The sequence below is a fragment of the Lissotriton helveticus genome, chromosome 2_1 (assembly GCF_964261635.1).
Source record: "Lissotriton helveticus chromosome 2_1, aLisHel1.1, whole genome shotgun sequence".
Classification (NCBI taxonomy): domain Eukaryota; kingdom Metazoa; phylum Chordata; class Amphibia; order Caudata; family Salamandridae; genus Lissotriton; species Lissotriton helveticus.
This window is the reverse complement of record NC_136059.1, coordinates 1665157134-1665445491: the sequence shown is the minus strand read 5'-3', so window position 1 is coordinate 1665445491 and position 288358 is coordinate 1665157134.

The following is a 288358-nucleotide window of genomic DNA, read 5'->3' as shown; positions in this document are numbered from 1 at the left end:
CATGCTCAGATTCTCTAACGATTTCTTTAATAGCTGATTAAAAATCGATGGACTTTCAGTGTACCCTTGCGGAATTCAACACCATGCGAGGATACGATTTTGGAAACGAAATGCAAAAATTGGTTGGCTTTCTGGATGCAACAGAACAGTAAAGAATGCATTGCACAGATCAATCACAGTGTACCATTCTGCATCATGATGTATTTGGTACAAAATCACTGCTGGATTCGGAACAATCGGACAACATGGGACAACAATTTTATTAAACTTTCTCAGGTCTTGCACAATTCTAAAAGTTCCGTTTGGCTTTTTCAGTCCCATAATTGGTGAATTGCAAGGACTGCTCTCAATTTCTCTTAAAATTCCCTGTTAAATCATTTTGTCAATCACTGGAGTTATTCCTTCAATTACTTCTGCAGTCATTTTATACTGAGGTATATTTGGATAACTTGCACCTTCTTTTACTGTAACTTTCACAGGATCAAGCCCTTTCATCAACCCTATATCTTTTCAGGTGAAATCCCACACTCTTTCTTTCACTGCCTCTTTCAATTCAACGGGAATTTTCTCTTTGTCAAAAACAGGAAATAGTTTATCCTGCTCTGCTTCAATCATGAGCATTGTCAATGTATATAGACTATCTTCATCTGGAGTTTGCAATTCTATGCCATCTGGTGAACAATATATGGCACAGTTCATCTTGCACAGTATATCTCTGCCTAGCAAATTAACAGGACTGCTATCGCACACCACAAATTGATGCATGTCTTTGAAAGTTCCAATTTCTATTTCAACTGGTTCTGTTAAAGGAGTTTTTATCTGTCTATTAGCTACACCTACAACTAGAATGGACTCTCCCGAGAGAGGAAGATTTTGAACTTCTACTCATCTAACAGTAGAACGGGTAGTACCAGTGTCCACTAGGAAAGTTATTTCTACATCATTCACTTTTCCACTCACAGATGGACCTGACTGATCTACCTCAAGAGTGGCTCCAAGTACACACTCTTCTTCCTCTCTCAGGCGCCGTCATAAGCTTTCATCCGGCTCACTGCCATCCTCCTCTTGTAACTAATACTGAGGACACGCATTCACTCTTTGCGGTCTTTTTACCTGTTCACCTCCGCTGAATCCTGTCTCTGCACTGTATCTCTGCTGCTTTACACTGTATGGCAGTGGCGGTTGTGGCACCTGATTTAGCTGATTTGCTATCTGCTGTTGTTGCTGTTGCTGCTGATTTACCTCAAACTGCACCTGCGAATTTAATGATGTATTTTCTAAATTTAGTCTAGGCGGACATTTACACTCTCGATTCCAATGCCCTAACTTGCCGCAATTGAAACATGGCATTTTCTTTTTCAATTCATTAATATTCCCTACTAATTTAGGTTTACCTTTAAAACTATCATTGATTCCCTGCATTTTTGCTCTCCATTTGCACTACTTGCTGTTCTGCTACCTTCACTTGTGCCTACATGGTTTTCTCCTTCAACTTTTTCTGTTTTGCATCAATTTCTTCACTGCAGTATTTTGCCTGTCTCAGTACTTTATCCACTGAGCTCGACTGCCATCCTATCATGCTGTGTCTAATCATGTCTGAAATTTCTGGTCTCAAACCATATACAAATCTCTATATAAAATGACTCATATCCTTTTCATTCAGCTCCTCATAACCACTATACTGTTTGAAAACTAACAATAGTCTCTCATAAAATGAATGTACAGTTTCTTTCGGCTCTTGTGTGGTCCTGTCTATTATTACCCAATCAGTTTCTTTTGGTGGTATTTTATTTTTTAGCCACTTTATCACTTGCTCATACTTTCTCATTACATCTGGGGATGGGGTTCCTGTGGCTTTGTCTCTGGGAAACTCTTCTCTGGGCCAATCTACAGATATTTTACATTCTGTCCATAGGTCTGCTGGCACCACTATGTCAAATAATCCATCTAGATCAATCAATAACACTTTTGATACCTTTACAAATCTGTCTACCTGTCTGTACCATTCAACTGGTTTCTCTCCCAGCCTAGGAAAATCATTTGTAAATGATAATATGTCTTGCCTGCTCCAGGGAACATGTACATATCCTCCTCAAAGTATCTCTCTCATGGGAAACTCAGCTGCTACTGTCTCTTTTTCTCGAATTGGAAAGGCTAACGTTGATTTATCACTGATCTCTTCTTTCTTCTTTGCCCACTTAATCCTCCATTTACTTACACCTCCCCATTTTCGTAACAGCACAATCAAGTCTTTTATTTGAGCTTATCTTCCGGCAGTATTCATGTTTTCAATGTCTATTTCAGCAAAATCTACTCGATGTTTTCTGCAATGATTTTATTTTTGAAAATTCTATGCCATTTTCACTTGCCACCTCTTCTAGCTGATCATGCATTGTTTTGGCCTTCCATGTTATGCTTTTACATAAAAACATGAGTTCATCATCCTGGTATGTTTTTAATCTGTCTGTTCCAATCGTTCCAATTATTAATTCTTCCATATCTACTTTTAATTTAGCCACATCCAACACTTTTGATTCCTGCTCTTTTAATTTTAAGGTTTTGATCCAATCACTTAATTCTTTATCTAATGGTCCTATAGGTGTTTGCGTTAAATCTATTTTGTCTACACTTCTTTCTGGGGTTGCAGAGTCAGATTCTGCTCCTGCCGGGTATCTGCATAATGAACTTTGATTAAAAGTCAATTCTGGTGGATTTACATTTACATTCCGCCTTATTTCTGACAAATCAGGCTAAATATTCTCTTTTACTTTCTGCAGACTCTTTTGTAACGGAATTGTTAAGCTCGGCTCTTTTATTCTCTGATTTTCAAATACTGGTATCACAGGTCCTATCGTTACTGGGACAGTTACAGCTTCCATATTTTTAGTAAGGTTTTGAATCAATTCATGTGCAGAATGCTCATAATCAGAAATATCTGGCTGCACATCATTTCGTCTTTCAGCACTTAGCACAACTCTGTTTGAGTCATTACGCAGTACAGGAGTACCTGAAATTCTAGCTTCTCCTATCGGTGTACTTGGGACATATCTTGTCTCTACTCTCTCAGGGAAATCACGAAAATTTGAGGGTTGTCTTGGCGTTCCACTAACTCTCTCATCTGCTATTGGGGCATTCGGAGTAGTCCATAAAGAACTTGGTTGATATGGTGCCGGTCTCCTATTTAATATTTTTTTTAATACAGCATCTTCTGATTCACTTTCACCATAACTTTGATTCCTTGATTCAACATTCTTTTTTTCTCTGTGCAATTCCGTCCCTCATATTCTTCTACCAATCTGAATGGATACATGTCATCACAAATGCTGCCATTCCTCCATCTCCACATTCTAGTCTCATGGGTTTCTCCCCATAAATCTCGGCCTTTACCTCTTGGTCTAAGATGCCTACTTAACCTCTCACTCTCCATTTGATGCATCTCATCTTCCCACTCAACCAATGCTTCAAATTGAGTTAGTCTAGCTCTCGGTTCTAGTTTCATCATTTTGTCTCTCAAATTTCTCAAAATCGCCAAATCAAAAGATCCTCCTTCTGGAAAAGCTAACACACCATCATCCTTGGTATACCGTACCCAATTCTCCAACCAAACACACGTATGTTAACCATATTTCTATATCATATGAGAAGCAGGTGTTTTCGGTGAAGGAAGTATTTTTCCCTCTCTCGTAACTACCTCTTTGTCTTTTACAGACATGGTCTTCAGCTGTTTAAACCATGAAGGTTTCTTCTTGTCATCATCATAATAGTAGTATGACATTTTCAGTAAATTTCCCTGCTTTCAAAATATTGCGTACTATTCTATTGCTGTTTCCGTAACACCAACCTATCACAGCGCGGTTTGCACTAATGTACCAATTAGAACACGATACGTCACTATAGTGCTTAACCAATAGCTCTTGCTGCTTCGTGTGATGAACCAATCAGCTCTTATTCTGTCTTGATCACGAGGACCAATCCCAGCGCAACACTTTTGACGTCACCAGCGCTCCGGCTTCTGCAGCGCCAACTGACCCCTCCTTTACAGGGTTTTTCAAGAAGCTGTATTTACAAGGTATTTTAGAAAATCAGTTAGTAACTTACACAAAACAATGCCATTTGCTGTTTCGCTAATAAAGTGATAGATTTCTCAATCACACAAGTATTCTGTAACCGAAGTAGACGACGCTTATCTCCTCAGAATTTTAGACTCGTTGATAAAATAGCACTACCCTATTTTACTCTTCTATCAGGCAATAACGAACTCGTTTCTCCAGGAAAGCACATACAGAGATCTTATTCACCTCCTTGGAGACAATCCCAGAGTTTCACCAGAATGCGCATTGCAATTTCATTTACACACGTTCATACAGAAAACCCTATTTATATATACATGAACTCTGTGTTACCAGTAGGCAGCACTTCCATCTAACCCACCACAGAACTCCTCTATCGTTAGTAAAGTAGAAGCCGCTCCTTTACCCTTCTTTCAAGCTCGGGTTAAGTCCTACTACTCTCCCAGCAGTAAGTTTTAATCAGGAGACACAATGATCCCTGTGCTTGAAGGCTAAAATTTCATAGACTGTCCTCACTATACATTTATCCTTTCACACCTAATGTCCCTAAACAGTGATATGCGACAATACCACCGCAGTATTCGACGATACTCCTTTTTTGAAACAGAACAATGCACTGTGTGACTTTACTTGCTACACTTCCTCTGCCTGCAGACAGAGGCACTACCTTCACGCAACACTTGGAAGCCTTTTCAAAACTACATATAATGTAATAGGAACTCAACAGATGTTAGTCATAATTCTGTACATCAAATTCTATATAGTATTTCATACATAACCCTAGCTAATTTCCTTAGCAACCACTACTCTGCTACCAAGATATAACTGCTACAGCGGAACTCCAAAATCATTTTCTAATCAATACTTACCATTTCCCTGAAACCTTCGAACACACAACCATTTATCAGTGGGGCCCATAACACAGCACTTTTACTCTTTTCACTTACAGTATGGCCTCAAGGAATCTGGTGAAACGCGAATCGGAGTAATGCTGTAACATTTGGCGGAGTGTCTAAAACCTATTTAATCAGTTACTTTTTACACCTACAGTTTATACATTTTACCATGGTTTAATTAAACATGAATTTTATTCAGACACACCACCATAGTGGCAATGGATCTGCTAGAAAGAAAATTAGGCGTAGGAAAATCACAAGGCCAGCTTTAAAATTCCATTTTCCCAATTTTATTAAAAGCAAAACTTTAATATGTCTGACATTTATGCATTGATTAATTCTTTATTCAGTAAAAATCTTGAACTTTATATTCAAAATGACCATTTTATTTAGAGCTCATAAAAGTCGTTTATTTAGAAAATCAGTTAAAAGTTTAGCAAAGAACAGATAGTTCCGAATTCATTCTCTCCTAACATTCCCTATCTAACACCCTCATCTTATCCTTATATCCTAAAACAAATAAAGAGAAAAAAGGTTAGAGTTTTCTTACATCCAAGAATCGATATTCAGTCGGGCAGCACTTCGAGAGGAAATCTAAAGAGCGACACCCTCTAGGTAAAACCAAGGGTTTTTATACACCAATTTCCTAACTTAATCTATCTAGAAAGTATCTAACATTACCAATTCGGTTTCTGATTGGACAATTTGGGGTGGGTGAGCATCTTCTCACCATTACAACATCATCTTCATAATGATTCAGCAGAAAAATAAAGGGGCTTTGTTTAGGACAGTCCATGGCCTAGTCACTTCCTTCACTCGCAACTTCAGGACTTTTTCCCAGGATCAGAACATTCAAACGTCCATGTTTGGCACCCATCCTAGGTTCCGGGGTATGGTAGCCTTAAACCTCCTGAGCACAGGCAGTTCACTCTGACTTGCAGGCTTTAGGCGCGCCTGCGCTATCCAACTTTTGCTCACAGTTTACCCGAGCAGCCATTTTCTGACAGGCCTCAGAGGCCACTTTTGGAACTATCATAGAAACAAACACAAATTCATGTTAAATATGGAACTAAAAGCCTTCTGTTTACCTCCCATCATACTAATGTTTCCCCATTAATTGTTACCTAGCAGTAAGCTACATAAATGCGCTATATACTTACATATCCGACCACTTTCTAGCACAAAACGTGTACAATAAGCACATTTAAGCTGCGTTTGTTTATATCTAAGCTGTGCATTAATTCAAAACACGATAACAACACATATTAGTTAATTTAATGGCATCATGCAGGCAAAATTAGTATTCCCGTACGTAAAAATGTATGCAACTTACTCTATGGGTGATTAATTTTAACACAACATATCATTAGTAAATATTAACGTTATGGAACCTTGATTTCACAAGGGGTACACAAAATTTTGTTTTGCCACCTTCCTCCATCAATTCCCTCATCTGGTGATTTTATCACCAAACATCCACCTTGCCCCATCACTGGCAATGACTGACCTACCTGAGACCTCTCTGCAGAGTCGAGTAAGGTGGGGATCCTCTTGGGTGGATAAGCTGTAGCACCACTGGTGGCTTGGCAGTCTAGAGTCTGTCTCTGAAGGTTCAGAAGAGCAGACTGCAGGATGGTAAAGAGTAAAATGAGAGCACCACCAGACTTCTCACACACTGCTGTGCTCCTGAAAAAATGTGTACTGTAACTTGGAGCTGGAAGGCTTCTCCAGTCTGTCTCCTCCAGCCAATATCACATCAACAGTGGGTGGGGGAGAAGGGTCTGTACTGGTGTTTATCCAGACATCCTTGTACCCAACCACCAGTCCTAAAATGTAGGATGCACTGCTTAACCTGCTCTGGACCATTGTAAAAAACACCCCAAGGCAAACCTATGCAGCACCACTAAAATCTCCGAAGCCCATTTCACTAACATCACTGCACCGCCCTGTGCCACCAGGAGCATATGCTGGCCAAGAAACTTCCTTATCCAGTATGTGTGCAGTTGCACCTCCAAACATTATAGCCTCTAAAAGCATACCATTTCACACTACGCTGTGACTTTGTTTAGAGATATTCAGTATGTTTCTTTTCTACCTCTTGCCTACTTTCCCCAAAATGGTTAAGCAGCACACTTTATGCCCCTGTATACCAGCCCCTCCTGTTATTAACCATCAAGACTCATGAGATTACCCACTATAAATCTACTGCCCATCTGACGCCATAAGATGAAAAGGTTTGGTGGAAGATTGCTCCACAGTCCAGTTTTAACACTCAGGAAAGGTCTTCCTGCACCCTTGAGACAAGGAAAAGCCTTCTTAAAGTTCAGAATATGTCTGAAAGGGAATTCTAGGACTTTTCACTGTGGGTACCTTTCTTTTTTCTTTTTTTTTTATAAAAAAGTTTATTTTTTCCCAATATGTCAAACCAATGTTACAGCACACTTATTCAAAACATAACATATTTCCACAATTTCCATACAACAAAATAAAATAAATATCTTGTCACAAGAAGAAAGGAAAGAGAGAGAGTAAAAGGGAAAAGAAAAAGAAGAAACGAGAGTACACATGGAAATGTATCCTTGGAGCACATTCTTGAAGTTGTGCAGTTTCCCTTTCTATTTCCTAAGACCCCTCAATTACTTGGAATCCATTACACCAAAGCATTAGCTGACTAACAAAGATTAAACAGCTAAACGTGAGTTAAGTCCCCGAGGAGTTACCCTTAAGAGAGCTACTAGGCAGTGTGTATAGAAGAGGCACCTGTCTCAAAACGGCCGTTCATCCCTCGTTTCCATTGTGCTATAGGTTGCCAAATTTTCCCCCCCAACATTTTGGCTCTACGACCTTTCCTGTCATATATTGCTTTCTCCAGATTATATGTAGAGAGCAACCTAGCAATCCAAGTTTGAAAGGTTGGGGGAGATCTGTCAAGCCAGGCCTTTGCTATACATATACGATATACTGCCATGGCCAAAAACAGAAACTCTGTAGGGTGTCCCTCTGTGCCTCCTGACACCACCAAAATTATTATTTCAGGTGAAATTGCCACCCTAAACCCCAGTGAAACATCCATAAATTACTCAATTGCCGTAATAAGGGAGTACAGTTGTGGGCATTCTGTAAACATATGAATAATACCCGCAATACTTGAGTCGCATCGCGGGCAGGTCACACCCGAGATGCCGCCCCATTGTGCTATCCTAGCAGGGGTATGATACAAAGAGTACAGTGTCTTATAATGTTGCGCTTGCAGAGCCGCTGAGCATAAAACAGTACATCCCAAATCCAAGGAGACCTGGAATCCCTCATGAGATGCCCCTAATTTTCCTACCCACTTTGTGGCATACATTTCCCTGTCATCAATTTTGAGTGCATACAATTCCATGTATAGCTGTCTAATTGTACAATTCCCGCAGCTTTCTACATAATCCAACTGGTGAAAAAGCTTCTCACCTGCAAATACTTAAAAAAAAACTCCTACTGCAAAGGTTGAATTTTGTTTGTAGTTCTTGAAACTGTAACATGCCCCCCTGATCACCCAAGTCCCCTACTGTCTTAATGCCTTTATTCTCCCATTCCCTCATAACAGCGTCTCTAAAAATATCCCCCGGTATTGAGATATTTGTATACAAGCGAGTGTACCTGTTATATCTCCCTATCCCTAGTTTTTTTTAAACTGCCTTCCAGATATTATTTGCTGCTCTCAGCGTCTTGAACCTTGTGTGCTTAAAATAGCTGAAGTCAATTGTGTTTAAGAAGCCATTTTCTGCATCTCCACCCAGCAGTGCCCTATATACATTCGTGAAAGCAGGTCTGTTGCCCAATTGCTCATTACCCCCACCCCATATCAAACCCTGAAAATACTGAAGGGCTGCCGCCCAATAATAGAGCCTACAATCTGGGGCCCCCCAGACACCTTTCCCCCTAGGGAGAGTAATGTAACGATACGCTCGCCTAGTTTTCCCTTGCGCCCAGATAAGCCTATTGAGTATCAGTTCTAATTTATTAAACCATGAGTGGTCAAAAAATAACAGAATAGCTCTAAAAATGTATAAAAATGTTGGCAAGGTAATCGTTTTGATGACATTTATCCGTCCGACAAGAGTTAGATGTAAATTATGTATTCTTTCGGTATTCTTCTTGACTTTTGTTATTAATGGCTCCATGTTTACCTCTACCAACCTGTCTAGGTCTGAAGTCACTTTTATCCCTAAATAGACTGCCTCAGGGACCACCCTCACATCCTGATATGATGAAAAATTATTTTGAACAACCTGTGTCTTCCCCTTATTAATTGAGTACCCCGAAATTGCCCCAAAGTCCTTCGCCTCCTGCTCAATCTCCATGATGGCTCTCCCTGGATCTGGTGTGATGATAGCCACGTCATCCGCATAGGCAAATACCTTGTATTCCCTGCTATGCAGCTTGACTGGAAGGATGTTATTATTACCAGCTATCCTTCGTAATATTGGATCCAGATACAGCGCAAACAACAGAGGTGAGGCAGGGCATCCCTGCCTAGTCCCACACTTTATCTGTGCTGTATCTGAATAGCCTTTGTTAATTCTAACCCTTGCAGTTGGCTCTATATATAGGGCCTGGATTGCTCCAATGAAGCCCCTGCCAATGCCGAACCATTCCATGACCTTCCAGAGATAGTTCCAGGAGACCCTGTCGAAGGCCTTCTCCGCATCCAAGAATACAGCTGCAACAGTATCCCCTGAAACCTCCGCTGCGTCAAGAAGGGTTATCATTTATCTCGTATGCTGCGTAGTCCCTTTCCCTGGGATAAAGCCATGCTGCGTACTACTAACCAGACTCTCAATAACCCTCCCTAGTCTTTGTGCCAATGCTTTAGAAAAAATGTTCGCGTCCGCATTGATTAGCGTTATTGGCCTATAGGACCCTGGTTCTAGGGGGGGTTTGTCTTTCTTAAGTATAACTATGATGTCTGCACCCGCCCAGGAGTGCGGCGCGGACAGCCCTAATTGTACCTGACTTAGGATCTCATGCAGATCCTTACCCAAGTGGCCCAAAAAGTTTGATAGAATTCCACCGGGATTTGATCCGGGCCTGTGGCTTTCCCAGAGGGGAGTTTGTTCACAGCCGACTCTAATTCCTGGATAGTGAATGGAAGGTCTAGCTCCTCTTTCCCCTCTTCTTTTAGTACTGAGTGTGGTATTCCCGCAAAGTATTCCATGATTTCTGTATCTATATTTAGAAGCCTCTCATCATACAGCGTTGCATAAAACCCTCTGAAAACCTCCCTCACCTCCTCTATCTTATTCACCACCCCTCCTATTCCGTCATTAATTTCTTTTATTTCTCCTGCTGCCAGATTTTGCTTAGTACGGATTGACAACAAGTGTCCGACCCGCTCGCTATACTCGTAGCATTTTTCCTTTTTAGAGAGAGAGTTACTAGCCGCTTTCCTTACTATACTTTCACTTGCCTCTGCTTTGGTTATTTAGATTTTTAATAATATGTCGACAAGTGGATCTTCTTTGGCTAGGGCCCCTATCAGAAGTTCTTCTAAGGCTGCTAAATCTTTAAACATTCTTTCAATCTTGTTCCGTTCCTGTTTATTTCTATACAGCGTGTAGCTCAGGGTTTCCCCCCTAATTCTAGCTTTAAATGCATCCCAAGTGATGCCCGGGGGGACTGCTCCCCTATTAATTTCCCAAAAAAAGGCTATCCAGTCATGCATATGCCTAATATATTCTTCATCCCTTAGAAGACCCCTCTCAAAAGTCCAGAGTTGCTCCTCTCTCCTTCTATTTCCCAGTGACAAAGTCAAGATAAGCGGATTTTGGTCCGACAGGATCCTTGGCAGCTTCTCCATCTGACTGCTACCTAACAATGAGCTAGAAATAAAGAAATAGTCTAGCCTGACCATGATCTTATGCGGGGCCAAATAATACGTACTGCCCGTGCCTACCGGGTTATTCTGGGCCCACATATCCACTAATGCATTATGTCGTGCTAAGTTACATATAGCCTGGCATGTCCTTTTCTTTCGTCCCACATAAGACCTCCCCCCCATTGTACCTAAATCAACCATCCCATTAATATTGAAATCCCTGCAACAAATCACTGGTTCTGGCCATAGAGGTAATTCCGTATCTAAAAATTCAAAAATATCAGGTTCGTCGCCCGTGGAGCCGTAAACGGATACAATTGTACACATTCCAGCCATTGTTTCCCCTTCCACCACTGATCTTCTTTTTTCCTTTTAACCTTCACCTCTACTTTCCTGGCTAACATGGCCACCCCTCTTGTTTTGGTCCCCTGTCTTGTGTGAGCGAGTACCTCAAACCCTAGTTGTTCCAGCAAATATTTATTATTCCCCTCGATGTGAGTCTCCTGCAGGCATATTATATCTAGTTTTAGCATTCTCAACAAAGCAGCAACCTTCTGCCTTTTACCTCCATCATTAAGGCCACAGATGTTAATGGAGGCGATCCTTAATGCCATTTGAGTTTGCTAGGTGTTTCATTTCTTACATCCAGTTTTCCTCTCTTCTCCCATGATGTGCCTAACAAAAAAATGTGTGAAAAATTGTGTTGCTGTGTCCTATTGATTTGTGCTGTACCTACCATGCTACCACCACCAACCCCCCCAAACCCCCTTCCCTGCCCCCCTGGACCCCTTCCCTCTCACGGACACCCCCCCCTTCTACAGGCAAATAGGTCAAGCATGACCTGTGTGTGACTGCTATAGGTCATAGTGTCGCATCCCTCTCCTTCCCTGACCCTTCAAAGAATTGCTGTGCCATCCCTACGGGCCCTCCCTTATTGCCGGTGGTCCTTTTCCTCTGTTCGCCTGCCCCCTCCCGGCTCTCTTAGTTCCTCTAAAAACTGCCTTGCCTTGATTTCCGAATAGAACATCCTAGTCTGACCTCTAGTAATAACCTTTAGTCTGGCAGGGAACAGGAGATATGCTTCTGAGCCTTGACCTTGAAATTGTGCAATTAGTTGCTTAAGTTTCCACCTTCTTTCCACCGTCACGTGGCAGAAATCTGGCCTTGCAAAGAAGGTGGTCCCATCATATGATTTTTTGGAGTCTGGTCTGGCCTTATCCATAGTTTCTTGTCTTGACAAGAAGTTACCTACAAAAACTAACATTGCCCTAGGCAGACTATCCTGATTGCCCTCCCTTCTCTTTTTAAGTGTGAGTGGAAACCTGTGCGCCCTCTGAATCTCTATCTCCCACTGCCACTGCAACTCAGGAAAATCACCCTTAAGTAGCCTAATAACGTATCCCCTTGCGTCCTGCCCCTCCACCCTCTCGGCAAGACCAAGAAGTCTGATGTTATTGCACCTCTGGCGGTTTTCAAAGTCCTCAATCTTCCATTGAAGGTCTTCTACCACTTTCTCTTGATCCGTCTTGAAGGACTGCCATTCCACCATGTTGTCCTCTAGTCTGCCCGTTCTCTCTTCCACATACGTCACCCTGTCCTCCACTTCTTCATACCTTTTATTCATTTTTCTAAGATATGCCTGGATCTTCTTATTGGCCTGTCTAGCCCTCCGACATTCAACTCTGGCTTCCCCCTGAATTTGCTTTAATGTGCTGAACAGTAAGTCCATCGAGGCATGCTGCGGGGGAGTTTCACTGGTGTTTCCTCCCGTTACCGCTATCATGGGGTTACTTTCCTGATATACTTTGGAAGTAGCGGAATAGTCCCAGAGTAACCTTTGGTTCGTGCTGGAGGGAGAGCCACCACCTACCCTTCTAGCATTGGCTTCCCTTCTTTTTTGTGTACATTTACCCTCTGAGCCAGAAAAGCTTGAATCAGAGTCTGAGCTGGCCCCTGTGGAGTCTTCCCCTTCACTGGAGAGCATTTAGTCAGTTTCTTCATTCACTGAAAAAAATCAATCCCCCTCGGGGGAAACTCCCCTTCTGTCTTGGATCTTGGTCCCAGCTTCTTATCCTTTTCTGCTTTCCTCTGCTGTGCTTTAGCCGCCGTGCTGGTGAGAGAAGCCGATCTCTTACTCGCGATCGGAACTTTGTGACTTCCCGCAGAGTTTGTAGTGTCTTTTTGGCCAGCAGCCTTTGTCTTGCTGGACATATCTGGCGGGGACTTCTCCTTCTCCTTCTCTTGTCTCGTGTGTTGGGACATATTGAAGGGTACCTTGTACGCGCCCACACCGCTGTATAGACTCGTCAGCTTAGCTTTCCAAAACTTCAGGGTTGAAGCTATCGCCCAGTGAATCCACCGTTCGGTGCTCTGGAGCTGCTTTGGAACTGCCGCTGCTTGGTCCTGCATATGCCCATGGGTCCACAGCATTCCAATATTATACGCCCATCCACGTCCTGGTCAGGAGAGGGAGTTGATGCGGCTGTCCTCTACAACCCTGTAGCGGCCATCTTGCCTCATGCCCACTGTGGGTACCTTTCTAATGTATAAGGCCAAATGAGTTCCCTGTTGTGAACTCCTAGTAGTACAGATCCCCTCGTCCACCTCTTTCTTCCGGAATTTGTTTGATCAGCCCTTTCCTGGAGCTTTTCTGTTCCTTCTGGGAGGAACAGCAATTCTGGCAACCCAAAAATCCACACAGTAAATGGGATGGACTGCAACCTCAAAACAATGCTCTGTTTGGGTTCCTCTGCCTGTTCCATGATGCAGCCTGTAATCTTTCCATGGGGGTGCTACAACCGCCCCAGCGTCTTCTATATTTTAAAACTTGAGTTAGCCCCCTATAGCCTCCACCCTCACATTCCTATTGCTGGTTGTGTAGCATAAGTTGAGATCAGGTTAAGATTCTTGCGGGTAGATGTTCAAGATATGTTTGCAGCGCTGGCAGAATATGCAAGCCCTAAAATCGATCTCGGTCTCTTGGCCTATAGGCCAGATTCTCCAGACGCATGCTCAGTCTAAACCTACCTTCCTGTTCAGCCAACTTCCAATTACATTCTACATATGCTTGTGATTCTGTACATAAGGCATTGCTTACATGTCACAAAACGAAGTGACAGATTTAGAGTTTGGCGGATGGGTACTCTATCACAAATGTGCAGTTATTGCGTCCTCTTTATTACAAGTGCATTATAACCTTATATGCTTTTAATTACCAACGGGATATCCATCATGTTTCTGATGCAGTAACCCATCTGCCCAGCTCTAAATATGGCCCATTGTTTTCCTTTTCCACACTTGGCTGAAATGCTGTCAGACCATTTCATTCTTCACATGTAAATAAGGGCATTGGTTATATGTGGCATCTACGTTTTCTTTTTAGTTCTGTAGGTTAACTGGATGCATAATTCTCTAAAAATGTGTGGTATGTAGCACTCTATTAAAACTCTGATATAAAATACAATAAATGCTACATATGAGGGAATGCACTTGGAGTTAGAGCATGTACTCCTATAAATATGCTTTTCCATGGAGAAGTGTGATCTCCCAAATATAAGCTTCAATATGAGTTGCCCTATTCGGCCGTGGTAGTTATTGTGAGGTAACAGCCCCATTGAAGTGAGGTAATCTGTAGAAAATCAAGGGATCTGGTGCCTTTCTCTCAGAGAATGGTGAAAGCAGGAAAATTCTGCAGGTGAAATACTGTAAAGAAATTACAATCAGCTACTGAAACCGATATGGAATTACCGATCCTCCAGTATTTCTTAGGGTCGACTTAGAGTCCCACTCATATTATCTAGTAACTCCAACCCACTCCACTGGAGTTACCGAAGCACATGGGATTGGTAACTCTTGGAGGTGAAGTTACCAGGCCAAGCCGTGGGACACTCAGAATAAAACCCGTTATTGCAGTCTCAGGGATAGGGCTGACTCCCATATAAACTAGCAGAATCTCACAGATGTCCTGACTCTTCACAACACAGTGACCTGGCATAAGATCTTGGGCGCTCTGTAACATGGTAGACTTGGGGTGATGCAAGCTCCCTGCAACTTGCCTGGTTCAAGAGCGTGGACTATCCAACACTGAAGCAAACCTTCGGCCAGAATATCAGCTTAAAGAGGTCTGGGTCCAGGGGGAGGGGATTTCCAGTGGATGTGGCAGACTTCATTATGAAAGGTTTTATCTAACGATCAAAATTGTTGTGACTTCATTTCTGAAAAATATGATCTCTCCCCAATGTTTGCTTTTGTTTAGTGGGATGGTGTGTGTGCTACTATTTATTTATAAGCTGGGTTTGCTGATTGGTTGGGCTTAAAACCTTTGGTTATTTCTTTGAATGTTTCTTGATCTTGATGTGTCGTAATATTTTCCTGAAGCTCAGCATGCCTTTCCCCTTTATGTTTTTAATTATATTAGCACATTGGAATGTTTAGAGCTCAATTAAAGACAATAGAGCAGCAAACCTATATAAACTGGTAAAGTCCTGTTGCTCGCAATATTTCAATGTCCTAATGTCCTCTGCCTTTCTCTTTACCCTGAGTCTCCAAAAATATGTGGATTGGGCAGCGTAAAGCTAAAGGCAAATGTGGTGCAGCAGGACACACAGAGCCTTCACACTTCCTCCTGTAGCTCAGGGTCATTAGGGCTTCAGAAGGAGGGAGGGGTGAGTGCTGCTCAGCCCTGGGTCTCCCTGGGTTGGCTGAACTACAAAAAAGCAGTTTATCTGAGCTTGGGAGCAACAGGGTGTGATTTATGACAACCTACTTTCACAGGTTTTGTGAATTATCACAGTTATCATCCATGGCCCTGCACACCGCTGTTAACAGTTGAACAGCCACAGCAAGAGCTGTGAAACAAAGGCTTCGGAGCCGCGGGGTATTTCAACCCCCTTGGTCTTCAATGACTTTTTTCTCTCAATTATGATTTATTTTATTTATTTTTTATTTATTTAAGAAGTTTTCTATAGCGCTGGCCAGACCCTGGAGTATCGGAGCGCTTTACAGTAGGTACAAAACCGATAAACATAGGATACAGGATATAGTAGACACATATTAACAGAGGCGGGCAAGTAAAAGAGCGGCACATTGGGGGTTTTTCGGACATTTTTCCAGGCTCTTCGGAGAATTAGAGCTAGAGCAAGGTCGTTGTTCAGTATTAGGCCCACTTTATCCAATACCTACAGCGCGTTTGAGGAACAGGGTTTTAAGTTGTCTTTTGAATTCTACAAAGGAGGTAATGGTTCTGATGTGAGGGGGAATGGAGTACCAGATTTTGGGAGCGCTTCCGGTGAAAGATCGATCTGCAGTTTTTTTCTTTCTAGTTTTAGGTAGGATGAGTAGAAGGGAGTTTGAGCTCCTCAGGTTCCTGGACTGGCCGGCTTTTATGAGTTTTTTCGCCAAGTACTCAGGTTTGCCAGTGTGAAGGGCTTTGTGGGTGATGCAGGCTGTTCTGAAGCTAATCTGCATTTCCACTGGAAGCCACTTAAGTTCCTTGAGTGCAGGGGAAAAATTATCGAATTTCTTGATAACGGTGATCATTCTGGCCGCCGCATGTAGCGTTGTTTTAATGGGAGCCAGATGTGATTTTGAGATTCCTGCGAGGACTGCATTTCTATAATCCAGTCTTGCCAGTACCAGAGATTGTGTGGCCTGTTTGAGATCGTTAGGCGAAATGTAGGGTTTTGTTTTGTTCAGTAGTCTGTGGTTAAGGAACGCACTTTTGTCCGAGTTCTTAATGTGTCTCATCATGTTCAGTTTTGGGTCTAGCGTGATGCCTAGTGATTTGACAGAATCCGCAAGGGTGAGATTCCCACTGAGTGCATCAATGGCCTTGATCCATTCGGCAATTTGGGGGTTATCTTCCTTATTCAAGATGAGGAGTGTCTTTGTCTTATCAGGATGATTTAGCTTCAGTTGGTTGCTTGTCAGCCAGTGTTGGACATCTTTCAGGACATCGTTAAGTCTTTGTATGTCTTTGAGAGAGGTCGTTTCCAGATATATCTGAGTATCGTCAGCGTAGAGAAGGAAGTGGATTTTTGGAGTAGTTTGGAGAGAGGTTCCATGTAGATGTTAAAGAGTTGTAGTGAAAGCACCGAGCCTTGAGGGACACCCCTGTTGACTTGCTGGAGGTCGGAAGTGAAGTTTTTTATTTTTATTTTTTGAGTGCGATTGTGAAGAAAGGAGGAGAACCATTTGAGGACTACCTCGCCCAGAACAGCTCTTTCTTGGAGAGCCCTTATGAGGAGATTGTGATCAACAGTATCCAAAGCTGCCGAGAGGTCTAGTAGAATGAGGAGGCAGCATTGGTCAGAGTCTAGTAAACCATGTATATCGTCGATGATGTTGAGAATCGCGGTTTCTGTGCTACAGCCTTTTCTGAAGCCAGATTGGTGGGGGTCCAAGAGGTTGATGGAGTCGAGGTGCTGGGTTAGTTAAAGTAGTAGTACACATTTTTCAAATTTTTGAGAGAAGGGGGAGGTTCGACATTGGTCAGATCTGTCGCATCAAGTACGGGTTTTTTCAACAGGGGGGTGACTTGACCCATTTTGAGGCAGTCAGGAACAACTCTGTTTTTCAGGGAGCTATTTATGCTCGTGCTCCAGATCGGGGCTAAAGCGTGCCTCAAATTTTTGGTCAGTAGAGGAGGAATGGGGTCTAGGACATGGGCTGAGGGTTTGGAGGAGAAGATCAGCGTGATTATCTCAGTTTCTTGAATAGGGCGGAAACTGAGCCAGGCGGTGGGAGAGGGACCAGGAGCAAGATCAAGTGACCCAGCCGCGCTGGACCTCGTGTGGCGTGTGGCGATGACGTCAAGTGAAAGTTCGATTTTTGTGATTTTATCATTGAAGAAATTGGTGAACTTGTCACACAGAACTTTTGACGCCTGAACAGAGGAGGACACGGGCTTGGAGGTTTGCTGTCTAATGATGCTGTAAAGCTCTTTGGGTCTGTTTTTGGCACTGTCCAGTGCCGCGCGGAAAAGGCTGGATTTTTTGTTTTTGATGTGGTTGTTGTACTTCCTACGGGCTGATTTGAGTTGATCACGGAGAATACAGGAAGGATTATTTCTCCACTTTCTTTCTTTGGCTCTTAGTTTTCTCCTTTCGGAGTTGAGTTCAGAGTTGAACCATGATCTGGGTCTAGCCTGCCCTCATGGACATAATGTTCTAATAGCTTTACAGCCTGCTGTAGCTGGGCCACACAGGCCTTTGAAGACCCACTCCTTTGTTAAAGGCCCTTGCTTTCGGCTCCGGCCTTTAACGATGGAGCAGGCCTTTATTGGTCGGTATAGTCCACTACAGTGGGCTCTAAAGCAGTATAAGCACATTTTAGTATTGAGAGCTCCAATGGAGACAGTAATGGCTGGTATAGTCTTTCTGTTCCGGCATTCCATGTTTGTCTTTTTGTTTCTACCTTTTAAATTTAGAACATTCTACCTCAGTGTGTATAACGTTCTAATCACATTATAACTAATCGGTTCTGGCCATACTGGTTGTTAAGGGCCCTCCCCCTTGTATTAGATCAGAGCCACAACTCGGGTTTATGTCCTTCAACAAATAGCCCTAGAGCAGTTGGCTTTAGTGCTATAATATTACAAATGGCGTTTTGTTGTTCTGATTCCCTTAGGTTACCAATATTAGCTAATTGTGTTATGTTCTTAACAAAGGTCAAAAATTAATAAAAGAAATAACATTTCCCTTAAACACCTTTAAAGTGCGTGACGGATTTAAAAGTGGCACCATAGCCTTAAGCATAATCACTGCAGATATATTATGTGCATTGACCAGAAAGTTAAATCCTGTCAAAACATGAACAAGGCCCCAAGGAGAAAACATCTCCACTAATTTTTATTTACTTATTTCCATTTAGCATCAAAATGATCATAAGCTTGGCATTAAAAAAGATGCAAGCGGACATTGACAACATAATATATATTACAGAATGATATATACTTTTTCTCTGAATCATATGGCACACGCAATGCATGCTATCTGCAGGATAAAAATACGAATGTTTTTCTAGTAATGATTATAAATCAACAAGGATGTCAGAAATGTCAGCTCCTGAGCCAAAATCTATGTGGATGAATGGCATCCCAGACTTCACACGACAGTAGGATATCAATCAGAATTGCGAGGCGGGATGTCTCACATCTCCAACTGCAAATTAAATGACCAAAACATTATCTGATGTATTAGACAAGCACTGGGAGCTCAGATCTAACAGGACGTTTCACGTGACATTTTTAGTACACTCTTTCTATTCTTAGCAATTATGCACAGATCTGAAATCGGCTGCTAATAAATAAAATGTAAGAAACTTTTTGTGTGGGAGACAAACTAATTTGGCTGGTGATGTGAACTGTCTTAAAGTGAACACAGAATTGCCAATTTACCAGCAGGACTCTTTTCATTAAAAATAGAAAAACTGAAACAAAACAAACAACCGGAGGCTAGCTGTAAGGATCTAAAACAGAATCCTATTTTGGAACAAAGGGGGATTTCTGCCAACTTTCAGTTGTGTTAAGAATTATTATTTCTTTTAGGTTATACTTGGCTAAATCACAAATAATGACTCATTAATTCCTCTCTAAATGTTACTGTAAATATAATCCCTTTAGATATATAGGTCCAGATTTAATAAGACTTTATGTCTGAGTTCCATTACTTTTGTGATGCAGCCCGACTCAAAATCCATGTTGGCATTTTGCTTGGGTTTGCTGGTTTAGTAAATACAAAGCAGTGGCTAAGGCGCTAAGGCAGAGAAGCATCGTCTCTCTGCTTTCACCAGTGGAAGTAAAGGAAAATAAAATGAAATAACTCTTTGTTATTATTATTTCATTTGTTCCTGCTGCAGCATCTTGGCGGGGTGGGGCTGCCATGGTCTCAGAGCAGGGAGAGGAGTGGTGGGCACTTTGTAAAGTACACATGAATGTTTGACCGGCTGGATGGAGAACAGAACCAGGCTCCCATTCCCTGGCTCAGCGCCGAACCAAGGTGCTCAGACCAATTACAACCCTGCATTGCAGCATTGTGATTGGTTCAGGGGAGTCTGGGTGCCCCCTGTTTGGGCAGAAGTGGATGGGGGGCTATGAGGGACAATGGGGAGAGACGTGGCGAGGAGGTAAGTTTTATTTTTTTCTTTATCCACTACCCCCACCTTTCCCCACCCTCTGCCTTGCCACCCCTGATTTGTGCCAGCCACTGCTGATGCCTTGAGCTACTTTGTGTTGGGCAGGCATAACATGGGTGGAGCATGGTCATTCATGTGCATCCACCCATGGATTATGACACAAACCTAGAGTTACAAAGACTTTTAAACCTGGGTTTGCTAACTAACAGATACCCTCTTTCTTACATGTGCATTATCTTCTATGGCCAGTGGCGGATGGTGACATTTGAACGTGCTGGGGGGGGAAGCAATTGTTGTACTGCACTGCGGCGATAGAGCGTAGCGAGCGAGCCCAAACCACCTACGGGGAGTTTGGGGGTGGTTCTTTACTGCAACATTAGAGCAAATCACCACGGTGCATACCATGCAAAGCGCCAAGAGCACACCCAATCCATGCAACCAGCAGGTCATATAACGGGCCACACCAATAGAACATTAAAGCTACACATTCGGTGCACTAAACCAATAGAGCATCTGATGTCAAGTGCAAGCCTAATGCTGACAGGAGGGGAGGATGAGAAAATCTCACGCACTGTACTTTAACATTTAAAAAATAAAACCTGAAAAAGCACGAATATTAGATCATAAACAGGTATGGTGTTGTTTGAACAAGGGCCATACTAAATTGTTCAAAGTGTTCTACTGAAGAAACTGGATTAAAGGAAATAGTTGCATTGTGCACTGCACCCAAATGCTTCAGTCAAATGAACTCTTTTAAGGTATTAATTTTCTTCAGTGAGCTTTGATATTAATAAACACATTTATTTTTTTCTAAAATTAATAAAGGAGTTAGGCTAGTCAGGCCTGTGATTTCCAAATTCTTTCTAGTCTTAGCTTGAGGCGGAGACGGTGCTGCATTGTGAGAGTGAGAGAGAGAACACGATTCTGGGTCCTCTGGGAATCCTTCCCCTGGGGGCCAAAAACGCGGGCTCTGCTGCTGTGCCGCACGCCTGCCAAGGCTCCCGCCTTCAGCAGAGGGCTGTGAGAAAATGAATGCTCTGTGCATACTTGTTTGACTAAAATATTTGCATTTATGTAATACATTTATTTTGAGGTATCTCCCTCTTCGGTCTTTACCGCTCACTTTTTAAAGAAGGTAAACTTGCATTGAGTGTTTTTCTGTTCGCCCCACCCCTGTACTATGATTCAAGCAGATACAACATTTATATAAAGAAAGAAAAAAAGTTAGGATTCCATATTTGTTTTATTACGAAACATGCTTCCGCATTAATAACGCGGTCCTCCTACCATAGGACATTAGTAATGCAGCATGAGTTGCACCTTGTTGGACATGTACCTTTTCAGTGCTTCAATGCTACTACTCGTGCAAATAAGAAGTTGGGCTACAGAAAATCTCCAAGTGTATGCAGTGCGCCAAATTTCAAACGAGACTTCACTTCACAGGTCCTAACTGAGCTCTGTGGGACAGAAGGGTGCAAGTGCATGGATTTGCATATTCTAGCCACCGCTGTGCTATTTGATTGTGCATGCTATCAGCCGTGGCCAGCATGCTCGGGGAGAGAGAGGGGGTTGGGGGGGCAGGTGTTCGTGGGTGCCGGGTGGAGAATAGAAATAAAACATTACCATCTACCTTACTCCCGGAGTCCTGGTACCGCGCGGCCTCCGCTCCTGGATGGTGTGTAAGAGGTGTGGGTATTACGAAGTGCCACCACCCTCGCGGGTACCCAAGCCAATACTTTATTCCTGACCTGCCCTCAGGCTCAGGCTAGCATTTTGTCAGCCAATCCTGGCACTGCTTGCAGCGCCAGGATTGGCTAAGAGCAGGGTGAGTTACCGCCCATTATGAGACCCGGACGCTGCTCTATGAAGCACCCTTGGGTCCCTCCTTCACCGGGAAGGTGGTGTGCTGTGCATGTTTGGGCTGGTGATAAAAATGACCAGCCCAAAAACGGACATGCACACTAGTGGTGCGGCGCTGCAACGCTGAGTCTGTCACTCAAGTTGCCGCAGCCCCACCCCCTCAGCCGTCCACGTCTAATTGCTTGCCTCGAGTCGGGCGTCAATCACGTCACTTTGTTTTTAATTTATATTTACTTAAGGAAGTTGGTGGTGGTGACACTGACAGTCGATGGGGCAACGCCCCAACGCCCCAATGGACGTACCGCCACTGAAGTCTGACTCCTACACAAAATTGCGTGCCCTCTAACCTACCTTTCTGTATGTAGTTGTGAAAATTTTCTCTTTCCCGACATACAGCTAGCAAGATTTTCTGTCTCACAAAGAGGTAAGCCTATAACCCTTCCATCTCACAAACAGGCAATAATGTTTGTGAGGGTCTATGCTATACTCATCTATGCTATCTATTTTTTAAACAATAATCTAATCCTCCGCTAACCTAACTATTCACCCCAACAATCATTTGCACAAATTAACAAATTAACATAATCCCTCATCCAGCCCTACTATCAATCACAGGTAATTCCCTCCGATTCATGATTCATCCACAACCAAACTGGGTTAAAATATGGAGGGGCTTCTTCTCAGAACACAAGACTGAAACCCCTGACCGAAAAACATTACATTAAGCACTAACCTTGAGTTCCAGAGGAGCATGCTAGCCACTATAAAATACTCCAATGCCTCTACAAGGGTAGTAAGTGCTCAATGAATGTAGTTACAATACAATACAATACAATACAATACAATGCAATAAAAAAAATTGAAGAAGCATGCATAAGGGACTGTGGATGTACTATTCTAACTCCACATCTATCAATCTGGTCAATATCATTCAAGCCAGCAGTTTGGAATCAATATGGTTGCAGGTCAATATTTAAAAGTAGATATTTTTTAACTACGCTGTCGACACCCACCTGCGTTAAACGTCCTACATTGGCTTCTAATTCAACAAAAAGTAAATTAAAATATAAGTTTAATACCCATTAGTCTTACTGTTCCAAGGACTTCAGTTTTGAGAACAAAATTTAAAGCGATGTCCTAAATTGCCTTTTCCAAATTTTAGAGGCTTCTTTACTGCAAGTATGTGCTCTCACAACAAAGTATTGTCACATTAATTGAAAGATTGCTGCTGTGCTTGCATATGTTACAAATGTTCACATGGATGGCCATCCTGGAATAGTTAAACAAATATGGCTGCCCACTGAAAAAGATGCAGTAAGCCCTCAGAGAACAAGGGGAGTAGGAAGCAAGCAGAGGTTCAGGAGGTAGGGGCGTTTTTAAAAAAGTGAGGGGGTGGGTGAGGTATGATGGGTGAGCAAGGACAGAGTTTGAGGAAAAAACTGCCTTTCATCTGCACTGCAATGCAAGGTCTAATGTCAGCAGTGGAGGGAAATATGTCATACGTTCAGAACAATGTGAGAACAACATGCTCCTCAGGTGAGACAAACCCCTAAATTGATAGAAAAGCAATTGAATCAGGATCAGGGGAGTGAATAAGACAATCGATCCAGTCATCAGCAAGGGACTGACTTTGACACCACTCTATCTATTTTATGATGCACAGTAAGTCGTGAACAACATACAACTAGAGCGGAATGTAGCAATATCCCAAAAGAGAATCAGTAAATCCTTTAATTTCCTCACGAGGTACAAAATCATAGAATGCACTGCTGCTGCCCACGAGAGCCATTGCCTACTACATAGTCTTCGTAGTGCAGATAAAATAGTTGTGTTTTTTTCCTATTGAAAATAAATAGCTTTGGTAACTAAACTCTTCCTGTAACTCACATTTGCTTTATCATCAAAATGTCTTTCCAGAGAACATGCTGTGCTCTGAAACTACTGATTAAACCCATCCGTGCTCATGATGGCTCCATGCCATCATGAGTCACGGTAGGCGTGTGCTCATGACGGCGTGGAGCCGTCATGCCGCTGCCGCTCCTCCCACACTGCACTAATTCCCCACCTATGCGGGTGAATTAGTGAGTGGGCGGGGTTGTGATGGAACCACCCCGTCATGAGCACACGTCACCCGTGACTCATGATGGCGTGGAAACGTCACGGGTACCGAAGCGCCGCACCCACCCCGTAGGCCCCTGCGCTGCGGCAGAATTCGCGGCACAGGGAAGGGGTTAAACAAAACACTAGCATCAACATCAATGTTAGAAATTGGGCTAGCAGTGGATAGGAGAGAGAGCCTCACTTGAGTAATATCCACAATCCTTATCAAACTGAACCACAAATGTAATTACATAAAAATATGCCTAACCTTCTGGTATCTTAGCACAAATGCAGCCAGGCTTAATATAGAGGCAGGCACAGTTGGTACAGGTAAGAGCTGTAGAGTGGGGTGGGGCAGTCGACATACAACAAGAGTCAGCGATACGGCTAGCACCAGGTAAGTGGTTTTATTTATTTATTTTATTGTCCCTATCCCGTCGTATGTCAACTTTCCCCCACCCCGCCCCACCGCTCTTACCTGTATTGACTGCGCCTGCTTAGAGGCAATGTGTAATGTATTTATGTGGCACTCAAAAAGTAATAAAGTGAAAAAACACCACTATAAAGATACCAAACAAACTTGTACAGTTTATTAAATAAAATAGTACAAAAATCATATAAGTAGAACCGGAGATATGTATTTCTTACATTTTCAGTAAGAATAGCGCCAAAAAGCACAAAGCACCAATCCAGTTATCTAGATATGTTGAACCAGGTCGAGGTAAAAAATTAAAGCCAACTATGGCGGAGTGTGGGTCGGATACAGGGATCTGGTTTGTCCTGGTGGAAAGTTTACCTTCTGTCTTTGGACCAGTTTCAAATGAGAAGCAGTCATCGGTGTTAGTGAGGCAGGACTGATTTGGAGAGTGGCTCATTGACAGCGCTTTGCTGAAGTTTCAGATCGTGGCTGGAACCTCGCATTGGTGGTGTGGTAGTTGGAAGCGAAGAGCAGGTCAATGATCATGACTTTCACATTGGCGGCAAATGTCGGGTGGTCTTTGTCAATGGCGAAGAGCTCTGGGCGGTGAAGTCAGGGGTCCGTATCCATGGAGGTCATTTCAGCAGTCGGAAGCATGACTTGCTTTTATCTTATCTTGGTAAAGTCCATTCATATTTGCAAGGAGACCAGGGATGCTTCTTTTCAGTACAAAGCGCCCAGAGCATCTGTGTTTTCACCTGGAGTCCATGTCTTGCAGTTTTAGGGTGGCAACATCTTGGCATGAACAGTCCTGGTTGTGGTTGCGCCAAGACAACAAAACTTCAAGTTTTCTCCTTTTGAGTCAGAGGAGTACGGTCTACACCAGTCAAAGGTTCAGGGCCTGAGGGGCACCTCTTGAGGGTTAAGACTCACTTCAGCAGCGGTTAGGGGCAGGGCCCAGGCATGTCCAGTTGGTGCTGGTCCGCTAGGTATTTTTAGGGAAGCTTGTTGTTTTCTTGTATCTCAAGCAGGAGGTCAGCCAGCTGTCAGGTGAGTCACTTCTGGGGTCCAAGGTTCAAGGCAAACAGGTCAGACTTCATTCGGGCTACAGACAGCAGGGCAGTCCTCCTTCTGAGTCTCCACAGATCCAGAAGCGTTAAGAAGAGAGTTTCTGAGGGACACCACCTTTGTCCATCCCTAGACTGATACTGGTCAGTTTTCCCCTTTCCCTGGGTTTTGCTCTAAACTGTATAGGGTAAAAACAGGTAGGCAGGCCCAAGTTTGGGCTACATGTGCAGTGACAGCACAGACATCGTCAGAAGTCAGGAAGGGGCTGAATACATTCTTCAGGCTACCATTTGAAGCTCAGGAAGGGCAAACCCCTGGGGTTGTAAACTTCACCAGCACCCAACTAGGGGATACCGGCACACATTAGTAGGTAATCCACGATTGGCGGGGAGACCTCCAGCCCCAGTAGGGGGCCTCATTAATCACCAAAGTCCTAAAGAAGTGCAGCACGATGGTTTGGCTCAGATGACACGAAACATGTTGACCACCTACTACTAATGCTATCTTGGTATCTAACGACCATCTGATAGCACCACTGCTTTTATCTAAACCTGGGGCCCAGATCTGATTAAATAGTTCGTCAATGAGCCCCAGTGCCTATTTTAAACAACGTTTTTACACTAGAACTCACACTTACACTGCCCACTCACATTCATCATTTACAGCATCTTCAGATCAAAAGAACTCTGCTAAAGTAGCCACCAGGCCCGTCAGGTATTGCAGCACCGGCCTGACGAGGAACACCCAATGATGAAGCATGACACTCTAACAGGTGTGTGAGGGCATTAGAATCTGAATTTCAGACTTCCCAGCGACATATACTCTGGCCGAACTGCACAAACACCTTTGTCTGCCTAGAAGAGGATCAACCCCTCATACTTGATTATCCTGACGTTAGTCCTCGGAGGAGGACAGGATTAAGACTTCTCTAAAGAAATGCTCTTACATCCCCCCTCTTGATTTTAGGCTCTGAAGAGTCCAGAGGGCAAGGTACAGTGTGGTTTAAGTGTTACATGTCCTGGTAGTGAAATACTGCTAAATTTGTTTTTCACTACTGCAAGGCCTACCTCTCTCATATGATAACATTGGATCACCTTATTACATTTAAAAAGTGGTACCTTTTAATTGGGAGCAGGTAGTCAGTTCAAGTTTGGTGAATTGTAATTTTAGTCTGTCTTCAAAGGTAACATCCAATTTTAAGTCACAATTATGAAAATGGCACTTTTAGAAAGGTGGCATTTCTTGTCCCAACCATTTGGTGACTGCTGCCTGTTCCTGGGTCACATGGCTAGGTGCAGCTGGCAGTTGGCCCTTGTGCATTGCTCCCAAACAGTGAGCCAAAGGGAACTAAGGTGTTTGTAGGATGCACCACTCTCACTTAATGAGGGGAAGAGATGTCCTCTACCACATTTACACATCGCAAGGGCTCTACCTGAGCATCCATACAAAGGATTTGGCACTAGTCTTGTGTGACCCCAGACAAACTGGGACCAGGGCAGAGAAGAAGGGGATGCCTGGCACCTTAGGAGGTGGAAGCCTCTAGAAACTTCTCCTACTTCAAAGTGGGCACTATGTATAAATATTGGACCTCAGACCCACTTCGATACACTCCTGACCTGTGGATGCTATAGAAGGACTACAGTGCTGCTTTACTGACAGAAGTTCCTGCACTCTACTGCCCTGCTACTCTTCTGCTCTGCTGCTCTGCTGCCTGCTGCCCTGCTTGCTGAAAAGGAAGACTGGACCTGCACCATTCATCCCAGGCTGAAGTGACTCTTAAGGGTCAGTCAGCTGACCTCCTGTTCTAAGCTACAGAGGAATAACAAGCTCCAGAGGCTCCCTGCAACTGCTCAACTGACCTGCTGCCTGGACCTGTAACACATGCCTGAGCCCCGCTGGCTTTAGTGCATTCCTGACCCTCAAGTGGTACCCCTCAGGTCCTGGACCTTGGAGTGCAGTCCTCTGACTCAAAAAAGAGAATTCCTGAACTTTTGGGGTCTTCCCGACTGCAAATGGGCCTGTTCATGACAAGATCTTGCCGTCTGCATCGACTGCCAACACGATGCTCTGATTAACCCAGCTCTATGCCCTACAGTGACCACTAGTGATGACTGTCAACATGAGATCTGCAGTTCAAGCTACAGCATCAAAAGCACTCAGGGAGCAGCAACATGAATCACCAGCAACAACTGTCCACAACAGCTGACAGCATTTTTGCACTACGTCAACTGTCTGCAACACCAGACCTGCGAACCGAACTCTTTGCACTAGACTTTAGAAGGCATTTTTTTGAGCAGGACAAACCTGGTCACTGATTCAGGCCATGCTCCATCGTGGTTGCCCTCAACTTGTTACTTTTACCCTCTCTCCTAAGACCAGATAACTCCAATTAGCGCTTTGCGATTTTCAACACTATTTTCACCTAAATATTTTAATTTACATATCTCTGGTTCTGCTTGTTGGATTTTTGACATTTTGGTATCAAATAATTTATTTAACTTTTCCTACTTTTCTAAATTGCTGCGGAATTTTCTTGTGTTGTATTGTCACTTTATTATTGTTTGTGTGTTGCATAAATACTTTAAACATTGCCTCTGAGTTAAGCCTGAATGCCTTGTGCCAAGCTACCAGAGGGTTAAGCATAAGTTTAATTAGTGACTTTTGTGGCTCACCCTGACAAGGATTGTGGCTGTTGCCTAAGGACGGCTCACACCCTCCCCCTTGTCCAACAACCCAATTTCTCATAGTACTTGTTTAACCTACCCCGAAAGAGACACCCCATTTCCTTCTGTAACATATAGTCTTTTACATTAAACAATGGTAAAGACTTCAGCTCTCATATATCACAGTATGATAGAGAGTTTCAAGAGACACATATGTACATTGACATGAGAAAAGGGGCTCACATGCAGGTAAGGTCAGCAGCAGCAGGCCTGCCCAGCAGAGCCTTATTGTCAGAAAAGGGCTTTCTGGTTGAAAAAGGTTTGCACCTAAGCCAGGCAGAACCAGCCACTCTAGTTAGTGCAAGTAAGTTACACACCAACGATAACCTGTGCTCACCCTCTGGTAGCTTAGCACAGAGCAGTCAGGATTATCATCAGAGGCAATATGTAAAGTATAGTGCAACACACAAACACACAGTAATTCACTGGAAACACTACAAAAAATCTCCACACACTGTTAGAAAAATTAAGATTATTTCTTTGGCCAAAATAAGACCAAAAAGACAAAAAACCTAGGTCCCACCCCTAAGGTAGACCCTAGGTAGCCCTATGAGCAGGGTGCTATGTAGGCAGAAGATAGGGCATGTGCCTTTATTGTGTGGCATGTCCTGGTAGTGACAAACACTCTATTCTGATTTTCACTACAGTGAGTGCTGCTCCTCTCATAAGTTAGCATTTGGAATTCCCTTAAAAGTCTTTAAGTGGTATTTTCTGATCTGGAAGGCATAATGTTGCCACTATTTAATGGTGTAAGTCGATTTCTCATTACTATCATGTAAATGTGGAAAGTGTGCATTTTTATGTGCTTATGACTCTTTGTACTTTTCAGCCTCTTGGGCAGAGTGACAGCTAGACTTTGTGCATACTTTCCTGACAGCAATCACACAGAAAGGGCTGGGTGTAACAGGTTGGCATCATTCACCTGCATTCTGAATGGTCTCCTGTGCGGCGACAGAGGGAGGCAGGGTGCACTTACATTTCTATAGGCTGTATCCTGCCCGCACACAAAGGGCTTGTTTACCTCCTACTGTACATCTGGAGCCAGAGCTGGGTTGAAAGGGGGTGTTGTGTGCTTCTAAGTTTCTTCTGAAGTTATCTCCACATCAATGCCATTTAGAGTATACGTTCAGTGGCTCTGACCCCATGATTTTAGACACTGTGTGGACTTGTAACCTGATGCTGCTGGCTCTACAAACTGCACATTGCCAGAAGGAACTGTTATGCTGCTAGAAAGAACCACCATTGGACTGATGTGCTTGTTGTGCTAACCTGTGACCCTCTGGGCTTCAGAAGGACTGCTGATTCGTTGCAAGGATCATGATGTGCTGGCCTGCTGCCTGTTGCCTTGCTGCTTTCTTGCCCTAGTGTTCTCCCCAGGCTGTGGACATTGCCTAACCCCCATGCTTATGTGAGGGGTCTTCAGGGCCTCAGCAGAGTCTCTTTCAAACTGCCTAGAACCTGGCCGTGGGACTCGTGAGTCCGTCCTCCCTAAACTGTTCCCCCATTTGTCTTGAGCACTCTCAAGGGATGGAGGTCCATGTTGAGCACTTTTTCCTTTCATCAGGAGTTGCAGGGATCAGGGCCTGCTGCGACGTGCATGAACTGCACCTTGGGCCAAAGAGGAGAACTAAGAATTGCATGTTAGCTTGGGGAAGCCATTGCTGGGAGCCAAAAAACACCAAATCCAGCACCAATCCACAGAACTCATTTAAAGGAGGGAGTCCAGTCCGGGCAGCAGGACTCCAGTATTGCGAACCAAGTCGCTTGTGTGCCTGCATGTGTGGGCCCCAGTGCCACCCTTCTAGTTAGCACACAGGACATTCCAGCAGCTGTATCTGATCCCGAAGCTCATGCTGGACCTACCTCCAGACCAGTGCAGCGCAGACACGGGGAGAATACTGCAGGCCCCGTTGCCGATGCCCTTGATCTTTCTGAATGCGGGAAGACCAGCAAGGTCTCCCCACCAATTCCACAGAGTAGGTGTCCACTCCGTTGTACTGGTGTGACATACCTGGGGGACACAGATTATATTATGCAGGGCAGATCCCAGAAGGCGGTCCAATCACCCCTTGGGGCTCACTCTATTGAGGGACTTGTCACATGAAGGAACTTGCCCGTTGCCTCAATCCAGGTACTTGTTGGGAGCAACTGCATTTGTAAATTGAGCACAGGGACCTGAGAAGGTCTCTCACATGATCCCGAAGTGTGCTTGGGGACAGTAAACCGCCCGTTACTAACCTAGCAGTAGCTTTGCATATTGTGTTTACCTTAGGCATTTGAAGGTGGTTTCCTTCATGCGCTTAGTGCGGAACGGGAAACATTTAAATATAACAGCCACTGAGCCCTGCATTTTTAAAGAGACTCCCAGATAGACCATTACTTTACTAATAGGAGCGCAGGTGCTCTGGATCTAGGTTTTTAGTGTTATATGGGGATTTCCTGCAGTGGCTTCCACACATGACTGCATTACCAGCAAGATGTTTATAGTTGTATGGTGACATGTGATTTATTACCATCTGCTGCTTTCATGTCCTGATTGATGAGGTAGGTTGTTTTTTTCCTTGCAGTGTAAGGATAGCGAGTCTTATTTCAGGTTTTTTTATTTGTATGCCCAATGATGGTGTTTTCAGGACAGGTGCATATTAGGCTTTATCTTATTGCACTAACTGTGATGTTTGACAATTGCCTAGTTTGCAAATTAATTATTGGTTCATGTTATTTTGGTCTATGTTTAAATGGGGTGATCGGACTCCCGCGGTAACATCATTGGACAATTTAAGTAACACTGTTACTTCCCCAAAAGTGGTCCTGACTTCAAAGCCACCATCCATGAAGATAATTTCGTGGAATGTGGCTGGCTTGGGCAACAAGCTAGACCTACAGGAATGGACTGCTTTTGTGGATACCGGGGATGTATGTATGTTCCAGGAAACCTGGGCGAGGGAATAATATTCCCGGATGGGTTACCTGGCATTTTCCATTCCCGCAAAGTGGGTGGGAAGGGGCCGTCCCTCTGGCGGACTCACAACATGGGTGGCGACTCATTTGGGCTGCCAGGCAGCACGTCTTCCCCTGGCTTCTGAGGACATATTAGTGGTTTTGCTAGAATGGCCGAACTCAGTCAGACTTGCCGTGATAAATGTATATTCAAGGCCGGTTAACATAACATGCGAATCACCTACTATAGAGGAACTATCAGCTTACCTCAGTGAAATTCCTAGGGGCACCCCATTCCTGGTCGGTGGGGACCTGAATTCACACTTTGAGCCCCTAGCAGGCCTCTTGGATGGTTTTTCCATGAAAGAGGATGCAAGGTGGGTGGTTCCCTCCGCAGTGGCACCCCCTCCCAGAGCCTGGACACCTCTAGCCCTACAGATTACTGCCCTAACTCTCAAGCACGGGGTTAGAGCCTGTAACGGGCGTATTAAATCTGATATACCGAGCAGACATACCTACAACAGAGTGGGCAGGGAGTCGCGCTTGGACTACGTCCTTGTACAACTTTCTTCATGGTCGCATATCATCGACTTTAGGGTAACAGAAGGAGCTAATAGCGACCATAATGCTCTAGAACTAGACTATGCCCTCCCTGGCACGGAGGTCAGTGATCACACCATGGCGGTGACTAAGCCTGGGCTCCCCCTTGAAAACAACAGAAGGAGAATTAGGTGGGAAAAACTAGCTGCTAGCCGAGAGAAGCTTCCAAAGCTTTATGCCGGAATAATCCCGATTTTGGAAAAAGTGGGTAACTTAACTGATGAAATCCGCAATGAGGATACCCACAAACTACTTTATCTGGCTCATGAGGATCTCATTAGGACTATGGCGGATGATCTCTTCATTGAAGGTCAATGCAGAAGGGGCGGAGCACATTGCAAGACTTCATGGTACAATGCAGCATGCCGTAAGGTAAAGGGAGAACTCCTCTCATGCATTAAGGAGGGCAAAAGCAGAGCGGAGATACAGGACAGTAGACGGGCATACAAGAAACTAGTCGCCCAGGCCAAGGTTGAATGGGAGCAGGGCAAGTGGGAGGAACTCTCTAGTTCCTTAGCCACCAGGGATTACCGTAAGTTCTGGCGAATTGTGAATGCGGGTTCTGGGCACTTACTTTCAGCAATTGAACCAAATATCGCAGCCGGGGCATGGCAGGCGCACTTCCAGTCGCTCTATACCTCGGATGCTGGGGCCACTTGTAATCCACCTCCAAGCACGCCTATCCACTGTAAGGGTGACTTGTTTACATTAAAGGAGGTGCGAGCCGCTATGGCGGGACTGGCATCAGGTAAGGCCCCTGGGTTGGACGGTCTCCCAGGTGACCTGTTTAAACAAGAGCCTGACGTATGGGCCCCCTATCTTCTGACAATATTTAATGCCGTTTTCTTGGGCATGGAGATCACTAGCACTTGGCTGGGGGCAGAGGTGGTCCCTATATTCAAGAAGGGCTCGCCTCTGCTCCCAGCCAACTACAGGCCCATCATCTTAATAGATGTGTCCCAGAAGCTTTTTGGCAGGCTTGTATTAGATCGCCTTCAGATCTGGCTAGAAGAATCTGACACCCTGAGTCCATACCAGGCGGGATTTAGAAAGGGGGTGTCCACAATAGATCAGATTTTCCGCCTAAACCTCATCTATTGGAGGACCGCACTAATCGAGGGGGGCAGCTTGTACACGGTTTTCGTGGACTTGCGAGCCGCCTTCGATTTGGTACCCAGATCGAGACTGTGGAGTGTGATCGCTGAGATGGGGGTTCCACCTGAAATCCTTGATATTCTACAGAGATTGCATCGGAACAACTTTGCACATGTCAGGTGTGGAAGAAATGGTAAATTAATAGACAGATTCCCCGTTGACAGAGGGGTGAGACAGGGCTGCGTGCTTGCACCGACCCTGTTCTGCCTCTTTGTCAACGGGGTAATCGCCCACCTGAACGGGATCGAAGACATCGACGCCCCCAAATTTGATGGCAGCAGGGTGCCCGCCATCATGTTTGCGGACGACACCCTGCTGCTGTCCAAAACTCCCATGGGGATTCAGCGAATTCTTGACTCTTTCCTGGTATTCTGTACGGAGAGGGGCTTAGAGATCAACGCTCTAAAAACAAAATATATGATCCTAAATATCACCCCGAAGACACGTCCCAATCCACTGCTTGGTTCATCACGCCTAGAGAGGATGTCCACATTTGAATATTTGGGTGTAACCCTAAATGAGAACATGACATGGGGGCACACCAGACAAAGGCAAACTTAAAATTGGTGCAGATCGTGGGAGGTATCACAGGATGATGACCAAATCAACATATCGTCCACTGGGCCCAGTCATCCAGATCTACAAAGCCCAGGCTCGGGGAGCTGTCACTTATGGGGCTGAACGTTTGGGTCACACTTCGGCCCAAAACATGATGTCAACTGAAAATAAATTCATCAGACAATTGGTTGCACTTCCATTAAGCACGCCGCTACTCCCGTTGAGACTGGACTTGGGACTTAGACCAATCACAGAGGAACTGGGTCTTAAACCTTTGATATTTTGGCGGAGGCTATGGAGCAGTCAGGAACTTATCAACTACAGGTCTGAGCTCAAGGAATTTTTAACCCAACCAAAAGCCACCCAGATTCCTTGGTTAAAATACATAAAAACATCATGCGAGAGTCTAGGGTTCACAGAACTATGGACTGACCCAGCAAACGCATCTACCAGGATACCACGCAAAGTTCTGTCAAAAGCTTATTATGATCTAAAGCTTACCATTGCTCTAGACAGCAAGGGTGAGGGTTCTCTGACAAATCTATTCATTCAAAATAAAAACTCATATTGCCGGGAAAGTGTATTTGATGGGATGACTCCTGTGCTAACCATGAAGCTATTTCTCCAGTGGAGATACGGCACACTGCCCCTTAGGTCTTTCACTAGTTCCTGGACATCTCCACCAACCACCAAGCAATACCCGGCATGTGCTCTCTCGGACGAAAGCGATCTACATGTGGTCTTATTTTGCAAGGCCTACCAAGGCATCAGAAAACACTGGCTCGTCCCCCTTCAAAAAAACTTTGGTTGCAGACAGTTCTCCCCCGTGTACAGAATTTTAAAAACTGATGTCTCACCCCTAACTGTCTTTGCAGTGGCGAAATACCTCACAGCTATGTGGTTTATTCGTACCCGCATCTTGAAGGCGGAGCTGGGCCCATAACAATCTTATTTTATTTTATTTTATTCATGTTTTTTAGCCTCTTGCTGATGGACTACTTATATATTGCCAGCCGTATTTTATAACTAATGTTTTATAATGATTGTGATTATTTGTATATCTTTGATGGTATAATTGATCGAAATAAAGATTGAAACTGGAAATGCACTACAGGTGTGGAATCTCTTTTGCAGTGTATTTATTGTGTCACTGGTTTGAATGTGTTACACAAACGCTTTACACATTGTCTCTAGGATAAGCCTGACTGCTCTGGCCAAGCTAACAAGCGGGTGAGCAGGGGCTCCCCCAGTGTAACTCCCTTACCCTGACTAGAGTGGTGTTTTCTGCCTGGCTTAGGCACATACCCTAGTCAACCAGACACCCCATTTCTAACAATACCTGTATATAGCTTGACAAAGAAGCAGGAATCACTGGAGCATGAGCAGGAATCACTGGAGCATGAGCTGCATGATTTACCAGCCTGGCAGGCATCTTGAAGTCCGGCTATTATAAGAACATCTTATTGTAGCCTATGGAGTGGCAATCTTGAAGTCAGGCAAACCCTTTGAAAGTCTGTGGGACAGCCATTTTGAAGTTAGGCACGCACTAAAAATATGGGGGACCACCATTACAAACCGTGCAAAGGCTTCAAGCTTATGCATTTTATTCTGTCATCAGAGCTCTTTCTTGGGTTTTTGAATTGACATCTTTTCTTCATTTAACTATGAAATTGCTGTTCTAATCCTTAATTTAAATTAGGGAAATCCCTTTATGGAACACACTTGCAGTATCTTTTCTATTGCATTTGTCATTTTTACTAATTTTCTATTTACTTTGTTCTTTATTATTGACTAATGGATCATTTGAACTTGAAAAATAATGACTAAAAACTAATATTTACTGAATAAACAAATTAAATTTTATTAGAATTGTTAAAAAAAACCTTTAAGTCACACCAACGCTTGTATTTTATTACTGTTGAGTCCCAAATTGGCTTCAGTGTTCATAGTGTTTGATGTTTAAGATTGTTTCTTTTAATTAATCCTTGTCGACTAACAAAGGTCCATACGAACAGTGGCCGGGGTTATTTCATGATTACACCTGATGAATGAGATACATAGAACCCCACACCAACAAGTGGTAGCTGATGATGGTTAGTGTCACAGGAGGTATGGGAGCTGAAATAAATAGCCCAAGTTTAGAATTGCCCATGCCTCTTTAGACCAAAGCCCTAAATTGAAGACCGAAGGAGTTTGCAATTCCGAAGGCGGATGCAGTAGTAGAAGTGGTAAAATCAATAGGTCTGTGCATCACAATTGACTTTCTTGAGCTTAGGTTGTCATATAGAAGTTATGTTTCTTGTGTCTTGGTAACGTTTATGGTTTGGTTGCACTTATGCATTTGATGTTGAACATTTGAAGTTGTTATCAGACTCAGAGAAGTCCAAGATCCTGGGATAGTTAAGATAGAGAAATTAATTTTGGGGTTACTTGTCTGCTGAGGTTTAGTGGTGCTGGTTTGTGAGGTACCATTGACCGCAAAATTCAGATAGTCATTATAATGAATTGTTTTGATCATACTAATAGTGATTGGTGTTAGTGGAACCTATTGCAAAAAGGGAAACTACATCAGTCAGGGTGATTTCTTGGTGGTCTAGAATTCATCTGTGGGTGTATGTGAGAGAGTTGAGAGATACTATCCCTATTTGTTTCCTAGGTAAATGAACTACTTTGGACTCCTCTTCTTAACGTTGTGGAATTTGTGTTACAGAAAATTGTAAAGGAGGATGAACAGCTGCAAGATTTGAGAAATACGTCAGAAGTCTACCGCATTGGTATAGGTCAATTGGTGTGAAGTGCTGGGCTGGGATTGGGTGATGAATCATCAGGTGCTTTATTGTGATAGGCTCACGAGAATGAAGTTTGTGTTGGGATTGGAAGTGAATATCGAAGTGTACGGAACTGTAAACTGAAAAAAAACCACAGAAATTAACTTGATATTTGGTCATATATTGTTGATTTACTGTGATCATGAAATGCTTTAAAGCCCTTAGAGATATAATGAGAGATGAAGTGTGAGTCTCTGTTCATGAGGGCAAAGAGCCTCTAACAAAGGTACGCCAGATCATTATATGGCGATAAATGCAGGGCTACATACATGTTTGTGGCTTTATCAATAGCACAAGATCACTGAAAAAGAAGGGACATTAAGATTTCTAAAATATGGCACTTTTGATTTAAAGATTATTAACAATTTAAGGGAAAAGCTATGTGAAATGAAGCCACCTCCTAGACCTAGACAGAATGATGCATTAAATGCTTGGGATTGAGCAGCTCATACCAAAGATAAAGAAAGATACTAGAATAGAGCAAAGAGAGCAGTTTGTAATTAAACTGATGCTAAATGGGATGAAGCACAATAGAGATGGAGGAAATGTGTAGTTGAGGGTGTTATTAAGTATGCAACAGTAGCGACAGAAAAGCCTAAGAAGAATCAAAAACAGGGAAATGAAGATGAGGAGGCTTCAAGGAAAATTGCTGATAGTTGTTCAGGGGATGACATATTGACATATTAGATGCTTTGTTGTCCTCATGTCCTCCAAGGATATGCGGCTATGACATCAGGTTCAGAAAATGCTACAAAAGCTAGTGGTGCAGTGGCTACAGACCCTGTTGACCAGAATGTAATTCACATTGGGTGTCCACCTCCAATACTCATCTATTGAATCATCTACCGCTGTAATTTTTCCAGGTGTTACAACTTCTATTGTGCCTGCTCGTGCTCCAGTGTCACAAGTTTATCAGTTCAGACATTATCAATCCCTGTTGCAACAACACCAATTAATATTGCTCTGATTCATGTTGTTCTAGGAGCTGTAGGAGAATTACACAATAAGTTTTATCCAAATGTCGTAAAACTCACACATTGTTGCCTGAACCCCACTCCAGAATGTTCAATCATTAAGAGAAGGGAGAAGGATAGTTTTGGGAACCCCCATTCAATGAACAAGAATTCACTGAGTTTCCAACCCATCTATACTTTAAATATCGCAAAATCACATCCCTCTGGCCACAAGCCAATGGCATGATGGAACATTTTTTGAGAACTCTAAGGATAGCAGCACAATAAGCATACCAAGATCACACCTCGCTGCAACATACTCTCAACATCACCCTCTGAGCCTTTCGTAATATGCCCTACAGCACCACTGGACAATGCCCTGTCACACTCATGTATGGCCAAGAACTCAGAACCAGAATGACGAGCTGGAACCACCACTTTAGCCATGAGGGCTGGCTATGGCGCAGAGGTCAAGGGCTCACAATATGCTGGTGGTGCCTCGGCGGCACCGCCATGCATATTACAAGTTTCATGACAGCCAGCGGTCTCATGGAGGTTATTACTCCATGAAACTGCTGGCGGTCATGAAACAAATGAGGTCCTAAAGGACCTGACTTGCCCCAGGCATGTGGTGCATGCAAGGGAGCACATACTGTGTCCTCCTGTGTGCATGCACTCCCAGTTCCAGCAGGGTAGGGAATTATAATCCATGCCGTGCTGGAACTGCCTTTGGCTCTCCCATTGGAGTGCCTATTTTTAGAGGCACCACCGTGGGACCGCAGAAGAAATGCCCGGCAGATATGAGGAAACACATAATCTGGCAGGTAGTACTCACACAGCAATGCCGATGTGGGAGCGGGGTGGCGGCGTGAGATCCCGCTCCCACATCGCCAAAGTCGTAATTGGGCCAATCTCAACTTCAAACTACAACTTACTTCTTCCCCCGAAGAGATATCCGATGTCCATGATCTCACCAACCACTACTTCAATTCCATGAACATGATACTAAGCGAGGTAGCACCCCTCCAACTAAAGAGAGTCTCCAAAAAAGATTCTAAGCCTTGGTACGATGGAAGACTCAATGAGGACAGAAGATCCCTAAGATTATCTGAACACAGATGGACAGCAGCTCCATCCGCTAATCACCTCAGGATACTAAGAAAAAAAGAAGCGCATACTATAGAAAGATCAAGCATGCTAAAGCGGACTTCTTTATCCACCAATTAGACCAGGCAAAAAAATGTCCCCAAAAACTTTTTGAGTTAATGAAAACTCAATCTAAGGATGCACCGCACCGACCTCAAGATAAATTAGGACCACGACCTAACGGTGATGAATTTGCTTCCTTCTTCACTCAGAAGACCGATACCATAAAGAAGGAGCTTCTCAATGATCTTATCACACACTCTGCCGCACATACGAACCCCTCATCTTCCCCTCTAAATTCTCCACATCGAATCTCTTCAAAGTTCGACCTAAAAAATAACGCATTGTGGTCATCCTTCACTACCTACAGTGAGGAATCAATTCTCAAAATGCTTACTACCTTAAATCCTCCAAATCACTTCGCTGACCCCCTTCCAGCAAACTTTGTAAAAGACTTCACCCCGCTGCTGCTGCCTCTCTGGACCAAGATCATTAATAACTCCTTACGCCAAGGCTGCATCCCTGACATCCTCAAGGCCGGGCAAGTATTTCCCATTCTAAATAAACCTACGGCTGACACTGAAGATTGAAATAATTACTGTCCTATATCCAACATCCCTACCTTGGCCAAACTCCTAAAAAAATGTTTTCACCTCCAGCTGCTAAGACATATTGATCAGTTTAACCTGCTCAACAAATAGCAATCAGGTTTCCGTGCAGGTCACAGCACTGAATAGGGCATGACCCACATAATTGACGATGCCCTACAAATCCTAGATCAAAAAAGGGCATGCTTACTCATCTTGCTAGAACTGACCTCGGCCTTTGATACTGTCAAACACGATAACCTGATTGACCTTCTGAAACACAGAATGGGATTAGCCGGTTCAGTTCTAAGCTGGTTTACTTTGTTCCTCCAAGATAGATCACAATGATTCAAGGTCAATCACTCCCTGTCCAAACCCGTCCCAGTCACTTTAGGAGTCCCGCTAGGATCTGCATTATCTTCGACACTGTTCAATCTATTCATGGAACCCCTCACTGAAATTCTCTACTCGTCTAACGTGTAATATCACATGTACGCTGACGACACACAACTATATCTCAAGATCCATACCCTTGAAGACATCAAATTGCTCAACACCACTCTCAGGAAAACTAAAACATGGCTGGCAGTAAATCATCTAAAATTGAATGCCCTTAAAACAAAGGGGCAGATGTATCAATATTGTGTTTTGCATTTCTGTAATTGTGATTTTTTGTGAATCGCAATTGCAGAATTGCAAAATGGTATGTATGTAGTTTTATTTAGCGATTCCCTAAAAATCGCAAAAAATTCTGAGATTTTTTTGAGATTTCCTAAATTGCGAAATTCGCAAATTAAGAAATCGCAAAAAACGGGAATCTGCAATGCAGGAACAGGCTGATGACATCACACCCAGGTAGAGGGAATGATTTCCTGCACCTGGTAGCCTGAGCCACACCCAGTGACAGTTGGAAGACAGTTTGGAGGCAGAGCAGACCTGTTTAGAGTGCAATGGAGTCCCAGAACACACAGGAGGGAATGGCTGGAGACAAAAGGAAGAGAAAACACAAGTTCTCAGAAAAGGAACAAGAAATTCTGATAGAAGAAATGGTGTGTAGCCATGAGTTGCTTTTTGGGAAAAAGGCATTAAAAGTTCCTGAATCAAGGAAAAGAAAAATCTGGCTGGAGATTCAGCAAAAAGTCAATGCTGTTGGAGTTACAAATCGTACCATCGAAGAACTGAAAAAAAGATGGTACGACATGCGTCAAAGATCTAAAGAGAGGGTTGCAGAAAGAATCAAGTAAGCAAACAAAACTGGAGGTGGAACATCAACTGCAGATCAACCAACACCACACGAAGAACTTGTTGAATCCACTCTGCTGCCAGAGAGTGTGAGTGGAGTGGCTGACATAGACAGCTCTGACCCTACACCAACTGCACAAGGTAAGATGCATTCAAAGAAGTCCAGAAGAATAGTGTAATGCATCTGTGTATGTCTAGTGCATGTACTCAGTGTGAGGAATGTAGTAATCCTGAGAGACAGATAAACATACAGCAAGCAGTGCATCATGTTAGTTGTAGTGCACTCATAATTGTATCAAATTTACTTCACAGAAACACATGAAAAGTTTGTAATTGAACTTCAAAGGCAGAAATATAGTATAGAGAAAGGCATTTGTTAAAAAAAAAAAATTATTGTCACAAAATGCACATACAAACACAAACTCATATGAACTCACTCTTCATCCACAGAACAATCAAGGGAATCCAGTGATCAAAGTGAGGGGGATGATTCACCTCCTCATGTTGTAACTGATGCTGAAGGAGGATGCACTGATGAGACTGTCCCTACTCCAATTGTACGCAGAAAGTGTAGGCAGGTAGCTCCTCTGCCACCATTGGAAGAAGATGACAATAATGATGGGGGTACAGTAGACAGTGACCATGACACAGTTTGCCCTCGTGACTCTCAAGAGCAACCCCAAAGTCAAAGAAGGCCACGCACATACAGGTCGGATACATGTAGGAGCAGCAATGGGCAACTGGAAACACCAAAAGTTTTTTCCGGATTAGAGCAGAACATGCTTCATGTGCAGTGCCTGCAACATAAGGCCCTTCGATCAATAAATAGACAGCTATTAAAATTGAACAAAAATCAAGAAAGCATGGCAGCATCAATTGACAGACTGTGTCTGACCCTCGAACGTCCTGAGTCTTCTCGCAACAGGGCTGCACCCCATGCACATGTGAGAATGCAAGGCTATACAAAAGCCATTAACCGGCTATGTACCGTGAAATGCAACTTCACCAGGCGCAGCATCAACATGCAGTGTGAAATGAGTGAATGCACTCATAACATGGCAAAAGGGTTGGATAAAGTCTCCTCTGCAGTTGAAATGTTACAAACTGCAAACTCTGGCGCAAGCGCTCTCTTTGCTTCTGCTGACAGCGAGGACACCTCCAGCAGGAGTAGTAGGAACCCCACACCAGCTACTCAAATGACCCAGCGCAGAAGTGGGAGGCATACTGGAACTGCACCTGATCATGAAAGCATGCACTCAGAAGAACGTCCTGCGCAAGAAGTGACAGTTTACAGTGCAAGACTTTTTTTCATTAAAGCATTGTCTAACATGGCTTTCTTTCACATTTGTGTTACTTTACCCTTACTGTGTACTAACATTTTCAGTTTGAAATCTGTTCTATGGTTTGTGTGTTGTGAATAAAAACAACACTTGCAAAAATGTGACATTTTGTGACATTGCTTGTCTTACCTAAAAGTAATTCCGTGTAATCTCAGACCATCTTTGACAGCCAGCCGCTGCTCCTACTCCAGCTGCAGTATCATGAACAAGGGAACCCGTAATAAATGGCTAAGGACCTCGGGTAATTAGTATTTTATCAAGAACAAAGGTCCTGAGCTTAACAAATACTTTAGGAAAAATGGCAAACATAGACTTAAATAAGAACTATGGCTTAGTTTCCATTGTCCAGCCAGACAACGATTTATTTTAATTATTTTTTGAAAAAATAAATGAATGCGTGAGACACAACATGAATCGACAAAACTGGGCACAAGCCTGTACCAAGTCAGAGAAGGAAGAAAAAGAATGAGGAAAATTTAAACAGGCAAAAGGGTTGGAGCAAATGGCGGCTTACAATACAATGCAGTCTTGTGTAAGCATGCACAAACAGTTACTGCACTTAATATATACTTTAGAGACATGCAGTTCTGTTACAACAGTCGAGTGAGAAGGACGGGACTTCGTACTGCGCACAATTCCATTAAGGACACGATGTTAGCGGACTGCTCACTTTGACAGCCGCCATCCCCTATCTGCCCAGGATCGACCAATTTATTTGACCCTGAGACTCCTTGTTAAGGCAATCACGCCCAAGGACGAGGCCCTTCATAATCAATTTAATTTCAAAAGCTGCCATCCCGTCCCACAAGCCGCAGAAGACACATCAAGGTGTTTGACTCCTCAGTCAACCGCTTCCAATCCAGACGCCCCGAAGCTCATCCGCCAACCGGGCCTGGCTTCGAACAGCTCAGGCAATAGCAAAAATACTAGTCCTGAAGATGATCCCAGTTAATAATTGGAGCTAGGGATCGAAACGTCACGTCGACTGTTGTAACAGAACTGCATGTCTCTAACGTATATATTAAGTGCAGTAACTGTTTGTGCATGCTTACACAAGACTGCATTGTATTGTAAGCCGCCATTTGCTCCAACCCTTTTGCCTGTTTAAATTTTCCTTATTCTTTTTCTTCCTTCTCTGACTTAGTACAGGCTTGTGCCCAGTTTTGTCGATTCATGTTGTGTCTCAAGCATTCATTTATTTTTTCAAAAAATCCTTAAAATAAATCGTTGTCCGGCTGGCCAATGGAAACTAAGCCATAGTTCTTATTTAAGTCTATGTTTGCCATTTTTCCTAAAGTATTTGTTATGCTCAGGACCTTCCTACTCCAGCTGCAGCCCTTCTAGGTGGAGGTATGTCATCATCATCAGATGTGTCTGACTCACTCACTTCAATGTCTGTGCCTTTGCGCATAGCCATGCTATGCAGCATTGCACAGCTAGTTACGATTTTACAACAAGTTTCAAGACTGTATTGCAAAGCACCTCCACTTTTGTGTATGCAGCGGAAACGGCTTTTTAAAATGCCAAATGTGCGTTCAATGACCCCACATGTTGACCAGTGTGCCCTGTTGTATCTTCTCTCACTTGCATTTGCTGGATTCAAGTATGGCGTTAGGATGAAGTCACACACTGCATAGGCACATCACCTGCATGGAAGAAACAAGAGAGTAAGTTTATGTTCCATTCTCAAATGATGGATGGATGGATGGATGGATGGATGGATGCATGAGTGTGATTTACCTAGCAGGTATCCCTCTCCAAACTGTCCAGCACTCAGACGTCTATGAATTCCACTATGTCTGAAAATGAAGGAGTCATGTGTGCTGCCTGGGTACTTTGACACTATATCATTGATGATATATTTGGCATTGCACACAATCTGGACGTTGAGGGAGTGGTAGCTTTTCCTATTTCTAAATACATATTCTGTGGCTGCTGGTGGAGTGATGGCAATATGGGTTCCGTCAATGCGTCCAATCACATGTGGGAAACGTGCAATTTGATAGAAATCCAACTTGGTTTCTTGTATGGCTTGTTGGGTGTTTGAGAAGTAGATGTGATGTGAAGCCAGGAAAACATGAAAAAAGCGTGAAAGGGCACTTTGGGACACCCCGCCAACCTCTGCAATGATGCTTTGAAAAGAGCCTGAAGCCAAAAGGTGCAGTGAGCACAATACCTGCTCATGGGTTGGAATTGAATGTGTTCTGCCTGTTGGATGCTCCAAAAAAGGTTTCAATTCATTTATGAGATCCAAAATGGTGTTTGGATGAAGTCTGTATTTGTCATATATGTCCTCTTCAGTCTGCTGGAACAGCGTTATGCGTAGTCTCAAAATTCTCTCCTGTCTCTGTCTCCTCTGTGCAACAGCTTGAATACGCAGCCTCCGGGCTATGAAGTATAGTCCAGCCATTTTGTAAAAAGTACTCAGTGCATTGTGGGTGCCTTTTTAAAAAAAAAATTAAGTTACCACCTGCATGTAGTTGGTGTTAACTGCGATTTCTTTAATTTGCGATTTTATGAAATTCGTTAATTGCGATTTTTTTCATACATCTTGTTGAGATTTCTTATGCTGCGATTTCTTGTTTGTGGATTTCGCTAAACTTGAAACACGCAAAATAAGGAATCGCAATAAAATTCTCAGAATACCTGTTCTCGCAAATTAGAAATCGCAGAAATTGCGATTTCTTATTTTGCGATGCGATTTTTTACATACATGCCGATTTCATATTTTTTAGTCGCAAACACTGTTTTTTTGCGATTCGCAGCGTTTGCGACAAAAAAAATACTTTGATACATCTGCCCCTGAATTCCTCCTCATTGCTCCCCCCGCCCAAGTACCCATCTTGCAAGACTGGATCAAACACCTTACCGCACTTAACTGTCAACCTCTCATCGTTGTTTCAGCAAAATCATCTGGACAGAAACCTCAATATGCAAAAACACATCAGCAACGCAACAAAGGGAGCAAACTTTCAGAAAAATACTTTGAGAAAATGTAAACCTTTCCTGCCGGAAAAGGCCTTCAAGCTGGCAGTACAAGCTCTAGTCATCCCATGAGTGGATTAAGCATGTGTTGCTCTCTGTGGCCTACCCAGAGCAGCAACGGCTCCTCTGAGAGCCTCAATCAACACCATCCCCTTACCTAAAATCCCTTAATTGGCTACCCTTTGAAGCCAGAATGTATCTGAAAATAGCTTGTATGACTCATAAAGCCATCCATCACAATACACCCAGCTATCTGGCACAGAAACTGGTGCCCTCTTGTGGTGTCAGATCCTCAAGAAGTTCTATCAACCTTCTACTGAAACCACAAAGATTCAACTAGAAGAAAACATACAAGCCATTCTTTTCAGGGATGACACCCAGAATTTGGAATGCTCTACCCCCAGAAACCAGACGTTATCCCTCTACTGCATCTTTTAAAAATAAAGTGAAGGTGCTTCTCATGGCTAAACTCACTTGAGCAGGGACTACTGTTATTCTCCGACCCAACGTATCCTCTACTCGGAACCTTACAAGGTCCTCTGCCCACCCAGAGAACCTAGATATTTATCTTTATCTATATTATGCTTGAAACTCATTGTTTTGTTTTGTTGTTATGTTTCATATACCGCGTGTCATCTGTGATCTCTATGCTATTTACCTTGTTTCTTTGTAACTAAGACTCTACCTTGTAAAGCGCTCTGATACCCGCAAGGGTCTGGTTGGTGCTGTATAAAACTCTCAAAATATAAAAATAAAAAATAAAAGAAATTGTATAAACCTTTCTGAGTGGAAAGAGAGGAGAAAGAGGAAACTGAACGATTTTGTTCTAACTAAACAAATTCCAAGACTGAACAAAGATTCTAAACTCTAGCTGAATGAACTGTGTAAAAGGGGGGGTGAAAGAGAAAACAGAACTAACTTCCCTATACTAGAAAGAGGAATGTAGCTTCTTTCGACCCAAACAAACTGTTCTAACTTAACAAACTTTTCTAATTGTGGCGAGAGGAGATGCAATGATGTCTGTCAATGGCATTAGGGTGGAGAGGTTAGTAGTCTAGCAGGAACCTCAAACAGGAACTTCCAGGTAGAGGAGGAGACAGGAAGGGGAGGGGACAGAATAGGGAGGGAAGAACCAAGGCAAGGAGCAGCAGGCCAGCTCTGTGACAGATGGCCAACTGCATGTGCCAGGATCAAGTAAACAAAGGCATCCTACAACTGCATGGACCCCAGTGCCTGGATACCTTTAGGAGTGATAAGTCATGCTTTACAAATGTGGAATTACATATCTGGAATTATGGCCTGCTGTTGTTTATGAAATTTGATATAGGAGTTGATAAAGTCATTATATACATTAGTACTGGGTTCAGTTTAGCATATTTATATATAAAATGCATTTCCTCAACTTGGATATGATGCATCATCTTGTTTTTCATATACTCTGTGGAGTGGTATTTCTTACAAGTTATATGGGTGGCTACAATTGTGCATACATTTTGCCTGGCACATGTTATTTATTGTGCCTGAATCAATTGTGATCATTCTTTTTTTGCAGGTAACTGCCTCAGTCTGCTTCCCACTTGCATTCTCTGGTGTAGTTGGGTCTACCATCAGGTGGGGGTTCACAGTCGTCAAAGTCCCTGGAGGCAACTTTTTTCACCTATGCTGCTCCATCAATGTATGGCCCTCCCTACTCTAACCACGCTGAGTCATTTGAGAGCTCCTGTTATCTAACAGGACATTTAACAAAAGGAGCCACCTGTACCTCTTGCCAGCTCCTTTTTTAGGTCGAGCCTAGACATCGCTTGAGCTGTCAGTTGATCTGTTGTATGCACTTTGTGGGTCGGACTCCTGCCACCACTTTGGATTTGCTTTGGTCTGTGTGAATAAAAATTGTAGCTTGCAAATGACTAATGGTTGGTGCATGTCCCACCTTTTCTTACAAGTTAACTCCCATGGAGTATTGCGGTGGGAACGAGCAGCCAGCTGCACGCTACTTGCGTGCCTTGTTTTCGAATGTAAACCATTCATCTTGTGGAAACTAGCTGAAATCGCTGTTAGCCTCAGCTCAAGCCATTTTGTTTGTGGAAGCCATTTTAATTAGCCTTGTGCTCATCATGTGCTTTCTCCCTCTTCACTGTTGCCTGCCCTTGTATTCTGATTGAGTCATCAGTTACAGTAAACTCCTCTAGCATTGAGCCAGAGCACTGCACATGCCCAGAAAGGCCTGTAGCTGCCAGAATGCACCTGCTCTTTAAGTAACTGTCAGGCTATTTTCATTAATGTCAGCAATATTGTAACTCCTCCAACTCTGTTAACTAAGAGATTCTTATGTATCCTTATATGTAACTGGCTATTTGTGTGCACACTTGTACTGCCTCTTTTTGAGTCTCCATGCTTAAACAGCGGTAGATAGGGTATAAAAGGCCCTTGGTTTCTGTACTCCTTGGACTGCCTCATACAATGGCCTGAGGGTACTGTATTGACACAATCTCCCTCATGAGATGTTAATAAATGTATTCTCTTTAATATTACAGCTTCTGTGCCAATTTCTTCATTGTTGGTTTAAGGACCGGCACATCAGTGAGCCCCTAAAAAAGCTTTTTTTAATCCACAAATTGGCGCCAGAACGCGGGCCTCATCAGACATGGGGCCATCCAAGAGTGCGGTTGTGACGGAAGGCAGGAATCCACTGAGGAAGGTACCCTGCATGAGGAGACCCGTTGTCTTTGCAGACCAATGTGTTCTCCGGTTTTCCTGATCTGACCCTCTAGGTGATGGCGGGTCCCGACCTAGATCTTCTTTGGCGTGAGTACTTCAAAATGACCGTTAGGTCACCCAGAACTTGGCAGTTGGAAGCTGGAGACTTTTATTTGGTAAGGTTGCGATGCAACACTTTTGTATAGCTTGGCCACGATTTTGGTTTGTTTCTTTGTTTGCTGCAGCAAATAAAGGCAGGTAATGAGATTTTTCTCTACTTTTGGATAATTCTCAGGAAATACCCTTTGATTATATTACATCGCATTGTAATATTACTGGCATGCCTGCTAGTAGCGCACTTCGTAGAAAGTGTTTCTGTCTTAATGGTACCAATATGGATTTAGAAAGTACTCAGCTGATTGCCCTAGAGGGATACTTAAATAAGTTTATGTACATTAAATATGGTATTTCTTCCATAATGTACAGTACACTGTGGAACAAATGTATATAAAAAAGGATCCTGATCTGCGCACTTAGTAAAATTCATAAAAGCTGAAATGGAGCACGTTTGAGTCTTCTGCCTGCCCAAATGGTAATTTGGTGTATTTTGGAAAAGGTCTGAGGCTCGAGCCTGTCTTTTTTAACATGGCAGTCTTTCGGCTGTCTATTTCTCTTGGCCTTTCATTTGTAAATATGACTTACAATTGGTATTTACAAATGGTTTGGTTAGAGTACATACTCTGGGCTGTAACTTGCATTTGTCCTAAGTGTTGATTTGTGGGTTAATTGTTTTTTAGTGTCTATGTGGTTTGTGAACTGACACCGGTGGTGATGCTTGAGAAGTACTTGTTTCAGTGTTAGTGACTATGTTTTTTGTGTGAGAATGGCTTGCCTTAGCAAGCAGTGTTGTGTGTTCTGAGTGTATGGCCCCCTTCTTGAAAATGTCTGTAATAAGCTCAATTTGGTTTGTTGTCGTAATTGTGTTCTGCAACTGTCATTGAAAGAATGACATTATACAATTCAAGGAATGAATTATATAACATATGCAAAACAGCTGCATGCTACCATTAAAAGTAAAATAGTAACCAAATATAGATGTGTGAATATTGCCACGATGGTAAAGAAACATTAGAATTAACCCTCAGCAGGAAAAAATAGGCCTCATAGAAAGAAAAAAAGTGTGTGTGCTTTACACAATGACTCAATGCAAAATGTTACAGCATGATCCTTAGATATTAATATTAAAAGGCATTCCCATCATCTGAGTAATTGGTTGCTGCTGAAATAAAAGCACCTCTCTTTCACATTGCAAAAAGATAGATTTGTACTGGCTTGGAATGCCTGGGTTTTAAATAGACTGAACTGTGCTCATTCCTGGCGCTAGAAAAAAGGAGCTTTTAAACAGCTGTTCAAAGGTGTCTGTCCGAAGGAAGCTGTCTTGGAGAATAAACAGAGGTAATGAATGGGTTATCATCTTTTTGGGGTTTCTGTGCAGACATTACAATACAGCAAGGCCTTTTTCACCTCAAAAAGCTTAAGAAGTTAACACCTGTTGGTCGTAAAGCACAGCTGAGTAAAGAACACACGGCTATCCCCGACCACAAGCTATAGATCAAGCTGTGGGAACTAGGTTTTAAGTTAGTACAGCATGGTATGAAGGCAAGTCCGTTAAAGATTACTGATTTTAAAAGTTAGAAATACAGCTTCATTATTTTGGATGAAAGAGAAAGGATTAAAAGTAAGGACTATCTTTCTTGTTGCTTTTCTAAATACGCACATCTGTGGTTCTGATGGTAAAAAATGACTGCCCCTTAAAAAGTGTCACAAACTTTTTATGTTTCAGTAAAGCTTCTTTGCTTAGTGTTATAAATAAATGCATTTACAGGCAAAAGGAAAGGAATGAGGCTTGCTTTTCATATGTGGAGACATCAAAAGGGTTAGTGATCATTATTCAAAATAAATTGCTACATGAAAACATTTGTTAAAAAACATTTTATTAAAATCGTTTTTGCACTATTAGGATTTTCATAATGTCTAATATCACTATTGTGAAAATTCAGTAATATTTAGCACAGCAGAAAATTCCCTTGTGCAAAGTGTGTGTCAAGATTTCAATGTCTAAATGGTTAAACTATACTGTGCATCAAAATTAAAAAGGTGAATATTAGTTTCTCTAGCAATGACAATATTACTGAATCGCAGGGCAATTCGAAAGTTATGCAATGAGTTGCTGTACAGACATGGGAATTACATTCCAAGCCTTTATGCAATCTTTTACTTTTATGCACAAGAATTCTGGGCGCACTATGGCATTCAGAAGGCTGAAGTTTTGAGCAAGTCCTTTCGGTGCTATAAAACACATTTCACAGGAATAAAAACAAAAATAAGACAGCAAAAAGTGAATCGTACCTTTAAAATTATCGACACACAGGCACGGAAGAGACTGCTTTTCAACTGTGCTTCTCCAGAGTTACTTTGAATTGTAAAGCCGCATGGAAATAGCCTTATCAGACAGAGGACAACAGGTTTATGGCTCAGAGGCCAAGTTCTGTATTTAGAACTGACCGGTACTACTTAATGTGAAATGTCCACACAGGGAGCCACTGTCAGTGTGTGATTTCTACATTACACTATAAAAGCTTGTAATGTTGAAGAATAGTTTAATCACCTGATTTCTTTGTATTAATTACATTTCCTGATTCTAACATTGTTGGGTAAAACACTATAGGTAATGTTTTAGGTAACATTAGCTAAAGGAAATATTGCATATTCTGTTAGGAGCACATGGGGATATCGTTATTTTCTTGAGAAATAATACAAGTGTAGGAGATATGCAGGTGGGGTTTATCCTATTGAATAACATTATCAAGGGATAGCAGTGTCTGTAGGCCATATGCAGAGAATAGCTCTGCACTGTATACAGAAATTCTGGTTTTCACTCAAAATTGTTGTGCTAGGGCCAGATCAAAAGGCTATGAAATAAAGTTTGCATTATTGTGCTATTATGTAACACAGCTCGTGCCCAGCTGCCAAAAAAGGGGGAAATATTGTCGACAGGAGGTTTCCTGTTTTGGTTACCTACTTTCGAATAGGGGGGGAGATTAGTTCCTGGGCAAATTAAGGGTAAGCAAAATTAAGTAACACATTGTCATTTTTCTTGATTTATGTGCTCTCTCACTCTCTTTTTCTCACTCTCTTTTAACGCCATTATTGTTTATGTTATTCTCATGCTATATACAGTTTTTCAAGGGCATTGCGAGTCTCTTATTAGTTAGTCAGTGTCATTGAGCTAACTTATTAGAGCTGGTGAATAGAGTTTTTTTTTCTTTGAAAAAGATGTTACCTAGTCCAGATTGTGAACATTAGATTGCACAAGGGTTCCCAATGTTAGGAAGATGCCAATGGGATCCTCAGCAAACATTTTGAAGGAAAATAGTGCTTTATATGAGTTTGTTTGCCACAACAGATTCTGCTGGAGAAATGCATGTACCCACTATGTTGAGGTTTTTGTTAGTTATTTATGTAATAAGAATCCCTATTAAATTAGCAGTTTTTAGATTTTCCCGCCTGGCCTATACCATTAGAGCATGGTCCTAAGCATAAAATCTAGGTGTTTTTACATAAGAAAAATTATTTTAGAAGTGTCTGCAGTCCTGTACAAGTAGTGGAAGTTTCATAAATAGAAGTGTAGTGAACTACACGTTTTACTCTTGTCAGTTCACCAAAAAGTTCCTTTTATACTCGCTAATAGGTCCAGGCTGTTTCTTTTTACTCTCAGATAGATTAAGTGGTTCTTGGGTGCCTTGCTAATGTATGGTAACAACATACAAAAATGTCCCTATAGGAATTGTTCAATCAATATTCAATAAATTAAATAATTTGCCACCGAAGTGATCAATTATTAAGAACAAGCAAGGAAAAACAGATATAAACTGTTTTTTATTATTCTCCCAACTATTCTTTTACACGCACAAATGTAAAGTATGGCAACAAAAATATTACTACGTTGACAGAAATAATTCTCAGTAGTATATGGCAACTTTTGCTATACACATGGAAAAATGAATACCATGTACAGGAAAATACTTTTCATAATACAATCATTTAGAAATCAAATGATGATACAACAATAAGCAAAACGTGGTCAAGCGTCGACGTTTCGGTCCTTAGTTGGTTTCAACAATCCATAGGACCATCTTCAGGACCATGCGTTGCACATATTAATCTAAAAATAGATTTGAGGTAAAGGGAAGCAGCACAGGCATTGCTGGCAACTGGGACCACAGTGAAGGTAGAAGGCTGGAAGCATTGGGGCCTGTAACAAAACAGTGAAGTGTGGACCCCTGCTACTGTCTTGGATGAAATATGGTGTCACAAATCAGGAAGGCAAATTCTTTGCGTGGATTTAGTTTTTGATACCCAGCTGAAAGAGTCACAGACCGACAAGGACGGCAAGGAGGCTTTTGCTTGAGGTGACCCCCTTTGAAACAAGGGTTGCTTCAGATACTTCAGCATCAGGGCACTGAGTCCTGGTCCCCAAGTGAATGCAAGTCTGCACCTCTGTTTGTTGATTAAGAGGTGCCTGGGCATACTGGATAAAATCTATGCCCCTGACAAAAGAGCAGTGCGCCAGCGGAGCAACACAGGAGTTAGGGAAGGACTTGAGTTCAGGGTACAGGTACTGTGCCTTTGGTGCCTGTTGGATTAAAGTGAAGATTACTGGTGCACTGCCTGAGACACTGGACAGGATCGCTTAGGGCATTTGCCACGGAGGGTGGATTCCCTATCCTGAAAGAAAAAATAAACTTTGGGCTCTGATTGTCTGTTTGGGTTGCAAGCTAGGCAGCTCCACCATTGCAAAATAACTTTTAATGAACGATAGGATCCTGCCTGTGAGGTTCAGACGGACACTGGGAAAAGACTCCCCTCTGGCTGGTTGTACAGCAGCTTTTATTCTTCAAGTACTTTTTAGCAATGTACCACTTTGGTCGTCCCATTTGTTAGGTGGAGCAGCGCTTAGCGGCTCCTGGTTCTAATTCCCATGACCCCGTTTGGTCCTCCTGGTCCCCCAACACAAAGATTGTTTCTGTAACAACATGTCTAGTTGCTTTAATATTTGCATTAGGAATGTTTATTCTGCAAGAGAAATGTTTTGAGGACAGTTTGATAAATGCTACTCTGCCCTCCTCTTGAGCATATCAAGTGATACCCGAGTCCTCATAAAAAAAGAACACTGGCAAGGTCTATTAAAAAATGTTTTTTATTAAGATATTATATTTGATATGTGCTGTTGGCTATTCTGAAGTTGAAATAGATGGTCACAGAAATACTTCAGAGCCCTGAATGTTAGAATTGGACTGGATGGTTTTGAGATTTAGGGCCATATGTATGGAGCTGGTTTGCGATCGCAAACACTGTGAATCGCAATAAAACAGTGTTTGCAATCTCAAAACACAGCTATGCTATGTAGGAGTGACATCCTCATTGCAAAATTGCTAATCGCTAAATTAGCGATTAGCAAATGTGTGAAAAATGGAATCTAAGAATAAATTAGCGAATTTTCAAACAACTACACCACATTAGCGAAATTCTTAAATTGCGATTTCGCAAAATGTAATGCATCAAAAAATCGCTATTTGTGAAAACTACAAATTCGCAAAATTGCTAATCGCAATTACCACCAAGTCTGAACAGGTGGTAACCAGGTGCAATCTATTTAAAGAGGCCCACAATGCCACAGTACTTTTCCACAATGGCTGAGCTGTATGTAATAGCCAGGAGGCTGTGACTCAGAGCTGCTGCACAGAGAAGGAGACGCCAGGAAAGGATCTTCAGAGCGCGCATTACCCTGTTCCAGCGGACTGAGGAGGAGATCCATATTAACTACAGGCTTGATGATGAGAGCATCCTGGACTTAATAGAGGAGCTCAAACCCATACTTGAACACCCGACACACAGGACACACACCATCCCCACCCATGTACACGTCCTGTGCTCACTGCACCTCTTGGCATCAGGGAGCTTCCAGGGGGTGATAGCCACAGGAGGAGGGGTCTCACAGAGTGCACTTTCACACTTTTTCCACTCGTTCCTCGATGCAATGGTCCTGAGCCTGCATCACCACATCCACTTCCCCAGCACACCACAGGCACTAGACCAGACCAAGCAGGAGTTCTATCAAATTGCAAAATTTCCCCATGTCATCGGTTGGATTAATGGGACCCATGTCACTATCTCCCTCCCTCCCAGAACAAGTATGTGTTCAGGAATCGCAAGTCCTACCATTCCCTGAATATATAAGTGGTGTGCAATGACAAGCACATTATCACTGACATTGTAGCGAAATACCCAGGCAGCACCCATGACTCATTCATCTTCCGCCACAGTGGGATCCACCATCGACTCACAAATGGGGAGTTTGGTGAGGACTACCTCCTAGGTAACTGCATTGATAACAAGGACACAATAGTAAAGTACAGCAGTGGCAGGACAGTGTTTAACCTATTTCCTCTTGCCCACCAGGTGAAAGTGTGTATGCTGGCGGTGACTAAATATTGTCCCTGTACCTGAATCCTGCCAATGCTGGGGAATGGAAGTACAACAGTGCCCACACAGCCACCTGCAGTACCATTGGGTGGACCTTTGGTACACTCAAGAGCCGTTTCCGCTGCCTGCATAAGAATGGAGGGGAACTACAATACAGCCCGAGACCGGCTGCAAGATTGTGGTTGCATGTGCCATGTTGCATAACATCGCCACGAGGAAAGGCACCCCAGTCAGATGAGGAGGGGCCAGCTCCAGGATGCAGGCCAGCCGGTGTTATTGGTGCGGCTGCCGGGCGCCAGAGGCGAGATGAAATAACACAGAACTATTTCTAGGTGAGAAATGATGACACAATGCTATGTATTCATACTAAACTGTGTTTAATTTCATTGAGTTCAGGATGTAGTACGTCACACAGCCTGTGTAGCAAACAATGTTGGTAGTAATGTCCCACACATGTTGGACACACAGTGCGAATAAACAATTGTTCACAGGTGTCTGTGTGCAATGGCTTAATCCACCCATTGACATTTGGTAGTCAGGGCACCTTAACGGTGGTGATGACGGCCCATAGCTCCTCGCCCTGAGTGCACATTGCCCTCTTTAGTGGCATCTGCAGCCCTGCCATGACGTACACTACGGCGCCTGTCCTGTGGGAGTGGTGGAGTGATGCTGGTCCTGCTTGATTGGGCGTCCTCCTCCAGTGAACTGAGGACTTCTGTTCCAGCAGTAGTAACTGCCCACAGCTGGTCCACAACACATGTAACCTGGACTTGTCCCCTGGCCACGTCCTGGCTGAAGTGTGCCACCTCATGCTGCATGCTGATGCTGCTCCCTGACTGCACTGAGGTGGCTGAGGCCAGATGTTTGACAGCACTTGTAAATAGGTCAAGGCGTGTGTGGAGGCGCTGCCTCTCCCTTCGCCTAGCAGCACAGTCCTCCCTTATCTCAGCACAGAGTGCCTCCAGGGCACCCATAATGCCCGTGAAGCCCACCCTAAGCTGTCTTTGAATTGACCTTGTGCTTCTTCCCTGCAGGCACTGCACTTCAAGCATGTTCCCCTCAAGCCCGCTGAAGACTGTCTCCTCTCCTGCGGCAGATGTACATGTGGATGGACGTGCCCTGCACCTGGATGGTATAGCGGGTATGGGACTTGGAAGTGCTTGAGCTCCGGGTTGTGGCCCAGACTGTCCCTGGACTTGGTTGGCTTCAGCATCAGTGTCCCGTGTTTCATCCTCCAGCGGTGGCAATGGTTCCACTGCTATGCACTGGGGGCGTTTTGCTGGGATGACTGGGCTGCCCTCCTCCTCCTCCACTTGCCCTGGCACTGCTGCGCTGTGGGACTCATCCTCCCCTGCGGGCCTCTGTTCCTGTGTTTCTTGTGGTGCTGTGGACGTAAATACACACATTCATTTGGTGTCCTGCCTTGCATTGGTAATGCAATAAATTACACTATTTGTAGTTACATGGGTCCTGACTGTCTGTATTTTGCCTTTACTGATACACACATATTGCTTGAGCCTAGCTGGGTTTACTGCTCCACTGTTAGGTGCATGTGCCTCCATCTCCCATAATGCAATGCTGTGGGTGCTTGTGTGCCTGCACTGGACTTGCATTTTTTGTGTCTGACCGCATCTCTCCTGCGTGTGGGGGTGAAGTAGGTCGGTATCAGGGGTGTGATGGTATACTTCTTACCTTGTCTTGGTTCTGGGGGGTCGGAGCTGTCAAGGTTTGCCTTGCCGCTCACGCTCTCCGGTAGCAGGGTCCCCTCGACCATTTCCTCCAGTGACGTGGAAGCAGTGGCAGTGGAAGTCCCTCCACCGGTATTTTTCACCTCCTGCAGGGCTGGCACATGTCATACTACCACTTGAGCAATTCTTCAACCCTGAGGTGGGTGACCCAATGGAGTTTACCTTCTCCTGTATCTCCGCCCATATCCTTCTTTTGCGTGTCTCTGGCACACACAGGGATTTCTTCCCAAAGAGGAGTTCATGGCTCACCACCATCTCCTGTATCAGGACCTCCTGCTCCCTTTCAGAAAACTTTTGTTTTCCATTCCTTGCTGTTTCCCCCTTCTGGTTGTCCTGGTTGGCCATGTCTCCTCTCACAGTTGCAGTGCAGTGGTGCTTCAACTCTCCTCCCAGCCTCTCACTGTGCTTTTGAAACTCAGCTGCAGTATGGGTAGTCACACTTCCTGGTTGTGATGTCATCAAGCTGCACCTGACTTTCCGATTAGCAGATTTGCGATTACTTATTTGCGAGTTCGCAAATGTTGCGGATACGCAATTAGGCAATCGCTATTTGGGTATTCGCATTTAAATATGCGAATTTTAAGGAATTTTAAGGAATCATTATTTATTTGCAAATTTTTATTTACATACCGATTGGTGATTCTCAAAATGCGATTCGCTACAAAGCTTGATTCCGGTCCAGGGAAGGCATGGCTTGGCAGTTCGGGCTGGACTGTTCCCATGAGGCACAGGGTCAGACTGATTTGCATATCTGAACTGGGGTGGCAGAGTGAGCTAAAGAACGGTGATGGATTCAACCCAGATCTGTTGACTGGGTGTGAGTGTTTGATTGGTTCAGATGCTCCGTCCATTACCACCCCCTTTTGTACCGCTTTGTCACCATAAGTTGGCAGGGTATGCTCAGACATTGAGTCCCTTGCTCACTTTGCCACTGGATTCAAGCAAGCCTGGATTCAAGCCATCCCGACGGATCACGCACGGAACCTGGGCGTCATCCTGGATTCCTCACTCTCGATGAACAGACAAGTCAACGCCGTTTCTTCATCTTGCTTCAACATTCTTCGCATGCTCAAAAAAACATTTCGCTGGATCCCCACCGAAACTAGAAAAACAGTCACCCACGCTCTGGTCACGAGCCGACTGGACTACGGAAACACCCTCTACGCCGGTACCACCCCCAAACTCCAGAAAAAACTCCAACGCATCCAGAACGCTTCAGCCAGACTCATATTAGACATCCCGCGTAAAGAACACATCTCTGGTCACCTGAAAAACCTCCACAGGCTCCCCATCAACAAGAGGATTACTTTCCGCCTCCTAACCCACGCACACAAAGCACTCTACGAAATCGGACCCGAATGCCTCAACACACGACTGTCCTTCTACGCTCCCCCCCGCCAGCTTCGATCCTCCAACCAAGCCCTTGCCAATGTACCTCGCATCAACAAAACCACCATGGGAGGTAGATCCTTCTCCTACCTGGCGGCTAAAACTTGGAACTCACTTCCCACTCACCTTCGCCTTACTCAGAACCACCTAGCATTCAGAAAGCAACTTAAAACATGGATATTTGACAAATAATTCCCCACCCTTCCCCTAGCGCCTTGAGACCCTCTGGGTATGTAGCGCGCTATATAAATTCATTGACTCGACTTGACTTGACTTGACTGGCTGAAGACGGCTGGAATGCCAGAAATCGATCTTAGGAAGCTTGATTCCGGTCCAGGGAAGGCATGGCTTGGCAGTTCAGGCTGGACTGTTCCCATGAGGAACAGGGTCAGACTGATTTGCATATGGCCATGTCTGAACTGGGGTGGCAGAGTGGGCTAAAGAACGGTGATGGATTCAACCCAGATCTGTTGACTGGGTGTGAGTGTTTGATTGGTTCAGATGCTCCGTCCATTACCACCCCCTTTTGTATCAACTGTAGTCAGGCAGTGCACAGCCATTATGTCTATGCTCTTGCTAGAGAGTTGCTCTCATCTCATGAAGCCTTGGCCATGGTCCCAGCTGTAAGACTTGTTGCATTTGCAGCACTCTTAAGCCGTGCAAAGGGCTATTTGCTCCCAGTGCCTTGCCTGTGTTTTAACAATCTCATTTTGGTGCCCACGGCATACGGCAGCTGATTTTGTCTTCCTCCCCACCCCCTCCCACAGGAGATGAAAAGACTCAAGCTCCCTCTAAGCTCTGGGTTATCAAGATAAAGGTATTCAGGCCTGAAACTGGGTGATTATCTGACCCCGCATCCCCTTTTACATGAAGGCTTCCTCATGGCTTCAACTGCTGCTTGATGGCGATACTTCTAGTTTCTAATCTTTCTTTTTGAAGATCTATCTCCATGTGATGAGAAATCCTGGAGAACATATATGCATTGACCAGCTCTCATCGCTCAGTGCATCCCTGTTCTAATGGACTGGAACTACAGGGCAGAAGGGTCACCTGGGGTTATACTCATGGGGGCAGATTTACAAGCCCCTTGCGCCGCTTTTACACCACCGTTGCATCACTTTTGTGATGCAGCAGCGGCGCCAAAGATGCGCCATGGTGCAGGGTATTTACAACGTGACGCATCTTGGAGATGCGTCGCGTTGTAAAGCCCTGCGCCAGAATAGGCGTACCATCACAGGATGAGGCGTTCCGGCGCAGGAACGCCTTCCAAAAGTGGCTGAGTAAAATCTACAAGATTTCACTCAGTCACTTTTGGGCCCATGCTGCGTCAAAACCCTGCACCTGCTTGAAGCAGGCGTAAGGATTGACGCAGCATTGTGCACATAGGGGCCCCCTGATCATTGCTGGAGATGCGTCGAGCTTGCGACTCAACTCCAGCAATGCGCCGCTTTTACTGCACAGATGCGTCACGCATCTGTGCCGTTTTTGCACCATGGTGCGCCGCATTGTAAATGGGGCGCATCAAGGGTGGCGGAGCTGCGGCGCACAATTACTGGCGCATCCCTGCCGATATGCAGGGATGCGCCAGTAATTGTAAATCTGCCCCATGGTCCTCACTCAACAGCATTCACCGCGACCATTATGTAAGCGGATCACACAATGCACAATTGTTACTCTTGGTCAAATAGTGGCTTTTACCAAGAATGTTTTCCAAGCTTGAAGCGGTGAACCTTGTCTGCCGCTGCGCAGACATATGTGCCTGCCCCAACCATAATGTAATGTTGTGGACGTCACGGCGAGACCACATCTCCCAGCCCTGTGGGGGAGTGATCAGTTGTGACCCTCTGTACGTAACCCTAATAGGCTGGACTGACGTACACCGGGTAAACAAAGCAATTAAGAGCCCGGGGCTCCGGCGTGGCTCAGTCTACTGCCCACTACCAGACACGGTGTGTGTGTGACCCGTGAATTGCATGTCTGTGCTAGGCCCGCCACCATGCTGCGCAACACCACACATAGCGCCAGGACACCTCAGGGTAACAGAGCGCTTTAAAAATCTCAGTAACATAACATAACATAACATAGCGTAGGAGCAGGACGGCTGCTCAAATAATGTTTACATGTGTCACTGTGTCATAAGGCAGGGTGACCAGAATTTTAAAGCAAAAAACTGGGACATTTCCCAAAAATAGAAGAAGGACTGCAGTTTTACTTTAGGCAGACAGACAGACATAACCACTTTATTCAATTAATTAAAATCACAAAAGTACAATACAAAAAGATCCATAAAAACCAATGCATATTATCAGACAATACATATGAGCAATGATAAAATGAAACATAAAAAAGCGCCAGCAGCAAATGTATAATTCATAAGAATCATTAAAAAAAATTGATAAAATTGCATAAAAATAAAACATTTGGAATTTCATACAACAGTTAGCATGGGGAGTCTCTTTTTCCTAAGGCGAACCGCAGCAACTAAAAAATTAGCAATATTAAAAATGTCCCAAGTGTTATACAGCATCTGGAGGTAAAGCAATGCAGGTCTAACCTGTAGGAAGCCCCTATCCCTCAAAACGGCGACCAGGAACCTCCTACGAATATCACTATATTATTCGCAGAACATCATGAAATGCAGGATATCCTGTGGTGAGAAATTATCACACTGACATGGGCCTAAATCGGTACACAGACATAATTTCGACCTCACAAATATCGACATACACAAATATCGAGTCAAAAATATAGACTAGACAAAATATCGACCAGACATAATATCGACTACAAAAATATCGATTACTATCGATATTAATAGCAAAAATATCGATTCAAAAATATAGACTAGACATAATATCGAGTAGATAGAATATAGACAACAAAAATATGTCAAATTAGGTGTTTTATAATTTGTAATAATTGTGTAATATAAATCTGTAGCGGGTTGTGGGTTTATAGGGGAATAGGGTGGGAAGTAATTTAAATATAATTATATAAATATGTATTATAATAGTAATTGTTAATTAATTAATAATTGTTAATTAATTACATTATAATTGGTAATTAATAATAATTGAATAATTGATAAATCATTACTTTTTACTATATTTTTTTTAGCGGGTTGTGGGTTTATAGGGGAATAGGGTGGGAAGTAATTTAAATATAATTATATAAATATGTAATATAATAGTAATGGTTAATTAATTAATAATTGTTAATTAATTTAATTATAATTGGTAATTAATAATAATTGAATAATTGATAAATCATTACTTTTGACTATATTTTTTTTAGCGGGTTGTGGGTTTATAGGGGAATAGGGTGGGAAGTAATTTAAATATAATTATATAAATATGTAATATAATAGTAATTGTTAATTAATTAATAATTGTTAATTAATTTAATTATAATTGGTAATTAATAATAATTGAATAATTGATAAATCATTACTTTTTACTATATTATTTTTTTTAGCGGGTTGTGGGTTTATAGGGGAATAGGGTGGGAAGTAATTTAAATTTAATTAATTACATATGTAAATTAATAATAATTGTTAATTAATTATTATTTGGTAAATAATTAAAATATAATTGGTAATTATAAATATTTAAAGAATAAATAAATAATAATTAGTAAATTAATTTCTGTAGTGGGTTGTGAGTTTATAGGGGGATAGGGTGGGGAGTAATTTAATAATAACGAATTAAATATGTTAATTAATTAAATTTGTTAATTAATTAATAATTGACCATTAAATAAAATTTACTTAGTAAATAAAAGTAATTGGTTTTGGAAATTAAATTTAAGTTTTGGGTTTTTGGGTAAAGGGGTATTTTTAGGGTTCAGGGTCAGTTTTGGGTTTTTGGGTAAAGGGGTATTTTTTGGGTTCAGGATCAGTTTTTAGTTTTTGGGTAAAGGGGTATTTTTTGGGTTCAGGGTCAGTTTTTAGTTTTTGGGTAAAGGGGTATTTTCAGGGTTCAGGGTCAGTTTTGGGTTTTTGGGTAAAGGGGTATTTTTTGGGTTCAGGGTCAGTTTTGGGTTTTTGGGTAAAGGGGTATTTTTTGGGTTCAGGGTCAGTTTTTAGTTTTTGGGTAAAGGGGTATTTTTAGGGTTCAGGGTCAGTTTTTGGTTTTTAGGTAAAGGGGTATTTTTAGGGTTCAGGGTCAGTTTTTAGTTTTTGGGTAAAGGGGTATTTTTAGGGTTCAGGGTCAGTTTTTTGTTTTTAGGTAAAGGGGTATTTTTAGGGTTCAGGGTCAGTTTTGGGTTTTTGGGTAAAGGGGTATTTTTAGGGTTCAGGGTCAGTTTTTAGTTTTTGGGTAAAGGGGTATTTGTAGGGTTCAGGGTCAGTTTTTAGTTTTTGGGTAAAGGGGTATTTTTAGGGTTCAGGGTCAGTTTTTGGTTTTTAGGTAAAGGGGTATTTTTAGGGTTCAGGGTCAGTTTTGAGTTTTTGGGTAAAGGGGTATTTTTAGGGTTCAGGGTCAGTTTTTAGTTTTTGGGTAAAGGGGTAATTTTAGGGTTCAGGGTCAGTTTTTAGTTTTTGGGTAAAGGGGTATTTTTAATGTTCAGGGTCAGTTTTGGGTTTTTGGGGTACAGGGGTACAGTGTAAAAATAAAGTAAAATTAAATTAATTTAATGAAATTAAATTAAATTAAATTAAATAATATTATATTAATATGTTTATTTAATAATATGTTTATATATATATATATATATATATATATATATATATATATATATATATATATATGTATTATTTTTGGTGATATAATTTTTTTATTTATATTAATTATTTATTAATATTACATTTATTTAATAATTATTTCTAAGTTTATATTAAATATATTTATATATATTATTTTTAACTTAATTTTAAGACATTTAAAAAAATCGATATTTTTACTGTCTATATTTTTGTAAGTCGATATTTTGGAGTCGATATTTTGGTACTTACCTGTTTGAAGATAGGCTGTCGATATTTTGTATTTCGATATTTTTGACTCGATATTTGTGTATGTCGATTTTTTGATTTCGATATTCTGTCAGTGATTCCCTAAATCCTCTGGTTTGCAGCAGCCCATCAGATTACCAAGCGAGAAGTGGATTAGATTAAGACAGAACCTGGTCAGGAGCCAGCGGTGAAAAGGCTTAGTTACAATTCTCAAATATGGCTCCATTAATAGTGAGAATTTTGTCAAATAATGAGCCCTAACAGTGGGTTTCTTTAGCTCCAGCTCTTCACTTTCCGTTATCAGAATGTTTGTGAATTGTGACTCAACCCATTTCACATCCTCCTTTTTAATCCTTTCTGGAGCATTAAAAAGTTCAGGGCGCCCCAGCTTCAAAAGCATAGACTCAACATAGGACAGCCATGGAATACTGCTGGCTTTATCCAAGGTGACACAATCCCTCATAATTAAGTGATACAGTGATAAATGTGGGTTGAGCCAGGTTTTAAGCCAGCATATCAATGGAGCTATTCTCAACAGGTCAGACACATAACCCAACCCCAATTCCTGTTGGATAACAAAGGTGGAGATTGATTGAGATACAGACAGAAGAGTACGTAAATATATGTTTTCTGCTATTTGAACCCCAGCCAGATGTTTATATCCCCAGATGGATGACCCGTACATTGCAATAGCCAAACACTTGGTTCTATACATGCTAAGCATGACTTCCAGGGGCCTTGCTTCCAAGCACTGCACAAACCCTAATAAGCCTGACGTTGATCTTACAACTGCATGTTTTTTAGCCTTTTCTTGGGGGACCCAGGAGCATCTATCGTCAAATAGGACCCCCAGGTATGTAAAAGAGGTCACCCTAGACACCTCTGTTCTGTTACAAAAGAACGTATTTGTTTTTCTGTTTCTTTGGCCCGTTGACATCCCATGTGATTTTGCAATGTTCACTGTCAAGTCCAGAGACTTCATATAGGCCCCAAACGCATTCAAAAGCCTCTGAAGACCCATAGCAGTGCGGGCTAATAGAACAGCATCGTCTGCGTATAGGAGAACCGGAATAGTCCTTTCTCCTACACGCGGAATGTTCAAACTGGCCTGTCTAGAGTTTTGTCTAGGGCATTAATATATAAAGTGAAAAGTAGTGGCACCAATATACATCCCTGGCGGACACCTCTGCCCGATTTAAAGAGCCTGGTGCATTTACCATCCTGGGTTACCCTGACTGACGCTGAAAGGTCCCTATGCAAATATGCCAGAAAATTAACCAGAGGAGGATCAAGGCCCGTATCAAGTAAAATAGTCCGCAGCTTCGATCTATTCACCAGATCGAACGCTGAAGTAAGATCCATAAAAGCCATTTGTAGGGAACCCTTTTTTGCTATGGTGTGTTTACATATTAATAAGTATAAATTAAGGCACTGGTCCATAGTGCTTCTGCCCTGTCGAAAACCATATTGTAAATCTGATAAGACCTCCTTGTTGTTTGCCCAGTGCGTTATTTTAACCAGGATCAGTTTACCTAAGATTTTGACTGCGGAATCAATCAATGATATTGGTCTATAGCACCGTGGATCCCCTCTCTGGCCCTTTTTAAAAACTGGTACAATAGTCGACAAGGACCACAATACAGGAAACCCCTGAGGACCAGAGGTATTAAAAACGTTAGTTAGTATCTTAGCCCAAAATTTGCGATCGCATTTATACAAGTCTGCAGGCACGCAATCTGGGCCAGGTGCTTTATTGCTGGATGTCTCTGTTATTTCCCTTTCAACATCCTCCTCCTTAAAAACCAACAAAGGCGGCGAGGCTCTATCAGTTTCTGAGCTAGAGATAGGAACAAGGATTCCACTAGAGCCATAAATAGCCTTAAAGTGGGTAAGCCACTGTGCCTCTGTGATGTTACTTTTCATAGTACTGATCTCTGTACCAGAGAAAAAGGGTGTGTTGACAATAGCCCAGAATCTAAAACTTCCACGAATAAAAGTGCATTCCAGGACTCTTCCTTAATCTCTCTTTTTCGTGCATAAACCACAGTCTTGTACTGCTTCCTTAAGACAGCTATCTCATCCCTGTCTCGAGGAGACTTTTTTAAGGCTTGAACCAGATTTCAATGGGCCAGTGAACAGTTGGTATCAAACCACCTTTCGCCCATATTGAGACTGGGTTTTGTTATCACAGTCAAATCAGAGGCTATCTGGCCACAGATTCCTTCAAAAGCATGAAGAACCTTAGCCCTAGGGGTCTTAACTTCTACACATTTAGCAATATTGACTTTGGCCTTCTCGCGAAGGTCCGCAAAAAAAGATTCAGGGATTACCGTCGACCATTTGAGCCTCCTACCCTGGGCAGTTGTTACCAGTTTTACTTCAGCACAGTCCACAGAATGACAGTGCTCCTTAGCAGAGAATTACAGAAAAGGCAGTAAGAAAATACAGAAAATTTCATTTTTAAAGCCAGGTGCATGCCTGTTAATTAAATTGCTTTCCTATAACAGCTCCTAACTATTCCTGCCTTGCGAAACAGCCGACCCTCTCAAAAAACTGGGACATGAGATAAATTCCCTGAAATCTGCTGGAATAGATGTCCAAAACCGGGACTGTCCAGGCAAATCCAGGACGCCTGGTCACCCTATCATAAGGTGGCATGATTCACTTGTGTTGGCACTGCTTATACATTCAGTGCGCGTTGCTGCTGTTCATGGTTACCCGAACATAGCACAATGCACTTTTAATGACACTTCACACAGCGGTGCTTTCTAGAGCCATTGTGTCAGAACCTGGGGGCATATTACCAACAAGTAGCAATAATTATCGCTTAAAAAGGCTTAGCGACAATTTTTTTATCGCTGCCTATCGCTGGATATGTTAGCAGAGAAAACATGCTATTTGCAACGTTTTTCTCCATCGTGCTAAACTATCCATCGATAGTGGCGAAATGCGTGAATATCGCTGAGAATACAGTGATATTCATGCATTAGTGATGAAATACTCTTAGCCATGTTATCCACCTCCCATTGGATAACATGGCTAAGAACTGGTCTGAGTAGGTGTTAGTATTTGGAGATATTCGTGCTTAGCGCGAATATTTCCATTGCTACGCCTGCCTTGCTAATAGGCGATAGCGACGTTAGCGACTGCTTTCAGTCGCTAACTGGCTGGGTACGCCCACTTTGCATGTCATTAGTGATAAACATCGCTGACATGCAAAGCGGGCCCCAAACCGCTCGCTATCACCTAAAAGCTGTCGCTAACATCAGTTAGCGACAGCTTGCTAATAGGGCGACAGAATTATCTCCGCTCAGCGGCCAAAAACAGCCGAAAACGGCCGCTAAAGCGGCGATAATTGCCTATCGCCCTGCTTGATAATATGCCCCCCTGGTACGATAAAAACTTTAGGGGGGACTACTCACATAGCGGTAATAGCCTTCAGGGAGCACCACTCTTATTGCAGTACTAACCATGGTGGTCCATTGAAGCCTACTTGCTATGTCAGAGCAGAAGTGTAGGACCGTGGCCTAAGCCAGTTAGTTAGTCACTCGTGAGACAGCAGTGCTCACGTGAGGCCTTGAGTGGTGTGAGAATTGGTGTCTAATGGCAGTTCCCAAATAGCAATAGTCACTTGGAAATCATGGGCAAGACAATGGCACGAAGCTGGGATGTATAGGAGGTTAGTGGAGATCCCACTGATGTTTATCGGCAGTCCAGGGTGGACATCATGGTCTCTCTCTTGGAGTCTTTCAGGGGCTGCAACATGGAAATGGGGAACTCAAGTGCCCAAGGATCGAGACTGTGACTTTTATTATTGTGGCTGTTTCCAGTGCAGATGACAAGAGGAGTTTAAGTGGGCACAGTGCCGCCCTGTTGGTGTTTGAATATTCTACTGCCCTTGGCTGGAAACTGCCCCTTCTCCTATTTGCCACTTTCATATTGTGGATCTGCCCTCGGTTTTGGTGTCGGACTCACCCAATGCTGGGGGAGGAATGCACTAGAAAGAGTGGTCTCCCTCACGTAGTTGGACTATGTAAAGAATCCGTGGCTTTAGACAAGACCAGGGCTTTAAGTGGGATGAAAAAACTGAGGAGGGGGTCTCTCAATGGGGCGTGGTGTGAAAAGGTAGGGCCGAATTCGACCAAGAACCCTTCAGTATTTGCCCAGCGTTAGCCGCCTCTCATACCATTTGAGATTACCAAACAAAGAGGCAGGCGCTGGAGACAGGAAGGCAGGAAACAGGAGTTTATTCCGACGGAGCAGAACACGTCAAATCAGACAACAGGGTATCTTCTCGAGGTGCTCTAACCGTATCTCTGAGGCCTGGCCTCTTATACACAGGTTTATGGCTTTATTACATACACTGCATCCGTAATGTTTCTTTGAAGGACAGAAAAGACATCCTCGGAATCCCCGGTCCAGGCCCGTTCCCACACACATCTACAGTAGAGTTCCCACCCCGATCTCAGCATGTGGTGGTTATCGCGCAGCTGGACATTCCACTGGGAACGGGGATGTGTGTGATCAGTCGGATCTTCGGGGTGCGAAAGCGTTGATTAATCCCCGCTCCTTTGATGGGGTGAGTTCCTACTGTAGGGGGCAATAAACTACATCTGCGGGGCCTGGCGGTGGCCTGGGAACAGCTTGGACAATCGGGCAGGGAGGAAGAGGATATCAAAGGCTTGTTCCCGTGAAGGGATGAAAGGGTTATATGGTTTCGGCTCGGGATATTGCGCTGAGGCAGGATCGCGCTTATTTAGTTTATGGTTCAAGGAGGAGAGATTGGGGGTTGCCGGAGCGCGGGGGGGGGGTGCTTGGGGAAACAAGAGAGTGAGGGGGGAGAGGCGCACTGGCTATCGGGAGTGGGCAGAGAGGCCATGGCAATCAAAATGGCTGCTGCTTTCGTACATGAAGGGGCATAAAAGGGACAAGATGGCGTGGCCACTGTTTCACGATTTTCACTTTACTTTCAACAGTGGCTGTGGTGAACATAAATGAACGCCGCTTATATATACCTAATTTTAGTCATTTTCCACAGTGGACAGTGTAATTAAGGGCGTGGCTTAAAAACAGATAAGCTAAAAATCTGTGCTTCTCATAGTGTGCCACCTGACTTGTATTTTGCAGTTTCTGTCATTGCATCCAGATATATGATACAACAAGTAACAAATACCTACAACAAGTCAGGACTATTGGCCTTGTCAATGGTTGTTAGTTGTATAAGATAAATAAGCAGCAACTTTGGCTTGTATATAATATTGAAAAAGCTTCCACTTAAAGCCCTGGTGACACCAGACAATGTTGCTGGTCCTGAGTTTCAAAAAGAGAAGGGAAATCGAGAGAAAGAATGACTCTCTTTAAAGGATTTCGCTTCTCCACAACGCTTACCTGGCGTAGCGTCATGCCGTAACTTCTCCAGTAGTGAGAAAAAAGCAGTGCAAGCACACGCACATCAACGTGCCAGTTCTACTGTAGTCCGGAAAAAAACAGACCCCCTGTGCTACGGCACAAAACAGAGCCCAATAGAGACCAGTTTCGAGACCCCCTTTAATGAACTGCCGGTGCTCAGCACAGGTGTGACCCAGCCCGCTTAAAGCCCTGGACAAGACTATGCCTCCTCCTCCTCCTTTGTATTGGATTCTTCCAGTACCTTGGAGGAGCGGCCTGTAACTCACACAGATGTTTGTTCAGTACTAAAATCTCAAGATAAGGCATCGCGATGGTCTGTCAATCTCATCCAAAGGCCTCATTTGCTTTGTCCTTGCAGCATGCATATGGTGTCATCCCCTCCACTAATTGTATGGCAAGCCCAGATGCGAGCCGGGGCAGCCCTGGCCCCATGATGATCACCGACTCTTTTGGGCCGGAGCAGACTTTCAAGGAAACCCGTACGCTGATGTTGATAAATATGCAGCACCTCATTTTTTAGGTCTCGCCTAGCGCATCGGGCAGCACTGCTCTAGGAGAGGACCTTTAGAAATCGGTCTGCACTTCTGTTACACTTGTGCTTGTGCTGGCATCCACCTTGCGGGAGCGAGCAGTGGTGCGCATGGATCATCTGTTTTCAATTAGCAAGGCTGCATGCGCTTGTTGACATTCTCCTACTCTCTGCCCGCCCCATTCGTGTTGCTTAATTTGCCTACCCCGTCCGTATTGCTTAATTTACCCGCCCGTCTGTGTTGCTTAATTTGCCCGCCCCATCCGTGTGGCTTAATTTGCCCGCGCCGGAAGCGGCAATGCACAAATTCTTTCTACAGATGAAACTTACACAAACTTGCAGGTGACGTGCGCAGTGGATGCCGAACGAGGGGTGGCATTCCTGGAAACATAATTACTGGGGTGAGGGGGGTTGGACAGACTGATCACCTCCAGGCAAGTCTGTACTTTAATCCACTGTGCTCCTGAATTGTGAAGGCCCATTCTTAGGAACGAGTCAAACCCCTCCAGGGGTCAGAGGAAGAAAAGATCAGGGTTATTAGCACTGCTGAATGCCTCTCCTTTTCTATTAAAAAAACAGACCACTGTTTTAAATTGGAGTTGTTTTAAAATATTCATATAGTTCAGTATGAGAACTCGGGCGAAGGACTTGGATAAATGTCTGTGGCAACCAGCTACGCTAGGGCAGCTTATTTTACAACCTGTAGCGTTGGCAGAAATTTCCCATCCAAAAGCAAAATCAAAGTTTGCATCAATAAAGGACCTTTTGTATCCATCAACCAGTTTTCAGACTCGCAGCTGCATCTAAACCACCATCCTAAAAGCATTATGACATATGCCATCTCTGCTGAAGATGGACGCGAGCAGCGGCAGTGGGGTAGAGGTGCGCAAAGGCCACGACTGGCACCAGGTGTCAAACCAGAGACAAGGACCTGGATGGATTTATGGAACATCGATTTATCAATCTCCACCTTTCCACTGGAGTATCTTTTCTGAGCATCTTCCATCAGAACAGGCATTGGCATAGCCAATACATCTTGCCTTTGGGACCTTATAAGTGTTTAGCCATGCAACAGTTAATGTTGTTGCACCAAGGATATTGTGCTGGATAACTAAACACGTATAAGGTCCCAAAGACGAGACCTGTGGCTATGCCAATGCTTGTTTTTTTCTTTCCTCTTTTCTTTTTTCTTTCTTTTTTTTCTTTTTTTCTCTTTTCTCGAACTTTCCTTAACTTAGATGCCATATTACTGGCAGTTAGCACGAATTTAGGTGAGTTCATGCGGCATTGTGGTTTAGTCGCCGGGCCCGATTCACAGAACTAACTTAAGAAAAAATCCTAAAGTTACTACCATTTTGGTATTCACAGAAGGCACTTACTCATTTTGGTATTCGCAGAAGGCAATTACTTGCACTTACTGATTTTGGTATTCACAGAAGGCACTTACTCATCAATGAGTAAGTGCCTTCCGTGAATACCAAAATGAGTATGTGCCTTCTGTGAATACCAAAATGAGTAAATGGTAGTAAGTTTAGGATTTTGTCTTAAGTTAGTTCTGTGAATCTGGCCCTGGATGTTTAAAATCACTTTTTCCAACTGTGTATGTGTCCTGATTGTGCTACTTCTCGGATACATTCTGATGAGACTCAGAGGGTTATTTATACAACATGGCTTGAAACTGCTTGCCAACAAGGTATGTGCTCTGACTGTGATTTTCAGTGCCACAGGACATTAAGGCTCAGGGCGATTTTTTAAATGATGTTTTAAATTCAGTGTTAATACTAGACGTGCCGTGATTGCGGTACCTCACTGTTACCAGACAAACCTCGCTCAATTTTTCATTGTAACTCAGTGTAATTATACATAATGCATTCTCTGATTTACTTTATAATGGGCGGTAAATTTAGCAGCAAGGCTTTGATTTTGAAGTGTCTATGTGTTTACTTCAGTCTGTGGCATGTGTGGGGTTGTCGGATGCAATTTTGCACATTGTGGCTTTGGATTAAATGCATTGTGACATGATGAAATATCATTGGGACTGCTAATCAGTAGCTATGGAGCAATTCCTTTCATGGGTTTTTTGCTGGTGGCTCCTACCACCAGGAGACAGGTGGTTTGGATGTTGACAAATATTGACATTTTTAGCCTGCGAGGTCTGACCAATAAGTGCACGTTAGACGGGCCGTTTTTCATCTGATTTAACCACAGAGTAGCACTGAGTATCTCTATGGGGCGGGGGTCTTTACATTTAACCAGTGCAAGATACTTTTAAGAGTGAACGAGGCATGCGTTCTTGACATTAACACTAAGGGACAGATTTACAAGCCCCTTGTGACACTTCTACGCCGCCTTTGCGTCACTTTTGTGACGCAGCGGCAGCGTAAACCATGCGCCACGTTGTGACTTATTTACAACGTGACCCATCTAGGCAGATGCGTCACGTTGTAAAGCCCTGCGCCACATGAAACCTGCGTCGGTTTTCATGTGGGCGTTCTGTCGCAGGGTGGGCGCTCCCTCGCAGGAAAGCCCCGTAAAACTGACGCAGTGAAATCTACAAGATTTCACTGAATCAGTTTTACGACGCTGCTGCGTCAGATCCTTACGCCTGCTTGGAGCAGGCGTAAGGAGTGAGGCACCATGTTAAGTATGGGCGGCCCCTGTGCATTGAAGGAGTTGCGTCGCGCTTGCGAAGTGACTCCAGCAATGTGCCGCCCGTGCGTCTCAAGATGCGTTACGCATCTGCTCCTCCTTGCACCATGGTGCGCCGCATTGTAGATGCGACGCATCTGTGGTGGCGCAAGGGGGGGATTACGTGACGCATCTGTTCTGGCGCATCCCTGCTGATTTGCAGCGATGCGCCAGAAGACGTAAATATGCTCCTAAGGGGCAGATTTACAAGCCCCTTGCACAACTTTTGCGTCACTTTTACCATGGGAAAATTGACGCAAAAGTGGCGCAAGGAGCTTGTAAATGTGCCCCTAAGTGGCACCGAGTGTCCCCAAATTGAGGGATTGGTATCGATCTAAGAGGAGGGGCTGTGAAGAGCGGTCGGCTGATGAAAGGCTTGATTTAAAATATATACGAACTTGACGGTCAAATGTCAGTGGGCTGATTGGAATCCAAAGTTATGTACAAATCGCTGCAGTCGCAAAATCCCATCATTCCAGTGGTCCTGGTTGTAGGCTGTGAAAGCATACTGCGTGTCAGCGAAGCTCTTTCATCAACACTGCCAAACTCTCCCTCTCAACTCTCCTTCAGGAACAGAAAACTTGAAAGTCATCTGGCAATTCACAAAGCTCTGTAAACTTGCCTAATCCTGAAATGCTGGCTGTGACAATTCGGAGAGGTGGGTGTGTCTTGAAGTTAATATCAGACTACTGTTACCCTCTCTGTTGGATCTCTCGCCAAATGAATCCTCTGTTATGGCAAGCACTTGGCGGACCAACACAACATCATTGTGACAGAGTAGCCATGCCTCATGCTGCCAGTTACTGTCATTGCCATTGACAATACACAGGATTTATCAGGCACTACTTACTGATACTGACCACGCCTTGACTCACTAATCATGTGTACCACTCATGAGGCACTCAGACCCTCCTTATTCAAAGCTCCGAGGGTGGGCCACCCCATCTTCAGTGGAGTTGGTCATAACGGGTATAATTAGTGAGCTTCTACACCACTCAGTTGTTTTAACCCCTTCCACGCTGATGACGAGCTCAGCTCGTCATGAGGTACACCTCTCGTGCGCTCATGACGAGCTGAGCTCGTCATGAACCTCAGGATTCCGCGATTCTCAGCGCACAGCGGGAAAACGCGCCGCGCGCATGCGGTTAAGTAGGCCACATTGAGCTCTTTGTCACATCCCGTTCAGCTGAGATATTTTTAGAGTATTACCAACTTACTACTAAGAACAATCTCTAGAAAGTGATACAGAAAGGGGCCTCCATTGAACAATGACTAATCGGAAGCTAGCCTGCAAAGTAAATAAACTAATTTCAGTTATTATCCTTTGAAAAATATTACCATGAAGGAAAACACCAATACTTACTAAACGTTAATTTAGTTTGAACTGCTATTATACCATATAAAATCAGCCACTACTTTCCCACTGAAGGACTTGGACAATACCAACAATGCCTCGTTACTAATTGGTTCTTCCTGTTAAATGCAGTCCTAGCCATGTGCTACGCCACTACACTCTATACGACTACACTCTATGCCAATACACTCCACGAAATTCTAATCTACTGTGCACCACTGCACACTATTACACTGCACTCTCTGCCACTCTATTCTGCACCTCTGCACTCCAACGTGCACCACACCACTCTACACCGCTCTACTCTACTGTTTGCTAATGCTCTCTATCCCATTCTACTATACACAACTGAACTCGTTGCCACTGCACTCTATAAAACTCCAGGGTAGGCCACTCCAATGTACTTTGCACCACTCCACTCCATGCCTCTCTACTATGCAAAACTGAACTCTATGGCACTACACTCTAAGTCAATCCACTCTAATCTTTGCCATTCCACTCCATACCACATCACTTTACTCTAAAACAATCTACTCTATGCAATTACGCCAGTGGCGGCTGGCACAGGTAAGTACGGTCGGGCGGTGAGGCAGGGCGCAGCGGGGGGAATTCGACAGACACCGGAATAGGTAATATTTATTTATTTAATTATACCTATTCTGTCGTCTGTCAACTTCCCCCACTCTCACCCCACTCCTCTGCGCTTACCTGTGCCGGCAGCAGCTGCACTACACTCTATACTACACCACTCAAAGACACTCTTTTACAGTCTGTGCCAATCTACTCTACTCCACTGCAAGAGAGGACCGTGCAGGTAAGAGCTTTCGGGCAATGGGGCAGTGTGGGGGGGGGGGTTGACAGACAACGATGAGGGCAGAATAATTATTTATTTCATTTTCCTTCCGCGTTGTCTGTCGAGTCTCCCCCCCCCCAACCCTACCGCTCTTACCTTCATGGGCCCCTCCTGCTCCACTGCGATATGCGCATCGCCACTCTATTCCACTACACACAACTTTACTCTACACCACTGCACTCGCATAATTACTATACATATCATTCCATTGCCCATCATGCCACATATTTACACCACACAAATCCACTCCACACAAATCCACACCATACAATTACACAACTAACAATTCCAACTAAACCACATAATTATACTCAAACCACATATATCCACTCCATTACACAAGGGTAAAAGACATTACCATTTACAAAGCCAAAAGGTGTAACTCAAAAAAATGCGAGACCTATTGCATTTCTTAATGCTAGTTCTTTTTGGCCACAGCCCTAAACAACTGAAAGTCGAGACTTTGAACTATTAAGTACGGCTATTTTCTGGTACAAGTTACGATGGGTCTGTTAATAAAGCAGTCACGCAGAACAAAAAAAAACACAGCTCGCCTAATATACTTCTGATTAAATGTCACCCTTTGAAGAACTGTCACATTGTTTTCATTTGCACATCTTCTGTTTAATTCATCCTTTTATTTTATGTAGTGCTTGGACACCAAAGTGCTTCGTGATGCTATCCATCTTCTGACCGACTGCATACATCTACAAGTAACACACATAGAGAAAGATTTAAAAGTTATTTGTTTTATTATAGCTGCTATTAGTATACACCACACTAGAAGAGACTGTTTAGCTTTCTCTATCAGTGTATGGGCGTGTCTGAATTTCACGTTCTCTCCTCGGAATACAACATAATTGAGAAAATAATATGTACTGCTGACAGGTGTAATACGAACGATCGAGAAAACACTAGTTTCAAAGAAGTGCAAATTTTAAACAGTCACTAACAGGCTCATAACAACTGTTCAGTAAGTTAACCACATCGCTGCGGTGGCTATTCCGCCGCAGCGCTAAGGGGGCCGGGGGGCCGCGCGGCGGGTCCATGCTGGTGACGGAACCGCTCCGTCACCAGCCGCGGTTGAGCTGTGCTCATGACGGAGCGGTTCCGTCATGGCCCAGCCCGCTTAATAGAACATGCCGCGCAGGCGCGAAATCAGCGCCGCGCAGGCGCGTCGGGCGGGCCATGACGGAACCGCTCCGTCATCAGCACAGCGCCACCGCGGCTGATGACGGACCGGTTCCGTCATCAGCACGGAAGGAGTTAAGTAAAACAAATGAAATTCAAATTGTACTAATGGATGAAAGAGACCAGTACTAGGCATGTATAAAAAAAACAGTAAGGAGTAGATTTACAAGCCACTTGTGCCACTTTTGCGTCGTTTTTCCCATGGTAAAAATGACGCAAAAGTGGCGCAAAGGGCTTGTAAATCTGCCCCTAAGTGTCTCATGACAGTTTCGCCATTTGACTACAGTTAGTAAAGCCAAGTCCTTGAAATGACTAAATATATTTTGATTAGCTTACAGAATGGAGAAACATCATGAGCAATGAATATACATGCATTGTTTCATTATTGAAAGCTTAATCTGAATCTTGCAGCCTTCAAAAGTGGCAGTGGCACAGGGCAGCGCACCTTGCTGCTCTGCACTTCATCACAGGGAAAGGGCAGGAGTGCGCCTTATTTATCCAATACACCGCATTCCTGTCTTTTCCACTTGCGCCGGGGCCATTTGGCAGCCTAGCACCAACTCAGGCACCTTTGCACCATGGTGTAAAGGTGCCTCAGTTGTAGGCAGGATTTTTTTTTTGTGCAGGAAGGGGCACCTGCACAACTACAATCCTGATAGGCTTGTTCCTCTTTCAGTGTGGGCTGCAGAATGTAGCACACATAGAATGAGGATAAAACGAGGAGAAATAAATATATTTCTCTTCATTATGCCTTTCCTGGGGAAACTTATCCTTTTGGCACATTCACAGGTTTACCAGGTTTGGAAAATCTGGGAATGCGTCAAAAACCATGGGAACGACCACTGCAACGAAACGACCATAGAATGCCTCATTTTTGCAGAGAATTGCAACGCAGAGATTTGCACTAGTTACATCACTTCATATTTTTAAGCTTTTCAATGCCACACAAAGTGGCTTTGCTTGGCTTAAAAAAAAAATCTTAGAGGTTTGCATAATGCATGTACCACATTCTGTGGTGCAAGAATTACGTAAAAGCTCTCATAAATATGCCCCCTATTTATTAGTGGTCTTAAACTGCCATCATGTGGAATATATTCGCACAACAGTCGTCGGTAAATTGGTGAAAATCAGGTTGGGAAGAATTGGGTTAAAATGGGCCGTACACTGCTGAGGGTAAAGAGCAGTATATTGCAGTAACATAATGCTGTTTAAAAAAAAAAATACAGAAGCAATTCAAAATATCAGTTTCAGGTGGGACTACAAGAAGAGAAAGGGTAAATAAGAGGGAAATGTGAAGCTAAACCTCATCTCCTTTAGAAGTGTAGTTTCCCAGCCGGTTCATGCAATACATTCTAATAATAGGCGGGGCTTACAATATTTGAACCTCGAAAGATGTCAACAAATGAGATTCTCATTGCTTTCAACTTTCTAGCTACATTGTTCCAGTTGAATGATGGTTATAAACATTAGCAAAAAAACGCAATTACTTTTTTGATTTAACGTGTCACGTTCTGCATCAAAATGTCTGTCAGTCTGAACATTGTGGCTGTTCTAAGACCATCATTACGAATGGCCCTTTTAATTCCAGAAAGGTCCTCATTGCTATTGGCCTCTTAATTATGATGGGACAGGTGAAAGCAGTTATATCAGCCCCACCAGAATTATGGGATCTGAGGAAACGCCGGAGAACACTTAACACGTGTAAATAATTATTGGAAGCAAAAGTAGCCAAAATCTCTGAGTGAAAGTGTAGTAAAAAGGGGAATCTACAGGTGAATCAGACTCCGAATTAAATATTCCTCGGTATTTATTCATTTCTTAGTGGACCCTCAGAGTAATTGGCCACACATACCCCACTTATGAGTTTTACTTCTAATCCCACAGCCCACAATTACCCATCCTGAATCCCCCCTCCTGTCTCCCCCCGCCATTGAAGTTAAGCAGGTCGAACCTGCAGCAATATATTGAGAGAAAATGTCCATTTATAACTGGAGCATGCATATTTTTGTGCAGTAAGTACCAAAACCAACACGTTATTACCTAAAAACCTGTAATTGTCGGGAATTATTGCACCCAATTTATTTCAAACATCTTGGTGCCAGTTTTTATGAAGTTCATAATTATTGATTTGCAAATGGTCAATCCGTCACGAGACCCTTAATGTTTTATTTATCAACAAACACCTAGAACCGTCTCTTTGCTCCATAAATACAACTTAATGTTCAGTTTCTTTACTTAAGTTAAAGAACGGTTGTTATAAGCCTGTTAGTGACTGTTCGAAAATTGCACACCTTGGAACTCTTTGTGGACTTGGCGGAAAGAAATACTGGGGCTTATTTATGAAAAGTGACGCATCGCTGCGTGAAAACAGCGATGCGTCACTTTTCAATGCGCTCTCCCTGCGACATGATTGATGCGTCATATTTATAATATGACGCATCATGTCGCAAGGAGTAACAGATACGTCAGTATTTCTGACGTATCTGTAAGCGCAAAAGTCACGCATTGCTGGGGTGTGTCACAAAAGTGACGCAACTCCAGCAATGCGTCCTTTCACATGGGGAAAGCCCCATGTGAAAGGGCTTGCGTCAGTCTTGCGCCCTGCTGTGAGGCAGGCGCAAGATTTTGACGCAACAGCGTCCTAAAAGTGACGCAGTGAAATCTCATAGATTTCACTGCGTCACTATTACAAGGCTTTTTGCGTGTGAACGCCCCCTTTCCATACATTATACCTGGTGCAGGTATAATGTGGCGCAGGGGTTTACAAAGTGACGCACCTACCTAGATGCGTCACTTTGTAAATATGGCGCAACAAGGCGCATTGTTTATGCCACTGGTGCGTCACAAAAAGTGACGCACCGGCGGCGTAAAAGGCACGCACGGCCTCATAAATGAGGCCCACGGTCTTCTACCACAAGCGCAGGGTGTCCAAATTTTCAAAACAAAAGTCTGCAACAGGTAAAAGACATTAAAGTAGGAGTAAAAATTGAATCGGCAATTGGACAGCGAAAGATTGCAACTGGGCCCATGGAAGGACTATACAACACATTCATCAACTTGAAAGGTGCATTAACCAAAACAAAATAAAAGAAAGCTTGTTTAAGAGGCTGTGTTCTCTGTTACGCTATAGGGGGCAGATTTACAATAAACAAACACAGCGCAGTGCAGCAAGTCATTTTGCTGCGCCGCACTGCGATAGTTTGGAAGCACATGGATGCGACATATTTACAACAATATGCCACATCTCTGTGCTTCCCCCTGCGCTGGCGCACAAACTGCTGCCATGCATCGATGCATGTACCCTTGCACCATGGTGCAAGGATGCCTGCGTCACTGGGATGATTGTTTCTGTGAAGGAAGGGGCACCTTCCTGCACATAAACAATCAGAAATGGCGTTTTACAACTTCTATGGGAGATGCATTTGCACTCATCGAACTTGTAAAATATCATTTATTTAAAGGAATGTTTATGAGCAGGAAGGGACACCTTCCTGTAGCTAAAACAATCATTAGGAGTTATTTCCTCACTCTATGTGTGCTTCAGAGTGCAGTACGCATAGAAAGAGGAAAACAATGAAAAGGGGGGGCCCTCGGCCCCCCCGCACGCATGGCGGCGCGGCGACCGTCGCCCCCACTGTTTCCTTTGTTGCCATTCGGCGGTGGGGGCGTGCCCTGGGGGGCGCGGCCCACCGCCGGTTGGCTGGCGGCCACCTTGACCCGGATCCTGGGAAGTGGGTCCGGGTCAAGGGGGGCGGGCTAGAGGAGGGGCCACCTGGCCCCTCGGGAATAAAGAGATAGGGAGCGCCCAGGAGACCCCCTTGTCCCTGGACGCTCCCTCGCCGAAACGGTGTGCCCCGCGCTCGGGGCTTCTTTGTTTAAGAGCCTGGGGAGCGCGGGAAGCGGCCTCTTTGTGCCCGCGCTCCCAGGCTCGCTCCTCGCCCCGCCGTGGGGCCGTGTAATTTTCTTTGTTTATTTTGCAGGTTGTCCCGCTAAAGGCACAGAGCAAGATCGAGCCCGACCGGAGAAGCCACCGTTGAAGTGTGGACCCACGTTCGAATTTCGACGCCCTCGTAATGCGGTGATGGGCTTGTCGGCGGAGAAGGCAATCGCCTCGGAGGATCAGCTGCGTCGGTCAGCTGCGGTGCGAGCGGCTGCCACCCACTTCGTCCTTGATTGATAGGCGTACATCGATGAGAAGCTGAGAAGAGGGCAGCCAGGACAGGACGGTCAGGGCGAGCATTCACCACGCGATGGGGGCGCTCCGGGGAGCAGCGAGACGTCGGGACGGAAACAGCGTTGCTGGTGCACATAAAGTTAAGTTGGGAGCAGAACACCATAGAATTGTCACAAGGGCTGTCCTACGAAAGTTATTTGATAAAGCGACCAGAGTGTGAATTAGACTTACTCTGTTGTTGAATGGGGGACAGCCCTGAATGTATGTGTGTTTCATAGGGTACAGTTCCCAGCACTGTCTCATGGAGGCACTGCGCGGTCGGCGCCATTATAATTCTTGCATGCCCCAGGGGCAAATAAGCATACCATTGATTCGCGCGCACAACGGTCTCGCATGTTTTTATGATCATGTAAGTTGGTGACAGGCTATCACACACACAACAGCCCTTCTACAAATGAGGCCTGCAGAGCCGCAGTTATGTTCTCGCATGCCGTACCCTCGTTCTGTATTTAGACATAAAGCGTTTTGATTCTGTGTGGTATACAGCGTTTTCATAAGGTCATAACACAGGCTGTGTTTTTCTAGTCGGTATAAAGCAAGCACAAATGTGCAATGGTAAAAGCTTGTGATGTTACTGCACAGACTATCGAGCCTAACAGTTTTCTGTGTCAAGGAACCAATGTGATATGCAATGTGCTACAGTACACATCGCATCACTTTATGAAGATGCTCACCTTTCTACTAGTCACATGTCCCAACGATAGATGGAGTTTTCTCCATGCGCGTGACAGAAAACAGTCCAGGTGCTGTGTAATAGTTAGTACCCCGCGCACTGCAGATGTTTTTAAGAACACCCAATCGATGTAGGAATGACATGAGAACGATAGTGGCACTGTTTACCAGCTAGACTTCATGTACCAGATTGTGTGCCTTGAACGTTAGAGATCAAATACCTCGATTGTAATACAGTGTAGAGTGAAATAGAGCTGCATACCTCTGACAGGGCCGGGGTCATTTTCGTCTTTTTGCAGTTCACGGTTCAAATGAAAAGGGGGGGCCCTCGGCACGTTTCGCTTAGCGCACTGACCGCGTGCGATTAGTTGTTAGGGACAGCTGCCCGGCGTAACGCGGAAGCGTCCGTCCACCTGTCCCCCGGAGCCCCACTTTCCCTCGGCAGCTCGCTGCATACTTGAATGGCTTGACTGTCCCTTAGTCTGAAGACCAGTGGTGACGTCAGTACACTAATAATTGGATTAGTTAGTACTTGCCTTGGTATACTGAAAGGGTCTCGTAGGGAAAACATGTCCTTTTTAAAGAAGTTTGAACTAATTCCTTGCGCTATCCTCCATTGCTAAGCTTATTAGAGAGCGAATTGGCATTTGTGAGGTAGTCCTCTTCAATGGTACAATACTTTCGGATACCGGGGACTTGCTCAAAGGGTAGAGTTCCTTCCAGTGTCCTTGGGTGCCCTTCGGGGACGTGTAATAATGTGTTGAGCTTTATTGGTTTTGTGTACAAGTTACACGCTTATTCGCCTTCTATAGCTAACATGGCTAGGTCCAGGAAATTTGCTTTCTCCGTATCATGCATCATGGTAAATACTCAGTCTGATTGTTAAGCCAGTTCTAAAGCTCATTCAACTTACCAAATCATATGACATAATTTATATAGCGGTACCACTTGTGATGCCATTTCAACAGAAATTCTAGAGGGGCCTGGGGTGGCAGTGTCCTTGAGTTCACCACATCTTTATTCCCAGATATGGTCTCGTCTTGGGTGACATTAGAGAAGGGAGTCCTACATCACAAGCTGCCCCAGTAGTACAATCAACGGTTTGAAAAGGGTGTCTAGATATTGTGTGAGGGTTCTGCTAGGAAACCACATGCAGAGATGACGGGTCTGCCTGGACTACCATTAGGGTGTTTGTGAAGTTTGGGCAGGATATAGATCAACCACAGACAAAGTGGCGGTAACGGCTAGGGTGGTTGCTCTCAATTCTGGGGAACTGGGTTCGAGACTCTGTGATGACGCTCAACATCCCGTGAGTCTGGACAAAGCGCGTAATCTCCCTGGGCTTGACAAAACAGAATGTCCCGGATCACGGAACATTGTTATGTCCTTCGTAGTAAATTGAGACATTCGGGTGGGTGTTAAATAAATACTTCAGGGTTGGTCATTACCAAATTGTGTGACATCTTAAGAGGAGGGCGATGTGTTCTGATAAATTTGGTTTTGCAGTGTTTGTACTTCATTATTGCAAAAATACTGCGCTGGGCTATAGCTGTTGGGCTGAAGGCAGATCTGACTATGTCGCGATGTTGTGCCCTGAAAAATTTTAATTTTATTGTTATATTACTTTGTGTATATTATCGGGGTATATTGTTACATTAAGGTTATTGGGGGGCATGCTGCTGCCTTTCTAGCCGAAATTAGACTTGTACCTTTAAAATTTCTTTCATCAGTAACCAGTGTAACACAAGTGTGGTAAGGTAACACATCCCCAGCTCTTCAAGCATTTAAGAATCCAGTCAGCCCAAAAAACGGTGGCACCTACGCCATCTTAAATTGGCACTGGTGGTATCCGCTGTATTCAATGTGACCCGAGGTACACAAAGTCACCAATGCCCATCAACTGGATCGCATCCACGTGCCGGGGGGGACCCAGCAATGGGGAGCTTGGGCGTTTAAAATGCTCGGGTTGTACTTGGGTAGAATTCACAAGGCAGACGCAGCTCCCTGATGGGATGGGTCCCCACCAGGGGTGGTGAGTTACCCAAAATATGCTCTGTTGGCATTCGGTTGATGAGTTCAGTTCTGTGAAGTGAACTGTATTTAATGCTATGTGTCTTTAGGCCTTTTTTTCCCTTTGTAGCTATACGTTGATACTGTTTGAAGTGAACTGTGTTTAATGCTATGTATCTTTAGGCCTTTTTTCCCTTTGTAGCTATACGTTGATACTGTTTGAAGTGAACTGTATTTAATGCTATGTGTCTTTAGGCCTTTTTTCCCTTTGTAGCTATACGTTGATACTGTTTGAAGTGAACTGTGTTTAATGCTATGTATCTTTAGGCCTTTTTTCCCTTTGGAGCTATACGTTGATACTGTTTGAAGTGAACTGTATTTAATGCTATGTGTCTTTAGGCCTTTTTTCCCTTTGTAGCTATACGTTGATACTGTTTTATTAGCCAGTGTAGCTGTCCTTTAGAATTTTTTCCCATAGGTCGTCGTATTTATTAGGTATGGGGCATGCGGTAAGGTCATTATCGGTGAGCACATATTTGAGGTCTGAGGGGGCGGGCATCATCCTATGGAGGTTCCCGCCCAGGGGGAGGGGCCTGCGGGCCACTCCCACAACTCCAGGGGCAAGGTAATGGATGCTACAAAGCAAAGGAGCGCGGGTAGGAGTAGTTCACGCTTTCCTTAGGCTGGTAGCCACCCCGCGCGCGTGGACTCACGACGCCACCGGCGCAGAGTAAGGGCCCTCCTTTAGTGGGTAAATGGAGTTCAGGGCGTAGACCGGGCAATTCCCGGGGTAACACTGCGCATGCGCACATCCAGAGGGGAGGCGCAGCTTGTAGGACCTGACACCGGTAGTGACCCTGCCATATGGCCAGAAATGTACAAAAATTCTAGATGAGGATGTTTAGTATAAGTTAGGAAAACAACATGTATTAGAGTTTTGTTAAAGTCAGGCTCTCAAACTTATTGCTAAACCTAAATGTCCTGCTGAATTTTTGTATAAATTGTTGATTATGCAATTAAAAACCTTTTTTAATTTCATACTTTAATAAATACGGCCGGGCGACTAGCGCCCGCCTTCCAAAAAGTAAAGACGTCTCGTGTCCACGTTCCTGGGTATTGGGTGCCGGATTGGGGGGGAGGCGGCAGCTAGTCGCTGACCATGTGAGGCTACGCCTCCAAGCGTAGCATTCAGACACATTTTCAGATTTATGATTTCTTGTCAATTTGGAAATGTCTGGATCCATGGGTGTAGCAAGGGAACTCCCACAGCAACACCCAAAGTGCTGTGAGTAAAGGGGTCCTATTACAACAACAGGAAAAGCCACGAAGGGTGGCTTTTCCTGTCCTTGTAAATATGGGGTCAAAAGACACGCTGCCACTGTGTCCCAAAAAAATGACGCACTGGCAGACCAAGGGGCTTGTAAATCTTCCTCTAGATGTTTTTCTGGAAGCCAGGGAAAGAGATCATGGGAATCTCCCATATCACGCATCTGTATCTAATTTATTAGGGGTATGAATGCATCCCAGGAAGCCTAGTTCTTATTTTCCAAAATCAACACCTAAATATTAGTCACCAGAAAGTGCATTATAAAATTAGGACTAGCTAAGCTTTAGTTTGCTCCTCTCTAAGGCAGTGGGAAGGATGGTAAAAACAAATACATGTGGAATTGGAAAGTGCATTATTTATGCATGGAACCTTAAAGAACGGTTCAGGGCCTCTTTCTCAGACGTGATATTGCATTCAAATTGCTCCATCCTCAGTTAAAAGCTAGTTAACGGAATAACACATCAGTACAATATTGTTTTATTAAATATCCCCTTTTCCACCATCATGCTGTGACGAAGCCTAGAGAACCTGTGATTCTGTTCTTTGGATGACAGTGTCTTTAAAAGCTGATCTCTGCTCTTTAATACCCGCTGTGCTGCAAGAATGAGGCAAATCAAGGCAAAACCGCAAGGGATGCCTTAAAGTAATAAACTAACTTTTGCCAGTGGCGAGCTATGTGTCACGAGAGAGAAATGCGAGCATGCACAGCTTTTTAACTAATGTGCATGATTACTGAGGAAATCAGCTTATGGATTTAGTTAAACGGAAGGTGTTGGTATGCTGCGGCAGATCCTAGAAAGGCGGGATGGTCCAGAGCAATTTTGTTCACCAGGTCACTCTACTACAAGGTCAGTTCACCTGCGAAGATCCAGGGGCCGAACAAGGCTCGGAAGGGCCTCGAAAAAGGAGCAGAATCTGTGCCACGTCATTTTGATATTAACAGTTTTTTGTAGATCAAATTTATCTTGTGCCGTTTGTGATCCTCATAGGAGGGAATGATGTCAGAGATGTCTCGTGAAGTCATGATTTTCTTAGCCTAACTCCCCGGAGTATTCTCAGTCAGCCTCCGTGCATCACATGTTCATGGATTCTTAGAGTTTGGCTTGACTAAGGCACTTGGGGGCAGATTTACAAGCCCCTTGCGTGTCTTTTACGCCGCCGTTGCGTCACTTTTGTGACGCAGCGGCGGCGCAAAAGATGCGATATGGTGCGGGGTATTTACAACGTGACGCATCTGGGAGATGCGTCACGTTGTAAAACCCTACGCCAGAAGGAGGCGTTCCTGCGCAGGGAGGGGTGTTCCGGCGCAGGACCGCCTTCTAAAAGTGGTTGAGTGAAATCTACAAGATTTCACGCAGTCGCTTTGGGGCCCATGTTGCGTCAAAACCCTGCGCCTGCTTGAAGCAGGCGTAAGGATTGATGCAGCATTAACAAGATAGGGCCCCCCAATGCATTGCTGGAGCTGCATCACGCTTGCGACGAAACTCCAGCAATGTGTCACTTTTACGGCACAGATGGGTCACGCATCTCTGCTGTTTTTGCCCCATGGTATGCCGCATTGTAAATGCGGCGCATCCATGGCGGCGGAGGCATGGCGCACAATATGTGGGGCATCCCTGCTGATATGCAGGGATGCGCCTCTTATTGTAAATATGCCCATAAGATGAGAGAGCTAGTCCAACCTGCTGAAAGATTCTAGTTGTCTGGGTTGTGTACCAAGGGCCAGATTTCTAACGGTTTTGTATCACCCTTGCACCATGCAAGTGGGCGCAAGGGGACACGTGAAGCCTAGAATGAGATTTACCAAGGCACGCAAGGCCACCGTGTGTGGTCATGCATGGCTTGGTAAATGTAGAGTAATGCAAGGCAGTGCATGTCGCTGCCTCGCAGTACTCTGCCCCGGTGCAGAACAGAACAGGTGCAGCGTCGGTGCTCCCACGCCTCCACCCATTTATTTTGCAACCTTCCCAGATTTACCAAGACAGATAAACCTGGGAATGCATCAAAATGCCATGCCTTCCCAGGGAAGGCTCTACGATGAGAAATAATTATATTTGTCTTTGTTGTTTCTTCTAAGTGTGCTGCATTCATATAAAGAAGAAAATACCTCTGAGGATTGTCTTTGTGCAGGGAGGTATTCTTTCATTGTAAAAACACTAACTATAGACCCTTTCACTTAATCACACCGGACGCACTTCTTAAGGCCCTTAAAAAGCACCCGATCATTCTCAGCGGGTACCTAGAGAAAGATGTCGAGGGCCTCGATGACTGGCTTTTGTGCCGAGCTGGGGAACTTGCCTCACCTGTCTCTCACTCTGGTAAGTCGGCAAGGCCTTCCGCCCCCTGGTTCACCACTGCTCTCAAAGAAAGTAAGAGATCATGCAAGCATCTCGAAAGGTTCTGGCGGAAAACTTTTGACTCTAAAGATAAAATCACGTACAAACAGGCATTAAAGACCTATTTTAAACAAGTCCTGGAGGCAAAAAAAACTTTCTTGGCTGCCAAGATCGAACGTGCGTCAAACAAAAACAAGGATTTTTTTTATTTGTCAGTGATTTCTCCTGCCCGGCAGTAGTAGCCAAGTCATTTTCTCCCACTGAGGCATGGACGAATCGCATGGCGACCTATTTCCATGATAAAATCGTAAGCATTCAGGAATCCTTCCTGATCTCTCCTCAGCCTCAGAGTGATAAGGGTGTGCCTAGTCACCCCCAAAGTCAAGTTAAGGGTCCTTCTTTGGAACAGTTTCCACTGATCCCAATGGAACAAACTCTTGGAGTCATGAAGGGCCTCAAATCCGGCTCTCCCTCTGACTCTTGCCCTGCACACACATTGGCATCTATCGCGGATATCATTAATCCAGCATTCAATCAGATACTAAATCTCTCCTTGAAGATGGGCCAGATCCCTGACAGATGGAAGAGAGCCAAAATCCTGCCTCTCCTAAAGAAACCTGCCTTAGACCCTGAACTAGCATCTAACTACAGACCCATATCACTGCTTCCCTTCATGTCCAAAGCCCTGGAAAAAGTGGTGAACAAGGTCACCACAGAGTTTAGTGAAACCAACTCCTTACTCCACCAGAGTCAGTCAGGGTTCAGGGCCAACTTCAGTACTGAGACGGCTCTCCTGGAAGTATCTGAAGCTATAAAAGAGGAAGTGGACAGAGGTGGCAAAGCCATTCTGATACTCCTGGACTTATCAGCGGCATTTGATACCGTCCCCCACGATCGCCTCCTGCAGCGACTCCGGGAGTGCGGGTTTGGGGGTACGGTACTCAACTGGTTCACCTCCTTTTTAAAGGACCGCCAGCAAACAGTATGGGCTCCACCTTTTGCGGCCCCGATCCCACCCCTTGAGGTGGGTGTGCCCCAGGGTTCTATTCTGAGCCCCATCCTCTTTAATCTGTACATGACACCCTTTGCAACTCTGGCTGACAACCACGGCGCAAAAATCGTATTGTATGCCAACGATACGCAGCTGCTCTTTACCAGCGGGAAAGACATGGACTTCAAGGGTGACACAATTAGCAACTGCCTTACAAAGGCATTCTCCTGGCTCCAGCACAGCCAGCTTAAATGCAACCCTGGTAAATCGGAGGTTATCTTCTTCGGGCACCGCCCCAGCAACCTCTGGCGCAGTTGGTGGCCCGCTGATATGTCCCCTCCCACGTCTCCTGTAAAGACAGTGAAAAATCTGGGGGTCAAGCTCGATGAAAATCTCTCCATGTAGGCACAGATCCAATCTGTGACACTTTTTGAGTTTGCATCGGAGCATTGCACTCTCCACTTACAAGACCTCGAGTTTTCGATTTTGACTCATGCTATTTACTTGGTGCTATAGAGAGAGAGAGCCGGTGATTGATACTGGGACTGCTGGACTCCACAGACTTTCCCTGCCAATTGAAACAGCTTCTCGCGGCCCCCGCTATGCGGAAGCAGCTCGAGTGGGGAGCCGTGTGGCAGCGCATCGGCGCTGAAGGAAGAGACTGACCCCCAGATTGCCCCCGGGACTGCGAGGACCAGCGTGCAGTGCGGCGCTGATCTGCCGCAGCTGGTCCTCTTCCTGCCCCCACCTCCAGGCCGAATAAACCCTCCCGTGGACACTGCCTACCTGGTGCCATTTGTTCTATCTTCGTAGAGGGAGAGCCGGTGATTGATACTGGGACTGCTGGACTCCACGGACTTTCCCTGCCAATTAAAACAGCTACTCGTGGCCCCCGCTACGCGGGAGCCGCTCGAGTGGGGAACCGTGTGGCAGCGCATCGGCGCTGAAGGAAGACTGAGTCATGATTTGGCCTGCTTAAGATGCTGAAACAGTTTCTGCCCCTCTTATCTACCACCCACAGAAAAACAGTGGTCCAGGCATTGATAATCTCCAGGCTGGATTACGTGAATATACTCTATCTGGGTCTGTCTGAGTATCTGCTGACTAGACTACAGGTGACCCAGAACGCCGCAGCCAGAGCCATACTCATGCTGGGTCCTAGAACCCGTATGGCTGCACAGTTGAAGTCTCTTCATTGGCTCCCTGTCCTCAAGAGGATTCAATTTAAAGCCATGGTCCTGGCTTTTAAGGCCCTCCACGATTTAGGTGCTGGGTACATCACAAAAAGAGTTCAATTTTATCACCCTCACCGTGCCCTCAGATCAGCAGCACTGCAACTGGCTCGGTCCCCCAGATACTTTCGGGCACGTATCGGGGGTCGCTCTTTCCAGATGCTAGCAGCCAAATTGTGGAACAATCTACCTATCGACCTAAGGTTAACTCAGGATCTCCTGGGGTTCAGGAAATCTCTAAAAACGTGGCTGCTTCAGCGGTAGACCTCAGTGTGTAGCTCCCTTTTCGGGTTGAGCCTTCATCCTGCTTCAGCGCCGGGACACTCAATCGAGTAGCTGTGCGCTCTACAAATCAACTTTTAACATAACATAACATAACATGCACAAAAACTATCCTACCTACAACACAGCCACCTTGCACCATGGGTCAAGGGTGCCGGTGTTGGTGCAAGGAGAGGACAGGAATGCGCCATATAATGTTACGTTTGCCACATTTCTGCCCTCCCCCTTGCACGCAGGACAGCAAGGTCTCCTGCTGCATTGAGTTGAGATTTGTTTTTTGAGTGGAAATGCAAAGAGTTAACAACTGGGCTGTGAAGTTCTTGTTTTTAATTTTAACTGCATTTACACAGCCCTTAGTGCCCCTAAAGAGGTGTTGAAGGGACAGCTTTGTAAAAACAAATTCCATTACAAACATTCTGGTATTATTAAATTCTACATTTTGAAAGCACCATTTTATTGTACAACTATTTGCATATTTTGCATTGTTCTATCTGTGTGTAATGCGAGTACAAGAAATTTACTTACATATTCACAGTGCTTTCTGTCACAGGCTGTGTCTACGTAGCACTAAAAGTACACATCACTAGTCTCTACTGCACCAATAAAGATTTAATTCTTTGGTTCTCTGGTTACACACAGACCTCTGCAGTGCATTAACTAATAGAGGTTTCATAATGTACTACAGTACGTTTCCCACTGAGCAGTAACTTAAAAAAATTATTTTTCATTTATGCTGCCCATTATTTTATATGTAGATACCTGATGGTGAAAGGCCTAAAAAAACGTACAGAATATTTTGAGCTTATTTATGAGAGGCTTCCATCGCCTTAATTTTTTTTATGCTCCAGTGGTGCAAGCGTTTCAACCTTACCTATGAGGCGTTGCAAAGTCACCCTGCATGGCCCTATAGATAAGGAGTAAAATATAGCAGCACAAGTCATTGCCTTACTCTGCGTCAAGAGGTGTTCCATGGGCTTTGTGTGGGGTTCTCACGCAATACCCATGGATTTTGATGCTGTGTCCTATTTACAAAATCACTTAAATCTGGGGCAGATCCAAAAACTAATGCCTCCCCTGTGGAGGAGTAACGAGGAGAAATGTTTTAATTTCTCCTTTTTTTTCGTCTTCCCATGTGTGGTGCTTTCTGCAGCTCACATAGAAAGAGGAAAATACCCCTCAGGATTGTTTTGGTGAAAGAAGATGCCCCTTCCCATACAAAACCAATCCTGCCTATGTTGGTGTTCAGTAGCAATTTGTGCACCGCACCACCGCAAGGGAAAAGGACTGGAATACACCGTATTTCATACATTTCGGTGCATTTCTTCCCTTTCACATTGGCATAGGGCAGTGCCTCAGTAGACTTGCGGTGCTGCCCTACGCCAATTCCTCATAAATGAGGCCCTTTGTATTTAGCCACACCTTTGGCTGCACCCCTACGCTCACTGACCTTTGGTTTGCTAAATTCTCTTTAATATAATTTCCCCACGTTAACAATTATTTGCTGTGGTAATTGAGGGCTGTTAGAAATGGGGGTTTCTAGTTGTCAATGGTTTGCAGCTTTGTCCAAGTAGGGACCCTTCCTTCTAGTCAGGGTAAAAGGGATACACTACTGAAATAACCCCTGCTCACCCATTAGTAGTTTGGCGCGAGCAGTCAGGCTTAATTCAGAGGCAGTGTGTAAAGCATTTGCACATAACCAACATTAATACTGTGAAAACACTAGAAAAGGACACCACATGAGTTTAGAAACATATGCAATACTTTATATATTAAAAACAAGACCAAAACGATAAAAATCCAACATAAAATACTTAAAAATATGCACTTTGCAAGAAAAACCTCAAAAATGTAGTTCCTTGAAGTTGGTAGGTCTGTCCGGTGCTACAGCGGTGATCAGAACAACAGAATCCAACAGTTCCATCTGACCGCATTAGTTGGGGTGTCGGCAGACTCGTAAACAGTACCTTTACGTTGCGGCCGATGACGTTGGTGCGAGCCGGTCGTGGCCAAATTCGCAGTTGCGCTGTGAAGTGGAGTGGTGCGGTGTACTATGCCCTCAAGTCAGGGTGCAGGCAGTGGCTCGGTGACGGCATCCAGCGGCATCTGTGAAACCAGGTATGCAATGCGGAATGAAGGCGTTGCTCGTTGCTGTGCTGACAGATCACAGTGCCGGTCGTGGGGAGCTGGCATCGGTTGGTCCAGGCTGCAGTGTGGGACGAGGCGGTGTGTTGCAAGACTTACGAGCGGTGACCCCAAACCACGGTGCGGTCACAGGTGTCGAAGTCAGCGGGCAGCGACGGCGTCAGTGACACCAGGGCAGCAAAGTGAAGCAAAGCGATACGGAGTGCTGTGCCCACAGGTCACAGTGCAAGCAGCAGCTTGGCGGCAGCAGTCATCGTCGGTGAGACCAGGGTTGCAGTGCAAGATGTGGCGGTGCCCTCTGTGGTGCCTTCAGGACATGGAGCCAGCGATGGAGCTAGTGATAGAGTCGGTTGCTTTCTCTCTCTGTGGCAACTGAAACCACAGTTCCAGAGGCAGTACCCAGATGTCTGTGAAGTCTTTGCGGTCCCTGAGACTTCAGAACAGGAGGCAATCTCTACTTCAAGCCCTTGGAGATACTCGGCAACAGGTAAAGAAAGTCCAGTCCAGTCCTTTCACTGCCCAAGGCAGAAGCAGCAACTGCAGGCCAACCCAACAAAGCCAAAACACAGCGAAGGGGCAGTACTGCTCTTGGCAGTTCTTCCAGTTCTTCTTCTTGGCAGGTTCCTTGATTCCAGTGAGTTAAAAAGTTCTGTGGTCTGGACCCCAATATTTATACTCAGTTTCTCTTTCTGCTTTTGGTCAGAGATCCAGGAAAGGAAGGACACACCTTGACCCCCCCCCCACCTGTGGTTGGCTGCTGAGAATGCACATCCCCAACCCCTGTCTCTCCAAGACCAGAGAGTCATTCCACAAATCCAGGATGGCTAAGCAAGAAATGACCAGCTTCTAAAAGTGGTATTTTCAAACACAGAACATACAAATAATTGTTACTAAAAGATGCATTTTTATATTCTGAGTTCAGGCATGCTAAACTCCATTTCTCCATCTTGTCCCAATGGGAAGATATGCTTATAAGACAAGTAAACTCCCATTCCATCCTATGGGACAGATAGCCTTTCCATAGTGAATAATGAAACACACTGTAATTCACTACCAGGACATGTTACAAACACCAGTACATGTCCTACCTTTAATATACATGGCACCCTGCCCACATGGGTACCTTGGGCCTACCTTTGGGGTGACTTACATGTAAGAAAAGAGAAGATTAGGGCCTGGCATGTGGGTGCACTTGCCAGGTCGAGATGGCAGTTGCAATCTGTACACAGACACTGCAGTGGCAGGTCTGATAACCCTTTTCAGGGCTGCTTGGGTGAGTGGCACAATCCGTACGGCAGACCCACCATCAGCATTTGACTGAAAGAACCTGCCACCCTCAGTGCACTTTACTAGGGACTTACTAGTAAGCCAAACATGCCAATCATGGAAACACCAATCCATAATACAATTTACAATAGGAGCACTTGCAAAGTGCGCAGGGTCACTAAACCAGCAAAGAAAAGGAGTCAAAACTAGGAGGTCAGAAAGCAAAAAGACAGGGGAAACATGCCAAAAGATGCCAGGACTAACAGGAGTATTTATGGTTGTCAATAGTTGTTGATGATGAGGTGTACCAGTTTCTAGAAACCTTGGTCAGAAGGGGGTCCTTACTCCTAAAAAGATAAGACAAGGGTGTTTCGGCATCAAAACGTTTGAAGACCTCTGCTGTAGAGACACTATTATGCAAGAGCCAGAAGTGTAAGAATATTTCTTGAGCTACTCTACTGACTTTCCCTTCAATCTAAGCTGTTTTAGCCAACATATTTGCTAAATGATACTGTAAAAAAAAAAAAGGCTATAATCGAGTGGGACGACTCATTATTTGACTCACTCACTCACTCGCTAGTTTTTAAAATACAGTGCAGGGGCTGATTGTCGTGCACAGTCCTGCCTTGGGCACCAGTAGCATTACTGTTCATAAATAAATTCATAAAATAACAAGCCAAATCAAACCAGATATCTAGATTTAACACTGCAGTACTTTTACCATGCTACACACACTCTCGCTCTCTCTCTCTCTCTCACTCTTTTTCTACAAAGATTTTCAAGAGTTTCACCCCATATTATTTGCACAAGACTGACTGAGGGGTACACACATGCTTAGTATCATTTGTTCTAAGCAAACGCTTAGAATAATATTGTCATTGTTGGTGAGGAGCACAACTAGGCCAAAATTTGTGTGGAAACTTACACTTCAACCACTAGTTGCAAAGTTATCTCCAGTTCATGGGTCAAAATGGGTTTCTCTTCACTGTTATGATACACTGTTATGGTACAGATGTCATTGTTCTGAGCATGCCACAAAGGGTGAATTCTAAAGCAATCTTGGTCAGTAAATCAGAGGGGTTAGAGCTTTGACTTAAGGAATTGTAGCAGAATAAGAACAAATGTAGTATTTTAATAAACATTGAATACGTTGCAAATTGATTGGCATACACAGGACAAAAACATCGGCCTGCAAAATATTGTTGCCAAAATATCGACAACCACTATATTATGAAGATACCTTATTACATATCCTGGTAAAATGAGGAAACTGGATACTTGAGAAATGTCCAGAAATAGGAAGTTTATTCAGTAGAAGTACCATACTTACATTCCTGGGGGTAGTTGCTCCTAGAGGAGGTCTTATTGGAGCAACTATCCCCCAGCATGTAAATTAAAGACTTGCAATTCATATATAAGTGAAATGTTGTTCCCCATGCTTGCAATCTGAACTTGTCAGATGCCCAAGAACATGGCAAGACACACAATTGATGGACGGAATGTAGAACAAATCAAAACATTCACCTCCAGTGAAGCGATCTGGGTCCCCTGGTAAAAAATGTGGTTTTGTTTTAGCCCTGAATGTACATGAACGCTAAGAAGATGGTGACTTTAACACAGCAAACTGTTTGTTCATGCAATCAATTGCCTAAAAGATAGCTTCGCCCATTCCTGGTGCCTAGTGGGTGGATCCCTGCTTGGGAATCTCTCTCCTGTGGCGATTCCCAAGCAGGGATCCACTGAGAAGAGGTATAGTTGGAAAGTAGAGATTCTCCCCGTGGCAACAATACCTTTTCTCAAAGAATTAGTGTCCAGGGGGCTGTGATATGCCTCCAAGCACTGATATTCAATGAAGTAAAATGAGCCCACTGGCTGGATTTTTTCACTCTGCTGCAATAACGCCAGCGCGCCCCACGGTCTGATCGTAATAACAGAAAGAAAGAACAAAAAATCAGGCTGCGTAGGAAGCCTTTCCCAAGCACACTGTTGGAGAAATAAAAATGGCATCAGAGGGGCCTTTAAATGCATCCCAACTGTCATCCAATGTCCTAAACACGCAGTGGGATGGTAGTGCGAGTGTCGGCCATTTCCTGACACCAACACTTAAAAGATTAAGCCATTGTCTGGTTTAGTTGAGCCCCCTTCGAATTACAATTTGAACAGACCAAGACTTAGCACAGATGTTCACATTCTATCAGTGGTGGCTCCTCCGCTAAGGCGGAGGAGCGTCGCCCCACTGCCAAAAAGAAGCAAAAGAAAGGAAAAATAAAATGATAATAACTGAATGTTATTTTCATTTTATTTTGTCCTCCTGCTGTGGCAGTGCATGAGGGGGCGGGTGGAGCTGCAGGGGAGAATTGGTAGAACCCTCCTGTTCGCAGTGGCTGTTTGTTCGGCCCACTCGGGCCGCCCAAAACAGTCATGCGCACATCCCTCTTCACTATGCATTACAGCCTGCATGGAGATCATTCCCACCCCACCAGCCCATGGTTGAGAGTTATGTCACGGCTCTCTGACCAATCACAATGCTGTATTGCAGCATTGTGATTGGCTTAGGGGTGGAAGCCTGGCAGCCTGCTTCCTGTTTTAATGCAATGAGCCCCCCCTTCAGCGTACCCGCCCGCCACCCGCGAGCCATGCCGACCTACCCCTGTATTCTATATTCACATGAGTTGCATTGGTGAGGAAGGTTAAAAAGTTACTTCCTTCAGGTACGATTTTGCTGCCACATGGTGGCTACTGGCAACTGCCACTTCCCCGGTTTTATAGTATACTTCCACCTAGAGATGTTTTAAGGCATGGGCAAAGTGGGCCATTAGCCATGGCTCCCACTTTCCAAAGGTCCCCGAGTAAAGCATTTTTTTTCCTACTCTAGCACACCTTTGTCAATTTCTCTATCAGAACCTCTCTCTGCTTATAACTACCTCTGACTTTCCCTAACTTTTGTCTTTTTTAGGAGTTTTAGGGTCTTTTAACTGTTTTTTAAGCGATAGATAAAAGATAATTCAATATTGTTTGCCATCATGGAGATTTGAACGAGCAGAAAATATCTACTTATTCAAATCTATTCCACACGGGGGCCCCCGAATCTTCCGTGGCAGGGTTCCGATAATCCTTTAAACTCACACTGCTTCCACCAGCTCCCCTACTGCATCATCAATATCATAATACACACAAAAAAGAGTAAAAAAATCGCTGCCTGCCTATGCTTTGTCTCCCGTTTGCATCCCTCACACACCCCATTGCCATTTAGCTGGTTTTCATTTCCTGACGTCTATCTCCACCTGCCGAGGAATAGGTAGCATTACATCCTGGAGGATAAGGATTTACTAATGCCAACTGTATTTCAAGCTATTTTAGCGGTGACGTTTTTTCAATAAGCAATAACATTTTCTGTTTCCTTAATAATTTACCACTTTGGTAAATTAGAGCCCACTTACATCAGGATAGAAATATGCAAATGCGCAACAGCAAAGAACAGATTTTAAAGTGTGACTGGGCTTCATGGTGTTTTAAAAGTGATTACCCGTTAGTCTATTGCTCATTATTCTGCAGGCACATGCTATGCTTCGTACGGGGTCTCCTCTTTACTAACATCATATAACGCTTCCCATAGATATAGTTCATTCTCCTGTCTATAGGGGGGGAGGAGGGAGATTGGGGGGGGGGGGGACATCCTTCCAAAGCTACACACTTGGGGCAGATTTACAAGAAAGTGACACATCTGTAAAGATGCGTCACTTTCCGTGCGCCACCCTGAGAAACCCCTGCGCCTCTATTGATGCACCAGGGCAGATTTACAAGCCCTTTGAACCACTTCTGTGTCACTTTTCCTATGTTAAAAGTGACGCAAAAATGGCGCAAGGGGCTTGTATATATGCCCCACCGTATTTAGAAAACAGTTCAAGGATTGACAGATGCGTCAGAAATTCTTGCGCATCTGTTGACTCAAAAATCATGCATTGCTGGAGTTGTGTCACCAGCTAGAGCGCAATGCAGGGGGAGGTCTAGCCTCAGTGTGCTGCGTCTCTCCTTACGCCTGCTTCATGCAAGCGCAATAATTTGACAGAGTGGCGCCCTAGAAGTGTCGCAGTGAAATCTTGTAGATTTCACTGGGTCACTTCTACGAGACTTTTTTGCGTTGGAACGCCAACCCTGCATACATTATACCTGATGCAGGTATAATGTGACGCAGGGCTTTACAAACGCGACGCATCTCCCTAGATGCGTCACATTGTAAAAGGGCTGCATTTTTCGCTGCTGCTGTATCACAAAAAGTAACGCAACGACGGCGCAAAAATGACGCATACGGCTTGTCAATCTGCCCCTTTGGCTTTAAAGCTAGTATCAGAACCACAGCGATTTTCCGAGACAACATTTTCCCGGTTGTCACTGGCTGCAATATTGCCATTATTTCGCTCAATGTTTTGAATAAATCACCCCCCTATAGATGTATTAAAAGGGCCATATTTATAACACAGTCTGTGTCGCTGTTACCCCATGCAATGTGGGGCAAGAGCAACGCAAATCCTAAGTCAGATTTCTGAAGCCACGCAAAGTGACTTTGCGTACCTCTGAGTGACTATGAAAACCTCGAGTAACGCAATGCAGCGCAAATCGCAAAACGTGCATAAACTTACAGCATTACTGCATTGGCAGATTTTACATCCTAAAACGCAGGTAAATTTCAAAAGAAATATCGTAGTGCTTGATAAAATCCGTGGCACCCTAAATGATCAATTGACATTCTGCCCCGCGTTCATACGTACTTGTTTCTTTCTGACAGCCGGTCATCATTTTCTAGCATGTCCCCCTTTTAAAAACGGAACAAAACGGACATTGATCTCAATAACTACGCTGATCCAGCCCAACGCAAAGTTTATAATACAGGTAACACAGGTAACAAAATATGTCGACTATAGTTATGTCATAATTAAAGTGAAAATATCTTTTGTAACACGCTATGTTATTCACAACTATAATCTGATGATGCTCGAGTCCTCATAAAGAAATGCCTGTAACAGATCTGCTAACAGATGCCTGACACAATAAACATAAAATGTAACAATTATGTTTGGTCATAGATATTCATCCATTTGAAAACAAGACCCCTGACTGAATAGAACATCAGGATGTCTGACTCATGAAGATCTGGTAAAAAAAAAATTGTTTATCCCCTACCAGTTTTCTAACAAATGTAAATTTAGTGCAAAAATCCAAACCTGATGGTTTTTAATTTAACTTTTAATTGAATCAACAGGCGCAATTATCCTCACCTGCCCCCGTCCTGAAGAAGACCCGCTAGAGACCCACAAATAAGGTGTCCAAGGGTCGAAACGTCGACAGATTCTCACAAAAGACCAGCTAACCATGTCCAACATACCACATCTATTCAATATAGTTTGTTGGTTTTGAGTGTCAGCAAAATAAGAATAGGCCTTTCTAATTCTTTCTCTTCCCTTTAATATCTCTTCACGCACGTGTATATATATCACTTGTTACCATGTCACTGTGTCACATTTATTTCACATTATGTCACTTTGTTCACTAAATTGAATTGTTGCGCCGTATTTTGTAAATTTTAATGCATATTCAAGGTGTCAGTTGATAAGAACAAACAAAACAATGAATGAAAAATAATTCAATAATTAAAATATCGTACTGTCCCTTTACAGTGTTTGGTTTTTGCACTTCTATGGTTTAGCATAATAAGTAGGAATGTTATGCTTACATTTCAGTTAAAGATAAATATATGATTTAAAGTAATTGTGTTTATACCCGACGGAGCCATTGTTGAAACTATTGTTGTATTGCCCAGGTTCTGAAGGGATACTGGGTTACACCATGAGAATTTTTCTTATCAGAGTGCAGGTGTGTACCTGCGAGGGTTTTATTACTCTCATTTAATGTTGTGTTGTTTTGTACTGTACTTATGTAAATCATTTTTCTGAATATTTCATACAACTTATTATGTCTGATAAGGAAATATTATCATACACTGAAGAATATATCGCTAAATTGATTCAGGATCAAGGTGCCTCTAGTCTTCTATTAGGGAATGATAGATTGCCAGCGGATGCTGGCCTGAATGAAAAACTTATAAGATTGGAGCGACTGGAGAAAAAATTGATCAGATCACGACTTCATGGCCATGTTCTGACCAAATATCTGGAAGCTAATATAATTCCTCAGGGCCTACAGGTTCGTAACGAACCGGGTATATTCATAGACGTCCCCAAGTTCCGAGAAGGCTTCAGTCACGTGGCCAATAATTGCTCCAGGCACTGGATGGTGCTTGGAGTTGAGACAGCTATTGATTATGTGAAAAAGCTAATACAAGAAATAGCGGATTTAAAAAACGAGATATTGGGTGACTCAGCGCTCACTAACGCAAAGGAAGCGTTGGAGCGCGCCGAGAAAGCACTGGCTGAATTCAATACAATCACGCTCGGTAGAAAATTAGACAAGTTAGCAAAGGACGTCAGAAGTTACGACAAAAAGTTAACATACCCCTATCTGGCTGATAATTATTATCGATTTTTGTTGGGTTAGGGAGCACTCCGTTCTCCTGTTTTGCCTGTTGTACACAATGGTGCTGAGGTTATTGGGTTTGTCAGTCCCTTATGAATGTAGCCTGTTTATGTTGGGTGGTAGGCCCAACTAACCGTGCACTGTTCCCTTGGTGCTACGCACCTAAACTTATTTCATTTTTTCAACAAATAATAAACCTTATTTAGTGTCTCTTTTTTCTTTTTATTTATCTTTATCATATGTGTCAATAACCACCTTATTGTTATTTCTGATGTTATTCACATTCCATGTGTTTTTCAAAAATGACAGTCAAAATAACATTAACATTGATATTCATGTAATGATTTACAGTGCCATTAGATATACAATATGTAAAAAAGGCCCAATGCATTTCGGCACTACCAATGTGCCTTCATCAGGGGCGAACCTGAAAAAAATAAATAAAATAATGACGATGTGATTGCGATTATTGGGTGCCCATGTATATGTTCAGATATATACTGTAATTATTCTCATACCTTGATGCGTTGTGCTCAATGTTCTAACCTGTGTAAGCAAAATATAATATATATTGAACTCTCCATATATATTTGTTCCCAACTATTGATACCTACTATCAAAAAACCAATCCAAATAAGAATATAATCAATCCGCTTACCGCTAATATTGTAGCTTCAAACAAAACTCCCTAAGTAATAAACGAGAAACATAATGAATGTTCTGCCTGCTTTTACTCGTTTAATTATTCGCATTTCAAATTCGTTTTGGAAATGTGCATACCTGATTATCCAGCACTATTTCTTTCTGAAAAATAAACAAACCGCAAATCCAACATTAAACACTCTGACCTCATGAACCGCTGAACAAGAGTTGCCTTCTTTAGAAAAACGCTCCCGCATACCTGTTTACTCCAACTGTCACGCTGTTCTCTCTGCAAAGTTCACAAAGACAAAACCACTTTCAGTATCTCATGTAACTGCCACTTGTCCTATCAACAATATGTTTTGATGCTACCATCCAAGCTTACCTAGATTGCTACTCTTCCTCTCCGAATTGCAACCTGCTTAAACTCCCGTTACGATTACAACCATTGCCGCCGATGCCTCTATAACAAACAAAGCTCCCGTGATTCAGCTTAAGATCACTACGACTGAAAACGGGCTGCTGTACTCTATACCGCGATTTTGCATGCGCCATCTTGGAACGGTATCCGCCTTCTCGATCTTCATCCTCATCAATGAAAACAAACGCTAAACGCGTGTTTAACACTATTCTTCAATGTTTAGTGTGATGTAGAAATAATTAGTGAATGCCCCGTTATAGTGTGATGTTCATGCTTTTCGTAAATAGCAAAAAGTAAAAAGAATTTTGATTAATCATATAAAATTGTTACAGCGTGATCTGAGTGTTATTTTGAATATAATACAACATCATATATATTTTCTCAGTTAACAATTGCTAAATAATCACGATATTGTGCTGCTGATAAAAAAACATTTTTATACTGTAGCTCACCATGTAATTAGTTATTAACTACCCTTTTGAATCCAATGTTCTTAATGTGTGGGACTAAATAGTTATTTCTACTCCATCTGGATGTGTCTTATTGCTGCTTTATTGGTCTCACTGTTATCTTTTTGTTGAGGTCTTTGTGGCTAAATATCTAGTTGTGCTGCACGTTGTTGGATGCTTAGAATTTTGCTCATAAGTAACATGATAAATCATATTTGTCATTGAGGCCAGTTGGAATTAGTGTTTGCAGATATTTGATCCAAAATAATTCTCTCTGCAATAGTCTTTGTTGATTGTTGATTCCTTGCTTAATTACTACTTGTTCTATCACATAAAATCGTAGTTGAGCAATGGTATGCGAATTGTCCTTCCAGTGTGCTGCTAATGGTGATGTCATGTTCTGGTTACGAATCCTGCTCTTATGTTCTGTAATACGAACCTTGATCTTGCGTTCCGTCTTGCCTATATACAGTTTCCCGCATGGGCATTTTATGCCATATACTACATTTGTTGTGTTGCAGTCACTGTTGTGTCTCAAGTTTATAACTTTTCCTGTGGTAGGATGAGTGATGGTGTTACCTGTTATTACATTATTACAGTTTGTACAGTTCATACATTTGATCATTCCTTTGTGTGTCACCGTTGCTGGTATTAGTGTTTTCTGCTTCAATCTTTCGCGCACATTTTGCCCTCTGGTATATGCACGCATCGGTAATTCTCTGAATATTCCATGGAAGTCTGGTTCGCTCATTAAAAGTTCCCACCTGGTGTTAATTATCCTTTTAATCTCTTTAGATTGGGTGGTATATTTCGTCACAAACACTATTTTTTCTTCAGAGGTTCTCACTTTGGGTTTCAATAGACTTGTTCTTTCTAATGCCATCACTTTCTCCATGTTCTCCTCAAGTTCCTTGTGAGGATATCCTCTAGCTTCATATTTGGTGGCATGTTGCTGCATGGTGTTTATGCATGTTTGGTTGTCTGAACATATTCTTCTGATCCTTGTGAATTGGGATTTTGGAAGATTTTTAATCAGGCTCCTTGGATGAAAGCTAGTGTATTCCAGAGTATTGTTTTTGTCTGTAGGTTTTGTGTACAGTTGAGTTGAGAAGCCCGATGCTTGTTTGACTATTCTGACGTCCAAGAAATCTATTGTCTGTGACTCTATCTTGTGTGTAAACTTAATCCTGGCATTAATTGTATTCAACTCCTGAATTAATGTTTCCAAATGTTCTTTTGTGCTGTCCCAAATCAAAAAAATATCGTCAATGAAACGACAATACATTTTCACATGTTTCCAATCTGCTCTGCTCATGATGTTTTCTGCTTCAAATTGGGCCATAAATATATTGGCGTAAGCTGGTGCTCCTGTAAAACCCATTGACGTACCAGTCAACTGGGCATAGTGATGTTCTTTCCACAAAAAATAACTGTTATGTAAACAAAATTTTAACAGTTGTAACAAAAACACCTTGTGTGTTGCCAGTTCTCCCATTTTCAAGAGAGCCCCTTCAGTTGATTCTAACCCCGCTTCATGGGGGATCGACGTATAAAGAGCCACTACGTCTATAGTGCATAAAATCCATTCTGGTTGAAAGCCCTGTTCTGTCCATGTTAATTTATTTAGAAAATCCGTTGTGTCCCGTATGTAAGAACCCCAGTTTTGTACAAATTGTTGTAAAAAATGGTCTAGAAACCTGCCGAGGGGATCAAATAATGACCCACACCCCGACACGATTGGTCTAAACGGTGGGTTAGTGAGATGTTTATGCACTTTGGGAATCATATATAACCTTGGTGTCCTCGGATACTTGGTAGTTAAGTATGCTCTCACTTTCTGGTCAATCCATTGGTTATCTTCTGCTGTTTGTAAAATTTCTTCTAGCATTTTCTGTAATTTGAGGATAGGATCAGATATCAACCGTAAGTATGTCCCTTATTTTTCAGAAAGAAATAGTGCTGGATAATCAGGTATGCACATTTCCAAAACGAATTTGAAATGCGAATAATTAAACGAGTAAAAGCAGGCAGAACATTCATTATATTTCTCGTTTATTACTTAGGGAGTTTTGTTTGAAGCTACAATATTAGCGGTAAGCGGATTGATTATATTCTTATTTGGATTGGTTTTTTGATAGTAGGTATCAATAGTTGGGAACAAATATATATGGAGAGTTCAATATATATTATATTTTGCTTACACAGGTTAGAACATTGAGCACAACGCATTAAGGTATGAGAATAATTACAGTATATATCTGAACATATACATGGGCACCCAATAATCGCAATCACATCGTCATTATTTTATTTATTTTTTTCAGGTTCGCCCCTGATGAAGGCACATTGGTAGTGCCGAAATGCATTGGGCCTTTTTTACATATTGTATATCTAATGGCACTGTAAATCATTACATGAATATCAATGTTAATGTTATTTTGACTGTCATTTTTGAAAAACACATGGAATGTGAATAACAGCAGAAATAACAATAAGGTGGTTATTGACACATATGATAAAGATAAATAAAAAGAAAAAAGAGAGACTAAATAAGGTTTATTATTTGTTGAAAAAATGAAATAAGTTTAGGTGCGTAGCACCAAGTGAACAGTGCATGATAATTATTATCAGCAGGATAGTCAAGGCTTTTTTACCAATAAGGGAAGACAAAGACCACGTAGGTTTTACACTTTCTCCAACTCTTCAGTGGGGAGTGCTTCTGATTCTGATACTAATCAACCATCCACAAGTAGTTCAGACAATCAAACACTGAACCCTTTTATAGGGGAAGGCCCCTCCAGAGGCTACAGAGGCGGAGGGAGACAGCAGAATTGGGATCGCCCCAGGAGATGGGGGCGGGGGAGGTCCACACAAGGCACATCCCGAGTCAGGTTCTTTCAACCGGACTCACACGGGGAGATATCAACAAGGAGACAAACCTATCGATGGTGACACCACATAGAAACCCCATTTCAGAGGAACCAACCGATAGTGGAGGTCATTACATATCTGACACTAGTATAGAACCACCACACCAAATGTCTGACATGGGAGCTATGACACTACAAACCACACTGTCACAACAGATGAATCCCATATTACCGGTCGAAGCCACTTTGGATTTGAACTGTCCAGAACTAACAGTAATGATCGATAATCAACTTGTAAATGCCATTACACCGAGCCATGATCCTGCCTCGACATCAAACCAGGATCCTGTGATTAATTTATCTGATTATACGCTAACAGAAGTAGAAAGGACTATTTTATCCAAGGGGCTATCATTTGTTCCTACGGTCATACCTGACTCATTCCAAATAAGGCTGGAACTACAGAGGTTTTTCAGAAAGATCAGATTAAAATACTTTTTCACAAAAAATGACTCCTCACCCGCAAGATCTGCAACTATGTTCAGACCAATTTCAACGTTTACCCCTGCATCATTCATGATGAGTGAAAGAATATTGGCGTTTGAGAAAGTAGTATTAGAAGAAATCATGAAAACAGTGGAAGAACGCAGATATATAAAATATAATACGAGCAAGGAGGAGAAAGATGCACTATACGAACTGTCATACAATGATGCTATTGTGATAAAAGCAGCAGATAAAGGGGGAGCAATTGTGGTTCAGAACACACAAGACTATGTCTGTGAAACTAACCAACAACTTCAAGTACAGGACAGTTACAGCAAGATAAGAGGAGACCCGACCCCTGAAATAAGAGCACTAATTGAAACCACAACCAAAAATGGATTGGATAAGGGTTTTCTAAGTCAACATGAACATGACTTTCTCAACCAGCGGGAACCCAGAATCCCAACAATATATGCATTACCCAAGGTGCATAAGAGACTGGAGAAACCACCCGGTAGGCCCATAGTATCGGGCTGTGGCTCAATTTTGGAGCCCCTCAACAAATTTATTGACCATTTTTTACAACCATGGGTGCCACATACTAAATCATACGTACGTGACAGTATGCACATTATACAACTCCTAGAGGGCCAACCTTTTGATGACAAGAAACAAATGCTGGTGACACTTGATGTGTCATCCTTGTACACATCAATCCCACAGACAACTGCGATTGAAGTCATCAGAACCACGCTTGATAAAAGAGAAAGACCGCACTGGATACCGACCGATTTCCTGATTGACATCTTGGAAATAGCAATGAAGAAAAATGTCTTCTTATTCAAGAATCAATTCTATTACCAGTGCAAAGGGGTGGCTATGGGTGCTACTTATGCCCCAAGTCTGGCCAATATCTTAATGGACCAATACGAAGAACAACATCTGTATGATCTAGATAACCCCTTCTTACGCAACATCGATGTATGGAAAAGATACATCGATGATGTGCTTATGATCTGGTCAGGGACAGAAATGGAATTGAAGGAATTTTATTCCTGGTTAAATACCAGAGATAATGACATCCAATTTACCATGGTCTATAATTCAGAATCCATTGACTTCCTAGATCTAACATTCAGGGTGGAAGATGGACAATTGTATACCGATCTATTCCGTAAGCCGATGGAAAGAAATACACTGCTGATGTATGGATCCCATCATCCCAGGAATCTAAAGGACAACTTGCCCTATGGGCAATATTTGAGAATAAGAAGAAATTGTTACAGAAGAAATGATTTTTTTCTTGCAGCAGAAGATTTGACATCAAGACTAAGGAAACGAGGATATCCTTCGAGTTTACTTAGAAAAGCAAAAAAACGTGCCTGGTACCAACCACGGGAGCAACTACTGGAACCAAAAGACAAAACTGATGGCACTAGAAACTTAGTTTGTGTAACTACATATAACACTAAGAGTGCGGATATTAAAAAAACTATAAAAAAAGTACTGGAACTTAGTTGCAACTGATCTACAAACCAATGAGCCACCACTATTTGCATTCAAAAGAGGAAGAAATATCAAGGATGTAGTGGTGAAGGCATTTCTGGACCCCCCGAAACAACAGGACTTAAGAAGTATGTTGAGTCTGCCTCCAGTGACTGGTCACCATAAATGTGGGAATTGTAAGGTCTGTGATCTCTGTCAAGAAGGATCAAGCTTTACTCATAACTCAAAGACATACAAATTGTCACACTTCACTAACTGCAACAGTACCCATGTGATATACACCATCAGTTGTCCATGTGGTTTAATATATGTGGGTCAAACAACACAAAGAGTCAAAATAAGAATCTTACAACACATGAGTAGACTCAGATGCAATACTATTGGGGCTCCACTAGTCGAGCATTATAATACCCACAAACATAAACCAGAGGAGATGAAGTGGAGAGCTCTGGAAAAAGTGACTATTGGAGCAAGGGGTGGATCCTTAGCCAGGATGATGAACTACAAAGAATGCAGGTGGATACATTCTTTGAATAGTGTCCAACAGGGCTTGAATGAGAGAGAGGAGACAGCTAGACAAATGGGACAGCTTTGACTGAATCTAAGGAATGTATATAGCATTACTCTGCCTTGTCCTTATGCTTGTGTATAATGTATCCTCGAATCTCTAACATAGGACAAGTATAGACGTTACGTTCAATGGTGCAGTATTGTATTAATCATCAATGACAATAACTGTTGCTCTATCTGATACTTGTACTGATGTATAGTGTAATTATTCTGAACACAAAGCAATTCCTTATGCCCATGGGTAATGTATTGACAAGTATAGACGTCACGTTCAATGGTGTAGTATTGTACTAGTCATAAATGCCAACATCCGTTGTTTAGCCTGATACTTATGTTCATACATAATGTAACTACTCTGAACACAACACTGGTGTAGACGACTTGTCCAGTCTTGTGGTTTTTGCACTAATGTTGGACTGCATTATGATAATAATTGTTGGTACGATGATGTCATTTGTTAACAGAGAAATGCACTCTTCTCAAACCACCTTTCTTTAATCCACTGTCCATATACATAGTGGATAAACATAGGATGTAGAACAAGTTCTTTCAGTTATCATACGGACATATAATCCAATTGATTGGCATAACATCATATGCATCCCACTGGACATTAGTATGCTTGGATACTGTGTAAGATTGATGTTCGGGTTGCTCAGGCTCGGCACCGAATTATTCGTGTTCTCTTGAATAAGAGACACTAACATGCATATGGGACGCAATATATTGAAAGAGAAAGATGCGCTGCCTAAACTTAAAGTGAAGACGCACCGCGTTACTTTCATTATGACCACAAAAAATGTTAGTCCCGCATTGCCTGGCAACACCACACGCCGTGATGTCATCCCGCATCAGCGTAGGGTTGCCTGGCGACCGCAACGTCCACGAGACGAAATGCGGAAGTGAAATACAACGCGATATCTCGCTCGCGTTCAATGACTGAAGCCGCATAGCTGAGCGGACGCGCATGGGGAATCTGTTTTGAGACAGTGAAACTCCTACATGATGGTGAGTGGAAACGATACCACTAAGACTTGTCATTTCTCTATTAGAATAATATCCATCCAAACCCACGAGGTTTTTGGCACTGACTGTCCCCCCATTCAATTTTTAATTTTTAGATCGCATAAAATACCGAGAATATGCACGGATAGCCACATAAGAGGAAACGAGGCATCGGTGCTCAACCTTAAGTAAACTGAGACATCACTAGATTCTCATATTAGTGGTGAGTAAAAAAGCTGACAAGGGCGTCAGGAATAAATGACAGAACTCCAATATAAATTGAATATGACATATTGATGATATATATGATCTGTTTAATTACAGAATATTGGAAAACATCACAAGGGATCCCGATTGTTTAAAAACATTTCGCCAACGAATAGGAATATACATGGACAAATGCCAAAGGTTATTTTCAAATAGGTGAGTGTTCAAAAACAGGAGGGTAGAAATATAGCTCCTCTTTATCCCAAATTGACAGTAAACATAAAATTTAACAATTATGTTTGGTCATAGATATTCATCCATTTGAAAACAAGACCCCTGACTGAATAGAACATCAGGATGTCTGACTCATGAAGATCTGGTAAAAAAAATGTGTTTATCCCCTACCAGTTTTCTAATAAATGTAAATTTAGTGCAAAAATCCAAACCTGATGGTTTTTAATTTAACTTTTAATTGAACCAACAGGCGCAATTATCCTCACCTGCCCCCGTCCTGAAGAAGACCCGCTAGAGACCCACAAATAAGGTGTCCAAGGGTCGAAACGTCGACAGATTCTCACAAAAGACCAGCTAACCATGTCCAACATACCACATCTATTCAATATAGTTTGTTGGTTTTGAGTGTCAGCAAAATAAGAATAGGCCTTTCTAATTCTTTCTCTTCCCTTTAATATCTCTTCACGCACGTGTATATAGATCACTTGTTACCATGTCACTGTGTCACATTTATTTCACATTATGTCACTTTGTTCACTAAATTGAATTGTTGCGCCGTATTTTGTAAATTTTAATGCATATTCAAAGGTGTCAGTTGATAAGAACAAACAAAACAATGAATGAAAAATAATTCAATAATTAAAATATCGTACTGACCCTTTCCAGTGTTTGGTTTTTGCACTTCTATGGTTTAGCATAATAAGTAGGAATGTTATGCTTACATTTCAGTTAAAGATAAATATATGATTTAAAGTAATTGCTTTTATACCCGACGGAGCCATTGTTGAAACTATTGACACAATGACGGGCAACTAAACAATACTGACCCAAATTTTTTTTGTATCCTTGAGGACTATGTATAATCTATTTATTTATCTAGACATAGGCCCAGCTATATTATGTCCCAATCTTATGTATAAAAAGGTTTTCTCTTCCCTATAAAAACACCACCAAACAGGTCATAACCAACCCTCAATTAGAGTAATACCTGTAAGGAATAGATGAACACCATTCTTTTTCTAACTTTTTCTTATGGCTACCACCTGAATAGTATTTTCATTTCTCTGTTTTTATGTGTTGCATTCTCAACGCTTTTCTTACAAAGGTAACAATAAATGTTCACTGTTTTGTTTTAATTTCACTAATGTAACTGTAAGCATGTCTCTTTGGTGCTCTTCTGCATGTTAAACAAAATGAACCAATGTTATGCGGTATATCATGAAATACTATCAAACTACTGGCCTTAAGACTCTGGCAAACAGTATCTATTATTATTAACTGTTTAGCATAAAAACAGACTCTTAAATATTGTTTATTTATTTTCAGTATCATGATGGTAGTGTCCTGAGGAAGGCACCTTCAACGTGTCGAAACGCGTAGACAGGAAACCATCCCTCCACTATATCACCTATTGTACAAATAATGCATATCTGTTAATGGATCTATTTTTATTATATTTTATCAATATGTCAATGACTTAATTCATGACACTTTTTATGTAATCTATTAAAATGTACTATTTATGCTAATTCAGTGTTTTTCATCATTAATCATATTTTGTTTGCCATCTAACTTGCGCCAGTCGCTATATTGCTTGCCTGGGTGTGCTGCTTTACATAAACTGGCTGCAATATTGCCATTATTTCGCTCAATGTTTTGAATAAATCACCCCCCTATAGATGGATTATAAGGGCCATATTTATAACACAGTCTGTGTCGCTGTTACCCCATGCAATGTGGAGCAAGAGCAACGCAAATCCTAAGTCAGATTTCTGAAGCCACGCAAAGTGACTTTGCGTACCTTTGAGTGACTATGAAAACCTTGAGTAACGCAATGCAGCGCAAATCGCTGTGCTGAGTTACTCTGCCTTGGGTAGGCGTTCCATGGGTGTTGCGTGGGTGTTCCCATGCAACTACCATGGTATTTGATGCATTCCAAAATTTACAAGACCTTGTAAACCTGGGAATCCACCAAAAAGATACACCTCCCCAGGTGAGGCACAACGAGGAGAAATATCTTTATTTCTCCTCTTTACTTCCTGTTTCTATGTGCGCTGCATTCTGCAGCACACAGCTAAAGAGAAAAAGCCTCTCAGGATTGTTGTTGTGAAGGAAGGTGCTCCTTCCTGCACAAAAACAATCCTGCCTACATCACAGGCACGCTTGCACCGGTAAACAACCTTTACAACGAAACTTTTACAACGCACTACCATTACAACGCGGTCATTACAACGCAAACCATTACAACGCATTGCGCTGGGGGGCGCTCTAGGATAGGGAATACGTTTAATTTACTATCCAACACCTTCCCTAGTGTCCACGGGGACTGGAGTTGGAATAGTAAATTAAACTATTCACTATCCAACACCCAAAAGCACTATGCGTTGTAATGGATTGCGATGTAAAAACCGCGTTGTAAAGGCAGGCGTTGTAATAGCCTGCGTTGTCACATCATACATCCGCTTGCACCATGGTACAAGGTACGTGCGTTGGTGCTAGGCGGCCAAAATGGCATCAGTGCAAGGGATAAGCACAGGAATGTGCCCTATTCGATAAATACACCGCATTCCTGCCCTTTCCCTGTGTCACAAGGCAGCACTGTAAGGTGACTTGCTGAACTGTCCTGCTCCTGAAAACCATAAATATGCCCCTCAGTTGCTCACAGTGGTTTGAAAGGGAGCATATGAATCAAAGAAAGAGCTACACAGACAAGTTCTTTAGGTTCCAATGCTGCAAATGGAATGGTAAAAGTGCATTGCAAACCTTAGCATTAGAAAGTTACCTGAAATAGTGTGCCTTTGCAAAATATTTCACATTAACTGTGATCTACAGGCATTTCCTGGTGGATTCAGGGATTTCCAGTGCACATTAACAACTTGAAAGGTTGGCTTTAGTGCTGAGGGTGCTCGGTGCAACACTGTTTGCTGGCACCCCCAATGACCACCTTCGCCACAAATTCCCTCACTACCACCCTTTAACAGTACCTACCCCTCAAGTCTCCGTGACCACTCTCTCTCAGATGCATGTAATTACTTTTATAGTACCAGTGTAGGGTGCACTTTACATCATGAGAATTACTTACGAGAAAGGGCTACAAGGTGTAGCAGTCACATGTCATCCATACTAGTAGGCTGTATTGTTTAAGAGTGCTTGGTCTGGAGAAGCACAAACTCAGAAGTTAAAATGTACCACCATGATTAACGCCGTGCCCAAGCACAGCACGGTGGTGGAGCGGCTGCGGCAGCGCATCGAGGGCTGCCGGCGGCACCATGGCCCCTGCGGGAGCCACTACCAGCACGGCCAGGCGGAGCAGCGCGACATGCAGCGCCGGGACATGGTGAGCCTCTATGGGCGGAGCCTGGAGCAGCGCAACCGCATGGGACCCGGAGGATCAGGGGGCCCCGGGCCCGGGGGTAACAAGCAGCAGCCTGGCAAGGAGCAGGCGGAGGCGACCGAGCAGCGGAACCACACTCTCATCATGGTAAGACTTTGGGAGTTGTGGTGGGCTGGGTGCAGGGACACAAAGGGGGGGCACACTGCCATGAACAACGCACTGGGTGGCGTCCATGGACACAAAGTTACTCTGTAAGAGTCACCCCTGGGGTGGGTTCTAGCCATGCACTGTTTTTAATTCTGTATCGAATGGTGTATACCATCATATACTTTCATGACCAACGTCAAGTAACCTAGTCTTCTTTATCCAAGTTGTCTCCCCTTTCTCTGGACTTTTAAGGATAGTGGTTGACCGGACTATGTCTTTCTTGCCCTTTCTTTTTGCTTTCTCCCCCTCCGCTCTACTGCATATTTACTACCATGCTGTATTTTTGTCTGTGGTTTGCTTCCATACGGCCGGCCTACTATGTAATGTATTGTCCTTCTGCTGTTTTACTGTGTGTATGTAAAGCGCTCTGATACCGACGGGTCGAGCTAGCGCTATATAAAACTTTTAAAATAAATAAATAAATAAATACATTTCTACTCAAATGAACCCTTTTTGCAAAACCAGGATAATAAAATGCGGGGAAAATTCAGAACGCTCTAATCTATTCCTTGCAGTTTGCATGTAGCTCTTTCATGACAGTTATTAGCTCACCATTCTATAGTAGACTTTTACTTTATCTAAACTGCAAGTAACAAAAGGTTCTCTCCAACACTAGTAGTAACCCACTGACCTCTTTACATTATATGCACTTTGTGATCTTTCTTTGCAGCAGGCATATTAACCCTCTGCACTACCTTAAGAATAGTTAAAACTTCCACTAGACAAAACTCTGATCCCTCTCCAGGAAGAACAGTAATCACAGGAACTTGCTTGACATTTTTATTGTCGCCTGCTGGAGACCAGGAATGTGGCAGCAGGTAGGTGCCTTTAAAGCCATAATCTACTTCCAAACAGGTGCCTCCACCCAAAGCCAGCTGTCTCACCGCCCTGGAGCCAGCCCTGTTACACTCTGAAGAGAGACACTTCTGTTGTTCCCTCATGTCACAGGGAAAGCACCCGCAGGTTCATATTCTACCAATGGGAAACTAGCTGTAAATTGTGCCCCAATCTGCTGCCTGGCTTGAGTAAGAAAGATCGATTACACCCTCCTGGCATGCCTCTTTCATCCACAGACACATCTCAGGGCCCTGTTCCTATTTATTTACTGGTCACGTTAGATTCAAGCCAAGCATCCTCATACTACCTCATCACCTTATGGGGGGTACACGCACTATGAACTCCTCCTGGTTTTAAAAAAACATTGTTACGTCATTGAAAATGAGACTGAGCAGCCTAGTGGACATTTATATGAGGATTGTATTACATGCAAGGTGATTGGTTAGCTTTGATAACTATTTTGTAAAGGCATACTACTGCACTTAATTGTCTGACACTATGGGCCATATGTACGACGAAATGGCAGAGCGTGTCGCTAGCCTCCTGGGCTTAATAACACGCTCCGCCACTTCGGAAACGCAAGGCTGCACCATTTTGGCAAGAATGTGATGCAGCCTTGCGTTTCCCCCTCTGATGGCACTAAGTTTCACAACTTAGCGCCAACTCATGCACACTTGCATCAGAGTGCAACGGTGTCTGTGAGCGGGGAAGGATTGGTTAGGTGTTGGAAGGTGTCCCTTCCTGCAGATAAACAATCCTAAAATGCCATTTTGTAACTTTCATGTGTGCTGCTTCATGCAGCACACATGAAAGATACAAAATTGCATTTTTAGAAAGATTTTTTTATGTACAGGAAGGGACACCTTCCTGCACATAAACAAACCATGGCATTTTGCTTTTTCCATGTCTGCTGCACAAGGCAGCAGACATGGAAAAAGCAAAAACGAGGAGAAATAATGCATTTCTCCTTGTTTCGCCACCTTAAAACCAGGAATGTTGGCGCTGCCTCCTATGTACGCCACCCTTGTACATAGGGAGCAGTATCAAATACAATCGGTGCTGCGATGGAACGCCCACCACAACATCCACTGCACGCCCCTTTCACGCTAAACATAGCGTGAAAGGGTGCCTTATGTACAAGACAGCGTTAAGCCACATTAAGTGGCTTAACGCTGCCTTGTACATTAGGCAAGGCACCTATCGCCACGGAAACATCACCAAAAGTGACGTCCCCGTGGCGTTAGAGGCTTGTACATATGCCCCCATGTGTCAGTGGGTTACTTTTCTATGAAACGTGCCTGTGGCTAGTATTTACGCAAAGCCTCCTCTGATTTACAGTGGTTGATTCTCTTAGAGCTCTGCCGCTTCCTTTGTCATGTTTCCTGCTCTCAAATCAATTAATTCGTCGCGCTGCATATATTCATAATAAGTCCTAATAATGTTTCTGTCAATTTTGAGACACCGTAATAAGCCAAATATGTTATTTTTCCTGTTGAAATTTTAAACTATATTTGGCGTATGAAAAGGGAACTGAAAGTGGCAGCGAGTTGACACCAGCACCGAGGCAAAATGAAGATGGTCTTTTTCGGGAAAAAATATTTACAGATTATAAGTTGATACATTTCATTAAGTGGTAAATTATGCAACATCAGTATTTTATTTTTTTCATTTTTTTTAAAGCACCATTTGTTCATAATTTTCTCTCTAGGCCCCAGCCTCATATATTTTCTTCAGGTATGAAAGAAAGTGAAGTATATTTTACATTCTACTGTCACAACTTTTTCCAATTCAATAATCATTTTGACATAAACATTGGGCCTCATTAAAATATTTTGATGCACCAGTAAGCCTTCTTGCTGCGCTTCCCTGCATCAGAAAAAAAGAGCAGTGATATGCTGTATTTACAAGATATGGCACATTCCTATCCTTTCCCACTGCGCTGGCGCACAATGGACCAATGCAGGCACCCACTTGAGCAATAGTGCAAGGGTGTCTGCATTGTAGGGGTGATTGTTTTTGTGCAGGAAGGGACACCTTCCAGCACAAAAACAATCACAAGAGGTGTTTTCCTCTTTTTATGTGTTATGCAGAATGCAACACACATTGAAAAATGAAAACCGAGGAGAAGTAAAGGTATTTGTCCTCGTTGCGCCTACCTTATGCCTTCCCTGGGGAGGTGCTGGAATCTGACGCTTTCCTATGTTTACAAAGCCTTGTAAATCTGGGAATGCGTAAGGTTCCATGGATGTTGCGAGGGAACACCCACAGCAACACCCATGGAACGCCTCTTCCAAACAGAGTAATGCGTAAAATGGGACCACATTTACAAGGCCATGAAAAGCCATGCAGGGTGACGTTACATGGCCATGTAAATATGAGCAGGCGCACTGCTCCACCGGTGCGTCAAAAAAAGTGATGCATGGGTGGCACAAGGGGCTTGTATTTGCAAAAGTGGCACAGCGAGAATTCAGTTTTCAGATGCTCAGTTCACAAAAGTAACATCTCAGTAGTTGCATGATTGACCCACTGATGATAGTCTCAGCAGAGAAGCCAAGATCTGAATTAGCATGGTGTCTGCACTACCATAAATGGTCTGCGAGTAAAGCGTTATCTTGTTTCCATGACAGCTGGATGAGTCTAGAATACCATCTGCACCTACCTGCAAGGAGATTTCTCTCCCTTCTTGAACGTGCAGGTGGGTTGCCACCTGCACTATAAAATACAGAGCAGTTTTTAGACAAGTGCTCTGTATTTCACTTGAATGTGCAGGCCTCAGGGGAGCACAAGTTCATGGCTGCCCTGGGGGCAAGACATTCTTTGTAATACGCTGCACTGTCCCTTGTTTGTGCCTGGTGCACCTTTTGAAATGCATGCCATGTCGCACACAGGAAAAGTGTGCCGTATTCATAACCAGGCCCCTGTTGTTCTGTGGTTCCAAATCTATACCCTGGCCAGTGCAGGTCTCTTTAAAGGGCAATCTGCCAAGGATTTTTGTAAGAAAATCTCAATGCTCAATTATTGATTTGGTTACATATCTATCACTGCTGCATCCGATAGTTACTGATAATGATATGGTTCTTGGTAACCAGAAATTGCATCTTCTAAGCCTGGTGACCTCCTCGCTAATGCCTCCATAAAATCAGACGTTTGCCCCCTGTCTCGCTCTCTCGTTATTTCCTCCTTTTTCTCTTACACTCTCTGGCTGATGTGTATGTGTGCTATCTATTAAAGAGAGAGGGGATGGAAGGATAGGGAGTCGCGTCCGCATCGTACTCAAGCTTGACACAAGAGAACTGCAACATCTTACCAGGATTGTTTTTCTTGAATCAGTCTTCAAAGGTAATCCACTCCTCTGAGTCATTCTACTGAATATGGGAGAGCTCCATATTGGATATTTCATAAATGGCATCCAGGTGCTTTGCATAAAGATAACTTATAATGATTTTCTGTGTTATCAAAAATAATGTGATGGAATATAATGACTATGTTGTTCTTGAGTCTTCTTTGTAAAATGTTATCCCCAAACATTTGCCATCTACCTCCTATTTTCTGACCCTCTCTTTGTTGGATTTAGGACTTTGGGCACTTTACAGATGCAAATCAGTTCTAAAGTGAGTGTGCTCTCTTCTTTAAACATGGTATGATTGGTTTACACTTGTTTGCCATATTTAGTATACCTGTAAGTCCCTTGTACAGTGGTATCCCTTATACCCAGGGCTTGTAAAATAAATGTTGCTGCTAGGCCTGCAGAGCTGCTTGCACCTACCGCGGAAGTAGCCTTTCAAACCTGTCTCAGGCATGCCACTGCAGTGCCTGAGGGCACAGTTTACTGCCACACTGGCTTAGTATTTAAAGTAGCTTGGCAAGTCTGAAACTCCACTTTATCTAAATATAGGTCACTCCTATAGGCAGGGTGTGGTCTAGGTAAAAGTTAGGACACGTGCCTTTATAGTTTGGCATGTCTGGTTGTGACCAACACCCTATTTTGTTTCACACTCCTGTAAGGCCTACTCCTCCCTAAGGTCCCATAGGCACTACCTACCTCGTGTGCTGGCCTGCTGCTTGCTATCCCCCTCTGTGCCCCACACCTAGTGTTCTTCAGGGGCTTGCTGGAGGACCCCTGCTCCTTCAAAGTCCCTATGCCTGTGGGACTTCCGTGGGGTTTTGAGGCTTCCAGGCTTCATCTCTCAGTGCATGGAAAGAGCTCTATACTTTTCATTTTCTCCTGCACCAGTGCGTGTTCCAAGTTTTTGAGATCAGCTCATGGTGAGCACTTTATGATCCGGCGTGGGCAGCGCTGCATCCTCTCCCTGGGCACAGAGCATGTGTTGTGCTCTGTCAACTTGGTGTTCCGGAAAAGCCTAAGTATTGCCAGACAGTCCTGCAGCTCGGTGAAGTCTGCCTCGGGCTGCTGCGAATACTTTGATCAGCTGAATTAGCCTTGCTCTAATTCGTCAAAAAGGAGCAACTGCTTTACTATTAGTGCTGTGCCGGTATAGTCTGTTGGCCCCAGGCACCCATGCATCAAGGAACGTTCACAATGTAAGCCAGGCGTCACCCAGTGTAGTCCACTTGAGCAAAACCGCAGGCGCCATAGCACTCCGGACAGCTAGGAACTGTAGCACCTTTAGGGTCAGTAGGATTGGCATGATCTGCTCAGCCCCAGGGTGCACATACTACTAGCGAAGCTGTGCAGACCCTGGGCTGTTGTTGTGGAGCATGGTGCCCTCTGGTCCTGAGGGACTCCAACTGCACGGCCAGAGGGAGTTGGGACTGTGCAGATTTGTCCTGGTCCACTGACCATGCAGGTTGCTTTGAAATCACTGTTAGTCTAAAAAATAGAGCACCTTCATTCTTGAGATTTTGGAGCGTAGAAGCTGCACCTTGTGGAAGCAGGCAGCTGCCGTCTTCTTCCTTGTAGATGGGAGGATCCTGTGAGGCCTCCGCACATGAACCCTGAGGTGTGTGTGCATGCCCCCACTCTCCCTGGGAGACATACGTTGGGGCATTTGATTCGCATGAAACTTGGTGTGGGTATTATGGGGTGAGACTTCAATGGAAGCCCCCCATTTGACCTAAGGAGCTGGCCACATTAAGGAACCAACCTAATTTTTCATATTCCCTCCAGTAGTTGAGCAGGTGCTTCTGCACCCTACGCCCTGGACCTAAATGCCATATAAGAGGGAAATAGGAGCACAGAAAAGCGGTGCCCTATGGTTTCCTGGTAATTTAGATCTATTATTCGTTATCTACTGCATTACCTGTCCTGAGTATTCACTGATATGTTATGTTTACTATACATTGTCCAGGATAATGAGTACTATATAAATCATGTTTCATGCTTTTATGTCATAACGTATTGCATTTCATACCTGATGTTCTAGTGTACACTGTTTTAATTCTTGCACTGCTTAGGATAAGGAGTATCACTTCATGATCTGCATAATATGCAAAGAATTCATGATTTATGTAATTTTAGTCTAAGTTTATATACACAATATACAATACATTTTTATATAGTCCTGCGTGGAGTCTCCTTTGTGGTGTATTTATTGTGTTACTGATGTGAGTGTGCTGCACAAATGCTTTACACATTGCCTCTGATGATAAGCCTGACTATACTGTGCCAAGCTACCAGGAGGTGAGCACAGGTTATCTTTGGTGTGTAACATACTTGCCCTGACGACAGTGCTGGGTTCTGTCTGGCTTGGGTGCATAACCTAGCCAACCTAAAACCCCATTTCTAACAGTTTTCTTTAAAAAGAAAATGCATTCCAAGATTGCTAGCCATGCGGGCAAGTGTGTTGACGTATGCTCAAGCATGTAATTGGAAAAAAGGCATTGGCAAATCCAGTGGCTCATCATTTTAGTGCCAAGACTAAGAGGCATATTTACGAGGGTCTAGGATCATGCTTGCACCACTCAATGTGGAACATGTACAACGCAAAGCTTTGCATGGCTTTGAATGGCTTCATAAATATGGCGTAATGAAATGCAGCGCAAATCATGCGTTGTATTACTCTGTGCGTGTTGCGATGGGTGTTTCTGGGTAAATCCCCTGGTTTTTGATACATTCCCAGTTTTACCAAACCTGGATGAGACATAATGAGGATGAGTAAAACACCTCTATGGATTGTTTTTATGCAGAAAGGTTTATCTAGAATGGGTGACACTGAGAATGGGGGGTTCAGAAGGATTTGATTGGTTTGATGGAGATGCTTATGAATACAAGGTCAATGTTTGTTTGATCACTGAGGGTATTGTTTCTGAAGAAGAATGGTGAGAAGGTTTCAGGGATGATGATGTGCTGCAGAAGGCCATGAGGATGGTTTCCATTTGCTGGTGTGAGAAAAACAAATGTGTTGATGATGTGAATGGGTACTGGAAGGTCAAAGATGATTTAATTGTTGTGGATGATTTGTCTATGGGGGGGTGGTAAGTTTTTCCTCCACAACAGGCTGGGAAAGAAATTGATTGACAATGCTCATGCTAGATATATAGGTATTGCCAAATCTAAAGATAGGGTCTGAGAAGGCTATTTGCCTGCAAAGGACTTGCTTGGCGGGAGAGAGGTAAGGAATTGCAGGGAATGTTCACTTAGCAATAAAGGGCCATATATATCATGCATTTTGCCATTCGCAAATGGCCTGATTCATTGAATCAGGCTGTTTTTCAACTGGTAAAGTGCATTTTAGTATGTATGAATTCCAATTTGCAATTCAGTAACATGTTACAGAATCTCAATTTTTAATCACAGCGGTATATAAGAATATTTTGTGGCCAAAATGTGGTCACAGAAAAATCGCATTTTACCACCTACTTTGAGTATGTGTTAACTCATTTGCAGATAGGATGGTGACCCAAAGGGACCCCTTACCCTTTGGGAACGGTAACATTAACTATTTTTCAGAGCAGGCAGTGGTCCCAAGGACCACCGCCTGGTCTTAAAAAATAATTCAAAACCTTTTCATTTTTCTTTTTCGAATGCAACCGGTTTTGCTTTAAGAAAAACAGACTGCATTTTGTTATCACTTTATTTTAAAGCAATCATGGACATGGTTGTCTCTTGACTCCAGCAGGCCACCATCCATGTGATTTTAGCCATTTCTAATGGGTTGCAAAATGCGACCAATTTCATCAAGATTTAGGAGGTAGGTCGATTTGCGACCCACTAGGAATCACTAAATGAAACTCATGGAGTTTTATACATTAGGATTGGTGATTGCCAAGTTGTGACTCACAGAGAATCACAATTAAGTCATCGTTATTCCCAATAATTATACACATGGCACCTAGTGAAGTGTAGGACACAACCAATAGTGTTGGGGGAGCAGGGTAGCGGTTCTTCGATGGATATTGCCCTGGATATTCTGGGTCCGATGAAAACAAGTCTTATGGAAGGTATGTTCTAGTGCGTGGGGAGATGTTCTCAAGCTGGCCTGAGAAAAAAAGGTAGTGAGTTCAGTTAAATCTGGAGTGAATATGTATTTCTTAGAAGAACTGTTTGAGAAAGAAGGCTTCACTTTGCCCGTGCTCTCTGACAATGGTGTGCAACTCACTCCTGGTGAAGTTTGAGGAGTTTCAGAAAGCAAGAGGAATAAAACTTAAGAAGATGGCTCTATATCACCCGGAAAGTAATGGTGTGGTGGAAAGGTTTATAAAGGTGCTGAAAGAAACTTTACAACAGGCCCTGGTGTGTGGTGCAAACTGGGAAACTGCAATGAGGAAATAGTAAGTGAATATTGTTTCACCTCTCATTCTTCAACAGGTGTGGCTCCTTTCCAATACTTCAAAGGCAGAGTTGCTAATGCTGAAATGACCCCTATGTAGTTATCTGTTAGACCTGAAATCCTTTGGCAAGTTTCCACTGTCTTTTTGCTTTCTGGCCTCCTGTTTTTATTGGTACATTGGACTTCATTTTGCTGGTTTAGTGCCTCTGTGCACTTTCTCACTGCTGTTTAGTGTTAAAGTGCTTACATTTCTAAATGGTGGCTTTTGGGTATTTTAAAAGAATTTCGGTCGAAAACAAATGTCTGGAAAGTATATTTTCATTTGTTCATTAAATTAGTTTGCACACAGGAATTTAATAGCCACTGAAACCATTTTGGTCTGAAAACAGTCCACAAAGATGAGTAATTCCAAACTTCTTGAATGGAAAAGAAACATAAGCAGTCTTACTATAGAATGTATTGGCAGTATAATATTTTAAATATTTGTGTTAACCTCATTATGCATATAGGGCCTCATTTACAAGACAATGATGCAGTGTGGCGCTGCAAGCCATTTTGCTGTGCTGAGCTGTGTAATTTTCGAAGCACACCGATGCATCTTATTAACAACAATACGAAGTATCAGTGTGCTTTCCCCTGTGCTGGTGCACAATTGTATGCCATGCACCAATGTAGGTACCCTTGCACCATTTTGCAAGGGTGCCTGCGTTGCAGGATAATTGCGTTGGTGCAAGAAGGGGCACCTTCCTGCACAAACACAATAATTGATGGCATTTTCCTCTATCTATGCATGCTGCAAAATTCTTAAGTTGATATAAGGCCTCCACTGAATATGCTTTCTTTGATTTCCTAGTGTATTGACCTTTTCCTTTGCAGGTGCATTATCATGTTTCTCGGTAGCTCAAGTTTGTATTAGATGACTTATAGTGAAGACTGTCGGTAGGAATCTAGCAACAAACTTGGAGAGATAATTGGTGTTTCCATAGTTAAGCAGACTTTCCTTGACTATGAGAGGGAACAGATCTCTCTGTTGAGTTTTCCCTGCTGAGTGTGAAGCTTTATGAGAACACTTCTCTTAATTTCCTTGAACTTCTACAGAAGTTCTATCTTGTGCTGACACCTTCTCTGCTCCCCGGAAGTAAATCTCTGTTAACAAATTCTGGGGCATATTATCAAGGGGGTTTATCTCCGCTTTTTTGGCTTTAAAAGCCAAGAAAGCGGAGATAAAATGATCTCCCTATTACCTAGCTGTCGCTCACACCAGTTAGCGACAGATAGAAGGAGATAGCGACCATCTTGGGCCCCACGTTGCATGTCAGAGAAATGTATCACTAATGACATGCAACGTGGGCGTGCCAAGATGTTAGCGACTAGAAACAGTCGCTAACATCGCTAACTCCTATTACCAACATTTGGATATATTCGCGCTAAGCGCGAATATCTCCAAAAGCTAACACCTGCCCTGAGCAGTTCTTAGCCATGTCATCCAATGGGAGGTGGATAACATGGCTAAAAGCATTAGCTCGGTAATGCCTGAATATCGCTGACTTCTCAGCGATATTCATGCATTGCAGCCGATTTTTATCGCATTTGTGATAAACCTTGGTAATACCAAGGTTTATCTGCGATAAAAATCGCCGCAGGTCGGCGATACATTTTTGTCTCTAACCAAGCAATAGCGATAATTATCACTATTGCTTGGTAATATGCCCCTCTGTTCTTAATCTATGTTTGCATTAGAAAATAGAAATTTCTTTATGGAACTCCTATTTGCAACAGCTTGCTTTATTCTTGTTGTGGCTGTTACCATTCTGTATCTTGTATTTATACACCTCAACGTATTGAAACATTTCTGCCAGCAAACTCCATTGCGGTTTGTTAGAGTATCATTACTTCAAATAATCTCTGTGACCTTCACATAGTTCTCATTTCTGAGGCCCCACTTTATCGAATGCCACCTTTTTTTATGGATGTCACATGAAACAAAGTAAGGGCCATATTATCAAGCACGGCGTTAAAATTATCGCCATTTTAGCGGCAGAAAACTGCAGCTAAAGCAGCGATAATGGGCTTGATAATATGCCCTGGAGAATTCCAATAGAAGCCCATGTTCACACCAGAACATGGGTTTCTATTGGAATTCACAAGGCCATATTATGAAGCCCATTATCGCTGATTTAGGTGCAGTTTTCTGCCGCTAAAACACGATAATTTGTAACGCCCTGCTTGATAATATGCCGCTTATTTCTCTGCAAAATGTCTCTAATAGACTTTCCCTCAGCACCCACATTAAAAAACAAATGAAAGGAAACAGTGTTTAAAACAATCTAATTATTCAAGGTCATCAGGGCAAGACTCTGCAGAACAGAGCTGGCTCTCTCAGGACCCCACTGAAAGTTTGGGGCCCTGGGCTAGATCCCACTTTGCCCATGCCTAAAAACGTCTCTGATTAATGTTTATTTATTGGATGAATTGATCTTCTAAAATAAACCCATTAAATCATAATTATTCATTATTGGTAATTTTTGTGAAGTCACATTGGCTTCACAAGTTGGGAATGTATGTGTGACGGTCTATAAAACCAATGGGGAAATGTCTATGATGATTTTACGAAAAGATTAAGGTATAAGTACCAGCACGCCGTCATTAGCAGAGAATTAGACAACTATATTAAACACAAGTGTGCATCTAATAAGCTAAACCTTTCGATTTGATTACAGGGAACAAAGTTAGTGTAATGTCCGAGAGTGTCTTTTTAATGGTTCTGTCCTGTGGTCATTTCTGCTATCTTTCCGACAATAAAAAATGTAAAAATAGAAAACTACATAGAATAATACTTTTTGTTTGTTCTTGATTCTATCTTGTAGGAAGTTCTTATATATGCAAGCGGTATACTGTTTTTCCAGGTTAATTCCTGAGTCTTTCCATTTATTTGTCTTATCCTGACACCTTGTGGGTAAAACAAGGACAGCATCCAGCTCTTTTCGCTGTTTTTAAGATTAGAAAAAACGCTTCAGAGCATATATCTCCATCGAGGAGTGTGAGCATGATAAATCCTTATTTATTATTTTGGAATTACAGTGCGTGTCCAAATTGGAAGGTAGGAGTAATTTGTGGGTGTTAATTCACATAAAATAATCAATCAGTATAAACTTCTACTCAAAAAAGGCAGAAACTGCTAGTGACAGCATTATGCCGGTTCTATAGTGCAAGTAAATGAAATGCTAACGATATACACTAACAGCAAACCAGACACATGCTCGGGCTAATAAAGGAAAACACATTCCACATCCAGAAATTACCTATTGAACCTCCACTTTCCATCGCCACGTGCGCATTGCGTCCAAACTTGATTTGCAAATTCAGAGAGTTTACAATTTGGAAAACATATGCTACATCTCTGGTGTCAGTAATTCTTTGAAACATCTTCACAGTTTGAATAATGCCATTCTTTTTTAAATTAGGCCCGGGGGCAATTTTTCTTTTTTTTTTTTTACGTATTTGCATTATTTTGGGATATTCGCATTATGTTTGTTATGCAAAATTCCTGTAATTACTTCACATTTGTGTCACTTTTGTGGCGCTTGTGCTTTTCATGCAATTTTTTAGGTCTCACCTAGGCAGCGCTTGCGCTGTCTCTTCGAGACATGCTGTATTCAGGATATGCGCATAAAGCTCAACCTACTTTCTGCCCATCATTTTAATTGGCTTCTGTCCCTATTCTTTGTAAATAGTGGTTTTTCATTGGTTAGTAGTACCTCCATAGTTCTGCCTCATCTCTTCTTGTAACCTCCCAGGAGGACACTCCCTGTTACATGTGTTGTTACGCCCTAGGTTTTAATTACAGCATTAAGGCACTATTTTCTTAACCCCTTTGCTGCAGGGTGTTTCCCCACCGCTGTGCGGGGGAGAAGGGGGGCCCGCGCGTGGCGCCACTGTGCTTGTGACAAGCTTGGCTCGTCATGAGGCACAGTGCAGCTGCACTCATGACGAGCAGAGCTCGTCACAGCCACACCCGTTTTGGAACGTTCAGCACAGCGGGGAAATTATCCCCACGTGTGAACGTTCCAACAGTCATGACGAGCTCAGCTCCTCATGAGTGCAGCTCAACCATGCCTCATGACGAGCTGAGCTCGTCATGAGCATGGAAGAGGTTAAAGGCCTTCAGACACAACACTCATTTGGTCCTAAACTAGGTTAGCAGTGGTTACTTTACTCGCTAGTAGGGCTGGGCGTAGTTTGAGAAGTAGCGCTTTGCGACGCTACGCAAAGTGCACTTCGCACTACGCGAGCTACGTGTAGCACTACGCGAACTGCGTAGTAGCCTGTTCGCACTGTGCAAGATGCCTTTTCAATGATTGCACAGTGCGGACAAGCATCCGGCACTGTGCAATCATTGAAAACGGCATCTTGCACAGTGCGAGCTGTCGTTTTCTGCCGCTTGAGTAGATTTTTACTGAAGCGGCAGCTTTCTCAACGCAGACTGGTAGTTGCTCATCACGAGCGGTCGCGAGCATACAAGACCACTCGGAATGAGAAACCTGACCTTCCCGCGTTGAGAATCTTGCCGGGAGGTTTATTTTCCACACTCGCGATCGAGGAAAAAGTCTCACGGGCATGTCATTTTGCTCGCTCGCGGTCGCCAACTTGACGTTGAGGACCGCGAGCAAGCAAAAAATGACCGCTGCACTACGCTACGCTATACTACGCGTGTTTGCACTGTGCTACGTGCAGTTCACATAGTGCAAAGTAGCGCAAACTTCACAAACTACGCAAGCGTAGTGTAGTGCTTCGCCCAGGCCTACTCGCTAGCACATCCCACATTTATATTAGACTTTCTAAACATTTCTCTTTATCAGCTCCACAAAGAGTACAACCTAATCCGGAATTAATATAATAATTATTTTGTCACATTTCAAAGCTACTAAGTGTATATATGAAAACAGCTATTTGAATGTACTTTTGGTGCTGTCTTGCATTCAATACATTATGGGTAGGGTGGATTTACCATATCTTCTGTAGGGTGTAGTACCATATGCGACCAAAAGTTTATGATGCTCACTATGGACCTCTAGGAGCAGCTTGTGGTACTGCACAAACACATCCAGTGCTGGTGCCTTGTCACTAGGGACCTCTAGGAGCAGCTTGCAGTACTTCACCTAGACAAGCAGTGCTGGTGCCTTGCTCACTAGGGACATCTAGGAGCATCTTGCGGTACTGCACAAACACATCCAGTGCTGGTGCCTTGTCACTAGGGACCTCTAGGAGCACCTTGCAGTACTGCATCTAGAGATGCAGTGCTGGTGCCTTGCTCACTAGGGACCTCTAGGAGCAACTTGTGGTACTGCACCTAGACAAGCAGTGCGGGTGCCTTCCTCACTAGAGAACTCTAGGAGCAGCTTGCGGTACTGCACCTAGACATGCAGTGCTGATGCTTTGCTTACTAGGGACCTCTAGGAGCAGCTTGCAGTACTGCACTGAGACATACAATGCTGGTTCCTGATTCACTAAGTAAGCATTCGCAATGCACTTGGTCTCGCATTACTGAAAGTATGAGCTATTGGCGTTGCTTTATTATTTGCAACGTCAATTCCTCAAACTATCTTTAACGGGAGACGTATAGCATTGCAAATGCCTGTCTTAGCATGAATGTGTCCTCAAAGTTAAAATAGACCTGAAGATGCATTTTGTACTATAATATCGCACACAATTTTTGTTTTGCATTTTGCTTAATTAGGCGTATGTTTGTGTCATTTTCCGGAAAAGCAATGTGAATTACACAAAGGAAAATTATGCAGGTTTTGCATACTCCTACTTTAAATTCCCAAATGAAAAGTAGCCTTGCATGTACACAGTTGTGATCCAACAAATAGGTTTGTAGCTCGGTTTACGGCCAACTACAGATTTTTGTGTATATTGCTTCTCGAAGTGGAGTCTCCTGCCACCCATGACTTACAAATTTCATTATGAATTAGGTTTAGCAGGCAGTTGAAGAGGCAGAGGTGGGAGTGGCTACATGGAGCCAAGTCACAATCAAGGAGATTGATGAGATGGACATGGACCTGATGAGGGAGGGCAAGGTTCCCTGTCCCCTGCCAAGGAGCTGTGATTTAGAGAGATGCCAGGAGCTGTGGGATCTGAAGTAATTTTTTGAAATTGACAAGATTTTTGTTAAGAGCAATGCTGTTCTATGACAAATGTGCTATATATGGGACTTCCAGAAACGTTGAACAACATAATGCACACACCAGCAGACTCAACAGAACAACTTCTTTTGCATGGCAATCCCTCAGATTTTCTTACCTTAACTATTTTTGTTAGCCAGAGTACTCTGTGCACTAGCCAGAGGTAAAGTGCTTCTGCTCCCTCCTTAAACATGATGAAATACGTAATCATCTGATTGGATATTCCAACTGCTGGGTATGAAACCAGAACTTTTCCCATTTGGAGCTTCCCCACCTTTGTTAATGGTTTCACCGAGACCCCAGACTTTGGTTCCTGGTCATCGAAGAGCCCAACTTTGGCCACAGCCTGTTATCTTGTCCTACAGGACTTTCTGGTCCATACAAGTTTCTAAGAGCGATGATAGCATTTTGAGAGGAACAAACCTGGCCTCATGTCCGGCTAGCAATCCATCACGATCAGACTTAAAACTTACCCTTGACTCAGTCTCACGCAACAGGATGACCGGGGCTCGCCTTAAAAATTAAAAAAATTCATAGCTCAGTTTTAAGTTAGGTTGGTATTTTTCGTTTTGAATTTTTATTGTTTGAGTACTGTATGAATACTTTACACCTTGCCTCTAAGTTGTCTGTCTATTAGGTGCCACAGCTACCTGAATTTTTCTTTTTTTTAGAGTTTTATATAGATCAAACTCGACCCGGAGGTATCAAAGTGCTTTACATGAGCAACAATTACATTACAGATTGACACATATTTTTTTTATTTGGCACAGTGAGATTAAGTGATTTTCCCAGACTCACAGGATGTTGAGCGCCTCTGCGGAGACTTGAACCCGCTTCCCCATGTTCGAGGTTGACCGCACTAGCCTTTAGGTCACATCCTCTCCCCTTTGAGCGGTTTCAGGGATGAGCTCAGGATAAGTGTGTGACTATAGTGGTTCTCCCAGACAAAGATTGTGATTACTACTTGGGTTGGTCTCCTCGCTCTCAACTAACAACGCAATCTCTTAGAGTGAGCATTGATTGAAAACACTTCACTGACTACTGGTAGAAGAGGGAATTGTTGCACAGAAGTTATCACTCCGATATAGATTGAGTTTTCTTTTTAATACAGACCACAAAGATTACAATTCTCCCATTCAGCCACCAAGGCTCAAAGTGACTTGAGCTCAGCTAGTAACCGAGAGACACCTGATTTCACAGGGTTCCACAAAGACGCTAACATTTACAGTACAACACATAGATTCTCTTTTTTACAGAAATGCTAAATTAAATAGGAAAATAAACAAAGAGAATATTCTCTCACTTAAACCTCAATGAAGTGGCACCATTTTCAAACACTGCAATTGTGAAACCTATAGGAATATTTAGCACATTAGATAGAAAAAAATGCATACAAAGATTTCACTCATAATCATGCAGTCTGCTGGGGGATCATCTGAACCATTGCATCTCAGGCTTAGTGGCTGAAAAATTAGCACACTTACCAACACCTGGAGCAAGACAAACCTGTCCATCTTCACCTGCACCCATTACTAAGCTAGGAATGCGCATGCACTCCTCAAACACTTCACATCTGACATCAACATTGCCTTTCTTCAACTCTAATCATCTTCCTTCACACCAACCTCCTCATCGTCAAACCCCCATCTTTGTTATAGCACAACCTTGCACCTGTTCCACCTTTGTCCTTTCTATAGTTGGATGAAATTTCCCTTCACCTGCACCACCTTTTTAGATCAAAGAATTTGTAAATCCCAACCCTACTCATCAAGGATTAACTTTCACCTCATGTCTCTCAGACAGTTATTTGCTTTCACTAGCCTCAACCTCCCAAACTAACTTTATGGACCTAGACCTAATGGCACCCAGAGCTTATAGCCACTCCCACATTCATGTTGGAAAAACTCTTGCTTGCCCTACACATCCCCCAATCAGAAATAAAGGAGTACTTCCAGTGACCTTATTCACACAAGTGCAATGTGACCAAACATCCTTCCCAGTAGTCCGGCTCACATACCAACTTCTCCTTAACAGCCATTTCAATAGCTCCCAAATATTATGGTTCACCTTTGCAACCATCCAATTGGATTGTGGGTTATATAATACAGAGGTCAATGCTTGACACACAATCCTCCCAAAATATCACCATTTTTTGAAAAGTTAACTAAGTACCATTGTCAGTAACAAGATATGAAGGCACGCCTCCCTCTCAAATATTTTCCTGATTTCCTTGTATAGTAACGAACGTCGTCTTTTCACTCAAGAACTCCACCTCCAACCATCAGGTATGTACATCTACCAAGACTGAGGAAAACGTTAGACTCTGAGACAAAAAATTAAAGAATCAGACAACACACAAATGCAAATAGTTATGAGCAGAATGCTTCTATTCTAGCCATTAGAAGTCACTCAGTGTAGCATTTCAACATACGATTCTTTTGCCTACCATCCCACCACAGATTGGGCCCAGCCATTTGCAAAGCTGCCTTAGTCCTAATTTTATTGGTGTAAATATCCATACTAATATTATAAAGAGAGAGCCCAAACCTTTGAGGCGGGTAATCTCAGTAACCACAGCACCAATCACAATACAGCGTTGGAAAGGGCAGTTGCAGCAGAAGGACATAGGCTATGCAGATGGCCACCATATACATTTAAAAGGTAAAAGAACCGTGCCAGCAAAGTAGTCCCTTGTGGGCGTGTCTGCGTTGTGCTGTGGGCGTGTGCTGGGGCATGACTAACGCTGGGGGCGTGTGGAACGGCCATCATATCGTGGGCTGTGGGCGTGTGCTGGGGCATGACAAACGCTGGGGGCGTGTGGCCCCCCTTCATGCCATTTGAGTCGTTCATACAAGCGCCAATTACGTTGCAGCACAGTATCAAGGGGCACGCTGGGGGCGTGACACACTGGGGGTGTGAGAACGCTGGAGGGTGAGTCCGGTCTTTATGCCATGTGAACGCAATTGCGCCGCATCAAGGGGCACACTGGGGGCATGAGAAATGCTGGGGGCATGTGCTACATTGCGCTCATCATGCCATGTGGGTCGTACATTAATCAGAAGATCGTCTGCTGTCGCCGTGTGCTGGGGGCGTGACAAATGCGTTCAGCTAGAGGCATGGTAAGTAACGTTACTGCAGCCTCTCCTGCGCGCTGTTACTGAACTCTCTCATTCAACGAAATTACACGCGCCTGCTACCATTAACCAGTGCTCTGGCCGGGCTCAGGCGGCGGATCAGTATACTAATTACACGCGCCTGATAACATCAACCAGGGCTGCCGCTGGGCCTCAAGCGGGGGAACATGCGCCTGCTAACATTAAACAGGCCTGCATCTGGACCTCAAGTGGGGGAACATGCAAATGAGCGTGTCTGCGGGGACAATTACTGCAGCTTCTCCTACTCGCTGTCACTCAACTCTCTCATTAAACGGATTTACCCGCGGCTGATAACTCTCTCATTCAACGACATTACACGCGCCTGCTAACATCAACCAGGGCTGTAGCCGGGCTCAGGCGGCAGATCACTACACCAATTACACGTGCCTGCTAACATCAACCAGGGCTGCAGCTGGGCCTTCTCAGTCCCGATTCTAATGAAACAAAAAATGTTGTCTACCGCGAGATTTTGAAATAAATTGCCCTTGCTAAATACACACATTCTATTTCATACCCGGACAACGTCGGGACGGGCTGCTAGTAGCCAATAAAATCTAAACACTTTCTATTCCAAGTTTCTCCAGAATCTTGTATATGATCGCTGGCTCCTACCCCTACCTGCAAATGCTGTTTTCTTTCCTTGCACACTACACACTCCCTCTCAACTTAAATTATATCATATATTTTGAGTCATCAGAACTGTTCCATGAATCACTTCACAGTCACGATTTTTCCCGAGTGATACTCATGCCATAATTCACACACCTATTTCCTCAACTCAAAAGATGTTAACATGCTACTTGCAGTTGCTTCCAGAGAGAACTCATTCAGCACCTTGAAATAAGACCTCGCTCCCATGCTCACGCTACTAGATCAACTTATACCCTTCTTGAGGAACTTCATCTTTCTCTTGGATGCCCTGTCAGTCCTCTTTAGAGATGGCATCTTGATACTTAATGCAAACATCCTTCAGACAGGATACTAACTCTTCAGACTACCCTATAGGCTGATTAATCTTCCCGACAAAAGTAATCGCAATAGGGAATCAGCTTTCTTTTTGCTCCACCTCGATATGTACGAAATGATTTGTAGGTGAAACATCAATCTGGCAATACAGTCCGAAACCTTATTCGTGCCCCCATACTGCAAGACATTGAAAAAGGGCTTGTGATCCATGCACAAATTTACCTTAACACCCCTTATAGATGTCCTGAAGTAGTCCATGACCTGTGCAGCAGCCAGTTGCTTCCTTTGTGCGACAAAGTAGTTGAGTTCCTTACTAGTTAGTGAACACAAGGCAAGACCCACCATCCTTTCTCCATCACCCTTGATAAGGTACAGAATCATCCCAATTTAACCATACGCTCATTCACTGTCACATTAGCTTCCCACCTGTTGACAAATGCGGCAAAAATGTTTGCAGATGCAATCTATCTCTTCACACATTCAAAAGTCTCAACTTGTCAAGCGTCTTTCCCTTCCTTAAAACAAAATCTGAGTGGCCTTGTGTTGCCTGAACAGTTTGAGACAAATTTCTCATAGTATTCTACTGGGCACATAAATGACCTCAACTCCTTCTTGTTGTATGCCTTTGAAAGGCATTTTTATACCGCGCTAAACTTAGCCCCAGGGGCATCAAGGCGCACTACAGACAGACATAGAAATCCAAACTCCAAATGCCAGGACCAAAGGCAATCAGGAAAGCAAAAGCCTAATATGCCCGAGAAAAAAGCCAGGTCTTAAGTAACTTTTTAAATATTGCTAGGGATGGTTGACTGGAAAGCTCAAGGGGGAGGAGGTTCCACAATTTGGGTGCCAAGATGGAAAAAGCTCTACCTCCCCACCTGACCTTGGTAAACCTAGGAACCACCAGCCTGTTCTTTGCAGATGAATGAAGAGTTCTAATAGGGGTGTAAGCACACAGAAGAGATCTAATGCTTTCAGACCCTGAGCCATGAATAGCACCATGGGCCAAACAGAGAATTTTATAAGAGATCCTAGATGGAATTGGAAGCCAATGAAGATCCCTTCTGGCCATTGTTGCAGATGCTCTCCTAGGGAGACTTAACACCAATCTGGCTGCCGCATTTTGTACCATTTGGAGGCGATGGATGGAACCTTTATTGATGCCACCATAAAGGGCATTGCAATAATCTAGCCTCGATAGTACTAAGCCAGCTGTGGCTTGTTTCCGGGCTGCCAACAATAGATAAGGAGCAATTTTCTTTAGAATTCTGATGGTGCCACAACAAGTTGACACTGTCCTATTTACCTGGGGGTCGAAAGAGAGGGTAGGATCAATTTGTACTCCTAGATTCTTAGCAATAGGAGTAGGGGTTGGGCAATCTCCAAGGGACGTAGGCCACCATTCTTTCGACCATAGATCTTGGCTCCCTCCGAAGACCATAACTTCGGTTTTCTCGCCGTTTAGTTTTAGAAAATTACACGTCATCCATTTGGAGACTGCCTCCATACAGATTCTGAACTTGGAAGCAATCTCACAGACTGGCTGGGTGATAGATACCAAGATCTGTGTGTCGTCAGCGTATGATAGCACATCCAGGCCAAGGGATCTTACCACCTGTGCAAGTGGGGTAACATATATGTTAAATAAAAGCGGGCTCAACGAGGAGCCCTGAGGAACTTTGCACCTTTTGGGGATCGTAGAGGAAGTTGCCCATTTTTACTCTCTGTTCACTATGATGGAGAAAGGAGGAGAGCAAACTTAGGGCAGAGCCTCCTAATCCGATGTCCTTGAGCCTGGAAATCAATATTGACGGGGACAAGGTGTCAAAAGCTGCTGTGAGATCTAGTAACACAAGCAGCGAAGGGTGTCCCTTGTCACCCTCCAAACGAATTTTATTTGTGACTACCATGAGGGCAGACTCAGTGCTGTGAGCTGATCGAAAGCCGTGCTGAGAACTGTCAAGCAAGTTGGAATTTTCGATAAAGGTAGACAGATTTTGATTTATGTAAGATTCCAGGATCTTGGCTGGGGCCGGGAGTAAGGAGATGGGACGGTAGTTTTTCAGAATTTCTGGGTCTAAGGAGGATTTTTTAAGCAAAGGCCTGACCGTGGCGGTTTTCCACAGGGAGGGAAAAATACCCTCTCTAATTGCCAGATTCATGACTTCCAGTAAAGGGGGAAGTACCGACCTTCTGCAAGTTTTTAGGATTTTTAGTGGGCAGGGGTCAAGAGGTGAGCAGGACTTTGTGGCATCCAATAAGAAATTAAGTTTTTCTAAAGACAAAGGGGGAAAACAAGTGAGCGATGGTTTGGGCAAAACATTGGTCTTTCCATTTATATCCTGGGTTGAGGAAAAAGATCCTAATGCCTCGACATTTAACTCTTTGTTTTTAATTTCAAGCGCACTATAGATCTCAGCAATTTTGTCATGGAAAAAACTCGCTAAATTATTACAGAGTTCCTGGGTGTCAGTAGTAGGGTCAGTCTGTCTAGGTGCCGAAAGAGTGTCAATTATATTAAAAAGGTCTCTAGGGGAATTCAAGGATGTAGTCAAGTTGGTAAAATAGAGACTTTTTTCTTCCCTTATTGCCTTCTTGTAGTCTCTGAGAAGGGATTTATGCAGGGCTTTCTCCCGCGGATCAGGATGGGCAGTCCAAGACCTTTCTTGTTGACGACATTTCTGATGCAGAGTTTTTAGGCGATCTGAAAACCAGGGTTGAGAGGGGCTCTTACGAGCTGAATAATGACGTTTGGCCGGGGCAAGAGAGTCCATGGCCGAAGCTAAGGCAGTGGAAAGATCGGAAGCAGCCTTATTTGGATCCTCTAGAGAAGGGCATATAAGACTATTCATAAAAGGTGAAAGAATGTTGTCATTTATAGTTTTATAATTCCTTCTAAGGGACCAAACATCAGTTTTTGGTTTGTTGCCTGAGTTGGAATTAACTATGAGATGGAAAGGAACTGCCAGATGGTCGGACCAAGAGAGAGGAATAGGAATGCCGGTCTTAAGTCTAGCATCATTCGAGAAAATACCATCCAATGTATGGGAGGCCAGATGAGTGGGGCCGTTCACCAATTGGTCAAATCCACAGGCAGCTAAGCCCTCTACAAGTGCTTGCGTATCCTTTGAATCTATGGCCTCCAGATGAAAGTTAAAATCACCTAGGATGGTAAAATAGGGTCTATCAACATAGGGTTTAATAGGTTTGAAGATTTCATTAAGGAAAATCGATTTAGAGCCGGGAGGCCTGTAACAGAGGATTCCAGAGAAGGAATCAGAGGGCGAAAACTTGATGGAAAAATATAGTGCCTCAAAGGTATCTGAAGGCACAGAGAGAGGCTTGGTACAACAAGTAAAGGTATCTCTGAACAAAATACCCAGCCCCCCCCTACATCTAATCCTATCAAGTCAGGATAGGGAGTAGCCATCGGGGACTGCTTCAACAAAGTCTGGGCCAGAAGTTTCAGAGCCCCAGGTTTCTGTGATAAAAACCCAGGGAGGTTTTTTTTGAGAAACCAGATCATTAAATGCAACATTGTTACGCACAAGTGACCTAGCATTTAACAACAGGCCTGCTTCGCTAAGGTATAGTATACCGATTATTGCTTTGACAAGATCTGCCTTCAGTCTCACTCCGGCATATATAGTATACCCCAGGTACTCCATCTCTTCCTTGAGAAAATGATACTTGTCATCATGCAGTCACACCCACTGTTCACAATTTGCCTTACACCTACTTCAAGTTTATGTTACATACTTCCACCGCCTGCCCAAAGACCAGGATACAATATATTATCCCAGAAGAAAAGCAGTTATTCTTACTCCTTTAGGATATTCGCCATAAGCCTTTGGAAGATGCTCGCCACTGACACAAGACCAACAGGTAGACGATTTAATTGATGGACTCCCTCTGTAGTCTTGGAAGATGTAAGTGCTTTCGGTCCCAGGTGGAACTGCACCTAATGGTAGGTACTTCAAAGGTCCAACTATGAAAAGTGCTTGCCTCCTTTGAGCAACAGCACCAATGTCCTTATGTTAGGCATTGAGAAACTGTTTATATCTATGCTCTGAATTGTGCTGTGGAGTTCCACAGAAAGTCTCAAATTCCTATCTGCTGGGCTCAATATGACTAGTAGGGACTGTTGTGCATGGTTGTCTGTTAGGCATAAAGGGGTACGATTTTTTTTAAGTGCAGGCAGAGATCTCCATCACCATCTGAAAATCCTAATTGATCTTTTTAGAATAAAACACAGAAAAGTTGATGAAAGGAATGCTTGCAATTTGCCTATCCACTGGCAATTGCTCGGGTAGAATTCCAACCCATTGTTCATTTGTTCAACATCCCCCCTGAGACTAGACCCAGCCATATGCAATCAGTCTTGGTCCTGCAGTAGGTACACTCAAAACTTTGGTAAGGGTGGTCAGGGGACCTCCCAATCCTAGAAGGGTGGTGAGATCCTTTTATGCCTGAAAAGATGAGAGAATACATACTCCTTAGAAACTACACATTAATAATGAAGGTATCCCTCTGCTAGAAGAGGTAGTTTTCAAGAAGGGGCTTGATACGCACCATGCCTATAAACCACCTCAGCAGGAGGTGGGAATAAAGGGGAAAAAAAATCTATTTTTATAAGTAGCCCTCACCCACTCTAGTAGCGACATGGTTCATCATCAGGTTCACCCTGACCCCTAGAAATCAGAATGGGCTCGACCCCCTTTCAGGAAGCTGTTTGCCTATTTCTATCTATGGGGACGTAACAACTAAGTAAAAATTCCTCATCCAGCCCCAAGGTATCCCTTTATTCATGGAGAGGATTGGAAATAATAAAAATAACTATGTAAAGGACTCTAAGGATATTCTGGTCCTATGACCCTTAAAATGCCAATCTGTTTCTGACCTACACTGCTGGCCTATATCGGTTCTCGGGTTCGTCAGGGTGGGTTTGTTTTTCTAGAACTCCCCCAGGGTGTAAAGTATGTTTGTGAATTTCATGTGGTATGCATATTAAATTGAGGCATGCAAAGGCAGTGTAGTTCTAGCCTATCCGGAAGTATCCATAAAGAAAGAAATATATGGCTTGAAGATTTAGTGCCAAAGTGTGTTTTATATAAATGACGGTTGTACCACCCTCATGTACTTGTCTCCTCACATACTGCAAGCTATGATAATTGTGAATCACATTCTGGTGCAACACTCATTATAACATAGCATGTCAAATAGCGCATGCCATTCTTCCTCATCAGCCTTTGTGACCTATTCTGGTGCAACAGCTGACTCATACATAGATTCCTCAGTATTGTGACCAAACAATGTATTGGACATATTCTGATTAGGCACCGTTTTCAAAGTTACCTACACAACAAATATGTGTGGTCCAAGAGGGCTGTGGCATGCATATATATCAACAAACACATAATGGCATGCTATGGATTTTTTACACGTACACTCGCAATGGGTTAATTTACCCCTCGGATGGAGAAGGGGGGTTGTCCCTGTAGTCAAACACTGGGTTCCCCGTAGCAGACAAAATGGTGGAGGAGGAGACAAAAGTTGCAACAGTGTTAGCTTTACCAAATGAAAATAAAACTCAAACGCCTAGAAAGGACTCTGAAAAAAGTGCTTTTTGCAGAGTTCAAATTAATAGAATATGGTCAAATGCTCTAAGCACCCCCAGGGCTAGACCGCCAGTTAAAGTATACTTACATTGTCAAGGGTCCTTACTTTCTGAAACACCTACTGTGCTACTGCTCGCCCCAGCTTTTGATCATGAAAGGCGGTGGGAGATGAATTGTATCCCCAGGGCTGCATCAGCTGTGCCTCATTGGAAAGCAGGATAAACCAATGGTCCGTTTTATCGGGGCGGTGCAGGTGTCGAGTATGAGCAAGAATAACTCTCCCAGGTGCTGTGAATTATGAGCTTAGTGGACCTCAGTGATTGCATGTGTACCCCCCCTGGTGGTTCTAATACGAGAGTATTGGTGTAGGGTGCATGTGATTGGGGAAGACAAAGCGGACCACTGCCTTCAATTGCTAAGGCATGCGCGTCGGAGCCCGCCGGGAGAATCATGGGTGTTGTAGTTCCCCAATGGTCATATATCTCTCCCATTTCAAAAGTGCTGGCAAGGCAGCTCATGTACAAAGGCAGCCCACGTTGGGACGATGAAGGCTGCTCCTTATATAAGGATATGTAAATATGGTCAAAGGTCAAAGGTCAAAAAGTAGCTTTATTTGGTCACAATATAGAAACCATAAAAGCACATGTTAAAAAACAAATACATATTTAATTTGTTTCATTAGATACGTGAAAACATTGAGTTAAAAATATATTAAAAACAGAGTAATTAAAAACGAGATCTGTAAGAAACCGAATATGCCACTAGTTTCATAACTAGAAACAAACACTCTAGTTCATTGATAATCTAAATCTTAAAACACATTTTAAAAACACTGAAACACTAAGCAGGGTGAGCTCATCCTCCAACTTTTGCAATCTTAACAGGGCTGGTCTGCATTGTCTTAAACCCCAACTTTTAAGTAAGTTAATGATGTACCGTCTCCTGATTGAGGTATAAAATTTACAAAACATAATACAGTGTAAAGTCGATTGTTGTGATATTTCGTGACAAGGGCAAAGAGGCAGGGATTCTGACCAAATGTTTGTCTGCGGGAAAGTCACCGGTCTGAAGAAACTGCCCCCCCTAAAACGGGTGAGCAGCATCCGGGTAAAACAGCTCGATGTTAGTATTAAATATTTCTGTAAGCCAGGACCATCTAACAACATATGGTTATGAATAACAGATAATTTCTTACCTTCCTGATACCACCTGGTATCTTCCAGGTAAGAAAGACAGGCCTTTTTTAGTTTCTGCCTTGTAATGCCTGTCATACTAGAAGTAGTGTCAAAATATTCCTGATGTCCTATAGCTATTAGAAGGCGTCTCACATACCTTAATCACTCTATTTTCATACACCCTTGAAGAGCCATACAATCACTCATAATATCCCTATTTAGTCCCGTCTCCTGTGAGACCCAAGCCCTGTGCCACAACAAGACCGGGCTCACCTTGATGAGGTCCGACACGTAAGGTATGCCCAGTTCTTTATGACAGACGTATGTGGAAGTTGACTTTGGTACTGCTAGTAGGAACCATAAAAATGCGTTTTTACACGCCTGGATTTTACTAGTATCCGTGATTCCCCAAACGCCTGCCCCATAAATTGCTGTCGACACACATTTAGCCTTATAAATATCAATAAGGATTTTTACCGGTCGACCTCCTAATTTTATAGCAAAATTTCGCACAGCGCCAATCGCACGGGGGAAGGCTAATTTCCGAGCAGTTGCCGCTGTGACCCAGGTCCCATTGTTATCGAAATTAATGCCTAAGTAAGAGAAGGTTTTTGTTGTGTCGATCTTTACTCCCGCCAGAAAAATATTACAAGGCATCTTACTTTTCCTTGGACAGGACATGCTAAAAGTCTTGCTGGTATTGATTTTTAAGCCCCGTGCTCCCATAAAGCCAGAGAAAGAATTAAGTGACCTCTAGAGACCCAGTTGCGTGCGTGCCATAATAACGACATTGTCCGCGTATAAAAGGATTGGAACTGGTTTCCCTTTTACCTGTGGAAAATCATGCCTATTTTCAGTCAAATGGGATGCTATATTGTTTATATATAAATTAAATAAAAACGGTGCCAATATGCATCCCTGTCGGACGCCTTTTTTGATTGGGAATTTAGAAGAACATTCCCCCTTTGTACCAAATCTGACTTTAGCGCCCGCCCCACGGTATAATTCCTTCATAAAGTTTATGATGACGGGATCAATTTCTAAATGTGAGAGGGTTTCCCATAATACTTCGTGACTGACACAATCAAAAGCAGAGCTTAAATCGACAAAAGTCATGAAAAGTTTGTCCCCTTTAGCAACCCCATATTTGCCGATCAGAATTGCTAAGTTTAAGCTCTGCTCTACTGTGCCCAGACCTTCTTTGAAACCATACTGGTAAATAGAGAGTGCACCTGTATCCACTGCCCACGACTGTAGTCTATTTAAAACCACCCTTCCTGCAACCTTCATTAATGAATCTAGTAAAGATATGGGCCTATAACATTTAGGGTCTTGATGATCACCCTTTTTGAAAATGGGGATCACTATGGCTTCCTGCCAGGTTGTTATAAAGCCTATATTATTTGAGCAATTTAACACGTTGGTCAGGAGAGGGGCCCATAACTTAATGTTTGATTTGTGAATGTTGACCGGAACCCCATCCGGCCCCGGGGCTTTTCCTCCTGCGCTCTCGGCTAATGCCACCTAGATCTCTGAGAGTTCGAAATTTAAGTCCAGTGGAAAAGCTCCTGATGTAGTGCAATCAGCGACTTCTACCCTACCCGTAGCTGCTCCCCCTGGTTGAGGGTCCCTTTCATATAGGCTGGTAAAGTGGTTAACCCAGGTTGCTTCATCTATCACTATATCAATGGTGTTGAACTTTTTCTCCTGGAAGAAGGGGGCATTAACAGCCTTCCAAAAACTAATATTGTCTTTCAGGGTACTCGCTTTGTGTAGAGCCTCCCAGGCCTCATGTTTTAGAGCATTTTTCCGTTTTTTTACCTCCTTATTGTATGCACTTCTAGCGGTGCGGATGTCTACCGCATTTTTAGGTATTCTCTTAAGTGCTAATTTTAGGGCTCCATGTGCTTTCGAGCATTCTGAATTAAACCACCCATTATTTTTGTCGTTTTGTCTCCTGCTCTCTGTCCTCTCCAGGGAAAGATTGATCTCCTCGGAGATGTGACTGAAAGCCAACATCACAGCTTCAGGTTCGCTTGATTCCGTAAGGCAAATATTAAAATCTGCTGCTCTCTTGTTAATTATGTTCTGTAGGAAGGGGCCAGGCTCGATTTTACTCCACTTAAGGGCATACCCGTTTTTCTTTGCTAATTTTATCCTGTGGGAATAGAGGTTATTTACAACTCCACTACGCTCGTTCTTAGCCTTCTTAAATTCTAAACGGAAACTTAATAGATAGTGGTCACTGATAGCAATTTCGCCTGTTTCAAAGTCCAACAGAGATTGTATGAAACTACTCGAGACCAGTACGAAATCGATCAACGTATTACTGCCCCTACCATTAACTGTAGGTTCAAAAGTAACCTGTGGGTCACATAGTTCATTACCAAAGGCCAAATCTAGTTCAGCCATCGAATTGTTTAGGAGGTTACCCGTAAAAGAGTGGGGAAAATGGGTACATGGTTCACCTTTAATGTTTTCTAATCCGCAGATATTACTTTGGGCATTCGGGCATAACACACAATTAAAATCCCCCAACCATATGACCCTGTTTGCTGATTGGCCATCCCTATGTGTATGCAACATATTTTGAGTAAGGCCCTCAACCACAGAGCACAGCTCACCATGTAGAATATTGTTATAAAAATGTATAATACTAATGGACTCGGGTCCCTCAATAACAATTTCCAACAACTGATGATACTTTGATGCGGAGGTAAATTTGTTGACCCTTATGTTAGAAGTATTCGAGATCAAGCAACATAACCCCCCTTTGTTTCTACCCCTTCGTGATAACTCTGCTGGGGTGTGAAACGTGCGATACCCATTTAAGTGGACGGGCTCCAGCTCCCAGGTTTCCTGAAGACATATTAGGGAGAAATCCCTAACATAGTTCAGGAAAGTCGGATCGTTTAACTTACTTGATAAACCCGCAATATTCCATGATGTGCATGATATAGACTTGCCCTTGTCTTCTTCTAGTTGGGTCGTAGCTAAGTGTGATAAATTGCGAGGCCCATCTCGTAGAGATTGGGTGATTGGGATGGGTCTTGGAGTGTTTGTCAGGAGAATGTCAGCAGTAGTTTCTCCCCGACTCTGCCCTCCATCTTTGGGGTTAATACCAATTTGATTTTCTATATTAAAAACAGGTGAAGTAATACCCTTAGGGGAACAGACCGTGTTAATTGTGCTAGTCTGGTTCGTAGATATGAATTCTTGCTCCGCTGGTTCCTCTCTTATTTTAAGGTCTTTAGGGTTTTTGGGGTTATTCAGTCAGTTGACCATTTCCAGCGTGCTAAACCTGTTTTTTAGGGGTAAATAGTTCTCAGCACTAAATGGATCTTGCCTGTAACCCCCACCCTATTCTGACCATAAGCCACCTGTGACCATGTTCCTGCATAATCTCTATGAATAGGTGGTGGGAAGAAGAACGATAGTGATCTAACTTCTATCGTAAGACCTGGTTTGGAGTTGAAATTTTGTTGGTCCCATGAACATATAAACTCCACAATGCGGGGATCACCAAAATTCACCAGAACACAGTCTCCCCTGATTGACTTGGGCGAGTGTCCCACCCAAGGAACCCTGCGCACCATCAAGATGTTGCCTCGCATATGGTGGGGAAGTGGCCTGTTTAAATTTAGCCAGTGTGCTACTTTGTTTTTTAAACAGGAGAGAGACTCGTGGGTTGTCTCCTCACATACTGCAAGCTATGATTATTGTGCATCACATTCTGGTGCAACACTCATTATAACATAGCATGTCAAATAGCGCATGCCATTCTTCCTCATCAGCCTTTGTGACCTATTCTGGTGCAACAGCTGACTCATACATAGATCCCTCAGTATTGTGACCAAACAATGTATTGGACATACTCGTGATTTGGCACCGTTTTCAAAGTTACATACACAACAAATGTGTGTGGACCAAGAGGGATGTGGCATGCATATATATCAATAAAACACATAATGGCATGCTGTGGATTTTTTACACGTACACTCGCAATGGGTTAATTTACCCCTCGGATGGAGAAGGGGGGTTGTCCCTGTAGTCAAACACTGGGTTCCCCGTAGCAGACAAAATGGTGGAGGAGGAGACAAAAGTTGTAACAGTGTTAGCTTTACCAAATGAAAATAAAACGCCTAGAAAGGACTCTGAAAAAAACGCTTTTTGCAGAGTTCAAATCAATAGAATATGGTCAAATGCTCTAAGCACCCCCAGGGCTAGACCGCCAGTTAAAGTATACTTACATTGTCAAGGGTCCCTACTTTCTGAAACACCTACTGTGCTACTGCTCGCCCCAGCTTTTGATCATGAAAGGCGGTGGGAGATGAATTGTATCCCCAGGGCTGCATCAGCTGTGCCTCATTGGAAAGCAGGACAAACCAATGGCACCGTTTTATCGGGGCCGGTGCAGGTGTCGAGCATGAGTAAGAATAACTCTCCCAGGTGCTGTGAATTATCAGCTTCGTGGACCTCAGTGTTTGCATGTGTACCCCCACTGGTGGGTCTAATACGAGAGTATTGGTGTAGGGAGCATGCGATTGCGGAAGACAAAACGGACCACTGCCTTCAATTGCTAAGGCATGCGCGTCGGAGCCCGCCGGGAGAATCATGGGTGTTGTAGTTCCCCAATGGTCATATATCTCTCCCATTTCAAAAGTGCTGGCAAGGCAGCTCATGTACAAAGGCAGCCCACGTTGGGACGATGGAGGCTGCTCCTTATCAAGATATGTAAATATGTATATAGAGATTTTTTTCTTTCTCTTTAACAGGGGACCCAGACACATACTGTGAAAGGAGATGCCTGCGAGCTCTCATTAGTTGAAAGGTGTATGGTGAAAGCTATAGTTTGTAAATCTGCACAAATGCGTGCTATGTTTGCAATATCCTCTTTTATCTGGGGCACTGGACTTGTACCCTGATAAGAGGTTCCCGCGAGCTCCCCAATAATTTAAAGGTATATGTTGAGAGCCTAAGGATTTGTAAATTCAAGTTTGTATTAAGAGTGAGTGCAGATAGCTTAGTGTCTGCACAGATGTGTGTTGTGTTAGCAATATCCTCTATTATGAGCAGAGCATGTTGTCACTGGCAACATGCGCTTATCAATAATGAGGGGAATGTCTTACTCATTATAATCCTGATCTAATGTTTGTCGGGTGAACTTATAAAATGGACTGGAAGTGGACCACAGTTCGCATCCTGATTATACGTTGGAGGACTAATGTATCCCAACTTCCGGGAATCACTCCTTGTGATAATCCTCAATGCTCATTCCGGATTTATCTGAGGCTCAATTGATTCCAAGGTATGTTGTCATTGAGCCCTCCTTTATTAGTCTGCAATTTATAAACCCACGTTGGTTCTTTATCCAGGAGTTTGTTGTTCATTCCTGAGTGTGGGGTGAGTTTCTCAATCACTGACCATCTTATGACTTTGTCACTATGCTTCTTTTCCAAGAAATGTGTAGTCAATTTGATGGAAGCTCTCCTGCATCGTATCGTGCTCACTGATTCTGATTCCTATTTTTCTGGTGATAATTCTGACATAACAGAGACCAGATGGGCATGTGATGATATATACATTGCCTCTGTAATTAGCAATTAGTGTGTGTTCTCTGTTACCACATGGTTGGGAGCCCCAGGTACAGTGTTTTTGACTGTTTGGAAGCAGACATACAGAACAGTTTCTACAGGGAGAGTGCCTTGTTACTGGTGGGATGTCCCAGAGTGGATTCTGTCGTCCCAGTGTTCTTTGCCATATATTGCTATAACGCAGTCTGTCTCAGATGCTTTTGTTTCTTTTGAACAAAAATAGAGGTTTTATTTTAATGTGAATAACCACCAGTGTTTGTTCACAATCTTCTTGATAGTATTGGGCGAGCAGTGATAGGTACTCACGAAGATCAAGGTATTAGTATGCTGTATGGTGTTGGTTTCGAGCAGGGCTTCTCTAGGGACACTGTGTGCCCTTTGTATGCTCTTTCAATATTCTTCTCAGGGTATTGTCTACCTTTAAATGTTTTGGTGAGGGTTTCAGCTTCTTTCTTGAATTCAGAGCAATTCCTCCTAATTTGTAATTTCTCTGAGTGCCCGGAGGTGAGCATTATTAAAATGCAAAAGGCTGTTTCAGTCTGTGGGCTTTGTGTACGTGGTAAGTCTGCCACTCCTTGCTGTAATGGTAATGTTGAGAAAATACACTGTATGTCTGTCAGCTAACATTGTGAATCTTACGTAGGGATTCCTGCCATTCAGCCAAGTGATAAACGGTGGATATGGTCTTCAAAAGAGAAGAAATTCTTTGTTAGTGCTAGTTTTGCAAGCACATGATCCAACAGACAGGGGCTGCCCACTCCCTCTCTTGGGATAACAATAGATCGCTGATGATCCGGAAGCTCTCTTCCTGTGGGATACTGATAGAGGGCCTCAACATGGAGGCATAGCATTTTTTCTGTGGTAGGGTCATATTACACATCCTTCAGCAGGTTTAGCAGTTGCTTAATATCCTTAATGTAGGACCTGGTTTTAGTGACCAGGGGCCGTAAGAACCAATCTGTGTATGCGATAATGGCTCTAGAATGGAGCCAATGCCTGACACTATGGGTCTTCCTGGAGGAAGGGTGTTCTTCCTTTGTGAATCTTCGGGATAGTGTAGAATTGAGGCATCCATGGTTCATTAGTCATTAGAAATTCTTTTTATTATTTTGTGATCAATTTGTTGTCCGTAGCTTCCTCTAGCAGAGTCCTAATGGTTTCTTGTAGGAGGATGGTGGGGTCTGCCTGTAAGATTTCATAGTTTCTCCTATCTAGTAGGAGGATGAGGCATGCCTCCCTGTACTCCTCTCTTCATTTGGTGACGGTGGCTCCCCTTTGTCTGCAGGTTTGATCAAAAGATGATTGTTTCTAAAGCAATTCTCTTTCTTCTACTGAGATTCTGGTAGATGTCGCTTGTGGGAGTCAGTTCTTCAACTTCCTTGCTCACTGCCTCCTCAAAGACCCATAATCCCGGATGTTGGACTTGGCCCTTTTGGCAGGTTCACCCCTAAACTTTTTGCCTTTTCTGTGACCTGATATTGGTAGTTTTTAGCCTCTGCACACTTTAGAACTGTGGCCCAGTGTAAAGTGCATGCGTGCTCTCAGTGCGTGTGGTGAGATTGGCCTGCCCTTCCATAGGAATGCATGGGGGATATGTGTGTCCATGGTAATTCCTGGTATGAGAGGAGTGCAGGGGCGAGTTTAGTATGTATGAACTCGTGAAAATAAATGCTGCACAATGGTGTGCGCAGATATATGGTGACTCGTGGAGAAATGCCACTTTTAGAAGTTCGCATTTCTGTGTGCTGTGTGTTTGCCTGCCTGATGTGAATTGCATGTCTGGCTTGTGATTGACAGAAGCTGAGAGGTGTGGGTGGCTCCAGGAACCAGTGGGAGTCAACCCAGTGGTGAATAGAGAGATCTGCATGCAGATGGGAGGGAGGAGTTGCACCTGGGACCTGAACAGGGCTGTGCCTTCCCTCCACAATGCTGGCTCTGCCCCCTGTGGTCCGTCTGATTCCTGAGCCCCCTCCTGACAAAGGAGAGAGGAGCTGAGCAAAACAAAGTGCTCCAAGGCTCCTCCAAACCAGTCCTAACTGGTATCTCCAAGCTCTGTGCTGTGACAAAGGGATTTGTTAATATAAATATAGGGGCTGTGACCCCATCAAACTGTTCTCTGGTGTGCTGTTCTGACTTGAGGGGGGCCTGCTGCTGGGCTCCAGGAGGAACTGCCACTAGGGACTGCCTCCCTGCTGGAGGGCCCTGTGAGCTGGCCTGCCTGGGCCCAGCCCTTGCCACCTTCCTCCTAAATGACTTTTCACTGGACTGAGCACCTACCTGGAATCTTGCTGAAAAGAGCTACATCCTTACTGAGGCACACTGTGCTTCGTGGGAGCAGCACTTTTATTTTGTCCAGCTTGCCCCTCTGACTTTTTGCTGATTTATGGGCCCTAGCGCTTAGAGGGTGCTTCTTTTTTTAATTTGCAGCACGGAGAGGCTGCCTGGGGATTCCCCCATTTTTTTTTCGTCTTGCGGGAGCCCACCCCGCGATATCGCTGCATTTGTATTCTTAAAACTTGCGGGAGCCTACCCCGCTGATTATTGCTCTCTTAAGCGGGAGCCCACCTCGCATCTTGGCAGTTTGTTGTCGCCACAGCTGTGCAGCAAATACCGGCAGCTGCAACATGGGGGCAGATTGTGTTGAGAAGCCCCAGTGGCGGCCCAAGAGGTACCAGGAGTGCCAGACTTCACTTGCGCATTTTTCCAGCTGCCCTGTGAGAACGCAGACAGCTGCGACTGTGGGGGACAGTGTTATTTAGAGTCCCAGAGAGGGGCTCAGGGGGCACCTCGGTACCCGTGCTCATTTTTACAGCTTCCCAGCAAGTAGTGGCAGCTGCCACATTTAGGTGGTGCAACTGCGCACTCTACTTTGCTGCTTTTGCAGCTTGCCCTGACATTCTGGACATTGGGCATTTTGAGCCCCTGTAAGAGGCCAGTTGGCCTGGAGCCAGTTTCAGTGTGTTGTGCCCCCAATTGGGGCACACTGTTTTTATGCCAATTATTTCCTAAGGTGTTTATACTTGTGATGCCTACTGTGATGCCTATTGCACAATGTGTTCTCCTAATGTGTTTTGCCTAATGTGATAATGCTGAGGTCATTATTGGGCCAGTAGTTATTGGTTGTGCTCTACATTTACTATTTGTGCTACAATTACTGGTTGTGTTCTACGTCTATGATAAATCTTACTTTTACTATTTCTACTAAGTGATGATTCTGACGGTGGTCCGTGTGGCCCTGTCATGCGTATGTAATCACCTGTAAATATTGCCCAGTTCCAATTGGCACAGTGTATATTGTGTAATTACCACCTATGTTTTATGATAATACAAAGGCTATTGTTATATCTAACCTTGTGTGGAGCTCCTTTTGTGGTGTGTTGCTGCTGTGTGTGTGGTGTGTTGCTGCTGTGTGTGTGTGTTGTGCAAACGCTTTACACATTACCTCTGGGATAAGCCTGACTGCTCGTGCCAAGCTACCAACCGGGTGAACAGGGGTTATCTTGGCTTGTAACTCCCTTTCCCTGACTAGAGTGGTGGTCTCTGTCTGGCTTTGGTGCAAGCCTTAGCCATCCATAGATGCCATTTCTAACACCGGAGGTATTGTAGAAGGAGGCAGATTGAATTTGAATTTTTTCCTCAAAGTCATGTATCCATCATTTGTGTCAGTGATCAGAGTGTTCTGGAAAAACGTTTTACTTGAATTCTTTGAAAGAACACAGCTAGTTACAATCTCATTTTGAATGTATTAATCGATACCATGAGGACAAAAGTCCTTTGTTGAACACAGAAAGTCCATCCATGGACAGGTCTTTGGTGGTAAGTTGACCACTATATCTACAGGCCACTTGGGCCCGGTTGTTGGTCTTGTTTCCAGCTCGGCGTGTTCATTCCTTCTGGTTCTTCATTCTCCCACTGGGTTCTCCTGCCTCCTTGTCTGCCTTGCCTCCCTCTACAAAAAGGTCCCTGGAAGATGGTCGAGCCCACTCTGTCTTTTAGGTGTCAGGGTGAACCCGAGATGAAGCACGCCACTACTAGAATTGGTGAGGGTTACTCATAAAAAAGGCTATTTTCCCTTTGTCCTGCTGAAGTGGTGTATGGGTGTGGCACGTATGAACCCCCCTCTTCAAAACTGCTTCTTCTAGCAGAGGGATACCTTTTTGATTAACATGATCCAACATGATCATTCTAGGACAAACTACCAAGCCAGGCCCTCTGTGAACCAGAACACAAGCAATCCACAATAGGTGTTGGACTGATTGGACCTCTTCAGTCACGTGAAACTTGGTTTCAGTGGCTTTTCTCTATTCACCAACATTCCTATTACCTGACCTGGAAAGCTGTGTCAGGCCAAAGTTTCCTAGACCATTTCCATACAATTTTATTGTTTTTCCCAAACTTCCAAGGCAACCCACACCTAAGTAGAACACCAAACTCATCCCTTGAGTGGGATTTATCTCTGCACTTAAGGTAGATATTTCTGCTCTTGAAAAGCCCCTTACACCTTCAAGAATTCCATTTGTAATGCCTAGTAGGCATAAAAGGCTAAATTAACTTGTATAAGCAAAAGTGTACTAAGTTACCCGGAGATAGATAAGGAAGGAGGTGTAAGGATATGGAGACAGAACAAAGGCAGGGAACAAGGTGTTCCCTTGTTGGAACTAGGGGACCTCACACACCCAGGAACCTAGGTGTCATGCTTCATCATTGGTCTCCTGCTCCTCGTCAGACTGGCGCTGCAATGTCTGACGGGCGCCGTAGGCGCTCTTTGTTGGAGATCTTTTGTTCCAGCCAATGGTTTGAGTGCATGTAAGGGGTCTGGTGAAAGTGTAGTCGCGAGGGGTTAGTGAGGTTTAAAAGAAGGTGAGTCAGTCCACAAGGGACTTTTTTATTCAAGTGGCTGACTCCCTTATTAAAAGGGTGGGAGGGGAGAAAGGGACTGCTTAATTTGCAGTGGACTAACTCAACCCTCTAAAAAGGTCGACATGTTTCATGCCTGTCTGGCAATTCTTCAGGACCTCGAGTGTTGGGTACTACACAGTGAAATTTATGATAAAAGTAAAAAGTAAAGATACAACCTCACTGGGTCAATCAGGGAGCAAGCCAACTGGTCCTACTCTAGAGGGGAAACCTAGAAAAACATGTAGAGGAGAGCCCATTTAGCATAGATTGGTGCAATTTCTTCTAGAACTAGGTTCCAACAAGTGCTCCATATGACATACATCAAACATACATGAAGTGTATTCCTCGAATTACACAATAGTGGGCATATTGTTGGTAACATGTCCACTCCTGACATTTGGGCAGTGTAATACAGGGTTGAAAACAAATTGTAAATTACAAAAAACACGAGAGGAAGAGGTTATCACAGCACTACTTGATAACTGGTAATTTGCTTACCCTAAGAACAACCCTAAAGGGCCCCGCAGTCTGTTCCCGTGGGGCTGTTCGGAAAGGTAGAGTACCTGTAAAGGAGAAACAAATGCAGGCACCCAGAGGATGTGTTCGTGTAAGGCAATTTACTACAGCAAGGCCAAGGTGGTATGTGGACACTAAATCAACCTGGAGGGACTGAAAGTCAATGAATGGAGGGACCAGAGAGAACCATCTCAGTCCCCCTCTCTGCCCTTAAGGATCAGCCCTACCAATGGTATGTCCTGCATAATGTGCAACAGGACCGTGCGCTCGGCCGAATCCGCCTCTGAGCCCGGGGCCGGACGGGTCCGCTCGGTCGGCACCCGCCCGAACACCGGCAACAAAACCCGGACAGTCAAAACACCCCCGGCCCTGACGCGATATATCTCTGCAGGCCACCTGCTGGTTAGGGGCATGTCCGCCAGAACAAAGCTAAGGGTATCTGCAAAAGGGCTCTTCCTGGTAGAACCAATCACCTCAATGTACTGTCCGCGACCACGCGGGGCCCTTTAGGGTTGTTCTTAGGGTAAGCAAATAACCAGTTATCAAGTAGTGCTGTGATAACCTCTTCCTCTCGTGTTTTTTGTAATTTACAATTTGTTTTCAACACTGTATTACACTGCCCAAATGTCAGGAGTGGACATGTTACCAACAACATGCCCACTATTGTGTAATTCGAGGAATACACTTCATGTATGTTTGATGTATGTCATATGGAGCACTTGTTGGAACCTAGTTCTAGAAGAAATTGCACCAATCTATGCTAAATGGGCTCTCCTATTCATGTTTTTCTAGGTTTCCCCTCTAGAGTAGGACCAGTTGGCTTGCTCCTTGATTGACCCAGTGAGGTTGTATCTTTATTTTTTACTTTTATCATAAATTTCACTGTGTAGTACCCAACACTCGAGGTCCTGAAGAATTGCCAGACAGGCATGAAACATGTCGACCTTTTTAGAGGGTTGAGTTAGTCCACTGGAAATTAAGCAGTCCCTTTCTCCCCTCCCACCCTTTTAATAAGGGAGTCAGCCACTTGAATAAAAAAAGTCCCTTGTGGACTGACTCACCTTCTTTTAAACCTCACTAACCCCTCACGACTACACTTTCACCAGACCCCTTACACGCACTCAAACCATTGGCTGGAACAAAAGATCTCCAACAAAGAGCGCCTACGGCGCCCGTCAGACATTGCAGCGCCAGTCTGACGAGGAGCAGGAGACCAATGATGAAGCATGACACCTAGGTTCCTGGGTGTGTGAGGTCCCCTAGTTCCAACAAGGGAACACCTTGTTCCCTGCCTTTGTTCTGTCTCCATATCCTTACACCTCCTTCCTTATCTATCTCCGGGGAACTTAGTACACTTTTGCTTATAAATTGTCTGGACACATACTCTGGACCCCGTTAAACATCGTCCACCAGTGGTTCCTTATATTGTACTAAATTAACTTGTAAACATATTTTTATGGCCAATTTAATCTTTGTGCACAGGGCTAAATTACTAATATGTTTGATTTTGTGTGTGAGGTACAGAGGTGTGCTTCAATCATGGGGAACTTATGACATCACTTAAGCGTGAGGGTAAGCAGAAAGGAAAATAGAATAAGATTTGCGTATATTCGCTTTACGTAACCTACAGTACCTAATGTATGCTAGAGACTGATTTAGGAATAATTTCCATATCTCTGGCACTGATTTTAGGTCTCACCTTCAGACATCTTTAGCTTCCTGTTGCTGAAGACCTTTTATCCAAAATACAATGCATAGATTGTAATTTGGATTAGCCCCATGTTCCTGATTTGATGGCTTTTAAGTCTAGCTCAAGTCCTTGCTCCGTAATCGATGGCTTTCTTCCTTATTCTTATGATTGACCCACCCATGAAGTATTTTTTCTTTACATTGTTTTTGATTGAACTACTTGAACCCCACCACTAGTGACGTGATGGGACTATTTTTTCTTTTTCTTTCAGCACTCAATGGAAATGCATCTCTTTCTGTGCTCTCTTTTCCAATCCACCCTCTTTATATGTGTGTATTTATTTATGTACTCATTTATTTTTGTTAGGTACCCGTAGTTGCTCACTGCTGGCAGGCTGCTTGATTTTACCCATTTGTTCCTTCAATTCTTTTTAAACAATTTTTCAAAGTGCCATAGTGTTAATGTACTAACAACAGGGCACCTGGAATTATGCAGCAGAGGAGGATCCAATTATGCAGCAGGGTTAACTAAACTATGCAGCAAGAAAAGGTAAAATATGTGGTGTAATGTGGCACATTTTGTGATAGTATTACTTCTTGATTTTGTCATATTTAGGTTTCGCCTGCGCAGCGCTTGTGCTGTGCTTGAAAAATCTTTTGCATTAACTATATCTTAACACCTCGAGTGCTCATGACGGCTCCTGGCCATCATGAGTCACGGTAGTCATGTGCTCATGATGGCCGGGAGCCGTCCTAATGTTGCCGCTCCGCCCACGAGCTGTTAATTCCCCGCCTGTGCGGGAGAATTAATCAGTGGGCAAAGTTCAGACGGCTCCCGTCCATCATGAGCCCACGCCTACTGTGACTCATTATGACCAGGAGCCGTCCTCAGTATGGCAGCGCTACACCCAGCCCCGCGCCCTCTCACACCGCGGCGGAATTTGCCCCTCAGGAAAGGGGTTAGAAGGGGCTTTTATGGGGGGCGTGGCTAAGCGCCCGTGACGGATGGCAGCAGCGGGGTGAGGCTCCGTCTCCATCGGAGGATTTCGGCGGTTCCAGCCCCTCTTCACCGCAATGCTTACTCACATATGGCAGCGGACCCCTTCTGGCGCCTGTTCCACCGCACGCTGAGCACCGGCTCCTCTTCCCGGCAAGGCGGGCTCCGTTTTTCTTCGGTCGCGGCTCCACCAATGCCGCGGCCGCCATTTTGATGCTTCAGCCGGCGCTTGCCGAGGAGCGCGCCTGACACGTCGTTACCAGCAATACAGTGCGCAGCCCATGGCGACATCCCATAATTACAGGAAATGATGGCGCTTCCTAACTACATGGCCAGGTGACTCTCTTTTTTTCCGAAATTATCTTTTTTTTCATTTTTATTCGAACTTCAACATTTTCCTCAGCTTTGGTGGCCATTTCGCATATTTCTTTGCTTAATTCAATTGCCACTTATGCTATTTATCACATATTGATCGGACTGCGGCAACTTCTTCTCATTTGCTCCTCACTTGGGTTGGACTTCACCCCAGTTCCTCCTGTCATTGCCTCTGCTGGGTTTTCCTCCTTCTTGCGCAGTGTATTGGCTCTACCCATTACTGGAGATTTCTTTTACTGTCGCTTCCATGGCGGAGGGTCCAGGCAAAACTCCTAAACGCAACTTTGTTAAAAACTCAAAGCTATTCACTGCGTTGGCTCAATTAGAAGCCACTGCAGGTACCTCCAGTTGCGACCCCTCTCTCAACATGGACGCCCTCCCCCAGCCTGGAGCGAAAACCACTCCTAAGAGGGTGAAACACAATCCCCCATCGCCCCCAAAATCACCGACTGCTATTTCCATGGAACTCCTTCTTGAGGAAATACGAGCATTGCGTCCATTTATGGAGGAGACTAACTCAAAGCTGCAAGTTCTAACTGACAATTGGTCGTTAATGGATTCCAGAGTCTCTCACGTGGAAAAGGCTGTATCTTCTCTCCAGGAAGCCGCTATCAAATCAGTACATATGGATGGGAGACTTTCCACTCTCCAGAAGCAGGTGGAAGACCTTGAAAACAGGTATAGGCGCAATAACCTGCGTCTTTACGGCCTGAAGGAAGGTTGCGAGGGGAATGACGCCATTGCCTTCTTCAAATCCTTCTTGCCCAAGCTCCTCCATCTTCCTGAAGGTACTTCTCTTAACATTCAGCGCGCACACAGGCTTGGTAGAGCACCTTCCAATGCTTCTCCCGCGACAAAACCAAGAGGCGTCATCATGTACTTTCTTGAGTATACTGATCTGCTGAAGGTGCTTTTTGCGGCTAAAGCAATACCTCACTTGAAATGGTCGGACTCCACCTTGTTTATTGCTCAAGATTACGCCAAAGCTACTGCATCTCGTCGCAAAGAATTTCTCGACATGAGACCAGAACTGCGGTCCATTGGCGCCAAGTATGGACTCTTTCATCCCTGTTTATTCAAAGTTACTTATAATAACAAGACTATGACTTTTGAAGATCCTCTTCGACTACGCAGCTTCCTTAATTCCTGCGGTCCGGCTAATATGGAATTTTCTGGCCCTTCTTCTTCTTCCTTCCCGCCATGACTTTGTTGCTAACATTTCCGGTCTTCTTTGCTGTTTATGATATTTTGTTGTTTCTCTAACGTGATGATATTTCTTCCACAGGTTCCCCAGTTACTATATGGCTCTGTTGATCTCAGTTTGTGTTGGTCTATTCTTGTTTTCCGACTGTTTAGACTACCGTTTTTCTTCTGTTATTTAGCCGTTTGCTTGTTTTAATCTCAATGTTTTCTTTTTCTCACAGATCATCTCATTGTGTGCCGTCGTGTCTCTCCGATGGGACGTCCCGTGACCCCGTCTGCTTGTCCTCCGTTGGTTGGCCTTTCCCCCCTCCTTACGTCTCTCGGTTCCACCCCTTCCCTTCTGTTTCCTGTTCTTGAACATCCATCCCCCATCATTTATTGTAAGTACTACCCCATGTTTTTCTTACCGCAGTTTTTTCTCTCATGCTTTACCCTTTTAGTACTTCTCTGCCTATTTTCTTCTGTATACTTTCCTATCTTCATTCCTTTTTTCATTCTTTTCCTTTTTGAATTTTTTGAGGCTTACCTTCACCTTTCCTCTGTGCTTTCCCTTTTCTTATTTTCTTAATGTCAGTTCGTATTGTCTCTTGGAACGTTAAAGGTTTGCATTCGCCTATTAAGAGGCAAAAGATACTTTCTCACCTAGCTAAATTCAATGTTGACATTGCCTTTTTACAGGAAACCCATTTACCCAATAATGAGGCTGCTAAACTCCAAAGAGGTTGGGTGGGTACGGTTTTTTCTGCCCCTGGTGATGGCAAGAGAAATGGTGTTGTCTTGTTAATTCGTAAATCTTTTACTCATTCAGTGTTACACTCTGACTTTGATCCTGAGGGCAGGTGGTTATTTGTCAAATTATCCTCTAGAGGTGTCCCCTTCTCCTTGCTTAATGTGTATGCACCCACAGGTGGGGATCCTATTTTTTGGAAGGCGTTTGCTTCCCGTATCACCGATTGCATGGATGACAATTTTATTTTTGCAGGTGACTGTAACCTGCCATTAGACCCCTTTTTGGATAGACGCTCCAAATCTTCATTTGTTCCTAATAAATCACATAAACTTTTTGCCCACGCCATTTCCCAACACAAATTAATTGATGCGTGGCGACTTTGTCATCCAACCGACGAAGAGTTTACATTTTATTCCCCGGTTCATCATTCCCAATCCCGTATTGATTATGTGTTTCTTTCCCACCATCTCTCCCAATCCCTCACCCAAGCGGAGATAGGTCCTATAGTTTTTTCTGATCACGCTCCTGTCCTTATCAACACTGATTTTTTACCGAAATCCAGTGGTCCTAAAAGGTGGCGCTTTAACAACTCCCTCCTCACTGATCCCAAATTTACCACCTCCTTTACTGAATTTACTAATGAATTTTTTGTTATTAATGAGACCCCATCTATGCCTGCTCACGTTGTCTGGGACGCTTTCAAGGCAGCTGCCAGAGATTTTATTCTCAGACATGTGGCGGCAAAACGTAAAATAGCTCGTCAGCGCACTAACGATCTGCTGTCTCAAATTAAACTCCTAGAGCATTCCTACTATACCTCTCATACTTCGGAGACTCTGACAGCTCTCGTTACTGCAAAAATGAATTATAATAAACAATCCACTGATGATGCTTCCCTGTACTTACTGAAATCTAGCTCAAAATTTTATGGTGGGAAAAATAAGGCGGGGAAAATTCTCGCTAATTATTTGAAAGTCAAACAAAATAAGTTAAATGTGGAGTCTGTTTTTGATATCAATTCGGTATTGCAACATAAAGATGCTGACATCCTGGAGGTATTTTCACACTTCTACTCTGCACTTTATTCTTCCGGCACTCAACCCTCTGCTCACTCTATTTCCTCTTTCTTATCCAGCATCCACCCTCCTTCCACCTTTCCTGTTGATTTGACCTCCCTTGAAGTTCCCCTTACCATTCCCGAACTCCGCACTGCACTTCACTCACTTAAAAAGGATAAAGCCCCCGGCCCAGATGGCTTCACCGTCGAATTTTACCAACACTTTGCAAACCTTCTTTTACCCAAACTTTTCCACCTTCTTAACTCTTTCAAGACTGGTGATGCCTCCTCAGGTACTTTCTCAGATGCTTACATATGCATCATACCGAAGGAAGGTAAGGATCATCAACATTGCAAGAATTATAGACCGATTTCCCTTGTCAACATTGATTATAAAATATACGCTAAATCTTTGGCCATTAGACTTGATCCTTTTCTTCCAGATCTCCTTGGTCCTGATCAGTCGGGCTTTGTTAAGGGTCGTTTTATCTCCGACAACACCAGGCTCCTTTTCAATGTCTTATCTAAATCCTCACGCTTCAATGGTTCCCTAGCTGCTATTGCCCTAGACGCCGAGAAGGCGTTCGATAGAGTAGAATGGTCCTTCCTTTTTTCCGTGTTAAAATGGTTTGGATTCGGCCCTAACTTCATCTCCCTTATTTCCCTCCTTTATGCCAATCCTAGAGCAGCGGTATGTGCCAATGGTCTCATTTCTTCATTTTTCCGTCTCGGTAGGGGAGTTAGACAAGGCTGTCCTCTTTCCCCATTTCTTTTTAACCTAGCCCTGGAACCTTTCTTATCCAGAATACGTCAAAATCCGACCATTCATGGCTTCCCTTTTGCTCAATCACAGATTAAACTTGCTGCCTATGCAGATGACATTTTGCTCTTTTTATCGAATCCGTCGGTTTCCATCCCCGCTTTCCTCGCTGAAGTCCACACTTATTCCCGTCTTTCCGGTTATAAGCTCAATAGTGACAAATGCGAAATCCTGCCTCTCACCAAATTCACCTTTAAACCCGATTTTGCTGCATCCACATTCACTTGGAGCCCGACTCACATCAAATATCTCGGTTTGTATATTACTCCTTCTGTCCCAGATACTATTTCACTCTGCCTTACTAAATGTTCTCAAAAATTATCTGACCTTACTTCTAGGTGGCATCCCCTATACCTTTCTTGGTGGGGACGTCTCGACACTATTAAAATGATGCTCTCACCAATTATCCTCTACACCATTTCTAATTTACCGATTTCCATTCCTGCCAAATTTTTCACTAAAATAAATTCCATACTCTCTGTATTTTTATGGTCTGGTAAGAGACCACGTATGTCCCTATCGCGTCTCCGCCTCCCCAAATCGGAGGGTGGGGTTAATTTCCCTAATTTCCCCGCTTATCATAAAGCTTTCCTTCTGAAACAGGCAGCCGTTTGGCTTACAGACCCTGCAGACCCCCTTCCTCTATGGGCTAACCTTGAGCGTCTTTCTCTTTCTCCCTTTACCTTTGCTGAGTACTTATCCTTCTCGCGCAAGCCCCAATTTCTGTCCACTCCAATTCATAAACATACCGCGACATTACTTTTGGCCAAGACTCCGACCCCTCCCTCTTCTATTAAAGAACTTCTAGCTACTACAATATGGTATAACAATAGCATTCTTATCAAATCGAAACCCATTTATTGGAAAACTTGGCGGCAACGTGGTTTAATCTGGGTCTCCCAACTTTTCACGGGGTCTGCCTTCACCCCTTTTCCAGTTCTTCGTCAACTCTTCTCCCTCCCTGCCTCCTTCGTCCATAAATACGCCATACTCAAAATTGCAGTTATGTCTGCCTATGACTCTCTCTCTAATTCTATTTCGACTACATCCCATATCACTCCCATTTCTTCTCTGCATACTCAACTACGCTCTCACCCATCAGCATCCTCCATTTACCATTCCTTTTATGATCCACCATCGCCTAGGCCCAAATCCAGCATTGAGGAGCAATGGGAATCTGATCTTGATATCTCGTGGCCCACATCCCTGTGGGACAAAATATGGACTAAAATACGAAAGTCTTCCAGGGCGGCTTCTCTCACGCAAACCCTTTTTTTCCTTTACAACCGCCTTCTTTACACACCATCTCTCCTCCACAAACGTTTTCCCCTGACCTCTGATCTCTGCTGGACTTGCTCTAACCCTAATGCCTCACTCTTCCATATGCTTTTCACATGTCCTTCTACGCATGCTTTCTGGACTAAAGTCTGGAACCAAATCAACTCTATCTTTCATACCTCCATCCCCTTTTCTATCACTGACATTTTCCTTGGTTCACTTTCCTCTTCTTGGATTGATGTTGATGCAAATGTTCATATTGTTGATTTATTGTTGGCTGTTGCTTTCCAGCAAATTACTGTTAACTGGAAAGACTCCAAGGGCATTACTTTTAAAGCTTGGTGGTTTAATGTATGTTATAACCATAGACTAGATACTGCATTTGTTTACCCTACCTCCCTAGCTCCGAAAAGACTTGCAATGTGGCTCCCCGTTACCCTTTACCTAGATGCATGTGCCCAACGCTCCGTTCACATATCCCCAGTTCAACAAGAAGTTTCAAAACCTCCTTGAATAACCTTTTGTTCCTTTTTCTTCATTAATGATTATTTATTTGCATTTTAGTGCATTGCCTCTAATGTTATGTAGATTTAATGATTGTAATTTTACAGTTTTTAGCCTCATGGTTATCTCTCTGTATCATTCTCCTCCCCTTCCTCCCTTTCCCTTTTATCCTTCCCCTTATTTTATTTCACTCTACCTCCTATAATGCTCTCAGTTATTATTCATAACATTCTTATAGTTTTTCTCTTTGTATACTATGTTGCAATTATTCAATTATTTTAATAAAATTTTCTTTGAACTAAAAAAAAAAAAAAGAAGGGGCTTTTATCCTGCCTCCATTGCTTTCATTGCTTTTCATTGCTTCCTGTGCTTGCCACTTACTTTTCCTCTCTTCCTATCGGCTGGAGCACACTGTTTCCTATTTCTTCTTTTTGTTAGTCTCCAGTGCTTCTCTTATCAGTTTTCCATCGATAAATTACAGTTTACATCCACTTTTGTGGAACTTTTTTGTTGTTGTTTTGCCTGCACAGCACTTGCTTATTTACATAATCTATGGTTAGATGCATTTCAAATGTGCTTGTTTTAATTTCATGCTTTCGTGTATCAAGTGGACGCACTGCTGACAATTTACTCTTCAGTGTGCACATCACCACCTGGTAAAACAATGCACTAAAATACCTTGCATATTTTCCTCTGGAAATGGCATCCCTCCTGATGAGGTGCCTTGGCCAATGGAAGTACACTTACAGCTCCACACTGGCCAATTGCAGTGCAGGCATAGCCCTGAACTGGCCAAGGGCGGTGCACGCACAGCCCTGCACTGGCAAGAGCTCAGAACCGATGTTCAGAGTAGGCAGTCGAGACTATCTAACCTTGGACCGAAGCCAAAAGTTTGAATCTTGACTGTGCATCTCGTCAACGTTGTAGTTATAAAACATCCCTAACTTTGTTTTTATTCACCAAACATACATATATTCTGTTTTCAATGGAAAGGAGGCGGAGTCTAATTATTTTACTGTGGCTATCATTTCAAGGCAAAACAGCAGTTTCCAAGGTGCACTGCAGGCTGAAAGGATGGGACATATCTCTTCATCGTGGACGAGTAGAAGGAGGAGAAACCAAGGCTCTGAAGAAGTTTTATTGAACGGGGATGGGTGAGAAGGAATGTGCTGTCACGTATGTGCCTCTCCGTCGCACATCCCACTGCCCTGCAGGTCTTCATGGACTGCATGCAAAATTCTGTGTAGCCAGAATAGTAACACCATTTGATTGTACAGATATTACACGTAAGCATAATATCTATTTTTAAAAAGTTGAAAACAACTGCTTAAATCTGCATAACCCCCGCACTGTGCCCCACCCCAGGGTATATGCACCCAATTTTGGTGATTCTCAGAATGAAGTAGCCAACCCCCGTTTGCGTTCTTAGTGGTCAGTATTGGTCGCAGTTTTTATTAGTAATATATGCATATACTTTTGTCATTACTCATATGCCATTGCCCTTTAATATTATTAGCGAACTGTCGTGCATGGGTGATAAATCATTCCTCTATGTTTGCCATACACCTTATCTGCTATACATCATATTCCATCGTCCATTCGCAATTGGACTGGTAGTTTGTTTGTTAGTTCTTTCTGTAAGCTTCTCTCATTTCTTGCCCCATCTGGGCCATCTCCTTGCTTGGTTGTCTTTGTGCTTACTGTGCACGGGGGTAGCTTCTTTCCCGGAGTTAGGACCATACTCGCTACCTTGTTAGGCTCTGTTGTGCCCTGCCATCCGGCGGGGCCTGGGCAGCGAATGCCATCTCCGTTTGCTACCCCCTTTCTTTGTTTGGTCACTCACCCTGCTGTGTGGCATCCCAGTGTGAGGGGCTAATTCCTACACACGGCATCGGTGTGCCTCCTTAGCAACCATTGTATCCTTAGTTTTTGCCATGCTGCCAGGGAGGCTTACGTCTTTCTGCGGCTGCACCCCGTCTGAAAACATTTATTTTTTTTAACTTGCAACCGGCCAGTGCCATGGCACCCCACAGGTTGCTCCAAGACACCCTCATTCCTTCTTCAGACAGGTGGACTCCGTCATTTGCGTAGAGTTCTGGGCGCCCTGGGTGGATGAGCCCATGCCTCACACTTTCCATACCATTGACTCTGCAGAATTTGCTTTCAGCTATGTTCAGTTTCCTTCTCGAATTCTCCACCGCTTTCCTTGATTCTGCACCACGCCATTCCTGTCTGCTGATCAGTTTGGACCAGATGACGGCCATATTCCCGAATGACCAGGCTGCCTCTGTGGTGTCTTTCTGGATGTCATGGAGGAGGACCTTCCTTCCTCTGCTCACCAAGTTGTTGCCCCCCAGGTGGATGATCAAGATGTCGGGGTGCCAGGGTGCGCCTGCCTGCACCTTCACCAGCGTTGCCGGCAGCTGATACCATCACATCCCTGGTCTACCCAGCCACCGGATGCACATGTCCACTGGCCTTCCTTCTTGCCTGCGGCCTTGCTGCTGCCACCACAACTGCATTCTGGATATGAATGAATGGCCCACCACAAAAACCTGGCGTGGTCTTTTCCCTACTGGACCAATGGTCATAATTGTCAGTTCCCTGCTTGACACCTTCTGTGGGCTGAACCCCGTTCTTGTCATTGGGATGTTATACATTAGGTGAGGCCTAACATTTGCCCGGTATGCCCGGGACCACCATCTGCCCACTGCCTGTATCCCGGCTTCCAACATCCCATGCCGAGCTGCAGATGTGGATGCCCCATTTCTGAATGAGTGTGACCCAAAGAATGCTGGGGGCAGGCCTGCTTTGCTCAGGCCCTCGCACATTATTGTCGTGAATTGGTATTTACTTAGTTGGCTGCCGTCCTTGTGTTTGAAGAGTGGCCCTTCCCCTGCTGGTCCGACCACCATAAATGCCTGTAGGCAGCACACCGCACAATATCTCTGATCCTCGATGCAGTGTAGCTGAATCATATTCCCTACTCCAGCCTGATCTGTCTTTGACCGCCTCAACCGTATCTCTACTTGGGATGTGTTTGGTGTTATATCCCTTGCCTGTACGCAAGGGATATAACACCAGCTCCTGAGGCGGAATGCCCCAAAGAAGGCTGTGGAGAAAGCTGCCTTGAACAGGCGGAGTTCAACTGCATCCCTAGTTATGCCTCCTAGTGCTTCCAGCTGGAGGGCCAGCTTTGAGAAATCTATTGGCCGCCTGTTGTCTTTCCTCATGAAGGATTCAAATTTATTCTAACGGGTCACACTTACCAATAACCCATATCTCAATAAGGCTTATAATAATTCAGTCGGCAATCGAGAAGGTTCAATCGTTTATTCTTCAAATGCAAACCCTGACAGGGGAGCCTCAGTCTACACGACCCTCGGAGGTGCGCAGAGGAGACTGATTACATGTTCACAGTACAAAGCATATATACGTTTCATGCGTTAAAGATGACACCCTACAAGGAAAAACACAGTTTGTCAGTAAGCCAAGAGGAATACCCATATAAGGCACAATTGATTGTTAGCAACCTAGGCCTAAGCTACTCCGGGGGCAGGTCAGCAGAGTGCCTCCCTGTCTATCTGAAGCTTGGGAGGATAGGAACGGGCTCTGCTAGAATGTGCGCATCCCACTAAAAAGGCAGGTGCGACCTTAAGTCTCCCTTGAGCTAACAGCTAGCAGCTATCGAAAATGGTTTAGCTGACGCCATGGTTTCGAGCAGAAAGCATAATCACGTGATTTCAGGGAAACAGCATTTGCACACGAAGAAACGAAACAAAATGGCTCCAGCCATATCAATAGGACTAACCAAGTAAAAGTGAATCATAGGTTACTAGATGATTATAGTGCATTCTAACTATACGATTATATAATTACGAGGTTATATAGGACACATTACACCAATAATGTGTGTTATCAAAAATTCGATCCCAACAGACGGCCCTTTTGGCCTAATATGGCCAATACACATAAATTCATTCTACAAAAACCCCCTCATCAATTTGCGTGAGGTTTGACACTTCCTTTTGAATCATCTGTTTTTCTACCATGATTTGTCGAGAAAAATACAAAGTCAAAGTCAAAAAGTTTTTCTTTTGTTTCGGTACTCTTTCGAGGACCACAAAATTATTTAAAAGAAAATACATTTGATTTTACGTACAGCTTAATACATTTTCAATGTAATTTTCAAAAATTTAAAAATCCTATAACAAACATATTCATTTGGTGGCTTAACGCAAACAGAAATAAAATCCCTTGCATTGACAATCCTGCAAGACCGATATATGGGCTCTAAGCATGATAACCTAGCAATGACAACATTTTTATTTGGACATATAAAGAGCAGATGCTCTAAATTCTGTTTGCCCCCCTGACACAGGTTACATTGCGAGGTACTGTTTCGTCTCCAGGAAGAGGTAAAGGATAATAAGGGGAGTATACCCAGACGTAGCATCATGATCGTGCGCCTTGCACCATGGGTAAGAGTATATTCCAGATATAGCGGTTTTTGCTTATATTCTTGGGAGTCAGCATAAGTCTTGTACATAGATAATTTAGTACAGTGGGAGTGATCAAGCTCGTAACTCAGTTTGGGAGAAAAGTTTTTTAAAAATAGTCTGAGTTGTGCGGGTGTCCAAAATAATAACATTTCTGCACTAATTTTTGCTAGACGAAAAGCCTCTCCCAAGTTTTTAAGAAATGTAGAGTTAATAGTATCCTTACTAAAAGTCTCGATTTTTAACAAATGTCGAAGGGTACCCTCTTTGGAATGGAGAAGGTTATAGGCCCACCTAATGAGGCTGGCTACTGATATCGCATATGCGCTTGTGATCGTACATTCCAATCTTAATGCCTGTACTGGTGTCGAATTGGAAACTTTCAGTAACTTTTTTAATATTTTGCCTTCATTTAGGTCCATATAACTCCATTGTTTTAGGGGAATATGTTCAGAGGCATAAGATAGAACCGGTGGGATTTTGGCTCTATAAATTTTTATTAGTGCTGAAAAATGCCTGCTTCCAGTAGTCGTATACAGGCGTGACATGGCCCCGGCATGTAGATCACTTTTCCTTTTTAAATGATTAATTTGTTTGCTGTTGCTCATATTATGCGAAAAAATTCTACCAAGATAGGTATATTCCTTTGTCTGTTCCAAAATCTCTCCTCCCAATTTCCATTGGTACTTCACATCTCTTTTCTTGTTTGAAAATGCAACTACTTTAGTTTTACTTATATTTGGAGTTAAGAAATGTTCTTTCGAGTAGTTGTTTAGGATATCTAAAAGACTTTGAAGACCAAAAGGTGTCAGGTCGAACATGACTATATCGTCCGCATACAGCAAAGCATGTATGCGCTGAGCGGCCATTTTCGGTGGAGTACATAGCCCTTGTTGTAGATGCGATGGTAGGTCACTCAGATATAGAGAAAATAAAATCGGGGCCAAAAGACACCCTTGCTTTAGGCCATTGGATGTTTGTATAATCTTTGACAGGCCCCTGTCACTCCCCATTTGGACTCGGCACCAGGTATTACTATGTAGGTTCACAATTAGTTGTAATAGTGGTTCAGGGATACCCATTTTTCTCAATTTTATCCATAGTGTCGGCCTATCCACCCTGTCAAAGGCAGTAGAATAGTCTATAAAAGCTGCATATATTGGTTGAGATTTTCCAGTTACGTATTTGTCTAGTAAAAATTGAAGGGTAGCTATATTGTCCGTAACTGAATGGTTCGGTCGGAACCCAGCCTGAAACATGGGAATTAATCCCTTCGAAAATGTCCAAGATTTCAACCGGTCAAGTATTTCTGCAGCAAAGATCTTACCGCCAGCATCCATTAGAGCGATTTGTCTATAATTTCCAGCGATACTCCTTTTTCCTTTTTTATATATTGGAATTATTGTGCTTCCTTTCCACGAGTTTGGGATATTCCCGGAGTCAAATATATAATTGAATAATGGTGCGAGCATCTGGCCCCATGCTTTTTGGTCAGCTTGATAAACCTTGATAGGGATCTGATCAGGGCCGGATGCGCCCGTACTTCTTGCCTTTTTGATATTCAGGGCGATTGACACAGCCGAGGTCTTGGTGAGTTTTATATCTTTGGTTACCATTTCTTGTTCAATGTCCTTTCTCACCATTACTTTCGGGTTGGGTTTGTATAGATCTTTTAGGAATATACCCCAGTCTTCTTCTGAGACAGGGATTGCTTCTAACTTCTTTTTAGTTCCCGTCATCTTTGCTATCAAAGACCAATATTTTCGTTGATTGCATTGTTTTGCTGCTAGTTGGATATCAATCCAATTACGGTCCTGTTTCAACTTTTCCTGTTTAGTCCTTTGTCTTCGAATTTGATTCTTTAGTCTGTTTATTTCGACTTTATTTATTGACGAGTAACTCAAGTACTGAGCTCGAATCAACCTATTGAGTTTTTTTATAGTTGTTTGATTGCAATTTTTGTTCTTGCTGGCACATTTTCTTTGTGTTGGTCTGTCCTCTTTTGATTTACTTTGTATTGCGTGTTTAAGTTCGTTCAATACTGTTTCATAATTCTTTATGGGGTCATCAGAGTAAGTGGCAGTTAGCAATTGAGTTTGTGTTATTAATGCATTCAAATAATCCAAATTTTCCGCACCCCAATAGATCCGACGCTGGACTGTGTTTACTTCCATTTTGGGTTTATAGAATATTGGTTCATTCTGGAAAGTAGTTTGTGGCGTCCAGAGTGTTGTTAAACGTAGGAGTGCATGATCACTTTCCTCTTTAAATTTAATAGACAGTTGGGTAATTTGTTCTTTTACTTCATTCCCACATATGAAGTAATCAAGAATAGAAGGGACTCCATTTCCCTGCCTAGTAAATGAAGCTGGCTTATCTCCGTTGATGTTTCCATTTAATATTGTCCCATTTATGCTTGGAAGGAATGATAATAATGAGCTTCCTCTTTTATCCGACTTTACTCCTTTTGGAAATTGCGGGATTGATATTTCCAGTGATTCCTCCTTAAATAGTATAGACCATTTCTTTATTTCACTATTTGATATTTTAGCGTTTAAGTCGCCCATAATGATATATGATAGATGATGTTGATCTTCAAGGATGTTAGTTATGGTCTCTAGTAGATGATCAAATAAAGGGTCGTATTTTTTACTTGGTGGAGCGTAGATATTGAAAAGTAATATTTTCTTATGAATATCTGATGATTGTAATTTAAATTGTACTTTGATACATTGTAGGTTGTGTGAATATGTATCAATAATTTCTTGTGACCAAGAATAATCTTCTTTCAGCAGGATTGCCAAACCTCCTTTCGCATGACCCCTTTTGGATTTTTTTGCTGAGATTTCGTAAACATAATATCCTTTTTGTGTGAAGGGAGTGGTTAACCATGTTTCCTGCAGAGCAAGGATATCTGGATAATCTTTCGTTGCATCTTTCATTTTGTTGGTGGTTTTCCCGGCCAGATTCCATGACGAAAGCTTCAGACCTTTGCTAAACCTGATGTTGTTGTGGATTATCCATTTTTTTGCTGTTTAATGCTTCTGATAACCACGCCCAAGATTGTAGGTTGTTCTCTTTATCTTTTGGGTTAGTGTTCCGGGACCAAACCGACCTTTCGCCGTGCATTATTTGTATTTTTAATATATCTTTTCTCATATTGTTTGATGCATATTCTCCCCAATCTGAGCTGAGGTTATTTTTAGTATGAGATTGTCTAATTGCCGCTGTATTTTGTAAATTGGTTTTGATTTCTGGTATTGAGATTACATCGTAGCCATTCTTGTGTAGAATTTCCTTCTCTCTTATAATTATTCCAGGGAGAACTGGGGAAAAGAATGACACTTGTACAAATTTGTTATTTTCTTTTTTCGGAAAGCGTACTAGGTCAATTTCGTTACTTGTCAGAGAGTTCAGAGAAGGTATTTCTTGTAATAGATTAATTATTCTTCCACGATTGAGCGGCATATTGTCAGTGGGAAAAAGTTCTTCTATTGTTAAGTGTTTTGATTGATTTCCATCCCACTGCCATATTTTGTAATCTTGTAGTTCTTTTGTATCATTACTTTTTTGCTCTATTGGTTTTTTTACTGAGGTCGGGCAGTATTCTTCTGCTTTTGGGTTCAAAGGTTTCACCAGTGGAGTTATTTGAGTCGCTGAGGAGTTCACCGAATTAGTGAAAATGTGTCTTTGGAATTTGAGTTTGTTCCCTTTTTTCTTTTGGATTCTTCTCTGAGGTCTTCTTCGCTTTTTCTTTCCCATTTTTTCCTTCAGGTCTTTGTTTTTTATGGTATTTCCCGTCTGTTTTGTTTCCTGTAGATTGATAACCTTTGTTGAATGTATTTTATTATCAAGAGCTATCGGATCTGGACCTTTCTCAATTTCTTTGTTGGTAAAAATGGGATAGTGTTTGATGTTTTTTTCGGTGATATTTTCCTTTTCTTCTCTGAAGAGTTTCTTAAGAGAATAAATTATGGGAGTTTTTTTCTTTTTTCTTATTTCCTTGATTTTAGTCTCAATTATTATCACATCTGATGTTTGTGTACTTGCATCTTGCATTTTTAGAGACCTTGTTCCTTTTTTGCAGCCATCTTCAAATTGTAATCGGTTAACCGTTACATGTTTGTCAGATAAGTCATTAGGTAATTCTTTTTTCTTTTTTTCTTCCACCAAGAACTTAAGAATTCCTATTTGGACATCCAGGGTGTCATCTGAATTAGATAAAATTTGACCAAGGTGGGTGAGAACTGATTCCAAGATGTCCTGTAGGGAAAAAAGAGCTTTTGACAGGGGTGGAACGGTATCTGCCTGAATTAAATTAGAAAAGTAGAGATCAGTGTGATTAGTTTGGTTAGTGTACAATTGGGGTGATTTTTCTGGGGAACTGGTAAATGGCTGGTTTAGTCTTAGCGGAGTTACTGATTTTTGTTCTTCGATCTTAGTAATATTACTTGCAGAGACCTCCATGGCTAGTTCATTATCCTGGTGTTTAATAGGTGTTATTTGAGACATCTCTAAGATAGATTGATGATACTCTTCCAAGAGGGAGATCTTTGCCAGATTAATCTCTGTGTTTGATGGTCCTTGGTTATGATTGCTTAGTTCAGAGTGTAATAGTAACTGATGTTCAAAATTATTAATTGAGAGATTTTGCTTTTTTTCTTCTTCTGATGTAAGAAGAGATGAGTGATTTTTCACAGAAAGAGTGGAAAAGTATTTCGTTATTGCCGGTGTGCTAGAAATTTGACCTGGTTTCATAGATTTATCAACAGATTTTCTGATAGCTGCGTCAGTACCCATGCGCTTCATATAAATTGTTCTTGAACGAAGTTTTTTTAAGGCCATCATAAGGAAGTATTATATTCCAAGTAATCCGATGGACCTATTCTCCTAGATTAGGTGTTAGCGGGGTGGCCCGTCCCGTCCTCGGTCGTCCCCGGACGGCCACAGACGGCCCGCCCTTTGCCCGGGCTTTGCTCCGCGCTTGGTCCCGCGCGCGTCCCGCGTCGCGTGAGACTACTTGTTGCTTTATACGTGTAGCCGGTGGGCGTGTCCGTGGGCGTGTCGCCTGGGGGAAGAGGCACCAGCTGCTCCAGGCAGGAGTTGCTGGTCCTCGCAGTCCCCCGGGCTAGGTGCAGGTCTTACTTTTGCCCTGGCCTCGACCCTGGAGACTCAAGCTGGGAGCGAAGGTCAGAGCGTGCCGACAGCAGCTCTCGCTCACACCAGCGAGTCCCCGGGGAGGCAGCAGCACGGAGCACAAAGAGTTTGTGATTCCTCGCTCTGACAGCGCAGAGTACAGCAGAGTTGATCGGTTTGCCTCGCAGAGCACAACGGGAACAGCAGTCAGGTGAGTGGCGCCCGCGGAGCGGGTGTCACGAATTTAAATACTAGATTTGCCGGTGGGCGTGTCCGTGGGCGTGTCGCCTGGGGGAAGAGGCACCAGCTGCTCCAGGCAGGGGTTGCTGGTCCTCGCAGTCCCCCGGGCTAGGTGCAGGTCTTACTTTTGCCCTGGCCTCGACCCTGGAGACTCAAGCTGGGAGCGAAGGTCAGAGCGTGCCGACAGCAGCTCTCGCTCACACCAGCGAGTCCCCGGGGAGGCAGCAGCACGGAGCACAAAGAGTTCGTGATTCCTCGCTCTGACAGCGCAGAGTACAGCAGAGTTGATCGGTTTGCCTCGCAGAGCACAACGGGAACAGCAGTCAGGTGAGTGGCGCCCGCGGAGCGGGTGTCACGAATTTAAATACTAGATTTGCCGGTGGGCGTGTCCGTGGGCGTGTCGCCTGGGGGAAGAGGCACCAGCTGCTCCAGGCAGGGGTTGCTGGTCCTCGCAGTCCCCCGGGCTAGGTGCAGGTCTTACTTTTGCCCTGGCCTCGACCCTGGAGACTCAAGCTGGGAGCGAAGGTCAGAGCGTGCGGACAGCAGCTCTCGCTCACACCAGCGAGTCCCCGGGGAGGCAGCAGCACGGAGCACAAAGAGTTCGTGATTCCTCGCTCTGACAGCGCAGAGTACAGCAGAGTTGATCGGTTTGCCTCGCAGAGCACAACGGGAACAGCAGTCAGGTGAGTGGCGCCCGCGGAGCGGGTGTCACGAATTTAAATACTAGATTTGCCGGTGGGCGTGTCCGTGGGCGTGTCGCCTGGGGGAAGAGGCACCAGCTGCTCCAGGCAGGGGTTGCTGGTCCTCGCAGTCCCCCGGGCTAGGTGCAGGTCTTACTTTTGCCCTGGCCTCGACCCTGGAGACTCAAGCTGGGAGCGAAGGTCAGAGCGTGCGGACAGCAGCTCTCGCTCACACCAGCGAGTCCCCGGGGAGGCAGCAGCACGGAGCACAAAGAGTTCGTGATTCCTCGCTCTGACAGCGCAGAGTACAGCAGAGTTGATCGGTTTGCCTCGCAGAGCACAACGGGAACAGCAGTCAGGTGAGTGGCGCCCGCGGAGCGGGTGTCACGAATTTAAATACTAGATTCGCCGGTGGCCGTGTCCGTGGGCGTGTCGCCTGGGGGAAGAGGCACCAGCTGCTCCAGGCAGGGGTTGCTGGTCCTCGCAGTCCCCCGGGCTAGGTGCAGGTCTTACTTTTGCCCTGGCCTCGACCCTGAAGACTCAAGCTGGGAGCGAAGGTCAGAGCGTGCCGACAGCAGCTCTCGCTCACACCAGCGAGTCCCCGGGGAGGCAGCAGCACGGAGCACAAAGAGTTCGTGATTCCTCGCTCTGACAGCGCAGAGTACAGCAGAGTTGATCGGTTTGCCTCGCAGAGCACAACGGGAACAGCAGTCAGGTGAGTCGAGAAAAATACAATGCTGATGTGATCCTGGTGGCACAAAACAAGCAGCAGGCCGGGCCACATTGGAGACACAAGCAACACATAAATATTACTCCAAAGGCCCCCGCCAGCACCATGAATATCTTCCAACCCTAGGTAGCTAAAAGACCCCAGAACCAACTGCTTAGTGAGCAGGTGCCGTTATCCACATGGGCCTCACTAGCTAGTAGCTGCTGTATAGCAAGGTGAATAGTAGGGGCTGAGTCTGGAATAAACACGCAGCAAGAGCTGCCGATCACACGACAGGCTCCTCCCCTTTCTGAAAGGATGACGTCAAGAACCATCCGGTTCTGGAGCGAAACAAGCCTCGTCGCAGAAAGCTCTACAGTGATATTAGTAAAAATTCCAGTAGTGGTCTGGACCACATTCTCAACTATCCGGGACAGGCGTCTTATACTGCGACTATTGAATATGGGCCCCCAGGAAGGGAGTGAGTCCCTTAGCAAAATCTTCGAATTGTTGTAAGGAAGTATCCGTTTCATCAGTACTATCGAGATCATAGCTCCTAACAGTCCGGCTAACTACTACCTCTTTCTGTATCAACTGATGAGTTCTGTGATAGTCGGGTGGGACAATATACACAGGGGGATAGAGAAATGAAAGATAGCAACTTCCTGCCCATCCCGGGGGAAGCCATGTGTAGGCATTCTCACCGCAAACGAAATAGACATCTGGTGGGGTAATCATAGGTGGGGTACTGTATACTTGTAGAGTGTAGGTGTAATTACATCTACTCCTGCCTACCTTAACATGACCTCTTCCCTGTATGCAAAAGGGGGAGGTAGTATTAATGATGGGGATCGGTAAGGCCTTGTCATTTGTGACATTTCTTTCTTTAAAATGCTGAAAATAAATAGTATCATTGAAAAGTTCAAAATTCTGCATTTCCTCCATTAGTCAAGTAACATTCTTATAGTCAGTATATAAGTTCATACAGGCATTGGGATCCAAGGAACCCTCTCCTCCGTTTCCAGCTGCATCAAATCCCTGATGTTTTTCTATGTACTTCAAGATAGCTCCATAATCTTTCTCAGTATACATTTTTGGTTCAGCTACATAATGCGAATACATCAAAGATAACAACTGGAACCAAGCTTCACAATTGGCTAAATAAGACATCGGTAAGGAAATAAACAGTTCGTGATGGTGCATGACTGAAGGGAGTAGCCCACATACCCAACAGTTTGTCTTATTCGTAGTAGAGTGGGTCTGATGCAACATTTCTATAAAAGCATTTTTCATATAAGTTTCTCTATGCCTAGCCTTATGAGGGGGCAAAGAGTAGAAGAGATGCTCTTCTGGGGCAACGGTAGTTCCTAACAACTTCTATACCGGATGCTGAAATTCTAAATATACAAATACACTCATCATAATGATTGTAATAATAATAATAAAAACAACGAATGCCACCTTCACTCTGGTGGACCATCCGGAGAACAAATGCATATTATCCACATATCGCCGAGGGGCTAGTGGTCTCTCATCTTCCATCGCAAATCGGGCAAAAGGAAACATGCTCTCTAAAAGTCCAGATATAACTCGGTCCCTCTCTATAAGTCCAAAAAACTATCTTTGTATCCACAAAGCACGCACGCCACCAGAGGGGTTCTTCTTCCCTGTGTCCGTTTAGAGCCTCACAGGCAGACTCTTTGCTTTTTCTCCATGAACAAAATGGTAAACAATTTCCTTCGTCACATAGAACAACCGCAGCCCCCAACTCAGTCTTTCTCGCTGAACAGAGCTACTTAGTACAATGTTCCAAGCTCTCAACGCGTTCAGTCCACTGTCTCGCTCAGTACCCCAGCAAATCTATCCGATGTTTCTTAACTCAAGTCTTTCCCTAACTCCTACCATGAGGATTTGGGGTACCGCGCTGTTTTTGGGGCCGCAGGTCATAGTTGCAGCGACCAGGTCGCTCTTGATCAGAAAACAATTCAGGTGCACGGGTATCAGATGCATTCGAACCTTGTGATGCACCCACAACACTGGTCTCCGCTGTTTGGGTTACTACTCCGTCAGCTGAGGGCACTGTTTCACTTGGCTGCCCTTCCTCTCGGGCTTCTGAAAAAGGTACAAAGCTCTGGAGTGATTCTCCTTCTTGGCTTGGGATTCCTTTGCGGTTTTGCAAATCAAAGGGCAAAGGAAGAGGGAGTCGCTTCAGATGACTCGCATGGATCCAGTTTTTCTGCCCATGCACCTTCACGGCTGACCTGGTAGCGAGGATAATCTGGTAGGGTTCAGACCATTTTGGTTCCAAACTAGATTTCCGTTGATAATTCCTCACCAGAACCCACTGGCCTGGTTCCAGCCGATGTCCTGGACCCTCTGGTAGCGGCCGCAATGTCTTGGATACCTATTGATGAATAGAACGCAGATCTTTAGTTAAGGCATACAAGTAGTCTGTCATCAAAGGATAATCAATATCTCTAAAGGACCTAGGTCTAGGGACTCCCCACTCATTTGCAGGACAGCCAAAAATGACCTCATATGGAGATAGCCCCGTTCTTGTGTGGGGTGTTGTTCTCAGTGATAATAATGCTAAAGGGAGAGCATCAGGCCAGGTTAATCCAGTACTAGCGCAAATTTTGGCCATTTTTAGTTTCAATATACCATTATATTTTTCAACTAAACCTGCTGACTGGGGGTGTCTAGCTGCATGAAACTTCTGCCTGATTTGTAAACCATCACAAACACTCTGAACCAGTGCAGAATTAAAGTGTGTTCCATTGTCCGACCAGATAATCCGGGGCAAACAATATCGGGGGAAATACTCTTTAACCAAGGCTTTAGCAGTTGCAACCGCAGTGGCTTCTTTGGTGGGGTAGGCTTCGACCCATTTACTAAAAGCACAAACCACAACCAACACATATTTCAAATTATTCACTCTCTCCGTCTGTATGTAATCAATCTGAATAACTTCAAATGGCAGAGATGGTGGTGCGAAATTGCCACTCAGGACAGACTCTCTGCCTCCCGAGTGATAGCGTAAACACACTGGACAATATTTGACCACATGTACTGCAGTTTTGGGAATATTTGGGTTGCTCCAAACTGGGTCTAATACTGCACAAATACCTTTTGTTCCTATGTGTGCCGGACCATGAGCCATGGTCACTACAGCGTATACTAATGCATTAGGGAGTAACCAACGCTGTCTCTCAGTTCGATCTATCCAACATTCATTCTTGTCTAATTGTCCCACTTCCCGCTCCCATTTCTGTGCCTCATCTATGGTAGCTTCCTTCTGTAATTCTTTTACACTTTCTATAGTATTATCAAACACCGATGTTTCCGTCACCCACCGAGCAGAAGCACTGGGGAACATGGGAGTCATTTTAGTCCGGGCTGTTTCCTTTGCTACTGAGTCGGCATAAGCATTTCCCTTTCCTGTGAAATCAATGATTTTCTGATGGGCACTACATTTGATAATGGCCACTTAATCTGGTAGCGTCAAATCTGGCAACAAACGATCAATTAAAGGACCATGCTGAATCTTTTGGCCATGCGTAGTAAAGAAGCCCCTTTCCCTCCACAGCCTCCCAAAACTATGGGCAACGCCGAAGGCGTACTGGCTGTCTGTGTAAATATTTACTCACAATCCTTTGCTAATTTCACATGCTCGTAACAAAGCTATTAGTTCAGCTGCCTGGGCTGAATGGTGTGAAATCCTAGCAGTTTCTACCACCGTTTTAACGTCGTAATGGCATACGCAGCTGTTGCAGTTCTGTTTAGTAATTTAAAACAGGAACCATCAACATACAATTCTCCTTGGGGGTCTGGTAAAGGGGTGTCTGTAAGATCTACACGCCCTTTTGTTTCTTCTTCAGTTCTAAATATACAATCATGGATATCGTCCTTTTTATTATTAGAGGGGAGAGGCAAAAGTGTCGCTGGATTCAATGTAGCACATCTTTTGATCGTAATATGGGGTGCGAATAATGTTAATTCGTAACCTGTTAAACGAGCACTCGTGAGGTGCTGGGTTTTAGTTCTATTTAACAGTATACCCGCAGCATGTGGCACCATGACTGTAAGGTCCGTGTTCAAAAGTATCCCCTCTGATTGTCGGATGGCCACTGCTACCGCCGCAGTGGCCCTCAGACAACTGGGAAGGACTTGTGCGACCATGTCCAGCACTGATGAAAAGAAGGCACAGGGTCTCTGTTTTCCCCCAAAATCCTGAGTTAACAAGGAAAGGGAACAACGGCCCACATCGTGCACATAAAGTGAAAAAGGCTTCCGATAATCTGGGGTACCCAAGACAGGTGCAGAACACAAAGCAGATTTCAAAGAGTCAAAGTCTTCTTGGCATTCATCCGTCCAGGGTAGGGGTTCATGCACATCTTTGGTAGTCAAGTACAACAAGGGTTTAGAGAGAAGTGAGTAGTTAGGAATCCATTGGCGACAGTAAGAGGTTATGCCAAGAAAAGCACGGACATCACGTTGAGTACGAGGTACAGACATGTTAGTAATCACAGATATTCGTTCCGGTGTTAGTCGTCTCCCCGCTTTCGACATTAAGTGGCCAAGGTAGGTCACTTCCTGTCGACAATATTGAAATTTGGAAAGGGAGACTTCATTTCCTTTTTCAGCCAAATGATGTAACAATTTCACAGTTGCGTCCTTGCAACCATCCTCCGTATCGGAGGCCACCAGAATGTCATCCACATATTGAATGACTGCATTACCGGTGGGCAAGATTAGTTCATCCAATACTGCCTTCAAGGCCTGGCTATATATGCTAGGGCTTTCTGTATAGCCTTGAGGTGCGCGCATAAATCTGAAGCTTCGTCCTCCTAATGAGAATCCGAAGATATGTCTGCTATCAGGATGAATTGGGATGCTAAAGAAAGCATTTTTTAAATCAATAACAGAAAAGTATCGTGCGGTAGCGGGAATCATAGTAAGGATCGTTGTGATATCTGGTACCACTGGGTATTGAGGGACTACTAGTTTATTGATCGCTCGAAGGTCAATTACAAAACGATATGCGGACTTATAATCAGGGGCACCATCAATCGGTATCTTCTTCAGAATCAGCAAAATTGGACTATTACAGACATTAGCAGCTGTTTCTTCCACTACCCCCTTGTCAATGAGGTCACGAATGATATGTAGCAAGGCTTGTTCACCTTCTGGTGAAATTTTATACTGTGGAATGCGGGGCATCGGTGCATTTGGTTTCACTGTTATTGACACAGGGGCTACTCTTAACAGACCAACATCGGTGTCCCCTGTCGCTCATAAGATCTGAGGAATGGTAGAGAATTCAGGAGGCAAAGACTCATTCTTAGCGAAATACTGGGTCATCTCTACGGGTGGTTTCTGCATTGTAAGAAAGACACCATCAGGGGGACAATAAATTCGTGCATGGAGTTTTTTCAAGATATCCAATCCTAACAAGATTTCTCCACAATTAGAAGTGAGGAGGAAGGGTGTATGCATGGAAATAGGACCAATCGTAAAAGGCAGAGGTTTTGAAACGGGGCTCACTACCGGTATTCCAGAGAATCCTACTGATACATTATTTTGGCCAGACAGAGCTGCCCCTGGGACCAGTGTATGGGCGACTGAACTACTCATCGCCCCAGTATCCACTAAAAACTTCCCCGATGTATCCAACAGTTCTCCTTCTACATAAGGTCCCTGGTACTATAATATGGCCCCCGCTCTGTCCTTGGCTGTCTCATGCGTAATCTCGGTCATCATACCTGTCATTCTGATAAGTCTCATTGTAGTATTGTCTATTTAGAGGGTCATCAAAATGATTCTTACGAGAACCCTCGTGCTGTGATTCCTCCCTTCTCATACTATTTCGATCTATGTTTCCCCGACCTCTTCCTCGACCTCTACTGGGTCCGTTCCGCCCTTGCAGCAGAGGGCAATCCACCCTCCAATGTCCTTCCTCCTTGCAATAGGAACATTGGTTTATCCCAATATTCGGAGGGCCCCCTCTCCCTCTCCCTGCCATCTGGCCTCTCTGGAACGAGCCTCGCACTCCCCATCCTGAAGTTTGCCCTCTACTGACTTGCTGCAATAGTACCCTTGTTTTTAAATCCTTAGTCTTCTTTTCTGATCTTTCCTTACTCTCATTCTCACGATGTTCATAATATTGGGCCATACTAAGGATGACAGATGGTGCAGCTGTAGTCCACGTACTCTCAGCCGATTGAAGACGGGACATAACCTCCGGAAGCAGATTGGTGACAAATCTATTCTCAAATAATCGAATTCCTCCCTCCGTAAAGAGGTCCTGGCCACTGAAACCTATGAACACTTTCTCAAACCGAGTAAAGAAGTCGGACACACTCTCGTCCTTTTTCTGTCTACATGCCGTTAATTTATCCCAATCTACTTTCCTGGGAGGGAGAAGTGTCTTCATATATGTAACAATTTTATCGGGTACTGCTAATATTTCATCCCAGGGTTTTTCACCTGGCTTTCGTTCCTTATCCCAATTCTTTAATTGGTCCCAGGTTCCTCCTAATTCGGGGGCATGGTCCATATCATGTATCTGTCTCCAGATATCGACTGAATTAGGAGACCAAAAAATAGCTCAATATCAGCTATAGTCATGATGGCGGAATTGGCAGCTTCGGTCAATTCTTTGTAATAAGCTGTAGGATTTTTATGGGGGTCTGGCAGCTGGGCTTTTAATGTAAGGACTTCGCTTCGTTTCCAAGGGGTATAAACCCATTGTTCCTGAAGCCTAGCATCCACACGAGCCCTAGTTACCACATTATTAGCATCCTTTATTTCAGGCACTTCAGGGAAAAAGAGGGGATGCACCTCTCTCTAATGGGGTGCTGTGCCCCCAATTCGGCACTCTTTCGGTGCATCCGTTCCTGAAAATGCAAAAGGGTAGTTACGTTCTGAAACACTTCTTCAGTTTAGAGATGAAACTTATGAGCATGATCCCTGATATCACGCAGCATCTGGGAAGGTAAACCCTCCTCAAAACACTGTTTCCATAGTGAAATCAACCGGATCGCCATGCTTTCTAAAGCCAGCTGCTGTGCAACCGGTTCAAAATCCTTCATAGTGCTCCAAATATCTTCCAAAGTATAAATAGGGTTCCTCATCCATTGGAATGCTTGTATAATATTAGCTCTCCTCTCCTCCTGTCCCAACAGTGACGAGTGAAAGCTCGCTGATCACTCGAGTCAGTCAACGGTCGCTTGGGCGTGGCACCCTGGCCAATGGTATTTCGGAAATCCAAAGAAGTCTGAGTCGGAGGGGAGAGAAATACAGGGTGCAATGAAAAAGGGACAGCCGCGTCCGGCTAAAGGGATATTAGGGGTGAGGTAGTTGGTCAAAAAGATGGAGGGGAAAGCAGAACGTCAGGTCCCAACCTACCAACGGGGGCCGTGGCGACCACCCCAGACTGCTGTCGGGTGGCTGCGGCGGTTCCCGTTTGTTCAGCTCGTATCACCGGCACAGCCGGATACAAGCCTTGAGGGGCATAAGGAGGAGGTGGCCTGGCTTCTAACAATTCTTCCAGTTCATCTCCCGTCTCTGGTCTAGCCACATAGCTTTTATCGGTCTCTAACCGAAACTGCCTATCCATTCGTTCGATATTTGTGTCCACCTTTTCCTTATCATACGCTACTGCTTTCTGAGTTATTGTCTGACCTGACTTCATTTTCCCCAGCTTCTCCACTTGAATTCATCGTCTTTTTGCCTCCTTCAACCATAGGTTCAAGGAATCAAACATCGACTTTTCTTCATAAATAATTTATTCTGAATATAATTAATTTTCTTCTCATCAAAAGACCCCGTAAGAGGCCATTGTAAATCCGAATTATCCTTGGTGTATCTATTCCAAAGGGTGTTGAACAAAATTGGTTGTAAACCATGTTTGACATACATATCAAAACTGGGACTGCCCTCGGGAGGGGCCGGCTGCCTTTCTTCGAGCCGCGTACCTCGCCGACAGCAGCACCCAAAACATATTTTACTAAAACACGGCATTATGCTTATTTTACTCGCTCTTTCTACATAAAATCACAAAACACATACTCATTCGGACGCGTCCCTTCTTAACACTCACTCATACACTCTTTGAAACCTATTCAAATGCAAATGACGTCTTCAAATACGAACAGAGCCCGTCGACTCCTGTTAGGGGAATTGATTCGAAAGAATTCCAGACCAACAAAATTTCACAAAAAGGAACAATCGTTAGATTGCTCTGAGACCCTCAGATAGGCGAACCACAAACTCTCTCACAGGCCATCCCATGGTCCTGTTCTGGTTGGGCCGAGTATCTGGACACGTCTCCAGAGCCCTAGCTTACCCAGTTGCTCCCAGAGCTTTCCCGGAGAGAATTCGGCCGAGCGAGCAACACCGTACTCCGCTAAGGCATCAGAGGTAGTCTCAATTATTCACCAAACAAGTCTGTGAGATATCTACCCGTGCAGCCCCTTTGCCGCAACGGTAGATCCCCAGATTCCCTTGTGGTCCGAACACAGTTTGTCAGTAAGCCAAGAGGAATACCCATATAAGGCACAATTGATTGTTAGCAACCTATTCCTAAGCTATTCCGGGGGCAGGTCAGCAGGGTGCCTCCCTGTCTATCTGAAGCTTGGGAGGATAGGAACGGGCTCTGCTGGAATGTGCGCATCCCACTAAAAAGGTAGGTGCGACCTTGAGTCTCCCTTGAGCTAACAGCTAGCAGCTATCGAAAATGGTTTAGCTGACGCCATGGTTTCGAGCAGAAAGCATAATCACGTGATTTCAGGGAAACAGCATTTGCACACAAAGAAACGAAACAAAATGGCTCCAGCCATATCAATAGGACTAACCAAGTAAAAGTGAATCATACGTTACTAGATGATTATAGTGCATTCTAACTATACGATTATATAATTACGAGGTTATATTGGACACATTAGGCCAATAATGTGTGTTGTCAAAAATTTGATCCCAACACTCATGCCTTCGGCGCACCTCCATCCTATTACGGCTGCCTTGGCGTAGTGGGATGCTGCCGGGTCCTGCCCTGATGCCAGTTTAGTGAAGTGTGTCACTGCTGATAGGTGTGCCTGAGCCCAGGACCTTGATATCTTATATTCAAAGGCCCACTGTATGAACCTCTCCACTGCTCTGCCCGTTGCCCCACGTCTCCCAGGTTCTGGATGCCCCCTATTTGCATCACTGTTCCCACATACTTCTTGTAATGCCTGGCTGCCTCTGGGGCAAGGGCTTTGTTCACCAAGACAGAGAGATCTACCCTGCCAGGTCCCACAGGTGCCCCTCGGGCCACCTGCCTGAATTTGTCCATCTGCGTTCTTGATAGGGCGTCCGCCACCTCGTTCTCCACCCCTGGTATGAGTCGCGCCCTCAGGTCTATGTTGCCATCCAACTGCAATTTAACCAGGTGGCGCATTAGTTTCTTTTTTTTCAATGTATTTATTGAAGATTGCACAAGGAATCACAGCAGGTACATGTTACATCATCATTAGTAGATATGAATAAAATAAGGAGAGCGATTGTTGCTGTTGCACCTTAAAGGCGGATAAGAATTTTACCTTTTTAACAGAACAAACCAAAAAACAAGCTATACAGTACACAGAGCAAGCAAGTATTTCAATCATAGCATATTGTACAGAATGAGGAATAACGTAGCAAACATATATTCCTTATAGAGCCAATGCAAGGAATGAAGGACCAATCATACATTTTCAAATATAGACTTAGGTAGGTGTTTAGCACATCAACTGCCCAGATTTAGCTGGAGCCGAGCTTGTCATTTATAGGCAATGAATTTGCAGAGACAGCATACAGGCTAAGTCTGATGTCCCAACGTTAGACTATGTCACCAAGTCCACAGTCCCAGCCTCAGGGGATTCAGCTCTGTTTCGTGACCATTGCAGGAACGATTCCCAGATGTCTCGCGGCCTAGAGGCCGTCGGCATCAGGTCCCTATACACTCCCAGTTGCGTGTGGCCCTATGCCACATCCGACAGCCAGTCCTCAAATTTAGGTCGTGTGTTGCTTCCCCATTTTATGGCCACCTGACGCTTAGCGTATAATAACAGCAAAGCATGCAGCTTTCTACTCCTGGGTTCAGTGTGCGCCACTCATCCTAGGATACCAAGAAGTGGGGAAGGACAATCAGTTCTGTGTAGTAGCTGATTAATGGCTACAAAAACCCCTGACCAGTACTCAGAGAGAGCTGCACAGTCCCAAGCAACATGTAGAAAGGAGGCCCCCTCAGCCCCACATCTCCAACACCTGCTGTGTTCCCTAATGCCCATACACTGTAGGGCTAGTGGAGTGCGGTAGAACCTGTGTAAAAATTTAAAGTGAATTAAGCGAAGTTTGTAATTTGGGGACAATTCCAACAATTGTTTACAGCAAAAAGGACCACTGGTCATCAGTTAAGGGTGTCTCAAGTTCTACATTCCACAGTTGTAAAGATTTAGGCACCACAACAGGGGACTGCTCCTGCATGGAGTTGTACAAGCGTGATACCAGTTTCTTCCTTGAAGTCCTCGCTAATATGTTTTGTAGTGCGTTAAGATGCGGCGGTTCTTCCGGGAAATGGTCCCACATCGCTTTACAGGCAGATTTGAGTGTATGATATGTGAACGTTTCCCCAAATGACATGGGCTGGCCCACCTCCCCGGTCAGAAGATCCAAAAACACACCCCCAGGGTACAAATCTGCAAACGTGTACATCCTAGTTCCAGCAATAGAGCAATCACCACCGCTCACCTCCAGGCAGGGAAGCATGGGGTTCTGTTTAAGGGGGATCGCAGGCGCGTATAACATGGTAAGGTCGCACATCTTTGTAGCTCGCGCCACGCCCAGCGTAGCATATCGGCTGTGTCCACTTCCTTCACGGGTCTAGCAGTTTTACGGTATAGGGCGACGCTCAATGGCAGTGGAGCCACCGCATCCATCTCAACCGCCACATGTGGTTGGTATGGCGTGGGGAACGCCCAAAAATGCAAGTATTGGGCCTGTGCGCAGAGCACGTATAGGTGCATGTCAGGGGCACCCATGCCTCCCTGTCGCAGCGGCAGCGTCAATAGTGCCCACGAGAGTCTAGCTTGGCTCCCAGCCCACACCAAGGACAGTAGGTGGGACCGTAGGCAGGTGAAAAGCATGGCGTCAGCGGGATAGGGATGTTTGCGAAGAGGTAAAGGAATTTGGGCAGTACAACCATTTTCGCCAAAGCTATCCTACCAGCCAGAGACGAGGGGAGTTTCGACCATAGTGCCACCTTGCTTTCCAGCCAGAACACCGCCTTTCCAAAATTTAGGGTCCAGAGGTCTTGGAGGTTATGGCTAATCCAGATGCCTAGATATTTAACTTCATCTGCCTCCCATCTCAAAGGATAGTCGGAGTGTACTTCCGAGGTATTATCAGTCAATGGAAACATTACCGACTTAGACCATTTTATATTAACACCTGAAAGTCCTCCAAATTTAACAAATTCCCTCAGGAGGGAATTCAAATTTACCGCTGGATTATTCACATAAAGAGTGATATCTTCGGCGTAGAGTGAGATCAGCAAGCTTCTGGAGCTAAGTCCTATACCTCTAGCTGTATGGTGTTGCCTAATTCTGGCTGCTAATGGCTCCATGGCGATGGCAAAGAGCAAAGGGGAAAGTGGGCACCCCTGTCTTGTTCCCCTAGAAATAATGAACGGGTCTGATATCATGCCATTCACTCTCACCCGGGCCCTGGGAGCAATGTAGAGTAACCGTATCTGATTTATAAACAGCAGGCTGAATCCCATGCGCTCTAGAATGATGAATAGATATGGCCATTCGAGGGAGTCAAACGCCTTCGTGGTATCTAAAAATATCGCAGCAGCCTGTACATCTGGATGCAAATAGTGGAGTATCGAGAATACAGTTCTTAGGTTGTGCGTAGTAGCACGTTCAGGTATAAAACCTGATTGGTCCGGGAGGGCCACCATCGGAAGAAGAGGCTGCAGACGGTCTGCTATTATTTTCGCATACATTTTTACGTCCACGTTGATCAGTGATAAGGGTCTATATGAATCAAGGCATTTGTCATCTTTGTCTGGTTTCAACAGCGTTATGACCAGAGCTTCTCTCATCGATTCAGGCAGCGTCCCTACTTCCAGCGCCTCGGCAAACACCTCATGTAGCCTTGGGGCAAGCTCATCTACATATGTTTTGTAGAAGGCTGCAGTTAAGCCATCCGGCCCTGGAGCCTTGTTTAGCGGGAGGGCTTTTATGGTTTTGACAATGTCTTGGACCGTCACAGGGTGGTCCATATACTGGCGGTGTGCATTGTTAAACCACACTAGCGCTATGGATTCTAGATAGGACGTGAGGGCGTCATCGGGCGCAGCGTGTGCGGACTTATTCAAGTTGGAATAGTATGTAGAGAACGCCTGTAGTATCTCACTCTGCCCCGTGATCAAGACCCCGTCATTGGCGATTATGGTGTGCACATGTGTGGGTGGTGCAGTGCAATTGATCATTCTAGCTAGGGTTCGACTGGGTCTATCACCCTCTCCATATCTGCGCGCCTCAGCTTGTTTGTTTAAGAATTTCAGTTCACGTTGGGCCTCTTCAGTGAAGTCTAGTAATTTGGCTTTGAGTTGTGCGGCCGTGTCAGATGTAGGGTCAGTACAGAAAGAGTGCTCCAGTGCTTTCAGCTCACCCTCCAATCTAGCTATGGTGTTTCTGATGGACTTCAGGACTCCCGCCCTGCGCGCTATGCATTGACCCCTTATGACCACTTTGAAGGCGTCCCATAGTGTTGCTTCTGAAGTGACGGAGCCCTCATTATTAACAAAGTAATCTTTTATGTCCTGGCGTATCTCTTCGGTGAAAGCAGCATCTTGTAGTGCATGCGGCGGGAGGCGCCAGGTGAAAGCTCTCGTAGGGGCCCCATCTCAAGTGCTAGGAGGCATGGAGGGTGATCAGAAAGGGAACGGGCCAGGATACCAACATCCGTAGTCCAAGTGGCTACGTCCTGGGACACCAACCAGAAATCCAAACTAGACCAGGCAGCGTGGTGTGCAGAAATGCATGTACCTAACGTTGTGTGGGCATTTCGGGCTCTCCAAACATCTAGTAGACACCCTTCACTTATTATGTCTCGCAAAGCCTGACTTGCGCGGGGGTGCAGTTGTCTGGAAGTGCCTTGTCTATCTAACGTGTCGTCTATGACCACATTAAAGTCCCCACCCCATATGATCGTAGGACAGTCATGGATTGTTATTTGTGCCCACACCTTCCTGAAAAACATAGGGTCATCAACATTTGGCACGTACACAGCAGCTAAAATCACATTTTTGCCCAGAAAGGTAACATGAATTACCACATATCTGCCTTCCTGATCGCTAAGCACAGTGTGCTCCTTCCAATCAATGCCCCTGCGCACAAGGATAGCGACACCTCTAGCATAATTAGAGAAAATGGCCGAGTACGTGGACCCCCATCTCGAGTGCCTCAGCCTTGGTGAAACTGTAGAGTTAATATGCGTCTCCTGTAAAAAACAGATGTCAATATCATGGCGTAGCAAGTAGCTGTCCATCAACCTAGATTTACTACCATCATTAAGGCCTCGTATGTTCCATGTTAAAACCTTTGTTACACCCATTGACTCTTGTCCGAATCAGTGAACACAAATATCGATTGACTCATTTTAGAACTCTGTACAATGCATCTTTGGTATATACTCACTTGGCACTGGCAATTCGCCAAACTACCCCGTTCCCCAAACCACCCCCCACCCACACCAACCCCCAATCAGGTTGTGTATAAACCCCCCTAAGTACGCCAACAGCGTCAAAACAGTAAAACTGTGGAATTGTGGGAGACACCCCTGGGAGCCGTTGCAGTCCGAGCATACACCCCTGTTTGCACAGGGTGGCTGCAGTATTATAAGCCGTTTGTGCAGTGTATGGATTAAAACCACTACCCAGTATAGAGTGACGGGGACAGTAGACAGAGCCCACACTATTAAACAAAAACAGATGTACTGCAGAAACCAAGTTCTGGGCTGTCCTGAATGCACCGGACATATCCATATGAGCAGGACGACTAGTCAGTGTGACAACTGTGTTCTGAGAAGCAGGAGCCGTGTTACATCCAAAGGTGACCACATATCAGGGCAAACTTATCTCAGTCATTGTCACTCATGGAGCCGCCCCGTCCACCTCTGTGCGTGCTTTCCTCCCTGATTTAGACCCACATACATGTTTTGCAAATTTTAGCGCAGATTTGGCATCAAGGAAGTTGTGCGCCGTGCCATCATGCATGACCCGCAGCTTGGCCGGGTACAGGAGGGAATATGGGATCTCAGCTTGAAGCAGTAGCCGTTTAGCTGGCAGAAATTCCTTGCGGGCTGCCTGCACCAGTGGTGTGAAATCGGGATAAAAGGAAATGTTGTTACCTTTGTGCGTTATTTTTCCTTTCTCCCTTGCCAGGCGCAGTATCAGATCCCTGTCTTGGTAGTTGAGGAGCTTCACTAGAATCGGTCTCGGTGGAGCCCCGACAGGTGGTTTTTTCCCCAATGTTCTGTGTGCCCGCTCCACGGTGAACACAGGGGAGAGGCTTGGGTCAAAGATTTCGTGCAGTAGATCGGTGATGAAGGCTTCCATTTTCCCCATTGCTGTGGTCTCCGGAATCCCCATGACCCTGATGTTGCTTCTGTGAGAATGTGCTTCCAAATCATCCACTTTGGCGCAAAGAGTGTCGATCTTAGTTTCCAAGTTAGTGATATGCGTTTTGGTCTCCTGCTGGAATTCATTTCATTCTGTGGTCCGGTTTTCCAGGCTGTCCAGCCGCGTTTCGTGTGTGGCAACCTGAGAGCGCCCAGTGTCTAATTGGGCCGTCATGGTATCAAGTTTGGCATCTATGCTTTTGAGGCTTGACCGTACCTCCATCAAGAGTGCTGCGACATCTATGTCCGGAGGGGCCTCTTGTGTCAATCCACCTGCAGCCAGAGCATCATGTTCAGTTTGCTTGTTTTTTTTTTTTGCTCGAATACCAGTTTCGGCTGGCGGGGATCGCCTTTGCCCATGACGCGATCGGCTCCCGCACACTTATTCTGATTCGGCCGTAGAGGTCATCTTCAGCACAGCGCCGAGCCCGGGCCACGGAGCTGGCGCAGCAGATCCCAGGCGGCGTCAGCAAGTCCGATACAACCTTGCTCCTCTAAGCGGTTCCCCGCCGCTCATGCAATTGCACCAAGTGGGCAGTGCTCAATGGCAGTGGCACACTCACCGGGTACACCACGACGACCCAGCGCACCAAAGCATTAAAGGGGTAAGGCCAGTGCACGCCAAATCGCCACAGGGCCCAAGGGCGCACAGCAAACACAGGCACAGCAGGCCCGGAAGATCTTCTCTGAAGGGCGGGAAGTGGCCCTCCGACAGTCGGATCACAGGCAGACGCCGTGTGTTGCTCCCACTATCGCCCGCTCCTCTGTGCTGTCCAGTTGTGTATGTAGAGGTACTGGTGCATGCCGGCCACAACGTGTGCGAGTGCCCTTAGTTTATTAGGTAAGGCCCCGGATGTTGTACACGGCACCTGGTCCCCATGCACGAAGCTCTCTGATGTAGGCTCCACAGATCAATCAGAGCCTCGTTGTCTCTAGCGCCAGTGCGTCCCAACTCAAAATGTTGGCCCGCCACCTCGCCGGTCTGCCGAGAGCCGCCACCTAGAGAGTCGGGTGATCCTCACAGCCACCCCCAGGGGGGCCATGGGCAGGCAGGGGATCTGCGAGGGAATGCGGTGATCTTATCTCACCTCTTTGTGAGCAGTTACAGCACCGTCCGTCTCCCGCCCTCGCCACAAGTGGTAGGCCCGAGCGTCCCCGGTCTCGAGTAGTTGGCAGCTCCCGAGGTGCACCTTCAACATCTCCGGGCCGCAGCGCCGGTCGAGGCAGCCAGAGTCCATATCTTTGGCAGCTTTCCGTTCCGGACGACAGTACTTGGGTCAATCGTGCCCAGGACCCTATGGAGGCAGTGGGTAGCGAAATCAGGTAGATATCTCTTGCAACAGGCAGGATTTATCAGGATTAATATAGCAGCCGGCGGAGCTTGCCGATTAAGCAGCTCAGTCGGTCACGCCCCCCCAGGTGGCGCATTAGTTTCAGTATATTAGGGCACTTAGCTGATCCTTTGTTTATGGTTTGTACTACCCCTTTGTTGTCAGACCATATTGTTAGTTTCATATTGTGCAGCTCGTGCCTCCAAATGGTCAGGGCCACTATGATGGGGAATAGCTCAAGGAATATGATGTTACCGGTGATGCCTAAATGGTCCCATTTGCTGAGCCATTGCCCCCTCACCATTTGCTGCCCAGGTTGGCCCCCAAGCCAGAGCTGCTGGCGGCATCCGTGAACAGTGTGATCTGTTTGGTTGCCACCCATCCTTCTCTCAGATAGGAATCCCATTGAAATTCTTCAAAAATGAGTCCCATATTAGCAGGTCCCGCTTGACTCCCGCTCCCAGCCTAACATGATGGTGTTTTAGTGTCATGCCTGATGTCAGCTGGGTTAAGCGCCTTGCAAACACCCTGCCTGTCGGGATTTCCCTGGCTGCAAAATTGAGCTTACCTATCAGTCCCTGGAGCTCTGAGTGTTGCCTTCTCGCGCCCGCAAAGGTTCCTAATTTCCTCCCTAAACTCCTTTATTTTTTCCTCAGGGACTCTTGATGTACCTGCTACTGAGTCAAGCTCTATACCCAGGAATGTGATGGTTGTTGCTGGACCCACCATTTTTTCCGCCGCCAGGGGGATCTCCAGCTCTTCAGCTAACTCTTAGAAAGCTGCCAGGGAAAAGGCGCACTCGTCTGTTGCAGCGGGACCCGTGAACAGGAAATCATCTGAGTAGTGGGGCTTCCCACAGTCCCAGTGCCAGGCGTGGAGCGCCCATTCAAGGCATGTGCTAAATGTCTCGAAGTATGCGCAAGACACTGAGCAACCCATGGGCATGGTTTTGTCGAAATACAGCTCCCCCCCCATTGGAAGCCCAACAGGTGGAAACTTTATGGGTGGACTGGCAGGAGGCGGAACGTGGATTCTATGTCTGCTTTCGCCATAAGGGCCCCGTGGCCCGCCATCCTGACCAGGTCAATGGCATCATCAACTGTTGCTTAACCCACGGAGTTGGCCTCTGGGCTGATCCCATCGGATGACCCTTCAGGAAATGGCAGCTGATTAATTAGTCAGAACTGGCCCGGCTCTTTCTTGGGCACTGCCCCTAACAGTGATTCCACAATCCCTTTGTGTATATGCCGTGGCAGGGGGCCTTCTATTCTGCCTAGTGCTTTCTCCTTTTCCAGTTTTTTGGTGACTACACTGGGGTGCTGGAGGGCAGATTTCAAATTTTTTGCCCTACCCAGTGGTGGGGAACCATTGAAAGGTATGACAAACCCCTCCTCAAAACCTTTCACTAGTACTGCTGCATCTGCCCTGTTGTGGTACATGTTTGCGAGCCTGTGCAATTGCATTGTGTTGATGGGTGATCTATCTAGCCTGTAATGTTGAATTCCTTTTGGACCCCGGGTGCCTTCTACATTCGTATTACTACTTCCTCTTGTTCTCTTTCTTGTCTCCCCCGTGTTCCCTTTTGTGCTTGCACCCTGATTCTGGCTGTCCCCCGCCACAACCGGAGTAGATGTGTTGGAATTTGCACAAGGACCCCATGAGCATTTGTTGGACTCATATTTCCAGCATATGGCTGCCCCCCTGTGGTGGTGAGGCCTTCCATGTGTTGTGTGCCCTGCCCTTGTGGAAAGTCCTGCCCTTCCCTTTGTGAAAAGGGGCTCGAAAGGGCTGCTCGCTCCTCCCTGCACATGTCTTGGTTTCCTTAGCTATCATCATTTTGTGAATGAACCGGGACACATCCTCCTCATTCCATTCCATCTCAGGGTGTGTCTGCATCTTCAGGCAAAAACTCTTATCATACTCTAGCCATGCGTCCCCAGGGAAGTGCCTCTGCGCGTTATGTATGTTGGCTTCATAGAGCCATAAGTCAGCGGCGCAGCGCAGGAATTTCTCCACAAGTATGCATGCCATGATCCTGAAAGCATCTAGCCAATTGTCAAAGTTCCTTTCTTTCCTCTCTTTCCTTCTTTCTCTTCTATCCTCCTCTTTCTTGTCACAGACTGTCAGATCCAGTCCGTCCAACTGTATTTCTAACAATGTAAAAATGTCTATGAATTCTTTTTTCCATATTCTCTCCTTGACTGACAGTGGTATTCGGCTTGCTAGTCCCGTAGCCCTAGTTGTCAAGGATGCTGGACATGGGGAGGGCCATGCATATGGCTCCTGCGCGGGGGGCACTGCGTAGGCAACTCGCTGGGCCGCTCCATCCTGCTACCGGTGACCCCAGACTCCCCTGCACCTTTGGCAAGCCCTGACCCCTCAAGCGTGCTTGTCGCACCCACCCTGGGTCTATCAGGTGCCATGGTAACCCAGATCCCTCCTGTTCTGCCTGGTCGCTTGCAATCCCCATACCCTGTGTGGTCATCCCTTGCAGGAGCAGTGGTGCCATTGTTTTGATGCATTCTTGCACAATTAAGTTGATATGCTCACCACCTGTTGCTGCAGTCTCCATCCTGTCGCTTGGTCCTGCCGTCACCGGGCTGTCCGTAGGCGGGGGGGGCTTTCTTCTTCTGCTGCTCCTTCTTGGGTGCTGCAGCCTCCAACAGCTTGGCTGGGGGCCCCCTCTGTCACTTTGGCGCAGGCCCCCCAGTTTCCTCCAGCTGCTGATTACTCGGTCCTTCCCCAGCATCTTGCAACAAGTGCGGCTGCAGCCACTCCATCCAGTGTATCTCGGATGCCGCCCGGATTTGCTTCAGCAACTCTCCCAGGTCTCCCCTTCTACTCATTGTAAGTTGCTGGGGGTTTCTTTGCTGTTCGAAAACCAGGGCAGGGCGCAGCCGCCTCCTTATTCACCAAACGTTGCTCTCTGCCCCTGTAGCCGGTTCCTACAAGTCCGCAGGCTATCTAGTTGCTGTTGCTCCCTGGCTGAGACAATACTGAGGCAGGGTGCAGCCCTTCGACTTATGCACCAACTGGATCTCTTTAACTGCGGCTGGTACCGTGTGTCAGCCCCAGTGTTGCTGGCTGTTACGTTGATGGGTCCGCCCCCTCTCTCACTTCCTCAGCGGGTAGGCGCGCTGTTGCCCACACGGCTCCCTGTGCTGTGCCGCGTTCTGGCTCTTAGGGGGCTGCCGGCTTATGCACCAACTTTGCCCGCCCACTCTCTTACGAACTCGGACGTTGGCGTGGGTGCGCCGGTGCTGCGGGGAAAAAGTTTTGGCTCTCTGCTGTGAGCCACGGTCACTTCTTTGCGGCTGCACTGCTTTGTCAGCAAAACATTGGAGGAAGCAGTCTCGGACACCCCAAGGGCCGGGGGAGGGGGGTTCCTCAGGCAGCGGCGAAGAGCAGGAGCTGCTGAAGAGTGCTAACCTGCCGCCATGGTGATGCCAAGCCGCAGGCGGGGGCAGCACGGGCACTTTCCCGCTTCTGGGGCACGTCCAGGCGACCAGAACCAGTTCTCTTCCGGGGGCTCGGCACTGGCTATGACGCCGGCCCTTGAAGCCCCCTGTGGGGACAGACTCTGCGAGTAAGGCTGTTTACATCTCTAGAAATGAAGTTGGCAAAACAAGTGCAACTTTCTGTGCTTACAGTTACACTAAACATTGTATAAACAAAGCCAACAATACTTTGATTAACTAGTGTTTATACACTGACATCTTAAACCCTACCCACTATCCTTTAGAAGTCAAATGGAGAGAAGATGTGGTGTAAGGGTCAGAGATGCCACCTTCAGAGCTGCCAACTTTAAAGGTGGGGAACCAGGTTTGAGTCTCGGCATCCGCTCAACAGCATCTCCCCATGCCTACCAAAAATGAATGTGTCCTTGTATACACCTGGCCTCCCTGGCCAAGATAGTCTAACCTTTCGGCTTTGAGATAGTCTCTTATGCCGATGATACGCAGCTGCTATTTCCAATAGGCCAAAATACAGCTGATGAGAAACTACGCTTTTCTGGTGGAATGCTAGCTATCGCGGGCTGGATGAAGGAGCACTGTCTTCAGCTTAATCTGGGAAAAACTGAGTTTATGATCTTAGGCAAAGATGCCCTTTCCTGGACACCTGACTGGTGGCCCCCGCAATTGGGTGAAGCCCCAACTCCGTCCTCCTCAGTGAAAAGTTTAGGAATCCAGCTGGACGTAATGCTTACTATGAAAGATAATGTTAAGAACATCGCAGGGTCCCGTTATTACAGCCTGCGCCTCCTACGTAGAATTATCCCTTACCTACCACTTGAACACCGTAGAACTGTAGTTCAGGCAATGGTTATTAGTCGGGTAGACTATGGAAATGCTCTGTTGGCCGAAGGAGGCATTACCACTCTGGCAAAACTACAGGTTATTCAAAATACCGCCGCCAGAATGGTCCTAAATCGTCCTCCTGGATCCCCATCCCTCCCCTTGCTCAGACAACTCCCCTGGTTTCCGGTGTTAAAAAGATCTTTCTTTAAGATCTGTTGTCTCTCCTTTAAAGCACTCAAAGGAGGAGGACCACGCTACCTCCAAAATAAACTCTCTAATCAAATACGTGAATGCAATTTAAGATCTAATGCATTAGCTCTCTTGAAGATTCCACGTATCCGGTTAACTCGCACAGGTGGCAGAGCTTTCTCTTACATTGCCCCTAATTACTGGAACTCGCTACCTGTGGCCCTGCGAAAATCCAGCACGTATATGTCTTTCAGGAAAAAATTAAAAACCTTTCTGTTTTAGCCTGCTCTTACAGGACTTTTTGCTTCGTTCCCCTTTCGGAATTCCCTTGGTAAGCGTTGAGATGCCCCCGGGTGAGTCATGTGCTATACAAGAAATCATAACATAACATAACATAACATGTAATTGGTGCAAGGCTGGTAGAGCCAAAGAACATTTTGTTTGTATTTACAGTTGCGTTGATTAAAGCGGGCCCATTCTTTTGTTTTTTGGAGCATCAAAGCGTGTGTTACTGTTGTTTTAGTTGAACACATTCATTGTCAGATGATCCAAATTATTACTCGAGGGCTGCCTTTTGGCCTGATCTCAGTTACTTCGTAACTGACTAGCAGATTACGGGCACATTTGCTAAATGAAAAAAATATTTTAGGGGCCACCGCTTCTAGCGTTTTGATAAAAATTTGGGGCATATTAATTTAACAGGAATTCTGTGGAAGAGGAAGTGGTGTAAGGTGACAATATGTAATATAAGACTGCAGTGCCTAGTGTTTGCACAATGTGGTTATAGTATAGTGGGTGTTTGACTATTATTGTGATGATTCATTAGGATTTTTTCCATGCATTTGACTGATAAAAATGGTGTACTTCTAGACCACTTTAGTGACTTGGGGCATATTTAGATGGAAGTGGCAGAGTGAGGTGTTAGCCTCCTTGGCTTAACGCAGTGCTACGCCACTTCTGAAATGTTGGGCTGCACCGTAGTTACAAGAATACGGTGCAGCCTTGCATTTCCCTCAGCGCTGGCACTAATTTAGCTTCCAAGCACCAGCACAGGCTCCCCCGCAACATAGTGCAAGGGTGCTTGCATGAAGGGGAACAATTTTTTATGGGCAGGAAGGTGTCCCTTCCTGTATATAAACAATCTGAAATGGCGTTTTGAAACTTCTATGTGTGCTGCTCAATTCAGCTTACATAGAAATTGCAAAATGTCATGTTTTTAAATGATTTTTTATGTGCAGAAAGAGACACCTTCCTGCACATAAACAATCAATGGCGGTTTCTGTTTCTATGTGTGCTGCACAACATAAATATGGGGCAGTGGCAAAATTAAGACCAGGGAAAACCTGGTCTTGGCACAACAAGGAGAAATGTTTAATTTATTGTCTTTGTACCAGGTTTTCCATGGTCTTCCTTTTGCCGCTGCCCGATCTTTGCGCCACCCTTGTAAATATGGGGCAGCATCAAAATCAGTGGTTGTTGTGGTGGCTAAGTATAGCATGAAAGGGTGCCTTATTCACAAGGTGTCGATAAGCCACGTTAAGTGGCTTAACGCCGCCTTGTGAATAAGGCGAAGCCCCTCTCGCCACCACAACGTCGAGAAAAGTGACATTGTGGTGGCGATAGGGGCTTGTAAATATGCCGCTCTGTACTATGCAATACGCTTATGAGCTAAATTGTGGGCCAAATGTATGTGTGACAAAAATACACTTTAAATGGAAGATACAGCACAGAAGATGTGGCATAATGGCCTATGCTGCTGATTTTGCAAAAGAGAAACCAGGTTAGAGTACTGGCCTCCGGTCAACATTCTGTGATTCTGGGCAAAGGCTCTTAATCTCCCCGCGCTTAAACATACGACCTTGTATGATGTAATAGGGCCCATGTTAAGCTCTCAAGTGCAACGTCTGTGCAACGTTTGCACTATATCAACTAGCTTTCATATGGCTCTGAGAATTCTTCGACTTTAGAACACAGAGGAGTTATGTTAAATATTCCTCGGGCTGATACGTAGAATATTTGCTATTTTGAATGTATTTTTCGTTTGACAGCCCTTTGGCTGAGTTTGTATAGCTGTTCTTAAGGTCTTATCTATCCCGCTGAAAGGTAAAAGACCAGCCACGAGTTGGTTTCGCCAACCATACTCTTTTAGGAGCCAGTAGGAGTGTCTGCAGGCAATACATACAGGTTTAGATGCACGTGATTATTCTATATATTACTAAGTGCTTATTTAATGTTGAATTTTGGCTGATTGGCCCCATCAAAACTGAAACCTAAATGTAATCACTCGCAATGCAGTATACCCAAGAAGCTTCCTTAACTAATGTAAAAGAAAGGATTTATTTAAACTTACAGGTGTCTAATTTCCTTCATCTACAGAGTGATTTGTTTTACTGGGTGCGCCCTACTATTACAGAAGGTAAAATGTAGCTAATTAGAAGTGTTGAGACTGTAAAACTTTAGGTACGCTGTAATACAAAAACAGTGCCTTTTTGGTTAGTTTGTCATCATTCATCCAAGCATGTTTCAGCGCTACATTTTCAAACAACATTCCAGACGAGACGAGAAGTCAACCAGGTTGCCATAATGAATTGACTTGATGTAGTATTGTAAATGTCCAGTTTTCGTAAAGCGCAAACAATTATCTGAAGGTGTCAAGGCGCTGGGGGCTGTCGGGAAGATTAAGCGAGCTATTGCCCAGAGTCACATGGTGCTGGACTGATCTGCCACCAGCGTTCGAACCGTGAGCCCCTGGTCGAACCGTGAGCTCCTGGGTTCCGGAGTCAGCCACCCTGGCCGCTGCGCTACACCTTTTCCGTGTTGTGGGTATTGTGGGTCTGAGCTGAGTACTTGCAAATTATTATTATAGGGTTTAATGCTATCCTATTCTGGGGCAAGGACATCGCGTTCAAGGACAGATTACAAAAGCTATGTATTTACCGCGCAGCCTTTGATCTTCTGAACAGCCTTGCCTTAAGCGTTCTGCGTGCTTTAGATTTCAGCCACCTTCCCTACTGAGTCTAAGCTGTTCATTTTCTCCACAAGGCCTCTGCGTATGCGCATGTTTTAGCTTCTAAGTGCTAACCGCTTAAACTTTACTGGAAAGCGAAGTCACACTTTTAAAGATAAGACTAGCAGCACACAGGGGCGTAGCTAGAGCTTGTGGCGCCCGGGGCTACCCCTCAGATTTCCGCCCCCTTGGAGGGGAGGGAGGGTGCTGGTGAAAAAGGTTACCTCGATCATGCAAGTTACATGCACATACATGACACGGTTAAAGGCTAGACAGTTGAATACAACGGTGACTGGCAGTACAAAAGAGAACACAGACTGCAAGATCTATCTGGGGACTCAGAAAAACCACATGTTACATCCATCAGAAAGCTGTGTGGCATATATATCAACTTCTAATACGCCCAATAACATTCACACTGTGAGTGAAAAAAATGTGCGAAGGCGAAATGATCCCTCACGGGCGAACCACCATCGGGATACCTGACAGGTACTCACCAGATAAGCCCTGTTATCATCATTGGCGGTCATTAAGCAAAATGAAAAAGTGTCCAGCAAACCAAAGGTGCAGTGAAAAGGGTGCAGAACGTAAAAAACATTACTCAAAAAGTGAAGATAAAAATCAATAGGTTTGCACGCTATTCACACTTTTATTCTTTCTTGCTGCATCATGTATTGTATTCAATTATATTACAAGCGCCGCCACAGTCACAGGGACCACCACGGCCGCAACGGGCCTTGGCTCGGCCCCCGCTCCAGTCAGTGACAGTGTGAGTGTCGGGCCGGCCCGCGTGGCCGCGGCCGCCTCAATAAAGGTGCCGCCTGGGGCGGACCGCCCCCCCCCCCCAGTACCCCACTAGCTACGCAGGTGGCAGCACAAGAAGAAGGTTTTTTTGCTGCAGATTTATATAGCACAAACCCGAACTGAAGGTATTGGAGCGCTTTACATGAACACCAGTTACATTAAACATGTACACATTATTTTTTGGTAGGCATGGGGAGGTTAAGGGCCTCATTTATAGCATTTAGGTGTAGGGTAGCGCAGTAAGGCACGTTTGCCAAAGTAAAAGAGCAGGAATGCACTATATTTAGGCAAAATGGTGCATTCCTGTCCTTTCTGCCTGCACTGGCGTTGTTTTGGCAGCCTGGCGCCAACATAGGCACCCTTGCATGGTGCAAGCATGCCTCTGTTGCATGCAGGATTGTTTTTGCGCAGAAAGAGGCACCTTCCTGCACAAAAACAATCCTGCATGGTGTTTTAATCTTTCTATGTGTTTAATGCAGCACACATGGAAAGAGCAAATAACAAGGGGAAAAAAACATATTTTGCCTTACCAAAGGTTTACATCACTTTGTAAATCTTGGGCAGCGTCAAATTCCATGGGTGTTGCATGGGCAAACCTACTGCAACGCCCACAAAATGCCTCCTGGGCGCAGAATAAGGTGACACAGCAATTTGCGCTGCATCGCCTTACTCATGATTTATGATGCCACTCAAAGCAAATCTTTACGAGAGCCCTGAATCACACATGCATAATTTTTCATGGTGCAAAAGTGTTGCAGGGTGCTTATAAATAAGCCCCTAAGTGATTTGTCCCGTATCACAGGATGTTAAACCGACTGCCAGGACTCGGACCTACTTCCCCAGCTCCTAAGTGGGCATGTCTGCCCGTAACACCACATGCTCTCTTGAGCGATTTTTTAATAATGCACTGTAGCCTTATCAGGAGCTAGGGTCACATTTTGTCTCACCTATTTGAGGCAGCATATGCTTATTGTCTACTTAAACTCAAGCTCAAATCTTTGGCAGACAGTGGCCTAAGCCAGGAAAATACTGGATTCAATTCTGCCTAGGCCAAGTATTTCACTTTCTAAAAGCTACTGAAAAGGCGGATTTATGCAGCCTCGTGTCATGCAGAGCCCTCCTGGGGAAGATGTTGCAGGACAACAAACCTTTCAGCGCCCCTGGACCGTTTTTCTGTATCCCTACTTCACATAGTCAGTCCACCTCTGGGAGGTGAAACACATCCTAGCACACAGCAGCAAAGAGCATATTTGTTTTATAGATATACAGGAGTAATAATCATGATAGGCTCCCTACGGAGTTTAGTATAGGTACTCCCCACGCTTATTAGCTCCTCATTTTGGTATGTCTCGCCTCAGCACATGACATAGGAATCACTGGAATCAGTCGAGCTAAGCATGTTTCTCAATTCAGTGTAATAGGGTTTCCAAGAAGCTAGGTCTATTTCATGACTAGAGTTCCCTGCGGAGATCCACAACCACCCTATTCCATTCTGTCATTTTAAGTATTTCTGAGTACTGCATAGAGTGAGTACTTTCAGAAGGACACTCATTACACTCTTATTTGGGCCAAAAAAAGTGGAGTGTTCGTTTTTATTGACTTTGAGACATGTTGCACAGCAGTCGCATAAAACATTGGCTTTGCCAATTTTTCTTAGTAACATTTCATCCGCTTGAACTAGAAACTTTTTTTTTGTTAGATTCTGCAGATTATGCAACAAATGACAGATTATGTGCCAAATGCGGCAAATCTATAATTATGCGGAAAATGCCATGGCAGCAAAATCTCATAATTCAAATGGCACTGACCAGATGGATGTTGTCTTCGTCAGGAGAGGATGCCAGGAGAAGAGTCCCTTTCTCTTCCCCTGGTCGTATTTTATATACTTTAAGTATCCAATTCTTGGTAATTCAGAATGCAGTATGTCTCACCACATTTTGAGGAGTTAGACTAGTCCTTCTGAGAGCAACTATTACCAAAAACTTTCTGAAAACTCGTTTTGAGAATACACTGCCTGCAAGATATAGTACATATTTTCTTGCCAGCCAGCTAGTTTTGGCCACACTTTCATTTTTTTCCTACTAATACATATTTGACTCGGTTCTGCTGAAACTTGTACTCCAGTAATATCTTCTCTATGTTCATAGTTGACAATTCATCCTTTTAAGTTTCATACAACTCTTAGCTTGCTGTAACTCTTGGAAAATTTAAGTCCCAACCGAAAAAAGCAGATGTTTCTGCCGATGCTGGAATTGACTTTGTACCAAGGTGTGCAAATGCGAAAGGTAATTTAGTGCTAGATGACTGCACCAGTTCGTTTGCTGTTATAATGTCACGGTGATGCCATTTGAGTCACCACCATGCTGTGCAAGGTAGTTGAAGAGAGTGCTTCAGGTGCTCTGTTTCCTCTGCTGCAACCTTTCATCTTCATGTTTAGCACTACAGCTCGTACACCTAGAGACATCAACCACTCCAGATGTACCAGCAGCCACCTTTCCGTGGAGCGTTGTATAGTTGATTTATGTTTGCCAATGGGTGCAGTGTGCCAAGATGTGTACGTAGCAGATCATTTTTCAATGTGTTTCTGGTTCTTCCTAATTATGAGTAAATTCCAAAACAAGGATGAGGTTTTTTTTTGTTTTTTTTAATGGGACCATTCCTAAGCACATTGTGGAACTAAAATTGGTAGGCGTAGAGTGGCTAGAACTAAAGTGGGTGTTGTTGTTGCTGTTTGCTTTTATGTTAAGAAGATGTTAAGGCTTTACCTCTGATCGATTCATGTTATTTTTTTTGATAATACATTAGATACAGGGGGCCTCATTTATGAGGCTGTGCGTCACTTTTACGCCGCCGGTGCGTCACTTTTTGTGACGCACCAGTGGCGTAAAAAATGCGCCTTGTTGTGCCATATTTACAAAGTGACGCATCAAGGTAGATGCGTCACTTTGTAAACCCTTGCGCCACATTATACCTGCGCCAGCTATAATGTATGCAAGGTGTGAGAAGTTGGCCTGGTATATGATGCCCACTAGTTCTAGTGATCACCTTGTACCATGCCAAGCAACCCTTATGATGATTGGTTGTAAGTCAACCTTAATAGACCAGCTATCCTAGTAGCGTGGACAAAGCAGTCTTAGGCTAAACTCTGTAAAGGTATGTGAAGCAAGCTGTTTTACCATACACAATCCCCTTGAATACCAAATGAAAGGACACCACACAGATATATATTGAAAATATATATAGATTTATTTCTACAAATATCCCCTATACTCTTCATGAGCACAGAAGCAAATGCGTTAAAACAAAGCACAGTTTAAATATACAAAAGTTGCACAATATGGATGAGCCCTAGGGGCCACCTAAACCATATACTATAATAGTGGTATAAGAACCACTATGGGGAAAGGAAAGAGGCCTAGGGCCTGGGGAATCGCTGGAGCTGTTCGGACTAACAGTGATGAAGTCGGGAAAGGCCCGCGGGACTCGGGTGCAGTGCTCAAAGTGCACGCATGCACCAATGTTAAGTCAATGGTGCGTAAAAGTTGCAAAGTTAGTGTTTTAGAAACCTTCCGATGGACCTACAAGGATAAAACTTTAGACACAGGCACTAGAGGTGTATAGCAGTGTGGGAACACCGGCGTTGCTGAGTTACCTCACCCACAGGAAGCGGGTGTACAGGTGCGAAGTTGTTTCGGGTTTCGTCACGCTGGTCGATGGTGCTTGGAGCTGAAGATGCTGCAGGCGGGTCGTCGAGGAGAGTTCCGGTGGAGCCAAGGGTGGATCTGATGAGGTGAAGACCTGAAAGCAGAGGGGACAATGTTCAAAGTCACTAGCCAGTGACTACCGTGGAACCAGGATGGAACCAGGCAATGTCGGGTGCAAACAGGCGAAGAGGTGCAGCTTGTCTCCACAGCCACGTGGATACGAAGAGATCAAGGATGTCCAGGAGTCGATCACAAGCTGTCCCACGAAGGCTCTAGCTGATGGCGGTTTCGGCAACTTGATTGGAGCAAACAGGCCTTGGCTAATGCAAGCCACGCAGGAAGTGGAAAAAGCTTAACACTCAGACCAGCAAGGTCAGAGCGGGTGCTCCTTTTCAGAGGAGAAAGGGCCAGTCTAGAGCAACCAGACCAGTGGTGCAAGTTGTAGTTTTCGTCGCCAAGATGGCCACTAGCCGTGTGGCAAGTGACTGGGATGGCGCGTTGAGTGGCAAAGTGCAAAAGGGCCCCACGCAGATCGTGGAGATGCTGGGGGGCTGATCGTCAGTGCAGATTCTGCTCGGTGTTGGGGCTTCTCAAACCCCAAAGCACAGCATCGAGGGTGCCTCAGGTGCTGCGCAGTCAGCTTTTTGAGGGTCTTCCAAAATGTCCGGTCCCACGTCTCTCGGTGCCTCACCGGGTCCCTTCTTTGCAGGGACTGTGGATCAGGCTCGGAGATGTCTGGGAGTCTGGGTCTCGTCAGGCTCTGGGCTCGGGCTCCGGCAGGAGGCAGCGGCAAAGCAGACGTTGAGTTGCTGGTTGGTGCCTGTATTCACAGGGTGGTCACACCTTGGCCACAAGGGAGATTCTCTTCAGTCTTCTGTGCAGCAGAATGTCGAAGTCCAGTCTTCTTCTTAGTTTCAAGTCGTGTTCAGGATGATCTGAAGTCTTGGGACACAGCTCCTACTCTTATTCCAAATCTAGGGGCCGGATTACCTGCTAGGTCCCTACTCTGGGTGGGACCAGGAAGGGGGGTGGTTACACCCCCTTTCCTTTGTCCAGCTTCGTGCCAAGACTGGGGCTGGAGAGCCCCAGCACCGGTTTGAACTGGCATATGCACAGAGACACCTTGTGTGCCCCAGGCATGTCTGATTCTATTCAGCCCTGTCCTATCCAATACACAAAATCCTGTCTGGGGTGGTGCTAGCACCTCCCAAGGCAGGAAACCCTTTGTCCAAGCCGCCCTCGCTGGAAGGACTCCCAGCAGCAGGAGGTCAGACTTGTGTCTGTGGTGGCAGCATCCATTTTGTGATGCTGAGGCTCATGTTTAACTTTAACCGGGGTTCAGGCTAGGTACATGTCGTGTCCCTCTAGAAGGGTGGAATGCTACCCCCGTCGTCAGAACTGGCGAGGGGGTAGTATTCCAATTGGTATGACACCTTACTCGACATGTTTTTCTAAAGCCAAACCAAAGATAGCATTTAACCGCGAGGTTCATAATGCACTTACGAGTATATGGTATGGGAGTATCATGGAACAGCTAAAGGAATTGGTTCCGAAAGCTGCAGACAGGCTCAGCTCATGCCAGAGCACCATCTCACATATTTCCAAGCTCTCTGCCTCCAGGATTGATGAGGCCTTCCATAGGAGTGGCTGATAGGAACATATGTGCCCTTTTTAGGTTAGGCATAGGCATACTACACCTAAGTAAGGGGTGATTACACCAACTTACCCCAGCTGAGTGATCAGCCAGTTGTGTCAAATATGGAGGCCAGGGGTGGCACAATACGTGCTGCAGCCCCTGGTAGGCCTTGGAATCACCTATGCCCTGGGTACCTAGGGTACACTGTTACAGGGGCCAATAAGGTGAACCAGTTCCAATTGGGTATGTACCTAAGGTACATGGAGTCCATTTTAAGGAGAGAGCAATTAGCCTGGGGCCCTGAATAGCAGGATCCCAGGCCAAGTAAGTCAAAAACCAGCTAAACACTAGGCAAAAAGTTTGGGGGTAACCATAGTCAGATATCCACCTTCCTACACAAGGGGGACGTATTGACGCAAGAAAGGGTCATGGAAGTGATGCAGTGAAATCTATGAGATTTCACTGCACCACTTCTAGGACTCAAATGCATCAAAATCTTATGCCTGCCTCACAGCAGGTGTAAGACTGACGCAGGCCCATTCATGTGGGGCTTTCCCCTTGTGAAAGGACACATTGCTGGAGTTGCGTCACTTTTGTGACACACTCCAGCAATGCGTCTTTTTTGCGCCTATAGATACATCAGAAATACTGACGAATCTGTAACTCCTTGCGATGTGATGCGTCATACTGTTAATATGACGCATCATTGGTGCCGCAAGGAGGGCGCAATGAAAAGTGACGCATTGCTGTTTTCACGCAGGGATGCGTCACTTTTTATAAATGAGGCCCAGGATATCTTCCAAAGCCTTTCTGCCAAGAAGAGGGTGCCCAAGTTGCAGGCATTACATACATTGGCCACAGAATTAAGCGTCTTTTAGAGGTGCAAGAGGTATCATCGGCCACTTTTGTCTGTGGCAGGCTCAGGGCTCTTGAGAGCCATCTTCCCGCCTTCTTGGTTAGCTGAGTGGTCCCGAGTCATCAAACTCATGATAAGAGAAAGACTGAACTTTCCCTAAGTTTTGTCTCATCTACATTAATGCAAGAAGAAATAAGAAGGCAAAAGTGCGGACTTGGATTTTGAATTGAATGCAATACGAGGTATAGTATATAAAACCAATCCATTATGAAAAGTTTGTAGCAAAAGTATTCAAAATAATGTTTAAAAATTTAAATCAGTCTTGAATATATCCATTTTATCTAACCCACCATAGTAGCCCAGAGAGGCCCGTGGGCAAAGAGAAAAAGTTAGCCCATTTCTAACTCCAACCTATGAGTATTAACAAAACAGGGACCCTTCCTGTAGCACCACAATGTACACGGGCTACCACCGAACGAAAAATCCCCAGTCACCAGTTTTGGGGAAAAATCAATAATAATATTTGGGAATCAACGAGGGACCTTGAAACCAACAGGCGAAAAACAAATAGACTGGTACAAATTGATTAATATTACAATTCTGTCAAATAATATCTGTGCCATATATGACCAAACGTTTACACACAAGATGGGACAATACATTTCAGAAAATAATTATTAGTGTTTGGGGACCATACAGCCAGCAGCTTTGAGAAACACAGGAGTGTGCTAAAGAGATTAGGAAAATGAAAAATAACCCAGGAAGCAAATGATCTGTTGCTGGTACAGAAAACAACACGGCCCTTCACAAGCAGCAGAGAAATGTACATCAACTTTGGAAAAAAATCAGTAATAACAGTTGGGAGCTTGCAAGAGCACTTTGGCTCCACAGGAGAGCAATACTGAGAATAATGACAATCCACAGCAACCACTTTGACCTGTGTACACACTATGGCAATATGCAGTAAGTTTTGCAAGAATCACTCATTATAACTCTTTGGTTGCTCTTTCGAAAACCGCTAAAATCACGGCTTTTTCAATTTACCGGGCTTGAACCATATTATCTGTTGTCTAAGCGCCCAGAAACCCCGTGTTGGGTGGCTGTCGCTGTATAGAGCTGTATAAATAAATAAATAAATAAGACAGGCACATCAGGATGCCTCTACGACCTCAATAGGACATCTAGCAAAATCCATTTAAAATACTGGAAAAAATTAAAAATATGAGTCATAATATCTGGTGGCCAGCAGGGTCATTTGAGACCCCCCAAGAGAGTAACAGGAAGACTGACAACGTAGAACAAAAGTGGCATTTGTAGCCAGTAAGCAACACAGCAAGACCTCATACACTTCAGCTATTCCACACAGGAGCCAAGAGGGAAACAGAGAACCAGGGTTGCCCTCCACTCATAAACCATCAATATCACAAAAACCCTGTCCCTTAGACATTTGAGGGTCCATTAGGATGATGGGCGGACTTTGCCCGCCCGTCATCCTATCATAAATCGGGACCGCCCGCCATAATGGCGGGGGTCCCTGGGGTGCCATTAGGATGTGCCCACCACAGTGGCGGGCACATCCTGTATTTTCAGCATTGTGGCGGGCGGTGCTCTCTGCACCGCCCGCCACAATGCTGAAAATGCAATTTCACATTGTCATTTGCAAAGCGGCAGGCACCGCGCGGTGCCTGTCGCTTTGCAAATGACAATGAAGGGGGGTACCACAGGTACCCCCCATGTGTACCCCCCACCTGTACTTCACTCTGGGGGCCCGCAGGGGCCCCCCAGAGTGAAGACCGCATGCCTTTCTGTGGCGGCAGCGCCGCCGCGGAAAGGCATCTAACACTGCCCATTGTAATATGGTCGGCGGTGTCTAATAGACACCGCCACCATATTCAACATTTTCCGCCCCGGCCGCAAGGTGACCGGGGCGGAAAAGTGGCGGGCGGTGTTTTGGTCCACTGCGGTCCCCCCTGCCATTGCAATATGGCGGGGGGGAATTCAGGGAAGGATGTCGGGCAGATTGCCCCCGCCAGGCTGGCGGTAGCCACCGCCAGCCTGGCGGAGGCAATCCGCCCGACATCCTAATGGACCCCTAAGTGTCAGTATTAGTATTTAGTAGTGGAGAGACCAACTATCAATTTCCACTGCTACACTACCAAGCTTAGTAATTTATTCTTAGGGTGTATCACCGCATCTTGTCCAAATTTACAATTCAGGACAATATGAAGTAAATCTGGAAAAATTTGAAAAATCTGTAATATTATCTGTCATACTGATATTGAAAAGTGATAAAGTGAAATGGAAGAATAAAAATACTACATTTTTACAACAGCCTGGAATTGTAATTTATTAAAGGGACTTCTTATGAATCTAAATGTTCCCACAATATTGTGAACTGTTTAAAGAACAATTACATTTAATGTTATAGAATGAATTATAAATAGACAGGTGTTAGAACCGGCTATTTCTGGTAGGCTAAGGCTGACGCCAAAGCCAGGCAGAGACCACCATTCTAGTCAGGGCAAGGGAGTCACACGCCAAGATAACCCCTGCTCAGCCCCTTGGTAGCTTGGCACGAGCAGTAAGGCTAAACTCGGAGGCAATGTGTAAAGCATTTGCGCCAGCGCACAACAGCAACAACATCCTAGGCACACCACAAAAGGAACTCCACACAAGGTTATATTAAAATAACTTTTGTATTGTCAAAACACATCAGATAGAAATCACACATGTGCATTGTGCCAACTGGCACGGGCAATATTCATAAGGGATTATTTACAAGACAGGGCCACATAGCCCACTGTCAGAATCAACACTTTTAGAAATAGAAATACTGTCAGAAATTAGAATAAAAGGATATAAAATCACTGTATCAAAAAGTAACAATTATAGATCACATCCAGTAACTACTGGGAACAGGTAAGTACCACCTACGCTACCCTAACCACCTTAGGAGAATGTCACGCAGGGAACCAGGACCTCACTAGGCCCACCTGTACTGGAAAGAACAACCACCTAAGAATAAAATACATTTAGGGGTATCAGCAAGAACACATTACACATGATGCATCAAACATTCAGAGGTGCAACATAGGAAGAACACATGATGCGTAAAAACACATTCAGAGGTGCAAGGAAAGAAAACACGTGATGCATAAAACATTCAGAGGTGTAAAATCAAGGAAGACACATGATGCATTAAAAACATTCAGAGGTGCCAGGAAAGAGAACACAACTCAATAGCGCAAAGACACATGATGCCTAAAACATTCAGAGGTGCAAGGAAAAACCACACAATTGCGCAAAACTTACATAAGCCACCACCTGTGGCAGTCCCTAGGCTAACTGGCCTTGTTGGGGCTGGGACGCCCTGTAGTCCAAAAGTCAGGGGCCTAAACGGTGCAGCTGCCCACTAATTGTTGGGCAGCTGGTAACTTCAAACTGCGGCAAGGGTTCTCACTGGCCCTAGACAAACTGCGCCGCAGGGGTTGGAGCCACACAGGCTCTCAGTCAGCTGAGGGGCGTTGGAGCCATCTGGCTCTGTGAATTCTCTGCCCCTAAGAGCCTCACTGGGCTCGCCAGCACATGGGGACCGACTGGAGCCTCTCTGGGCCCTAAAACAAATGCCCCTTCAGAGCCTCTCTGGGCTCTACTCAACGTTGGGGCGACCCGCTGCCAACCGGGGCCGCCCTGCTGCACCAACTATGCCCCCCTAGACAGAGGGCAGGACACGGGCCATCGGGAGAGCCTACGGGGCTCCAAAACACGCAATGCCCACGAGCCCTCTTAGGACTTTAAACAATAAGTATGCCGCTTTGAGCCTCACGGCTCACAACCACTCAGGCCCTGCACTGGAGGGGAGGAGCGGGCACCGGCAATGTGCCCCGACTGCCCCCTCCCCTTTGAAGGCACTCACCGAGTTTTTGTGGATGCTCCCTCGGTCTGCGGCTCTCTCTCCTCGGCGGCGGCGTGGCGGGGCTCTCTCTCCTCATGGGAGCCCCGCCTTCACCAAACGCCCGCTTCGCTGTTCGCCCGGTCCCCCATCTTGGGACCGGGCCTTCACTGGCTCGCGCTCACTTTCGTTGGCGGCCCGGGGGCTCTCTCTACAGCTCACGGGAGCCCCGGGCAGCCATTAATTGGCAGGCTTCCTCCCTTTCGTTCTGGCGGGCAGCAACCAATCACGGCGCGGCCTTCGGGAGGCTCAGGGGCGCCTGGGCCAATCCCAACGCGGCCCTTCTGTCGAGCCTCCCGCAGGGAACCAATGGCGGCAGCGGAAACTCTTCTTCGCTACAGCCAATGGCAGCGCGGCCCTACTGGCGAGCCCCCTGGCTCCGGTCGCGCTGCCGAGGCCAGCGCTGCCATCTCTCCGTTAAAGCACGGGGTGGGATCCCGTTGCAATTAAATTAATAATTAATCCCGGGAATGCCCCTAACGGGCTTGGCACCCATCGGGGGTCAAACAAAGGGGCAAGCCCATGGCAATACGAGGTGTGGGCAGCCGCGAAAGGGAAAATAAAGCGCCCTCAGCGCTAAGAAAGACAAATCAAGCGCTCCCAAGCGCCACAGCAAAGAAAAAGCACTTCCAGGTGCCCAGGGGAGCAGAAAGTCCAGCAACAAAGTCCCTTCAGGGGTCAAGGGGCTGGGCAGGGCAAAGCAAAGTCTCCCATCACCCCAGGCAAGGCAGAGGGGTCCCAGGAAATCCCTCAGCAGCCCAGTCATCCAGGAAAGTACATCAGGGGTCCAGGGGCTGGGCCGGGCCCAGGGATTCCCCTGGGCCCAAGCAGCAGCACGCCCCTGGCAGATTCAAGTCAGAAACAAGAACATTTTGGAAGGGGACACAGCCCCTTCTTATACAGAGAAAAGTCTTTGAAGTCTTTGTGCAGGTAGTGTGAGAACCAGCTAGAACTGGTTATAGGGAAGTCCTTTCAGTATCAGGGACAGAGGTGGCAGTCGCCCAGCGGGGAGGTGGAGCCAGCATTGTGGCAGGCAGGCACAATCTCATTCACTCCCAGGTGCTATCTCCTCCCACTTCCCTGGCAGCAGATGCTGCCTTTCATCCACGGGCTGACTCAGACAACCTCCTGGGGCTCCCCAGCCCCTGTCATCCTCAAACCAGACAGTCAATCCACAAGCAGGCCCAGGCACTCCTGGGCCAGGCTCACCAGCCAATCACACGCCAGCCACAGACTACACAAATATGCCAACTTCTTAAAAGTGGCACTTCTAGACTAGACACAACCATGCCGCATACACCATTACGCAACATTCAATCTCACGAGTTCGCACATATCAAACTCGACCCTGCACTCCCCACACATCAGGAACTACCATGGGCATACATATTCCCCATTCATTCCTATGGGAGGGCAGGTCACTCACCACACATACACAGAGAGCACACGCACTTTACACTGTAGCACAGTGAAAAAGTGCGCAGAGGCCTAAAATCACCAACACCAGGTCACAGAAACAGGCTAGGAAAAAGCAAAAAGTCTCGGGGTGAACCTGCCAAAAGGGCCAGGTCCAACACAACCCCCTTCCAGCCAAAACGCAGGGTAGACCAATCACTCCACTGATGGGCTTCACTGCTTTGGGCGACAAAACACGGACACGGGCTTGCACGGCAGGGACACCCTCCAGTTTTTCGCCACTCTCAACCCACATAGATTTCTCACAACAAAAGCTCTCTGGCATCACTAGAATACCCCACTGGTACTCTCTAGTCATCCACAGCCAGGACCAAGGCCATCCAAATCTCACAGGTCCTAACCACTTCACAGAGTGGGGGGCAGTAACCCCTGGCACACAATAGCCATTCTCCACTCTCTCTCAGTGTAGCTACAACTACCACTGATCCAACAACCTAGGGTCCACACCCCCAGGCTGACCAGAGGTTACGGGCAAGAATGCCCCACCCTACCTCTACTTCTGGGTTCCCGCACCCTCATAGGGTAGCACTCACCAGAACACAATTCTCCTACCAGATCAGGACCTCACTCCATCACTGGTCTACCACCGGGAAACTATTTCACTCCTGAGGTACAAAGCACACAGCACAGTTCCTCTTCAAGCAGGTGGGGGGACACAGCACACAGCAAAGCCCCTTTTCCACTACCTTAGTGGAAACAACAAACTGCAGGTGAGCCCCAGATCACACAGCAAGGGCAGCCCCCTCAGTCTCTTCAGCTGATCCACTTTGGTAGAGATTCCTCTTAACCTGGAAGCTTCCTAATCTCCCAACCTAGGATCTAAACCCTCAGGTTGCACCGGGGTCAGAAGTACACCGTCCCTCTGCACCCCCTTCCAGAGTTCTGCACCCTCCACTTAGGAGCGGTACCCCTCAACACCAGGACCGCCGGAGTTCTGGTTACAGACCCTCCCCGTCCTCTAGACACAGGAAGATCCTCCTCAAATGACCTGTAAGTACAGCCTAGGCCCCTGACCTGGCGCTCCCGGGGGAACCCTCCAGGCCCAGAGACAGGGTTTCGGGCCAACGTGGGACACACCGTCCCACGCTCACTCCGCCTCCACTGAGACAGGACGTGAGCCCCTACACCCCTACCATCCTAATGGGACCTAGCTGGACTACACATGAACCTCTTCACCTACACAGGATCATCAGATACACAAGCCACTACTTTTAGAATCACTCCCTAATGTCTCTGCTAGACATCTAGCACACCGCCAGAAATCCACCTTCTTATCCAGTGCCTCTGCAGGACCTCCTGCACACCACCAGAGGTACACCTCACGTGCAAGCTCCTTTAAAAAATAAAACTCACACCAACTCCTCCAGTTCAACACAGCACTCATCCACACACTCCCCCTCCAGACTGGTGAGACAGTTCCTCACTGCCCCTGACTGTCAACCTGTACCCCTCTTACTGAGCACCAGGCACCATACTCTGGGAACTGGGAATGGGACTTCACGCATCATCCCCTTTTGCATCGCTTTGTTCGCCCTAAGTGTGGCAGGGTATGCTCAGACGTGAGTCCCTTGCTCACTTGGCCACTGGATTCAAGATAGCCTGGCTGATGAGGATTATGAATCCGAAACTGGTCCCAGGATGCTTGTTTCCCGTCCATGGAAGACATGGCTTGGCAGTTCGGGCTGGACTTTTCCCATGAGGCAAGGGGTCAGACTGATTTGCATATAGCCATGTCTGAAATGGGGTGGCTGAGTGGGCTAAAGAATGGTGATGGATTAAACCCAGATCAGTTGACTGGGGGTGAGTGTTTGATTTGTTCAAACGCTCCGTCCATCATCCCCTTTTGTATCGCTTTGTTCGCCCTAAGTGTGGCAGGGTATGCTCAGACGTGAGTCCCTTGCTCACTTGGCCACTGGATTCAAGATAGCCTGGCTGATGAGGATTATGAATCCGAAACCGGTCCCAGGATGCTTGTTTCCGGTCCATGGAAGACATGGCTTGGCAGTTCGGGCTGGACTTTTCCCATGAGGCAAGGGGTCAGACTGATTTGCATATAGCCATGTCTGAAATGGGGTGGCTGAGTGGGCTAAAGAATGGTGATGGATTAAACCCAGATCTGTTGACTGGGGGTGAGTGTTTGATTTGTTCAAACGCTCCGTCCATCATCCCCTTTTGTATCGCTTTGTTCGCCCTAAGTGTGGCAGGGTAAGCTCAGACGTGAGTCCCTTGCTCACTTGGCCACTGGATTAAAGATAGCCTGGCTGATGAGGATTATGAATCCGAAACCGGTCCCAGGATGCTTGTTTCCGGTCCATGGAAGACATGGCTTGGCAGTTCGGGCTGGACTTTTCCCATGAGGCAAGGGGTCAGACTGATTTGCATATAGCCATGTCTGAAATGGGGTGGCTGAGTGGGCTAAAGAATGGTGATGGATTAAACCCAGATCAGTTGACTGGGGGTGAGTGTTTGATTTGTTCAAACGCTCCGTCCATCATCCCCTTTTGTATCACTTCACGCACTGGACACATTTAAGCCATCACCACTGGATCCTACCATACTGGGGAATCCAGACACACACACACTACACTCAGGGGGATAACCACCCTCCCAAGCAAGCCATTTCTCCTCCACACTCCCTCTCTTCCATCTACCCACACAGGAACAGGAACAGGGATTGACACTGGAACGAGCAAGGGATTCCTAATCTATGGGAACCTCCACCTCTACTGGGGTCCCGCCCTGTTACTTTCTCTCATCCGCCACTAAACATAAAGCGCAGGAACACCATTTGAAAATGACACTCTTGAGGAAAAACTAAATCATAAACAATAATCCCACCGCTGCCACCAATGTTAGAACTGGCTATTTCTGGTAGGCTAAGGCTGACGCCAAAGCCAGGCAGAGACCACCATTCTAGTCAGGGCAAGGGAGTCACACGCCAAGATAACCCCTGCTCAGCCCCTTGGTAGCTTGGCACGAGCAGTAAGGCTAAACTCGGAGGCAATGTGTAAAGCATTTGCGCCAGCGCACAACAGCAACAACATCCTAGGCACACCACAAAAGGAACTCCACACAAGGTTATATTAAAATAACTTTTGTATTGTCAAAACACATCAGATGTGCATAGTGCCAACTGGCACGGGCAATATTCAGAAGGGATTATTTACAAGACAGGGCCACATAGGCCACTGTCAGAATCAACACTTTTAGAAATAGAAATACTGTCAGAAATTAGAATAAAAGGATATAAAATCACTGTATCAAAAAGTAACAATTAGAGATCACATCCAGTAACTACTGGGAACAGGTAAGTACCACCTACACTACCCTAACCACCTTAGGAGAATGTCACGCAGGGAACCAGGACCTCACTAGGTCCACCTGTACTGAAAAGAACAACCACCTAAGAATAAAATACATTTAGGGGTATCAGCAAGAACACATTCCACATGATGCATCAAACATTCAGAGGTGCAACATAGAAAGAACACATGATGCGTAAAACCACATTCAGAGGTGCAAGGAAAGTAAAACACATGATGCATAAAACATTCAGAAGTGTAAAATCAAGGAAGACACATGATGCATTAAAAACATCCAGAGGTGCCAGGAAAGAGAACACAACTCAATAGCGCAAAGACACATGATGCCTAAAACATTCAGAGGTGCAAGGAAAAACCACACAATTGCGCAAAACCTACATAAGCCACCGCCTGTGGCAGTCCCTAGGCCAACTGGCCTTGTTGGGGCTAGGACGCCCTGTAGTCCAAAAGTCAGGGGCCTAAACGGTGCAGCTGCCCACTAATTGCTGGGCAGCTGGGAACTTCAAACTGCGGCAAGGGCTCTCACTGGCCCTAGACAAACTGCGCCGCAGGGGTTGGAGCCATACAGGCTCTCAGTCAGCTGAGGGGCGTTAAAGCCATCTGGCTCTGTGAATTCTCTGCCCCCAAGAGCCTCACTGGGCTCGCCAGCACATGGGGACCGCCTGGAGCCTCTCTGGGCCCTAAAACAAATGCCCCTTCAGAGCCTCTCTGGGCTCTACTCAACGTTGGGGTGACCCGCTGCCAACCGGGGCCCCCCTGCTGCACCAACTATGCCCCCTGGACAGAGGGCAGGACACGGGCCATCGGGAGAGCCTACGGGGCTCTAAAACACGCAATGCCCCCGACCCCTCTTAGGCCTTTAAACAATAAGTATGCCGCCTTGAGCCTCACGGCTCACAACCACTCAGGCCCTGCACTGGAGGGGAGGGGCGGGCACCGGCAATGTGCCCCGACTGCCCCCTCCCCTTTGAAGGCACTCACCGGGCTTTTGTGGATGCTCCCTCGGTCTGCGGCTCTCTCTCCTCGGCGGCGGCGTGGCAGGGCTCTCTCTCCTCATGGGAGCCCCGCCTTCACCAAACACGCGCTTCGCTGTTCGCCCGGTCCCCCATCTTGGGACCGGGCCTTCACTGGCTGGCACTCACCTTCGTTGGCGGCCTGGGGGCTCTCTCTACAGCTCACGGGAGCCCCGGGCAGCCATTAATCGGCAGGCTACCTCCCTTTCATTCTGGCGGGCAGCAACCAATCACGGCGTGGCCTTCGGGAGGCTCAGGGGCGCCTGGGCCAATCCCAGCGCGGTCCTTCTGTCGAGCCTCCCGCAGGGAACCAATGGCGGCCGCGGAAACTCTTCTTCGCTACAGCCAATGGCAGCGCGGCCCTACTGGCGAGCCCCCTGGCTCCGGTCGCGCTGCCGAGGCCAGCGCTGCCATCTCTCCGTTAAAGCACGGGGTGGGCTCCCGTTGCAATTAAATTAATAATTAATCCCGGCAATGCCCCTGGCGGGCTGGGCACCCGTCAGGGGTCAAACAAAGGGGCAAGCCCATGGCAATACGCGGTGTGGGCAGCCGCGAAAGGGAAAATAAAGCACTCTCAGCGCTAAGAAAGACAAATCAAGCGCTCCCAAGTGCCACAGCAAAGAAAAAGCACTTCCAGGTGCCCAGGGGAACAGAAAGTCCAGCAACAAAGTCCCTTCAGGGGTCCAGGGGCTGGGCAGGGCAAAGCAAAGTCTCCCATCACCCCAGGCAAGGCAGAGGGGTCCCAGGAAATCCCTCAGCAGCCCAGTCATCCAGGAAAGTACATCAAGGGTCCAGGGGCTGGGCCGGGCCCAGGGATTCCCCTGGGCCCAAGCAGCAGCACGCCCCTGGCAGATTCAAGTCAGAAACAAGAACATTTTGGAAGGGGACACAGCCCCTTCTTATACAGAGAAAAGTCTTTGAAGTCTTTGTGCAGGCAGTGTGAGAACCAGCTAGAACTGGTTATAGGGAATTCCTTTCAGTATCAGGGACAGAGGTGGCAGTCGCCCAGCGGGGAGGTGGAGCCAGCATTGTGGCAGGCAGGCACAATCTCATTTTCTCCCAGGTGCTATCTCCTCCCACCTTCCTGGCAGCAGATGCTGCCTTTCATCCACGGGCTGACTCAGACAACCTCCTGGGGCTCCCCAGCCCCTGTCATCCTCAAACCAGACAGTCAATCCACAAGCAGGCCCAGGCACTCCTGGGCCAGGCTCACCAGCCAATCACATGCCAGCCCCAGACTACACAAATATGCCAACTTCTTAAAAGTGGCACTTCTAGACTAGACACAACCATGCCGCATACACCATTACGCAGCATTCAATCTCACAAGTTCGCACATATCAAACTCGACCCTGCACTCCCCACACATCAGGAACTACCATGGGCATACATATTTCCCATTCATTCCTATGGGAGGGCAGGTCACTCACCACACATACACAGAGAGCACACGCACTTTACACTGTACCACAGTGAAAAAGTGCGCAGAGGCCTAAAATCACCAACACTAGGTCACAGAAACAGGCTAGGAAAAAGCAAAAAGTCTCGGAGTGAACCTGCCAAAAGGGCCAGGTCCAACAACAGGGATTTGAGTGCTTCTCTCTATGTGTACATGTTTATTCTCTGAAGGGTTCTCTGGTAGTTGTAGCTTGGGAGTTAAAACCCACAACAGATATTTTACTGTGACTCTGACCTGTGTGGTAGGATCAGGCTATTCCTGCCACATTGTTTATATTTTATACTCCTTTGGTCCATTCCAGAAACGTAAGGCATGATTCCCCCATCAACACTGCTTGAGGTGAGCTACGTGGGGACTTTCATCAGGGACTCACAAGGTAAGTGATGAAGAGCCTCCTAAACATAAACACATGTGTGGGTACCAACCCTCCAATTAGCAAAATACTGGGTGTACCAACAAAGAACAGTGTGCAAGTTGGGAAAGCGTTCCAGCTCAAAATTGGTTCGGTAACTAATTCAGAAATTCATTTGGGGGTTAGTATGAAAGATACAATCCCACCTAATTGTGAATCACAATTATATACATCAAGGACTGTGATTGTGTGATGTTCCCATAAAACATTTTTTTAAAGCAGCACCGGTCCCTTCAATAGAAATGGGCTGCTTTAAAAAAAAAAAAATTCCGGTATGGTAATAAAAATGCAGGAACAGAGGGCTTCTGTACCTTAGAGGCCATCATCCATCGATCCACAACCAGTCACAAGTTGTTGCAATAGGTTACGAGCCTGGTTAATATTCATTTGGTGACACTGAGAAAGATCATTTTGAGATATGACTTATAAGTACATAGGCAGCATCATTAAGACAGATAGGTTGCAAAATATTGGTGCAGAATTTTCACCCTATCATGCAAATCTACAAGCCCCTTGCACCGCTGGTGCGTCACTTTTTGTAAAGCACCAGCGGCGCAATTTGGACCTCCATATTTACAAGGACATTTAAAGCTACCCTGTGTGGCTATTCATGTCCTTGTATATATATCCCCTTTTCATGCAGCACTGTGTGTGGAAGGGGTGTTTCATGGATGTTGCTGTGGTTGTTTCCATGCAAAACCCATGGATTCCCATTCTGTCTCATTCCCACATTTCCAAGGTGTGTAAACCTGTGAATGCATCAGAATCCTACACCTCCCCACAGGAGGTATAAGGAGGCGCAACAAGGACAAATACTTTTATTTCTTCTTGTTTTTGCCTCTTTCTATGCATTCTGCATTTTTGTTTCATGCAAAGAAAGAGGAAACCACCTCTTGTGATTGGTTTTGTGCAGGAAGGTGTCCCTCCTTGCACCAAAACAATCATCCCCGCTTTGCAGGCACCCTTGCACCATGGCGCCTGCGTTGGCACATGGCAGCCAATTGTGGACCAGACCAGGAGAGAGTACAGGGATCCGTCACATTGTCATAAATATGACGCATCCCTGTGCTCTGAAAGTAGCACAGAACTGCACAGTCTAATGGCGTGCAGCACCGTGCTGCATTACTTTCTCATAAATAAGACCCAATATTTGTAACCTGCCTGTATGCATATCAGACCCTAAAAGTGGTTTAAATACAATATGCACAAAACAGCTCATACATAGCTCAGTAGAAACTTTGGACTGATTTATAGTTTCACAGTTAGGTTGACCATCACAAATGTGAGGTATATCCCATTCCCTATATTACAAATGCCATAGGATATAATGCAATTTTAAAATGGTGAATGGGATAGTATCAAGTTTGCGCAGGAGTACATGTCTGCCAACCGCAAATCAGTCCCTATGTGCCTTGCTGTACACTACTTTGTGTCAATCTTTACTATTTGTAAAATATACAACAAAGAAGTCAGTGGGCAAAATCCCTTCATGCACAGACCAGCTACAGGTCATGCTGACTAAAGTACCCCTGTGAACATTCCTGAAAGGGATGCCACCAATGCACATGGAGCTTCTTGAAGTATAGGCCATCCATTTAGTGGACAGTAACCCTGTCTCATTATGTCCTATAGGACAGAGTAGCTGGTTCAAACACATTTTATTATTTTCAATAAATAGCATAAAACAAAAACTGCAAGCCTATGCTAAAGAGAAAGAATAATGCACTGAGGTAACACATAACAATAGATTAAGAATGACAAGCATATAAATAAAAATGACAAGCAAGTAAGTACATATAATAAATAGGTTAAAATGATAAGCAAGCAAGTACATATAATAAATAGGTTAAAAACAACAGGCAAGCCTTTTTGGTGCCGCAGTTCAGGGGTATGCCGATACCAAGATGTTAACAGTGGAGGAGAACATATTTATCAGATCACTTATCTGTGTTCCTTAAAGTACTCCCCTAATTTCACTTTTACTTGACTTGGGTAGAAAATATATTGCAGAAATGGCACATTTAAAACCTTTGATGTTTTGGGTATGCATCTGGTCTTCCCTAGAACCAATAGAGTGTAGGGGCACATTAAGGGATTTAATGAAGACCAATGGCGCCCTCTAAACCCCTTGGTTACAATATATCTCAACATGGTGTAGGAGGATGGTGGGGTTGAGCAGACTCTTGGATAGTCCTGAGAACATCGGAAAGTCTAAGGCTGCTGTACTTAAAAAAAATATTGGGCCTCTTTGCATGAGCAACAATTCGAACGGCTTCTTTAGGTCGCCTGACCAATCAGTTTCTCACATTGAAGCCTAGCCTAGCCAAAAAGTTTGAAGCTTTTCTTGATATAATTTCTCCTTCACTGGCCAAAAGTCTTTTTGTGAGTTTCGGTTGGGTAGCTTGCCACTACAACGTTTCATGAATAAGCGGACAGGAGAAATTTGGATAAATGCCCTGCCTGTGGAGAAGTTCCTGAGATGGAGGAGCACGCTTTGTTTTTCTGCCCAGAATACCATGGCCCCTGCAGGAAATGAATACGCCATGTCTGTTTAAACATGAAGGGTAATTCTTAAAAAATCGCATAAAGAATTTAAAAACTGACACCTCAGAAGCAATAGTCTTTTCTGTAAGTTTGTTTTTAGCCAATGTTGGGCACAAACACTCTATGGTTGTACTCTAGCGAGAGGAAGAGTAGACTATTTCCATTTTCGTAATTGAATTCTGTTAGCTGGGTTTTGTGTGACTCTCCTCAATTAGATTATAGCACTGGACGCTCACTAAGCTAAGTAAAGATATATTAGTCCCCTGCTAGATCTGCTAGATTTGCACAGATGCTGTGTCAGAAGAATACCTCTGTTCCTTTGGTATTATAATTGATTTGTTTCCTTTTATTAGATCTTTTAAACCAGTGAGAAAAGTTTGGTGGTCTCTTTTACTCCCTATACCATTTATACTGTATGAATTGTATTTTAGGCTTTTAATGATATACATGTTTTTGTATGTGTACGCTTTGATGGTTCTTAACAAACCTAATAAACCTTATTCGATATGACAAGCCAGCCTGTACATATAATAAATAGTTAAAATTACAAATGAGCCAATACGTACAATAAATAGATTTATAATGCTATCAACAAAGTACATACAATTAATACAATCTGAGTAAAAAATGTATCCCATTAGGCCACTACAGCTTCCAACTAGCAGTCAACAACAACTTTCTCCCCCACCTATTGCTACCCCTTGTCAAGCTGCCATATATTGCACATCATAATGGTCAGCATCCTCAAAGTTCACCACAGTAGTTCCACATCCAACCCAAGACATCCCATGCGAGGTCAGTTATTATCACCCTCCAGATTCTCCTGAGATATCAGGGAGCTATTAGCATATCTATGTCATCACCTGGGACCAACAAGCAGTCCACAAGGTGTTCCCATGCTCTAGCCCATTTGATCATTCCACACCCTCTTTTCAACTCCCGAAACAACATGGCACTCTCTAACCCCGCCCACTTGACCAGTTCTTTTCACAAGCTAATCGTTGAGGGCCACATGCAGGCTTCCAGTGAATTCTCAATTCACGGTTTGCTAGAATCAAAGCCAAGTCAGTAAATATAGCAGTGATTTCCCACTTTTTGGAACAAGGGTATCCCCTAAGGTGGCAGACCAAGGGTGTACAAGGGATCGTCCGTAAAGTTATTTCATTTACACAGCTGATTACTGCTTCCCAGTACCCCGCTAAGTATGAGCAAAATCAAATCATATGGAACAGTTCTGCCCCCAACTCCCGCATCTTGGACATTTGCTGTCGCATAGAACCGGTTTATCCTTCCAGGTGTAAGGTAAGCTCTGTGCCGAATGTAAACATTTATTAATTTGAACCTGGCAGTTCACGAAACAGCGGAAATATGTGCTAAAATCCTCTCCCAGTCCATATCAGCAATCTGGAATTTTAAGTTTGTCTCCCATTTCACTTTCGGATCAGTGAGGGTAGTAAGACCGCTAGCACGTACAGCATGATATAGGCAAGAGACATATTTTACACAGCCTGTCGTAGAATAGAGCAGCTGACACGCTTGGTGTATTACTGGGATAGTGTCTCCATTCCCCTAATGATTTCTAATCGTGGCGACCACCGCTCAGTGCAACAAGGATTGGCCACCAGGAATACCAAACTCTTCAACAAAGTCTTCAAACAAGAGCAATACTCCAGCCTGATATAAATCACCTACACGCTTAACCCCATAGTCAGTCCACCATTCAATTCCTCCCAACAAACCCATGCGAGCCACCGCTTTAGTGGTAGATGGGGTGAATAAGGCACTGGGACACGAGTCCATTGCAGGCAACATTGCCAGCACTGCTGCATTACTAGGAACTCCTGAGAGGCTGCAGGTAGCCGCCACCAGGAAACCAAGAGAATCTGCAATATGTCCCTCAGGTCAGACTGCGAGCCAACTACACCCTCATCTAGATTCATCCTAATGTAAACTCACTGGTTTAACCACTGTAGCTGGACCACTAAGTAATAAGACTCAAGGTCAGATGCAGCTAGCCCACCCTCCACTACTGGGTGATGCAATGTAGTCAGCATCATCTTATGTCTACCTGTTCCACAGATCAGCTCCAACAGTTTGATTTCAAGATCCTGGAACAGCTGGCAAGGCACCAGCAGCGTGGAGAAGAAATAAACGATTTTGGAAGTGCCGCCATCTCAGCCACTGCTATTCTGCCAGCCACAGATAATGGCAATGTCATCCAAAAGTTTACAAAAACCACAGTTAATGGACAGAATGTAGAACAATGTCTTACTGTTCCCATGAGGCACAGGGTCAGACTGATTTGCATAATAGCCATGTCTGAACTGGGGTGGCAGAGTGGGCTAAAGAATGGGGATGGATTAAACCCAGATCTTTTGACTGGGTGTGAGTGTTTGATTGATTCAGATGCTCCGTCCATCACCACCCCCTTTTGTACCGCTTTTGACCGCCATAAGTGTGGCAGGGTATGATCAGACGTGAGTCCCTTGCTCACTTTGCCACTGGATTCAAGCAAGCCGGGTTGAAGACGGCTGGAATGCCAGAAACCGGTCCTCGGAAGCTTGTTTCCGGTCCAGGGAAGACATGGCTTGGCAGTTCGGGCTGGACTGTTCCCATGAGGCACAGGGTCAGACTGATTTGCATATAGCCATGTCTGAACTGGGGTGGCAGAGTGGGCTAAAGAACGGTGATGGATTAAACCCAGATCTTTTGACTGGGTGTGAGTGTTTGATTGATTCAGATGCTCCGTCCATCACCACCCCCTTTTGTACCGCTTTTGGCCACCATAAGTGTGGCAGGGTATGCTCAGACGTGGTGCACAGACATAATATCGACTCCACAATATCGAATGGACAAAATATTGAGTAAAAAATATCGAACTTAATAAAATATCGAGAACAAAAATATCGTTGTTAAAAATATCGATTACAATAATGACAATACAATATCGAGTCCAAAAATATCGACTCAAAAATATCGACATGACAAAATATCGATTAATAGTCAAAGTAAAAAATATCGATATTATGTTGAAAAAAGGTAAAAAATATAAATAAATTGTAATAGTAATATAAATTGTAGTTAATGTTTAGGAGCGGGATGTTGGGTTAATAGGGGATAAGGGTGGGGAGTAATTTAAAATAATTAATTAATTTATATATGTTTGTAAATATTTTTATATTTTAATTAATTGGGAAATAATTAATATTAATTAGTTAATTAATTTATATAAATTTCTATTAAATTTTTATTAGTAATTAATTGGTAATTAAAAAATATTAATTAGTTAATTGGAAAATAAATCATATTAATTAGTTAATTAATTAATATAATTGGTAATCAAATTTTATGTAGTAATTAATTGGTAATTAATTATTATTAATTAGTTAATTGTAAATTGAATAATATTATTTATTTTAATATAATTGGTAATAAAATTTTATGTAGTAATTAATTGGTAATTAATTATTATTAATTAGTTAATAGGAAAATAAATCATATAAATTAGTTAATTAATTAATATAATTGGTAATAAAATTTTATGTAGTAATTAATTGGTAATTAATTATTTTTAATTAGTTAATTGTAAATTGAATAATATTATTAATTTAATTAATATAATTGGTAATACAATTTTATGTAGTAATTAATTGGTAATTAATTATTATTAATTAGTTAATTGGAAAATAAATAATATAAATTAGTTAATTAAATAATCTAATTTGGTATAAAATTGTATTAGTAAATAATTGGTAAATATTTAATATTAATTAGTTAATTACATTATTTATAGTAATTGTTATATATATAATATTTTGTTATAGTTCATTAAATAATTGTGGAAAAATTTATTAATAATTACATGAAAATAATTACAGCTAATGTGCTAAAATATTTTCATCTTTGTTATTGGTATAAATTGTAGTTAATGTTTAGGAGCGGGATGTTGGGTTAATAGGGGATAAGGGTGGGGAGTAATTAAAAAGAAATAATTAATTATGATATGTTTGTGATTAATTTAAATTATGAATTAATTGGTAAAGAATAAATATTAATTTGTTAATTAATTCAAATAATTTGGTACATATTTATCATTAGTAAATAAATAGTAATTAATTAATATTAATTAGTTGATTTAATTAATAATAAATAAAAAAATTCTTCATATTTTGTTAAATATTTGTTTGGGAATAAATATTATAAATAATTATATTTAATTAATTACAGCTATTTTGCTAATATATTAACTTATTAATTATAGTTAATTAATCATTAATAGTTAATTAAATATTATTAATTAAATTTGGGTACAGGAGGAATTTTAGTGTTCAGGGTCAGTTTTCTCTCTTTAGGTAAAGGGGTATTTTAATGTTTCAAGGTCAGTTTTCAGTTTTAGGGTAAAGGGGTATTTTTAGAATTCAGGGTCAGTTTTCAGTTTGTGGGTAAAGGGGTATATTTAAGGTTCAGGGTCAGTTTTCAGTTTTTGGGTAAAGGGGTATATTTAGGGTTCAGGGTCAGTTTTTAGTTTGTGGGTAAAGGGGTATATTTAAGGTTCAGGGTCACTTTTCAGTTTTTGGGGAAAGGGGTATAATTAATGTTCAGGGTCAGTTTTCAGTTTTTGGGTAAAGGGATATTTTTAGGGTTCAGGGTCAGTTTTCAGTTTTTGGGTAAAGGGGTATTTTTAGGGTTCAGGGTCAGTTTTCAGTTTGTGGGTAAAGGGGTATATTTAAGGTTCAGGGTCAGTTTTCAGTTTTTGGGTAAAGGGGTTTATTTAAGCTTCAGGGTCAGTTTTAAGTTTGTGGGTAAAGGGGTATATTTTTAGGTTCAGGGTCCGTTTTAAGTTTTTGGGTAAAGGGGTATGTTTAATGGGTCAGGGTCAGTTTTCAGTTTTTGGGTAAAGGGGTATATTTTTGGGTTCAGGGTCAGTTTTCAGTTCTTAGGTAAAGGGGTATTTTTTGGGGTCAGGGTCAGTTTTTAGTTTTTGGGTAAAGGGGAATTTTTAGGGTTCAGGGTCAGTTTTGAGTTTTTGGATAAAGGGGTATTTTTTAGGGTTCAGGGTCAGTTTTCAATTTTTGGGTAAAGGAGAATTTTTTGGGTTCAGGGTCAGTTTTCAGTTTTTGGGTAAAGGGGTATTTTTTAGGGCTCAGGGTCAGTTTTCAGTTTTTGGGTAAAGGAGAATTTTTTGGGTTCAGGGTCAGTTTTCAGTTTTTGGGTAAAGGGGTATTTTTAGGGCTCAGGGTCAGTTTTCAGTTTTGGGGTAAAGGAGAATTTTTTGGGTTCAGGGTCAGTTTTCAGTTTTTGGGTAAAGGGGTATTTTTAGGGTTCAGGGTCAGTTTCCAGTTCTTGGGTAAAGGAGTATATTTTTGAGTTCATGGACAATTTTCAGTTTTAGGGTAAAGGGGTATTTTTAGGGTTCAGGGTCTGTTTTGTGTATATAAAGTGTGAGAAATGTTTTTATAAATATTACAAATAATTGAAAATTATTTGTGAAAAATAGTTGCTCATTTTTATGCTAATAATATTTTTTTGAACTACTCAGCAAAAAATATACTACTAATATATGTTAATAATATTTATAAAATATATATAAATATTTGACACATTTTACACTATAACATTATACTAAAGTAGCTATTCTAATTTATACATGGTCAGTCTTCAGCACCTTTCCAGATATTACTTTCACTTGAGTAGGAATAGTAAATAATAATTGGTAAGTGTCCAGCAACTTCTCTGATAATACTTTGACTGGAGTAGGAATAGCAATTATTAATTGGTCAGTGTCCAGCACATTTGCATATAATTTTACATTAGTGTGTTATTATATTACAAGACAATGCAAAATGGATGTTTTCACAAAACTTTATTACAATTTTCCAATTTTTTCATGTGTAATACAATACAATCACTATCAAATATAACATAAACATTTTTGGAAATGTTGTATTTGCAGAATAACACATTATCATTTATGTACATGTTTTAATTTGTCACACAAAATTTTTTCACAACATTTTTTATTTCAAAACAAAATATTATTATCAATCACTCTCTGTAACAAGTATTTATATTGAAATAAATAAAAATCAAGTTATTTTTCTGTTTCTTCCATTTATATTTAATAATGTTAATATTATATATTAATATTATTAAATATTTAATTTTAATATATAAATTTTTATAAAGTAACATGACAATTATTATATATGCTCAAGATATGGAAATACTAATTAAGACATTTTTTTTAACATATTTCTGACAATGTTGTTTTTAAATTATACATATAAATATATTATGTTGTTAACTTTATAACTGTAAAGGGGAATAATATGTTTAATAATAATATCTGGTATTGGTAAAAGATTATTTATGCAATTATATACTTTTATAATACTTAGACATTATTATAAAAAAAATTCATTAATAAAAATAATAACAAATATATTTATTATTATTATTAATTAATAAACTTAAACATGTATCTTTTCTTTTCAGAAATACATACATTCAGAGAAATAAAAATACATTATTTAAGGGCATTATTTATATAGTAAATGGTTATACTTTTTATATTAATAATAATAAATAATTTATATTATTTATTATTATTAATTATTTACAAAACAATTAATAATTTTTTGTTATAAACAAACACAAACTTATTCCTATAAATGTACACAAAAATAAAAATTTTACATATATTATTTCAAGTGTTACATACTTATTTAATATTATTAATATATAATAATTACTATATATTAATTAATATTAAAGAATTTTTTTTTTTTTACAGTTTAATTTATAATGAGTCTACTGTATTAATTTGTTACAATAACAATGTGTATGTATTATATTTTTATACTATAACATTGCATTTTCTATGATACCTTTTCAAAATTGGTTTAAGGGGACTACTTTTTTACCGCGTAAGGTTATTGCGCTTCATTCAAGACTGGAGAAGCTCGCGGTTGGGAGTTGCTTCGTGTGGAGAGAGGTAAGGTAATTTTTATATACCATTTATGACTGAGTGGTAATGTTTGAGGGTATATTCAAACTGTGTAGTGTTTTTGTGTGTATGTATGATTTGTTAATGTAGCGTTTAGGTGTAATGTCGTCGTTATAGATGCGTCGTGTATGTTTTAGTTCTAGTGTTATTTGAATTGTTAGGAAATGTCTTCTTACATGGTTAATGTTAATTGTGAGTGTATTTACAAATTTTATGGGCTATTTGTGGGTGGGTTTCGTTATGTATGTTTTTTTACAGGTTCCGGTTCCTCGCATGAAAACTACATGGAAGGAAGCGTGGTTTTTTTCGGAGATACTAATGTATGACTTATTATGGTTATATTTTTACGTGTATCTCCTATTTTTCGTGTTTGCCAGGAGCGGATTTTTATAATTTTAACCTTTTTTCGGGATTTTTGAGGGTTTCGTATTGGATTGATACATTGGTATGCGTCACCGTTTTTTTTAAAGTTGTGTGTATATCACTTTAAATACTAAAGTGTCCACACTACTGTTTTCGGGATTTCCTGGAGCGTTTATTTTATTTTTACATATTTTTCGGGTTTTTGATGGTTTCCCATATTGGATTTTTCTTACTTTGTAATGGATTGTATGGATTGTATTTTGCTTCATTACGTCTCTTTCATCTACAGAAATTGTAAGTATTTTTATATTTCTATTTATTGGGTGGGAAATGTCGATCTTTATGTAATGTGTATGTGTGATGTAATTATAAATATTGCATATTTGCTCAGAAATAATGTGCAAAATTTTGATAAGTTTGTAAAACAAATATGTCTTATTTATAATTGTTTAGAAATGTTTATGATTGTTATATGTATCATTATTGTAAGAAGATATTAGTATATTTTGTCGACATTTTTATAGTAGGGTTTTAGCTATTATTGACAGATATTCCAATCCTCTAGTTGTAGGGTATAGTGTGACTTGACTTTGCAGTAGTCGGAACATTTGTTTAGTTTGTTTACTTAGTTTTGGACCAATTTGGGTCACAGATTGTTCCATTCTTAGTTCTTGATAGCTTTGTTCTTTTATCAAAGCTTCTAGTAGGTTATGGAATGTGGGTCTTGTTCTGCTTGTGGTAGCTTGGAAAGCATTATGCCACCCTTCTACACTGTTGTTGGTTTTAGACTCTTGGTTTAAAGTACTAAGATAGACATTCCACCAAGGGATTTGGAATTTGGGTTGGCGTCGATGTCCAGATCTGTGCAACCTTCCCACCCAAGTATCTTCGAAATAATCCAGTAATGGGGTTAGTTTATCTTCATTCCTCTTGTAATATGTGCTGTCAATTAATAAATTATAGTGTTCCGCTACATCGGTAACAGGAACGTAGGCCAGTGCTATCAATTTTTTAATTTGATAGGCAAAGGTGCTATCTGTTGAGTACAAAATACTTAAAGTTGATTTTTGGAGATGTCTCCATATGCTCTGATTGAAATGATAGTAGCAACCCTGGATTGCTGTGTGGGGAAATATTTTCAGAATGCTATTAATCATAGCTAATTCGAAATCAATACTTATTTTTTCTGGAAAATAATTATTGATTTCATTTTTGAGAACATTTAATATTTCTGTGTAAGTGTTTTGCTGTTTGTTTGGTAGCAAACAGTAAATGAAAGGGATGTTATAGTTATGGTATAACCCGTGGATGGAATATAGTTGATAAAAAGGTTTTGGGCATGGTTTAAATGTTCCATCCATCATCCATTGGGGACACTGTTGGATTTTTCTTAAATTACTTGCAGTTGCAAACATTATGATTCTGTTTGTACTGCTTTCATTGTCAAAAAGGATAAATTTGTCTTTATTGTGTGTGATGGACATTTCTGGTGAAATAATAATTTCCTCAAAAGTAGTAGGGTTGGGTGGGGTAGTGGAAGTGTGTCTTTTAGTGTATGCAATTGTGCGTTTTAGGGAGTCAATAGAGGGTAGTTGACCTGAAGCATGGGCTGGGACTTTTAACAGTTCCTCTTTAAGGATTTGTGTTGTTTGTCTATCACCTTGTGTGCTAGCAGTCTTTATACTTTCTAAAGCATCTCTTATTTCAATTTCTGTGACATTGGGGGGATGATTGTGTTCCCTGGTAAATAGCACATTAGTTTCCTCTGTAGTAGCCCTTCCATAACATTTGTTTGAGTAATATTTTGTACATTTCCCAAAAACTTTTCTACCACTTTGTCTTTCCTGGCTATAAACATAACCCATATAACATAACAGTAATTTATTTTTCTGTGACATAACAAATTCTGCACCTTCTGTCATTTTGTTTTACTTCTTCTAGGAAAGAGTAGAAAGAAACAAAATCAAATAACATATATTTCACTTAGTGGTGCTAACATAATTAATGTTGTATTTATACTTACGTTTACTAAAAGTAGTAATCACAAATGCAGAACTGTATTTTGAAGGACTTTCTTGTATGTATTTCTTTATTTACTGTTGGTATGAAAATATAGAAATGCTAAGTTAATGTTTATACATAACAAACGTTTTTCCTAGGAAAAAGCAGTTTTTTAATTTGCTTAGTACTACATTTGATGTGAACATTACATATACTTACTTGTTTAAATAGTTGAGTTGTAGTATTTGGTGGAGTACATCAAGGTAGTAAAGTTTAGATCTGTAGAGAAGATAGAATAAATACATGTCACATATGATAAAAATTATTTTGAAGCGTTGGGAAATTGGAAATATTTAAAAGTATACTAACTTCTAAATATGTACTTTTCTTTGCTGTAGGTAGAATAGATGTATGACGTATTCACAATATCTGTAGAGGAAATATAAAATACATAACATGGTGTTAAGAACACAGTTCTTGTTTTTATCGGAAGTTTTAGACAAATTGAAGTATACTTACATTTTTTACAAGGGTAGTCTTGTCTTTTGGTATAGTTGATGTAGGATGTTTTTATTGGATCTGTAGGGAAGATGTAATATGCAAGATATGTTGTTTAGAAAATAGCATTTTAAATATTGGTTGTTTACTAACAAAAACATATATACTTACATGTTTAATTAGTGTAGTTCTATACATTTGTAGTGTTGAAATTGGAAAATCGCGGAATATCTGTGAATAAAATGTTTTAAATTAAGTATGAATCTTGTGAAATAATGTTTAAAAACAGCTGTTGTTGTATAACAGACCATTAATATATACTTACTATCTTATTTTGCAGGGGAAGAAATAGGAGTATGTATTAGGAATTTTTTGTAGTAGTTTCTATCAGAAAAGTAGGAGGAGATAAAAATTAAATAAGTGGAAGAGTTAGGAGATATAAGTAAAATAATAGACTACTAATTTAGATTTTTAAATAATGGAATGTAACTTACTTGAATTATTAGCTACTGAGCTGGATCTTTAAAGATGTTTGTTCTGGAACAAAATCTTCAGAGTGTTGGCATCTTCTTTCTATGGAGTTAGCAGCAGCAAATGGTAGAATGCATTTATCCCTTTTATAGTATGTGTATTTTGTGTGCTTGGATTTGATTGGTTGTAGGATGAATGGAAGGATTGTATAGGCTAGTTTGAATTTTTTTTATGTTAATTGGTGTGTTTGTTGATGTGAGAATGGTGGTATGTGGTGCTTTCCGCATTAAAGCAGGTTAGTTGTTAAATAAAATACATGTGAAAGTGTAAAAATATTATGAAAATGTTAGTTACATGTAAAGATTCTTTTTCAAATGATAGAACGCATTTAATATAATGTATAGCAAATGATGATAAATAGTAATGTTATAAAAGTAACAGGTATTATATGTAAAATGTTTTTTGTATAGAGCAATGACTTTTATAGACCATTAATATGGTATTTTAGACATGAAAGGGTCCAAAAAATAACTCGATATTTGTTTAGAAACGATATTTTTGTACTCTATATTTTAGTAGTCGATATTTTTGTAGTGTTAGGTGTAATTTCATGAACAACGATATATTAGTAGTCGATATTTAATAAGATGATATTTATGTACTCGATATTCTAAATACTCGATATTTTTTAGTCGATATATTTGTATTTTGTGTAATAAGTATACAAAGTCGATATTTTTGTAGTCGATAATTATTCAACGATATTATTGCTAGTCGATAATGTGACCGTCGATAATATTTCAGTGATCCCTCAGATGTGAGTCCCTTGCTCACTTTGCCACTGGATTCAAGCAAGCCGGAATGAAGACGGCTGGAATGCCAGAAACAGATCCTCGGAAGCTTGTTTCTGGTCCAGGGAAGACATGGCTTGGCAGTTCGGGCTGGACTGTTCCCATGAGGCACAGGGTCAGACTGATTTGCATATAGCCATGTCTGAACTGGGGTGGCAGAGTGGGCTAAAGAACGGTGATGGATTAAACCCAGATCTTTTGACTGGGTGTGAGTGTTTGATTGATTCAGATGCTCCGTCCATCACCACCCCCTTTTGTACCGCTTTTGGCCGCCATAAGTGTGGCAGGGTATGCTCAGACGTGAGTCCCTTGCTCACTTTGCCACTGGATTCAAGCAAGCCGGGCTGAAGACGGCTGGAATGCGAGAAACCTGTCCTCGGAAGCTTGTTTCCGGTCCAGGGAAGACATGACTTGGCAATTCGGGCTGGACTGTTCCCATGAGGCACAGGGTCAGACTGATTTGCATATAGCCATGTCTGAACTGGGGTGGCAGAGTGGGCTAAAGAACGGTGATGGATTAAACCCAGATCTTTTGACTGGGTGTGAGTGTTTGATTGATTCAGATGCTCCGTCCATCACCACCCCCTTTTGTACCGCTTTTGGCCGCCATAAATGTGGCAGGGTATGCTCAGACGTGAGTCCCTTGCTCACTTTGCCACTGGATTCAAGCAAGCCGGGCTGAAGACGGCTGGAATGCCAGAAACCGGTCCTCAGAAGCTTGTTTCCGGTCCAGGGAAGACATGGCTTGGCAGTTTGGGCTGGACTGTTCCCATGAGGCACAGGGTCAGACTGATTTGCATATAGCCATGTCTGAACTGGGGTGGCAGAGTGGGCTAAAGAACGGTGATGGATTAAACCCAGATCTTTTGACTGGGTGTGAGTGTTTGATTGATTCAGATGCTCCGTCGATCACCACCCCCTTTTGTACCGCTTTTGGCCACCATAAGTGTGGCAGGGTATGATCAGACGTGAGTCCCTTGCTCACTTTGCCACTGGATTCAAGCAAGCCGGGCTGAAGATGGCTGGAATGCCAGAAACCGGTCCTCGGAAGCTTGTTTCCGGTCCAGGGAAGACATGGCTTGGCAGTTCGGGCTGGACTGCTCCCATGAGCCACAGGGTCAGACTGATTTGTATATAGCCATGTCTAAACTGGGGTGGCAGAGTGGGCTAAAGAACGGTGATGGATTAAACCCAGATCTTTTGACTGGGTGTGAGTGTTTGATTGATTCAGATGCTCCGTCCATCACTACCCCCTTTTGTACCCCTTTTGGCCGGCATAAGTATGGCAGGGTATGCTCAGAGGTGAGTCCCTTGCTCACTTTGCCACTGGATTCAAGCAAGCCGGGCTGATGATGGCTGGAATGCCAGAAACCGGTCCTCGGAAGCTTGTTTCCGGTCCAGGGAAGACATGACTTGGCAGTTCGGGCTGGACTGTTCCCATGAGCCACAGGGTCAGACTGATATGCATATAGCCATGTCTGAACTGGGGTGGCAGAGTGGGCTAAAGAACGGTGATGGATTAAACCCAGATCTTTTGACTGGGTGTGAGTGTTTGATTGATTCAGATGCTCCGTCCATCACAACCCCCTTTTGTACCGCTTTTGGCCGCCATAAGTGTGGCAGGGTATGCTCAGACGTGAGTCCCTTGCTCACTTTGCCACTGGATTCAAGCAAGCCGGGCTGAAGACGGCTGGAATGCCAGAAACCGGTCCTCGGAAGCTTGTTTCCGGTCCAGGGAAGACATGACTTGGCAATTCGGGCTGGACTGTTCCCATGAGGCACAGGGTCAGACTGATTTGCTATAGCCATGTCTGAACTGGGGTGGCAGAGTGGGCTAAAGAACGGTGATGGATTAAACCCAGATCTTTTGACTGGGTGTGAGTGTTTGATTGATTCAGATGGTCCGTCCATCACCACCCCCTTTTGTACCGCTTTTGGCCGCCATAAATGTGGCAGGGTATGCTCAGACGTGAGTCCCTTGCTCACTTTGCCACTGGATTCAAGCAGGCCGGGCTGAAGACGGCTGGAATGCCAGAAACCGGTCCTCAGAAGCTTGTTTCCGGTCCAGGGAAGACATGGCTTGGCAGTTTGGGCTGGACTGTTCCCATGAGGCACAGGGTCAGACTGATTTGCATATAGCCATGTCTGAACTGAGGTGGCAGAGTGGGCTAAAGAACGGTGATGGATTAAACCCAGATCTTTTGACTGGGTGTGAGTGTTTGATTGATTCAGATGCTCCGTCCATCACCACCCCCTTTTGTATCGCTTTTGGCCGCCATAAGTGTGGCAGGGTATGCTCAGACGTGAGTCCCTTGCTCACTTTGCCACTGGATTCAAGCAAGCCGGAATGAAGACGGCTGGAATGCCAGAAACCGATCCTCGGAAGCTTGCTTCTGGTCCAGGGAAAACATGGCTTGGCAGTTCGGGCTGGACTGTTCCCATGAGGCACAGGGTCAGACTGATTTGCATATAGCCATGTCTGAACTGGGGTGGCAGAGTGGGCTAAAGAACGGTGATGGATTAAACCCAGATCTTTTGACTGGGTGTGAGTGTTTGATTGATTCAGATGCTCCGTCGATCACCACCCCCTTTTGTACCGCTTTTGGCCACCATAAGTGTGGCAGGGTATGATCAGACGTGAGTCCCTTGCTCACTTTGCCACTGGATTCAAGCAAGCCGGGCTGAAGATGGCTGGAATGCCAGAAACCGGTCCTCGGAAGCTTGTTTCCGGTCCAGGGAAGACATGGCTTGGCAGTTCGGGCTGGACTGTTCCCATGAGCCACAGGGTCAGACTGATTTGTATATAGCCATGTCTAAACTGGGGTGGCAGAGTGGGCTAAAGAACGGTGATGGATTAAACCCAGATCTTTTGACTGGGTGTGAGTGTTTGATTGATTCAGATGCTCCGTCCATCACTACCCCCTTTTGTACCCCTTTTGGCCGGCATAAGTAAGGCAGGGTATGCTCAGACGTGAGTCCCTTGCTCACTTTGCCACTGGATTCAAGCAAGCCGGGCTGATGATGGCTGGAATGCCAGAAACCGGTCCTCGGAAGCTTGTTTCCGGTCCAGGGAAGACATGACTTGGCAGTTCGGGCTGGACTGTTCCCATGAGCCACAGGGTCAGACTGATATGCATGTAGCCATGTCTGAACTGGGGTGGCAGAGTGGGCTAAAGAACGGTGATGGATTAAACCCAGATCTTTTGACTGGGTGTGAGTGTTTGATTGATTCAGATGCTCCGTCCATCACCACCCCCTTTTGTACCGCTTTTGGCCGCCATAAGTGTGGCAGGGTATGCTCAGACGTGAGTCCCTTGCTCACTTTGCCACTGGATTCAAGCAAGCCGGGCTGAAGACGGCTGGAATGCCAGAAACCGGTCCTCGGAAGCTTGTTTCCGGTCCAGGGAAGACATGGCTTGGCAGTTCGGGCTGGACTGTTCCCATGAGGCACAGGGTCAGACTGATTTGCATATAGCCATGTCTGAACTGGGGTGGCAGAGTGGGCTAAAGAACGGTGATGGATTAAACCCAGATCTTTTGACTGGGTGTGAGTGTTTGATTGATTCAGATGCTCCGTCCATCACTACCCCCTTTTGTACCGCTTTTGGCCGCCATAAGTGTGGCAGGGTATGCTCAGACGTGAGTCCCTTGCTCACTTTGCCACTGGATTCAAGCAAGCCGGGCTGATGATGGCTGGAATGCCAGAAACCGATCCTCGGAAGCTTGTTTCTGGTCCAGGGAAGACATGGCTTGGCAGTTTGGGCTGGACTGTTCCCATGAGGCACAGGGTCAGACTGATACGCATATAGCCATGTCTGAACTGGGGTGGCAGAGTGGGCTAAAGAACGGTGATGGATTAAACCGAGAACTTTTGACTGGGTGTGAGTGTTTGATTGATTCAGTTGCTCCGTTCATCACCACCCCCTTTTGTACCGCTTTTGGCCGCCATAAATGTGGCAGGGTATGCTCAGACGTGAGTCCCTTGCTCACTTTGCCACTGGATTCAAGCAAGCCGGGCTGAAGACGGCTGGAATGCCAGAAACCGGTCCTCAGAAGCTTGTTTCCGGTCCAGGGAAGACATGGCTTGGCAGTTTGGGCTGGACTGTTCCCATGAGGCACAGGGTCAGACTGATTTGCATATAGCCATGTCTGAACTGGGGTGGCAGAGTGGGCTAAAGAACGGTGATGGATTAAACCCAGATCTTTTGACTGGGTGTGAGTGTTTGATTGATTCAGATGCTCCGTCGATCACCACCCCCTTTTGTACCGCTTTTGGCCACCATAAGTGTGGCAGGGTATGATCAGACGTGAGTCCCTTGCTCACTTTGCCACTGGATTCAAGCAAGCCGGGCTGAAGATGGCTGGAATGCCAGAAACCGGTCCTCGGAAGCTTGTTTCCGGTCCATGGAAGACATGGCTTGGCAGTTCGGGCTGGACTGCTCCCATGAGCCACAGGGTCAGACTGATTTGTATATAGCCATGTCTAAACTGGGGTGGCAGAGTGGGCTAAAGAACGGTGATGGATTAAACCCAGATCTTTTGACTGGGTGTGAGTGTTTGATTGATTCAGATGCTCCGTCCATCACTACCCCCTTTTGTACCCCTTTTGGCCGGCATAAGTATGGCAGGGTATGCTCAGAGGTGAGTCCCTTGCTCACTTTGCCACTGGATTCAAGCAAGCCGGGCTGATGATGGCTGGAATGCCAGAAACCGGTCCTCGGAAGCTTGTTTCCGGTCCAGGGAAGACATGACTTGGCAGTTCGGGCTGGACTGTTCCCATGAGCCACAGGGTCAGACTGATATGCATATAGCCATGTCTGAACTGGGGTGGCAGAGTGGGCTAAAGAACGGTGATGGATTAAACCCATATCTTTTGACTGGGTGTGAGTGTTTGATTGATTCAGATGTTCCGTCCATCACAACCCCCTTTTGTACCGCTTTTGGCCGCCATAAGTGTGGCAGGGTATGCTCAGACGTGAGTCCCTTGCTCACTTTGCCACTGGATTCAAGCAAGCCGGGCTGAAGACGGCTGGAATGCCAGAAACCGGTCCTCGGAAGCTTGTTTCCGGTCCAGGGAAGACATGACTTGGCAATTCGGGCTGGACTGTTCCCATGAGGCACAGGGTCAGACTGATTTGCATATAGCCATGTCTGAACTGGGGTGGCAGAGTGGGCTAAAGAACGGTGATGGATTAAACCCAGATCTTTTGACTGGGTGTGAGTGTTTGATTGATTCAGATGGTCCGTCCATCACCACCCCCTTTTGTACCGCTTTTGGCCGCCATAAATGTGGCAGGGTATGCTCAGACGTGAGTCCCTTGCTCACTTTGCCACTGGATTCAAGCAAGCCGGGCTGAAGACGGCTGGAATGCCAGAAACCGGTCCTCAGAAGCTTGTTTCCGGTCCAGGGAAGACATGGCTTGGCAGTTTGGGCTGGACTGTTCCCATGAGGCACAGGGTCAGACTGATTTGCATATAGCCATGTCTGAACTGAGGTGGCAGAGTGGGCTAAAGAACGGTGATGGATTAAACCCAGATCTTTTGACTGGGTGTGAGTGTTTGATTAATTCAGATGCTCCGTCCATCACCACCCCCTTTTGTATCGCTTTTGGCCGCCATAAGTGTGGCAGGGTATGCTCAGACGTGAGTCCCTTGCTCACTTTGCCACTGGATTCAAGCAAGCCGGAATGAAGACGGCTGGAATGCCAGAAACCGATCCTCGGAAGCTTGTTTCTGGTCCAGGGAAAACATGGCTTGGCAGTTCGGGCTGGACTGTTCCCATGAGGCACAGGGTCAGACTGATTTGCATATAGCCATGTCTGAACTGGGGTGGCAGAGTGGGCTAAAGAACGGTGATGGATTAAACCCAGATCTTTTGACTGGGTGTGAGTGTTTGATTGATTCAGATGCTCCGTCGATCACCACCCCCTTTTGTACCGCTTTTGGCCACCATAAGTGTGGCAGGGTATGATCAGACGTGAGTCCCTTGCTCACTTTGCCACTGGATTCAAGCAAGCCGGGCTGAAGATGGCTGGAATGCCAGAAACCGGTCCTCGGAAGCTTGTTTCCGGTCCAGGGAAGACATGGCTTGGCAGTTCGGGCTGGACTGTTCCCATGAGCCACAGGGTCAGACTGATTTGTATATAGCCATGTCTAAACTGGGGTGGCAGAGTGGGCTAAAGAACGGTGATGGATTAAACCCAGATCTTTTGACTGGGTGTGAGTGTTTGATTGATTCAGATGCTCCGTCCATCACTACCCCCTTTTGTACCCCTTTTGGCCGGCATAAGTATGGCAGGGTATGCTCAGACGTGAGTCCCTTGCTCACTTTGCCACTGGATTCAAGCAAGCCGGGCTGATGATGGCTGGAATGCCAGAAACCGGTCCTCAGAAGCTTGTTTCCGGTCCAGGGAAGACATGACTTGGCAGTTCGGGCTGGACTGTTCCCATGAGCCACAGGGTCAGACTGATATGCATGTAGCCATGTCTGAACTGGGGTGGCAGAGTGGGCTAAAGAACGGTGATGGATTAAACCCAGATCTTTTGACTGGGTGTGAGTGTTTGATTGATTCAGATGCTCCGTCCATCACCACCCCCTTTTGTACCGCTTTTGGCCGCCATAAGTGTGGCAGGGTATGCTCAGACGTGAGTCCCTTGCTCACTTTGCCACTGGATTCAAGCAAGCCGGGCTGAAGACGGCTGGAATGCCAGAAACCGGTCCTCGGAAGCTTGTTTCCGGTCCAGGGAAGACATGGCTTGGCAGTTCGGGCTGGACTGTTCCCATGAGGAACAGGGTCAGACTGATTTGCATATAGCCATGTCTGAACTGGGGTGGCAGAGTGGGCTAAAGAACGGTGATGGATTAAACCCAGATCTTTTGACTGGGTGTGAGTGTTTGATTGATTCAGATGCTCCGTCCATCACTACCCCCTTTTGTACCGCTTTTGGCCGCCATAAGTGTGGCAGGGTATGCTCAGACGTGAGTCCCTTGCTCACTTTGCCACTGGATTCAAGCAAGCCGGGCTGATGATGGCTGGAATGCGAGAAACCGATCCTCGGAAGCTTGTTTCTGGTCCAGGGAAGACATGGCTTGGCAGTTCGGGCTGGACTGTTCCCATGAGGCACAGGGTCAGACTGATACGCATATAGCCATGTCTGAACTGGGGTGGCAGAGTGGGCTAAAGAACGGTGATGGATTAAACCGAGATCTTTTGACTGGGTGTGAGTGTTTGATTGATTCAGTTGCTCCGTTCATCACCACCCCCTTTTGTACCGCTTTTGGCCGCCATAAATGTGGCAGGGTATGCTCAGACGTGAGTCCCTTGCTCACTTTGCCACTGGATTCAAGCAAGCCGGGCTGAAGACGGCTGGAATGCCAGAAACCGGTCCTCAGAAGCTTGTTTCCGGTCCAGGGAAGACATGGCTTGGCAGTTCGGGCTGGACTGTTCCCATGAGGCACAGGGTCAGACTGATTTGCATATAGCCATGTCTGAACTGGGGTGGCAGAGTGGGCTAAAGAACGGTGATGGATTAAACCCAGATCTTTTGACTGGGTGTGAGTGTTTGATTGATTCAGATGCTCCGTCGATCACCACCCCCTTTTGTACCGCTTTTGGCCACCATAAGTGTGGCAGGGTATGATCAGACGTGAGTCCCTTGCTCACTTTGCCACTGGATTCAAGCAAGCCGGGCTGAAGATGGCTGGAATGCCAGAAACCGGTCCTCGGAAGCTTGTTTCCGGTCCATGGAAGACATGGCTTGGCAGTTCGGGCTGGACTGCTCCCATGAGCCACAGGGTCAGACTGATTTGTATATAGCCATGTCTAAACTGGGGTGGCAGAGTGGGCTAAAGAACGGTGATGGATTAAACCCAGATCTTTTGACTGGGTGTGAGTGTTTGATTGATTCAGATGCTCCGTCCATCACTACCCCCTTTTGTACCCCTTTTGGCCGGCATAAGTATGGCAGGGTATGCTCAGAGGTGAGTCCCTTGCTCACTTTGCAACTGGATTCAAGCAAGCCGGGCTGATGATGGCTGGAATGCCAGAAACCGGTCCTCGGAAGCTTGTTTCCGGTCCAGGGAAGACATGACTTGGCAGTTCGGGCTGGACTGTTCCCATGAGCCACAGGGTCAGACTGATATGCATATAGCCATGTCTGAACTGGGGTGGCAGAGTGGGCTAAAGAACGGTGATGGATTAAACCCAGATCTTTTGACTGGGTGTGAGTGTTTGATTGATTCAGATGTTCCGTCCATCACAACCCCCTTTTGTACCGCTTTTGGCCGCCATAAGTGTGGCAGGGTATGCTCAGACGTGAGTCCCTTGCTCACTTTGCCACTGGATTCAAGCAAGCCGGGCTGAAGACGGCTGGAATGCCAGAAACCGGTCCTCGGAAGCTTGTTTCCGGTCCAGGGAAGACATGACTTGGCAATTCGGGCTGGACTGTTCCCATGAGGCACAGGGTCAGACTGATTTGCATATAGCCATGTCTGAACTGGGGTGGCAGAGTGGGCTAAAGAACGGTGATGGATTAAACCCAGATCTTTTGACTGGGTGTGAGTGTTTGATTGATTCAGATGGTCCGTCCATCACCACCCCCTTTTGTACCGCTTTTGGCCGCCATAAATGTGGCAGGGTATGCTCAGACGTGAGTCCCTTGCTCACTTTGCCACTGGATTCAAGCAAGCCGGGCTGAAGACGGCTGGAATGCCAGAAACCGGTCCTCAGAAGCTTGTTTCCGGTCCAGGGAAGACATGGCTTGGCAGTTTGGGCTGGACTGTTCCCATGAGGCACAGGGTCAGACTGATTTGCATATAGCCATGTCTGAACTGAGGTGGCAGAGTGGGCTAAAGAACGGTGATGGATTAAACCCAGATCTTTTGACTGGGTGTGAGTGTTTGATTAATTCAGATGCTCCGTCCATCACCACCCCCTTTTGTATCGCTTTTGGCCGCCATAAGTGTGGCAGGGTATGCTCAGACGTGAGTCCCTTGCTCACTTTGCCACTGGATTCAAGCAAGCCGGAATGAAGACGGCTGGAATGCCAGAAACCGATCCTCGGAAGCTTGTTTCTGGTCCAGGGAAAACATGGCTTGGCAGTTCGGGCTGGACTGTTCCCATGAGGCACAGGGTCAGACTGATTTGCATATAGCCATGTCTGAACTGGGGTGGCAGAGTGGGCTAAAGAACGGTGATGGATTAAACCCAGATCTTTTGACTGGGTGTGAGTGTTTGATTGATTCAGATGCTCCGTCGATCACCACCCCCTTTTGTACCGCTTTTGGCCACCATAAGTGTGGCAGGGTATGATCAGACGTGAGTCCCTTGCTCACTTTGCCACTGGATTCAAGCAAGCCGGGCTGAAGATGGCTGGAATGCCAGAAACCGGTCCTCGGAAGCTTGTTTCCGGTCCAGGGAAGACATGGCTTGGCAGTTCGGGCTGGACTGTTCCCATGAGCCACAGGGTCAGACTGATTTGTATATAGCCATGTCTAAACTGGGGTGGCAGAGTGGGCTAAAGAACGGTGATGGATTAAACCCAGATCTTTTGACTGGGTGTGAGTGTTTGATTGATTCAGATGCTCCGTCCATCACTACCCCCTTTTGTACCCCTTTTGGCCGGCATAAGTATGGCAGGGTATGCTCAGACGTGAGTCCCTTGCTCACTTTGCCACTGGATTCAAGCAAGCCGGGCTGATGATGGCTGGAATGCCAGAAACCGGTCCTCAGAAGCTTGTTTCCGGTCCAGGGAAGACATGACTTGGCAGTTCGGGCTGGACTGTTCCCATGAGCCACAGGGTCAGACTGATATGCATGTAGCCATGTCTGAACTGGGGTGGCAGAGTGGGCTAAAGAACGGTGATGGATTAAACCCAGATCTTTTGACTGGGTGTGAGTGTTTGATTGATTCAGATGCTCCGTCCATCACCACCCCCTTTTGTACCGCTTTTGGCCGCCATAAGTGTGGCAGGGTATGCTCAGACGTGAGTCCCTTGCTCACTTTGCCACTGGATTCAAGCAAGCCGGGCTGAAGACGGCTGGAATGCCAGAAACCGGTCCTCGGAAGCTTGTTTCCGGTCCAGGGAAGACATGGCTTGGCAGTTCGGGCTGGACTGTTCCCATGAGGAACAGGGTCAGACTGATTTGCATATAGCCATGTCTGAACTGGGGTGGCAGAGTGGGCTAAAGAACGGTGATGGATTAAACCCAGATCTTTTGACTGGGTGTGAGTGTTTGATTGATTCAGATGCTCCGTCCATCACTACCCCCTTTTGTACCGCTTTTGGCCGCCATAAGTGTGGCAGGGTATGCTCAGACGTGAGTCCCTTGCTCACTTTGCCACTGGATTCAAGCAAGCCGGGCTGATGATGGCTGGAATGCGAGAAACCGATCCTCGGAAGCTTGTTTCTGGTCCAGGGAAGACATGGCTTGGCAGTTCGGGCTGGACTGTTCCCATGAGGCACAGGGTCAGACTGATACGCATATAGCCATGTCTGAACTGGGGTGGCAGAGTGGGCTAAAGAACGGTGATGGATTAAACCGAGATCTTTTGACTGGGTGTGAGTGTTTGATTGATTCAGTTGCTCCGTTCATCACCACCCCCTTTTGTACCGCTTTTGGCCGCCATAAATGTGGCAGGGTATGCTCAGACGTGAGTCCCTTGCTCACTTTGCCACTGGATTCAAGCAAGCCGGGCTGAAGACGGCTGGAATGCCAGAAACCGGTCCTCAGAAGCTTGTTTCCGGTCCAGGGAAGACATGGCTTGGCAGTTCGGGCTGGACTGTTCCCATGAGGCACAGGGTCAGACTGATTTGCATATAGCCATGTCTGAACTGGGGTGGCAGAGTGGGCTAAAGAACGGTGATGGATTAAACCCAGATCTTTTGACTGGGTGTGAGTGTTTGATTGATTCAGATGCTCCGTCGATCACCACCCCCTTTTGTACCGCTTTTGGCCACCATAAGTGTGGCAGGGTATGATCAGACGTGAGTCCCTTGCTCACTTTGCCACTGGATTCAAGCAAGCCGGGCTGAAGATGGCTGGAATGCCAGAAACCGGTCCTCGGAAGCTTGTTTCCGGTCCATGGAAGACATGGCTTGGCAGTTCGGGCTGGACTGCTCCCATGAGCCACAGGGTCAGACTGATTTGTATATAGCCATGTCTAAACTGGGGTGGCAGAGTGGGCTAAAGAACGGTGATGGATTAAACCCAGATCTTTTGACTGGGTGTGAGTGTTTGATTGATTCAGATGCTCCGTCCATCACTACCCCCTTTTGTACCCCTTTTGGCCGGCATAAGTATGGCAGGGTATGCTCAGAGGTGAGTCCCTTGCTCACTTTGCAACTGGATTCAAGCAAGCCGGGCTGATGATGGCTGGAATGCCAGAAACCGGTCCTCGGAAGCTTGTTTCCGGTCCAGGGAAGACATGACTTGGCAGTTCGGGCTGGACTGTTCCCATGAGCCACAGGGTCAGACTGATATGCATATAGCCATGTCTGAACTGGGGTGGCAGAGTGGGCTAAAGAACGGTGATGGATTAAACCCAGATCTTTTGACTGGGTGTGAGTGTTTGATTGATTCAGATGTTCCGTCCATCACAACCCCCTTTTGTACCGCTTTTGGCCGCCATAAGTGTGGCAGGGTATGCTCAGACGTGAGTCCCTTGCTCACTTTGCCACTGGATTCAAGCAAGCCGGGCTGAAGACGGCTGGAATGCCAGAAACCGGTCCTCGGAAGCTTGTTTCCGGTCCAGGGAAGACATGACTTGGCAATTCGGGCTGGACTGTTCCCATGAGGCACAGGGTCAGACTGATTTGCATATAGCCATGTCTGAACTGGGGTGGCAGAGTGGGCTAAAGAACGGTGATGGATTAAACCCAGATCTTTTGACTGGGTGTGAGTGTTTGATTGATTCAGATGGTCCGTCCATCACCACCCCCTTTTGTACCGCTTTTGGCCGCCATAAATGTGGCAGGGTATGCTCAGACGTGAGTCCCTTGCTCACTTTGCCACTGGATTCAAGCAAGCCGGGCTGAAGACGGCTGGAATGCCAGAAACCGGTCCTCAGAAGCTTGTTTCCGGTCCAGGGAAGACATGGCTTGGCAGTTTGGGCTGGACTGTTCCCATGAGGCACAGGGTCAGACTGATTTGCATATAGCCATGTCTGAACTGAGGTGGCAGAGTGGGCTAAAGAACGGTGATGGATTAAACCCAGATCTTTTGACTGGGTGTGAGTGTTTGATTAATTCAGATGCTCCGTCCATCACCACCCCCTTTTGTATCGCTTTTGGCCGCCATAAGTGTGGCAGGGTATGCTCAGACGTGAGTCCCTTGCTCACTTTGCCACTGGATTCAAGCAAGCCGGAATGAAGACGGCTGGAATGCCAGAAACCGATCCTCGGAAGCTTGTTTCTGGTCCAGGGAAAACATGGCTTGGCAGTTCGGGCTGGACTGTTCCCATGAGGCACAGGGTCAGACTGATTTGCATATAGCCATGTCTGAACTGGGGTGGCAGAGTGGGCTAAAGAACGGTGATGGATTAAACCCAGATCTTTTGACTGGGTGTGAGTGTTTGATTGATTCAGATGCTCCGTCGATCACCACCCCCTTTTGTACCGCTTTTGGCCACCATAAGTGTGGCAGGGTATGATCAGACGTGAGTCCCTTGCTCACTTTGCCACTGGATTCAAGCAAGCCGGGCTGAAGATGGCTGGAACGCCAGAAACCGGTCCTCGGAAGCTTGTTTCCGGTCCAGGGAAGACATGGCTTGGCAGTTCGGGCTGGACTGTTCCCATGAGCCACAGGGTCAGACTGATTTGTATATAGCCATGTCTAAACTGGGGTGGCAGAGTGGGCTAAAGAACGGTGATGGATTAAACCCAGATCTTTTGACTGGGTGTGAGTGTTTGATTGATTCAGATGCTCCGTCCATCACTACCCCCTTTTGTACCCCTTTTGGCCGGCATAAGTATGGCAGGGTATGCTCAGACGTGAGTCCCTTGCTCACTTTGCCACTGGATTCAAGCAAGCCGGGCTGATGATGGCTGAAATGCCAGAAACCGGTCCTCGGAAGCTTGTTTCCGGTCCAGGGAAGACATGACTTGGCAGTTCGGGCTGGACTGTTCCCATGAGCCACAGGGTCAGACTGATATGCATGTAGCCATGTCTGAACTGGGGTGGCAGAGTGGGCTAAAGAACGGTGATGGATTAAACCCAGATCTTTTGACTGGGTGTGAGTGTTTGATTGATTCAGATGCTCCGTCCATCACTACCCCCTTTTGTACCGCTTTTGGCCGCCATAAGTGTGGCAGGTATGCTCAGACGTGAGTCCCTTGCTCACTTTGCCACTGGATTCAAGCAAGCCGGGCTGATGATGGCTGAATGCCAGAAACCGATCCTCGGAAGCTTGTTTCTGGTCCAGGGAAGACATGGCTTGGCAGTTCGGGCTGGACTGTTCCCATGAGGCACAGGGTCAGACTGATACGCATATAGCCATGTCTGAACTGGGGTGGCAGAGTGGGCTAAAGAACGGTGATGGATTAAACCGAGATCTTTTGACTGGGTGTGAGTGTTTGATTGATTCAGTTGCTCCGTTCATCACCACCCCCTTTTGTACCGCTTTTGGCCGCCATAAATGTGGCAGGGTATGCTCAGACGTGAGTCCCTTGCTCACTTTGCCACTGGATTCAAGCAAGCCGGGCTGAAGACAGCTGGAATGCCAGAAACCGGTCCTCAGAAGCTTGTTTCCGGTCCAGGGAAGACATGGCTTGGCAGTTTGGGCTGGACTGTTCCCATGAGGCACAGGGTCAGACTGATTTGCATATAGCCATGTCTGAACTGGGGTGGCAGAGTGGGCTAAAGAACGGTGATGGATTAAACCCAGATCTTTTGACTGGGTGTGAGTGTTTGATTGATTCAGATGCTCCGTCGATCACCACCCCCTTTTGTACCGCTTTTGGCCACCATAAGTGTGGCAGGGTATGATCAGACGTGAGTCCCTTGCTCACTTTGCCACTGGATTCAAGCAAGCCGGGCTGAAGATGGCTGGAATGCCAGAAACCGGTCCTCGGAAGCTTGTTTCCGGTCCATGGAAGACATGGCTTGGCAGTTCGGGCTGGACTGCTCCCATGAGCCACAGGGTCAGACTGATATGCATATAGCCATGTCTGAACTGGGGTGGCAGAGTGGGCTAAAGAACGGTGATGGATTAAACCCAGATCTTTTGACTGGGTGTGAGTGTTTGATTGATTCAGATGTTCCGTCCATCACAACCCCCTTTTGTACCGCTTTTGGCCGCCATAAGTGTGGCAGGGTATGCTCAGACGTGAGTCCCTTGCTCACTTTGCCACTGGATTCAAGCAAGCCGGGCTGAAGACGGCTGGAATGCCAGAAACCGGTCCTCGGAAGCTTGTTTCCGGTCCAGGGAAGACATGACTTGGCAATTCGGGCTGGACTGTTCCCATGAGGCACAGGGTCAGACTGATTTGCATATAGCCATGTCTGAACTGGGGTGGCAGAGTGGGCTAAAGAACGGTGATGGATTAAACCCAGATCTTTTGACTGGGCGTGAGTGTTTGATTGATTCAGATGGTCCGTCCATCACCACCCCCTTTTGTACCGCTTTTGGCCGCCATAAATGTGGCAGGGTATGCTCAGACGTGAGTCCCTTGCTCACTTTGCCACTGGATTCAAGCAAGCCGGGCTGATGATGGCTGGAATGCCAGAAACCGGTCCTCGGAAGCTTGTTTCCGGTCCAGGGAAGACATGACTTGGCAGTTCGGGCTGGACTGTTCCCATGAGCCACAGGGTCAGACTGATATGTATATAGCCATGTCTGAACTGGGGTGGCAGAGTGGGCTAAAGAACGGTGATGGATTAAACCCAGATCTTTTGACTGGGTGTGAGTGTTTGATTGATTCAGATGCTCCGTCCATCACCACCCCCTTTTGTACCGCTTTTGGCCGCCAAAAGTGTGGCAGGGTATGCTCAGACGTGAGTCCCTTGCTCACTTTGCCACTGGATTCAAGCAAGCCGGGCTGAAGACGGCTGGAATGCCAGAAACCGGTCCTCGGAAGCTTGTTTCCGGTCCAGGGAAGACATGGCTTGGCAGTTCGGGCTGGACTGTTCCCATGAGGCACAGGGTCAGACTGATTTGCATATAGCCATGTCTGAACTGGGGTGGCAGAGTGGGCTAAAGAACGGTGATGGATTAAACCCAGATCTTTTGACTGGGTGTGAGTGTTTGATTGATTCAGATGCTCCGTCCATCACTACCCCCTTTTGTACCGCTTTTGGCCGCCATAAGTGTGGCAGGGTATGCTCAGACGTGAGTCCCTTGCTCACTTTGCCACTGGATTCAAGCAAGCCGGGCTGATGATGGCTGGAATGCCAGAAACCGATCCTCGGAAGCTTGTTTCTGGTCCAGGGAAGACATGGCTTGGCAGTTCGGGCTGGACTGTTCCCATGAGGCACAGGGTCAGACTGATTCGCATATAGCCATGTCTGAACTGGGGTGGCAGAGTGGGCTAAAGAACAGTGATGGATTAAACCGAGATCTTTTGACTGGGTGTGAGTGTTTGATTGATTCAGATGCTCCGTCCATCACTACCCCCTTTTGTACCCCTTTTGGCCGGCATAAGTATGGCAGGGTATGCTCAGACGTGAGTCCCTTGCTCACTTTGCCACTGGATTCAAGCAAGCCGGGCTGATGATGGCTGGAATGCCAGAAACCGGTCCTCGGAAGCTTGTTTCCGGTCCAGGGAAGACATGACTTGGCAGTTCGGGCTGGACTGTTCCCATGAGCCACAGGGTCAGACTGATATGCATATAGCCATGTCTGAACTGGGGTGGCAGAGTGGGATAAAGAACGGTGATGGATTAAACCCGGGTCTTTTGACTGGGTGTGAGTGTTTGATTGATTCAGATGCTCCGTCCATCACCACCCCCTTTTGTACCGCTTTTGGCCACCATAGGTGTGGCAGGGTATGCTCAGACGTGAGTCCCTTGCTCACTTTGCCACTGGATTCAAGCAAGCCGGGCTGAAGACGGCTGGAATGCCAGAAACCGGTCCTCGGAAGCTTGTTTCTGGTCCAGGGAAGACATGGCTTGGCAGTTCGGGCTGGACTGTTCCCATGAGGCACAGGGTCAGACTGATTTGCATATAGCCATGTCTGAACTGGGGTGGCAGAGTGGGCTAAAGAACGGTGATGGATTAAACCCAGATCTTTTGACTGGGTGTGAGTGTTTGATTGATTCAGATGCTCCGTCCATCACTACCCCCTTTTATACCGCTTTTGGCCGCCATAAGTGTGGCAGGGTATGCTCAGACGTGAGTCCCTTGCTCACTTTGCCACTGGATTCAAGCAAGCCGGGCTGATGATGGCTGGAATGCCAGAAACCGATCCTCGGAAGCTTGTTTCTGGTCCAGGGAAGACATGGCTTGGCAGTTCGGGCTGGACTGTTCCCATGAGGCACAGGGTCAGACTGATTCGCATATAGCCATGTCTGAACTGGGGTGGCAGAGTGGGCTAAAGAACGGTGATGGATTAAACCGAGATCTTTTGACTGGGTGTGAGTGTTTGATTGATTCAGTTGCTCCGTTCATCACCACCCCCTTTTGTACCGCTTTTGGCCACCATAAGTGTGGCAGGGTATGCTCAGACGTGAGTCCCTTGCTCACTTTGCCACTGGATTCAAGCAAGCCGGGCTGAAGATGGCTGGAATGCCAGAAACCGGTCCTCGGAAGCTTGTTTCCGGTCCAGGGAAGACATGGCTTGGCAGTTGGGGCTGGACTGTTCCCATGAGCCACAGGGTCAGACTGATTTGCATATAGCCATGTCTGAACTGGGGTGGCAGGGTGGGCTAAAGAACGGTGATGGATTAAACCCAGATCTTTTGACTGGGTGTGAGTGTTTGATTGATTCAGATGCTCCGTCCATCACCACCCCCTTTTGTACCGCTTTTGGCCGCCATAAGTGTGGCAGGGTATGCTCAGACGTGAGTCCCTTGCTCACTTTGCCACTGGATTCAAGCAAGCCGGGCTGAAGACGGCTGGAATGCCAGAAACCTGTCCTCGGAAGCTTGTTTCCGGTCCAGGGAAGACATGGCTTGGCAGTTCGGGCTGGACTGTTCCCATGAGCCACAGGGTCAGACTGATTTGTATATAGCCATGTCTAAACTGGGGTGGCAGAGTGGGCTAAAGAACGGTGATGGATTAAACCCAGATCTTTTGACTGGGTGTGAGTGTTTGATTGATTCAGATGCTCCGTCCATCACTACCCCCTTTTGTACCCCTTTTGGCCGGCATAAGTATGGCAGGGTATGCTCAGACGTGATTCCCTTGCTCACTTTGCCACTGGATTCAAGCAAGCCGGGCTGATGATGGCTGGAATGCCAGAAACCGGTCCTGGGAAGCTTGTTTCCGGTCCAGGGAAGACATGGCTTGGCAGTTCGGGCTGGACTGTTCCCATGAGGCACAGGGTCAGACTGATTTGCATATAGCCATGTCTGAACTGGGGTGGCAGAGTGGGCTAAAGAACGGTGATGGATTAAACCCAGATCTTTTGACTGGGTGTGAGTGTTTGATTGATTCAGATGCTCCGTCCATCACTACCCCCTTTTGTACCGCTTTTGGCCACCATAAGAGTGGCAGGGTATGCTCAGACGTGAGTCCCTTGCTCACTTTGCCACTGGATTCAAGCAAGCCGGGCTGATGATGGCTGGAATGCCAGAAACCGATCCTCGGAAGCTTGTTTCTGGTCCAGGGAAGACATGGCTTGGCAGTTCGGGCTGGACTGTTCCCATGAGGCACAGGGTCAGACTGATTCGCATATAGCCATGTCTGAACTGGGGTGGCAGAGTGGGCTAAAGAACGGTGATCGATTAAACCGAGATCTTTTGACTGGGTGTGAGTGTTTGATTGATTCAGTTGCTCCGTCCATCACCACCCCCTTTTGTACCGCTTTTGGCCACCATAAGTGTGGCAGGGTATGCTCAGACGTGAGTCCCTTGCTCACTTTGCCACTGGATTCAAGCAAGCCGGGCTGAAGACGGCTGGAATGCCAGAAACCTGTCCTCGGAAGCTTGTTTCTGGTCCAGGGAAGACATGGCTTGGCAGTTCGGGCTGGACTGGTCCCATGAGCCACAGGGTCAGACTGATTTGTATATAGCCATGTCTAAACTGGGGTGGCAGAGTGGGCTAAAGAACGGTGATGGATTAAACCCAGATCTTTTGACTGGGTGTGAGTGTTTGATTGATTCGGATGCTCCGTCCATCACTACCCCCTTTTGTACCCCTTTTGGCCGGCATAAGTATGGCAGGGTATGCTCAGACGTGAGTCCCTTGCTCACTTTGCCACTGGATTCAAGCAAGCCGGGCTGATGATGGCTGGAATGCCAGAAACCGGTCCTCGGAAGCTTGTTTCCGGTCCAGGGAAGACATGACTTGGCAGTTCGGGCTGGACTTTTCCCATGAGCCACAGGGTCAGACTGATATGCATATAGCCATGTCTGAACTGGGGTGGCAGAGTGGGCTAAAGAACGGTGATGGATTAAACCCAGATCTTTTGACTGGGTGTGAGTGTTTGATTGATTCAGATGCTCCGTCCATCACCACCCCCTTTTGTACCGCTTTTGGCCGCCATAAGTGGGGCAGGGTATGCTCAGACGTGAGTCCCTTGCTCACTTTGCCACTGGATTCAAGCAAGCCGGGCTGAAGACGACTGGAATGCCAGAAACCGGTCCTCGGAAGCTTGTTTCCGGTCCAGGGAAGACATGACTTGGCAATTCGGGCTGGACTGTTCCCATGAGGCACAGGGTCAGACTGATTTGCATATAGCCATGTCTGAACTGGGGTGGCAGAGTGGGCTAAAGAACGGTGATGGATTAAACCCAGATCTTTTGACTGGGTGTGAGTGTTTGATTGATTCAGATGGTCCGTCCATCACCACCCCCTTTTGTACCGCTTTTGGCCGCCATAAATGTGGCAGGGTATGCTCAGACGTGAGTCCCTTTCTCACTTTGCCACTGGATTCAAGCAAGCCGGGCTGAAGACGGCTGAAATGCCAGAAACCGGTCCTCAGAAGCTTGTTTTCGGTCCAGGGAAGACATGGCTTGGCAGTTTGGGCTGGACTGTTCCCATGAGGCACAGGGTCAGACTGATTTGCATATAGCCATGTCTGAACTGAGGTGGCAGAGTGGGCTAAAGAACGGTGATGGATTAAACCCAGATCTTTTGACTGGGTGTGAGTGTTTGATTGATTCAGATGCTCCGTCCATCACCACCCCCTTTTGTATCGCTTTTGGCCGCCATAAGTGTGGCAGGGTATGCTCAGACGTGAGTCCCTTGCTCACTTTGCCACTGGATTCAAGCAAGCCGGAATGAAGACGGCTGGAATGCCAGAAACCGATCCTCGGAAGCTTGTTTCTGGTCCAGGGAAAACATGGCTTGGCAGTTCGGGCTGGACTGTTCCCATGAGGCACAGGGTCAGACTGATTTGCATATAGCCATGTCTGAACTGGGGTGGCAGAGTGGGCTAAAGAACGGTGATGGATTAAACCCAGATCTTTTGACTGGGTGTGAGTGTTTGATTGATTCAGATGCTCCGTCGATCACCACCCCCTTTTGTACCGCTTTTGGCCACCATAAGTGTGGCAGGGTATGATCAGACGTGAGTCCCTTGCTCACTTTGCCACTGGATTCAAGCAAGCCGGGCTGAAGATGGCTGGAATGCCAGAAACCGGTCCTCGGAAGCTTGTTTCCGGTCCAGGGAAGACATGGCTTGGCAGTTCGGGCTGGACTGTTCCCATGAGCCAGAGGGTCAGACTGATTTGTATATAGCCATGTCTAAACTGGGGTGGCAGAGTGGGCTAAAGAACGGTGATGGATTAAACCCAGATCTTTTGACTGGGTGTGAGTGTTTGATTGATTCAGATGCTCCGTCCATCACTACCCCCTTTTGTACCCCTTTTGGCCGGCATAAGTATGGCAGGGTATGCTCAGACGTGAGTCCCTTGCTCACTTTGCCACTGGATTCAAGCAAGCCGGGCTGATGATGGCTGGAATGCCAGAAACCGGTCCTCGGAAGCTTGTTTCCGGTCCAGGGAAGACATGACTTGGCAGTTCGGGCTGGACTGTTCCCATGAGCCACAGGGTCAGACTGATATGCATGTAGCCATGTCTGAACTGGGGTGGCAGAGTGGGCTAAAGAACGGTGATGGATTAAACCCAGATCTTTTGACTGGGTGTGAGTGTTTGATTGATTCAGATGCTCCGTCCATCACCACCCCCTTTTGTACCGCTTTTGGCCGCCATAAGTGTGGCAGGGTATGCTCAGACGTGAGTCCCTTGCTCACTTTGCCACTGGATTCAAGCAAGCCGGGCTGAAGACGGCTGGAATGCCAGAAACCGGTCCTCGGAAGCTTGTTTCCGGTCCAGGGAAGACATGGCTTGGCAGTTCGGGCTGGACTGTTCCCATGAGGCACACGGTCAGACTGATTTGCATATAGCCATGTCTGAACTGGGGTGGCAGAGTGGGCTAAAGAACGGTGATTGATTAAACCCAGATCTTTTGACTGGGTGTGAGTGTTTGATTGATTCAGATGCTCCGTCCATCACTACCCCCTTTTGTACCGCTTTTGGCCGCCATAAGTGTGGCAGGGTATGCTCAGACGTGAGTCCCTTGCTCACTTTGCCACTGGATTCAAGCAAGCCGGGCTGATGATGGCTGGAATGCCAGAAACCGATCCTCGGAAGCTTGTTTCTGGTCCAGGGAAGACATGGCTTGGCAGTTCGGGCTGGACTGTTCCCATGAGGCACAGGGTCAGACTGATTCGCATATAGCCATGTCTGAACTGGGGTGGCAGAGTGGGCTAAAGAACGGTGATGGATTAAACCGAGATCTTTTGACTGGGTGTGAGTGTTTGATTGATTCAGTTGCTCCGTTCATCACCACCCCCTTTTGTACCGCTTTTGGCCACCATAAGTGTGGCAGGGTATGCTCAGACGTGAGTCCCTTGCTCACTTTGCCACTGGATTCAAGCAAGCTGGGCTGAAGATGGCTGGAATGCCAGAAACCGGTCCTCGGAAGCTTGTTTCCGGTCCAGGGAAGACATGGCTTGGCAGTTCAGGCTGGACTGTTCCCATGAGCCACAGGGTCAGACTGATTTGCATATAGCCATGTCTGAACTGGGGTGGCAGGGTGGGCTAAAGAACGGTGATGGATTAAACCCAGATCTTTTGACTGGGTGTGAGTGTTTGATTGATTCAGATGCTCCGTCCATCACCACCCCCTTTTGTACCGCTTTTGGCCGCCATAAGTGTGGCAGGGTATGCTCAGACGTGAGTCCCTTGCTCACTTTGCCACTGGATTCAAGCAAGCCGGGCTCAAGACAGCTGGAATGCCAGAAACCTGTCCTCGAAAGCTTGTTTCCGGTCCAGGGAAGACATGGCTTGGCAGTTCGGGCTGGACTGTTCCCATGAGCCACAGGGTCAGACTGATTTGTATATAGCCATGTCTAAACTGGGGTGGCAAAGTGGGCTAAAGAACGGTGATGGATTAAACCCAGATTTTTTGACTGGGTGTGAGTGTTTGATTGATTCAGATGCTCCGTCCATCACTACCCCCTTTTGTACCCCTTTTGGCCGGCATAAGTATGGCAGGGTATGCTCAGACGTGAGTCCCTTGCTCACTTTGCCACTGGATTCAAGCAAGCCGGGCTGATGATGGCTGGAATGCCAGAAACCGGTCCTCGGAAGCTTGTTTCCGGTCCAGGGAAGACATGACTTGGCAGTTCGGGCTGGACTGTTCCCATGAGCCACAGGGTCAGACCGATATGCATATAGCCATGTCTGAACTGGGGTGGCAGAGTGGGCTAAAGAACGGTGATGGATTAAACCCAGATCTTTTGACTGGGTGTGAGTGTTTGATTGATTCAGATGCTCCGTCCATCACCACCCCCTTTTGTACCGCTTTTGGCCGCCATAAGTGTGGCAGGGTATGCTCAGACGTGAGTCCCTTGCTCACTTTGCCACTGGATTCAAGCAAGCCGGGCTGAAGACGGCTGGAATGCCAGAAACCGGTCCTCGGAAGCTTGTTTCCGGTCCAGGGAAGACATGGCTTGGCAGTTCGGGCTGGACTGTTCCCATGAGGCACAGGGTCAGACTGATTTGCATATAGCCATGTCTGAACTGGGGTGGCAGAGTGGGCTAAAGAACGGTGATGGATTAAACCCAGATCTTTTGACTGGGTGTGAGTGTTTGATTGATTCAGATGCTCCGTCCATCACTACCCCCTTTTGTACCGCTTTTGGCCGCCATAAGTGTGGCAGGGTATGCTCAGACGTGAGTCCCTTGCTCACTTTGCCACTGGATTCAAGCAAGCCGGGCTGATGATGGCTGGAATGCCAGAAACCGGTCAACCAGAAGCTTGTTTCCGGTCCAGGGAAGACATGACTTGGCAGTTCGGGCTGGACTGTTCCCATGAGCCACAGGGTCAGACTGATATGTATATAGCCATGTCTGAACTGGGGTGGCAGAGTGGGCTAAAGAACGGTGATGGATTAAACCCAGATCTTTTGACTGGGTGTGAGTGTTTGATTGATTCAGATGCTCCGTCCATCACCACCCCCTTTTGTACCGCTTTTGGCCGCCATAAGTGTGGCAGGGTATGCTCAGACGTGAGTCCCTTGCTCACTTTGCCACTGGATTCAAGCAAGCCGGGCTGAAGACGGCTGGAATGCCAGAAACCGGTCCTCGGAAGCTTGTTTCCGGTCCAGGGAAGACATGGCTTGGCAGTTCGGGCTGGACTGTTCCCATGAGGCACAGGGTCAGACTGATTTGCATATAGCCATGTCTGAACTGGGGTGGCAGAGTGGGCTAAAGAACGGTGATGGATTAAACCCAGATCTTTTGACTGGGTGTGAGTGTTTGATTGATTCAGATGCTCCGTCCATCACTACCCCCTTTTGTACCGCTTTTGGCCGCCATAAGTGTGGCAGGGTATGCTCAGACGTGAGTCCCTTGCTCACTTTGCCACTGGATTCAAGCAAGCCGGGCTGATGATGGCTGGAATGCCAGAAACCGATCCTCGGAAGCTTGTTTCTGGTCCAGGGAAGACATGGCTTGGCAGTTCGGGCTGGACTGTTCCCATGAGGCACAGGGTCAGACTGATTCGCATATAGCCATGTCTGAACTGGGGTGGCAGAGTGGGCTAAAGAACAGTGATGGATTAAACCGAGATCTTTTGACTGGGTGTGAGTGTTTGATTGATTCAGATGCTCCGTCCATCACTACCCCCTTTTGTACCCCTTTTGGCCGGCATAAGTATGGCAGGGTATGCTCAGACGTGAGTCCCTTGCTCACTTTGCCACTGGATTCAAGCAAGCCGGGCTGATGATGGCTGGAATGCCAGAAACCGGTCCTCGGAAGCTTGTTTCCGGTCCAGGGAAGACATGACTTGGCAGTTCGGGCTGGACTGTTCCCATGAGGCACAGGGTCAGACTGATTTGCATATAGCCATGTCTGAACTGGGGTGGCAGAGTGGGCTAAAGAACGGTGATGGATTAAACCCAGATCTTTTGACTGGGTGTGAGTGTTTGATTGATTCAGATGCTCCGTCCATCACCACCCCCTTTTGTACCGCTTTTGGCCACCATAGGTGTGGCAGGGTATGCTCAGACGTGAGTCCCTTGCTCACTTTGCCACTGGATTCAAGCAAGCCGGGCTGAAGACGGCTGGAATGCCAGAAACCGGTCCTCGGAAGCTTGTTTCTGGTCCAGGGAAGACATGGCTTGGCAGTTCGGGCTGGACTGTTCCCATGAGGCACAGGGTCAGACTGATTCGCATATAGCCATGTCTGAACTGGGGTGGCAGAGTGGGCTAAAGAACGGTGATGGATTAAACCCAGATCTTTTGACTGGGTGTGAGTGTTTGATTGATTCAGATGCTCCGTCCATCACTACCCCCTTTTGTACCGCTTTTGGCCGCCATAAGTGTGGCAGGGTATGCTCAGACGTGAGTCCCTTGCTCACTTTGCCACTGGATTCAAGCAAGCCGGGCTGAAGATGGCTGGAATGCCAGAAACCGATCCTCGGAAGCTTGTTTCTGGTCCAGGGAAGACATGGCTTGGCAGTTCGGGCTGGACTGTTCCCATGAGGCACAGGGTCAGACTGATTCGCATATAGCCATGTCTGAACTGGGGTGGCAGAGTGGGCTAAAGAACGGTGATGGATTAAACCGAGATCTTTTGACTGGGTGTGAGTGTTTGATTGATTCAGTTGCTCCGTTCATCACCACCCCCTTTTGTACCGCTTTTGGCCACCATAAGTGTGGCAGGGTATGCTCAGACGTGAGTCCCTTGCTCACTTTGCCACTGGATTCAAGCAAGCCGGGCTGAAGATGGCTGGAATGCCAGAAACCGGTCCTCGGAAGCTTGTTTCCGGTCCAGGGAAGACATGGCTTGGCAGTTCGGGCTGGACTGTTCCCATGAGCCACAGGGTCAGACTGATTTGCATATAGCCATGTCTGAACTGGGGTGGCAGGGTGGGCTAAAGAACGGTGATGGATTAAACCCAGATCTTTTGACTGGGTGTGAGTGTTTGATTGATTCAGATGCTCCGTCCATCACCACCCCCTTTTGTACCGCTTTTGGCCGCCATAAGTGTGGCAGGGTATGCTCAGACATGAGTCCCTTGCTCACTTTGCCACTGGATTCAAGCAAGCCGGGCTGAAGACGGCTGGAATGCCAGAAACCTGTCCTCGGAAGCTTGTTTCCGGTCCAGGGAAGACATGGCTTGGCAGTTCGGGCTGGACTGTTCCCATGAGCCACAGGGTCAGACTGATTTGTATATAGCCATGTCTAAACTGGGGTGGCAGAGTGGGCTAAAGAACGGTGATGGATTAAACCCAGATCTTTTGACTGGGTGTGAGTGTTTGATTGATTCAGATGCTCCGTCCATCACTACCCCCTTTTGTACCCCTTTTGGCCGGCATAAGTATGGCAGGGTATGCTCAGACGTGATTCCCTTGCTCACTTTGCCACTGGATTCAAGCAAGCCGGGCTGATGATGGCTGGAATGCCAGAAACCGGTCCTCGGAAGCTTGTTTCCGGTCCAGGGAAGACATGACTTGGCAGTTCGGGCTGGACTGTTCCCATGAGCCACAGGGTCAGACTGATATGCATATAGCCATGTCTGAACTGGGGTGGCAGAGTGGGCTAAAGAACGGTGATGGATTAAACCCAGATCTTTTGACTGGGTGTGAGTGTTTGATTGATTCAGATGCTCCGTCCATCACCACCCCCTTTTGTACCGCTTTTGGCCGCCATAAGTGTGGCAGGGTATGCTCAGACGTGAGTCCCTTGCTCACTTTGCCACTGGATTCAAGCAAGCCGGGCTGAAGACGGCTGGAATGCCAGAAACCGGTCCTCGGAAGCTTGTTTCCGGTCCAGGGAAGACATGGCTTGGCAGTTCGGGCTGGACTGTTCCCATGAGGCACAGGGTCAGACTGATTTGCATATAGCCATGTCTGAACTGGGGTGGCAGAGTGGGCTAAAGAACGGTGATGGATTAAACCCAGATCTTTTGACTGGGTGTGAGTGTTTGATTGATTCAGATGCTCCGTCCATCACTACCCCCTTTTGTACCGCTTTTGGCCGCCATAAGTGTGGCAGGGTATGCTCAGACGTGAGTCCCTTGCTCACTTTGCCACTGGATTCAAGCAAGCCGGGCTGATGATGTCTGGAATGCCAGAAACCGATCCTCGGAAGCTTGTTTCTGGTCCAGGGAAGACATGGCTTGGCAGTTCGGGCTGGACTGTTCCCATGAGGCACAGGGTCAGACTGATTCGCATATAGCCATGTCTGAACTGGGGTGGCAGAGTGGGCTAAAGAACGGTGATCGATTAAACCGAGATCTTTTGACTGGGTGTGAGTGTTTGATTGATTCAGTTGCTCCGTCCATCACCACCCCCTTTTGTACCGCTTTTGGCCACCAGAAGTGTGGCAGGGTATGCTCAGACGTGAGTCCCTTGCTCACTTTGCCACTGGATTCAAGCAAGCCGGGCTGAAGACGGCTGGAATGCCAGAAACCTGTCCTCGGAAGCTTGTTTCCGGTCCAGGGAAGACATGGCTTGGCAGTTCGGGCTGGACTGTTCCCATGAGCCACAGGGTCAGACTGATTTGTATATAGCCATGTCTAAACTGGGGTGGCAGAGTGGGCTAAAGAACGGTGATGGATTAAACCCAGATCTTTTGACTGGGTGTGAGTGTTTGATTGATTCAGATGCTCCGTCCATCACTACCCCCTTTTGTACCCCTTTTGGCCGGCATAAGTATGGCAGGGTATGCTCAGACGTGAGTCCCTTGCTCACTTTGCCACTGGATTCAAGCAAGCCGGGCTGATGATGGCTGGAATGCCAGAAACCGGTCCTCGGAAGCTTGTTTCCGGTCCAGGGAAGACATGACTTGGCAGTTCGGGCTGGACTTTTCCCATGAGCCACAGGGTCAGACTGATATGCATATAGCCATGTCTGAACTGGGGTGGCAGAGTGGGCTAAAGAACGGTGATGGATTAAACCCAGATCTTTTGACTGGGTGTGAGTGTTTGATTGATTCAGATGCTCCGTCCATCACCACCCCCTTTTGTACCGCTTTTGGCCGCCATAAGTGGGGCAGGGTATGCTCAGACGTGAGTCCCTTGCTCACTTTGCCACTGGATTCAAGCAAGCCGGGCTGAAGACGGCTGGAATGCCAGAAACCGGTCCTCGGAAGCTTGTTTCCGGTCCAGGGAAGACATGGCTTGGCAGTTCGGGCTGGACTGTTCCCATGAGGCACAGGGTCAGACTGATTTGCATATAGCCATGTCTGAACTGGGGTGGCAGAGTGGGCTAAAGAACGGTGATGGATTAAACCCAGATCTTTTGACTGGGTGTGAGTGTTTGATTGATTCAGATGCTCCGTCCATCACTACCCCCTTTTGTACCGCTTTTGGCCACCATAAGTGTGGCAGGGTATGCTCAGACGTGAGTCCCTTGCTCACTTTGCCACTGGATTCAAGCAAGCCGGGCTGATGATGGCTGGAATGCCAGAAACCGATCCTCGGAAGCTTGTTTCTGGTCCAGGGAAGACATGGCTTGGCAGTTCGGGCTGGACTGTTCCCATGAGGCACAGGGTCAGACTGATTCGCATATAGCCATGTCTGAACTGGGGTGGCAGAGTGGGCTAAAGAACGGTGATGGATTAAACCGAGATCTTTTGACTGGGTGTGAGTGTTTGATTGATTCAATTGCTACGTTCATCACCACCCCCTTTTGTACCGCTTTTGGCCACCATAAGTGTGGCAGGGTATGCTCAGACGTGAGTCCCTTGCTCACTTTGCCACTGGATTCAAGCAAGCCGGGCTGAAGATGGCTGGAATGCCAGAAACCGGTCCTCGGAAGCTTGTTTCTGGTCCAGGGAAGACATGGCTTGGCAGTTCGGGCTGGACTGTTCCCATGAGCCACAGGGTCAGACTGATTTGCATATAGCCATGTCTGAACTGGGGTGGCAGAGTGGGCTAAAGAACGGTGATGGATTAAACCCAGATCTTTTGACTGGGTGTGAGTGTTTGATTGATTCAGATGCTCCGTCCATCACCACCCCCTTTTGTACCGCTTTTGGCCACCATAAGTGTGGCAGGGTATGCTCAGACATGAGTCCCTTGCTCACTTTGCCACTGGATTCAAGCAAGCCGGGCTGAAGACGGCTGGAATGCCAGAAACCCCGTCCTCGGAAGCTTGTTTCCGGTCCAGGGAAGACATGACTTGGCAATTCGGGCTTGACTGTTCCCATGAGGCACAGGGTCAGACTGATTTGCATATAGCCATGTCTGAACTGGGGTGGCAGAGTGGGCTAAAGAACGGTGATGGATTAAACCCAGATCTTTTGACTGGGTGTGAGTGTTTGATTGATTCAGATGCTCCGTCCATCACCACCCCCTTTTGTACCGCTTTTGCCCGCCATAAATGTGACAGGGTATGCTCAGACGTGAGTCCCTTGCTCACTTTGCCACTGGATTCAAGCAAGCCGGGCTGAAGACGGCTGGAATGCCAAAAACCGGTCCTCAGAAGCTTGTTTCCGGTCCAGGGAAGACATGGCTTGGCAGTTCGGGCTGGACTGTTCCCATGAGGCGCAGGGTCAGACTGATTTGCATATAGCCATGTCTGAACTGGGGTGGCAGAGTGGGCTAAAGAACGGTGATGGATTAAACCCAGATCTTTTGACTGGGTGTGAGTGTTTGATTGATTCAGATGCTCCGTCCTTCACACCCCCTTTTGTACCGCTTTTGGCCACCATAAGTGTGGCAGGGTATGCTCAGACGTGAGTCCTTTGCTCACTTTGCCACTGGATTCAAGCCGGGCTGAAGATGGCTGGAATGCCAGAAACCGGTACTCGGAAGCTTGTTTCCGGTCCAGGGAAGACATGGCTTGGCAGTTCGAGCTGGACTGTTCCCATGAGCCACAGGGTCAGACTGATTTGCATATAGCCATGTCTGAACTGGGGTGGCAGAGTGGGCTAAAGAACGGTGATGGATTAAACCCAGATCTTTTGACTGGGTGTGAGTGTTTGATTGATTCAGTTGCTCCGTCCATCACCACCCCCTTTTGTACCGCTTTTGGCCGCCATAAGTGTGGCAGGGTATGCTCAGACGTGAGTCCCTTGCTCACTTTGCCACTGGATTCAAGCAAGCCGGGCTGAAGACGGCTGGAATGCCAGAAACCGATCCTCGGAAGCTTGTTTCTGGTCCAGGGAAGACATGGCTTGGCAGTTCGGGCTGGACTGTTCCCATGAGGCACAGGGTCAGACTGATTTGCATATAGCCATGACTGAACTGGGGTGGCAGAGTGGGCTAAAGAACGGTGATGGATTAAACCCAGATCTTTTGACTGGGTGTGAGTGTTTGATTGATTCAGTTGCTCCGTCCATCACCACCCCCTTTTGTACCGCTTTTGGCCGCCATAAGTGTGGCAGGGTATGCTCAGACGTGAGTCCCTTGCTCACTTTGCCACTGGATTCAAGCAAGCCGGGCTGAAGACGGCTGGAATGCCAGAAACCGATCCTCGGAAGCTTGTTTCTGGTCCAGGGAAGACATGGCTTGGCAGTTCGGGCTGGACTGTTCCCATGAGGCACAGGGTCAGACTGATTTGCATATAGCCATGACTGAACTGGGGTGGCAGAGTGGGCTAAAGAACGATGATGGATTAAACCCAGATCTTTTGACTGGGTGTGAGTGTTTGATTGATTCAGATGCTCCGTCCATCACCACCCCCTTTTGTACCGCTTTTGGCCGCCATAAGTGTGGCAGGGTATGCTCAGACGTGAGTCCCTTGCTCACTTTGCCACTGGATTCAAGCAAGCCGGGCTGAAGACGGCTGGAATGCCAGAAACCGGTCCTCGGAAGCTTGTTTCCGGTCCAGGGAAGACATGGCTTGGCAGTTCGGGCTGGACTGTTCCCATGAGGCACAGGGTCAGACTGATTTGCATATAGCCATGTCTGAACTGGGGTGGCAGAGTGGGCTAAAGAACGGTGATGGATTAAACCCAGATCTTTTGACTGGGTGTGAGTGTTTGATTGATTCAGATGCTCCGTCCATCACTACCCCCTTTTGTACCGCTTTTGGCCGCCATAAGTGTGGCAGGGTATGCTCAGACGTGAGTCCCTTGCTCACTTTGCCACTGGATTCAAGCAAGCCGGGCTGATGATGGCTGGAATGCCAGAAACCGATCCTCGGAAGCTTGTTTCTGGTCCAGGGAAGACATGGCTTGGCAGTTCGGGCTGGACTGTTCCCATGAGGCACAGGGTCAGACTGATTCGCATATAGCCATGTCTGAACTGGGGTGGCAGAGTGGGCTAAAGAACGGTGATCGATTAAACCGAGATCTTTTGACTGGGTGTGAGTGTTTGATTGATTCAGTTGCTCCGTCCATCACCACCCCCTTTTGTACCGCTTTTGGCCACCAGAAGTGTGGCAGGGTATGCTCAGACGTGAGTCCCTTGCTCACTTTGCCACTGGATTCAAGCAAGCCGGGCTGAAGACGGCTGGAATGCCAGAAACCTGTCCTCGGAAGCTTGTTTCCGGTCCAGGGAAGACATGGCTTGGCAGTTCGGGCTGGACTGTTCCCATGAGCCACAGGGTCAGACTGATTTGTATATAGCCATGTCTAAACTGGGGTGGCAGAGTGGGCTAAAGAACGGTGATGGATTAAACCCAGATCTTTTGACTGGGTGTGAGTGTTTGATTGATTCAGATGCTCCGTCCATCACTACCCCCTTTTGTACCCCTTTTGGCCGGCATAAGTATGGCAGGGTATGCTCAGACGTGAGTCCCTTGCTCACTTTGCCACTGGATTCAAGCAAGCCGGGCTGATGATGGCTGGAATGCCAGAAACCGGTCCTCGGAAGCTTGTTTCCGGTCCAGGGAAGACATGACTTGGCAGTTCGGGCTGGACTTTTCCCATGAGCCACAGGGTCAGACTGATATGCATATAGCCATGTCTGAACTGGGGTGGCAGAGTGGGCTAAAGAACGGTGATGGATTAAACCCAGATCTTTTGACTGGGTGTGAGTGTTTGATTGATTCAGATGCTCCGTCCATCACCACCCCCTTTTGTACCGCTTTTGGCCGCCATAAGTGGGGCAGGGTATGCTCAGACGTGAGTCCCTTGCTCACTTTGCCACTGGATTCAAGCAAGCCGGGCTGAAGACGGCTGGAATGCCAGAAACCGGTCCTCGGAAGCTTGTTTCCGGTCCAGGGAAGACATGGCTTGGCAGTTCGGGCTGGACTGTTCCCATGAGGCACAGGGTCAGACTGATTTGCATATAGCCATGTCTGAACTGGGGTGGCAGAGTGGGCTAAAGAACGGTGATGGATTAAACCCAGATCTTTTGACTGGGTGTGAGTGTTTGATTGATTCAGATGCTCCGTCCATCACTACCCCCTTTTGTACCGCTTTTGGCCACCATAAGTGTGGCAGGGTATGCTCAGACGTGAGTCCCTTGCTCACTTTGCCACTGGATTCAAGCAAGCCGGGCTGATGATGGCTGGAATGCCAGAAACCGATCCTCGGAAGCTTGTTTCTGGTCCAGGGAAGACATGGCTTGGCAGTTCGGGCTGGACTGTTCCCATGAGGCACAGGGTCAGACTGATTCGCATATAGCCATGTCTGAACTGGGGTGGCAGAGTGGGCTAAAGAACGGTGATGGATTAAACCGAGATCTTTTGACTGGGTGTGAGTGTTTGATTGATTCAATTGCTACGTTCATCACCACCCCCTTTTGTACCGCTTTTGGCCACCATAAGTGTGGCAGGGTATGCTCAGACGTGAGTCCCTTGCTCACTTTGCCACTGGATTCAAGCAAGCCGGGCTGAAGATGGCTGGAATGCCAGAAACCGGTCCTCGGAAGCTTGTTTCCGGTCCAGGGAAGACATGGCTTGGCAGTTCGGGCTGGACTGTTCCCATGAGCCACAGGGTCAGACTGATTTGCATATAGCCATGTCTGAACTGGGGTGGCAGAGTGGGCTAAAGAACGGTGATGGATTAAACCCAGATCTTTTGACTGGGTGTGAGTGTTTGATTGATTCAGATGCTCCGTCCATCACCACCCCCTTTTGTACCGCTTTTGGCCACCATAAGTGTGGCAGGGTATGCTCAGACATGAGTCCCTTGCTCACTTTGCCACTGGATTCAAGCAAGCCGGGCTGAAGACGGCTGGAATGCCAGAAACCCCGTCCTCGGAAGCTTGTTTCCGGTCCAGGGAAGACATGACTTGGCAATTCGGGCTTGACTGTTCCCATGAGGCACAGGGTCAGACTGATTTGCATATAGCCATGTCTGAACTGGGGTGGCAGAGTGGGCTAAAGAACGGTGATGGATTAAACCCAGATCTTTTGACTGGGTGTGAGTGTTTGATTGATTCAGATGCTCCGTCCATCACCACCCCCTTTTGTACCGCTTTTGCCCGCCATAAATGTGACAGGGTATGCTCAGACGTGAGTCCCTTGCTCACTTTGCCACTGGATTCAAGCAAGCCGGGCTGAAGACGGCTGGAATGCCAAAAACCGGTCCTCAGAAGCTTGTTTCCGGTCCAGGGAAGACATGGCTTGGCAGTTCGGGCTGGACTGTTCCCATGAGGCGCAGGGTCAGACTGATTTGCATATAGCCATGTCTGAACTGGGGTGGCAGAGTGGGCTAAAGAACGGTGATGGATTAAACCCAGATCTTTTGACTGGGTGTGAGTGTTTGATTGATTCAGATGCTCCGTCCTTCACACCCCCTTTTGTACCGCTTTTGGCCACCATAAGTGTGGCAGGGTATGCTCAGACGTGAGTCCTTTGCTCACTTTGCCACTGGATTCAAGCCGGGCTGAAGATGGCTGGAATGCCAGAAACCGGTACTCGGAAGCTTGTTTCCGGTCCAGGGAAGACATGGCTTGGCAGTTCGAGCTGGACTGTTCCCATGAGCCACAGGGTCAGACTGATTTGCATATAGCCATGTCTGAACTGGGGTGGCAGAGTGGGCTAAAGAACGGTGATGGATTAAACCCAGATCTTTTGACTGGGTGTGAGTGTTTGATTGATTCAGTTGCTCCGTCCATCACCACCCCCTTTTGTACCGCTTTTGGCCGCCATAAGTGTGGCAGGGTATGCTCAGACGTGAGTCCCTTGCTCACTTTGCCACTGGATTCAAGCAAGCCGGGCTGAAGACGGCTGGAATGCCAGAAACCGATCCTCGGAAGCTTGTTTCTGGTCCAGGGAAGACATGGCTTGGCAGTTCGGGCTGGACTGTTCCCATGAGGCACAGGGTCAGACTGATTTGCATATAGCCATGACTGAACTGGGGTGGCAGAGTGGGCTAAAGAACGATGATGGATTAAACCGAGATCTTTTGACTGGGTGTGAGTGTTTTATTGATTCAGATGCTCCGTTCATCACCACCCCCTTTTGTACCGCTTTTGGCCACCATAAGTGTGGCAGGGTATGCTCAGACGTGAGTCCCTTGCTCACTTTGCCACTGGATTCAAGCAAGCCGACCTGAAGACGGCTGGAATGCCAGAAACCGGTCCTCAGAGGCTTGTTTCCGGTCCAGCGAAGACATGGCTTGGCAGTTCGGGCTGGACTGTTCCCATGAGGCACAGGGTCAGACTGATTTGCATATAGCCATGTCTGAACTGAGGTGGCAGAGTGGGCTAAAGAACGGTGATGGATTAAACCCAGATCTTTTGACTGGGTGTGAGTGTTTGATTGATTCAGATGCTCCGTCCATCACCACCCCCTTTTGTACCGCTTTTGGCCGCCATAAGTGTGGCAGGGTATGCTCAGACGTGAGTCCCTTGCTCACTTTGCCACTGGATTCAAGCAAGCCGGGCTGATGATGGCTGGAATGCCAGAAAACGGTCCTCGGAAGCTTGTTTTAGGTCCAGGGAAGACATGACTTGGCAGTTCGGGCTGGACTGTTCCCATGAGGCACAGGGTCAGACTGATTTGCATATAGCCATGTCTGAACTGGGGTGGCAGAGTGGGCTAAAGAACGGTGATGGATTAAACCCAGATCTTTTGACTGGGTGTGAGTGTTTGATTGATTCAGATGCTCCGTCCATCACCACCCCCTTTTTTACCGCTTTTGGCCGCCATAAGTGTGGCAGGGTATGCTCAGACGTGAGTCCCTTGCTCACTTTGCCACTGGATTCAAGCAAGCCGGGCTGAAGACGGCTGGAATGCCAGAAACCGGTCCTCGGAAGCTTGTTTCCGGTCCAGAGAAGACATGGCTTGGCAGTTCGGGCTGGACTGTTCCCATGAGGCACAGAGTCAGACTGATTTGCATATAGCCATGTCTGAACTGGAGTGGCAGAGTGGGCTAAAGAACGGTGATGGATTAAACCCAGATCTTTTGACTGGGTGTGAGTGTTTGATTGATTCAGATGCTCCGTCCATCACCACCCCCTTTTGTACCGTTTTTGGCCACCATAAGTGTGGCAGGGTATGCTCAGACGTGAGTCCCTTGCTCACTTTGCCACTGGATTCAAGCAAGACGGGCTGAAGATGGCTGGAATGCCAGAAACCGGTCCTCGGAAGCCTGTTTCCGGTCCAGGGAAGACATGGCTTGGCAGTTCGGGCTGGACTGTTCCCATGAGCCACAGGGTCAGACTGATTTGCATATAGCCATGTCTGAACTGGGGTGGCAGAGTGGGCTAAAGAACGGTGATGTATTAAACCCAGATCCTTTGACTGGGTGTGAGTGTTTGATTGATTCAGATGCTCCGTCCATCACCACCCCCTTTTGTACCGCTTTTGGCCGCCATAAGTGTGGCAGGGTATGCTCATATGTGAGTCCCTTGCTCACTTTGCCACTGGATTCAAGCAAGCCGGAATGAAGACGGCTGGAATGCCAGAAACCGATCCTCGGAAGCTTGTTTCTGGTCCAGGGAAAACATGGCTTGGCAGTTCGGGCTGGACTGTTCCCATGAGGCACAGGGTCAGACTGATTTGCATATAGCCATGTCTGAACTGGGGTGGCAGAGTGGGCTAAAGAACGGTGATGGATTAAACCCAGATCTTTTGACTGGGTGTGAGTGTTTGATTGATTCAGATGCTCCGTCGATCACCACCCCCTTTTGTACCGCTTTTGGCCACCATAAGTGTGGCAGGGTATGATCAGACGTGAGTCCCTTGCTCACTTTGCCACTGGATTCAAGCAAGCCGGGCTGAAGATGGCTGGAATGCCAGAAACCGGTCCTCGGAAGCTTGTTTCCGGTCCAGGGAAGACATGGCTTGGCAGCTCGGGCTGGACTGTTCCCATGAGCCACAGGGTCAGACTGATTTGTATATAGCCATGTCTAAACTGGGGTGGCAGAGTGGGCTAAAGAACGGTGATGGATTAAACCCAGATCTTTTGACTGGGTGTGAGTGTTTGATTGATTCAGATGCTCCGTCCATCACTACCCCCTTTTGTACCCCTTTTGGCCGGCATAAGTATGGCAGGGTATGCTCAGACGTGAGTCCCTTGCTCACTTTGCCACTGGATTCAAGCAAGCCGGGCTGATGATGGCTGGAATGCCAGAAACCGGTCCTCGGAAGCTTGTTTCCGGTCCAGGGAAGACATGACTTGGCAGTTCGGGCTGGACTGTTCCCATGAGCCACAGGGTCAGACTGATATGCATGTAGCCATGTCTGAACTGGGGTGGCAGAGTGGGCTAAAGAACGGTGATGGATTAAACCCAGATCTTTTGACTGGGTGTGAGTGTTTGATTGATTCAGATGCTCCGTCCATCACCACCCCCTTTTGTACCGCTTTTGGCCGCCATAAGTGTGGCAGGGTATGCTCAGACGTGAGTCCCTTGCTCACTTTGCCACTGGATTCAAGCAAGCCGGGCTGAAGACGGCTGGAATGCCAGAAACCGGTCCTCGGAAGCTTGTTTCCGGTCCAGGGAAGACATGGCTTGGCAGTTCGGGCTGGACTGTTCCCATGAGGCACAGGGTCAGACTGATTTGCATATAGCCATGTCTGAACTGGGGTGGCAGAGTGGGCTAAAGAACGGTGATGGATTAAACCCAGATCTTTTGACTGGGTGTGAGTGTTTGATTGATTCAGATGCTCCGTCCATCACTACCCCCTTTTGTACCGCTTTTGGCCGCCATAAGTGTGGCAGGGTATGCTCAGACGTGAGTCCCTTACTCACTTTGCCACTGGATTCAAGCAAGCCGGGCTGATGATGGCTGGAATGCCAGAAACCGATCCTCGGAAGCTTGTTTCTGGTCCAGGGAAGACATGGCTTGGCAGTTCGGGCTGGACTGTTCCCATGAGGCACAGGGTCAGACTGATTCGCATATAGCCATGTCTGAACTGGGGTGGCAGAGTGGGCTAGAGAACGGTGATGGATTAAACCGAGATCTTTTGACTGGGTGTGAGTGTTTGATTGATTCAGTTGCTCCGTTCATCACCACCCCCTTTTGTACCGCTTTTGGCCACCATAAGTGTGGCAGGGTATGCTCAGACGTGAGTCCCTTGCTAACTTTGCCACTGGATTCAAGCAAGCCGGGCTGAAGATGGCTGGAATGCCAGAAACCGGTCCTCGGAAGCTTGTTTCCGGTGCAGGGAAGACATGGCTTGGCAGTTCGGGCTGGACTGTTCCCATGAGCCACAGGGTCAGACTGATTTGCATATAGCCATGTCTGAACTGGGGTGGCAGGGTGGGCTAAAGAACGGTGATGGATTAAACCCAGATCTTTTGACTGGGTGTGAGTGTTTGATTGATTCAGATGCTCCGTCCATCACCACCCCCTTTTGTACCGCTTTTGGCCACCATAAGTGTGGCAGGGTATGCTCAGACATGAGTCCCTTGCTCACTTTGCCACTGGATTCAAGCAAGCCGGGCTGAAGACGGCTGGAATGCCAGAAACCCCATCCTCGGAAGCTTGTTTCCGGTCCAGGGAAGACATGACTTGGCAATTCGGGCTTGACTGTTCCCATGAGGCACAGGGTCAGACTGATTTGCATATAGCCATGTCTGAACTGGGGTGGCAGAGTGGGCTAAAGAACGGTGATGGATTAAACCCAGATCTTTTGACTGGGTGTGAGTGTTTGATTGATTCAGATGCTCCGTCCATCACCACCCCCTTTTGTACCGCTTTTGCCCGCCATAAATGTGACAGGGTATGCTCAGACGTGAGTCCCTTGCTCACTTTGCCACTGGATTCAAGCAAGCCGGGCTGAAGACGGCTGGAATGCCAAAAACCGGTCCTCAGAAGCTTGTTTCCGGTCCAGGGAAGACATGGCTTGGCAGTTCGGGCTGGACTGTTCCCATGAGGCGCAGGGTCAGACTGATTTGCATATAGCCATGTCTGAACTGGGGTGGCAGAGTGGGCTAAAGAACGGTGATGGATTAAACCCAGATCTTTTGACTGGGTGTGAGTGTTTGATTGATTCAGATGCTCCGTCCTTCACACTCCCTTTTGTACCGCTTTTGGCCACCATAAGTGTGGCAGGGTATGCTCAGACGTGAGTCCTTTGCTCACTTTGCCACTGGATTCAAGCCAGGCTGAAGATGGCTGGAATGCCAGAAACCGGTACTCGGAAGCTTGTTTCCGGTCCAGGGAAGACATGGCTTGGCAGTTCGAGCTGGACTGTTCCCATGAGCCACAGGGTCAGACTGATTTGCATATAGCCATGTCTGAACTGGGGTGGCAGAGTGGGCTAAAGAACGGTGATGGATTAAACCCAGATCTTTTGACTGGGTGTGAGTGTTTGATTGATTCAGTTGCTCCGTCCATCACCACCCCCTTTTGTACCGCTTTTGGCCGCCATAAGTGTGGCAGGGTATGCTCAGACGTGAGTCCCTTGCTCACTTTGCCACTGGATTCAAGCAAGCCGGGCTGAAGACGGCTGGAATGCCAGAAACCGATCCTCGGAAGCTTGTTTCTGGTCCAGGGAAGACATGGCTTGGCAGTTCGGGCTGGACTGTTCCCATGAGGCACAGGGTCAGACTGATTTGCATATAGCCATGACTGAACTGGGGTGGCAGAGTGGGCTAAAGAACGATGATGGATTAAACCGAGATCTTTTGACTGGGTGTGAGTGTTTGATTGATTCAGATGCTCCGTTCATCACCACCCCCTTTTGTACCGCTTTTGGCCACCATAAGTGTGGCAGGGTATGCTCAGACGTGAGTCCCTTGCTCACTTTGCCACTGGATTCAAGCAAGCCGACCTGAAGACGGCTGGAATGCCAGAAACCGGTCCTCAGAGGCTTGTTTCCGGTCCAGGGAATACATGGCTTGGCAGTTCGGGCTGGACTGTTCCCATGAGGCACAGGGTCAGACTGATTTGCATATAGCCATGTCTGAACTGAGGTGGCAGAGTGGGCTAAAGAACGGTGATGGATTAAACCCAGATCTTTTGACTGGGTGTGAGTGTTTGATTGATTCAGATGCTCCGTCCATCACCACCCCCTTTTGTACCGCTTTTGGCCGCCATAAGTGTGGCAGGGTATGCTCAGACGTGAGTCCCTTGCTCACTTTGCCACTGGATTCAAGCAAGCCGGGCTGATGATGGCTGGAATGCCAGAAAACGGTCCTCGGAAGCTTGTTTCAGGTCCAGGGAAGACATGACTTGGCAGTTCGGGCTGGACTGTTCCCATGAGGCACAGGGTCAGACTGATTTGCATATAGCCATGTCTGAACTGGGGTGGCAGAGTGGGCTAAAGAACGGTGATGGATTAAACCCAGATCTTTTGACTGGGTGTGAGTGTTTGATTGATTCAGATGCTCCGTCCATCACCACCCCCTTTTTTACCGCTTTTGGCCGCCATAAGTGTGGCAGGGTATGCTCAGACGTGAGTCCCTTGCTCACTTTGCCACTGGAATCAAGCAAGCCGGGCTGAAGACGGCTGGAATGCCAGAAACCGGTCCTCGGAAGCTTGTTTCCGGTCCAGAGAAGACATGGCTTGGCAGTTCGGGCTGGACTGTTCCCATGAGGCACAGAGTCAGACTGATTTGCATATAGCCATGTCTGAACTGGGGTGGCAGAGTGGGCTAAAGAACGGTGATGGATTAAACCCAGATCTTTTGACTGGGTGTGAGTGTTTGATTGATTCAGATGCTCCGTCCATCACCACCCCCTTTTGTACCGTTTTTGGCCACCATAAGTGTGGCAGGGTATGCTCAGACGTGAGTCCCTTGCTCACTTTGCCACTGGATTCAAGCAAGACGGGCTGAAGATGGCTGGAATGCCAGAAACCGGTCCTCGGAAGCCTGTTTCCGGTCCAGGGAAGACATGGCTTGGCAGTTCGGGCTGGACTGTTCCCATGAGCCACAGGGTCAGACTGATTTGCATATAGCCATGTCTGAACTGGGGTGGCAGAGTGGGCTAAAGAACGGTGATGTATTAAACCCAGATCCTTTGACTGGGTGTGAGTGTTTGATTGATTCAGATGCTCCGTCCATCACCACCCCCTTTTGTACCGCTTTTGGCCGCCATAAGTGTGGCAGGGTATGCTCATACGTGAGTCCCTTGCTCACTTTGCCACTGGATTCAAGCAAGCCGGAATGAAGACGGCTGGAATGCCAGAAACCGATCCTCGGAAGCTTGTTTCTGGTCCAGGGAAAATATGGCTTGGCAGTTCGGGCTGGACTGTTCCCATGAGGCACAGGGTCAGACTGATTTGCATATAGCCATGTCTGAACTGGGGTGGCAGAGTGGGCTAAAGAACGGTGATGGATTAAACCCAGATCTTTTGACTGGGTGTGAGTGTTTGATTGATTCAGATGCTCCGTCGATCACCACCCCCTTTTGTACCGCTTTTGGCCACCATAAGTGTGGCAGGGTATGATCAGACGTGAGTCCCTTGCTCACTTTGCCACTGGATTCAAGCAAGCCGGGCTGAAGATGGCTGGAATGCCAGAAACCGGTCCTCGGAAGCTTGTTTCCGGTCCAGGGAAGACATGGCTTGGCAGTTCGGGCTGGACTGTTCCCATGAGCCACAGGGTCAGACTGATTTGTATATAGCCATGTCTAAACTGGGGTGGCAGAGTGGGCTAAAGAACGGTGATGGATTAAACCCAGATCTTTTGACTGGGTGTGAGTGTTTGATTGATTCAGATGCTCCGTCCATCACTACCCCCTTTTGTACCCCTTTTGGCCGGCATAAGTATGGCAGGGTATGCTCAGACGTGAGTCCCTTGCTCACTTTGCCACTGGATTCAAGCAAGCCGGGCTGATGATGGCTGGAATGCCAGAAACCGGTCCTCGGAAGCTTGTTTCCGGTCCAGGGAAGACATGACTTGGCAGTTCGGGCTGGACTGTTCCCATGAGCCACAGGGTCAGACTGATATGCATGTAGCCATGTCTGAACTGGGGTGGCAGAGTGGGCTAAAGAACGGTGATGGATTAAACCCAGATCTTTTGACTGGGTGTGAGTGTTTGATTGATTCAGATGCTCCGTCCATCACCACCCCCTTTTGTACCGCTTTTGGCCGCCATAAGTGTGGCAGGGTATGCTCAGACGTGAGTCCCTTGCTCACTTTGCCACTGGATTCAAGCAAGCCGGGCTGAAGACGGCTGGAATGCCAGAAACCGGTCCTCGGAAGCTTGTTTCCGGTCCAGGGAAGACATGGCTTGGCAGTTCGGGCTGGACTGTTCCCATGAGGCACAGGGTCAGACTGATTTGCATATAGCCATGTCTGAACTGGGGTGGCAGAGTGGGCTAAAGAACGGTGATGGATTAAACCCAGATCTTTTGACTGGGTGTGAGTGTTTGATTGATTCAGATGCTCCGTCCATCACTACCCCCTTTTGTACCGCTTTTGGCCGCCATAAGTGTGGCAGGGTATGCTCAGACGTGAGTCCCTTGCTCACTTTGCCACTGGATTCAAGCAAGCCGGGCTGATGATGGCTGGAATGCCAGAAACCGATCCTCGGAAGCTCGTTTCTGGTCCAGGGAAGACATGGCTTGGCAGTTCGGGCTGGACTGTTCCCATGAGGCACAGGGTCAGACTGATTCGCATATAGCCATGTCTGAACTGGGGTGGCAGAGTGGGCTAAAGAACGGTGATGGATTAAACCGAGATCTTTTGACTGGGTGTGAGTGTTTGATTGATTCAGTTGCTCCGTTCATCACCACCCCCTTTTGTACCGCTTTTGGCCACCATAAGTGTGGCAGGGTATGCTCAGACGTGAGTCCCTTGCTAACTTTGCCACTGGATTCAAGCAAGCCGGGCTGAAGATGGCTGGAATGCCAGAAACCGGTCCTCGGAAGCTTGTTTCCGGTCCAGGGAAGACATGGCTTGGCAGTTCGGGCTGGACTGTTCCCATGAGCCACAGGGTCAGACTGATTTGCATATAGCCATGTCTGAACTGGGGTGGCAGGGTGGGCTAAAGAACGGTGATGGATTAAACCCAGATCTTTTGACTGGGTGTGAGTGTTTGATTGATTCAGATGCTCCGTCCATCACCACCCCCTTTTGTACCGCTTTTGGCCGCCATAAGTGTGGCAGGGTATGCTCAGACGTGAGTCCCTTGCTCACTTTGCCACTGGATTCAAGCAAGCCGGGCTCAAGACGGCTGGAATGCCAGAAACCTGTCCTCGGAAGCTTGTTTCCGGTCCAGGGAAGACATGGCTTGGCAGTTCGGGCTGGACTGTTCCCATGAGCCACAGGGTCAGACTGATTTGTATATAGCCATGTCTAAACTGGGGTGGCAGAGTGGGCTAAAGAACGGTGATGGATTAAACCCAGATCTTTTGACTGGGTGTGAGTGTTTGATTGATTCAGATGCTCCGTCCATCACTACCCCCTTTTGTACCCCTTTTGGCTGGCATAAGTATGGCAGGGTATGCTCAGACGTGAGTCCCTTGCTCACTTTGCCACTGGATTCAAGCAAGCCGGGCTGATGATGGCTGGAATGCCAGAAACCGGTCCTCGGAAGCTTGTTTCCGGTCCAGGGAAGACATGACTTGGCAGTTCGGGCTGGACTGTTCCCATGAGCCACAGGGTCAGACTGATATGCATATAGCCATGTCTGAACTGGGGTGGCAGAGTGGGCTAAAGAACGGTGATGGATTAAACCCAGATCTTTTGACTGGGTGTGAGTGTTTGATTGATTCAGATGCTCCGTCCATCACCACCCCCTTTTGTACCGCTTTTGGCCGCCATAAGTGTGGCAGGGTATGCTCAGACGTGAGTCCCTTGCTCACTTTGCCACTGGATTCAAGCAAGCCGGGCTGAAGACGGCTGGAATGCCAGAAACCGGTCCTCGGAAGCTTGTTTCCGGTCCAGGGAAGACATGGCTTGGCAGTTCGGGCTGGACTGTTCCCATGAGGCACAGGGTCAGACTGATTTGCATATAGCCATGTCTGAACTGGGGTGGCAGAGTGGGCTAAAGAACGGTGATGGATTAAACCCAGATCTTTTGACTGGGTGTGAGTGTTTGATTGATTCAGATGCTCCGTCCATCACTACCCCCTTTTGTACCGCTTTTGGCCGCCATAAGTGTGGCAGGGTATGCTCAGACGTGAGTCCCTTGCTCACTTTGCCACTGGATTCAAGCAAGCCGGGCTGATGATGGCTGGAATGCCAGAAACCGGTCCTCGGAAGCTTGTTTCCGGTCCAGGGAAGACATGACTTGGCAGTTCGGGCTGGACTGTTCCCATGAGCCACAGGGTCAGACTGATATGTATATAGCCATGTCTGAACTGGGGTGGCAGAGTGGGCTAAAGAACGGTGATGGATTAAACCCAGATCTTTTGACTGGGTGTGAGTGTTTGATTGATTCAGATGCTCCGTCCATCACCACCCCCTTTTGTACCGCTTTTGGCCGCCATAAGTGTGGCAGGGTATGCTCAGACGTGAGTCCCTTGCTCACTTTGCCACTGGATTCAAGCAAGCCGGGCTGATGATGGCTGGAATGCCAGAAAACGGTCCTCGGAAGCTTGTTTCAGGTCCAGGGAAGACATGACTTGGCAGTTCGGGCTGGACTGTTCCCATGAGGCACAGGGTCAGACTGATTTGCATATAGCCATGTCTGAACTGGGGTGGCAGAGTGGGCTAAAGAACGGTGATGGATTAAACCCAGATCTTTTGACTGGGTGTGAGTGTTTGATTGATTCAGATGCTCCGTCCATCACCACCCCCTTTTTTACCGCTTTTGGCCGCCATAAGTGTGGCAGGGTATGCTCAGACGTGAGTCCCTTGCTCACTTTGCCACTGGATTCAAGCAAGCCGGGCTGAAGACGGCTGGAATGCCAGAAACCGGTCCTCGGAAGCTTGTTTCCGGTCCAGAGAAGACATGGCTTGGCAGTTCGGGCTGGACTGTTCCCATGAGGCACAGAGTCAGACTGATTTGCATATAGCCATGTCTGAACTGGGGTGGCAGAGTGGGCTAAAGAACGGTGATGGATTAAACCCAGATCTTTTGACTGGGTGTGAGTGTTTGATTGATTCAGATGCTCCGTCCATCACCACCCCCTTTTGTACCGTTTTTGGCCACCATAAGTGTGGCAGGGTATGCTCAGACGTGAGTCCCTTGCTCACTTTGCCACTGGATTCAAGCAAGACGGGCTGAAGATGGCTGGAATGCCAGAAACCGGTCCTCGGAAGCCTGTTTCCGGTCCAGGGAAGACATGGCTTGGCAGTTCGGGCTGGACTGTTCCCATGAGCCACAGGGTCAGACTGATTTGCATATAGCCATGTCTGAACTGGGGTGGCAGAGTGGGCTAAAGAACGGTGATGTATTAAACCCAGATCCTTTGACTGGGTGTGAGTGTTTGATTGATTCAGATGCTCCGTCCATCACCACCCCCTTTTGTACCGCTTTTGGCCGCCATAAGTGTGGCAGGGTATGCTCATACGTGAGTCCCTTGCTCACTTTGCCACTGGATTCAAGCAAGCCGGAATAAAGACGGCTGGAATGCCAGAAACCGATCCTCGGAAGCTTGTTTCTGGTCCAGGGAAAACATGGCTTGGCAGTTCGGGCTGGACTGTTCCCATGAGGCACAGGGTCAGACTGATTTGCATATAGCCATGTCTGAACTGGGGTGGCAGAGTGGGCTAAAGAACGGTGATGGATTAAACCCAGATCTTTTGACTGGGTGTGAGTGTTTGATTGATTCAGATGCTCCGTCGATCACCACCCCCTTTTGTACCGCTTTTGGCCACCATAAGTGTGGCAGGGTATGATCAGACGTGAGTCCCTTGCTCACTTTGCCACTGGATTCAAGCAAGCCGGGCTGAAGATGGCTGGAATGCCAGAAACCGGTCCTCGGAAGCTTGTTTCCGGTCCAGGGAAGACATGGCTTGGCAGTTCGGGCTGGACTGTTCCCATGAGCCACAGGGTCAGACTGATTTGTATATAGCCATGTCTAAACTGGGGTGGCAGAGTGGGCTAAAGAACGGTGATGGATTAAACCCAGATCTTTTGACTGGGTGTGAGTGTTTGATTGATTCAGATGCTCCGTCCATCACTACCCCCTTTTGTACCCCTTTTGGCCGGCATAAGTATGGCAGGGTATGCTCAGACGTGAGTCCCTTGCTCACTTTGCCACTGGATTCAAGCAAGCCGGGCTGATGATGGCTGGAATGCCAGAAACCGGTCCTCGGAAGCTTGTTTCCGGTCCAGGGAAGACATGACTTGGCAGTTCGGGCTGGACTGTTCCCATGAGCCACAGGGTCAGACTGATATGCATGTAGCCATGTCTGAACTGGGGTGGCAGAGTGGGCTAAAGAACGGTGATGGATTAAACCCAGATCTTTTGACTGGGTGTGAGTGTTTGATTGATTCAGATGCTCCGTCCATCACCACCCCCTTTTGTACCGCTTTTGGCCGCCATAAGTGTGGCAGGGTATGCTCAGACGTGAGTCCCTTGCTCACTTTGCCACTGGATTCAAGCAAGCCGGGCTGAAGACGGCTGGAATGCCAGAAACCGGTCCTCGGAAGCTTGTTTCCGGTCCAGGGAAGACATGGCTTGGCAGTTCGGGCTGGACTGTTCCCATGAGGCACAGGGTCAGACTGATTTGCATATAGCCATGTCTGAACTGGGGTGGCAGAGTGGGCTAAAGAACGGTGATGGATTAAACCCAGATCTTTTGACTGGGTGTGAGTGTTTGATTGATTCAGATGCTCCGTCCATCACTACCCCCTTTTGTACCGCTTTTGGCCGCCATAAGTGTGGCAGGGTATGCTCAGACGTGAGTCCCTTGCTCACTTTGCCACTGGATTCAAGCAAGCCGGGCTGATGATGGCTGGAATGCCAGAAACCGATCCTCGGAAGCTCGTTTCTGGTCCAGGGAAGACATGGCTTGGCAGTTCGGGCTGGACTGTTCCCATGAGGCACAGGGTCAGACTGATTCGCATATAGCCATGTCTGAACTGGGGTGGCAGAGTGGGCTAAAGAACGGTGATGGATTAAACCGAGATCTATTGACTGGGTGTGAGTGTTTGATTGATTCAGTTGCTCCGTTCATCACCACCCCCTTTTGTACCGCTTTTGGCCACCATAAGTGTGGCAGGGTATGCTCAGACGTGAGTCCCTTGCTAACTTTGCCACTGGATTCAAGCAAGCCGGGCTGAAGATGGCTGGAATGCCAGAAACCGGTCCTCGGAAGCTTGTTTCCGGTCCAGGGAAGACATGGCTTGGCAGTTCGGGCTGGACTGTTCCCATGAGCCACAGGGTCAGACTGATTTGCATATAGCCATGTCTGAACTGGGGTGGCAGGGTGGGCTAAAGAACGGTGATGGATTAAACCCAGATCTTTTGACTGGGTGTGAGTGTTTGATTGATTCAGATGCTCCGTCCATCACCACCCCCTTTTGTACCGCTTTTGGCCGCCATAAGTGTGGCAGGGTATGCTCAGACGTGAGTCCCTTGCTCACTTTGCCACTGGATTCAAGCAAGCCGGGCTCAAGACGGCTGGAATGCCAGAAACCTGTCCTCGGAAGCTTGTTTCCGGTCCAGGGAAGACATGGCTTGGCAGTTCGGGCTGGACTGTTCCCATGAGCCACAGGTTCAGACTGATTTGTATATAGCCATGTCTAAACTGGGGTGGCAGAGTGGGCTAAAGAACGGTGATGGATTAAACCCAGATCTTTTGACTGGGTGTGAGTGTTTGATTGATTCAGATGCTCCGTCCATCACTACCCCCTTTTGTACCCCTTTTGGCTGGCATAAGTATGGCAGGGTATGCTCAGACGTGAGTCCCTTGCTCACTTTGCCACTGGATTCAAGCAAGCCGGGCTGATGATGGCTGGAATGCCAGAAACCGGTCCTCGGAAGCTTGTTTCCGGTCCAGGGAAGACATGACTTGGCAGTTCGGGCTGGACTGTTCCCATGAGCCACAGGGTCAGACTGATATGCATATAGCCATGTCTGAACTGGGGTGGCAGAGTGGGCTAAAGAACGGTGATGGATTAAACCCAGATCTTTTGACTGGGTGTGAGTGTTTGATTGATTCAGATGCTCCGTCCATCACCACCCCCTTTTGTACGGCTTTTGGCCGCCATAAGTGTGGCAGGGTATGCTCAGACGTGAGTCCCTTGCTCACTTTGCCACTGGATTCAAGCAAGCCGGGCTGAAGACGGCTGGAATGCCAGAAACCGGTCCTCGGAAGCTTGTTTCCGGTCCAGGGAAGACATGGCTTGGCAGTTCGGGCTGGACTGTTCCCATGAGGCACAGGGTCAGACTGATTTGCATATAGCCATGTCTGAACTGGGGTGGCAGAGTGGGCTAAAGAACGGTGATGGATTAAACCCAGATCTTTTGACTGGGTGTGAGTGTTTGATTGATTCAGATGCTCCGTCCATCACTACCCCCTTTTGTACCGCTTTTGGCCGCCATAAGTGTGGCAGGGTATGCTCAGACGTGAGTCCCTTGCTCACTTTGCCACTGGATTCAAGCAAGCCGGGCTGATGATGGCTGGAATGCCAGAAACCGGTCCTCGGAAGCTTGTTTCCGGTCCAGGGAAGACATGACTTGGCAGTTCGGGCTGGACTGTTCCCATGAGCCACAGGGTCAGACTGATATGTATATAGCCATGTCTGAACTGGGGTGGCAGAGTGGGCTAAAGAACGGTGATGGATTAAACCCAGATCTTTTGACTGGGTGTGAGTGTTTGATTGATTCAGATGCTCCGTCCATCACCACCCCCTTTTGTACCGTTTTTGGCCACCATAAGTGTGGCAGGGTATGCTCAGACGTGAGTCCCTTGCTCACTTTGCCACTGGATTCAAGCAAGACGGGCTGAAGATGGCTGAAATGCCAGAAACCGGTCCTCGGAAGCCTGTTTCCGGTCCAGGGAAGACATGGCTTGGCAGTTCCGGCTGGACTGTTCCCATGAGCCACAGGGTCAGACTGATTTGCATATAGCCATGTCTGAACTGGGGTGGCAGAGTGGGCTAAAGAACGGTGATGTATTAAACCCAGATCCTTTGACTGGGTGTGAGTGTTTGATTGATTCAGATGCTCCGTCCATCACCACCCCCTTTTGTACCGCTTTTGGCCGCCATAAGTGTGGCAGGGTATGCTCATACGTGAGTCCCTTGCTCACTTTGCCACTGGATTCAAGCAAGCCGGAATAAAGACGGCTGGAATGCCAGAAACCGATCCTCAGAAGCTTGTTTCTGGTCCAGGGAAAACATGGCTTGGCAGTTCGGGCTGGACTGTTCCCATGAGGCACAGGGTCAGACTGATTTGCATATAGCCATGTCTGAACTGGGGTGGCAGAGTGGGCTAAAGAACGGTGATGGATTAAACCCAGATCTTTTGACTGGGTGTGAGTGTTTGATTGATTCAGATGCTCCGTCGATCACCACCCCCTTTTGTACCGCTTTTGGCCACCATAAGTGTGGCAGGGTATGATCAGACGTGAGTCCCTTGCTCACTTTGCCACTGGATTCAAGCAAGCCGGGCTGAAGATGGCTGGAATGCCAGAAACCGGTCCTCGGAAGCTTGTTTCCGGTCCAGGGAAGACATGGCTTGGCAGTTCGGGCTGGACTGTTCCCATGAGCCACAGGGTCAGACTGATTTGTATATAGCCATGTCTAAACTGGGGTGGCAGAGTGGGCTAAAGAACGGTGATGGATTAAACCCAGATCTTTTGACTGGGTGTGAGTGTTTGATTGATTCAGATGCTCCGTCCATCACTACCCCCTTTTGTACCGCTTTTGGCCGCCATAAGTGTGGCAGGGTATGCTCAGACGTGAGTCCCTTGCTCACTTTGCCACTGGATTCAAGCAAGCCGGGCTGATGATGGCTGGAATGCCAGAAACCGGTCCTCGGAAGCTTGTTTCCGGTCCAGGGAAGACATGACTTGGCAGTTCGGGCTGGACTGTTCCCATGAGCCACAGGGTCAGACTGATATGTATATAGCCATGTCTGAACTGGGGTGGCAGAGTGGGCTAAAGAACGGTGATGGATTAAACCCAGATCTTTTGACTGGGTGTGAGTGTTTGATTGATTCAGATGCTCCGTCCATCACCACCCCCTTTTGTACCGTTTTTGGCCACCATAAGTGTGGCAGGGTATGCTCAGACGTGAGTCCCTTGCTCACTTTGCCACTGGATTCAAGCAAGACGGGCTGAAGATGGCTGAAATGCCAGAAACCGGTCCTCGGAAGCCTGTTTCCGGTCCAGGGAAGACATGGCTTGGCAGTTCCGGCTGGACTGTTCCCATGAGCCACAGGGTCAGACTGATTTGCATATAGCCATGTCTGAACTGGGGTGGCAGAGTGGGCTAAAGAACGGTGATGTATTAAACCCAGATCCTTTGACTGGGTGTGAGTGTTTGATTGATTCAGATGCTCCGTCCATCACCACCCCCTTTTGTACCGCTTTTGGCCGCCATAAGTGTGGCAGGGTATGCTCATACGTGAGTCCCTTGCTCACTTTGCCACTGGATTCAAGCAAGCCGGAATAAAGACGGCTGGAATGCCAGAAACCGATCCTCAGAAGCTTGTTTCTGGTCCAGGGAAAACATGGCTTGGCAGTTCGGGCTGGACTGTTCCCATGAGGCACAGGGTCAGACTGATTTGCATATAGCCATGTCTGAACTGGGGTGGCAGAGTGGGCTAAAGAACGGTGATGGATTAAACCCAGATCTTTTGACTGGGTGTGAGTGTTTGATTGATTCAGATGCTCCGTCGATCACCACCCCCTTTTGTACCGCTTTTGGCCACCATAAGTGTGGCAGGGTATGATCAGACGTGAGTCCCTTGCTCACTTTGCCACTGGATTCAAGCAAGCCGGGCTGAAGATGGCTGGAATGCCAGAAACCGGTCCTCGGAAGCTTGTTTCCGGTCCAGGGAAGACATGGCTTGGCAGTTCGGGCTGGACTGTTCCCATGAGCCACAGGGTCAGACTGATTTGTATATAGCCATGTCTAAACTGGGGTGGCAGAGTGGGCTAAAGAACGGTGATGGATTAAACCCAGATCTTTTGACTGGGTGTGAGTGTTTGATTGATTCAGATGCTCCGTCCATCACTACCCCCTTTTGTACCCCTTTTGGCCGGCATAAGTATGGCAGGGTATGCTCAGACGTGAGTCCCTTGCTCACTTTGCCACTGGATTCAAGCAAGCCGGGCTGATGATGGCTGGAATGCCAGAAACCGGTCCTCGGAAGCTTGTTTCCGGTCCAGGGAAGACATGACTTGGCAGTTCGGGCTGGACTGTTCCCATGAGCCACAGGGTCAGACTGATATGCATGTAGCCATGTCTGAACTGGGGTGGCAGAGTGGGCTAAAGAACGGTGATGGATTAAACCCAGATCTTTTGACTGGGTGTGAGTGTTTGATTGATTCAGATGCTCCGTCCATCACTACCCCCTTTTGTACCGCTTTTGGCCGCCATAAGTGTGGCAGGGTATGCTCAGACGTGAGTCCCTTGCTCACTTTGCCACTGGATTCAAGCAAGCCGGGCTGATGATGGCTGGAATGCCAGAAACCGATCCTCGGAAGCTCGTTTCTGGTCCAGGGAAGACATGGCTTGGCAGTTCGGGCTGGACTGTTCCCATGAGGCACAGGGTCAGACTGATTCGCATATAGCCATGTCTGAACTGGGGTGGCAGAGTGGGCTAAAGAACGGTGATGGATTAAACCGAGATCTTTTGACTGGGTGTGAGTGTTTGATTGATTCAGTTGCTCCGTTCATCACCACCCCCTTTTGTACCGCTTTTGGCCACCATAAGTGTGGCAGGGTATGCTCAGACGTGAGTCCCTTGCTAACTTTGCCACTGGATTCAAGCAAGCCGGGCTGAAGATGGCTGGAATGCCAGAAACCGGTCCTCGGAAGCTTGTTTCCGGTCCAGGGAAGACATGGCTTGGCAGTTCGGGCTGGACTGTTCCCATGAGCCACAGGGTCAGACTGATTTGCATATAGCCATGTCTGAACTGGGGTGGCAGGGTGGGCTAAAGAACGGTGATGGATTAAACCCAGATCTTTTGACTGGGTGTGAGTGTTTGATTGATTCAGATGCTCCGTCCATCACCACCCCCTTTTGTACCGCTTTTGGCCGCCATAAGAGTGGCAGGGTATGCTCAGACGTGAGTCCCTTGCTCACTTTGCCACTGGATTCAAGCAAGCCGGGCTCAAGACGGCTGGAATGCCAGAAACCTGTCCTCGGAAGCTTGTTTCCGGTCCAGGGAAGACATGGCTTGGCAGTTCGGGCTGGACTGTTCCCATGAGCCACAGGTTCAGACTGATTTGTATATAGCCATGTCTAAACTGGGGTGGCAGAGTGGGCTAAAGAACGGTGATGGATTAAACCCAGATCTTTTGACTGGGTGTGAGTGTTTGATTGATTCAGATGCTCCGTCCATCACTACCCCCTTTTGTACCCCTTTTGGCTGGCATAAGTATGGCAGGGTATGCTCAGACGTGAGTCCCTTGCTCACTTTGCCACTGGATTCAAGCAAGCCGGGCTGATGATGGCTGGAATGCCAGAAACCGGTCCTCGGAAGCTTGTTTCCGGTCCAGGGAAGACATGACTTGGCAGTTCGGGCTGGACTGTTCCCATGAGCCACAGGGTCAGACTGATATGCATATAGCCATGTCTGAACTGGGGTGGCAGAGTGGGCTAAAGAACGGTGATGGATTAAACCCAGATCTTTTGACTGGGTGTGAGTGTTTGATTGATTCAGATGCTCCGTCCATCACCACCCCCTTTTGTACCGCTTTTGGCCGCCATAAGTGTGGCAGGGTATGCTCAGACGTGAGTCCCTTGCTCACTTTGCCACTGGATTCAAGCAAGCCGGGCTGAAGACGGCTGGAATGCCAGAAACCGGTCCTCGGAAGCTTGTTTCCGGTCCAGGGAAGACATGGCTTGGCAGTTCGGGCTGGACTGTTCCCATGAGGCACAGGGTCAGACTGATTTGCATATAGCCATGTCTGAACTGGGGTGGCAGAGTGGGCTAAAGAACGGTGATGGATTAAACCCAGATCTTTTGACTGGGTGTGAGTGTTTGATTGATTCAGATGCTCCGTCCATCACTACCCCCTTTTGTACCGCTTTTGGCCGCCATAAGTGTGGCAGGGTATGCTCAGACGTGAGTCCCTTGCTCACTTTGCCACTGGATTCAAGCAAGCCGGGCTGATGATGGCTGGAATGCCAGAAACCGGTCCTCGGAAGCTTGTTTCCGGTCCAGGGAAGACATGACTTGGCAGTTCGGGCTGGACTGTTCCCATGAGCCACAGGGTCAGACTGATATGCATATAGCCATGTCTGAACTGGGGTGGCAGAGTGGGCTAAAGAACGGTGATGGATTAAACCCAGATCTTTTGACTGGGTGTGAGTGTTTGATTGATTCAGATGCTCCGTCCATCACCACCCCCTTTTGTACCGCTTTTGGCCGCCATAAGTGTGGCAGGGTATGCTCAGACGTGAGTCCCTTGCTCACTTTGCCACTGGATTCAAGCAAGCCGGGCTGAAGACGGCTGGAATGCCAGAAACCGGTCCTCGGAAGCTTGTTTCCGGTCCAGGGAAGACATGGCTTGGCAGTTCGGGCTGGACTGTTCCCATGAGGCACAGGGTCAGACTGATTTGCATATAGCCATGTCTGAACTGGGGTGGCAGAGTGGGCTAAAGAACGGTGATGGATTAAACCCAGATCTTTTGACTGGGTGTGAGTGTTTGATTGATTCAGATGCTCCGTCCATCACTACCCCCTTTTGTACCGCTTTTGGCCGCCATAAGTGTGGCAGGGTATGCTCAGACGTGAGTCCCTTGCTCACTTTGCCACTGGATTCAAGCAAGCCGGGCTGATGATGGCTGGAATGCCAGAAACCGGTCCTCGGAAGCTTGTTTCCGGTCCAGGGAAGACATGACTTGGCAGTTCGGGCTGGACTGTTCCCATGAGCCACAGGGTCAGACTGATATGTATATAGCCATGTCTGAACTGGGGTGGCAGAGTGGGCTAAAGAACGGTGATGGATTAAACCCAGATCTTTTGACTGGGTGTGAGTGTTTGATTGATTCAGATGCTCCGTCCATCACCACCACCTTTTGTACCGCTTTTGGCCGCCATAAGTGTGGCAGGGTATGCTCAGACGTGAGTCCCTTGCTCACTTTGCCACTGGATTCAAGCAAGCCGGGCTGAAGACGGCTGGAATGCCAGAAACCGGTCCTCGGAAGCTTGTTTCCGGTCCAGGGAAGACATGGCTTGGCAGTTCGGGCTGGACTGTTCCCATGAGGCACAGGGTCAGACTGATTTGCATATAGCCATGTCTGAACTGGGGTGGCAGAGTGGGCTAAAGAACGGTGATGGATTAAACCCAGATCTTTTGACTGGGTGTGAGTGTTTGATTGATTCAGATGCTCCGTCCATCACTACCCCCTTTTGTACCGCTTTTGGCCGCCATAAGTGTGGCAGGGTATGCTCAGACGTGAGTCCCTTGCTCACTTTGCCACTGGATTCAAGCAAGCCGGGCTGATGATGGCTGGAATGCCAGAAACCGATCCTCGGAAGCTTGTTTCTGGTCCAGGGAAGACATGGCTTGGCAGTTCGGGCTGGACTGTTCCCATGAGGCACAGGGTCATACTGATTCGCATATAGCCATGTCTGAACTGGGGTGGCAGAGTGGGCTAAAGAACAGTGATGGATTAAACCGAGATCTTTTGACTGGGTGTGAGTGTTTGATTGATTCAGATGCTCCGTCCATCACTACCCCCTTTTGTACCCCTTTTGGCCGGCATAAGTATGGCAGGGTATGCTCAGACGTGAGTCCCTTGCTCACTTTGCCACTGGATTCAAGCAAGCCGGGCTGATGATGGCTGGAATGCCAGAAACCGGTCCTCGGAAGCTTGTTTCCGGTCCAGGGAAGACATGACTTGGCAGTTCGGGCTGGACTGTTCCCATGAGCCACAGGGTCAGACTGATATGCATATAGCCATGTCTGAACTGGGGTGGCAGAGTGGGCTAAAGAACGGTGATGGATTAAACCCAGATCTTTTGACTGGGTGTGAGTGTTTGATTGATTCAGATGCTCCGTCCATCACCACCCCCTTTTGTACCGCTTTTGGCCACCATAGGTGTGGCAGGGTATGCTCAGACGTGAGTCCCTTGCTCACTTTGCCACTGGATTCAAGCAAGCCGGGCTGAAGACGTCTGGAATGCCAGAAACCAGTCCTCGGAAGCTTGTTTCTGGTCCAGGGAAGACATGGCTTGGCAGTTCGTGCTGGACTGTTCCCATGAGACACAGGGTCAGACTGATTTGCATATAGCCATGTCTGAACTGGGGTGGCAGAGTGGGCTAAAGAACGGTGATGGATTAAACCCAGATCTTTTGACTGGGTGTGAGTGTTTGATTGATTCAGATGCTCCGTCCATCACTACCCCCTTTTGTACCGCTTTTGGCCGCCATAAGTGTGGCAGGGTATGCTCAGACGTGAGTCCCTTGCTCACTTTGCCACTGGATTCAAGCAAGCCGGGCTGATGATGGCTGGAATGCCAGAAACCGATCCTCGGAAGCTTGTTTCTGGTCCAGGGAAGACATGGCTTGGCAGTTCGGGCTGGACTGTTCCCATGAGGCACAGGGTCAGACTGATTCGCATATAGCCATGTCTGAACTGGGGTGGCAGAGTGGGCTAAAGAACGGTGATGGATTAAACCGAGATCTTTTGACTGGGTGTGAGTGTTTGATTGATTCAGTTGCTCCGTTCATCACCACCCCCTTTTGTACCGCTTTTGGCCACCATAAGTGTGGCAGGGTATGCTCAGACGTGAGTCCCTTGCTCACTTTGCCACTGGATTCAAGCAAGCCGGGCTGAAGATGGCTGGAATGCCAGAAACCGGTCCTCGGAAGCTTGTTTCCGGTCCAGGGAAGACATGGCTTGGCAGTTCGGGCTGGACTGTTCCCATGAGCCACAGGGTCAGACTGATTTGCATATAGCCATGTCTGAACTGGGGTGGCAGGGTGGACTAAAGAACGGTGATGGATTAAACCCAGATCTTTTGACTGGGTGTGAGTGTTTGATTGATTCAGATGCTCCGTCCATCACCACCCCGTTTTGTACCGCTTTTGGCCGCCATAAGTGTGGCAGGGTATGCTCAGACGTGAGTCCCTTGCTCACTTTGCCTCTGGATTCAAGCAAGCCGGGCTGAAGACGGCTGGAATGCCAGAAACCTGTCCTCGGAAGCTTGTTTCCGGTCCAGGGAAGACATGGCTTGGCAGTTCGGGCTGGACTGTTCCCATGAGCCACAGGGTCAGACTGATTTGTATATAGCCATGTCTAAACTGGGGTGGCAGAGTGGGCTAAAGAACGGTGATGGATTAAATCCAGATCTTTTGACTGGGTGTGAGTGTTTGATTGATTCAGATGCTCCGTCCATCACTACCCCCTTTTGTACCCCTTTTGGCCGGCATAAGTATGGCAGGGTATGCTCAGACGTGATTCCCTTGCTCACTTTGCCACTGGATTCAAGCAAGCCGGGCTGATGATGGCTGGAATGCCAGAAACCGGTCCTCGGAAGCTTGTTTCCGGTCCAGGGAAGACATGACTTGGCAGTTCGGGCTGGACTGTTCCCATGAGCCACAGGGTCAGACTGATATGCATATAGCCATGTCTGAACTGGGGTGGCAGAGTGGGCTAAAGAACGGTGATGGATTAAACCCAGATCTTTTGACTGGGTGTGAGTGTTTGATTGATTCAGATGCTCCGTCCATCACCACCCCCTTTTGTACCGCTTTTGGCCGCCATAAGTGTGGCAGGGTATGCTCAGACGTGAGTCCCTTGCTCACTTTGCCACTGGATTCAAGCAAGCCGGGCTGAAGACGGCTGGAATGCCAGAAACCTGTCCTCGGAAGCTTGTTTCCGGTCCAGGGAAGACATGGCTTGGCAGTTCGGGCTGGACTGTTCCCATGAGCCACAGGGTCAGACTGATTTGTATATAGCCATGTCTAAACTGGGGTGGCAGAGTGGGCTAAAGAACGGTGATGGATTAAACCCAGATCTTTTGACTGGGTGTGAGTGTTTGATTGATTCAGATGCTCCGTCCATCACTACCCCCTTTTGTACCCCTTTTGGCCGGCATAAGTATGGCAGGGTATGCTCAGACGTGAGTCCCTTGCTCACTTTGCCACTGGATTCAAGCAAGCCGGGCTGATGATGGCTGGAATGCCAGAAACCGGTCCTCGGAAGCTTGTTTCCGGTCCAGGGAAGACATGACTTGGCAGTTCGGGCTGGACTTTTCCCATGAGCCACAGGGTCAGACTGATATGCATATAGCCATGTCTGAACTGGGGTGGCAGAGTGGGCTAAAGAACGGTGATGGATTAAACCCAGATCTTTTGACTGGGTGTGAGTGTTTGATTGATTCAGATGCTCCGTCCATCACCACCCCCTTTTGTACCGCTTTTGGCCGCCATAAGTGGGGCAGGGTATGCTCAGACGTGAGTCCCTTGCTCACTTTGCCACTGGATTCAAGCAAGCCGGGCTGAAGACGGCTGGAATGCCAGAAACCGGTCCTCGGAAGCTTGTTTCCGGTCCAGGGAAGACATGGCTTGGCAGTTCGGGCTGGACTGTTCCCATGAGGCACAGGGTCAGACTGATTTGCATATAGCCATGTCTGAACTGGGGTGGCAGAGTGGGCTAAAGAACGGTGATGGATTAAACCCAGATCTTTTGACTGGGTGTGAGTGTTTGATTGATTCAGATGCTCCGTCCATCACTACCCCCTTTTGTACCGCTTTTGGCCACCATAAGTGTGGCAGGGTATGCTCAGACGTGAGTCCCTTGCTCACTTTGCCACTGGATTCAAGCAAGCCGGGCTGATGATGGCTGGAATGCCAGAAACCGATCCTCGGAAGCTTGTTTCTGGTCCAGGGAAGACATGGCTTGGCAGTTCGGGCTGGACTGTTCCCATGAGGCACAGGGTCAGACTGATTCGCATATAGCCATGTCTGAACTGGGGTGGCAGAGTGGGCTAAAGAACGGTGATGGATTAAACCGAGATCTTTTGACTGGGTGTGAGTGTTTGATTGATTCAATTGCTCCGTTCATCACCACCCCCTTTTGTACCGCTTTTGGCCACCATAAGTGTGGCAGGGTATGCTCAGACGTGAGTCCCTTGCTCACTTTGCCACTGGATTCAAGCAAGCCGGGCTGAAGATGGCTGGAATGCCAGAAACCGGTCCTCGGAAGCTTGTTTCCGGTCCAGGGAAGACATGGCTTGGCAGTTCGGGCTGGACTGTTCCCATGAGCCACAGGGTCAGACTGATTTGCATATAGCCATGTCTGAACTGGGGTGGCAGAGTGGGCTAAAGAACGGTGATGGATTAAACTCAGATCTTTTGACTGGGTGTGAGTGTTTGATTGATTCAGATGCTCCGTCCATCACCACCCCCTTTTGTACCGCTTTTGGCCACCATAAGTGTGGCAGGGTATGCTCAGACATGAGTCCCTTGCTCACTTTGCCACTGGATTCAAGCAAGCCGGGCTGAAGACGGCTGGAATGCCAGAAACCCCGTCCTCGGAAGCTTGTTTCCGGTCCAGGGAAGACATGACTTGGCAATTCGAGCTTGACTGTTCCCATGAGGCACAGGGTCAGACTGATTTGCATATAGCCATGTCTGAACTGGGGTGGCAGAGTGGGCTAAAGAACGGTGATGGATTAAACCCAGATCTTTTGACTGGGTGTGAGTGTTTGATTGATTCAGATGCTCCGTCCATCACCACCCCCTTTTGTACCGCTTTTGCCCGCCATAAATGTGACAGGGTATGCTCAGACGTGAGTCCCTTGCTCACTTTGCCACTGGATTCAAGCAAGCCGGGCTGAAGACGGCTGGAATGCAAGAAACCGGTCCTCAGAAGCTTGTTTCCGGTCCAGGGAAGACATGGCTTGGCAGTTCGGGCTGGACTGTTCCCATGAGGCGCAGGGTCAGACTGATTTGCATATAGCCATGTCTGAACTGGGGTGGCAGAGTGGGCTAAAGAACGGTGATGGATTAAACCCAGATCTTTTGACTGGGTGTGAGTGTTTGATTGATTCAGATGCTCCGTCCTTCACACCCCCTTTTGTACCGCTTTTGGCCACCATAAGTGTGGCAGGGTATGCTCAGACGTGAGTCCTTTGCTCACTTTGCCACTGGATTCAAGCAAGCCGGGCTGAAGATGGCTGGAATGCCAGAAACCTGTCCTCGGAAGCTTGTTTCCGGTCCAGGGAAGACATGACTTGGCAATTCGGGCCGGACTGTTCCCATGAGGCACAGGGTCAGACTGATTTGCATATAGCCATGTCTGAACTGGGGTGGCAGAGTGGGCTAAAGAACGGTGATGGATTAAACCCAGATCTTTTGACTGAGTGTGAGTGTTTGATTGATTCAGATGCTCCGTCCATCACCACCCCCTTTTGTACCGCTTTTGGCCGCCATAAGTGTGGCAGGGTATGCTCAGACGTGAGTCCCTTGCTCACTTTGCCACTGGATTCAAGCAAGCCGGGCTGAAGACGGCTGGAATGCCAGAAACCTGTCCTCGGAAGCTTGTTTCCGGTCCAGGGAAGACATGGCTTGGCAGTTCGGGCTGGACTGTTCCCATGAGCCACAGGGTCAGACTGATTTGTATATAGCCATGTCTAAACTGGGGTGGCAGAGTGGGCTAAAGAACGGTGATGGATTAAACCCAGATCTTTTGACTTGGTGTGAGTGTTTGATTGATTCAGATGCTCCGTCCATCACTACCCCCTTTTGTACCCCTTTTGGCCGGCATAAGTATGGCAGGGTATGCTCAGACGTGAGTCCCTTGCTCACTTTGCCACTGGATTCAAGCAAGCCGGGCTGATGATGGCTGGAATGCCAGAAACCGGTCCTCGGAAGCTTGTTTCCGGTCCAGGGAAGACATGACTTGGCAGTTCGGGCTGGACTTTTCCCATGAGCCACAGGGTCAGACTGATATGCATATAGCCATGTCTGAACTGGGGTGGCAGAGTGGGCTAAAGAACGGTGATGGATTAAACCCAGATCTTTTGACTGGGTGTGAGTGTTTGATTGATTCAGATGCTCCGTCCATCACCACCCCCTTTTGTACCGCTTTTGGCCGCCATAAGTGGGGCAGGGTATGCTCAGACGTGAGTCCCTTGCTCACTTTGCCACTGGATTCAAGCAAGCCGGGCTGAAGACGGCTGGAATGCCAGAAACCGGTCCTCGGAAGCTTGTTTCCGGTCCAGGGAAGACATGGCTTGGCAGTTCGGGCTGGACTGTTCCCATGAGGCACAGGGTCAGACTGATTTGCATATAGCCATGTCTGAACTAGGGTGGCAGAGTGGGCTAAAGAACGGTGATGGATTAAACCCAGATCTTTTGACTGGGTGTGAGTGTTTGATTGATTCAGATGCTCCGTCCATCACTACCCCCTTTTGTACCGCTTTTGGCCACCATAAGTGTGGCAGGGTATGCTCAGACGTGAGTCCCTTGCTCACTTTGCCACTGGATTCAAGCAAGCCGGGCTGATGATGGCTGGAATGCCAGAAACCGATCCTCGGAAGCTTGTTTCTGGTCCAGGGAAGACATGGCTTGGCAGTTCGGGCTGGACTGTTCCCATGGGGCACAGGGTCAGACTGATTCGCATATAGCCATGTCTGAACTGGGGTGGCAGAGTGGGCTAAAGAACGGTGATGGATTAAACCGAGATCTTTTGACTGGGTGTGAGTGTTTGATTGATTCAATTGCTCCGTTCATCACCACCCCCTTTTGTACCGCTTTTGGCCACCATAAGTGTGGCAGGGTATGCTCAGACGTGAGTCCCTTGCTCACTTTGCCACTGGATTCAAGCAAGCCGGGCTGAAGATGGCTGGAATGCCAGAAACCGGTCCTCGGAAGCTTGTTTCCGGTCCAGGGAAGACATGGCTTGGCAGTTCGGGCTGGACTGTTCCCATGAGCCACAGGGTCAGACTGATTTGCATATAGCCATGTCTGAACTGGGGTGGCAGAGTGGGCTAAAGAACGGTGATGGATTAAACTCAGATCTTTTGACTGGGTGTGAGTGTTTGATTGATTCAGATGCTCCGTCCATCACCACCCCCTTTTGTACCGCTTTTGGCCACCATAAGTGTGGCAGGGTATGCTCAGACATGAGTCCCTTGCTCACTTTGCCACTGGATTCAAGCAAGCCGGGCTGAAGACGGCTGGAATGCCAGAAACCCCGTCCTCGGAAGCTTGTTTCCGGTCCAGGGAAGACATGACTTGGCAATTCGGGCTTGACTGTTCCCATGAGGCACAGGGTCAGACTGATTTGCATATAGCCATGTCTGAACTGGGGTGGCAGAGTGGGCTAAAGAACGGTGATGGATTAAACCCAGATCTTTTGACTGGGTGTGAGTGTTTGATTGATTCAGATGCTCCGTCCATCACCACCCCCTTTTGTACCGCTTTTGCCCGCCATAAATGTGACAGGGTATGCTCAGACGTGAGTCCCTTGCTCACTTTGCCACTGGATTCAAGCAAGCCGGGCTGAAGACGGCTGGAATGCCAGAAACCGGTCCTCAGAAGCTTGTTTCCGGTCCAGGGAAGACATGGCTTGGCAGTTCGGGCTGGACTGTTCCCATGAGGCGCAGGGTCAGACTGATTTGCATATAGCCATGTCTGAACTGGGGTGGCAGAGTGGGCTAAAGAACGGTGATGGATTAAACCCAGATCTTTTGACTGGGTGTGAGTGTTTGATTGATTCAGATGCTCCGTCCTTCACACCCCCTTTTGTACCGCTTTTGGCCACCATAAGTGTGGCAGGGTATGCTCAGACGTGAGTCCTTTGCTCACTTTGCCACTGGATTCAAGCAAGCCGGGCTGAAGATGGCTGGAATGCCAGAAACCTGTCCTCGGAAGCTTGTTTCCGGTCCAGGGAAGACATGACTTGGCAATTCGGGCCGGACTGTTCCCATGAGGCACAGGGTCAGACTGATTTGCATATAGCCATGTCTGAACTGGGGTGGCAGAGTGGGCTAAAGAACGGTGATGGATTAAACCCAGATCTTTTGACTGAGTGTGAGTGTTTGATTGATTCAGATGCTCTGTCCATCACCACCTCCTTTTGTACCGCTTTTGTCCGCCATAAATGTGGCAGGGTATGCTCAGACGTGAGTCCCTTGCTCACTTTGCCACTGGATTCAAGCAAGCCGGGCTGAAGACGGCTGGAATGCCAGAAACCGGTCCTCAGAAGCTTGTTTCCGGTCCAGGGAAGACATGGCTTGGCAGTTCGGGCTGGACTGTTCCCATGAGGCGCAGGGTCAGACTGATTTGCATATAGCCATGTCTGAACTGGGGTGGCAGAGTGGGCTAAAGAACGGTGATGGATGAAACCTTGATCTTTTGACTGTGTGTGAGTGTTTGATTGATTCAGATGCTCCGTCCATCACCACCCCCTTTTGTACCGCTTTTGGCCACCATAAGTGTGGCAGGGTATGCTCAGATGTGAGTCCCTTGCTCACTTTGCCACTGGATTCAAGCAAGCCGGGCTGAAGATGGCTGGAATGCCAGAAACCGGTCCTCGGAAGCTTGTTTCCGGTCCAGGGAAGACATGGCTTGGCAGTTCGGGCTGGACTGTTCCCATGAGCCACAGGGTCAGACTGATTTGCATATAGCCATGTCTGAACTGGGGTGGCAGAGTGGGCTAAAGAACGGTGTTGGATTAAACCCAGATCTTTTGACTGGGTGTGAGTGTTTGATTGATTCAGATGCTCCGTCCATCACCACCCCCTTTTGTACCGCTTTTGGCCACCATAAGTGTGGCAGGGTATGCTCAGACGTGAGTCCCTTGCTCACTTTGCCACTGGATTCAAGCAAGCCGGGCTGAAGACGGCTGGAATGCCAGAAACCGGTCCTCGGAAGCTTGTTTCCGGTCCAGGGAAGACATGGCTTGGCAGTTCGGGCTGGACTGTTCCCATGAGGCACAGGGTCAGACTGACCGTCCTGAGGCTTTCAGAAGCGGTCGCTCCCTTCACTCCCAGCCACCACCTGGTATCGTTAGCGACACTACTCATTGCTGCTCTAATCTGTTGAAATACTTTACTGCATAACGCTATAGCGAGATTTTCAAAGTTTAACATAAGAAGTATTTTGTAGCGCTTTAAGGATTTATTTGCACCGTGCTTTGAATCGCGCTCTTCCAGCTGTAGCGATATTTGTGCAACGTAATTTGAATGTGCATTGTCTGCATTTAACATCGATATTTGTTGAGCTTGGCAGACACATTGCCCCAGCCAATATTGCATCTCAGTGCCCCAGCCTAGCTCGAGTTTCAGTTCTCGCTGCTATCTTCCTTGTTGTTGTGACTCAAAGACCGTCCTCCACAGCCCGCCCCGCCTCCCAGCTGACCCTCCCTCCCACGGACTGCATAGCCCGCTCCAACTCCCGTTAGCGCTGTGACCGTCCTGAGGCTTTCAGATGCGGTCGCTCCCTTCACTCCCAGCCACCACCTGGTATCGTTAGCGACGCTGCTCATTGCTGCTCTAATCTGTTGAAATACTTTACTGCATAACGCTATAGCGCGATTTTCAAAGTTTAACATAAGAAGTATTTTGTAGCGCTTTAAGGATTTATTTGCACCGTGCTCTGAATCGCGCTCTTCCAGCTGTAGCGATATTTGTGCAATGTAATTTGAATGTGCATTGTCTGCATTTAACATCGATATTTGTTGCGCTTGGCAGACACATTGCCCCAGCCATTATTGCATCTCAGTGCCCCAGCCTAGCTCGAGTTTCAGTTCTCGCTGCCATCTTCCTTGTTGTTGTGACTCAAAGACCGTCCTCCACAGCCCGCCCCGCCTCCCAGCTGACCCTCCCTCCCACGGACTGCATAGCCCGCTCCAACTCCCGTTAGCGCTGTGACCGTCCTGAGGCTTTCAGAAGCGGTCGCTCCCTTCACTCCCAGCCACCACCTGGTATCGTTAGCGACGCTACTCATTGCTGCTCTAATCTGTTGAAATACTTTACTGCATAACGCTATAGCGCGATTTTCAAAGTTTAACATAAGACGTATTTTGTAGCGCTTTAAGGATTTATTTGCACCGTGCTCTGAATCGCGCTCTTCCAGCTGTAGCGATATTTGTGCAATGTAATTTGAATGTTTATTGTCTGCATTTAACATCGATATTTGTTGCGCTTGGCAGACACATTGCCCCAGCCATTATTGCATCTCAGTGCCCCAGCCTAGCTCGAGTTTCAGTTCTCGCTGCCATCTTCCTTGTTGTTGTGACTCAAAGACCGTCCTCCACAGCCCGCCCCGCCTCCCAGCTGACCCTCCCTCCCACGGACTGCATAGCCCGCTCCAACTCCCGTTAGCGCTGTGACCGTCCTGAGGCTTTCAGAAGTGGTTGCTCCCTTCACTCCCAAGACACCACCTGGTATCGTTAGCGACGCTACTCATTGCTGCTCTAATATGTTAAAATACTTTACTGCATAACGCTATAGCGCGATTTTCAAAGTTTAACATAAGAAGTATTTTGTAGCGCTTTAAGGATTTATTTGCACCGTGCTCTGAATCGCGCTCTTCCAGCTGTAGCAATATTTGTGCAACGTAATTTGAATGTGCATTGTCTGCATTTAACATCGATATTTGTTGCGCTTGGCAGACACATTGCCCCAGCCATTATTGCATCTCAGTGCCCCAGCCTAGCTCGAGTTTCAGTTCTCGCTGCCATCTTCCTTGTTGTTGTGACTCAAAGACCGTCCTCCACAGCCCGCCCCGCCTCCCAGCTGACCCTCCCTCCCACAGACTGCATAGCCCGCTCCAACTCCCGTTAGCGCTGTGACCGTCCTGAGGCTTTCAGAAGCGGTCGCTCCCTTCACTCCCAGCCACCACCTGGTATCGTTAGCGACGCTACTCATTGCTGCTCTAATCTGTTGAAATACTTTACTGCATAACGCTATAGCACGATTTTCAAAGTTTAACATAAGAAGTATTTTGTAGCGCTTTAAGGATTTATTTGCACCGTGCTCTGAATCGCGCTCTTCCAGCTGTAGCGATATTTGTGCAATGTAATTTGAATGAGCATTGTCTGCATTTAACATCAATATTTGTTGCGCTTGGCAGACACATTGCCCCAGCCATTATTGCATCTCAGTGCCCCAGCCTAGCTCGAGTTTCAGTTCTCGCTGCCATCTTCCTTGTTGTTGTGACTCAAAGACCGTCCTCCACAGCCCGCCCCGCCTTCCAGCTGACCCTCCCTCCCACGGACTGCATAGCCCGCTCCAACTCCCGTTAGCGCTGTGACCGTCCTGAGGCTTTCAGAAGTGGTTGCTCCCTTCACTCCCAAGACACCACCTGGTATCGTTAGCGACGCTACTCATTGCTGCTCTAATCTGTTAAAATACTTTACTGCATAACGCTATAGCGCGATTTTCAAAGTTTAACATAAGAAGTATTTTGTAGCGCTTTAAGGATTTATTTGCACCGTGCTCTGAATCGCGCTCTTCCAGCTGTAGCAATATTTGTGCAACGTAATTTGAATGTGCATTGTCTGCATTTAACATCGATATTTGTTGCGCTTGGCAGACACATTGCCCCAGCCATTATTGCATCTCAGTGCCCCAGCCTAGCTCGAGTTTCAGTTCTCGCTGCAATCTTCCTTGTTGTTGTGACTCAAAGACCGTCCTCCACAGCCCGCCCCGCCTCCCAGCTGACCCTCCCTCGCCCCTCCCCTTCCTCCATCCACATATGACTGATGTTCCCGCGCGCAGCGTTCACGCGCAGCGATCGCGCCCCATGCGCGCCGAAGGTGCGCCAAAGGTAAGCCCGTCTACGCCCGTCCACGCCCGGACCGCGCCTAGCGCCAGTCGACCTGGTCCCCGCCACACCCAAGCCACTAGACTCACATATGCTGCCGCAACTCTCCTCGCCCTCAACCCCGGACGCACACCACAATGCTGCGAAGCCACCCCAGGACGTACCCACGGCCCATTCGCCTGCCTCTCTTGCAAGTTCAACTGCTCCAGGACCCTCACCAAATCCACTTCCTCCATACACAGCTCCGACTCTAACCGCCTGAAGTGCATCCTGCTTAACACCCGCTCGGTCCACAAACACGCTACCGAACTCTGGGACCTACTCGACACTGCCTCACCGGACATCGCCTTCCTTACAGAAACATGGATGAACACATCATCAGCACCCGACATCGCCATAGCCATACCGGACGACTACAAGATTATCCGCAAAGACCGCTCCAACCAAACAGGAGGAGGCATCGCCATCATCCATAGGAACACCATCAAAATCTCTACCAGCTCCGACGACAATCTTGCAACCGCCGAACATCTCCACTTTCAGATCCACACCGACCTCAGGACCACACTTAGAGGCACCCTCATCTACAGACCTCCAGGAACCCGCACTCAATTCAGCGATGACATCAGCGACTTCGTCAGCCCACATGCCCTCACCTCCGAGAACTACATTCTGCTGGGAGACCTCAACTTCCACCTTGAAAACAAACACGACAACAACACCTCCACCCTTCTGGATAACCTGGCCAATCTCGGACTCAAACAACTTGTTGACACCCCCACTCATGTAGCCGGACACACGCTCGACCCTATCTTCACCTCCAGCAAGCACATTTCCTTCGATCACACCACAGCTCTCCATTGGACGGACCACAGCTGTGTTCACTTTAGCTACAAAACCACCATGAACCACAACCGCCCACAACCCATTCCTTGGAGAAACTGGAACAAAATAACCTCCGACCAACTCCTCTCATCACTCAACCAAAATCCTCCCACCCTCTCATTGGACCCAAACCAAGCGGCCACCGATCTCAAGCAACGGATCACCCACAGTGCTGACGAATTAGCACCCCTGAAAAAGCACCAGATCAAATCAGCCAGCAAAAAGGCTTCCTGGTTCAATGATGATCTTAAAAAATCCAAGAAACTATGCCGCACCCTGGAGAAAACATGGAGAAAAAACCAAACCACCGACAACATGGCCCCCCTCAAGGCAGCCACCCGCAACCACCACCAACTAATTCGATCCGCCAAGAAATCAGCATTCAAGGATCGTCTCGACAACAACTCCCACAACAGCAAGGAACTTTTCAACATCGTCAAAGAATTCACCAACCCCACCGCAGCATCTAACGACATCACCCCCTCCCAAGACCTCTGCTACGCGTTATCCTCCTTCTTCTACAACAAAATCGCCAACATCCACAACAGCTTCGAGAACACTCCCAACGATCAACCCTCCCCACACCCCTCAGATCCCACTCTGCCAACTAACTACCTTAGCGCCTGGAACACAATCACCACTGAAGACACCATCCGCCTAATGAACTCAATCCATTCTGGCTCGCCAACCGACCCCTGCCCCCACCACATCTTCAACAAAGCAGACTCCATCATCGCACCCCTTCTCCGTGATGTCATCAACTGCTCGTTCAACTCTGCCACCTTTCCAGAAAGCTGGAAACACGCCGAACTCAGCGCCCTCTTGAAGAAACCCACAGCAGACCCCTCTGAACTCAAAAACTATCGACCCATATCCCTCCTCCCTTTCCCCGCCAAAGTGATTGAGAAAGCCGTCAACAGCCAACTCGCCGCCTTCCTTGAATCCAACAACTCCCTCGATCCATCTCAATCCGGGTTTCGAGCCAAACACAGCACCGAAACCGCCCTCATTGCAGCAACAGACGACATCCGAACACTACTGGACAACGGAGAAACTGCAGCCCTCATTCTACTCGACCTCTCCGCCGCTTTCGACACGGTCTGCCACAGCACCCTTATACAACGCCTCAGTAACATCGGCATACAAGGAAAAGCCTTGGACTGGATCATCTCATTCCTCGCCGGGAGAACTCAAAGAGTACGACTTCCCCCATTCAACTCAGAAGCCACAGAAGTCATCTGTGGAGTACCACAAGGGTCATCACTCAGTCCCACCCTCTTCAACGTTTACATGAGCCCACTCGCATCCATCGCGCGCCAACACAACCCCAACATAATCTCTTACGCCGACGACACCCAATTAATCCTTTCCCTCACCAAAGACCCGAACACCGCCAAAACCAATCTTCACGAAGGCATGAAAGAAGTAGCCGAATGGATGAAACAGAGCCGCCTAAAACTCAATTCAGACAAAACTGAAGTGCTCATCCTAGGATCCTCACCCTCTACCTGGGACAACTCTTGGTGGCCTTCTGCTCTGGGCACAGCACCCACACCCACAGACCATGCACGTAACCTTGGCTTCATCCTAGACTCCTCTCTCTCGATGTCCAGACAAGTTAACGCAGTCTCATCCTCCTGCTTCAACGTACTTCGCATCCTCAAAAAGATCTTCCGCTGGATCCCCCTCGAAACAAGAAAGACTGTGACCCACGCACTGGTCACGAGTCGGCTGGATTATGGTAACACACTATACGCCGGAATCACAGCAAAATTACAGAAAAAACTCCAACGCATCCAAAACTCATCAGCGAGACTCATATTGGACATCCCTCGCCGAGATCACATCACCGGACACCTAAAGGACCTCCACTGGCTTCCCGTCAACAAAAGAATTACGTTCCGCCTTCTCACCCACGCACACAAGGCCCTCTACAACCTAGGACCCGAATGCCTCAACACTCGACTAGCCTTCTACAAACCCACCCGCCAACTAAGATCGTCTAATCAAGTCCTCGCCACAGTCCCGCACATCCGAAAATCCACCATGGGTGGCAGATCCTTCTCCTTCCTGGCTGCCAAGACCTGGAACTCACTCCCCTCTCACCTCCGCCTTACTCAAAACCACATCTCATTCAGAAGAGAACTTAAAACCTGGCTATTCGACAAACAATGAATCCCCCTCCCCAAGCGCCTTGAGACCCTCTGGGTGAGTAGTGCGCTATATAAATGCTTGAACTTGAACTTGAACTGATTTGCATATAGCCATGTCTGAACTGGGGTGGTAGACTGGGCTAAAGAACGGTGATGGATTAAACCCAGATCTTTTGACTGGGTGTGACTGTTTGATTTATTCAGATGCTCCGTCCATCACCACCCCCTTTTGTACCACTTTTGGCCGCCATAAGTGTGGCAGGGTATGCTCAGACGCGAGTCCCTTGCTCACTTTGCCACTGGATTCAAGCAAGCCGGAATGAGGACGGCTGGAATGCCAGAA